Genomic DNA, 243,793 nt, shown 5'->3' with positions numbered 1-243,793 from the left:
GCTAGGAGGATTTGGTCTGTGGAAACAGGGAGGGCCAGCAACCTGTCCCAGCACAAAAGAAAACAGACTCTGAGGTAGATAACTGATCACACACAGTTGACCAGACAAGTACACAGTTTTGGAAGACAACTTAATTTACCATTGCTTTTCAAACGTATGCAATTGTCTTAATAAAAGAGCTTCAATAACAGTGAATTATATTCTATGTACTAAAGTAGAAATAACTGTGTATTTATGAATCAGGAATTTCATAGTTTCAAAATTGGTTTCTCTTTACACTTAACACTTGTAGTGATGATGTAAAGTGTGGCACTGCTTGGATCCAAATCTTCCTTCATGCTTTTTTGTTTGTTGGTGTGTGTCCATACATCAATTAAAATTATAAAACCTAAATGCAAAGGTACAAAAAAGGCACATTCTCCTAACCGCAAACTGGTCCGGCAAAAATAAAGAGCACAGAAGATATGACGCTGAGAGAAGGTGGAGCTACTGGTTACTGGCTCTTCGGTCTTTGGTGAAGTTACCTTTAAAAGTGCCAAGTAATTTTGATTTCTCAAATTTATGTAATAGAGAGAGCTAGTAGCCAATCGTTTTGCTTCTATTCCTACCTCAGCTTATGTTTGAAGATAAAATCCTTACTTTTAGCTTTTGCCATTTAGTTGCAATAGCAACGTTTTTCGGTTTGCCAGATCTCAGGCGTAATTCTCAGTCTAAAGCACTATCATTAGTATAAAGGAAGGACAAAACATTCGGTGACTCCCCGCCCCCACCCCCCCTCCCCACCCCCAACCCCAACGCTACCTACACTAAATCTAGAACATCGAGTTAGTTTTTTTTTTTCCTGAAAAAAGGCAAAAAAGACTTTACATTGCATCATACAGCAGATACCCTAAATCAGTCAAACTATCAGAGGAAACTGTTGGCGAACAGCCTTACAAACAAGTTACCCTATTAAAAGTTCCCCAGTCAGAAAATGTGTTTCACACAAAACATTTTTCCCTTCTTGCATTTCACTACCTTACACATTATGTGAAAAATCATTAAAAACACCTACTACATATTTAAAAAAGCCAAAATTTCAGCAACTTTTATTGACTACCTTTTAAAAGCCCTATGCTGCTGTTTTACAAGGCATAATAGACCAGCTCATTTGGTCAAAGCGTTCTACATCATTAGTTTGAACTAACTTTTACTGAAACAGCTACAGCATCAAAGGAGTTAAGGCAAATTGGAATTCATAGAAAAGGAGAAGACACTTCACACTACGTTGAAAGAAAAACGGAAAAGCTAAGAAGAGAGACGCGGAGGGCAACACTGGATACAGCGACACTCACACTCGCAAGCACGGAACACCATGGGGGATGTCGGACTACTTAAACGTCAGAGCCCACTGCATACAGCTGAAGAAAACGCAAATTAAACACAAAATGGACAAAAACCACAAAAATCCGGTCATGCACTTGGATAAGTCTTCATGGTCTTTGTGCATACCCAGAAAATTGAAGTTTTCTTTTTCTTTTCTTTTTTTCTCTTTTTTCCTTTTTTTTTTTTTTTTTGCATCATAACATTTGATAAAAATCTTTTGTTTTGTTTTTGTTTTTTGTTTTTTTTTTGTTTTTTTTTTTTTACTAAAATAAACCTGTTCAGGGGAACAGCTACTAGATGAATTTAAGGGTTTTATGCACCTTATAGAACTTATAGCAAAAATAGTTTTAGTTGATTTCATTATAAATAACGTTTTCAAGAACCTGTGCAAAACTGTCAATAATTTCCTAAAGCACAATTGATCAGAAAAATCCATGATTGTTCAGCCTTCACACCCTTCTTCATGTAAGAACGCCCTTCTGTACATCTGGAAGAGAAAAATAAAAGATAAATGCTTTTGTACATCTGGTATAAGCTACCATAGAATTCTGTAACCTCCTTCTCGTTTCAGTGGTAAACAGGCTTGAGAAAGGCAAGATGGTGCTGGTCACTGGTGGTAGGCCAACAAATGCTGGGACAGACGGTAGTTTCTATAACCTGACTCCACCTTTCAAACCTGGGGCCTGCAGCATACTTCAGACCAGAGCAACCAGAGCTCTGGACCGAAGGATACGGACATTAAATTCATAGTCAAGATATTGCTCCTCTTGTGATACCAGATGAAGCAAAATCTTTGGCAGTATTTCCTTCAACTCGTGAGCATGAAAGCAATATAAATCTGGATGCATGTATTGCAGGACAAATTTGACACCTGGTGTACTGATTTGTTACAAATTTCTAAGGTGGGAGCGGTACGGATAATGAGAAAGTAACTATACACATTTGACTTCAATATAAGGCACTGTTCTTTTGGGCTAATCTGCAAATCCACAAGATTTTAATATTTCAGTAACACTGGATTCTTTGGCCACATTAAGGCGGTGTGACCAAACCTGAGCTATTCTAAGCACCATTATGATAACAGAATCATAGACTTTCCTTGAACTGAGCCCTATGGTTACAAAGATGTTTCCCTCATACCTCACAGTTACTTATTAGGTTGAAAGGAATATGGTGAATGGTCATTAGACGTCTCGACAGCCACCTGCTGCTGTCCACTCGCTTCCTACAACAAAGCAGGGCAGATAAAACATGAGCAATGACATCCAAACTCTGCTCCTCCCATCTAAGTTTCACATCTGAAAACACAAGTGCTCCCTAAAAGTGATTTTCTTAATATTATGTGGGGTTTTCAAGGTCAATGATTTCCCTGAGGAGTTAAGATGTCTTACAGACCCAAAGAACCTCCCACCCTAACTTTTATGAGTTGTCTCTTCAGGTCAAACTACAATTTATCAAACAAATATCTGATCTCTTGGAGCCAGATGTAACTTGGAATTCAATACATTCAGATTTTAGAATCTGAAAAATGGTAGGCATATGCCCCTTCATCACAGAATATACCCTGTGGGGCCTAGAGCTACAGCTTATCACCAAACACGTAGACAGGTCTACACAGGAAGATATAAACATGCACAGAAAGTGGGCTAAGATTTTGTCTTGTATTAGTTCCCACTGGGTTTTGCCACAGGTCAGGTTTTTGCTAAAACAGTTATAAAGAGAATTTTTATTTTCAGATTTTGCTGTGTGTTTCAGAACTGCAGATAAGGGATTGTGGGTTCTGGTAATGGTGGTTGTCAATAAGTACACAAATATAAATCAATCAGCACAACACAAAACACAACAAGAATGCTCCAAAATAAACCAACCACAGTCCTAGGGCTGTTTCTGCAATTGGAAGCTACGGGATCTGTCTAGTGAGTAGGATTGATTGCGATGATGAATTTCCTTGGAATTTTAAGGGTACTTTGCAGACAAATGCTATGCTTTTTGTCCAATCCTTTTTTAAAAATTGTTTTAATTTGAATTCAATTTAGTTAACATATACTGTACTATTAGGTTTAGGGGTAGAATTTAGTAATTCATCAGTTGCATAGAACACCCTGTGCTCATTATATTGAGTGCCCGCCTTCATGTCCATCACCCAATTATCCTACCCCCCACCCACCTTCCCTCCAACAACCCTCAGTTTGTTTCCCATAGTTAAAAGTCTCTTATGGTTTGTCTGCCTCTCTGTTTTTATCTTATTTTTCCTTCCCTTCCTTTATGTTCATCTGTTTTCTTTCTTAAATTCCACATATGAGTGAAATCATATGATATTTGTCTTTCTCTGCTTTCTGTCCAATCTTAATTCAAGTGTCAGTCTTCTTCCATTAGCTATCCTAGCAGCCTCTATAAAAAAAAAAGGTATGGTTTGGTCCTCATCCCTGTTAACAATTCTGAAACATCAGTATTTTTTCAACTATTTTAATTACAATTAATTTCTTCTTGTAGTTATTATTATTAACATAATCTTTGGTACTAGGATTGCAAACTCCAGCTTTATCTTAATTTGTGTGTAAGCATCCCTTTACAGGAGACAGGATAGATTCTTGAAGGGTGTGAAACATGCTACAAGCTTGGAAAATAGTTCTGGGAGTCTGGAGGGTATGGCCAGGACACCGCTATACTAATCTGTATGCAGAGAATGACATTCCATGGTTGAAAATAACCCGAGCTCTAGATGCCCTCTAAACTCAATTCTTTATGCAAATATTTGACTTCTGATTGGTTTTTCTTTGTGTTCTATCTAATCTACCCACTTCCGAAACTACTCGTTGCCAGAACGGCCATCGCGTGGGTCTGTACCAACCTCAACGGGAACGGCTGTCGTCTGCACGTGTGTGTACTGCGGCAAATAAGCCCCTTGCATAGCTGATGTCGCAGGCATGTACTGAAAAGAAGAACACGGTCAGCATGGGAAATGATAAGCCACGCAAACGTTCTGAGTGCTTGGAGAATTTTGAGATGGGAATGTCAAATTTTTGGAGCTCTCAAAGAAGAAATGTAAACAAGCTACCTCAAAGTTTAATTGTCATGTGGAAAGTGAAGTGACTGTTTCTACTTTTTGAATCTGTCAAACTAAAACTCCCGCCTTTCTTTGGATTTCCCAACAAACACATGCGTGAAGATGATTAAGAGTTCTCATTCTCAATACTCAACATCACTAATGTGCTACTTTAGAAGATCTCATTTCAAAGCACTTCATTATTTTCCAGCAGCCCCCTGAACTAGTATTTAGGATTATTTTCACAGGTGGAGACCTAAGGAGTAAAGGACTTGTTGGATCTTTATCAGGTGACTGCAGAATAGGAAATGAACGCTTGCTTTCCTGATGCGTACGGCTATCCTTTCCCAACGGCAGCAAAGCCTCCTTGCTGATCTCAAGGACCTGCCTGAGCCATCACAAGAAGCTGCTGCCGGGGTTTTGAATATAAGAGAGGAAAACATACTTCCCTTAGTTCTTTTCAGCACAAAGGATACGGTCTGAATTACAAGCCTTCGGCCATCTTACCATCTAAATGTTAACGCTGATATATATCAACGCTGGAAGTTCCTCTGGTGTAGGCTCAACCTCAATTCCCAACCGAGTCTCCTGAACGCTAGAGAAGGAAGTCAATCCTAAGACTGTGAGACAGCGCCCCCACCCAGTTCCGTAAAAGAAGTGAAGTAAGGAAAAATTCCCTGCCTTTACCACCATGTATCACTTTCATCTTTTGCTTCCAGACACCAGGTCTGCAGTGTGAATGAACGGCACTAGTTACTGGGGCTAGATGTGGTTGTGTGGTTGCTAGATTCTGGCAGAGAGATACCCGAAGGACAGACATTTAGTTCATCAGTTAATCCCGTGGAAGGTGATGTGGGGGGTGAGAGGGGCTAGGACATAATCTTTGACATCATGGAGCCTGTAATTGATGGGGGAGACGCAGGCTGCATTAATTCACCCTCCTCTATTTGCTCAGACACAAGGTATTAATTGGCCACCTACTGTTCCGGTGCTGCCTAGTGACAGATGACTCATCTGCTGGGCCAGAGGGCTGATCATAGACGCAGGCTGTAGTGACATGGTGTGCTCCATCGAGGGAGTTAACACGGCCCCCTGGGGAGTTGGGAGACAAGCACAGTGTAAGATAAACTCAAGGAGGGAGTTCAGAGTCTGTCATTCCTTCTGCAAAGGAAAATGCCTTAGTTGAGAAATGTGAAACCAAGATAACCTCCTCTCAAACTTGATTATGGTATCATAAACAATTTCCCAAAAACCTTCTAGATAATGCTTCCTAAAACCTTTTTAAGAGCATTCATTTCAGGGCAATGACTGCATTAAACATCCTGCCTTTCCTTTCACTCACGTGTAAAGCAAGCTAGTCCAGCAGGAGGAGCTGCAGGAGGAAATGCAAACCATTTTCGGCTGGCTGGGGTTACCAAAATGCTTTCTTGATTTTTAAAAAAATAAATGATGGTTGATGTTTTATGCAGCCACAAAACAACAGGCCATATTGAATATTTATAAATACCATGTCTCATTTAAACATGTTCTGTACAGAGAGTCATTTGACTCAAGCTCAGGCTCTTAGGATCAAGATCACATTCTCCATTCAGTTTCTCAGAACCTCCAGGTATCATTTGGTGCCAAGGGAGGGAAGGGGATGCAGATATGATTAATAATCCGACTTCGGATTCTTTGATTTCGTCTGAAAAAACCTCTGGTCCTTAAAAATGAAATTAAATATAATCGAACAAAATGGGGTCGGGGGGAGACAAAAAAACAACAACAAAAAAATCACCCACAACCCAGCCTAGCCTCTCCCTGATACATGGCTGCTACTGGCACCGTCAGGGTACGATCTCCCGGACTCTAGCCTTGGCAAGTCTGCAGAGTCGCAACCAGGGTACATAAACAATTTCATATCCTGGGTTTTTTGCTCTGAACTTAACATTCTGTTATAAATATTTACCTCACTTGGCGCATAGCCATCATTATCATCATTTTTAATGACTGCATAATGGTACATTGACTGTCTCAATCGAAATTTAATTAATTCTACTTCTGGATTTTTGCATTTCCTCTAATTTATCCTATATAATATTCTTATGGATTGTATTATTCCTCTCACTTTTGCAATCACCCCATTACCTGAGAGTGCAATTATTCTGATACATCCTATCAATATTAATGTTACGTTTTTGATATTACTGCAACTGATCTATCTCTTTCACACACTGTCTTATTGCTAATCCGAACACAGCTTAGGTCTGAGACTGGAGCACAGGCACTTTAATTCTGGGGGAAGGCAGTCTAAACTTGGTGGGGAAGGGGACCGAGTCCTCAGCTAGGACCTCCTGCACACGCTACCAGTCTCCTCAAAGATGTGAAACTGGGATATGCACAGGCTTTGTCTCTAGAAGTTGCCAAAAAAGACAGAGATATGTGTCAGAAACTGTTTGTTGTTAATGCAGTTCATAGAAAATTTGTTCCTTTTAAATTTTTAGTGTGCATCATCAGAAAGTGTGTGGTAACATGGAAATGATTCAGAAGCCCAGAATATGCTGAAGGAATTTCCTGCTTCTTTTTTTCATTCATCTGTAGGAGCTACTGTCCAAGACTGTGCGTATAGAGACAGATAATGTGCACGTGTTTACAGAGACACACACATGCGTCATCCAAGAGCTCGTCTCCTGTGTTATCAACTAAATGTGTTTTATCTGCCGCTTCAAAGTCATCTCAGCAACTTCCTGTTCAGAACTTGTCCCTGGAGTAGTTTCAGACATATGGTCTTATACTGCATGGTATCCTCCTTGGAGATGTCCTGAGAGAAACTCCTGTCTCAACTTCAGGCCAACAGTGGTGTGCTTCCCCCCTAAGCAACTGACCTGTTTTTCTCTTAAAAGCACCGGGAACTATTTTGCTTACTAGAATTCCATTTTGCCTTAGTATTATTAGAAAGCTTAGGGCCAAATCTGTGGCCTTCTCATGCCAATCATGTAGGTCATTGTGTTGGGCACTGCTAGCTTTTTCTGTGACTTTGTTCTCCGCCTTTATTTTTTCACCTTTTAAAATGCATACTTTAACAAACTAGATTTTATGTATCTCTGAAAAACACATTAAATACACTAAATATTAATGTGAAGTGTAACTCAATTAAAATATATAATATGTACATGTAAGTACAACAAATGCTCAAGTCACTAAAGAAATCACAGTTACCAAAGAAAGTGTTACTGATTTGGTATTTATAATTTCCACAGAGGTTAAGTAAACTGATAAAAATCTCTAGCTTCCTTTTGAACACTTCATATTTGCATTAAACAGAATACAATTAAAATATGTCAGCTGTTTCATACGAACGGCTGTTAAAAATACAGCAATTTAAAAACTTTAAAACTTCAAAAACTCAATTGAATGGCCTTCTACAAAACCGGTATGAAGAAGAAAATGGCACCCTGCTTCAAATATGAGAAATTTTCAGTTCTTACAACTGCAAATTTGACTTAATGTCAACTACCAATACGTTTTACGACAAGGGTGGGAGGAAGTTTTATAACAAACTTATACATTCTTATATTCCATGCTTAAAATTTCCCAAAGCCTACACCATCTTTGGCAAAAGGTTTTAATCCAGAAAACTGGCTTCCAAATGTATACACAGCTTAGTTGCAAACCACAAAGCCATTAAGTTGAAAAACTTACGGGGTGCTGTAGGATATAGGGTTGAGGTTGCATCCAAGAAGGACTTTGCACCTGGAAAAGGGAGGATTTTGAAAGAAACATTGATTTCCACTGGAACATGCTACCTTTCTCTAGAGCTCTTTTAATCATGTTAAAATCTACAGAAAGAAAATAAGGAAGCAATACTATCAATGATTAAAGAGATTAAGGCGGTTAGAGTTCTTGGCAAGCTGGTCACTCTGAATAAGGATGAAACGATTATTTAAAACCAAGTTCCACTTGCCCATTCAAGAAGTATGTGCTGAGTACCAGGCATCAAAGAGAAAAAGGCAAATAAGACATGGGCCCCACCCTCAAGAAATTTACTAAGAATGGAGATAAACAAGCTAACAACGCAAATAGTGGAGTATGATAATCAAGGTATGAACTAGGCACTTTAGGAATACAGATGAATGAGAATTAATTCCAGCACATCTTATTACAAACTAATCCTTAAAGTATGTGCTTATTTAGAAAGAATAGCAAAATTCAATCCCTCTTTGATACCAGGATATTAGGTTTCAGAAATCTTGTCTGGTGGTCAACAATTTCTAGAGTGTGGAAAATACAAATCTGAAAATCAGATTTAGAAAATGAAAAACTTTCGAAATTAGGTACTGACATGAACAGTCAAAACGGCACCTGCACAGAAGACCCTCCACATCAAGGAGTTAAGACGTGAGAGTCAGGCTCCATGGTGGGAGAGCAAGCCTGTGCAGCCCGCCACTCAAGAGAAAAAGTATCAGTCCATTTCTTGATGCCCAGAGCTCTCCCAAGACTACATAATTTTTAAAAAATTGGAATCCGTCTCTAACTCTTTAACCACAAAACCCTCCTGGAGCTTATCCCCTATGGTTAACTTCAGAGGTTCTATAGAAAGGATATGGGGGAAAGTCATGGGGGAAGAATGTATTGTGATTTACCTTGATAGCAGAGCCCCGATACTTGTTTTCTCTGGTTTCCTTTGCCACCTAAGGCAGACCAAAGTTAAGTGCTTCTGCCTTGTTAACATTTCAGTTATCTGGACTGCAGCCTTTCCCCGTTGGGGCACTGGTGGTTTCTCGCAGATGCCAATTTCTCAGATCCCATTGTATAAGCATATGGTGCTTTAGTGGAGAAAGGCCCACTCCAACGCGAGTGCAAGGCCTTCACTGAATAAATCATAGGGAGGAGAGCAGCTCCCTGGAGACCCCAACTGGGGCCAGATGCTCTCATTTTGTATGCTTTTCAGCGGTCTTAATAATCTAATAGCTTATAGCATTTTGGGGTTAGGGAGCTAGAACACCTAATCCAATTTTCTTTCTTATGCAGCAAATCAGCTGCTCTCAATTTCTATTCCTCAATTTTCCCTAAGTGTAAAATGGGAATAATAATCTCTGTTCTTTGAGTTCTTTACCACTGGTTCTCTACCCAACTTTGGGTCATGGATCCCTTTGAAAACCTGATGAAAGAAATAGAATTTACTGCCAGCCCCCTGTCCCCGCCGCAACAGCTAACTGCATATACATGAGTCACATTTTGCAAACGATGTAAGAGAATCTCAGACTATTTCAAGCTCATCTGCTGACCCTGCTGTGGCCCTGGACTTAGGGGGTTAAGAACCTCAGTCACGGCAAGGGTCGGGCAAATGGAATGAAATTCCACATGGATCTTATCAGGGACACACAGAATGCCAGGAGAAGAAATGAGGACTTTGAAATGAAATGTTGTTCCCAGTTAGGTGTATCAACTCTACTATGAATACTGGCCTCCGAATTTTTCTTATGCTATGAAATAATTCTATGGCCCAAATGCTCACTGACAGTAAAGAGGGGAAACAGAGGTGGTGGGGAGAGGCACTGACAGCTCTAAGAGCCACAGCGGCACACATCTGAATTAGTCTGCACAACTGTCCGCCTGAGAATAAGCTTACTACATGTCCCTCTTTCCAGTGATCTACATAAATGGCAGAGGTTTCCAAGGTCAGAGAGTTAAACAAGACTACCTTTCCCTGGGGAATTGTTAGTTAGGGAAAGTGCACCAGCACAGAGCTCATGGAGTCTTATATAGTCAGGGAAGACGGAGAAATTTTAAGTCCAAAACAATGAGAGAGGCATTAAATGAGTGAATACTGTGGCCGGCTGACTGAAGCGCCAGCCCAAGTAACACTTAGTAAAGCCCAGAGAGACAGAAGAAAAGACAATGAGGGACAACTCAGGGAGAGACAGAGAAAAGACCCAAAAAGCAAGGGAGCTGGGAAGGCTCCTGTACAGCTTCAGTTTTCGCGCATTTAACCACGAAGCTACGTTATGACTTTGTATTCGAAGCTACTTTTAAGTTTTTGGACAGAACCACCTCCATGGTATTGCTTGTGTTGACCAATTCCTCATTTTAAAAAGGATAATGAGTATCCTCTCACCAGCCTGCTAGTCCTGCATAGATACTGATGATGACCACGATCACAGCTAACATTTACTGACCGCTACTGATAAGCCGGGGGCTGTGCTGAGCTCTTTACAAAAACAGTCTCAGTTAGTTTTTATAACAAGCCTTTGAGAAAGATACTATTATTATCCCCATTTTAAAGATGAGGAAACTGAGGCTTACAGAAGTCACATAACACAGTTATTAGATATTGTAGTCCCCTAACCCCAGAAATCAGGGCTACAACATCTAATTCAAATGTTTTAAAAACAAGAATACACAAGAGTTTATTTTCGTCACTCAGGATCTCAACAGTCAACCAAAGAGAACTCTATTCCCACATGTCTGTGATTGAACTCTGTTGTCATGCTTCTGTGTGGGCCGAGGCAGCAGCCCTGTTAGAGGCACTCAGACACAGGAGAGATGCGTCTGCGCATACACTGCACACCACTGTGTTTGTTGTATGTGCACAAATTGTACACCACTGGGTTCGTGGAGAATAGGAGCTAAATCTATAGTAAAACCAAATCCATCTTATAACAAGGTGCTTAAGGAGATCTTGGTTCTAAGTTGGAAATTTATTTGAACATAAAAAGCCTCCTCAAAATAACTTGTTTAAACAGGGAGTTACACACCCTCCCCACTTTTTGCCTCAAATCTCACTGCATTGCTCATTTAATGTTACCTGAGAGAGACATGTCTTTATTTATTAGCATCTTCACTTGCTCTTTTCTTAGTTCCTGCTGATGAATAAACGATGGCAACAGTGCACACTCTTCTGTATTTTACCTAACGTCACTTCTTTTTAAGTTTCAGCTTCTGGGACATGTGATGTCCAATAGCAGAGCCCGCTGTGGAGGAAGCATTTTGGGTTCACCCCAGTTCTAGAATGCTATGACTTCAAGGACTGACAACCAATAACCATTTTCCCTTGTTCTATATTGTCCTATATATAAAAGCAAGTCACTCTGTCGAATAAAAAGCGGCTTCTTCTAAAGTAAGCATCGAAGCTGCATAACATTTGACTTAGGTTTCCTTATAAATGTTCAAGATGTTGAGACACATAAAAATGCAGCGGCGATTCACAGCCGACAAGTTGTCATACTCTTGAATCCTAAAGGTACAAACCTGGTAGGCAGATACAGGAGATGCAATATAGGGTGTAAGAGAAGTTTGAGTGATCATTCGGTTTGTAGCAATACTGTATGGTGAAGGATAAAATCTAGAACAAACACAAAAGCCTTTATTAAGTCATCCTTTAAAAAGAATAATTCCCGGGACAAATGTCTGATATTTTCCACCTTCACGTTTTCCCTCAAGCCACCATGCATTTATCTTAATGACATACCCGTTCTGTATAGCAGCTGTGGTTGGGTCATAAGTAAGTGTCATTCCAGCCTATGGGAAAGCAAAAGAAACAGAATCACTTACCCACAAGGGCACGGTTTAAAAATTCCATTTCTTAGAGTCATGGCAACACAAAATAGAGATAGTTTAGTAGCATTGGATGAACTCTGACGTTTCCTTTAGACAAACATACCCTCAATATAAGAATTAAGCTCTTTGCGCTGATCCATTCGGTAGTCATTAGCTGTGTGCAGCTATTTAAAGGAAAAATGGAGTCCCCCCAGCTCACTGGCTATATCCCAAGTGGTCAAAGATCCACATGTGGCTTGTGGTTACCACCGGACAGTGCAGACCCTAGAACATTTCCACTGGATGGCACTTCCCTAGACATTCTTGAACCAGTAAGAATTTTACTTTAAAAAAATTCATTGAAAATAAATACAGAGAAATGGCCATCCAATATTTTTAAGCGATTGATTTTTTTTTTAAGAACCTTATTCAAAAGAATTAGACAAAAAAACTCAACAGCAAATATGTTATCTGTTTTAATAACATTTTAGGATAACTTCCAAGTAATTATAAATGAAACCTTTAAGAAACCATGACATTAGGAACATACAAAACAGTTGTGCGTTGCTTATAGCAATTCAAAACGCTCTTTCACTTTACATGCCGCTAACTGGTAAACCTCGCTCTACCCACCACCTATCTGTCCATCTGGAAGGTCATCCCTCTCTTAGCACCGTATCTGTTGGGAAGAGTTTTAAAGTGACAATATCTGGACTCTAAAGTCCTATTTCAGAAGTCTGGCAGCCAGTATGCGGCCGGGGTAACTATTCACATAGGCTTTCATCATCATACACCCGCACTGAAGTCTCAAGAGGGGACTTACAAGTCTCACCTCTCCTTCTCGATGCCACGGTCTTCCATTAGGGATGTATTTGTTTGGGTTCTGCCTCTTCTTCTGTCCTCCGTCCGCAAACTTACACAATAAAGGTTCTGTAGGCGCTGAATAAATGGGGACAAATAATAAAAAACCAGAATTACGTGTGTATGTAGGACAAAATGTAATGGACTCTTTTTCAACAGGAGCAGTGTCCATGCTATAAGGGAATGGATAGAACACGTCAAAGCAAAAGCTTTCTCTTTCTTATCTACTGTTTTTTCTAAAGTTTTTTCTTTCTTATCTACTGGTGAGGAAGACAGTACAGAAAATATATGAGTTACTATTTTCAAACAGGAGTGTAATGAACACATCTGAAGAGCTATTCGGAGGAATCAAAAGAAACCCTGGATCCATTTCTGTACTTCCTTTAAAAAAAAAAAAGATTTTATTTATTTATGTATTTGAGAGAGCGTGCATGAGTATGAGCAGCGGGGTGAGGCAGAGGAGGAAGCAGACTTCCTGCTGAACAGGCAACTCGAGCCCCGGACCCTGGGGTCACAACTCCAGAGGGAGGCAGACACCCAACCAACTGAACCACCCAGACCCTCGCCTTTGTACTTCTTTATGTGCAGACACACTTGTTTTCAGTTTTGCTGATTCATCTCCAAATGTAAATAAGATTTTGTTACCCTTCCCTCCTCCAACTTTAAAATGCTCCCTTAGTGTCCCATCATCATTCTTCAAAGAGGTCTTCACTTACCCCAGGAGAAAACAATTTTCCCTTTACATTGCTTACACCATATTTCAAAAAAATTTTTAAAATTTTTATTTGTATTTTTATTCATAGCCATGAGAACAACTTGGCAGTCTGGTGATTTGTTTGGTGTCGGTCTCCCCTCTGGTGTGTAAGCTCCATGGGGGCAGTGACATTTGCTTCACCTGTCACTTGTGTCCCCAGTGCATGTTGTAGGTGCTTGTTGATCTAGGCTGAATGAATGAATGAATACCAATAGGTCTCATTTCCTTATCTGTGGGGTACAGCCTTGAAGACAGCTGTTGTAAGAAAGGCAAAACACCTGCCCGCGCTATTTAAAGTTTTTTTCTGTGCCTTTAATCATTCCTCTTGGGGCTGCTTTACTATATATTCACGTTATAAAATGCTCTGAAGAACAGCTCAAGAAAGTCACACGGAAAAGCAAAAGATGCAGAGACTCTCACATACGGATACACACTCATTAGTTAAGAAGAAAAAAAGGTGGGGAGGGGGAGGGGTGATGGTATGGTAGTTCACCCCGGACTTTTCATTTTCCTTGCTTTTCCATAATGGAAAGAGCAGTATATTCCTGAAGGGGGTGCATATTTCTGTAGGTTTCCAGTTAATGTAATAAAGGCAATCACACCTTCCTGTCTGGTTCTCACATTCTGTCCTTTGTCTTCTGTTGGAACTGTGATTACTACTTTCAAGCTCTGTTTCAAAGTTAAATAACCAGGAAGAGAAAAATATTACTTGTGGAAAATTTACTCCTTTCTCCTTTGCCTCTTATTATCCTAATTCATCTCTTATTTTATATCACTGTTACCCACCCACTAATGACAGGGTGGAAGCAATAGTGCCTCTCAACACTTCTCTGCCAAAAAACAAAACACAACAAAAAACCCAACTGTAATTCCTTCTCAGCGAGCCGTCTAGGCTGTTGCTTGGCATGCCTTCCTCCTCTCCCTGGTGTGAACCAGGCCAGAGGGACGGGCTGGAATGTGAGCTCACTTCCGAAAGGCAGCTGTACTACTGGAACCAGGAGGTGAGAGTGCACATGTCAGGTGTCTGGTGAGAATACCAGGGAGCCTTGGCCCCTACCTCTGTTTACCTTCTGACTCCCACCACCCCCAGCCCTTCCTGAACAGGGAACTTCCATTTAAGGCAAATGGGTGCGAAGGAAGATACACAGGGGCCGAGTCCTAGCCTGAAGATGAATTACTCTGTCTTTTCAGAGTAATTCAGAGTAATACCTTTTTCCGAGTAAAAAGGTACCAACTTTTGGAAATACCTGCATCCACCAACAATGTCCAAGGTAAAGGAAGTGGATGCAATGAAGCAAAAGGGCTTTCTCATCAGTGAATGATGCTTTTAATTTTACGACGGGGCCATCTGGGAACAGGTGGAAATGAGGGCCAGGAGAACACAGCTTTCAGGTAGAAGGGAGGGATAATGGGCAAACCCGCCTGAGCGTTAGGACCGTTCTTCTGCCAGACTTGAGGATGTCCCACCTTGATATCTAAGGACAAACAGAGAACTCAGAGAAGCCAAGAGCTCACTCTTTACGGATCTATAGGTGCTTATGGTATTGAATATTTTCTCCAGTGACACGTTTTATAATGTTTAGCCCCCACAATCTTGGAGGGCAAGAGAATATAGTAAATTCTGCAGTGTTAGCATTTCATGGGACTTCACTTTGAGGAGACAGCTTTATCTAGAGGCATTGTGAAGACCCACTCGTTGACGGAAATTAAACATTTTTCAGAGTCTCCTTGACAAGTGAGTAATGCAAATGCAAACACTTTCCTCCCTTAGCATCATTTCTTCCAGAGAAAGAAGGCAACTAGGTTGGACAAATTCTGTGAGTTCACTACAGGCTGCTGAAGCGCCACATTCGCTCAAAGGCCACGTGTCCCCATCTGTGGTAAGGAGCTGCCACATTATCATTTTTCTAGACCATGCTCTGTCCAAAAAAAAAAAAAAGCCATCTTATGAAATCATAAAGCCTGCTAAAAACATGCAATGATGAGGTAAACAGTGAGGAGGCAAATCAAGTGAGCGATGACACGTTTGCAGACACATCACTCAAATGAAACAAATGGAGCAGGATGTAGGTGAATCAATCAAAAACGAATTATATTTACTACATGATTTTGTGCTAACGTTAAGATAGTTTCCTCCCTCTAAGAGCAAAAAGGTACTGACTTAAAACAGTAGGATATTGCAGGTATCCTGTATCTTAGGGAAGCAAGTTTCTCTTTTTAAAGAATTACTGCCAGGGGCACCTGGGTGATGCAGTAGGTTGGGTGTCTGACTCTTGGTTTCAGCTCAGGTCATCATCTCAGAGTCATAGGGTCGAGCTTCACATCAGGGTCCATGCTCAGCAGGGAGTCTGCTTGTGATTTTCTCTCCCTCTCCCTCTGCCCCTCCCACTGGTACATTTTTCTCTTTCTAAAAGAAATCTCAAAAAATAAAAAAAAAAAAGGATTATAACCAATTGAAATGAGAGTTTTTTTTTTTAAAGATTTTGTTTTATTTATTTGTCAGAGAGAGAGAGAGAGACAGAGTGTGTGCAAAAGCAGAGGGAGAGCAGCAGGCAGAGGGAGAAGCAGGCTCCCTGCTGAGAAAGGAGCCCAACACAGACTCGATCCCAGGACTCTGGGATCATGACCTGAGCCAAGGCAGACACTTACCTGACTGAGCCACCCAGGTGTCCTGGAATGAGAGATTTTTTACATAGTTGTTGGCTCCTTGTTTTAGGAAAGTGGGAGTGCCCCAGTATTCCATGTGAGGCAAAATAAAATTCAAATAGCTTCTTCCCTCTGTTAAAATTCTCTTTGGTCTACTTAGCAGCTGAAACTTTTATTGAGTGCCTACTATGTGCAAGGTATAGTGTTAAGAACTAGGGTTATAGTTGCAGATAAAATATGGTCTTAGTTCATAGGAGCTTTTGCAATCTAATGAGAAGGAGAGTGTACAAAATCTTACGAAACCACATTTAGCCATTTATAGGATAGAGCACTGTTTTGAGACATGCCTGTTGTGAATAAAAATGCCTCCCAGAACCAAAATACTTTTGATACTGAGACAGCTGTGTTTCTTTTACAGTTTACCTGGTACTTCATGTACCTGAATGGCATTATGAGAAACATTTATCCTTGTAAATTCTTGATATCTGATTTACTACACGAATTGTACCACCATGTGCTCTGGGAAACAACTATGTCAAGATTTCTTTAAGATACTTATATTACCATTAAGCTGAGCAAGGGTTAGAGGATTTCAGTTAGATTTCTGAACTGAAGGGCGCCTAGGTGGCTCAGTCAGTTAAGCATCTGCCTTCAGCTTAGGCTGTGGTCCCAGGGTGCTTGGATCAAGCCCCATGTTGGGCTCCCTGCTTGGCGGAGACCAGATCTGTGTCATGGCTCACCTATTTTTAAGTATGTGGGAGACAGTTAGAAAATAAGAGTTGCTTATTTGATTAGCGTATTCTGTGGCTTACTTCAAAGCAGACCAAAAGTCTTTAGAGTTTATGTTTTGAAGCCTACCACACAGGTCCCAGGTTTTAGACGGAGATGCATGGGATGCCGTTTTGTTCTACACATCAGATCCTTTAGGTGGCCTCCTTGGCTGTTCTTTTTAGAAGGAACATACCAAGAAGAAAAGGACGTGAAGAAAAGGAAGCACTGCGAATATCAGTAATGACTATGATCAGTAGGTAAATCTGGCCATATTAACTTCAAAAAATTAACATACAATAGTCAACCCTTATCTTTCATATGGTCAATTTTCTGGATTAGCAATTCTTCACCTTATTGTGCAAAACAGTAATTGCTAAGAGTCCTAACAAATGATCTGTGCCTCAAGATATATTCCTGGATTAAAGGGATACAAAAATTTTATCAAACTACTCATAATCAATTGATTTTGTCAAATACGCAGAGTATTCACAGTTGAAATCCCCCTTAATTAATCACCATCTTTTGGGCTTGTAAAGTGTAGGCCTTGAACGTCTTGCGAAATCTTTCAGGTCAAATTCTCTTCTTTATTACCCAAGACAGAAAAGTTCCCTTCTCGTTCATCAGAACCAACAGGAACGTGTAATTCTGAAAGTGTAAGTGCTTTGTATAACCTTCAGCAGACAGAGCCACAAATGCAAACGCTGATCTGGTATTTGTTGGCACCTCTTAAGAGCCAACTAAAGTGATGGCATTGTAGGATTCTCCAACATGCCCTCAATAGGGCTTCATGAGGGGGGTGATCTTTTACCAATGCCTGACTTTGTGGCCCTAACAATCCCTTGTAAGGGACTGTGAGCTTATATGGGTGATGCCCATGCTGAGTCACTTCACATCTCTGCCATCAAGTTGGCTTCTCATCTTCTGAAGCTCGAACTCTGTAATTATTTAGGCTCAAATGTCTTCCCTTGATACCCACACTAGAACTTCTAGCCTGCTTTGACTACCCACCGTAGCTCGTATATGCCCTTGTGGAAGCCTTCCTCTCCATCTAATCAAACGGCTCAGAGGACTACAGTTCTCTGTAGCTTGTAACCAAGTGGACCTTCTCTTTCCTGTATTCTAACAGCTGGAGAAATTGCTACTTCCAAACTCCCATTTTTCTAGTTAAGCAGTATTTATCCTAATCAACATTCTGTAAAATGTGAACTGCCCTCGATAGAAGCTTTCCCATCAGTTGTGGAAAACCAGCCACTCAGCAACTGTAATTAGCTTTCTTTCTGATAATGCTGCCTACTTTCAAAATTCCTCAACTAACAACATGCAAGGGACTATATGGGGCTCTTTAAAAATTTTGATGTAGGGATCCAATACATTCTATCCGTTTTTTGCGTGCACGACATCACTTCCTTTTTAGCCTCCTTTGTTTTTAACCCAATCCTGCACCAGCGAGAGCTACAGCTTCTCTCCACGGATGCCTGTGCCCTCCTCCTTCCTCTCCTGATCCTTACAGAGCGGTTCCATCTCCCGCTCAGCTTTACCTGCCAGTAAAGTAATGATTTAACAACAGTAAAATCAGGTTAAATAAAAAACAAAAATACAATCCTTCCCCTTCACTCCAACTTAAATATTTTAATGTTCTCTATTTACTGCTTTTCTCAGTCTTTTTCATATTTGCAACAATAGGTCTTCTTCTCCCACAGTTTACATTGTGGACTTTCCCTAGCTGGTTACAGAATCTTTTTTTTTTTTTTTAAGTGGTTACATAAGGTTCTGTTTGAAATGGGATTATGGATAGTTTCTTTGTTATTATAACTAACGCTGTATGAACATCTGCGTGTATATCTTATTTATCTCTTTAATCCCAGTGCCAACTGCTAAATTGGTGGTCAGACTGTATGGTAATTAGAACACTGGCTCTGGACTAGTCTCCCTGGTTTAAAATTTGGCTTTGCCCTTTATTACTTCATGACTCCAGGCAAATTATTCAATGTCTGAGGTTTCATATCTGTGGGATGGGGATAGTAATTGTACTTATTTCAGAGGTTGTTACAATTAACATATAAAGTATTTAGAACAGCCGAATGCACATCAACTGTTGCTACTATACTATGACAGCAGAAAAAACCTCAAATTTTTGATTTATGGTTCTTCCTCTTGTCTTTGAATTATTAAGATAAATTCTTGGGAGAGGGACCTCTGGTTTATAAGAGTTATAAACATTTTTAGAGCCTGGCCTGTTTTTCATGGAATTTGATTTTGTGAGATTTTAACAAGCTGGCTAGGGTTGCCGCCTTGGCTTCACACACAATGAAGAAATGTTCAAGTTGTAGTTAAGATGAAGTTACTGGCAAACGCCTTTGAGAAAACTGTTTCATAGTACACTTACATCTCCCACCCAAGGTCCTCAGGCTTTCATAAAATTTTACTCTGCTCGTTATTGTTCCTCCCTGGCAGAACCCGATAGTGAAAAGGTGTCAAACCGATCTGAGGAACCTGCCTGCAGGCTGGGTGTGATGGGCGGGGACGAGAACTGCCCCAAGGCGGCCCCAGCACAGGGCTGACCGGGCACTCCAAGCGTCTGAGGCTGAAATGCTGGCACATTTCCAGTTGTGATTCCCTTGTGACTTTTTAAAAAGTAGACTTACCCTCCTTGGTAGATAATGAGTTTGCATTTGAGATCTACAGGACAGCCCTCCCCCACTGGCCACACGTGAGCGCTCGAGCGTTTTCCACAGCAGCCATTGCTCCTAGGAGTGCAGCCCCTGGAGTGTCGGTCTCAACACGATGCACGTTTAGACTCTGCTGCATGTACACAATGGGTAAGGGAGACAGGACCACATCGCAGTCCCAAAGGTGTGATCACATCGTCCTGAAGGTACCAGGAGCATCACGCATGTCTTCAAGTGTTTGTTTTATCCTAGAGCTGCCAAATTTTTTTTTTTTTAAACAGAGGAACCGTGCTTTAAGAGAAATGTTCAAGGAACAACATGGCCAATAAACACCCTTGAAAGATTTCCAGTCTTTTTGCTAGAGTCAATTTTTCCTCTAAACATGACCTTTTCTGCTTCCTGGCTTTCGACAATGCCCTAATAATATCACCTATGGACAGAGAGTTAGAAAACGGGGGCAAGAGTAGTTTTCAAGCCTTGCTGGGCATATATCCAGTCTGCAAAGTCCGAGTAACACAGAAAACAGATGTCAAACAAGCGGAGGTCTTTGGCCAGAGCTGGCTAGCAGTTACGCACTTCACTGGCGGTCCTCCACGACAGACAAAGCTTTGGGCTCTGGCAGAATGGTACCAGTGCAATACTGAGAATCTAATGACTCACAGGTCGCTGATGAGACACATTTTCTTTTAAAAATTGTCTGCCCTTAGCACAGAGGAACTTATTCAGACTCCAAGAATGTCATGGAGAGGAACAGAAAGATGGATAATCCCACTTCCTCCTGTAACACTGAACACACATGCGGACTTTGTCTACGTGTATGTGTGCGTGCATGCACATGCGTGTGTCCACCCATGCCTGTCTCCCGCATAGGCAAAAACAGCAGGCACAGGGCAAGCAGCTCTAGGACAGTTCCAGCTAACATGCCAATGTGATTATTAACTAATCTTCTCAAAGATCGTATTCTCTTTCAGGCAGGTACAGGAAGAGTCATTTTTTTAGAAGAAACCCTGAATCATGACCATGAGTGACAGTGTTTTTGCTTTGGGCATGTCTCCTAATTTGGATATCTGTTCTAACGAACTATAACTTCCCATCCCTTGTTACTATCATTCACTGTGTGGAAAACCACCACTCTACTATTTCTCCATAACAGAATTTCTATTAAGCAAATATTAAGTTATTTTAAACCTCTATGGAATTCACCTAGATTGTCTTACAGAGTAGTCACTGGTTCTTTTACCCTGACTGGGGACCTTCCAAGCAAATCTGATTTACTGCAAACCAGATGGCACTCAAAACCAAGACAAAAGGGGCGCCTGGGTGGCTCAGTTGTTAAGTGTCTGCCTTCAGCTCAGGTCATGATCCTGAGGTCCTGGGATCAAGCCCCACATTGGGCTCTGTGCTCAGGAAGAAGCCTGCTTCTACCTCTCCCACTCTCCCTGCTTGTGTTCCCTCTCTCGCTATCTCTCTCTCTCTCTCTGTCAAGTAAATAAATAAAATCTTAAAAAAAAAAAAAAAAGCAAGAAAAAGAACCAGACAAATCCAAATAAAGGACAATGCATCTACATTTTCAGGGAAAAAAATGAGAGATTCTATGGGAAAAGATACAAGGAATGGCCTCATGGGTAGTTTTTTTCCCAACACAATCCATTATGTATATTTAAGGAAGATCCTGCTAGAAGAACAGCCTCTTCGAAGACATGGTTAACATCAGGCACAAAAGCACAAGATTTTTAAAAAGCAATTTCAGAAAAGAGATTGCATGAGAAACTGATGTGGATTTTCAGAGAGCTTTTACAAGCACCTATGACATTATGTACTGGGCCCCAGGACAGGGTGGGGTGTGTTTGGCAGCGGGGGAAACCCAGCCGCTCCGCTCTGGAATGAAAAGAGCATGTTGGCAAGAGGGTGGGTGGCCCACGAGATGTGACACCTCCTGCTCAGCCACTGAGAGGCTTTCTTAAGATTATTCCAGTGAAGATGAGTTCAGGGTTCAGTTTGTTCAATTTCATAAAGTATCTTTTTGGGGAGTTGTTTCTAATGTGGGTTTCTCTTCTGTTCTCGGCTTCAATGTCACAGGCAAATTGCCAGTCCTGCCAGAATCTGAGCACTCTGACGGAAACCATCCTGGATGATTCTGCTTAGGCCAGCCACACAGCGCGCCTCGTTGACAAGACCATCCTCTGACTGCATTTATGAGATGTTATGTCTGCTTGGAAATGAACCTACCTTATTTAAAGTGGAGGTTCATTCAATTGACCCTGGCCTGACAGTACTTTTTTCATCTGGTTCTACTGAAAATACTATATACATTCCATGAAGAAACCTATGATGTGGAGTCACCAGTCAGGTAATTGGAGAGCACGGCATCTCATCAGCAGGCTGGTTAAAGAAAATTCTCCTATTAGGTGTACACAAAAAGGAGGGGGGGATATCCAGAGAAGCTGAAGACCATTTCAAATTCTGTTGCGGTTCCCAAATCCGCTTGGGACTTATTCTGGGGAAAAGTTGGTTTCCCTGCAACAGTGTGCTTCCAAGGCCTGCATTATACATTTCAAACCCCGGCCGAAAGGCGGTTCAAACTTGCTTATATGCAAGGAAGTATCCAGAAAAACCCTCAAAAGAGCCATGATTATTGTGACGAGCCTCCATGAAAAATGCTCTTGGAAACTACTTGGTAACCTCTGTTGTTCTAGGGCGAAGCACGAGCTTTCTGTGCCTAGCACAAAATTAAAAATCAAACAGTCTCCGCTGCCAAAAGAACTTGCAGTCTAGCTGGGAACTAAGACTAATACACAGACAAAATCATGAAACATTAGAAAATGGCATAAAATTAAGTTCTGCTTCAGAACAAAGAGAATGGCCTGACTGCACACCCCTAAGCAGAGATTCTCTTGAGGCAGAAGGACTCTGTTTCTTACAGCTGTCACTTGGCACAACTTGGGAAAAACTGTTCTCTACTAGTTGCAAAAGTACAGAGAATCCTACAATCCTTTACGTGGGGTTTGGAAATCAACGTCTTCTTTCCCTTGAATAGGTATGACCAATAGTCTTTAAACCTACTTCAAAGCAAATAGTTATATGAATCAACCACGAAGCCCTTTGGAGAAAAAAGGAAACTGTTCGACTCCATCTGTGACACCCTGAGATCTACTTCATTCAGGAAACGGGCAGATCTTATCGCGTCTCAGACTGATACAACATCAAAACGACTGCGTGCGGGGGATGTTTCTCCTCCTCGAACTTTCCCTGCTGTCCACAAAAATGAGCTGAGAAAACCAAGCGGTCACTGGTGGTAGCCGCGCAGCCCTTCTGAGGGACTAACACCACGGGGTCCCGACACGGATGACATGGGGAAGTGAGGAGGACACCAGGAGTCAGCTGTGCACACGTGTTAACCGCAGAAGGCCCCACAGTGTCGGTCTGACAGAAAGCTCCCTCGTAGTAAATTTCTCTCTTGTCTTTACTTGGTTGGAGGGTAAAGACATCGCTATTTTCCTTCAACTCAAGTGCTGTTGACAGGAAAACAAAACCAACTTAAAAAACAACAAGGAAGCTCTTGCACAAGGTTGGTTTCCATGGAATGGTGCACTTCCCAGTCTTGGATGGGAGGATCCAGACTCGCGCCTGCAGGCGGTTCAAGGTCACACGTAGCCCTGCAAATCGTGCGTGGGCTTAGCAGTCCGAGATGAAGCATGGGCTGTGGAGTTGGATATACTTACAAACGGGTTCTTCTATGCCATGAGACTAAACTGGGTACAGAGAATTACAGTAAATCTCTGATCATAACCCCCAGCCATCCAGTGAAGGATGAAACCCTGGAACTACAGCAGAACAAACACCGAACACCAGTCACCCACGCGCAGCCTGGCACATGGGGGAAAACGGAAACGTCTTCTGGACTGTGGTCAGCCACTAGCCTGCTAGCGCGTGAACACGTAGTACTGTCTGGGGGAATAGTGGAGGGAAGTTTATACAAAACCCACAAACGTTTATCATTGCTTAGTACAGCTGATGTACTGCACTAGGATGAAAAAAGCAAGATGGGAAACAATTTCTGTCTTCAAGGAGCTCCCAGTTGAGTTAAGCAACCCATGTGGCCATGTTCGGTGCTGGGATACAGGTGCTGTGCGCACAGACCGACTGGGCCAGGGGAGGCTCTGGTGGGGGAGGCAAGCCTGGAACCCAGTCTTGGAGGGTGAGGACTAGAGAGCTGGGTTAAAGGGAACTGAAGGGCACTAAGCTGGAAACCAAAGGAGAGAAATCAGAGAGGAACGGAGCAGCACGGTGTGCTTGGAATATATTCGTAGTTTGGTCCTAGGGGAGGACACACCGTGGGGCAGAGAACAGAGGGAGAGACAGGACTGAAGAAGCAGGCAAGAGCCCTTTCACCTCTGGCCTTCAATATCATTTCCAGGAGCCTGGGCTTTTTCCTTTATGAGAGCAGGGGGACTTGGAGCAGGAAAGTGACACAGAGATCTACATTTCATCAAACTCTCTGGCCACAGTCAGGGCAAGTATCTGGAGAGGAAAGGCTAGTGATCAGGCAGGCAATTATGAGCCGGCCGTAACGGCCTCAGGGAGAGATCTGGGGCTAAGCTAGGCTGTGGTAGGAGGAATGGTGGGGAGACGCGTTGGTCTACAAATTATCAAGAGGAAAAAAGGTAAGGACTTGCATGATGGAGGGAGGGAGGGGAAGAGGGAGCCCAGGGTGATCTGCCCTGCGTTTCCAATTTGAGTGCTTGGTTGGGTACTGGTCCCACTAACTGAGAAAAGGACAACTGGAAGAGGAGCAGGATCCGATGGGGGAGGAGGGGGTGCTAGTTTTGCTTTGGAGATGATGGATGTATGGTGACTGAGACCAGGCAGCCTGATGCTCAGGGCAAAGCCAGGTTGGGAGACGAGTGTCTCTGAGTTGTATGAAGGTACATACTACTGGAAACCTTGAGAATATACATCTATACTAGAATTGTGAGCCAGAAGTGGGATTCAGGGAAACAGCAACAATTAAGGAGTAGAAAGAAGAAACAAGCCCATAGAAGAGAAGAAATTAACGCAGGATGGGAAGAAAACAGGGGACGCAGAGGTCAAAGGAGGACATGTTTCAGAGATGGGTAAGGGACCAGCAGTATCTAGTACACCAGACAGACAGTTTCTGAAAGAGAGGGAAGTCTCCAAATTGGGATAACCAGGAGGTAAGTGTTAGTTGAATTGTGTCCCCACTACCCCCACCCCTCCCCAGAACAGCTGAGGTCCTAACCCTCAGTAACTCATAATGACAGAAGAGGACCTTATTTACAAACAGGGTCTTTAAAGTTAAAAAGAGGTCATTAGTGTGGGCTCCGATCAAATGACAGGTGTCCTTGTAAGAAAAGGGAAAGATGGACATGGAGACAGACATGTGCAGAGGGAAGATGGTGTGAAGAAACACAGGGAGAAGATGCTCATCTACAAGCCAAGGACGGAGGGAGGCCGGGAACAGTCTCCCTCCATCCCTGCCAACACCATAATCTTGGACTTCGAGTGTCCAGAACTGAGACAACAGTATTTCCATGGTCTAAGCCCCCCAGTTTGATACTTTGTCACAACAGCTCAGCAGACTAATACAGTTTACCATGTGAGACACAAGAAGGAGAAGTCACGCAGGGGAGGGTGAGGTGTGAACGGAAGACAGAAATGGGGACAACGCTTTTAAAAGGGTTACGTGAGAAGGGGCTAGAGAGGAACACAGGGTTTTAGTTTTAGTTTCAAGATACAGAGACCTGAATGATCTCAAACACAAATGGATAGATTTTTCTAGTAAATTATCTGAAATTTAAAATGTGCTGGCATAAAGTAGTTCATAGTTCTATTCACTGTGTTCTGTGACTTAAAAAAAATGTCTATTGTAGTCACAGTCACAATTTTTGTTCCTAGTATTGTTGTTTATTTGTGCATTTTCTTGCATTTCTCTACCAATTAGTCATGCCAGAAATCTGTTGTTGTTGAAAATAAAGGTTTTCAGCTTTGTTGGGGGAAAAAAAAAAATAAAAGCAAAAGACATCTGAAATCGCAGGAGAGGGAGGGGATACCTGGCAGAGCAAGGTCCTGAGGGTATGTGATCAAGACCACAGCTTGGGATCCCTTGTCCTTGAGACTTTAGGGAAGGAGGGCTACAAGAATGGGGTTGGGTTGGTCTCTCTCTTTGTTGGGAGTAAACAGGAAATTGATGGTGTTTCCATCTGGTGATCTCAATTTTATTCATCAAGTGAGAAGTGAAGTCATTTGCTTAGAGTTGAGAGGGGGTTAAGGGTAAACTGAGCAGGCTGGGAGGGGAGACTGCAGCCGGGGAAGGATGAGAAAGCTGACTGAGGACCAGTGATGTTGAGGGTCTGGTCAAGCTGGAAACATTTACAGCCTGGATTTAACAGGAGCTGAGAAGGTGCCTGCTGTAGAATTAATCCAGGCTTAGCATTCTGTGAGGCAGGTGTGACCAAGGGTTGGGGTATAAGACAGTGAGGATACTGCTAAAATGGAGACCAGATTTGGTGGGGACAGAAAGTAAAGAAGTACCTACCCCCTTTGAATTTCGGATCAGGTTTAGTGGGAGCCAGTGTGATCTGGGAATGAAAAGCTCCTGAGGTGTGGTGTTCTTGGGCATGACAACACAAGGCCGGGCCATGGGAGGAAGTGGTTACCATGGGGTGGACAGAAAGGCCGCAGGGACTGAGGTTCAGGTTCTGTAAGGGGTGCAGGGTAACACATGCTGAGATCTTCCACAAGAAAGGCAGGAGCTAGGGGGCGCCTGGGTGGCTCAGTGGGTTAGGGCCTCTGCTTTCGGCTCGGGTCATGGTCTCAGGGTCTTGGGATAGAGGCCCGCATCGGGTGCTCTGATCAGCAGGGAGCCTGCTTCCTCCTCTCTCTCTGCCTGCCTCTCTGCCTACTTCTAATCTCTGTCTATCAAATAAATAAATAAAGTCTTAAAAAAAAAGAAAGAAAGAAAGAAAGGAGCTGGGGTGGAGAGGAGCATGGCCCTCAAGAAACAAGACTGCACACCAGATTTACTGAGGCTGGTGAGTGGTGGGAGAAGCAGGTCTGGGGATGGGCCCCTGTATCAGAGAAGGAAGGGCTTCTGAGTTCCTGAGAGGACACACCCTCCCTCCCACTGGCATGGCTCCCATTCATATTTAAACACTCGATGTCTGGGAGAAGTGCATCTTCAAGTCTTATTTGTAGAACCAAAGAAATAAATTTTAAGAGCTAGATGAGGGGTTTTTGGCTCTTGATACATCAGAAGTGCTAAAATTATACATATATTACATAAAAGATTACTGGTAAAATTTTAGACAGACAACATACCAGAAACTCCAGGTGGTGTCTTTATGAACTTTCCATTAAAATGACCAATAACGGCTTCACACTTCTCTGTTGATTCCATCCTATTCATCCATCAAAATAAAACACATATTTAGAGATCTCTTAATTTCAGATTTTGTTTTGTGCATGTGAATACATTCTTATACGCTACAGGAGAAAAATGAAACCTAGCAAAAATGTGAATCAGAAAAAGTGGGCTTATCCTATCTTTTCTGTTTTATGTGTACTTCTATAATGAAATGAAAACTGATATCCACAGAGTACCTTCTGAATCATAAAAGAAATAAATTATATCCAGAGTGTTTAATATCAAGCATATCAAATGTGTAACTTTTTTCTCCTTGTTGGAGAACTGGCGATCCATACATGATAGCTCTGCTGGTCGTGATACAGAATTGAAACAGAACTGCCAGTTCAAAATACAAGTGGATTTACTGCTGCCAGAATATTTTGAAGATGGCCTTTCCTTTCACACATTCACAAAAGGACAGACTCAGAAGTCCTGGTAAGAACGAATGAGAATCTCAGGATACTCCTTATACGGTTTTTACATTAGCTCTAGGTATAAAATTGAATTAGTGACGTTGGCTATGTACTCTCTTTGTCTTCTTGGCTTCAGAGGAGTAATTAAAGGATTGAGCCTAACTTTACAATTTATTCTACACCTGCAGGTGGCTAAAAACCCTTGAGAAACATTTCAAGGGAATTACATTATTTCGACTTGTTTTTTTTTTTTTTTTTAATGGAAGAAACACTGAATAATCTATTCAAAATGCACCTCACTCCTGGACGACCCGGAGAGTTACATCTTGGTTTTAATGGGTAGTAATAGTTTTAAAAAGCAACAGAATTTAATTGGGTTCCATCTTTGAATACAAAAGGAAACTACTTGATCTGCTTCAGAACACCCACAGAGGCGATGATTTTTAGCGGGTGCTGAGCTTTCATTGTTTCCCTGGATCCTTTTAAACAATTAAGTGTACACTGGAAATGCAAGTTTTGGTGACTTTCCACCTGTAGAAATTTTAGTTTTATCTTAAAATTATCTGGGCTAAAAAGAAAGAGCGATCAACTAAAAGCCAGAAGAACCCAAGTACTAGACTTTGCTCATTACTTGGCAGTCTGGTGACAACGGAAACATCTCTTCTTTGACTTGACTTTCTTATGCGTAAAATAGTGAACAAAGCTGCCTTTGTTGATTTCCCAGGTCCCTGGGAGATGTGATTGTCATCATATCAGATGTTGTATATAAAAGTAAAATACCAGCAATTTTTCTTCCAAAATCAAAGTCAACATATAGACATTATCTGTTCCTGCACAGCCGAACAGGTCCCTGAATAATGGAAAGTCAGTTTTTATATATGGGCTTATAGATTAGAACTATGTCAAAACTCAAAGCACTTCGTGTTTGAGATTTTTCTTTCAGAAGCAAAATTAACCATTATATTGAAGTATCCTTTCCAGAGAAGAAGGGATAAAATTAAATTGGAAGAAGTGAGGACACTCTAGATAGACGGGTCACATTTTGCTCCTTAACAAAGAAAAAAAAATCTGAAGCAAATTATAAAATGTTACAACTGGTGTAGCAATTGGTGGTTAGAGAGGTGTCCTATCATTGTCTTACTTTCTGAATGATTGATATAATCTAACTCATTGACTTTATTTATGATGAATCAAATTTCCATCAAATGAGAAAAGCCATACTGATTTATTTTTGAAATTCAGGAGCCTGTGATGGTTATTTTTAAGAAGTTATAGGCATCCTGATTTAATTCATCAAAACATTAAGGACACATATTTTCAAAACTATTACTCGTGTGATATTTCCTTGCCCTGAGTCACCAAATATTTAGTGTATTCAGGTTCAAGAAGCCTAATGAACGTCCGAAAGATCTGGAAAAAAAAATACAAACCAATATTTACACATTTAAATTCATAGTGCAACTGGTTCCCATAACCCTGGCTTAAATTCTCTCTTCTTGCTCAACTTTAATTTTGCAGGAAACTTGGCCAAGCTCTCGTCATTGCCATAGTAAAGCTAAAGCAGCGTGCTTACCTAGCAAAGCCAACACCTCGACTTGTGCCACTGGAATCCCGTAGTATCCTTGTAGAAATCACTTGTCCAAATGGTTTGAGCATATTTTCAAGTTCTTGCTCATCCATGGACAGTGGCAGATTAGAAATATATAGGTTAGTAGGATCTTGTTCCTGTTGCTAAAACAGAACAGAGAATTAGCCATTAATTTCCAACTAAGTTGAAATACGGATGTTAACACACCTACTTTGAGCCACTCTCTTGGCTCAAGTCCCTTTAGAGTGCTACCTAGAGCAAGTATGGGAGCTACAGAACACCCAAGTCACCTTGCACACTTGAAAACAGTGTCCGAAGCTTGGGCAATCTGTGCAGGTCGGGCATGATTCTGCCAAGCCCTTCTCAGCCGATTTGGAAGTGTCACTGCTGGCCCGTGCCGGGGAGCTGGAGAGAGTGCCCTCATGGAGCCACACTCTCAGCTGTTTGCAGCGCTCCCAAAATAACCAAGCTCTCCTCTGCAACTATTTTTAGGAGTCCATTTCAGGCACACGATTGCACAGAAGGCTATTACTGTCAATAGTTCAATCCAGAGAGACACAACAGATTCTGGAACAAGTCATCTCAAGTCCGGCGGGGCTCTGTCCCAGTTCCCCTCTGCTCCACGGCAGGTCCTTACTACTCACTTCAAAGCTCTGATCACCCATGCGGAGAGGAGAGCCCCGAAATGAACAAAAACAAGGGAACTCAAAGCCATATAAAATGATAAACTCCAGGCAGAGCAAACTTTAGAATCAGCAGAAGGGTGAACTCAGGAGTAGGTGGGGGAGGGTAGTACATCTTTGCTACTCAAAGAATGATCCAGGGCCAGCAGTGCCAGACCAACAGACCCAGTCAGAAGCTGCATTTTAATCAGATTTCCAGGTAAGTCATATGCATATAAAAGTTCCAGAAGCAATAATTAATTAGATCACTCCCCAGTCACCTTTCCTTTGGTGAGACAAAATCAGCTGAAACCAAAGATATGCAACTGAATTCTCTGAGAACCAGTAACTGCTATGCACATTTACTGAGAGTACAGTGTTAAAGCATCAGAGAAAAAGCTTATATGACAACTGGAATATTTTCTGACCAAGTCAAAATTCACTTCTGCAATTGTGAAGATTAGAATAGTCTTAAATCAGGCTTTCCTTTGATCTTATTAACCAACTATACCTTTACATATTGAGCTATGCAGGCTTATGATTTTTCTTTAATAAGCACTATTAGTAAAGTCATTAACTGAGGTTTCAGCATTAGGCAATAGAACAGCACACTCATTATATTTTAGATTTTCAAAATGCACAGTACTTTAAAAATATATGAGAGGCATATGCGTATTTGAATTGTACAAAGTCTCTACTTTCAAATTTATCCTGTTGTTAATTAAACCTGAAATGAAATCTGTCCTTTTATATAATCTGCAAGTAAAAGTGCATATTGACCTTTCATACTATACTTACCTGGTAAGATTTAAAATAACAGCCTGGTATCCTAGGAAATGACAAATGCCTTGGTATTTCCAAGCATTTGAGATATCAAACCCAGAGAAACTATGGGCAAAAAGTACTGTCCCTCTGACCTCCCGCTTCTGACTTCTGACAGAGGGCGGCAGCACATCACCAGGCCAGTCCCAAAGGGGTGCAGCAGAGGCTCCAGGCCCAGGTGTCTTGGGATGTGGCAGGGGAGGGGGGGACCCAAGAAAAGAATTTTTCAAATGTTCAATAGTAAGCCGAATACTTAACTTCATTAACCCTTCACAGACTAAACAAAACGGTAACTATCTTCGCTTTTAGCTGAAATGAGATCCGTTCAATGTGGAACAGCTGATTACCTTATGCTGAACAAAACCTATCTTTATACCTTTAATGTATAAAAATTGGAAACTGATTTAATAAATGCAAAACACTAACAGATAGCATGTTTGAAAATATAAAGAAAAGCAAAACGGTCTGAGGTATTAAAGTTCTCAAGTGCTTCTGAGGTAGGGTGAGAGGTAAAATCTCTCCTTATCTCCATTTCACTCACTACCTCTACCAAATCAGCCTGATTAATGGCACAGCTCCTTGATTAGTCATCTCATGTCAGCTCCCAAGTCCCCAGAGATTTCCTATGGTACAGAAGACTCTATTTGTTCCTGTGGAAGTCTGGTCCTTGACTGGCCAGTACACACGGAGTCCTTTCCCTCTGAGGGTAGGTGTGGAGGAGCCCTGAAGCCTCATACAGTCAAATGAGATTTACAGGGCGTCTCAAACATCACAGACTCACATGAAATCACCCTGACTCTAGTCCGTCCTGCAGCTGCTTAGTTAAGTAGGGGAGATAGAAACACATGCAGTAAGTGCTTAGGACAGAGGAGGGTACAAGTCACAATGGGAGGAGAGATGGGGGAGCTTGTCTTGGGAAGGGCAGGGAAGAGTTTTCAGAGGGCACGGCATGGAGTTCAGACTTCAGAAACAAACAGAAGTCATGAGGCTGAAACCAGATTGTGAAAGGGTATCTAAGGAGTTGGATTCTATTTTGTCAGTCCCTGCTGCTAAACTTTTCCACTGAAGCCTTGCTAACAGCAAGTAGGCCCATGAATACTGAGGAGTTGGCAGGCAAAGGCCAAAGTAGCTTTACAGAGTGCAGTTTTTTTTAGAAGCCTTGTGCTTTATCTTTAAAAAAAAAAAAAAATCATGTAAATTTTGCAATCTACTCCCTATTTAGGTTTGTTTTAATATGGAAACGACGTTTCTGACCACAGACTTCCAAGTAATACTGATAACTCGAGGGAGAGAAGCCAGGCATATCCTGTGATTTCATGTACTCTGGTGGGTGAGGGCGAGCAGGAGGAAGAACTGTTGTCCACCGATTGTAGTTAGAAAGCCACAGCCTGGCGAACGAGGGGGGCTTTCAGAGGCATGGAAGCAAGGAAATGATACCATCAAGCCTATCTTAGGAGAAAAATCTCTGAATCATGCTTAGTCAGATTCAGAATAAAGCTGGGAACCCCCTAATTAAAAAGTGTTAAAACCCTCCTTGGACAAAGATACGGCATAAAAAATGTCACGGAAGAAACATATACCATAAATATTGTGGGGTTTTCTTTTTAAGTTACAACTATAACCATTAAATGACTAATATTCAAGAACGTTCAGAGGGAATTTGTCATATGTGAAGTATTTTTACAAGGGTTAACGATGTAGGTACAAACTACTTTCTAAATCTGTGTTTTAGTTGCTTGTATAATTAAAATATTAATAAAATGTTACATTCTTTAAAGTCCTGATTCAGCTTGAAAGTTTACTGATGAAGAAAAAAACAAGTACTAAAATCAGAATCCAGAAAGAAATTGAGATCTTAACCCATTCTTTGATAGTGAGCCAAAGTGGACTAAACACGAGTAAATATTTCCTGTGACTTTCATGCATTTTTTTTTCAACAACTCCATCAATGAGGGTTTTTCACTTGGAATGACCTTTAAAGTTAATGTTATTTATTCTTCTTATCAAATGGTCAACTTATCCTGCAAACATCAACCACAAAGTTGTAATAATTAAAAAAGAAAAAAAAAAAAAAGAAAGGAGAAGAAACTCCAAGCTGGCAGCACTGGCCACAAAAATATCTCATCCCCAAAGTGTCCGCGTCGTCTAATTGTCATACATTCATAGTGAATGGATTATATAATAGTTGTAGTAAGTGGGGGGTGGTTCTCGAATGAGGGTAATTCAGTTTCTTTAAAATCAGTGACAACCATAACTCTGTTTTATTACACACAATGTTATGTCTCAAAAAACAATTATTCTGTAAATTATGGGTGGCCAAACATAAAATGGGGCCAACAGGCTTCTTTATAACCATCCTTAGGCATGGAAAAGGTTCAATGGCTTCTCTAACAAGTAGAAAACTAGCTCCCACATTGGCCGTGAGAGGGATAAATGGCCACTAACGTTCACTTGAGTAGAAAAGCAGGGCTCAGAGGTCCCGTGTGGTGTAAAGCACTCAGTCATCATCTGAAAGAAATTAACAAAAACCTCCCTGTGCATGTGGAATGGTTCCTAAAATGCAAGAAAGGGACTTGGCAGGAAGACCAGACATCTGTTTTCTCTTGTACTGAATAGGTTCACCACGCAGCCGATAGCTGCTTACAGGCATGTGAATGCAAACGGCCTAAATCGCGGCAGACTCTGTGTGGAAGGGGGATTAAAGTCCTGCTCGTCTGACTGCCTATTTACCGGAAAGAAATGTGCAGGCTTACCACCAGGCAAATAGCATACGACGATCCGCTGACTCCCAGCAGGCCTTAAGAGGCACTGCTGAAAGGCCTATAGAAGTCATTCTATTAACAGGTATTACCAATGTTGATTTGCGTTTTAAGTCCTTTTAGCTTAATATCTGAGTTTTGCTCTTTTTATAGATTCTGAGTCTTCTGTTCTAGAAACAAACACATGTGAAACGAGGCCAAGTTTAACATCAAGAGGCATGGCCTTGAGCCTTTGGGAAAACCTTTTGGTAAGTATCTTCAGGGTACTCTACGGACAGAGCTCAATAAATACAATTTCTAAACATCCCATTCTTAATTCTCAATATCTGCTCAAGCTGGGAAGAAAGTTTTTCTCTCGCTGAGTTGGGCTTCTCTGGTCATTCACAAAATAAAGATTTAGTATCTACCCTATGCCAGGTACCAAGAAAGGTACCGGAAGTGAAAACATAAATAAGAAACAATCGCTGTTGCTGAATGCAAGTGAGAACACTTGCAAATTCTCAGTTCAGTTTTGAGTATCTGTGGATCCTTTTTCAAGCCAGGACAGCCAATGTGTCACACAATATTATATTCTCCTTCACCCAAACCCCAATCCGCCCCCACCACCCTGCTGACTTCCTTAGTAGAATACCCCTTCATTTTTTCCCTAATTCACAAGAAAGCAGGCCTTTAATGTGTGGCAGTGTGAATGTTCAGACCTGTACGCAGTATCCTGGTTAATTCACGAAGCAAAAAAGTGGATAGCAACGGATCCCTTATCACTCAACATGGGGGCCAGACCTGAACTTCTTTTAAAAACTGTCTCCACAGAAAGTGCGGGCCAGGCACTCCTTTATCTGGATAGTATGAGGGGGTTAAGTCAATTCCAGGGCCTCAAATCCACGGTGTTAGGGTATAAAACAACGGACCCTCTAGCACTTAAAATAGCTTTTGTAACTTTAATGATATAATAAAAAAGAAATCACATCCGGGAAACTCAGTTGTTCTACGGCGACCTAAAGAAATTCACCGAGTGCGGGACGTTGGCACACTGCCAGCATCTCTCAACATGGGCACCGCTCCTTCCCTACCAACATGTAGAAAGGGATCGTTCTTCCTAACCAATTTACCGTCCCAAGTCTCCTCAGGAGGTCTCTGCACAGTGCTCGTGATCAGGCCACAGGAAGGAGGCTTTCAGAGCGCACATGTACACGTCGGGGAGGGCCCGAGTCCACCCAGTCCAGCGCTGACCGAATGCCGCATGAAGGGTTCTTCAGAACGGACTACATTTACTAGACTGCGCTGCACATAGAAGATGCCTCGGTAAGTGCTCTCATGACCGCTTTAAGTAAGGCCTCTGCATTTGTAACAGGTTGTTGAACAGCCCTCTTTCTAACCTTGTTTCAGCCAATGCCACAAAACAATGGCTGACACACCCCCATTTCAGAGTGGGAAACGAGACCACCTCAAGAGAGCCGGCTGAGACCTGGTTTGGGATGCTCTGCTGACCACCCACCTCCCGCTGTCTACGAGAGCCTGGAGAGGCTGCAAATGGACATGCATGTGGAGAGGAACGCCGGCATGTTCTGCATCTCTCCCTGTGGGCTTCTTCCCTATCACTGTCAGGCAAGCGAGAGGGGCTTGAACAGACTACTCAGGAGGCTTGTACTGGGTCCCGAGCAGCTGGGTGGGTACAATGGACCGATGTCTGACTTCAGCCTGAGGAGTCTAACAGGGGAAAGGCTGGTTAAGGGGGCCTGTAAGTGTGGCTGGTAAGTACCTACTTCTCCCAGACATTTGCCAAATGTAGATCATAGGTGGGCCATGCAAGGGGGAACTGGCCTGGGCTGTGTTATATCCTTCCAGGGAGGCTGCCTTGAAGGGCAACGAGGTCCCAGCAGAAAGGGCCTGAGGACAGACCCTCAGACTATCAGGAGTGGAGGCATATACTCACTAGTTTCAAGGAACCACAGAAAAAAGATCAATTGGGGGTGGTGGTATAAGAGATCTCTGAAAAGAGGGAGAGCATCATCTCTCTGGCCAGAGAAATCAATATCAGATTATGTCACTCTCAGGTCAACAAACTTTCCCATCCCCACGTACCCTGTTTCCAAGGGGGAGTGTAAGAAATCACAGCTATCCAGCTGACAGAAGAGCAAGAAAAACATAAGTTTGGGAAGTAGGAAAGAAACTAATGAAGCTCCCATCCCCCTACAGGCTCATTATGACTGAGAGCAGACCTGAGCTGGAAGAAAGGGGAAGCTTCAACGTGATACTCAAAACTTTAGCAAAAACACAGGTACCTGGGTGGCTCAGTGAGTTAAGCAGCTGACTCTCGACTGCAGCTCAGGTCATGATCTCCGGGTCCTGGGATCGAGCCCCGCACCGCACCCGGCTTCGCATTCAGCAGGGAGTCTGCTTGAGATTCTCTAACTCCATCTGCGCCCCACCCTAAAGATAAACCTATCAAGCCTGGACATTTAAATTACAGGCATCACACATGTGACATCAGTGATGTGTTCTTAAAAATGAGACATCCAGCATCCAAATGTTAACCCGGATCCTATTCCACCTTATTTCAAATACAAAAACACCGTAATGTATTACACATGAATCACTACCCCCAATTTCCTAAAATGTAATTATATCCTTCTTTTCCTATTTTTCTATAATTTCCTAAAACGTGACTTGTTATACTGGGATCTAAACCTTGAAAACATTGCTTCCTGATCACCAAGTAATCAATACGGTTGCTAGCAGATAACTGCTGTGTAAGCTGTTTTCTTTCAGCACCAGTGACATCCAAGACACATACCTCTTCTGCTGACTCTCAGCAGTTTTCAAAACCTCTCCATGTGCTTCTGACATTTTACAAACTTATTTAGAATGTAACTTGAGATTCCCTATACAACATCTTGTTTAAAATCCTGTATTTAGGTTGGGATGAATACATATAGAAACAGCTAAAAATGTGTTGAAAGATAATTACATTCTGTGAAGTTTGGATATGAAAAATCAAGAAGGATTCTATTGGGGGAAAAAAATTAATCAGAAAGACAGGAAGAGAAGGGACTTTTTAAGATAATGAGAGTGGCCAGAAAAGTCATGGGACCCACCCTGGATTTTATCCATGAGGGGAAGAAGCAGGAACTTCAGAGAATAGAGGAAATGGACAAAGTAGGGGGGAAAATAGGGCTGTTTTCTGATTGTGTCTGGAAAGTCCTGCTTATAAAATGGATGGGGACCCGCTGTTTACAGAGGCAGGTTAAACATGCTGCAAATCATTATGCAACATCAGTACTGCACAGTTACAATTAAATATATTTAAAACTCTCATAATCACGGTCTTCGAACAATGCCACAGGGAATTACTCTATATTATGGACAGATAATCAGAAAATCATGGTGCTTAATATTTACATAGTTTCTATTTGTTTTAACTTCTTACTCTGGAGTTCAAGAAAATCTAAAATATGTCCAACTCAATTCAAAGCTTTAAAAACAGTTAAAATCAAAGACTACTTTTAGAAAGGCGATCCCTTTCACTAATTCCTAAAATCGTTATGTTGATTCTTCGAGTCAAGGTATATATCTCTGGTGTGGTAGCTACACACGCATCCTTCAGCAGACTCAAGGTCTTACCAGGTAGCAGGTAACCTATCTCTTCACCAGAGTCCTTGAACTTCCATAAATTCTCCTTCCTTATGGAAATGCGAATGCTCCTGAGGGAATGATCACATGCTACTATTCAGAAGCAGGAGAAGTAACAAAATTACTTTCCTCTGTGCTTCAAGAAGACAGAGAATATAAAATCATTGATTTTTTGAAAAGAATACACAAAATATCAAACTGCTGAGTTTCAGGCTTAAAAATATTTTCCATAGCAATTCAAGGACCACAAATGGAAAAAAAAATACACAGAATTATATGAGTCTCTTTAGAAGTGCACTATGGGTAGTAGGTGTGACATAACCCAAGTTTACATTTGGGCAGTAAGAAGATAAAGGGCATAAACCCCACTTCAACAACATTCCTCTTCCAGAATCCTAAAAGTTCATGAGAAACAAGCCTTGAAGAAAGCCATTATAGAACTACTAAAGGGTAGATTCATATCCCATAATAACCAATGTCTAAACATGTCTGACTTCCTGTGCAGATTCGAAATGGCATCTGTAGCTTCCTCTGCCCTAAACTACGACTGAGGATGTGGAGGCCAGGACAAGCGTCCAGAAGCACATAAGGTTAGCGGGGACGCAGGGAGAATGCCAATATGGGCGGGCGGAGAGCTGTGCCAGGCTTCAGGACCAAAGCTAGGGCCCAGAGAAGTAGGTGACTACTGGATCTCGACTCACCTTTGCCATTTGAGCTTGAACCCCACTAGCCTTCAGGGCAGACACAGCTTTCTGGGCTGCTGCAGGACTGTCAAAGTCGACAAAACCATAACCTGAAATGTAAAACATACTTGTTTATTAAGCCATTATTTTGTGACAATGAAAAGAGCAAAAGGAGGACTCTGGTTCCCAATGTGGGGGCATCAGAAACGGAACCCCTGACGTCCTGACCCGCCACTGGCATTACCAGCTGCCATGCCGTCTCCTTCGCAGGCTGTCTGTCCCTGGCTCTCCTGAGCTAGGCAGATTTCCTTCTGAGTCAAAAACCAACCAACCAAAAAACCCCCTAAAAAACCCCAGTTTTCCCCTTTCTTCAGGTGTCCTGCTTACTGAAGAAAATGACATCTAAGTTAACCAACGAAAGTTAAAAAAAAAAAAAATCAACTTCAGAGAAATAGCATTTTTATGGAACTTAACAAGTAACAGAAAAAAAAATTATGTTTATCCCACAGACTAAATTTATTTTTCAAAGAAGTATAACCATGAAATGCCCCAAACATAAAATAATTGAAAGTTTAGTATGTGATTAAAAATGATTACTTATTTACTTAAAATATACCTCATGATCCCCCTTCATATAGAGAAAGGAGTAAAAATGCCTCCAGATAGCCAAAAAAGCTGTTTCAGCAGTTCATGCCCTAAGGGCTAAAACCAAAACATAATACAAACAAACAAATAACCTTCTAAAAGAGGCTCTGGTTCAAAGCTTATTTATTCATAGCTTTATAAACATTTTTAACAAGCTGGTCAGGTAATCCCCAGCCACACTAAGTCAAAAGCAGGGGTAATGGGTGTCAGGGTAAGGGCAGGGCAGCTACAAAATGAGCATATGGATGGTACCTAGCAGCAAAAACTAGTAACGAGCAATGAACGAGGAAAACTATAAATGAAGAGGACTTAAGCAGTCTAAAAGCAACAGCCCCATGAATTTTATACAATCCAGTGAGCCACTGGTCATTTTTTGCTGTGATCACTCTTAAGTTATTGAGAAAAGGTTAAATCATACTTAACACACTGTTTAAAAGATAGGGTAGGAGGCAAAAATGCTGACAGAGATATAATTGGAACACAAGCCTGTTACTATGAAATAAACTTTAAATGAGTAAGAATACTTTAAAAACAAAAGCACTGTTTGGAGGCTGCAGGGAAGGGCCAGTCCTAGCACTGATTTCTTGACAGGGTAAAATGGAGTATCTTCCACGGAAAAGTACTAGTGTCCATTCAACCGGACACACATACCTATCAACAAGGCCAAACACAGAGCTTGGCAAGGGTTCAAAGGTCGGTTGGCAATCTTAGTACCAAAAGTTACTGTCTGGTAACTAAACCAGTTGTAATGAAACAGAGTAAAGCATCCATTATCGAAATAGAGGTTTCAGCAGAGACGCGTTAAAGCTGAAGTAAGCAGCAGCTCCCTTCTATTACTTGGAATTGGATGGAAATAAAGCCTGACTTGATTTTGACAGTAGAGAAACAGCCAGGTTGGAAAGAAAAAGAAGAGCTGGCTCAGGTAAAAACAGAGAACAGTGCTCAACGGCCACATCAGCAATTAGAGTCAACGCAGTTAGAGCGTTTTTAGAAACCCATCAGTTAATGCTAATCCGCAGTCCTCTGTGGGGACACACACACACTCTGTCGCCCTCGCACCTACTTCATCACCCACGTACAACTTGAGCAGGCCGTAAACGAAGAGCCAGCTTCAAAGAAATGATGTCACTCCCGCGGATGGATATTTGAGTGTGATTACCCGCCCCCCCCAAACACAATGTTCCTGTTGTCAGTAAATCACAAGAAACAGAAGATCTCAACTCTGATGTAACTGGGGTTGAGCTTATTATCAGTCAAGTAGTATTCGTATATTTTACCTGTTATTTTATTAGGAAAAATCTATAATGGTTGCATTTTAGTTGTTTATATTCTTTTCTGGCCTTCTCTAAGCACATAAATACTTCAGTAAATATTTTCAATAAATATCTTTGCTGTAAACAAATCTAACAGGTAGGCATGCAACCGTGTGCTCTTTCATTTTGTCTACTGCATTACTTTCAAGTAAATACAAGAGTGTATCAACTTGAGTTATAGGTTCCGTGGGTTTCATTGCATAAATGGGTATAAAGATATTTCTAAAGGTGGGATTTGCTAAATAACACAGCAGCCTCTCACTAGAACCCTAGAAGGACTCTCCTTGGGTCTCAGGACCAGGAATAGTTATGGTACTCCTGCTTCTTGAATTTTCCTCCACATTATAGTCACTAAGCCACGGAAATAGATATGTTTTTTTATTTTTGTTTTGGCTATTAGCAAATTCAGGCCATTTCTGTAGTAAGCTGAGAATTCCTGCTCTTACCCCTATCTTCCCATTAGTCAGATTTATCCCCACCCATTTTTAACGTGTGTGTGTGTGTGTGGCATTTGCCTACATGGGTTCTAGTTTTGTATGTAACTCTGTAAGCATTAATAAATTATTCAATCAGTGTCACAACTGATACTCTGTAAACTTTTTTTGGCTTGGAACTGCCATCTATACTGGTGTTGGAAAGTGTTTAAATACCTTCAGTTGGGTAAAACCTGACAAAAACTGAAATGCAGAAGAGCAACTGACTCAAAAATTTTCAAATTTAATAGCTAAGGTACATGTTATTCAGAGCAATGTTTCCTTCAGTGTAATTTTCTTTCTTGGATAGAGACTCCGAAATATGTTTTGAGACAAAAAAAAAATGTTCTGTGACCTCTAAGGTCTCTAACTTTAGGTATAAAATTCTTTGATATGGTCAACCTCAAAAAATTAGTATATAACATGTGAATTTTCTATTTATGTGAATACTCTGTAATCCCTTATGCATTATCTATATTTATACATCTATTCATCCATTCACTTATCTGCCTTCTCATGTTATCAATGGCTACCATGCTGTCTTTTTTATGAGGTATCCTGTTATTTCTTCTCAGTTGTCCTAAAATAACTTTTTTTTCCAGGATCTCTCTCATTCTGCTTCTAGGATTTTATAAACCCATTTTGCTCCCTTGGTCCCCTCACTCACTGACCCACCCACCACATGTGCCGACATGTCTATAAGAGCCCTAAAAGGTTCCTACCATTGCCCTCACGGAAGGCACTATCTCCTGAGGCTCACTTTCAGAGAAGGTCTCCAGGAGACGTGCTGTTTGGACAATCAGTTCTGAATTATTCCTTCCCTTATTTTAAAAGCCCCACAAATCTCTCCACTTATCTTGGAATATTTTCCAACCGGGAAGGCTTTGTATCGTAAAATGTCCGATTTCACATGAGTATATTTTACTTACACCTTTTCTATACTGTGTTGAGCATTTTATGGAATTTTGGTTTCTAAGGAACAAGCTCTCATTGGAGAAAAGTGTACTACAGGTAGGCGTGTTCAGTGCAGGGGAGAGGGAAGAATTCAGCTGGGGAGTCCTCTGAGTCCTCTCCCTCACTTAACTGGGCAGCTGTGCTAATTTTTAACACACTGATCTGCCATTTAAGATTCTTCTCTGCTGGGGGCGGGGTGGGAGGAAAGGTAGGGTCAAGCCATAAAACCATTTGTCTTCTGTGATTTTCTCTCTCAGTTTGAAACAAATGTTTGAGATCAGCTTCCTGTTTTATGCCTGCAAAAGTCCACTTTTCTTTATAAAACTGAAAGTTTTTTTTCCCCTGTGTCCGTTTTCTCAAATCGTTTACAAATACGTGAAATAACACGAACCTTGGCAACTAAATATAAACATTTCAGTCTACAATTTGACTCTCTAGTTTAATTCATTTAAAATATTTATTGAGTACCTCTCTACATAAAGCACTGCTTTATTCACTGTCCCTAGGCAAAACTGTCTTCATGTGCCATGTGGCTTAAACAGGGGCTTAGATAATGGCCACAAAAGCTCCTTTAAATGCAGGAACTTTGAAGAAGACACAAATACAATGAACCACTTCAAGTCTAGATTAAAGGAAATGGCTGGCTTCGATGGTGAGGCTTCCCATACGGTTCATTTCCATTCTATGACTTTCGCAGACAGTGCTAAGCCAAAGCTATCGCCACTCCTTAAAAAAACTGGGGTCTAATTAATGAGGAGATTTGCCTTCTCTGCCTATTCCTGTCAACCTTATTTCAATTCATGGGGTCAGTGGTCGGACTCAAAGTCAGCTGACTCTATTCTTCCCCTTTCCTCGAAATCACATGCCCATTGTTAAGATGCTGGATCATTAAAAGTCAGAACCGCCGGGCATCAGCGCTGCCTACTGTAGACGCCGCCTCCACTTCCAGCTCACGGAGCTGGATGAGCTCATCCTAATTACATGGAAAACTGAAGGTCAGTGCATCAAATTAGTGCAGCAGCATATTTCAAAGGGGCGTATGACCTCCCCTCCCTATTACAATTTGGTCAGTGAAAATGGTTCTCTCCTCCCCACTGCCAATATTGTCAACAGGCATTCAGCACAGAACAATTGGGAGTATTGAAACATGTAATTAAGTACTGCTTAAAACTACTCTATTCTAATTAATAGAGCCAATTTGCACAATATGTAATCTTTTCAGTTCTTTAGTACAGTCCAATGGTCTTCAGTAAGCAGCTCTAATCTCCTCAGGCTCAGGAAAGAAAAGCTATTTTCTAACTCTACTTCCCTTTTAAAGTAGGGGCTAAATGCCAACCAGTATCCTGCCTGTTAGCTCCACCGGAGTCAGATCTGTGACTCTGGCAAAGTGCTAGCTGCTGTAGGGTTTCCAGCCAAACCTCCGCCAGGGACAAATGTAAAGGAATATGTTGACACCGTGCAAGACCGGAACTGGGGGACACAGAAGACTCGGTTTTTAATAAAATGGAGGTAGTAGTTTTGAAACCAAAGATCAGTTTCCTAGAGCTAGGATGTAGTAAATTATCATCCAAGGGAATATACCTTTGCACTTGTTTGTTGTTTTATCCAAAATTGCCTTCGTGGAGACTATCTTCCCATATCTGAAAGATAAAAAGAAAAAAAAAAAAAAAGAACAGGAGAAGTTAAAATCAAGGAACCCTTAGGAATGGCAAAGTCCAGAGAGCACGCATACTTTTCAAGCACCTGCAAAATTCAAAGGACAAAATGCCCTATACTTAGGGGACAGACAATGAGAATTTTAAACTCAAAACCAAACTAAAAGAAGGGACTGGCTAGGCCTCCTATTTGAATCCTCAGATTACGGTCTGATGTTGACCTTTGAGGAATCAGGGACTTACCTCACACCCTTTGGATCAAAAAAAGAAATATGGGGAGGGGGGCAGGGAGGGAATGAACTCCATAAGAAGTTACTTCTAGCAACACTACGTGAATATAAAGCCGAAGGCAAGGCTGTAAAATTAACCTAACACTTTGATAACTATTAATGTTTATATAAATCTATAAAGATATATAACTAATATATTATTAACACCTCTTTCAACTCAGCAATAATAGCTCCACATATCTATGTGAAATGATAGGAACAATCAAGAATATAAAACCATGAACCAGGGATTAAGTATTAATTCAATGAGGGTCTGTATAAATGTGATGGAATTCCTTAAGGTACAACAGATGTTGGGGGAAGAAGGAAAAATTCCAGAATATTAACCTCTTAATGGTCCGCTGTTGAAGATGAAGTAGAAGTGTAGCTTAATAAGTCCATGTCCCAACCCGAACCCTTTGAGTGGCCACACCACAAGGTAAAGCACAGCCATCTGTGCTCGTCTTCAAAAAGCTAAGGAAAAACCTTTGAAAATTAATTCTTAAAAATTGTGGGGACTTTGATGGGGCACCTGGGTGGCTCAGTGGGTTGAAGCCTCTGCCTTCAGCTCAGGTCATGATCCCAGGGTCCTGGGATCGAGCCCCGCATCCGGCTCTCTGCTCAGCCGGAAGCCTGCTTCCTCCTCTCTCTCTGCCTGCTTGTGATCTCTGTCTGTCAAATAAATAAATAAAATCTTAAAAAAAAAAAATTGTGGGGACTTTGAGAAATGCATGTAACTCACATCACGGATCTGTGACCTGTACCCTCATTTATACATGTTTAATTTTACTTTCCTGTGTATTACTTTTAAAATTTCATATTTTCTCTAATAGTACTTTCTCATGATTGACCCCAAGGTCTAAAAAGTCTTGAAAGCTTAGGAAATGAAGCATCTGTGTAGCACTTTAAAGCATTTCTGAATACTGTAGGTTTCTGGTTTATGCATTGAACAAGCTGAAATATATTTATCTAGAAGAAACAAATGGCTTGAACCACCTCTTTTTCCCGGTTCATTTTCACTCTGTGTAATCACATAATCAAATGATTACTAACCAGGCATGAAAGTAAAGATAATTTAAGGTTCAAATGACAATTACATCCAAGAGGCATAATATCGCACAAACACCTTCAATTCCCTGTAGAGATTCTGAGTATTTACAACATTAACACAGGTCACCATGCTTAGCAAAAAAGAGTACTAATTTTTGAAAAATCTGAAAACCAGAGAAAATAAGTGATTTAAAAACCACCTTTTCAGCAACCATTTCTCTATAGGTTACTTTCATGCTGGATTATTTATCAGCACGCTCCTTTGCAAAAGTTTTGGTTGGAAATGCTTTTAGACTGCATTCGAGTCTCAAACCTCTCCAACAGTATGGAAGAGAGTTAGTATGACTCCAGTTCAGGATAAGGGGATTGAGAGTCACAGAGATTAAGAGACTCTGCTTGAGGTCACAGAGTTCAGAGTCTTTTGTAAACCAAAAAGAAGAAAGGAAATTTAGGGAAGGTCAGGGGCTGGCCTTCTACCCTTCTGGTACTGCTCACCCCACTAACGACGGGAGAGAAAGGGAAATGTGGGAGGTAGGAAAAGAGAAAAGTCTCCTGGGAGCACTGGCACTCAGTCCATGCCAGTTTTTCTGGGTTTCTGTTCTCTTTGATCTCTCTGCTGCTGTGACATTACTCCTCACTGCCACATCTAAGTACCCCACTCCTCCTCTGCTCTGAACTTGCTCCCCAGATCTCATCCTACCTTTCTGGGTGCTCCTTCCAGGCTTCTTCGCCCATTCGGCCTCCTAGTCTCCCTCCTTAGCCGAGTACTCTCATCTCAACCCTTCCTTTTCCTAGGAAATCCATCCAATGCTATGGTGTTATTTAGAGCATGTTCTCTGACCGGTGCTTGTTTCTCCTTCCTGAGTTGGGTTTTGTTTTTTTTTAAGAGGTTATTTATTTATATGAGAGAGAGAGAGAGAGAGAGAGAGAGAGAGCAAGTGTGTGCTAAGTGACTTGGTGGGGGGGGGAGGGAGAGGCAGACTCCCTGCTGAGTGGGAAGCCCAACTTGGGGCTCAATCCCAGGACCGTAGGATCATGACCTGAGGGAAAGGTAGCTGCTTAACCAACTGAGCCACCAGGTGCCCCCTGAGTTGATTTTTTGTTATTCCCCCAATGTTAGTTTTTTGTCTCTCTTTCAACTCAAATATCTTTTATGTTAAGATACTTTAATATCTCATTCAATGTCACCTCATGCCCACTATTTTCTAAATCCCATCCTTAAAGAGCCCAAACCCATCTTCTCTTTTTTCATTCAGTAGCAGTGTCCCACTCTGATCTCCCACCAGGCTCGAGGTCCTCAAGACACCACGGACTCAGCCATCCTGAGTCCAGGCAGACAGGAACGTTTCTGAGTTGTCTCTGACACGTTTCTAATATTCACCCTTCCCCTTCACTACCTCTGGACCCAAGCAAAAAATACACAATACTTCTAGCCCTGCTTTCAGCTTCTGGTGCTTCCAACCTTGTCTGCTGCTTTAATTTACTTTAAACATTACTTTAAACATGTCTCTCTCATCCCATCATTATCCCATTCTAGCCCTGTTTGAACTTGAAGAACCTGTTCAAACATTATCTCTTCCATGAAACCATCCCTAATCTCCTCATCCAAATCCATTGTGATTTTATAAGAAACCAAAAAAGGGATTACATTTACTCAGTTCCTACTTATGTTCTAGGCGCTGTGCCAGGGGCTTTGTATGCATGATCTTATTTAATTAACTTTGCAACATTCTTATGAGGTAGGTGCTATTATTCCCATTTTTACAAACAGGAAAGTAAAAACTCATATAGATTTTAAGCCAAAATCTCTCCTAAAACCCCAAAGCTTAAACAAATTTTGTTTAAATTCTCACTGCAATTTATTCATGAAATAATTCCGAGAAACAATGTTTCTTTTATACACTGAAGGTATGAAAGTGAAGGAAATCAACTGGGAGACCTCTTCTTATCAAGGTATGGGAGATTTACTTTTCAAGCCAAAGTAAAGCTTTTGTTTGTGTTAAACATAAGAAATAAACATGTGGTTTATGGTTGAAAGAGGGATTCGGGGAGGTGTGTGGGAGAAGAGATTTCTGAAATTTATTCAGTTTTACTTTCTACTGCGGTTTTCACCATGATTTGTGGGTTAAGCCCAAAAGACCATGAATTCTCAGAAAGGTACTGTCTCCGGAGCTATTCCATAGTGGCCTCCTTGTAACTCCCTACATAGAGTTACCTGAGGGGTACAGAAGGGTTTACCTCTGGTGAGTTATCTTCTTTCTTGGGCTGTCCACTCAGCGACACCTCCCGTGGCACCAGAGTTATCTTATTCAAATAACTGAACTGGAAGATGCCCCACGTTCAGTCGCTCAGGCCCTGGCTCTGGTAGCTTCTCCATGATGATGCGGTCACTGTATGTGGGACTGGAGGGCAGAACAAGTAGTTCTGATCACGGGAGACAGGATCTAGAACACAGGCCTGGGCCGTCTATCAAATGGCACCTCAAGGAACAGAAAAAGGCACAGCGGGGTTCAGAGCACACACCCTTTCCCGCTTACTAGTTATCTCTGCGGTGAGATTTAATGATGTGGGGCAAGGTGTGTGAGGGTGGGGGTTAAAGATGGTTTCCATTTAGTCTGATTCTATTGTTGATCATCCGTGCCTACGAGAGTAACAGACAGCTGAGTAAAACGTCATAAATCAACCAGATATTCACTGGCCCTCGGTTTAATTTGTTTTAAAAAATCATTAAGTAACAGAGACAGGTTTGGAAGAAAAAGGCCTCTTGACTGACAGGACTCACACTCTGACAACACCAGAGAGGAGAGCAAAGCCGTAGAATTTTAAAGGAAAAAAATGTGACTAGGAAGATTCTGAGGGTTTTCCCTATCTTCAAAGTAATGAGGCTCAGACTGTAGCCCTGGCTACCAGAAAATAATATTCTTTGCTAAAAGCAGATAATCCACTCCAGAGGAAGCAAAAGGATAAAGAGTAATTAAGAGATGTGACTACAGAATCATTAGAATTTCAAAGGGAGCAGATAACAAGTCAAGTCTCATATTTAAACCTATTGCCCCAAGTGAACCTGGCTGATAAAAACTTCTGCTTAGAATCTACCAGAATTTCTTCTGTTTTTATCACAGCTTGTCATTTCTGCCCCATTTCCATTGAGATTTCTTTCATCAGCTGAACTATAAAGTCAAAGTAAATTTTAGTCTGTCCTAAGTAAAACTTAATTTTCTTCTCCGGTCCCTTCACGTAGTCCCTCCTAAACTCTATCTTTTTATTAATTTACCTTAATTACAAAAGAAATGCACCCTTGTAATTGGAAGACACAGAAAAGTAAGTTGAGATATTTTAAACAAGATTTTTATTTATTTATTTAAGAGTGAATGAGAGAGAAAAAGAGAGAGAATGAGTAGGTAGGGGCAGAGGGAGAGAGAGAAGCAGGCTCCCCACTGCTCCCCAGGACCCTGGGATCATGACCTGAGCTGAAGGCAGATGCTTAACCAATGAGCCACCCAGGCGCCCCAAACAAAGTTGAAATATTGAAATCACCACAAGTCCCGGATAGGAATGTTAAGACACAGTGGTGTCAATCCTTAGACTTTGTCCAGTGGGCATGTACACAAGGAACACACATGTGTACAACCTATGTATGTGTACACACACACACACACACACACACTCCTGTACTAGGGAACTGGCAGCTTTGGAAGACTCCCAGTTCCACGCCCAGGCTCTGGAAAGTGAAGTCCAATCCACCCACCACCAACAGATGGCGACAATGGTTGCTAAGATATTTTAACATTGGTCATTCCAGTTGTAAATTCATTTAAGGCACCATGGGGTAATTTGCAGTGTCGGTGTTAGTTTTGAAAGGTTTTATGAACATCATTAAACCTGAAAAAGCAAGGAGAGTGTAGAAAACAAAAATAAGAAAAAGTATATACTTATAACGTAAACAACAAAAAAAGAGATTTTCTGTTTGACGAAGGGCGGGATACTGCTTATGCCTAGAGGATGACTGGTTTTGTTTGTTTTAATAGCTGAGCTGCCTGTGAAGGACAACTAGGGACTCAGGCATCCTTTCAGAGTCTGTGCCTGTGCAGAGGACAGTCATCAGCAAGAAAGAGGGACAGGGAACTGAAATGACTTCTGAGTACCTATCAGTTCAGCATCAATACGGGACAATGTGACCTAGAGAGTTAATGCAGGAGAATAATAAAAGGAATAACTTACATCTCTACGGCTTTCACTTTATGCCTGGCACAATTTTCAGTGATTTAAGTCAATTATTTTAATCCCAACCACCTTTGCAGTAGGTAACGTATTATTCCCACTTTGTAGATGTGAAACCAGGGAGCGCAGCCTGGGCCCTAGTCAAGTTGCACAGACAGTAAGTGGCAAAGATGGGAGGCAGGAATTTTGATCTGGACGCCACGCTGACAGCTGCAGAGACTGGTCCCCAACCACAGGCTGTTCCATAGGTTCAAAGCAATTCCTATCTTGACTCTGCACAGGTTCAAATGAGTGAGGGGATGAGGGCAGACTCAAACCGCAAAGGCTTCCAGGACTGACGCTGAGAACATTCTGAAGGGAGTTTCCCGGACTTCCTGGGTAGAGACAACATGGGTCTATTTGGAATAAAGTGCCCAACAGAGCATGTATATTAGTGGGGAGGAGGTACAACCCTCTCTAAAGCTTAAAAGGATCTACTGGGTGGGAACGGATTTGAGGATGATAAGCCAAAACTCCTCTTGTTATTTTGGATTTGGTGGGGGAAAAGAAAAAAAAAAAAAAAAAAAAAGACACACACAAACACACCCACACAGAGAGGATACTGTGTATGTCGTTTTCCCCCTAGCTCTTTTTGCTGTTTTATCTTTTCAGTGGCCTCCCAGGAAATGAGGATTTCCTAAAATTTGCTTTAGCTCTCCCAACAATGGGCTGAATAGGGGAAGGAAAAGAAAGTATTAAATTACACCCATTTTGCTAATAGAGAAGTTTGTCGGAGAATACAGTAAAAAAGTAGGAGTTGCCTGTCCACGTTATTGTGTACCCTCACTACCTTGAGTAATTCACTGGGCTGGTTTTCTTTATTTACTTGGTACAGAAAGTGGTCAGCATTTGAAGATGAGATACGAGACACGGGACACTTTAAAATGAGGCAATCAATACCAAACACAATTTTTAAGACTTTGCCTGGTTAGTACTGAAGATTTTAAATGTTACCATAAGACTCTTCTAAGATATACAAATATTAAAGGTATAGAAAGTCACTCCACTTTTCCATACAGCTGTTTCGGCTTAACATTCGTGAGCAGTCTGTCCCTCCCAACTGCGTGGTAGAGCAAGGGGTGCCCTTGGGAGTACAGTGATTCCTGGTACAGGCGACACAACAGAAAGCTACATCGAATGCAGCTGAAATTGGAGCCAGGCTTTGAAGGTTAAATGCTTGGCAGGAAAAGCTGCTAGAGCCCTAAAGGTCAGGAACAAACCTGGTGCTGAAGGTGAATGGAGCCCAGGAAAGACAAAGACCGTCGAGAAAGAGGTCAGACCAAGAAATCAACCCACAAATATTGACAGCATGTCTCTGGCATGCCCTTCACCAGACAGGGCCTACAAAAAATACACATGATGTCATTCTTGTTATCAAACGCTGGAGGGGGGAGATAATCTTTGAAGGGATGTAAGGAATTTTTAATATTAAAAAATAAGAATGCTGACGAATACGGATTTCTCTGACGAACGCTAAATGAAGGAGGCATAAACACAGGAGGAAGGCCAAGTCCACCAGGAAAGACTCTGGGGAAAGCAGAAATTCAGGTGGGCTACGGAGGACAACAAACAGAGGAACCCATCTAATGAGCAATCCATGTTGGGGGAGTAAAGGAAGCAAAGTTTGAAAAGGTCTGATAGGGCCTTGAGTTCCAGGAAAAGGAGTCAAGGAACAAAATGTGGCTGGAAGTTTTGTAACAGCTAGTGATAGGATGAAAGCAAGACTTTAGTAAGATTAATGAAAATCTTATGGCTAGGATTAGCAGAGCGAGAGGTGCCACATTTTATTTTACTAAATTTATTTATTTTGCTCCTGGTACTCAAGCAGTAACTGTCAAGTTCAAGAAATTACAACAGACGGATGAGGACAGGTAGGAGGTGACTAGAAAGGTTCTAAGGGACAGAAAGGTTTGAAGACAGAGGATGTCTCTGAATCAGCCTTAAATGCTTAACCTGACATCTGAGAAAGAGAGTCCATGGTGTCCAGGCTATGGAAAGCCAGTGGCTTACGTATGTCTGTGAGTGCACAGAAGCTGGAGAAAAGGAACCACCGCAGCTCCCTTTCCCACACGGTCCTGGAAGGCACGAGGAGTTTCAGCCCCAGTCCTAGAGCCTGAGGATGAGAAATGATTTAGCAGAAGCTCAGAACATCCTCAAGGAGTCTATCCCTCCACTGGACTGGTTCTTCCACAGCACCTGAGCTGCTGGACAATCAATTAGAGAAGCTTTGGGACCAAGTATCACATTCTTCAAGAGACAAGAAATGCATCTACATTATCTGAATTTTAAGATAAACGCGCCCCTTCAGACTACAAATAACAGTGGTAATTCCCACCCAGATTTCAAGATTTTTATCCTCTTCTGACTAAATTTAGAGCCATGCCTGCTCATCTGCCTTTTCAACATTCCTGGGCGGCTTAACTAATCTATTATAACTGCTACAAAAGTAACAACTGATGCTATTTATTGCATATATGGCTTGAACTAAATAATTCATAGAGAATGAACATTAAAACTACCTCATTAGAAATGGCTAAAATACTTTTTTGCCATATTTGATGAAAACATTATACCTCTCTTTTAAATAAAAAGCACACTATAAAGCATCTGATTTATTACACAGATTTGCTATTACAGTCGAGTATCAAATCTATTACGATCTGCAATCAAGCTAAAGTAGCTTTACACTATTTTATGGTCTTTTAAGAGCACACAGCACACAAAGAGTCACTTACATTATTGTATGACAATATTTTTGCCACAAGTCACGGTACCACAGCACTTAGGGATGCAGTCACAGGTGGCCAGGCCCCAGTGAGTGCTCCCAAGTACTAATACGTCAGAGGAAAATAATACTCGCTGAAAAGGGAACCCAGAATTTTGCAAGTAAAATGTAGATTATCTATCATAAAAAAGAATCCTTCAAAGTCTCGAGCCCTGATTAATGTCTAACTTTTAAAACAAAGGCACCTTGGATTACAGAAAGTGGTCTTTATTTCTGAATTGAATTTATGAACTGACAAGGAGAGAACATTTTAAAAATTTTCTTCCTCTCCCACCCAAACCTGCAATATATTTGCTTTGCTTTGACAACTCACCTTCATGTCTACATTGAGCTTCACTTTACTGTATCACAAGGAAGACAATGTTATAGTAGAAAGAACCCAGAGTGGCAGCCAGCAAGGCCTATGCTCAAGCGCTTCTTTGGCCAATGACCACCTCTGCGATCCCGGTATAGTTGTCTGGCCTCAGTATTCCCACTCACACAGTGTCATGGTAACAACCTAAGCTCATAGGACCACTGGTAAGGGGCTGGCACAGTGTTCAACACATGACAGCTACTAAAAAATTAATACCTGTCGTCCTTTCTCTCCCAACCCCCTCCAAATAATGGCACTTCTAATTCTTACCATTTGAAGGCACTAAACTAGACTGCCTTCTTACTTTAACTTCGACATGGTCCTAAGGTTGCAAAGGATTGAGAAAATGTAGACCTACCATTTTTATGGTTACTGTTCAGCATAGTTATTGGCATAATGTAACTACTCGATATATACTGGCTGAATAAATGAAATATAAACATGTAACAAGAATTTTTTTTGCCTTAAAGTGTTTGGTGTGGGAAATGGAGGGAGGTTGGCAGGAGTGGGGAAAAGGGAAATACTACATTTTGCCTTGGAAATGAACATGGCCTTACAGTTTATCCCAATTTAGCTTATAAAAACACCAAGGAGGGAACCGAGGCAATTTAACAGTTTAACATGAAAGTAAAAATTAGTACCAGAAAGAAAACTATAAAATGTTAGGGGGGAGACCCAAAAAGCTAATAGAGTTTTTGTTCCTAGACTGTTTTTTATGTATCTTTAAATTTGCTGGTTTAAAAAAAAAACAAAAAAACCCCACCAAAAAACTAGAAATCTTTTAGAGACACACACAATGTACCAAAGAACTATGTCAGAGTCTATAGAAACTGAGTTGCATTAAACTCCAACATTGCAAACCATTAATGACTGCTTCATTCAAAACAAGAACAGCGTGACAGAGAGTAAAAGTAAACATGCTCTCTGAAGCAAAACAGAGTTATCTGAAACTATTAAAACAGAGTGTGCAAATTACCTAGAAATTTCTTTTGATTCTGACACAAGCAAAAAAAGGCCAGAGTCAAACTGGATACTTCCTAGAATGAACACTAATGTTGGCTTTGATCCAAAACACAGCACCAGTGTATTGATTTCCAAATGCAGTCAGTCCCTCCTTTTCTAAAGTAATAAATCCTGACTGCCCCATGACCTTGAAAAGCCAGTCTGAAGAACAGACTGAAAAGGAAAATGATATCTCTTTTACTCATTTTAGCTCTAAGAAATCTGGGGGTACAATATAAGTGCATCACTAATTAAAAACAAAACAAAACAAAACAAAACACTTGGACCATATAAGCAAGAGAATGTTAACATAGCCTGCCAGCCCAGCCCATGCTTCTAAACTTAGATATTTCATTCAAGGGTCACTTGTGACCATGGTCACGGCTCTGAGTGGAGCTGATGGAAAGGCACAATGGTTTCTCCTATACTGGACTGTAGATGAAGATAAGCAATCATTCTAGAGACAGACTAGTATGGCACTGAAAGTTTGTAATCTTAAAATTTAAGAAAATCAGAGAGGAATCCTCTGTCTGTGAAAGAATGGGACTAAAGAGAACGTTGGTATCAGTTTCACAAAATTGCCAAATCCCAAATGAAGGTAATATACCTCACTCTCAAGACTGCTGGAATTCATGCATTTTCCAGAAGACATTCTTTTTCATTCTCCTTTCCAAATAAGGGGGCTGTGAATGAAGATGGGGACTGTCTACACGACTTAGTAAGAATTTTCCAGTCTTGGTTGCTTTGAGAAATCTTGCACAATAGGAGAGGTGCTAATGGAAAGGGAAAATATTATTCAGATTCTCTAAAAGAACAAAAAACCAGACTCAAAAAATGTAGGCTACTGCTGATCTGAAGCAAAATTCCAGAGTGGATTAGTAAACAGAAGGTTAGAGAGACTTGTGAAAAGAACAAGTACCAGAGTAAAGTCCTTCAGAGCAAGTCATGCACATTCAAGCTTTGCTCTTTCTCTTTTGCGGGGGTGAGGGTGGAGGGGTGGTACTAGGAAGACAGGGCTACTTGGGAATGCTACAAAGTATATTTTGATTTGAGCTAAATAAAAACCATTATTTGCTCGTGGACTGGATGAGGACATCTGGGAAGAGAAATTCCGTTGGGATGCATGGGTAACTGGTTAAACACGTGTCTGAGCTGACGTCTGTTGGTCAGCACTCACAGCATGGAGGGAAGACTCTAGAGTTGTGCCACAAAGCCCTGTTCTTGGCAGCCCTTTTTCAGCACTTAAATAATTGCATAAATCACACATATTACACATATGCATGTTCCAAAGCTGGAGAGCGGGGGTGGGGGTGGTGGATGCAAGATGTCAAAATTAGTACTATGAAACTATTTCAATAGTCTAGAATGAATTCTTGACCAAAGCCAACACTATAATATATAACAGGGAAAAATAAGGCATATATAAATTCGGGAGGGGGGATCAACTATAAATTTAGGTAAAGCTTCAGCTTTTTCACATGAAAATACGTGGGTTTAGGAACACATTCAAGCTCTTGGAATAAAACAGACCTAGGTTGTACTAAGAAAAATAAATGATCTGATCCTAGTAAGAATTATGCTTTGGGGCCTCTTTGGTTACCATTCCTCAATACCCACCATTCTGGGTTGAATGGTGTCCCCCAGAAGATGTCAAAGTCCTAAGCTCCAGTATCGGTGAATGTGATCTTACTTGGAAATAGGGTCTTTGCGGATATAATTAAGTCAAGAGGAGGTCATTATTAGGGCAGGCCCCATCCAATGTGACAGGTGTGTTTATAAGAGGGAAATCTGGATAGAGACACAAAGGATGCTGTATGATGACCTGAGGGACAAAGCTACAAGCCAGGAACACTAAGGACTGGTGGCAAACTACCAGAAGCTAGGAAGAGGCAAGGAGGGGCTCCCCCCTACAGGTATCAGAGGGAGCATGGCTCTGCTGACACCTTAATTTTGGACTTTTAGCCTCTAAAACTAGCTACCCAGGGTGGGGGTGGGGGTACCTGGGTGGCTCAGTCAGTTGAGCATCTCAGTTTCGTCCCAGGTCATTATCTCAGGGGTGGGGCACTGAGTCCCGCACTCGGGCTGCCTCTCCCTCTTGCTCTGCCCCTCCTCTTGCGCCTGGGCTCCTGCTCTCTCTCAAATAAAAAAATCTTTAAAAAAGGGAGAGAGAGAGAAAGAGAGAAGCTGCCACTGTGTGAGGTCTTTGTAACAACAGCCCAAGCCAACTCCTACAACTCCAGGTTGCCTAACCCTATACAAGTCCCTGTGCCCGCCCTGCTCCATTGTAAGTTCTTGACCTTTCCTAACCTTTGCTTGGGAAGTTCAGTGTCATTCTGCAAGAAACACCCCCCCTCCCCTCCCTGCCGCCGACCCCCAGCTGAGTGCTGCATCTGTGCTATGTGGACTCCCGGTGGCCAGGAGGATGCTGTGGCATCGCCTGCACTGCTGCGTCCCTGTCCAATGCGCACCTCTGCACGGCTTTCCTTTGCCCATCAGGCTCCAGGACTGTTCACAGTTCAAATTCAGAAGAAAGCAATAGAGGAATAAATAAATGAGTAACAGTGGCCTGATTTCGTTGAGTGCTTTCTCCACTGACCGTACCTGTTTGAAACATCTCCTCTGAGCACTTCCAGAAGACAGTGAGAACGCTGCAGACAACCATCCAGAAATCACACACCCCCCACCCCTGCCCGGGGGCAGGAAGAGCAGAGGGCCTTACAGAGGGCCTTACAGATGCTTACCTGGAAAAGAAAGCTATACATAAACACCTGCAGTGTTTAAGCAGAGCTAGGGGACAGCCTGGCTTAGGGATGTTGTCACAAGAAGGATTTCACAAAGATGGACCTAGGAGGATGTGATCACCGGCAGGAAACATAAAAGTAAGTGCCACTGAGTTTTTGCACAAGTTTAATTTATTCTAAGATTATGGACTTGTCACATTTTTAGTTTTAAAATGGCCTTTCCTTTTATGAAATAGCAGTGAAAGCGGTGGTTGTTTCAATTCGTGTCCTTTTTGAAAAAAATACAATCTTAACTCTATACTGGATCTCTAACCCCAATGATTTTTGTTTACTGTACTGGTTCTTAAAACCCCAAAATCTGGAGAACCACTAAAACACGGCAGGTTGGTGAATGGGAGGTTAGCATCCCTGCTTTGAAAAGGGGACCAGTCTGGATAATTAAGAACATTAATGTCGATAAGGGGAGCCTGGGTGGCTCTGTCATGGGTGCCTCTGTCGTTAAGCGTCTGCCTTCAGCTCAGGTCATGATTCTGGAATCTTGGGATCAAGCCCCTCCCCCCACTGTGTGGGGCTCCCTGCTCAGCTGGGAGCCTGCTTCTCCCTCTGCTCCACCCCCCTGGTCTAATTAACCATGCCCCCAATAAAATATACCTGAGGAAAAAAATGAGACAATAGGGAGAAAGGCTGTAGTTAGCTTCCCTCCCTCCAGTTTTCTCCAGGAAAGTGGGTGCCATTACCAGCAGTGATGCCTCTTGAATTATCCTGCTGAATCAGCAGAGCACAGCCCTCAGCTCCCCAGACTTCCTGACTTCCTGCTCAGGGCTTACTTAACCCTGAATGCTTAAACTTAGTCAAGGTAAAACAGGTCCTAAATGTAAACATTGTATTTCATACTTTATCTTTAGAAAGGCCCTGTAGACTCTACCAAGGAAAGGATCCTCAAAAGACAGCCCAGATCCTAGTGATACTAGAAAATCACTGAAGATAGGATGTCCAAGGAAGTAACCACAGTCTCACTACAACACAGTTTTATATATCTAAACACATACATATGTACACACACACACACACACACAGTTCTTTTCAGCTGACTGTAAAGTTCATTCTTCCCAGACGCCATCCCAGACACTAGTGGGTGGAGATGGGGGTGGGGAAGGATTGGTGAGCTTTCTTTGAGCTTGAGTTGAAAGTAAAAAGTAGGGATATGACATGATTACCTCTCCTGTGCTTATTTGAAAAATACATATTATATATAATCTATATGATCCTAATAATATTAATTCCCACTCTCATGTAAGGTGATAACTGTCCCCTTAACACCCAGGCCAGCACCAGGCACACTAACTGCTCCATGCCTCTGACTGTTACCACTACAAACATCCTAACTCCTGAAGAAATCAGGGAATTGGCTTGAAGCTGAAGCTCACTTCCTAGACCTGACTCCAAGCCCTTCCCAACTGTGCACTTCATTTTCAGAAGCAACGAGACAGGAATGAAGGGCAAGCGTAATAGGGGATGTGTGGTGGGAAGGAAATAAGTGCTCCTTGGTCTAGTAAATGAAAAATTACATTTTTCTTCTAGCAGCTAGGCGTATAACACAAGAGATACCCAATTACAGAACAATTAGAGAAAAGCTGCAATGGAAATTCAGAAGATAGTAACAAACCAGGATCTTTTAAAACGAACAAATACTTCGGGACATGTGAAACCATGCAACTCTTAGGCATGAACCTGGAATGGCGAACCTTCAAGAAAAGAGACGTAGACAGCATTCGTTTTCAACAGGTGAAAACGTGAATGATACAGCACGTACTCCAGCACCAGGTGTAATGAGATGCCCACATCTGTCAATTCATTCTGGCCATGATGAGAATTCTGAGCATTCAGTTCTAGAAATATGTTCCTCCTCTTCAATGAGAACTACTTCTTTCAATCACTACTCATAGAGTATTTATCTATAGTACCTGAAGATTTCCATTTCTCTGACATCGTATTACCTAGGAAGATTCCGCAGAAAAGGAGAATAAGACGTGGCAAGGCCCTTTAGACCCTCGACAAATTATTCTTGAGTAAACAAATGAGCTAATAAATTGGGAATCTGTAGGTCTAGCTAGTGTATGATGAACAAGTGGGCAGTTAAGAACTAAGAGAGAAGCAGGAACAGGAGTTTGATTTCTATGATAAACTTTGCAAAGAACTGCTACATTTGATATGCTATAAAGGCTTTCACACGCATGTCTTATCCAAGCCTCATGACAAACTGGCAAAGGAGATCGGTCCCGTCCTACAGAGGAAGGGCATAAAGACTGGGGAGGAAAGGTGGTCATCTTTCCACCGCACTGCAGCAGAAACTCGAAAAGAGGTCAGGTGATTTGGTAGGTTCTCAGCAAAAGAATGAGTGAATCAGGTTCTTCCTGAAGCTCACTGAATAGCCACTTCCAGTGACAATGTGCTTTACGGCAACTGTTTGCTAAAGGGGAAGAGATTGTCACTACAGCCAAGATTGGACCTGTGCCAGGAAGAGCGTGTTGGGCCAAGGAGAAAACGCAACACAACCCTCTTCTTTAGGAAAATGAAACCAAAACATTCAAAGCCAAGAGTCCATCTCTTTAAAAGTCACCATTTTAGGCTAAATTTAAAGCACAAGTTTTAAGTTTCTAAAAGTAGAGACTAGAGACAACTTGGGGAAAACAAAAAAAGCTCTCATGTACACTTAAGACTTTATCCTGAAATGGGGGAACAAAGGCAAAAAAAGGCCTAAGCCCTTCAGCGAATCACATAACAAAAAAGCAAAATGATGAGAATTAAAATCTATCCTAACCCACCATGCAGAAGACAGAAAGAGAAAGATGTTTAGGACTTAAGAGTATGTTTTACAGGTATGTGTGTATTCTTAGCAAAGAGAACAAAACAGTTTCTGGAGAAATGGCATCTGACCTATCCATCACCTGAAAAGTGAATGAAAGAATGCAGAGGACATTATTTTGGGGGGAAATGTTTTTTAAACTATCTTTTCTTATTAAATGATCAAACCAATCAATATGTGAAAACTTGCAAAGGCATAAGGATTTGCAGTACCATCAAGCTCTGTTCAGAATATGGAGAAGCAGGGAGAATGTTGGTGGCACTAATGCCTAGAAGCATCCAGTCCCTCACTGGTTGTCTCTTACTGTTACGACTGTGGAGCAAACCTGAGACGTGACAATTTCAGGACAGCAACCTCCTCCGGAACGGGTAAAACTGATGTGTGTGAGAAATGTTAACGACAACAGGGACCACCAATGTCTTGATATAAACCAGTTCCTACTCTTACTCAACAAAAGAAGGAAAGCGAGTGGGTGTTCAGTGTTTCATGTGTTCTCCTCCGCTGCAGAGGGCACGGAAGGGATTTTCATCAACCGTTGGCTAATTGGACTTGCAATCCTGATGTAACTGCATCCCGTGTAGTCATGCCAATTAAAAACTTCCCACTCGAGAAGGACTCTTCTCCCCAGGATCTTCATTATGTACTTCTAACCTACATGCAATGTTAACTGTATCTTGGCTTCTCTTCTTTCCTAGGGCACATGTATGGATTGGTTCCCATAAGACTCATCCCGTAGGTATTCTACGCATTCTAAATTAGTTATTTCTTAGGGTCTTTGTTGCTGGCAAAGAGGACCAGACATTCATTAAAAATATAATTTGGAATGGTCACTGAGTCTGATGTACTTCTGCACAGACGACCAATTAATTCCAACCTCTATCCCAAGTGGGTTTAGATAAGCTGTCCATCACCCTTCCCTCTTAGTTTACACTGAGCAGCTCGGGTCAGAGTTTAAAATGTTGTTGTTTTCCCTTTTCTGATAGAGAGAACACACGCCCTCTATCAAACCGGCGAGATGATGACAACAACAAAGTGAAAGATTCCCAGATTGCAGAGAAAATGGCAAAAGAGGTGCATGCCTCCTAGGAAGAGCAAACCAACCCTACTCAGAGGCAACCAGTAATTTGGAGCAAAAGTTTAAAACCACGCCTCCTAAGATTAACATTGTGCATGAGGAGTCTGTGATGAAGATGATATAGCAGTTTTGTAAACAGTCCAAATATTAAGCAAACTGCAGAACAGCCATAGGATCGATAGCCACTGATCATATAACCAATGACACTGGATAACCTTGTTAGAGTGGGGAGAAAGCCCAAGCCCCAGCAAAACGGGAACTAGACACTATATTTTGTGCAGTACAGACGATAAAGGAATCACATACACATCTCCCTCCCTCGTTTTTTCTTGTAATAGCTAAACTGGCTCTGTCCCATAGGGACAGAATTCAAACCACGAATGTGACCCACACATGTAATTTCAAATTTTGTAGTAACCCCATTAAAAAGTAAAGAGAAACATGAAAATAATATTAATATTTCATTTAACCTAACATTTCCAAATATGATTTCAACATGTAGTCTATACTAAAAACCAGAAGGAGATACCCGACCCATTTTTCCTCCATCCGAAATCCAGGGTGTGTGTCACACCTCCAGCCCATCTCAGAGCAGTCCAGCCACACGGCAAGCACTCGACAGCAGCGTGTGGCTGATGGCTATCCCGCTGCCTGCACAGCTCAGGATGTTTATGGGTTGTTGCCTCTTCTGCAGTTCAGCATTTCCCCTGCCATGGGAAATAACAGCCTGACACCGTTTAGATCGTGGCTACAGCTGCTGGCAGCTACTACTTTAGGTTGCTTATTGTAGTTGCTTAGAGTAGGCACAAATTAGGGCAATAATCCCATTTTTGCACTTTGAAGTGATTTTTCTAGTCTTGGCTGTAAGGACGATACTAATCATTTACTTTTTGGCGCTAATCTTTGAGAATGTCTGAACAAGGCATACTTGAAAAGTCCTGACAGAATTTTTCTTTTAACTTATTTTGAAGGCGCCTGAGTGGTTCAGATGATTAAGACTCTGCCTTCGGCTCAAGTTATGATCCCAGGGTTCCTGGACTGAGCCCCCCAGGCTCTCTGCTCATCGAGGAATCTTCTCCCTCTCCCTCTGCCCCTCCCTCCCCTGGCTCATTCTCTGTCATATAAATAAATAAAATCTTAAAAAAAAAATTTTTTTTAAAATAACTTATTTGGCAAGAGCTTATGGTTACTCTCACAGTATAAATTATGTCTTGTGGCACATAATGGCAGAACATTCTATAATTCTTCCCCATCTCTTGGGGAAGAGATGTCATCATCCCCAACTCTTGGGGCTTTGGATGAGCTTTAATCATATACTTTAAATGGAATGAATAACACATATGAAACAGGACTGCAGGTCAGAACGATACATTTGTTTGAGGAGCCTCATTTTAAAAAATTGGGGGGAGGGCAACCACAGGTTTAATCACTGTTTAAAAACGAGGAACTGACTCAATCAGAAACCAGCTGGCCCTGCAGATCTGAAACCTGTACTTGTCTCAGGTGTCCTATTTTAACTCTATGCTACCACGTGATGTTCGAGGAATAACCAGGGCAGGTAGAGTCTCTAAAGCACCTTCCTTGCAAATCATACCAAAAAAAAAAAAAAAAAAAAAAGAAAGAAAGAAAAGAAAAGTATCCTCTCTTGGAGGAGTAAATCCATCAGGACAGGACCTGGTGCACTGAGTGTAAGGCACAACTCAGCCCCACACACCCCCGGCCAGGCATTTCTTGCATAGGTAACGATTTTCCCAGTTGTACACGAGGTCCTGAGAACCACATCCCAGCTGGCATACCACAGCAGACACAGGTAGCAAGCTCTGGAGAGAGCAATGAACTCAACATGTAGCTTACAGATTTCCTCCAGGCACATCAAAACCAAGAACGCCGTCCTTATTACATACTGCAAAATGGTGGTAACCCCTCCTTAAATACAGGTGAGGCAGAAGATGCATAGAGATCCAGATTTTTCAGGAAGGAAAATTGCTGCTAAACATATATGCCAGAAATTAAAGTTTCCGAAGCCAAGGGAGTTCTTCGTATGGATAACTACACAATGAACTTCATAAAAATGTTTTCCATAAATCTTTATAAGGTACATAACAGATGTTCTGAAACAGTCCATCTAATGCTGTAACTGGGAAAACTGAAGCTTGTTGGTCACACACTTTTCCAGTCTTCCTTTGCTATAATAATTTGTAACAGAATACAGAACATTTAATTTTACCTATGTGCTAGGAAAAAAATGTTACTGTACACTCTATAGTCTATCTAAATAGGGTTTAAATGAAAATGTGCTGTAACTACAAGCCAAACTTGTCTCCCAACCAGACCCATCAGTCCACCTACACTGGAAAAGTAGGCATCACATCTTGCTGTCTGTCTGCCTACTGACTGATCTTTTCCCCCTCGTATGTACTGTGATCTTTTTAAAGACAGAAACCGGGCCTTATTCATTCCTGTGTCTACCACAGTGCCTGTCACATAACAGGTGCTCAATAAATGGTGGCTGAATTAATGTGAAAAACATTAAGCTGTGAAAAGGTAAGGTAGTGGCCATAGGGCATAGGGCAACAGGATGAGCACAGAGAACTAGCCAGTAAGCGCACTCAACAGTGAGAAAGAGAGCAGGTCGGGGAAGGAAAGAAAGAAGCCTACTTGTTCCCCCTCCTATCCGCAGGTGGAGGAACTTCACACAATGTCACGCACTCAATCCCCCCAGTTTACGGCAGAGACCACTGAGGCCAGAAAGGAAAAGCAATCTGCCCAGAATCAGCCACTGATTACACACAGAGCCAGGGCTGAACTAGGCCTATTGTGCCAAATCGTATCCCTTTCCCCCGTGCCCTCAGCTCCAGGGGAGGAGCTGGGAAAGAAAAAGCCAAGGCGCCAGCCGAACAGACTCTGGAGAAAAATTCCATGCTGCATGATCCAAGTAGCTATCTTTCTCCTCTTTCCTCTTCTTCTCACACATCTCATTCTGTTCTACTAAATCAAGTTTATTTTCATTATGAATAACATTACAATCTGAGCATAAATTCTCAGTTAATGATCAAGTTACTCTAATAATATTCAACATAAAATTCCAGGAAAACAAATTACTTAGAGCCTTTATTTTATTTTTTTTAAAAATGATTTTATTTATTCGACAGAGAGAGAGAGCACACACAGAGAGGGAGAGGCAGAGGGGGAGGAGGAAGCAGGTTTCCTGCTGAGCAAGGAGCCTGACGCCGGGCTCTCTATCCCAGGACCTTGAGATCATGACCTGAGCTGAGGCAGACCCTTAACCAACTGAGCCACCCAGGCATCATTACTCTGAGCCTTTAAAGTTCACGGTAACAATGGTTTTGTTCCCTGTTATTTTTCTTGTTTCTGATGTAGCTGAAAACAAACAGATGTCAAAGCTATGTTGATGCTCTAAAATCATTTGTGATGATTGAAAAGTTCTGGGAATAGCATTCAAAAATTAATTTTTCCCACAGGGCTGGGAACTGAAACACAAGGATGTATTTATTATACACTGTAGACTGTCCTAAAATAAGATTCTCAGCAAACTGTCCAAAATAGTAAAATGACTATAGGTATATGAAATAGCCTATGTCATTACAGTAAACTCTAATAAGGTATAATTAGTAAAAGACTAGTTCTTAGTTTATGGGTTTTATCTTATTACACGGAAATATATTTTAAAGGTTTTATCCTCGATTTGGTGCTGTTTGGACCATGATTAGTGCTCAAGTGTTCACAATATTCAGAATGCTCTATAACTCCGTGTCCCTGCCCTTCAGAAGCCTATACTGCTTAGGCTCCCGTGACTCAAACCATATTCCTCTGTGCCCCCACCCCCCCTTACCCACATAAATTTGGTGTTCTGTTGTACAGACCTTAATGAATCAGTTTAGGTCAACTAAATATACACATTTTAAATATTAATCAGTAAACTGTGGAGAGAGGTTCTTTGGCAATGAGATTACTTTGGATTCTTGGGTTCTTCAAACTTGTGTATATATGTTTTTCATTTTTTACAAACATATTATTTTTGAGAGAATATTAAAACATGTCATTTTTACCTTTGCTATAATTTATTAATAGACCAACATTAAAGAATATAAGCCAAAATATTAAAATAGTCATGAGACAACTGGTTAGAAACATCTTTAATTGTGCTGGACCCTACTGATGAAGTTAAAAAGGGACATCTTTGGTGTCATGTCCCTATGGTGAATGTGAGACTCTGGAACATACTGGAAGCAAGAATTTCTAAAAACATACTTGCAAGAAGATGGACACTGGCTTCTGGGTCCCCAAGGAGTAATCTAGTAATAGAAGAAACACACCAGCTGACCTTGGGGCACTTCGGGGACAAGGAAGAAAGAAAGGTAATCTCAAAGGAAACAATGAGAAAATACAGGGGTCTGGAGACTGTGAAGAACCAACAACTCTTGGAAAAGATGTAAAGCAGGTACAAATTCAACAATGAAGAAATGTAGATAACCAGAATTTTTTGACACACAAGTTACAGAAGATGGTGAAACTAGTCACCACCATCTAGGGAAAAAACAAAAACAAAAACACAACAAACTTTAAAGTCAGTGCAACAGAAATCACTAGTATGTTTCTATCCCTTGATGAACCGGTAAAACTTCCAATTTAATCTTTTAGAAAACTGGGATACTCATATCAGTGGATACATAGGATACTTAGATCTTTTTTTAAAAAATCACTATGTTAAAACCACACGTACGTCTTGGAGGAGGGATCAATACCCTGAGGCTGACTTAAACACCCAACTATTATAGAGTGTGAAATCCCAAATCATGACCCTTAATCGAACTGACTGAGAACATAAGAACATTTTCACAGCCACTCTCATTTTTCCTATTATTTCTTCCTGTTTGTGAAATGTTCATTTTTGAAGATTATAACTTTGGCAGATGCTCTTATAAAGTAAGAAAAATTTTCTTAGAGTTAAAAAGAACATGTATTTGAGTGAGTAGACAACCAAAAATTTTTAACAAAATTGGGATCATGTTGAACACATTATTAAATCTTAATATAGAGACATTTTTGCATATCATTAAGCATTTTTCAAAAACAAGATCTGTAATGATAATAACATGTTTTCATGGACACACTATGAATTCATTATTTCTGAACTTTTAGTTTGTTTCCAGTTTTTTGATATTATTAATAGCACTGTGATAAACATCTTTTTTACTGATTTCTTCAGCCCCATGATTACTGCCCTCTTTCCAGCACGGAGCCCTGAGAATAGCTCTCTGACAAGGAAGCTCAGAATCTGGTACCACCGTCAAGAACAGAACATCTCCCTTCTGACACCTACAGAGTGACAGGGAAATCCCACATTCACCATGAGGTGGGGAGGGTTAAGAGTCTAGAAAGAAATCAGAATTGAAAAAAACAAACCACAAGTCAACTTACACTGCCACAAAAAGAGACACAGTAATTAGATAACACCTGAGAACACTCTCCCTGGTCTTGGGGATACCGACCAATGGCTATCCCTAAATGAAGAGGGGATAGGACAACTGAACTAGAGCACCACCTGTTTTAAAATGGATCAGCAGAGTGCATTAAATTGTTCAAATAATTTTATCTCACACCTCAATTTCCCTTCCATTCCAAAACTCACAATAAATATTTGAGTGGATAAATGAATGTGAGCAAGACCTAAAGTTTAAATTTTACCTCAAATATAGTTTTATCTTTTCAAACATTTACAACTAAATTAAAATACTTAATGTGGTCCCCTCATAATACTGAGAAAACTCAATAAAAAACTATTCTCTAAGAAAAAAGTTTACTAAAGCTGGTAGGAACTTTCTTCAACCATTTGTTCTACCTAGCAATGATACAGAAGTTTCATTTCACAGTCTTGTGTTTCATCTGAAAACCTGGTAAAATTACCTGTGAAATCAAGTAATAGCAACATGTTGTTCAAAGGGCTAATTAAGATGCCCTGAGTTCTGGGCAGCTATGTTATTGCTGTCATTTACAGAAATTTGTCTAAAGTATCTAACCCCTCTCTCCTTGAAGACGACGACTTCTATTCAAGTTTGCATTGGTTTTCTTTGGGAGGCAAAATCGTCTTCTGAGAGTGGTTGAAATGTATGAACTTCCAGTTTTAAGATAAATAAGTCCCGGGGGTATAATGTACAGTGGGGTGATTCTCATTAATAACATTGTATTGTATATTTGGAAGTTGCTAAGAAAGTAGATCTTAAAAATTCCCATCACAAGGGGAAAAATGAACTATGTGTGGTGATAGAGGTTCACTAGACTGATTGCAATCAGTGTGTGTGACTGTGATGTGACCATTCCCCCATATATACACATATATCAAATCAATATGTTGTACACCTGAAACTAACAATTATCTCTCAATTAAAAAAAATCATCTGAGGGACACCTGGGTGGCTCAGTTGGTTAAGCGGCTGCCTTTGGCTCAGGTCATGATCCCAGCGTCCTGGGATCGAGTCCCACATCGGGCTCCTTGCTCGGCAGGGAGCCTGCTTCTCCCTCTGCCTCTGCCTACCACTCTGTCTGCCTGTGCTCGCTCTCTTCCCTCTCTCTCTCAAATAAATACATTAAAAAAAAAAATCATCTGAGAGGTATGTTCCTAGATATGTTTCAACATCTGAATAGACTTTGCTAGTGTCCCTTACTGCTACTAAAAGATGCAAAACGTGTAAGTACGATGCGAAATGTGTAAATGCAAAGTAAGAAAACCCAACCAGGGATTATTTTTAAAGCCATCAAACTCATTTCTTAATGGTGCCGGCTGCCTATTTATTTAAATGTCCACACAGTAGTAAAGTCTCCCCTTAAGACTGTTAAGTCAGCATTACATGAGGAATAGAGCATATATCTGCGGGGGGGGGGGGTCAGACCCTCCTTGCACCCTGCAGCCTCCACATCATTTGTTGGTATCAGAGACCTAAAGAGGCATTTATCAAGTCAGCAGTAAAGAAAGAATTTTTTTTTTCTTTAGGAAAAATTTTACATTGTCATCACCCCACTACAAGACCAACTAGGGCTCTTTAAGTGATTTATGAAAAAAGTGATAATGTCCTAAGAACTGGAAAAAGGAACCTAAAAAGCCATCAAGGCATGAAACACATGTCATAGAAACTTACTGATGAAACCAAATTATGGTCATGACTTTGTCATTACAGCCCAGATCAGGAAGAGGGCTACTGCCTGGGTTAAAAATGCTCACTTCAGTCAAATGCTATATCCAAGGAAGGACTGGAATTCCCCTTTCTGTGCAAGCCAGGCAAGATGTACCCTGATTTCCAATGAATACTTTTTTTTTTTTTTAAGATTTTATGTATTCATTTGAGAGACACAGAGAGAGAGTATGTGTACATGAGTAGGGGGAGGGGCAGAGGGAGAAGGAGAAGCCATGAACAGGGAGCCCAGCGATGCTGGACTGGATCCCAGGACCTCGGGATCATGACCTGAGTCAAACACAGACGCTTAACTGACTGAGCCACCCAGGACATCCCTGCAGTGACCATTCCTAAAGTAAAATCAAAAGTGTCCATTACTCGTATCTTCAAAAATGGCTGTTTAGCATTTCAGAAATTCTCCTTGAATGTCACAAAATTAAGAAAAACAAAACATAAAATCCACAGGAAAACAACAAACCAACATTAGTTGGCAGTGTAACATCAGCCACATTTTGTCGTCGCGCTGTAGCTGAATCATAGCAGGGTCTGTCTGAAGCTGTATGCGGAACTGGAATGAGTTCTGTGGGGCCTCCTGTCTCATTATTAAACCTATCAGATTACTGGTTCTAATTAAGGGCTGTGTTACTGGCTATCACACAGTGATATTAATGTGTATTATTACCATTTATAGCAAATTGTGACCTCTGCTATGAGTCACCTGCAGTAAAATTTAATAATCAACCAGAGAAAACTGGTGGATGATAAAAGACGGGCTCCTGGGAAGCATCTGTGATGGTAAAATACGATCTTATAGGTTTTGCTTTGACATTAGGAGAATAATGATAACTCACCTCCTTTCTGGAAACTAAAAATAATGCATCCTAAAGATGAGACCACAGCATAGCTATTCTAATTTTCCTGTGTGTTATTAATTCAACAAATTCTTTAGATAGTATCTTTTCAAAGTTCAAGAACACAAGAAAGTGGATTTACTGACTGAAATTAGACTGATGTTAAAAACAATACCGTAGAACCTGCCAGTGTATGTTTTATTTCATATCCTATCTTTTGTTGGTCAAATGCTCTGAACAACTTGGAATTAAGAAGTTACCAGTTTGAATGGACATTTTCTTCTTTTTTTAACTTGTTACATTTTTAAAAAGTCAATATGAAATCAGTAAAACTGACCTATTTCTGTTATTTTTAATAGCTAATTACTCATGTGGTCCTCACAACAGCTAGTAAAGTAGGTAAAATAGGTAACCGGTAAGCAGTGATACCCAGTGGGCCAACAGGTATTATTAAAAAGGCAACAGTTCCTCCTCTATGAATTTTAAACTATGATCACTTACCTTTCTGAAATACTTTCAAAGTCCTACTCAGAGACAGAACATGGACAAATACAGTTTTCTACTCCTTTCCACATCTATGAGGTTTTGCCTGCCTTAATGAACGTTTTATTTTTAAAAGATTTTATATATTTTGAGAGAGAGGGAGTGCAGAGTACATACATGTGAGCCAGGGGAGGGGCAAAGGGAGAGGAAGAGGGAGAGAAGCAGACTCCCCCCTGAGCAGAGAGCCTAGTGTGGGGCTCTCAGGACCATGAGATCATGACCTGAGCCGGAATCAGAGGCCAGATGCTTAAAGGAATAAGCCACCCAGGTGCCCTTTGATGAGCATTTTAATTCGGGACTCTAACAATATACGGAAACACCAATGTGTTCTATGAAAATGCAAGTATATGCTACTCAAAACGAAGAGATTAGAATTTAATTTTCAAGAGGCATGGGCACGGGGATGGCAAACAACTTCACAACAATGACATCTCGGTTACCTACTGAGTACTTATTACATGCTAGCACTCAGGCTAGATGCCAGACTAGAAAGGAAAGAAAGGAAAACCCAGGGTGTAATACAGATAGGTGTCAGGTACAGTGGGCTCCAAGCGTGTCCACTTGTTCTACTTACCATCATCTTAGTGATACCAGTTAGCACAGTGCCTGACCCATAGTAGATGTTCAAATAAAAGTTTATTAAACTGAGTCTAGTATACAATGGCTCCCCAGACTGAACTGGTGAAGCACCATTAATCCTTAACTTAAAATACGATGACAAGAGTCATATGAATAGAAGCCTCCTTCTGTGGGTGCCCCTGGGTTAGGTGGTTTATACGACAACTAGGCTATGTCTCTCTCTCTCTCCTAAAAGTAACACTGGGATTTTTGCATTCTACCCCTATATTACAAAAAAGGAGACTAAGTTTCAGGCAAATTTGTCCAAGATTACACAATAATTTTAGTAGAATACCATAGAAAGTAGAGCCCTTTCTCTTCCCATTAAAAAACCCACAATGCTAAGGTGAGTAACCTGTAGGGCATTCAGATTCTACTGACTAGCAGACAAAAACATCAGACAGCAAGCTCCTCAGGACAGAACTGTACCAGACACTGTCACACCAGAAATAATCTGTTTATAAAGAGCACCTGAAAATATGGGAGAGGGAAGAAAGAATGAGTTTATTATCATTTTCAAGCAGGAAGAAGCAGCCTTATGGAGACACCAACAGTAAGGGGGTATGGGGAAGTTCTCAATGGAGACCTGAGACAGCTCGCTCCTGAGATAGCCTACAGCACAGGTTAGAAAGCCACAGTCCAGGGCGCCTGGGTGGCTCAGTTGGTTGGGCAACTGCCTTTGGTTCAGGTCATGATCCTGGAGTCCTGGGATCGAGTCCCACATCGAGCTCTCTGCTTGCCAGTGAGTCTGTTTCTCCCACTGACCTCTCTCCTCTCATACTCTCTCTCTCTCTCTCTCAAATAAATAAATAAAATATTAAAAAAAAAAAAGAAAGCCACAGTCCATACAACATAATTTCCATATTAACAATGAAGAAAATGAAACAAATATTTACTGCATTCCTGGCGTGGGCTTGTAACCAACCTTTGTTTGTAACTGGTAGGTCCAGGGCCTGAGATCAGGTCTTCTGTTTCTAAAATGTTACACATTTCTAAACTCCAAATCATATGTTTTTTCTCTTACTTATTTTTTGAGAAGACAGACCAGGTAAACTGCATTCCTTTATATCCCACCACAAAACGAGGGAAATGCCCAGTGGGTGGGCAGAATGGGAATAAATCAGGTGGCCAGTGTTTGTTCGACTGGTTAGAGTCTGTTTCAATTCTTAAATAATTGTTAAATATAAATCAATCAATTATGGCTGTCAGTCTAGAAGGGGATGCTGAGTGGTAGGAATTCTCTTCCCTCATGATGCCGTGGGTGAAAGTTTCAGAAGGGTGGACGTCACTTTAGCATTCATTCCAGGCTAGGGCACACATGGTGTCATAATTAGTACCCTACGCAGATAGTGACTGTTCAGAGTGAAGGTCTGTAGTATTAACTTCACCCTGGATTTCCCAGAACCTAGCATAGTAAGCACTCTCAATACATATTTGCTGAATTACTTGAGAAACACATTTTCTCCCAATCTGGGGAGCCTTCTCTAGTCTCCAGGGTCTTAACACCTCCCATGCCTGCCCATTTAAAAACAACAGCAACAACAGGGGGCGCCTGGGTGGCTCAGTGGGTTAAGCCGCTGCCTTCGGCTCAGATCATGATCCCAGAGTCCTGGGATAGAGCCCCGCATTGGGCTCTCTGCTCAGTGGGGAGCCTGCTTCCCCCTCTCTCTCTGCCTGCCTCTCTGCCTACTTGTGATCTCTCCCTCTGTCAAATAAATAAATAAAATCTTGACAAAAAAGAAAAACAACAACAACATTTAGTTAGAGCTTCAGCTCCTTGTCCTCTTTTGGTACAGGTCTTTACAATTCTTATCAGAGAGGGGCTACAACATTATTCACCATCAGAATGTACTTTGTAATTGAGATATGCCAGCCCAGATGTGAATAAAAATAGTTAAATAACATTTTCAAATGAAATTTTAAATAAACACTTTAAATAAAATTTAAATGAAAATATTTAACTGCTGATACGACACAGTCACCAACCAATCAAAACGTGTAGCAGCCAGGGGACCTTCCCAGTGCTGAATGTGGCACTGAGCCAATCTCCTTCCTTCGGACTAGTAACCCACTTTCCTGTTTTCCTAAATGGAGATTCTGTGCAGCAAAATTATATGAAATATGAATCATCATATCCTTAAAACACAGAAAAGTCACGGAAAATATCCAAATCTCCTTTGTATCTATTTCTAAATCTTGAGCTTGAGCTGAGTTACCATGTCATAAACAGACTTAAGCTTCCATTCTCTATCCTGGACTCTTAACTAAAGACATATAAACCAACAAAGAAATGGGGTTTGAGTGAGACAGCCAGCAAGCCAGAGATGTTACACATTAACTCTCTCAAAAAGTAAGGCTCCAACTGAGCCTTTCATTTGTTTTAAGCCATTCTTAAAAGCTAAGACTTCAAAGGCAATACAATGCAATGGAAGAACCAAAAACAGAGCCTACTGGTCTCCGGTCCAATAACAAAAGCCTCTGAACACTGCAGAACTCTGAACATTTCTTAAAGCTTCCAAAATAACACCATAGAGAACTTTTATTTTTCATTTGGGGTCCTTAATCTATTTAAACTACATGTAATTATTATGCAAACATTCCTTTTTAGAAAAACAGCTAACTTTGCAAAGGAATGGCTTCAAAAGAAAACTCAATGTTTGCTTTTCCAGAAGTACTATGAAAAGAGATCCTTTCTTATTACCAGTGGAAAAAAAGTGCAAAACCATTGTCAAAGAATGAGTCTTTGTACTTTAACTTAAATCATGTAAGAAATGATTATCAGGGAAAGAATGAATGACTTTTAGCTAAAAGCATAAATCACCATTAGTATTAACGCAGAGGTAGAACCATGGATGTCTTTTCCTAAGTAAGGGCCAGCAAATGCTTAAAAGACTAAGCAATATTCTAGCCTCTGTAGCTATAATAATTCAAATGGTTTCGTTTCAATAAAAAAAAAAAAACCCAGCATATTGCTCACAAGACATTTCAAACCATATAACCACGAAAGTGAACACAACCCTACAAAAACACAACATTCTTGAACAATTTTTCATGTAATGGTTCTAACAATATGCTGTGCTTGCTGAAACATCATTTTTTACCTTATTTTTAATACCACTGATAGTAACCCAGTAATATCCAGTGACACAGAGGACAGTCACAAGAATGGATTTCACTGATTATAAGAAACCAAGTAGGACTGGAGTACTTGACAATTATTTGATGTGGAATGGTGGTGAACACAAGGCAGGAGGGAGGCTAACGAGTTTCCTCACTGGAGGTCATCAAGTATGGATATAAACAACCAAATCTGAATACGATGGCTGAAACCAACTCAAAGGTCTGCCTGGCCACCACTTTCAACCTGGAATGTGCAATTTTTGAGAGTTACAGTTTTACCGATCTCTAACACCATGTAAGATTATCACAGGAATCACAACATTTCTCAACTGAGGAACTTTGCTGCATTTCATGGGTAATATCTCCAATCTAGCCTAGCAGCAAACCAAGAGAGGCTCTGATAGCCGTGATTTTCTATTTGAATAGACTGTTTATACTTACAAAGTGCTTTCCCATGATCTCAGTCTTAATTTAGTGTTCATGCTTGAGAAAGGAGGCTAAAATAAAGGGTAACAAATTAGACATTGTCCATTGCACGGCAAATGGTCAGGGGCAATATTTCTGAACTTTGATCACCCTAGAATAGAACAATGGCCTGCACGGTCATTATCTCGAATTTTTTTACCTGAAGCAAGTTTTTCTCATTGTGATCCAATTAAAGAATGCTAACTACTGCCCTTCAAACACAACGTGAAAGGAAATTATTAAATAAATCCACCCAAAAAGAACATTTATTTATATATATAATAATAAATATATAATATATATTAATATATATTTATATATAAATATATTATATATAATATATATAATATAATAATAAATATAATAATATATAAATATTAAATATAAATTAAATATTAAATATATAAATATTATTATATATTTATTTAAGTGGGGGGGAGTGTATGCATCTGACACTCCAAATGGTCCCTACAGACATTCTGTAAGGTAACTCATTCAAAATATCCTCTTTACCAGAGGAATGAAAAGATTATCTAGTTGATGTTTTTTTTCATTATTTTACTTATAAAAGTAAATACAACATTATCCATCTACTTATGCATTCAAACACACAAGCTGTGTGCATGTATGTGTACGTACATATGTTTGTATATCTGTGCATGTATGGACAACCTGTCCTGCTGTAGAAAGGACGTAACGTGGGTCATAAAAAGACATAACCTATTGGATAAAATAAAGGTAAAAATCAATGGCAAGGAAGACAAGACAAAGGGAAAGTGAGGCAGGAAGGAAATGGCTTATTGACAAAGGTCAATTGTTTCAAGTGCCCCACTTGTCATCAGTGGCTGAGCCCGAAGAGCCTCTCTAATGACTGTCACCAGGGCTGATCAAACACAGCGAATGACCTGGAGATCAAGCACCTGATTGGCAAGAAATCCAACGTAAGCAGTAAGCAGCTCTTCAGCTTGAGCATGGTTCGATGATAATCGGCCCTGATGACGACTCTGAAACGCAAGTGTTAAGTGTAACCTGAATCATGACAGAAAAATGTATTTCCTTGCATCCTATTTTTTGAAAATTGACAATTCATATAAAACATATAATGTAAAACTCCACACGTCAGAAAATCTGATAAATTAACCTATTTCTTGACTAAACGGAAGACAGCCCAGTTACTGATTACTTGAGAGATACAAATCCCTGGCTTTTTAATGCATTTTTATGCAGAGATATTAAGTATCAAAAAACACGGAACAAGCAAAGTTCTAGGTCCCCAATAAGACAAAAAGGAACCCTATAATTCTCCCTCTTTTACACCACAGGGCTGAAAGGAACGCGCCAAGGGTTTTAAATAGCCTTCATTTCACATGCCAACTCTAACGGTTATGTTGTGTAGGGAAGGATTCTGAAGCCTAGCCAGGCCTAGCAGGAATGAATGTTCTCATCAATTTATTAGCAATTCTGACAGGAAAGAGGAAATGAGGCAGTTCGTTGCCACTTACTTGTTTGTTCCTTATCTCAGTTCAATTTGCTGATGTTACCAATGACGACCTAGAGGCTTACAGTGGTTGGTGATTTATTTACCATTTCTTTTTAGATTTATTAATTTGTAGCCTGCCTTATTACAAAAACTATCTGGTATGTTACAGAAATACACATAATAAGATAATAATAAATAGATAAGAAAAACAGGGTAAGAGAAAAAAATACATATCCTGGGGGAAAACAAACTTTGTCCCTGTGGCAAATTCTAAAACCTTCATTTTCACTACGGGCTTTTCTGGCGCGGAGTAATCCACTTTCACTGACGGATTAGCTGCTCATGTCAGTAAGTGTTTGTGCACATGTGCGTGTTGTGTGTGACATATGCGCCTCAGAAACAGGTCCCAGGTTTGGCTATCAAGAAAAGAACGCTTCTCCAGTTAGAGAATTGCACTCATATTCTGGCCTTTGTGCCACATAAAGAAGCATTTATTCATACATTTATGGATATTTGCTTACAATAAATAAGCAAAAATAAGCAAATCACACAGTATGTTAGAGGGCAGTATTATGACAAATAACACAAGGGAAAAAAGGGGATTGAAATTAACAATGTCAAGGTCAAGTGGCCATAGATTACAGTTTTTAAAAAGGTAGCTAAGGTCGGCTCGCTGAGTAGGTGACATGTGAACAAACTCTTGAAAGGGGAGGGAGGGAGGCAGGAGGACTGGGGAGGAGCAAAGCAGGGAGGGGAGGAAAAAGTGACACAGAGCTGGAAGGCACAGCAGGCCTGGCGGGCTGGAGAAATCCTCAGGAGTCCTCCACGGCGGGAGTGAAGAAGTAGAGAGTGAGGGGAGACAAGGTCAGAAAAATACGGGGGAGCAGCAGCAGATGATATAGGATTTTGCAGCCATCCCCAAACTTGTGAATGACATGCAAACTAAAACTGTTTGGGGTCAATGAGCTAGGGCACATGAGTTTACCTGTCTTTGGAGACAGGGCCTACCTGTACATTTTGTGCAGATGAAGGCAGCATCACGGTACACAGATGTTAGGCACACGCCCAAAGATGTTTATCTTTATGGCTCATATTGGCCCACAACATGAAAGGACAGGCTCAGATTGTGACACATCCTGGCAACTGTGTCCGTGGGACAGCAACACTCCTAAGATCTTGCTGTTGGGGAGGTTTAGAAGTTAACAGCGATATGAGGGGAGAATGAGGGTTGCCTAATTTGCTGCCATCTGAGATCATTTATAAAGTGTCACCTCCTCGTTTCTCTTCAATGTGGTATTAAAATTCTTCCTCCTGGACATTTGTGTGAGCATTGGACACGCTGGAGGGGACGCTGCTCTACAGTGTAACTGTCTGCACAAGCTCAGGAAAGGCTGCTACTGTGAGGACAGACAGCCAAATGGAAAGGAAAGCAGAGGGCAGTAGGAGAGGAAACGCACAGAAACTCTACTATGGTGACCTACTTCCAGAAGAAGAATGTTCCTTCAAGCTCAAATCTGGAAACTTATCAGTCACTCATAGTAGATAGAGAATAAAACAGATGCATAGCCCACAGGAGGTTTAGAAGTTAGAACCAAATATTTTAAATTGTGATTTATAAAGCCACCAAAAAGCAAATGAAATAAACTCCTACAGCTAAAACACATATCCAGGCAACTTACTGAACGTTTTCAGTCTTCAAACATTAAAAAGAGGGACAATGAATTCAAGGCAATTGATTCAAGTCAATTCCAAGTGAGAATGAGTATCAGGAAAGCACATTAAAAAAATAAACAACTTCCTTTTACAAAAGACGTCAATCAAGCTAAGAGTTGCTGGAAATCATGATTTTGTCTATTTGCTGATTTTTCTTGTTCAACGACAGTCGAGGAACAGTTGTGCATTCACTTGTGTCTTTATAGGGGCATGAAGAGAAGGGAGCAGATTTTCCTTTACAATGGAAATGCCATTAGATATTTTAAAATACCAGCAACCTCCAGCAGGAGGTTTGACAAGAAGGATTGCCTTACAAACTGACAAAAGTGGACCAAGCAACGTTCCACCTGCTGTGATTTTAAAAGGGGTAGTCGAAGACAGAGCATGGGAAGCATTTATTTCTGCCTCTTTCCAAAAAAGTTTGAGACTGCTAGCAAAAAATATACGCCAACACCCCAAGACAGAAATGGATATGGAGAGTTCAAGGTGAAGGGAAAAATAAACCCAGGAGTAGAGCGTTATAAAGAAGGCGAATTAGAAAGGGAGCTCCTGTCAACTGCCAACAGGGGATGCAAATTTGGCTCACAACTTCCTAGTCCTCAAAATTAAGAAGGAAATTATGAAACTGAATGTTCAGTAGAACAAAAGCAAGCCCAGAGCTTAGGGGAAGTTCATCTGTCCCAGCTCGAAGGCCAGAAGAAACTTCCTCCTGGGGGGGGGGGGGGTCTCCCTAAGAGCCACCCCCAAGGTACAATATGTCAGATGACCACCTGGGGCCCGAGATTCCCCGGTGATGGGGGGGGGGTTGGGGTGGGGAATTCCACAAGAGCAAACAGCTATGTGGTTCCTGTACTCTGTTCCTTGAGAACTGTGCTGCATCCAGGGATAAAATCCACACTCCCCAGGACAGCAGTTATCAAGTTAGGTTCTTGAAGAGATGCCTTAGGAGTTCCACCATTTTCTGTTTGAATTTTATTTCTTAGTCTTGAAATAAAATACCAACAGGAAATGCAAGCAAACCTTCGGCACAACATTAACACAATGACAAACCTTCCCATTAAGTCACTTCAAATGCCGACGCCGGGCAAATGTGTCCTCTGCCATCTCTCTGTGTACATTTCAACTTCTTAAAAATGAGTCACTGATTAGGAAAGTTAGAACTCTGCATCGGCATTTTGGAGATTCAAGTTTGCGCATGCCCATTCCTATAAACCATACAAACGACCTACACACGCATCACGCTCAAACAAATGACAGGAGCAGGTACAACGAGTTGGCGTCCTCCCTCAACCACGATCTTACGGCCGGTTGGTACGACAATAAGCTGCCTACCATGTTGACTCATGATAGCATGACTTCATGAAGACTGGTAGTGACTGGAAGGGTTAGGTGCTCCTGGTCGGACTTCAGTATCTATCATGAGGCATTCGAACAGCTGCATTAATTGGGATCCAACGTCAAAACAAAACATTCCTGGTTCTCCCTAGCTTCTGGATCTGATTACTTCAGGAAGGTACGGAGAGAGATCAGGCCCTGAGCTGAAACCAAGAGCCAGCAGCTTAACAGAATGCACCACGCAGATGATGTCTCCCTGGTTAGTTTTAAAATGTTCTTTGTATTTATAAAATACATACTAAAAAAACCCCAAAAAACAAAAAAACCCATTCATTCGAAACATTTTTACTGTTAAAGAGTCCGTTAACGATTTCATTTTGCTAAGGGCTTTCCTATTAAAACAGTGTCTACACTGCCCTGCTGGGGTAGCTCTATCATGGATGTGGGGATATGGACCCAGCAACCGCTGGAGAATGGAGGGGTTGGGGGAGGTTCTCATTCCAACACTGAGCAGCCTCACCACGGGTGGACATACGAATCTAATCTAATACTCATCTCATCAAATATAAACATTCCCCTTTTCTGTGTTGCCATGACAAGGCTGGGAAGCTCGGTAATGAAAAAAAGAACTACAAATCCTTCAGGCCAATTTTCAGAAAACCTAATTTCTTCCAACAGCTTTTGACCAGAGGTGGCAGTGGAGAGGTTAAAGTTACGTTCTTTGGCAGGAAACTGAAGTACAGATATTTCCTACTCCTGAGTAAGGAAGGGCAGAGTTTATGATTACTGTGAAAAGAGGTAAATCAGGGTGGGGTGGGGGGGTGTGTTGCCAGAGACAATGGGATTTATTCCTAGGACTGCCACCTCCTAATTTTGACTCAAAGAAAGTCATTTAATCCTCCCTGAGCCTTCTCTGAGTTTTATCAATTTTAATATGAAGGGACTGAATCAGAACCTCTTAACTGGGGACGGAACACCAAAAACTTCTGGGAGGCTTATACAATGCATAATGGTAGCAGTAACATTAATACATACCAGGAAGTGTGGCGAGCACTCCACACCTATTAGTCCTTTAGTCCCCCCACAAGAACCTTGTCTTGTAGGTACTCTTAGTACCTTGATTCTACAGGTGAGGAAGCTACAGCACAGAGAGGTTGAGAAATTTGCCTCAGGAAGTGGCAGAGCCAGATGAAGGGCTCCAGGGACTGTGCTCGTTAGTACAACTCTAGGTTAACACCGCCACTCTCTTTAGCTAGCTCTCCGCATCTTCTGACTCAGAAACTGAAGGGCCCAGACAGCCATGCAATTTTTAATTCTGGTGAGTACTCCTCGTGAACAGCCATTTGACTAGAAGAGATGTAAAATTCTGTGATTCAGACTGGAGAGGGGAAAAAAATGCAATAAACTTTTTAATTAAATAAATGCTCAAATTCTTTTGTCTCAAAAATCTGAGTCAAAATGAAATGGCTTTTTATCAGCTAATTGCATGGTATCAAACAAAAAAAGATAATGAATAAAGGGGTAGTAGGAAAAATTGAAGAAATGAAATGTTATCTAGCCAGCTAAGTAAAACGACTACACGGGGCCATTTAAGTAGATTAAGTACTGGAGCAAAAGCTATGCCTATAAAGGGGCAATAACAATAATATTTTCATAATTCATGGCTTAGATTTAAGGGTGACAATGCAACATTTCGGAAAAAACCTGGAAAGGATCTGTGCTCCTGTCCAAACGGGCTGGCAGCCTAATTTGTTTCTAGGATCACAAAATGACTGCGTCTTTGTTTCATCGTTAAAGAAACAGGCCTGATGCTATCAGAAACTGGCCTTTGCAAAGCTGAAACTCTCAAACTATGCCTGTAAACATGGATATTCAAAAAAAGGCTGGTTTTTCATAAAGGTTCCCTCCTGACATTTGACACTTAACAGAGGCAGGAGGCAGGAAAAAGCCATGGGACTAAGAGAAAAATAAAGAAGACAAGTGACCCTGGCCCCATAGACAATGTAGACAAGCTTAAACCTGCGACAGCCAAGTCAGCAAGGGCACGGCCAGAAGAAAGAGCCCATGTCCCCGGGTAAAGCCATGAACTTGGTCAGGTTTGTTTGTATTATGAGTGTACTTCCTTGCTAATTCTAGATCCCCATTTAGGGAAACTCATCCTCTTCTCCTCCCACTCCATCCCACATTTCTGTTACAAAATCTCTTCTCAAAAGTCTCCCAATATGAAACCACATGATCCTATCAAGGGAGCTGCAAAGCACTTTATCAAACAAAAAGCAACCTTTAAAAAGTCTTAAGCCCCAAATACTGAACTATAAAACTCTAAGAAGATAATTACATGTTGAAGGAATATATAGATATTACGGTTGGCCATGAGGACTGTATTGACTGCAAGTTTCTAATATACACGATTCCACTGGTGAATAAACATGGGTAATCACTAGTCTCTCTCCTACACTGAAGATTCCCTAGTCTGGAACTGATGCACTATTTCCATTTAATAAGCACACCAATTCATAAAGCAAATAGGTACTCAATTTGTAAAGTTTCCTGAGTGGATGAGAATTTCCAGGCAAGAAGAAAAATAAGCCCTTCCTCCTGATCCCCTTCATCCATAATGGTATCAAACTCCTCGTTTCCTAGACTCAAAATCTTACACTCATCTTTGAATCATCTTCGTCCTTGGACCCACTCCCTTTTTCCCATTCCATCAAGGGCAAACCCTGAGGCAGTAAGCATCATCTGCTGTCCTACTCCCAGTGTAGTACAAGCCTTCCTCTGGCATTAAAATCCCTCATGGTATGGTCTTAGTGAAAATGGCAGGCGGCCAGGCTAGTCCTGGCTTTACATGGGAGCTGGAGCTACTCATCCCACTCTGAAGACCTAGTCAAAGGCCAAGCTTTTCCTGATGTCCCCCAATCACATGCAATTACCCCTCATTTTGTAACTTCTGTAGCATCTTCTGCACTCTGCTATGACCCATCACATTCTGGCCTATGTGATATGTGACGTTTATTTTCTATGTAAGACAAGAACCTCCTTGGGGGGCCAGAAATGTGTCTGGGGCAACATCTAGCCAAATCAAAGTCAGGGTACTTAATAAAGAATGGAATTTCCCCACTCACTTCTGTTCAATTTCTCCTCAAAAGGGGCTTGGCCTTATTTATGCTAATAGCAAACTATAATGCTCTCTTGAGTCCATTATTTTCTAAAGCAGTGCTGTCTGATTTTGTCAGACAGTGATCCCTGCAAGAACGTTTCTTTCCGTAGAGGCACTAACCCCAGGCACCAAGCAGATGCCACATTAGGTCCCCTCCGTGTGCTGTGTGATCTTGGGGAGCTGCACATGCTTCAGCTAACCAGGAGTTGAGTTTTGTAGAGCCAGCTACATGGAAACAGATCACTTGGTTAGATGTCGAGAGAAACGAGTTCCTCCTCTATCCTCCTGCCTTTACTTTGAAATTTGATCCTATTGGCTATTTAAGTGCACTTAAGGAAAGCTGATTTTTCTAACAAAATCTTACCGTGACTATCACACCTGTGTGTCTCTTCTAGGGTTCTGGAGAAATGAGTCTTCTTGTATCTTGTGGTCAACAGAGGAGCATGGATGCTGGCAAGGGGAGGATGGAGGTGATGGGCTGGCATTTGGGGTGTACTTAGAAGGGAGAACACACAGGGGTTCAGGGGATGGTCTCTGGAGTCGGACCGTCCGAGTACAAGTCCCAGTTCCACCATTATCAGCTGTATTTTCCTGAGTCATCAGAGAAAGAACCCTCTTCTCCACTTCATCTTTAAAACAAGGATAATACCATGGCTCAGAAAGTTGTTCTTGGAATTAAATAATAAAACTACTTGACAGAGCTATTGGCACATAGCATGTGACAAAGATTAACTGCTGGCATTACACGGGTGTTTACACACTATACAGGTTTTTTCTCTCACGTGCATTCATTTTGAAATGAAGATGAGGAAATGTGAAGAAAGAGACTACAAATTTCTAAGGTACGTGATCACCCAATAAAGAAATTCTAAGTCTAACCAAGCACAAAGGCCAAATCAAGATTTTAAGGGCTTTTATTTCCGATGACACTATCTTCACTTTCATATAATGGTTAAATAGCCCCAGCCTATTGCTACAGAAACCTAAGTTTCCTATTAAGGAAAATGTAATGAACATAAAGTAAATTCCAACTGCTCACAGAGAGAAAGAATGGTTGCTCTTTTAAAAATTCTTGTGGGGGGACACCTGGGTGGCTCAGTTGGTTAAGCAGCTGCCTTCGGCTCAGGCCATGATCCCAGCGTCCTGGGATCGAGTCCCACATTGGGATCCTTGCTCGGCAGGGAGCCTGCTTCTCCCTCTGCCTCTGTCTGCCAGTGCTCACTCTCTCTCTCTCTCTCTCTCTCTCTGACAAATAAATAAATAAAATCTTAAAAAAAAAAAAAGAAGCATTTCTTAAAAAAAAAAAAAAAATTCTTGTGGGTATGGCCATTACCTTCAGTGCTGGCTTCCAATGAGATCCAGCTAAGGCTAGTGTGAACACTGGTGTGCCAAAAGCTTGTGCGGTATTTGGGCGAGACAGGGGAGAATGGCTCTAATCACATGCAAGAATAACAAAAAAGGAATCCTAAAGAAAAATGCCAACTGACAATAAGGAGGATGGGTTAAATCTCTAAATATGCATGCTTACCAGCCAATTTTACACTGAGGATAAATCAGACAACAGACATCATTGAAATTTTCTGCCAAAATATCAAATATCGGCAATAATTAATATCTGCAGTTTCATGTCCTTATAACAAAGGCACTGGAAATCACTTAACTATAATTAGTTGTTTTTTTTTTTAAAGAATTTATTTGTTTATTTGACAGAGAGAGATCACAAGTAGGCAGAGAGGCAGGCAGAGAGAGAGAGGAGGAAGCAGGCTCCCCGCCGAGCAGAGAGCCCCATGCGGAACTCGATCCCAGGACCCTGAGATCATGACCTGAGCCGAAGGCAGCGGCTTAACCCACTGAGCCACCCAGGCGCCCTATAATTAGTTTTAATTTGGCTGCAGCATATATTTGACTCGTGGAGGGATTAGGCAGAGGGAAGTGAGTCATGTAGCCCATCACCCACAGTCCGTATTTCAAGAAGGTTTTTGTTCTAATTGTATAGCAGTAACTCTCAAGGAGGGATTAAGTATTGTGTTAATTTTTGAAAACTATCCACCACTTAATAAAAACCAACTGGTAGTTCAGATGATCAAAGTGAAGGAAGAGCTGAGAGAGGTCTAAGAAAGAGATGGTTCTCTACTGGAAAGGAGGTATTTGTGTGGATTTTTTTTTTTTTAAATGCTAAAATTATTTTTGTGAAATTCTGGGATTTCCAAAGTCTTTAGACTGTATCTTGGTATGTCAAAGATCTACCACACAGGCCAGAATTCTTTCTTACCATGAATGGACATTAAACAACATGAACAAGAAAATGGTTCTTTATGGCACAGTCAAGAGATGAATGAGTAAGAAAAAGATGAAGTTAAATATACTGTTGGTCTTAAAATCACAAATCTGTTTTGACTTGTTTTCAGAAAAAAATCACAAATATGAATTCTGGCTTAGTCTCCAATACATCATGTTTTGCTCTTTGAGGATAGAAGCTTACTGGAATGTTGTCCATTAAGAGAGACTTAATTACAATTAGTAATACAATATTTGTACTCAGTAGATTGGGCTGCCTTTTTAAACGAACGAGACAAAGTCTGAAAACTTCACATCTTAGACCACACTTTTCACCAAAATGCCCAAGTTCCTTTGCCTAAACCTTCAATAAGTTATTTATTACATGGCATCCTACTCCACTAGCAATAATAGGGAAAAAACCAAGTCCCAGAAACTATTCGTATTAGTATTTTAAGAATCTTCTAGATCAAGAAAGAACTCTTGAGAGGCTAAAAATTAGCTGCTTTACAAAACAAAAACATTTAAAACTTTATTAAAAGAAATCCTGTTATTCATAAGATAAATAAAATCTGTACATGGGCAAGAAGCTATAGAATAGTAATAAAAACAAAAGTGGCATGCATTTTCCATGATTAACTCTACAAAACTCATTATAACTCAATTTCACTTTTTGGGAAGATCTTTTAAGTATATCATTCGATAAAGAAAAGTACCTTTTTTTAAGGGACACACTTAATGAGAGAACAACTATCTTTTTGCACTCTGTGTTTCTGTCGACTTAACTTTCTCTTTCCCTGACTTTCAAAGGAATCTAAGACATGAAAATTTGCCAGATACAGTTTTCAGTAGACTTATAAAATACAATTTTTAAAAAACCTAAAAATTCAGATGGGTTTGGAATACAACAGAGCTCAACATGTCCACAGCTCAATTATCTGAGATAGTCAATGCCAAAGAAAAAAATGGTCTGTTGGTCTTTCATTATTTGGTGTGTGTGAGTAAAATAAAACACAATCAACCACCAACACCATCAGAAAGACACGACTACAACTTGCTTGGAAAACAACACTTGAAGAGTGAATTATAACTTAAGGAGAGATCACTTCCTTGTATCAGCTTCTAATTTAACCCTACATCAAGAGCATCAGGTCGGTAAGACTCATACTCCTGACTTTGGAATGATGCCTCATGCAGGCAATAAAACCTTTGGTTTGTGTCTTTCATGTCTGTATAGCTATCTGAATACACGGTATAGAATCCATGGAGAAAGAGAGACACAGAGAGAGAAAGAGAGAGAGAGAGAGTGAGTGTTTGTGTGTGTTTCTTTTCTTAAAAAATGCAGTATCTCAGGGTATGTTCAGACTTCTGGGACTGAGTCATCTGGAAATACCTGAATGACCTTGGATCACCTAGCTCTACAATTTCTCTTCAATATGGAAGTGAGAACCAGTTCTCTCTTGGGTGGAATGATTTTTCTTCACCACAGGATCATTGTTTTGAACTTTTATCCTTCTCACGTTATGTAATTTCCATAAATTGCAGAAGATTTCCTATTTACCTGGGATTTCAGGATATTGGATCGAGCAGGCTCACTGTTACTTTCAGAGTAAACACTGAAGGTAATCTCATAATTGGGTAAATGTTTTTAATATTCATCTTACTAGAACCTTTCATCTTGCTGAAAGTAGTCTAATCATTTTGGATTACAGGGATGATCATTTTATTTCATTTGTAGAGGAAAAACAACTTTTAAGATTTTATTTTTTTATATTATTATTATTTATTTGAGAGAGAAGATATGAGAGCACAAGAGAGGGGAGGGTCAGAGTAGAAGCAGACTCCCCACTGAGTGGGGAGCCTGATACAGGACTCGATCCTGGGACTCCCGGATCATGACCTGAGCGCCAAAGGGAATTACTTAATCAACTGATCAACCCTGGCACCTGAGGAAAAACAACTTTTGGCAAATAGATTTCTAAAAGAAATTTTGGAGTTACAGAGAGATAAATAAAGATATATAGAGAAAGAATGTAATCATTTCAAATTGTCCATTTTCCTGATAGTTGCCCTAATTTCTTTTCCTGTGCTTTCTCTCTCAGTTAATGCAACTCAAGTTTTCCCTTTATTTAGAGCTAAAACCTTACAGTCATTTTTAATCATGCTGAAGTCCCAATGTTCCTATCTCCAAGACACCCTCGTGCAGGCCCAGCACCTTCTCCTCTTCCTACTACCTATCACTGTCCTGGCTCAGGGCTCCATCTCCTCTCACCTATGAGAGTCTCCTCCAACCCAACCTTCCTACTTTGGGTAGAATTATCATTCTGAGAGAGGAAGAAAAATAAACAAACAAACATTGGATTATGCTTCTCTTCCACTATAAGTGCTAACTCCTCTGCAACTGAAGAAAAAACTCCAAACATTTCAGCTTATTATGCAAGGTGTTAATGCTATGCCCCCAACCTCTACCTTCAGCCCCATTTTCCCCCATAACCACATTCTTCACTCTGGTCACTAGAAGCCTTACTAACTAATAATTGCTGAACAACAGCTATCCACCAAGAATTGTTTGGTGCGCTTTCTTAAACAGCTAAGCGCTGTCCCACCACGTGGGCACTTTCTGAGGCCTGGAGGACACTATTATTTTCACCCTGCGAGAAATCATCCCTACCCTTCAAAGAGATGCCCTCTTCTACTGAGAGCGACCCCAGTGCCTTGGCGTCAAGGTTAACAAAGTCTTCCTCTGACTTCTCACAGAACACTGCACCGATTAAAACATTTACTTTATTCTGTCTTCATTAGGGTTGGTTGTTTAAGTCTACCTCTGCTGACCATATTGTTTTTCTGTGTTGCCTTTTTTAAAGAGTTGTATTATATTCAAAAGAACAAGGCAGACTTGCAGAAAACAGAAAACAAAGGACAGGAAATGAAATGTATTGGGTATTACAACCAGGGAAATGAATGACATTCAAAAAACATTTCCTTTTAATTAGTAACAGGCTATAATACTATAAGCTAGATTTAATTTCACATTTATACTGCATCATGTTTTATTGCACTTTGAAATGAATTAGGATATCTATTGAATGAAAGAACAAAAAATGGTTGACCAAGATTGGTTTGGGAATGAGAGAAAGGATACAGAAGGTAAGAGGAGCAGAAACACCTTCTTTTGTTTTAATATCAATAGACTCTCTCTGCTTCAAAATAAGTTGTTGATACACTGAGTCATCTAGACTTTTCCGTGAGATTTCAATACCATAGTAACCTCTAAGCTACTTCGCCACAGCCAACAGAGACACATATCTGCTCCTACTGCAAACCAGGAAAAATGATGAACCTCAACCTTACATACAAATATTGCTTTTAAATCTTCAGAAAGGATAATTTGGACACAATGGAAAATTTACATGCTATAGTCATTATTATGACAAAAAAAATATATCATGAAGCTGAAACCAGTCTTTTCCAGGTGCAAGAAAAAGCCTCAAGAAGACGGTGGACAGTTACGCAGCTATGTTATCATAACCCACTTCCCTGGTTTTCCCAGCTTTCAGAATCAGAATCTGGTCCCCCCCTTCCCATAGTTTTAAATGTAGGATTACATATAATTTAAGTTTACTGTAGTAGTTAGGGTTTTGAGAAGCAAAGACACGGGCACAAAGGAGACTAATATCTGTTCAGTGACGACTGTGTTCTAGGCAGCAGACCAGCTCCACTCCTCAAATAACTTGATTTAATCCTAATCACAACTTCATGATTTAAACCTTATTTGACCCATTTTATAGGCTCCTGAGAATTAGGAGGCAAGGAGCCTTACCTACCACTGTGGTTGGTAAGTCTAGGGTACCAAACATTTACCATGCTGACCACCGTGATCTCATAAAGTAGGTAAGAAATCTATGAAAACGAAACATGGGGGCGCCTGGCTGGCTCAGTCGGTAAAGCATGGGACTCTGGATCTCAGAGTCATGAGTTTGAGTCCCACATTGGCTGCAGAGTTTACTTAAAGAAAGAGCTTTAAAACAAAAAAGATGATGCACTGCCAGCATTATATGCCATCACAGACACACGGCGGGACAGTGGAACAAGCACCTGGAGAGCAGAACTGTATGAAAATAAGATGCTGACAGTGAGGTGGTGACACAGAAAAGGAAACTAGGAGAATTTAGTGTGGTCCAAGCACGGAGGAGGCAGGATGAGTTTGGCCTTGGCAATGGCCTTGAAGAATCGAGAGAGGGAAATGGGGAGGCGCCTAGATGAGGCAGCAGCGGGAGCAAATCGTTCTCACTTGTCACAATGTGGGGAGGAACGGAGAAAACATTCAATTCTTCTGGCAGTGAGAAGGAAGAAGAAAGGCCACAGAATCTGCAGGACTTGGGGACTAAGAGGGTGACAGGAAATACTCAACCACGGCTCCAAAGCTTCAAGGTGAGGTGAGAGTTAAATTTAGAAACACCATCGTTTGGAGAGGAAGGTGGCAGTGTTGAATTTGAGGTGATAAAAGGAGACTGGGAAATGTGTAGAAAATGGGGGACAGGAGAGAAGAGTCTTTACAGGAAAATGAGGCTATAGAAGAAGGAGCCCAGAACTGGAATCCAAAGAGCAGAGTTGAGGAGAATGGGTAAGAGTAGGAAAGAGCCAGAGAAAAGACTGCTGTATGTCCCACTTCCGCATAACACATCAGAAACATTATCATCAACATAAAGGATCAAATAAGGTAAGATAGATGGAAGATGCCAGCGCAGTTTCAGGTGAGATCTTGAAGGCAAAATGCCAAGGGTTAAGGTGGCAAAGAAAGTGGAAACACAAGAGCCCTCGGCTCATCTGTCCAGCAAATTCACCTGAGAAGTTTGAAAGAGAAATAAAATGGTACCAAAGTCAAGCAAAGTCATCTGTTTGGCTGGATATTAGAGAAGGGAGAGAATTCAGACTGTCTGAGGTCCTGGGGTAACAGATTAATCCTTCCAGTTACCCAGATCATTCCATTCCCTAAACTTACTGGTAACTGTGCTGATGGACTTTCTGAGCAGGAAACTCTTCGGAAACAGAAGCCAAGTTGCAGCAGCCTCCAACAGTCATGAGGCTCCAACCTCATTTCCTACACATACCCACCACAGTTTAGAAGTTTCCCAGAGCTGGTCCGCTTCTCTCATTAAATCCGCCTAGAGAATGCATCTACTTTCAACCCCTATCAGCTTACCACTGCGGCCACTATCCCATCTCCACCTGGTTCTTGACCAGCCTAGCCTTCCTGGGTAGCCAGGAACGCAACTGGTCCCTCCAGCCGGAGCCTTGTCCTGTGACCTGTGATCTGTACTTCCAGGGTCAGGAGTCTCTATCTGACGTGGGGTGAGGATGCTTTCTCACTCACTACCATTTCTTCTAACACAGCATGTGAATATTCAGCTCCAAACATAGCTTTTTAAAAATATTTTCTGCTTTCCTCTCCAGTTTTCACAACCCTTTTATCATTCTTGCCTTAGACTCATGCACTGTTTGTATGGAATTAGGTCACTACTACAAACATTCTTAGGAATCTTTTCCCATCTTTCTTTTGGACAAGGCTCTGAAATAACCAAGACCCCCCGGGGGGGGGGGACGACCCAAGTTATCTGTTTCCATTGTTGCTTCTCCTGCCATTCATCCCACTGGGTCGATTTGAAATTACAGTGCTAAATTTGTAATTTGAAAACATTTTTTTTCTTTTTTAGATTTCTGAATTTACACCTATCTTTTCTGAGAAGTTTTGATACCGACTTTTCTAAAAAATCTCTAATTATGTCCACTGGGTTTTTTCGGCTGTAGGATGAGTCACTTTTCCCATAGGATGAGTCACGTACATATCACCAACTAGTAGTCTTTATTGGAAACAATTAAGCCCAGAACAGGAATGCCCTTTTTTCTCTCCCTCTCTCTATATTCTAAGACACAAAATTCCAGCAAGTCAAAACTGGTACTTATTAGAGACTCTGTGGTAAATGGAATGAAGCTTGCAACAGATATGGCTGTGGTCCCCCCTCTACATAACGCAGATCAGGAACACCACCTTCGGAATTGAGTATCAAACCTGGGGTTTTGCCGATACTAGGAAAGTGATGGTGCCAAACGTTTATCGCTGCTATTGATAACAGCAAACAGACTGAAACATATTAAGATAATCCACATACATTCAAGAGACCGAGAACCAAAAAAGGGTAACTTTTCTAGGAAGAGTGATAAAATGCTCTTCAACTTCCTTTGGAATATGATTTCACTCAATAATAAAAATTATCGGTTTCACTTTTCAAGTACACATTTACTATACCTGGAACATGGCATTACTCTATTATTTTATGGTTACTGAACTCTCTTCTTCTTGATGTTAAAACTCACCTTACACGCTTCAAAACCAACTGAGGAACTCTTTGTTTTTAGAAATCCTCTCTCCTTTCTCTTATACCTCAAGAACTTGAGGGTTAGCTTCACTCTTTTGTGTCCTACAGTTTTATTTTTAGCTCCTTAGACTTTATGGCGCTCTATCTACCTGTAATTATGCTGCAAAGGCATAAAAAGACACCAGTCAAGACCAGCAGCAGACAAGATAGCAGAAGGCCTATTTGTGGTCTTGAACAGCTGCAAGAGGGCAGGGCACGGCTGGCCCAGTTCCCTCTGCCTCTGGCCATGCATGACAAACCCCGAGGGCTAGACTTGCTTTCAGCCGTAGCCCCTAGCACCCGACTGCCTGATGGCAAAGGGCTTTGGTCAAAGTCTGAGAAGGCTGGGGCACCTGGGTGGCTCAGTGGGTTAAAGCCTCTGCCTTCGGCTCAGGTCATGATCCCAGAGTCCTGGGATCGAGCCCCGCATCGGGCTCTCTGCTCAGTGGGGAGCCTGCTTCCTCCTCTCTCTCTGCGTGCTTCTCTGCCTACTTGTGATCTCCGTCTGTCAGATAAATAAAAAAAATAAATCTTAAAAAAAAAAAAGGTCTGAGAAGGCTGATCAAAAGGGGAACCCAGGAAAGGCACAGGGAGAGTGCTAAGAGCCGAAGCCTTAGGAGAACTCTCCGGACCCTAAAGAACACCACCCACCACCCCACACTTCCCTCTACAAACAAAACAAAGGAAAACCACCGCCACCTCCTTATGGAAGGCCAGATGTTCCTTTTAGTTCCAATTTGGAAATACTGCCCAAGTTCTCAAACATTCTTTTTCCTAAAATATAAGTAACGAATCTGTATTTTTATCCAGGACAACAGAAAGGAAATGCCATTCATCAGATGTTGACAAACAGGAATATTTTTCAAAGACTAGGAAACATTCTTGAGTGGACATCTTCTTCCACGGTTATGTAAAACTCTTTTTTTTTTTTTTGTAGGGGCCATTACTGTCTTTGGATGCATAAAAGCTGTTGTTAGATGTGGAGGCCTTTAGGGCTCAGAGTGATTAATCTTTACACAATGGTCCCTGCCGTGTACAGTTAGTGCTTCTGGCGCCTTGATTTACATTAGTGCTTTCTTACTTGGTGAGTTAACATCATTTGCCAAGTAACATATTTATATCCTGTTCTTCAACAACATTAGCATATAATGCATATTTACTTTGGAACCTTACGCACACGCACACACTTCTTCACAAGACTCAGAGAGGGTGGCGGTGAGAAAAGAAAGAGGAATTTTGGAAATTAGAATTCCCCAACAGAGGGGGTTAACAAACCAGACCACAAAGCTGTAGGCGCTAGTGAAGACATAATACTACTTCCCGGCTAACATTAAGAGGCTTACACACATCTGAGATACAGTCAGATGGTAACTACCTTTCAGACAAATGGTAACAGCCAAAGTTTCTCTTATTATGGGACAGACTGGCCCCCAGAGGCACTACTGCAGAAAAAAAAATGAGCAGTCCTAAAAAGGATCCAGCCGTAAGTTCTGCAAAAATTCTCGTTTTACCTCTTCTACGCCAATACAGTCAAATTTGGCCAAGAAGATGTTCCCATATTTATTTTGTCATACAAGCATTCTGTTGATGCTAATTGCTGGGTCCGAGGACTGAAAACGTGGAACCGTCATCCTCATTCTGTCGGCAATCAGAGTTCACACTTGCACTAACTGCCTGTTGTACAGCAACTGATATCCCTTTAGACTACGATAAAGGATAAAAGAACTATCTGTTGGCTGAAAACAACCAAGGAGAATAGCTACTTACGGCTGACACAGCTTCACCAGGTCCTGGTCTGTGGTGTTGGGAGGCAGCCCCCGGATATAGAGGTTCGTTTTGCTCAGCTGGTCCCATCCTGAGTTGCTACTGCTGCTGCTGTTGTTATTACTGCTGGTGGTGCTGGGGCTGGGAGGGGCCATGGGGTGGGCTGGGACCAGAGACTGCTGAGAGACAAAGACGGGGAGCATTAGAACACCAGCTACAAGAAGCGTGGCGCCATTCACAGGCCGTATGACCTCCACCACAGAACAGAAACACAGATCCCCCTCAGCGACTTTCATATACACATTTTCATTTACACCTTAAAGGGCGCCTGGGTGGCTCAGTCGGTTGAGCGACTTTCTTCAGCTCATGATCCCAGACTCCCCGGATGGAGCCCCACATTGGGCTCCCTGCTCAGCGGGAAGCCTGCTTCCCCCTCTCCCACTCGACCTGCTTGTATTCCCTCTCTCACTGTCACTTTCTCTGTCAAATAAATAAATAAAATCTTAAAAAAAAAAAAAAAATCCTTGCTCATTCTATAGAAAAAGCCCTCTCCTTCAACATGCAATTAATAATGGGATTTTATTCAGTAAAGTATTCTCTCCGTGCAACCTTAAATTGGGCTAATTTATGTAAGATTAACGTATTCACACCTTTTAAGGAACACATCTACTGAGACTCAAAATTAACTTGCATGAAGTTAGGTGATAATATCATTTTACGCTACAGTCATTTAGAAATCACTAGACTTTTGAAAAGGTTTTCAAATTCTGAATAACATTTGATTGAAAGTTGCTGATAATTTTATTGAGACTCTTGGGGAAGGAAAGAAGATTATTCTTCGAGTGTAACAAAGTTTGAGTTCCATCACAATGCTCAAATAAGGCAGACTTCACCTCATTCTAAGTCTGGCCCATGGCTCCATTGAGACATCTGGATAAGATTCACAGGCATGCTGCCTTTTGCACTGGCCAACCTTGTGAAATTTAACCCCTGTGAGAACGGTGTGGGAGTTGGAAAGCTTCCCGGGCCTTGCAGCAAGGAACGTAACTTTTCTAAAGCTTGAACCTAGGGCTCCGTGTGGTTTTACCGTCGGCAGCCACCTAGGAAGAATGTCTGAAACTGTACTCACACCAGATAATTCCCTGTTAACCGATTGAAAGAAACCACAGTCCTGTGCCCTTCGCCACACACATGACTTTTGAGGAAGTTAAATGGTTCGGTCTGAGATGGAAGTGAGCACACCCTGAACTGCTCTCAAAGCAAATACTCAGCAGTTTCATACCGGGACAGAAATCTTTTTCACCTCGCGTCTAAATAATAAATATACTAACCCAAGGACTTCACTTACATTAAGTAACAGTTTGAAAATATGAGAGTATAAAATTCGTCCCTTAACATTAAAAACTTTTTTTGCAAGCCTACCAGCTTGATTTTAACAACCACAAACAAAACTCTTAGACACATTTAAGGCACAGTTCAATTCCACTTTGGAAAGTTCAAAAAGCAGAAGACCCCTTACAATAAATGTAACCCTGCCTACCTTGCCATCAAGCTCAGCTACTCACTGTGCAGACCTGACTCTGTGCCCAGAGACCTGACTCTGCCACGACCATCCCAACTCCACAGGATCCCCCACTACACTGGGATCCTCACTAATCTACACACGTAACCATTACTTCTTTTCTGTACTATGTACTTTTTATTTAATGTAGCACTGTTCACAGGCCATATGATCTCTACCACAGAATAGAAATACAGATCCTCTGAAGGGCCCAGTGTGCGGCTTGAACTCATAACCCCGAGATCAAGACCTGAGCTGAGACCCAAGAGCAGAACACTCAACCGACTGAGCCACAGAGGCGCCCCTACTACGTATTTTTTTCTTCTCACCGCCCACGGTCCTTGCTAAGCTTACTGAGTCCAAACATCACTTTATCTCAAGTGATTCTCTCTTAGAAGGAGAGTAGCAAGAAGGGTTAACAATAATCAATGTATAAATGAAGACTGAACTTGAACTGGGAATAACCGTATTGCATAATCCAAGAAAAAACTTAGCCGAGATCATATCCTATCAAATCTATTTGAGTTATGCCCTTAATAAGCTGTTGAACTCATATCCTTTGGTCTCATCACCAGTTTTTCTCTAGGGGATAAAGACTCTGCTTTCTAAAAGTAAAAGGAAGAGTAAGCATTGTTCCTTCCTCCGCCACAGGTAGCCCCTCAGATCCCCCAGCCATACCACACAAAGGCGGGTGTTCCTTCTCCAGAATCACTCCACACCAACTGTGCTAGCTGCTCCTTGCAATTAAGCCAGGCATCCCATTTGTCACTTCAGCTTAGAACAGAGGTGCTGGAAAGTAACACACACATCTGCCCCCCCATCCCAAGCCTTTGATTTACACAAAGAACTTACATCTAGGCAAGGCTGAATTTTTTCTTAAATAAATCTTTGATTAATGTCGGAGAACCTGTCTTTGCTACAAACCACAGCTCCTCAAAGTAGGACCCCATGTGTTCAGTGCAGCTGTTGGGGGATGGAACAGGGTCACCTCCAGGGATAAGCCCTGGAGAAGCCTGAAAGAAGCCGGGAACCCGCTCCATCCCCTCCTCTAAGTAGCATTAGACCAACAAAATGAAGCAAACGAACCATCAGATGGTTTAAAGACTGCATTCCAAGTTTGCACAGCTCTCTAACCTCTTCTCTGGGGTAGAAAGTGGATGCCAGGTGTGGACTTGCACGATTAAAAGAAACATTTGGGGGTATGATTTATTGAGAGATTATTTGGACATGAAAGGAGTAGGTTTTTATTTATGTATTTATTTTTGGCAAAAGCAGAACCATGATTTACATCTCAGAATTTACATAGCTGATTTAATATATCTTTGACAGGCCTCTATATTTATTACAGTAATATTTTCTCACTCTGGGAAGTAGGTGTGGGGCATATACAGCCTGTCCCTGCTTCCCCTCTATTCTGCCCTTTGGTGGAAAAAAGTCTCCCAACTGTTCTAATCCCAGGTGGGAAAAGGAGTGGGGGGGGCGCTGAATGTGCCCTGAGGAGGAAGACTGGCCTCTGTTGAATTCTATATAGAATAAGTTCAAATGAAAATGTTATCCAAGCATCAACTATTTCTCAGAACTAGCTAAAGACAGCTTATTCTAGGTTGCCTATTTTCTGCTGTAGAAAATTTTAGATCAAAGACTAGGTTTGTAAAACTCATTGAAATAAACAATTTAATTCCTAATAAAGGAATGGACACATGTTTAAAGAAGAAAATTCAAACATAATTAAGCTGTTTATTTCTACATGTTCAGAGTGGATGAATAATAATCACAATGATTTGAGTATTATTACTGCCATATACTCCATGTTTACTATATGCCACCGGGCTAAGTGTGTTAGGTGCGTTATCCTTCCCAATCCAATGAGGTAGATAGATCACTGTTTTCCCATTCTGCAGAGGAAGAAACTGAATCTCGACAGAGGCTCAGTACTATGCCACGGCCCCACATTCAAGAGGACAGAGCTGGAATCGAACCCAGGTCTGTTGGACACCAAAGCCAGAGCCCTCAGACAGTACTCTACATCGTACGCCTGAACTGTCCATGTCCTAAATGTGTTATTTGTATTATTTCATTTAGCTGTGCTCATCCTTCCCACAATCTCAATATTAAATTCAATTTCTCTGAAATGGGACACTTAATACCACTGGTGACACTCTCTTTCTCTCTCTCTCTCTCCATATATATATATATATTTTTTTTTTTTAGAATGACAAAGGTGTCCTTAAGTTAATTTAAAGAGCACACAGTCAGCTTGTGTGTGTGTGTGTGTTTAACAAAGTCAGCTTTTAAAAGGTTAGTTTTTAAATTCTACCTTATATTTTTACTAAAAAAAGAATTTTGAGGCAAAAAAATTTTGAAAGCAACAGCACATTACAGCTGAACACCAGAGTCAGCATTTTAAACTTTTTTTTTTTAAGATTCTATTTATTTATTTGACAGACAGAGATCACAAGCAGGCAGAGAAGAGGAAGCAGGCTCCCTGCTGAGCAGAGAGCCTGATGCGGGGCTGGATCCCAGGACCCTGAGACCATGACCTGAGCCAAAGGCAGAGGCTTTAACCCACTGAGCCATCCAGGTGCTGCAGAGTCGGTCAGCATTTACAGCTAGATTTAACCAGTGAAGACTTAAACTCTTACTCCCAGATTAAAATACAACTGAAATGTAAACACTGACAAGACTTTAACTCCAACTTCCCAGCACAGACCAATTCAAAACAGTAACACTTTGTAGCTATGTACTCAAGAGCACAAAGGGTAAACTTTAAAAAATTAAAAAAATAAAAATAAATAAAATCTTACCAGCAGAAAATATTTCACCAAACTCCATTTTCATCACTGGTTGTCTTTTTATATCTCCCCTCTCAAAACCCCTAAAGCTTCCCTGGAGTTTGAAAAGGACCCCTATCCTCTTTCCCATCCCTTGTCCCCTTGGATGAAGTACGTAGCTCATTTACACCAATTCAACCTAATTAAGGACCTTGGTGGCCGCCTGACCCCAAGTGAGTGCTGACCCATCCCACAAGAGCCTAACAGTCCACCTCAGCCTTGTCTGGCCTAATTTCACCACTTCAGACTAGGTAAGCAAGCTACCCATCAAGCTCTCTATTCAAGGGCAGGGCAAACAAGCTAATTGTTTTCACAATAACAGTACCTGGGCTTAATTTGCACAAAAGTGATAGAAACTGATAGAAAAACAAGGCTGGTGGCGAATGAATGGAATGGCGGTACTTGCAGACCAGACCCTCTCTGCACCCCCTGCAGAAGTGGGTGTGGGCACCAGCAGGAAGTGTGCTTGTCAGCAATCAGGGAGAACTTCCTGTGTGGACAGCCCGGAGGCCTCCATCCCGCCAGGAAGGCCCACTGGCCTCCTACACTCAGACAGGATGATCAACAACAGGCACACAGCAACTACACATGCAGCAGACCTATTCCCCTCTCCATCACGTCACCCCCACTCCGACACCACACTAAGTAGACTCTTGTATATAAATACAAGTCTAAAGGTTGCTCACAAAAAGGGCAAAACTAAGCACTGGTGAACTAAAATATATTAGTAATCATGCATTGTTGTAGATTTCTTTTCAGCAAAGACAAAGAATAAAAATGAAATCTGATGTTATAAATTCTATGGTCTCATTTCCTCCCTCCTACTAATAGGCTACAAGAACTGGGCTCCAACCAGTCTTAGAGCTACAGCTCTCCTCCTTTCCCCCTTAGTCACCAACGTCCCTGGGGACTCCAAAACATTTTGAAGGGAAACCTAGAATCTGCCTTTTAATCACTCTCAAGTCTTCTTTAAGGCTATCAACCTTACAGTTTAAGAAGGTTATGATCCAAAATCCATAATCTCCATCTCCATCTTGCCCCATAGCAGGCTTGTGCATGCACGCACGTACACACGTACACACACACACACACACACACACACAGCCACTATACCACCCCTGCCCCAAACAACAGAGAGGTTTAACACGTCAACTATTTCCTTAATCCAGAAGCAAAATAACCACTCTATTTGCTCAGAAGTTATGGAACATTGTCATCTTTCACCAGGAAATAGTACATTATCAAACCAACATGAACTGAGTTCTGCGTAAAGATACTACATACCACACTTATTCCACACACTGGTTCCTCTCCATAAAGCTTTCAAGATGTAAAAGGAATTTAACAATTTAAGGGAATTATCGAACGGAGAGGGGGAGCATCCACATCGGCTAGTTTCACCACAGTTAGGATATTTTCTTTGTTTTCTTTTCGACATCTGAGTGGCTCAAAGAGGGTCAGGAACAGCAGCTATGAAAGATAAAAGTTCCTGGCACAGGGAACTGGGAAAGTACGCACAGCTGAGAAGTGGGAGGTGAATTAGTGAGCGATGAGAAACTGGCCAGGAAGCAGATGCTCTTCCCGGTGGGCCAGGATGGGAGAGATCACATATATTAATGAAGAACAACAGTGTCCCTTCACACATGCAGACTCTTGCTTATCCATCATGTGGGAGAGAGGCCCAGAGGGCAAATATCAATCGGTCCCATTGGATGCTAGGATATCAGAGCTTAAAATCACAGGGCTCATTAGTTTATGAAACCGGTTTTCATAGAGCCACTATCCCTTCTTTGAAAATAAGACGATGGAACTGAGCAACAGATTATTCAATATTTTTTCTTGGGTTATGTTTATCAAAGGAGAGGGCCATGTTGTTATGTTAGCTATTCAAATAAAACTTAAGAATAAAAATTTCCAATATACCTCACAATTAGGATTCTTCAAGATACTTATCATGCTGATCCTTGCATGTAAAGCTATATTCTCTACATAGAAACCTCTTTACCTAAGTCCATGAATAAAACATCATTTTCTTGGGCATCAGATAAAAGAAATTTAAAACTCACATTGAATAAGATAAATATCTGTTGTATACAACATGACTGAATGAATGGATAGAGACCATGTTGCAGAAATGAAAATAAACAACAAGGAAAAGTCCTTAGAAATGAAAACAGCTTAGGAAACCTTTTTGGGGTGGACGGAGTGGTTGCAGGTGTTGAAAATCCACAGTAGAAAACATACCTTAGACACGGTATGTGATTTCTGAGGTCAAATTCTCTTTCAAGGCCCTATAAAAGAATTAGATGCCTTGTCATCCAAATATCTTTTAAAGATCTGGTTTGTGCTCCAGCATGGAAATCAGCTCCACTGTTTGGTTCTCTCCAGAGTTTCTGCCAAGAATCCCACAGATGCCCCAAGTTGCCTGCTGAGAACTCTGGGTCAAGGCACACACCAGAGTTCTTGGGCTATTTGTTCCTTCTAGTGCTTGTAACAGTATTTATGAAGGGGGAGAAAGGTGAAAACCAACAGGAAAACCCAATAAATACAGTCAACTCCTCTTTGACAAGGGAACAAAAGCAATATAATGGGGCAAGGCCAGTCTCTTCAATAAACGGTGCTGGAACAACTGGACATCGGCTTGTAAAAACGTGAATCTAGACATAGACCTTATACCCTCTCCCAAAACTAATTCAAAGAGAATCATAGACCTAACTTTAAAATGCACACCTGTAAAACTCCTACAAAATTAACACAGGAGAAAACTCAGATGACCTCAAGTACAGTGATTACTTTCCAGGTACAACACCGAAGACCTACTCTGTAAGTCACTGCTAGGGTAGACTTTATTAAAATCAAAAACTTCTGTGCTGCAGAAGAAAAATCCAAGAAAATGAGAAGACAAGCCACAGAATGGGAGAAAATGTTTGCAAAAGACAGATCTGATAAAGGACCGTTATCCAAAATATACAAAGAACTCTTAAAATTCAACAATAAGAAAACAACCCAATTTAAAAATGGGCTGAAAACCTTAACAGAAACCTTACCAAGGAAATGGGAAATAAGCATATGAAAAGATGCTCCACATCATAGGTCAACAGGGAACTGCAAATTAAAACACTATAAAGATATGACCGTACACCTATTAGGATGGCAAAAATCTGGAACACTTGATAGCAAATGCTGGAAAGCATGTGGAGCAACAGGAATCCTCGCACACTGCTGGCAGGAATGCAAAATGGTAGAGCCACTTTGGAGACAGACTGGCAGTTTCTTACAAGACAGAACATACTCTCATTATACCATCTAGCAATTGTGCTCTTTGCTATTTACCTAAAGGAGCTGAAAACTTAGGCCCACACAAAAACCTGTACCAGACAAATACAGCAGCCTTATTCATAACTGTCAAAACTTAGAAGCAACAAAGATGCCTTTGAAAGGATCAATAACCTATGATACATTCAGGCAATGGAATATCATTCAGTGCTAGAGAGACGTGAGTTACCAATCCATGAAAGACATGGAGGAACCTTAAATGCATATTACTAAGTGAAAGAAGCCAATCTGAAAGGCTGCATGTTATGTGGTTCCCACTTACATGAGATTCTGGAAAAGGCAAAACTATGGAGACAGTAAAAAGACCAGTGGTTGGTTGCCAGGGTCTAGGGGGAGGAAGAAGGGATAAACAGGCAGAGGTGATTTTTTGGTTAATGAAACGATGCTACATGTTACTGTAATAGTGGATACATATCATTATATACTTGCCTAGACGCAGAGTACGTACAACACCAAGAATGAACCGTAAGGTAAACTTCGAACACTCCGCGTAATTTTGATGTGTCTATGTACAATCAGCCTTGGAGTGGGGGGGATGTGTCGTTCTGGTGCATGATGCTGATAAGAGGAGAGGCTGGACATGTGGGGGTGCGGGGCAGGCGGTATGTGGGAAAGCTATGTACCTCCCTCTCAATTTCATTGTAAACCTAAAACTGCTCTAAAAATAGTCTTTAAAAAAATGACATGAAGAGGGGCGCCTGGGTGGCTCAGTCAGTTAAGAGTCTGCCTTGGCTCCGGCCATGATCCTGGGGTCCTGGGATGGAGCTCTCCATGGGGCTCCCTGCTCAGTGGGGAGTCTCCTCTCTCTCCCTCTGCTTGTGCTCTCTCTCCCTCTCTCTCAAATAAATAAATAAAATCTTTAAAAAAAGGGAGAGAAGAAAATGACATAAAGACAGACTGGAGACATTAGCTATAATTTATTCACTGAAAACTGTAGGGCCAAGAAAGTAAGGAAGGAGCTTAAGGAAATGGGCTCAAAACTTTCTTACACCAGAAAGTACATTCCTTAGGAAGGGAAAACATTATTTTTGATAATACATATTTTTTAATTTTATTATTGAAGTATAGTTGACATACAACGTTATATTAGTTTCCGATACACAACACAGTGATTTGACAATTCTACACACTAGGCAATGCTCACCAAGACAAGTGGAGTTATTACGGTATTATTGGCTATATTCCCTATGCCGTATTTGTCATCACCATGATTTATTTATTTTATTTTGGAAAGTCTGTACTTCTTAAATCCCTGTCACCTATTTCACACATCCCCCACCTGCCTCTGTTCTGACAACTACCATTTTGTTCTCTGTATTTATGAGCCTCCTTCTTTCTGTTTTTTTGTCTGTCTGCTCATTTGTTTTGTTTTTTAGATTCCACATATAAGTGAAATCATATGGTGTTTGTCTCTCTGTCTGACTTATTTCACTTAGCATAATACCCTCTAAGTCCATCGATACTGTCACAAATGCCAAAATTTTGTTCTCTTTTATGGCTGACTAATATTCCATTGTGTGTGGGTATCACATCTTCTTCCATTCATTTATTGATGGACACTTAGGTCACTACCATATCTTGGCTACTGTAAAAATTGCAACAATAAATACAGACACGCATCTATCTTGTCAAATTAGCGGTTTTGTTTTCTTCAGGTAAATATCCAGAAGTAAAATTACTGGATCCTATGGTAGTTCTATTTTTAGTATTTTGAGAAGCCTCCATACCGTTGTCCCCAGTGGCTGTAGCAAGTTATATCCCCACCAACAGTGCACTAGGGTTCCCTTTTTTCCACATCCTCACCAACACTTGTTGTTTCTTATCTTTTTGATACTAGTCATTCTCACTGATGCAAGGTGCTGTCTCGTGGTTTTGAATGGTATTGTTCTGATGACTGGTGATATTGAGCATCTTTTTGTGTGTCAAGGAAGGAAATGCCTCTTACAGTGACCTCCAGGCCTTATATCCTGCATCACATATAATGGTGTGGTATGGCACAATTTCTTTTTTTTTTTTTTAAGAATTTATTTATTTGACAGAGAAAGATCACAAGTAGGCAGAGAGAGAGGGGGAAGCAGGGTCCCTGCTGAGCAGAGAACCCGATGCGGGGCTTGATCCCAGGACCCTGAGATCATGACCTGAGCCAAAGGCAGAGGCTTTCCAAAGGCAGAGGCTTAACCCACTGAGCCACCCAGGCGCCCCGGTATGGCACAATTTCTAAAAAAAGGAAGAGTTCAAAAAAGGGAAGATCACGGATGAAAGGGCCTTGGACAGAAAGGATGAGGTAGGCTCACAGAGGGGTATATATGGCTGAGTGAACTGAATACTGATGGTGAGTCCGTAAGCGTTAGATAAGTGGCAGTCTTGAAAGTGGTGGGTATGTGGGGAGAGGGGACAAGAGCCAACAAGGACACACACAGGAAGAATCATTGCTCATGAAAGTCAGTGGAAAGACCAATCGCCTTCACTTAGGACAAGCTGATGTTCGAGGAAGGGAAGGGATGGGAGGACGGGACTAGAAAGGTAGGAGGAAAACCTAGATATCAAGGGAGAATATGGATATGACGGCACAGATTATTATACAGAGGTCTCCCTGGTAGAAAATAAAATTTAAAGATGGTGAATGATAGAGGATAATCTGTGGGGAAGTAAAATGAGGGAAATTCTTCCCTCTCTTCTCTATAAAAAGGTATACAGAAAAGAAAATTTAGGGGATGGAGTAATCTGAGTATCTGGATGCAAATCCTGCCTTGGCCAGTATCTGGAACATCATCGGCAGGCAGCTCAGTTCCTCATCTGGGAAACAAGCAGGTCGGACTACATGATTTCTCCGTTCCCTTCCAGCCTTCAAATTCTAAGGCCGGAGCATGTTTCTCCAGGTAAGATGTATCAAAACAGAACCCAGCCAGGCCCTCGGGTCCTCTTACCTGCCTGCCAAATAGCCAGGGAAATGGAGCAGGAGGCTAAATGGGGAGCCCCAAGAAAGAAACTCACACTTTGCATTGTGCAGCCGGAAGACGCGGTCATCACACTGCTGTCGCGTTTCCCTACCCCACGGAGGCCACGCACAGACTCCCTATTTAGTCACAGATGATTATGAGAAAGTATTAGAAATATATAAGCTATACTAATATTACAACTGAAGCTCAAAGGAACAAATTGTTTGAATCACATAGTATTCAGAGTTCCCCAAACCAGGATGTTCTTAAGGTAAAAATACTATAGCTGAAATCGCTCGCATAACAGATCTGCCAAGACTTCATGCTGGTTAACAGTCCAGCATCTTTGTGTTTCAACATGTGATCTGAACAAAAAGTTGCATTTCACATTCTGTCTAATCTCTTATATAGAAAAGGACCAGGTAATAGCTTCCAAGATCATCTTAAAAGAAAATTCAGAATAAGCAAATTACACCCCAAACCACCAGCGACCAAAACCTGGTAAACATAAAATCCTCCCTAGCTTCAGGTGTGACATTAATTACTCTTCTGGATCCTGAGCGCAGATGGGCGGAGTGTGTTTTTTTCCTCCTCCCGAGCCCCCAGTGAGGCATTTTCAGAGCTACACCAGTTTTCTTCCTTACCACAGAGCCTTGTGAAAGACACCAGAACAAACTCTTCTTTTCCTTTTTACTCAAAATAACTTGAAAGAGGAAAACTTCCTGAGGGAAGTGTGGCATTGCCTTTATCGTGACAGTTCAGCACACCTCGGCAATGTTCTGATTTCCTGCCTCACCCCGATGCACTTAGGATGCCAGCGCTGACAACTTCCTTCCAGCTGTTTTTAAAAGTCTATGTACAGTACAATTTGTATTTCTTGTAAGTAAAGAATTACTGCTGAGATTGCAAAGTCCTCAGGGTGGAAATTACCTATTTTAAAATATTTTTTCTGCACATTAAACGATACATATTGAAAGTACTGTCAAGTGGCTAACTAAACGTTAAACGGAGAAAAATTATACGAGTCAGCTTACCCCAAAACCCCAAATGAATTTATTCACTTTTTTTTCTTTTAAAGATGTAAAGGGCCATGTGAATGAGCCTGCAGTATCATGGGTTTCATAAACTAACCCCTAGAGGAAAAAAAAGCATTATCTGTACTTTCAGGAAACTAAATAAGTACTTAAAATCTCCCCATAAGAATTTTAAAAATGAAATCTTATCTAACACTGTTGTGATCTGTACACAGCCAAAGTAAAACATCATCACAGGAAAATTTCCTGAATTAATACAACTCAAAAAAATTAATGAATATATTCATTTCTTTCTCATGAAAAAATCCAGTTTGCACCTGATATATGGCAGAGAATTAGTATAGAACAGCTCTTTATTATGTTTCTCTGTGTATCTCTATGTAAATGTGTGTGTGTGTGTGTGTGTGTGTGTCTCTCTCACACACACACACACCACACACACACTCAATGTGTGGGGGTAAAAAGAAGGGAGGAGATGATTGTCTCTAAGATACATTGTCTCACTCTGTCTGAGCTACACTGTCTCTGATAGAAAGCACAGTGGCTTTTTAAATTTCTTTTTCCCTGAAATCCACCTCAAAAATTAAGTTTTTCCCTCAGCTCAAAACCCTGTATACACTTGCAGGCAAAACTATATAAAACTGAAACAAAAGTTTTGTGAAACAGTTATTTTCTTTAACTATATTCAATGGACCATAATATTATCTTTCCTCCTCTATTTCCCTAAAGAAAAAAAAAAAAAAAGAAATGCTGGTAATGACCTATTAAACTGATTTGAGAGACCCCACTAATATTGCCACTTGCAGGTTAAAAACCAAAGATCTGCTGCATTTCTCAAACCCTGATGTACTGCACATGAACCACTACTCAGTCATTTTGGGTGGGGCCAGGACTATGCATTTCTACCAGCTTCTGGGTGACGCCCATGCATTAGGGCAGGACTCAAGGCAGTGTTCTTGGTGTGTGAGGATGAATTTCAGAAAGGCTCCCTTCAAGCTCTAAGAAGGAAAAAGCTGCAACTATTCAGAAAATGAGATAAAGACCTTTGTTCACCTGATTTTCAATCCAGTATCTGCTCAGAATCACAAAATGTTAGCAATGAGAGAAGACATGAGAGATAATGCAATCTAATAATTCTCAACTGGCGGTATAACAGAATCTTGAGAGATGGGTGTGGCGGGGTGATAGGGGGAGGTTGTAGTATTTTAATTTTTATCAAAGGGAGCTTGGCTTTAATGATACTGAGAAACAATGACCTAATCTAACCCCTCAACCCAGAGAAGTCAAAAAGTATATCCAAGGTCATACAGCTAATGCAAGGCAGAACTAGGTCTCCATTCCCACCACTGCTGTCAAAAGGCAGCAGCCCTTGTTTGCTATAAGGATTGTAGCAAATGTGATGGTACATGCCCAGTTTTCTTAATATTAAAAAGGAAAACTGATAGGCTAGTTCTGTTAAGGCATCCACAGAAAAACTATATATTTTGTAAAGCCTCTCCTATACCTCATATTTCATCTACTGTCAACTTCTAGATGACTTACTTGGATGTCTATGTCTGTGCTAGACATTAGTTTCTTACTTAAAAAAAAAAAAAAAACTCACACCATCCATACCATCTATTAAATTTGTAATTCAAAACTCCTAACAATTGTTCAGAATGGCACCATTTCTATCTCTGTATATATTAAAAATTTGTGAATAGCATGCACAATCATTATCTGCACCATCTCCAAGAAGATACAAAAATCAAACAGATTAATTACAGCAGTTCGCTGCCCTTCTGTCAGAAGAAGCATATTCAGGGTCAACTGGCAATTTAACAGGCTGAGATTACAAACCTTTGAAGAATCACCAGAACTGTCCACCCACTGTTTGATTTCCCTACATATTGTCACAAATTCATACACTTAAATGAGTAACTTCAACCTCTCAATTTTCGTACCAAGAAAAAAGAGATGTGTACAACTTCTCCTTTTGGATGGTCCAGCATTGGCTTTTATCCCAAAGCTTCACAATGATTATGCTCATATTAATTCTCTAAATGAGCTGATTTTCCTCCAAAAGTCCAAAAATGTATGTCAACCTTTCTCCCCATAGCTCACCAGTATACTCTGGAAAACTTACTCTCTTGATCTGACTAAACGCTTCCGCATTTTTGCAGATACAAGCTTTCTGACATGTCGGATCTCTCCTCATCGATGTTGCCTATTTGGACGGAATGTCTCTGGTACTAAATAGCTTGAGACTTGCCCTTCTTATACGGAGCCAGCCTGTGCACTACTGTCTAGTCATTTCAGGAGAGATGCTATCAACCTTGGAGCATGAGGATGCCTTCGAATCTAACCAGCTCAGACGCTGGCAAGGTTCATCCCTCTCTTGGTCTTTCTTCGACACATGAACTGAAGCAGGACTACATCCTGCGGGAAGCAGAAGCTGGGAAACGGTTTCAGTATTTACGTAAACCAGATGCAATTTTTTTTTCTTTTAGGCTTAAAATTATTTCACAATACTCTTTGCTTAGAGTGAGGAGTTGTTGCTCAAGAAGAAAAAGAATGAAGCTATTCACCTTCCCGAAAACTTTATTTTCTGCTGCTAAAGTTAATCACAATGCATCAGCGGCATCACCTTTACCGAAATGAGCTAAAGGTACACATTGCTAGTGATTAAAACTTCAGAGGGAGTTTCCTCTCCTAGGAACGTGGGGCAATAAAATTCTGGCGCTCTAGGATGGAGGACCAGAACCTCCGTGTGTGTGGGGTCAGATACGAGGCCCCCACGCCCCACAGCAGCATGACACCTGGGGACTACACGGGCGTTGTACAATCCCTCTCTCCTCTCATTATGTTTAGTTTCATTATAACAGCGAGTGAAATATCCTTTACCTTTGTTGCACATAATCAAACCTTCGATCTTTCACTGTCAATCACAATCCCAGATTAACCTAATTTATTAGTGACAAGTATCCAAACTGGGTTTCATAAACCTCTGCCCTTCTAAATAAATGCACAAAACAAGAACAAAACACCATCCATTCCCACAGACCACAAAGAAACATTTATGAAGAAAATCGTGTCTACGTGGAAACTGGCTTAAGAGACTCTACACACAATGACCAGTGACAGACCAGCTCCCCCCGCCCCCAGCACCCCACCTAATCCAAAGCAGCCAGTGAGCATTTCCAGCACAGGAAAGGGAAAAACATGGCCGGAGCCCAAACACTGCTGTGGCCCCCTGCCCAGACGGAGCAGATAGGAACAAAGATCCAGGTGTGGCCTGCATCTGTGCCAGGTCTCTGAAGTTAGTGAACACAAAGCAGTGGAATCAAAACTGCAGAGCACTCCTACCTTATCAAATCGTTCTGCCAAAAAAAAAAAAAAAAAGCAAAGGGAAACACAACTTTTAAAATTTCTGTTTCTCGATACAGACAACATCACAGATCCTAAAATTCGAGTTCTCTGGATCTTTTTATTTATTTTTTTACATTTTGGACTAGATTTAGACGAGAGTACTCAAAACAGTACTCTCTGCCCAATTTAAAAATCAGGCTGTAGAGGGGCACCTGGGTGGCTCAGTCAGTTAAGCATCTACCTTTGGCTCCAGTCATGATCTCAGAGTCTTGGGATTGAGCCCGCACTGGGTTCCCTGCTCAGCGGGGAGTCTGCTTCTCCCTCTGCCTACGTGTCCCCACCTCCCCCTGCTTGTGTACGTGCTTGCTCCCTCTCACTCACTCAAATAAATAAAATCTTAAAAAAAAAAAAAAATTAGAGTACAGAGCACAAGAATGAACTAAGAACAGTGGATTTTATTTTAAAGATCTGCATCAGGCACTATGACTTTTTTTTTTTGGTAAAGATTTTATTTATTTATTTGATAGGCAGAGATCACAAGTAGTCAGAGAGGCAGGCAGAGAGCAAGGAGGAAGCAGGCTCCCTGCCGAGCAGAGAGCCCAATGCGGGGCTCGATCCCAGGACCCTGGGATCATGACCTGAGCCAAAGGCAGAGGCTTTAACCCACTGAGCCACCCAGGCGTCCCAGGCACTATGACTTCTCACATGGAAAAAAAAGTTAGGAATAAAGAGGTAAGCTGCCTCTTCTATACCATGGCCAGGAAGCGGAAGCAGCAGGTCCACACCACACGGCACAGGACAGCAGCAGCTAACTTCGTGCTCCTCCCGGCAACCGGGATTTCAGTTGCTCCCAGTTACACAAGATCTGTTCAAAGTAAAATGTCACCCTACTTTTAGAAGAACTTCCATCACCAAGCAAACTGAGAAGATATAATCTAAAGGACAGTTTAGGGGCGCCTGGGTGGCTCAGTGGTTTAAAGCCTCTGCCTTCGGCTCAGGTCATGATCCCAGAGTCCTGGGATCGAGCCCCGCATCGGGCTCTCTGCTCAGCGGGGAGCCTGCTTCCCTTCCTCTCTCTGCCTGCCTCTCTGTCTACTTGTGATCTCTGTCTGTCAAATAAATAAATAAAATCTTAAAAAAAGAAAGGACAGTTTAATCCTGCCTGGGTATCTTTTTTAAAAGGCAATATGTAAGATGTAAATATTGGGGTCAGAATTTGTCCACAAAATCTTGACAGTAAGCTCACTCTGCTGTCCCGGGAAATACATGTGGGAACTCTGCCTCATCTCCATTCTCCCTTACTGCAAAATCCAATTTTTTTTTCAAGATTTTACTTATTTATTTGACAGAGAGAGAGGAAATACAAGTAGGGGTAGCTGCAGAGGGAGAGGGTGAAGCTGGCTCCCTACTGAGCAGAGAGCCCGACGTGGGGCTCGATCCCAGGACCCTGGGATCATGACCTGAGCTGAAGGCAGATGCTTAATGACTGAGCCACCCAGGCATCCCTGCAAAATCCAATTCTTACCCTGCAATCTTAGTGGATGTACAAATCCTTGCCAGCAGTTCTCTTTCCAGAAATAAATAAAAAGCCAAGACCAATGTTCTCCCCTTAACTGAAAGGGGTAGGTTTAAAACATTTGTTTAACTCATTTTCGTTGGAGCTATAATATTTTATCTTTTGCCTACTCTCAAGTAATCTAGGTAGTCTTTAAACCTAGCTAGTTGAGCAAAAACCAAAGGGGAAGGGAAAAACATTTTAAGCCAAGACTACTTACTGAAAAAAAAATTTCTTCTCCCTAGAGAACTCAATGTTATTCATAGTACTAATCATGAATGTTGTTGAGCATTTACAAGGTTTCTAGTACCAAGCTAAGTGCTTTGTATGTATTCTTTCATTTTACCAAAACAGGGGAGGTATGATTATCACCGTTATATAGTTAAGAAAACAGAAGATAAACGATTTTCCCAAAGTTACTAAGGAGGTAGCAGTCTGGTAGAGAAATGAGATCTGACAAGCTGTTTAGGAGCTAAGCAGAAGAGAAAGTGTAGAGAGTAAAGGAGGGGAGATATGCTGGTAAATTTCTCCATTTCAGCCACCTTGTTGACACACAATTGCTCTAATTAAGCTTTTTAGTCATGGTTACTGCCCTGGTTACTAAAAATCTCCCTGAAACCCATGAATAAAACAAAACCAAAGTTTGGCTCAAGAAACTGGTTACCAAACAGTGAAACTCAGTGACATGTTACTTCCTTACTCCCAAACCAACGGTACAACATTACGGTGAAGGAATATTAGTGCGGACACTGAAGCAACTTGCCTTCCTTCGGATCTTCTCAACAGATGATATGTCATCTCAACAGAAGTTTAACGCTTTCTAATATGGTATTTCTACATGTGAACTAAAGAACAAGTCCCCCCACTAAAAAAGGACATATGACCCCATCCTGTCTGATAATCCCATTCTGCGCCTGGACCCAGAGCTCTGTGTGTTTGGCAAGGAAATACAGACTGGCGTTAGGACAGAAAGCATGTCGCGGTTGCAGTGATTAAAATATCTTCTGTTGAACAGCTCTGTGGTACCAGGAGGGAAGAGAAGTCAGCAAGAGTTAGATGGTGGAGGAACCTAAGTATCTCAGAAAGGAGTTTGACAATCTACCGAGAAATACATCAATCATATCATTTTCTTAGCTGAACCAGCTCTCCTTCCCCTGGAAATCCGTTCTATTTCCTCTCTAGAGGAGAGCATGTCTGGAACAATGTCCCAACTCTACGACAGGTGGACTTTAAAAATTCCTAGTTTAGACTTCAAAACACCAGGGACACTAGACAAATTATGATTGATAGTGAGAATTATAATTCATGGAAAAATATGAGTCCTAATAATCTTAATCTTATTGCCTCTGGATACATGAGATGGGGGGGAATCTGTCTTTTCAAAACAGATTAATCAGAATTACTCTAAACCTTCAAGAAGACGTAATCACTTTGGGATTCTACTGCCTTTGGTAATGGCCACATCTGGTCAGGCAGTTGTTACTCATTCTTGCCAGGATTCGCTTTATTAGACACTCAATTGAAAAATGACACCTTCACTCCACTCCTTTTAATTGATTTTTAACCTTAGAGAAGTTTAAGAGTGAGAGTTATTTAGGAGACTAACTTCTTAATGGAGTCATCTGAGTGGGGTGATAAAATTCTTTCGGCTGAATGACACCCCTCCCCCCACCCCAGTAGGACTTGGGGGGGGAAAGGGGGAGAGAGAGAGAGAGAAAAGCTACTCCTTGAGATGCACTTCGCCTCTCTAGAAAGTTAATTCAGTTTAAGTATAGCCAGGCTAATATGATTTAATGTAATTCGTTTCTGTCAGGAATTTAAAACTCACAGTTTGTATAGTAACTACAACATTAGGTATGTGCATTAAGCTCTTCAAAAGTTAAAGATAAAATATAAATGGAGAGAAAATGAAAATGGTTGCACTCGTTTCCGAGGGCTGGTGTGGCTTACAATAGCAGACATTTATTCTCTGGCAGTTCAGGGAGCCAGGAGTCTGCAAATCAAGGTGTCAATTCTCCCTCTGAGAGCTCTGGGGAGAACCCTTCTTTGCCTTCTCTGGCTTCCGGCAACTCCCTGTGTTCTTTGCTTCTTGGTGGCATAATCCCAAACTCTGCCTCGACTTCCCCTGGCCATTTCTTTCGTGTCTCTCTGTGTCCGATCCTCTTTTTATAAGATCACAAGTCACTGGATTTAGGGCCCACCTTAAATCCACCTCAATTTCATATCAAGATCCTTAACAAATGACATTGCTAAGATCTTATTTCCAAAAGAATTCACATTCTCAAGTTCTTGTTGATAGGAATTTTGGGGAGACACTATTCAATCTACTACAGCAGCTTTCTCTAAAGGTCCATTTTGACTCTCTCAACCTTACTTTTCAAAACCTGAGGTATGCGAATCAAAACATGTATGGAGTGGGGTGCCTGCCTGGCTCAGTTGGCAGAGCATGCAACTCTTTGATCTCAGGGTCATGAGTTCAAGCCTCATGTTGGGTATAGAATAGAGATTACCTAAATAAATAAAACTTACAAGAAGAGTATAGAGAATTACTTTACATAAGCACCCATTTAAGTTATTTAACCAATGAATTCTTTAACCATAATTAGGTTCAGTGTCATCTTGTCCATCCTCATATCCAAAGTAAGATACTTCTCTATGGCACAGAATTTGGGGATGAAGGTGGGGGGTCACTACAGACCAGCAGGTGCCCTAGCGGGACATTTCTCGTTGCTACCACATGCAAGTCTTGTCTCCTCCTCTTTTATTCAAATCTAAATCTTTAATGATAACTGTTACCCCTCCAGTGGCATTCCTTTAAGGCTCCAAGTCAAATGACACTAACCAACAACTTCTTTAGCCAAGACAACTTCTAAGGAGGCAGTACAGCAATTAGGGTCGAAAGGATGGCTTCTGAAATCAGACCACTGCCATTCGCACACTGTGACTTTGGGCAAATTATTTCACATCCCCATGTTTCGTCTCTTCCTCTCATAAGTGAGGATGATACTATCTATCTAGCTCGCAGGATGGTTGTGAAGATTGCACAAGCTCATCACATTAAAACGCCCAGCCTGTAAGAAGTGTTCAGTAACTGTCGGCTGCACTTGACTTCATCTTTCTCAATGTCCGCCTCTAAACTTGGCATCCAGATGGCCCTGAGGGCTCTCTGCCCAGTGCAAGCACCACCAGTCCAAATCTTAAAACTGACTTCTACGTACTTTCTCAATCTTCTCCTATTACTCTGAGGCTCTTTTTTATAGCCACAATAAGGGGAAAAAATGGAGAAAATGGAAAACAAACAAAAATGATGCTGTGGGTTCAAAGTAGAAGTTGCTGCATAAGGCAGGTAAAATGGGGGTGGGGAGATACAGGGGTGAGGGGGGAATTCCCAGAAAAGTCTTCCTGGAAAAGCTGGCCTGATCAAACCTGATCAGTCCTGGACTTTTTCACTTGTGTTAGTTTTATCACTTGAAATTCTAACTAGAGATGCTTTTTGGTTAGGGCCTCTCTTTGAAATCCTAAAACTTCCAAGCTATGATATGGGGAAATAGTCATCATGTAAGACAGTTGAGGAAATCATCAGGAAAAGATTTCAAAGATTGGACCTAGATCCCACCAGAGGGGCCTCACTTTTGTTACTCTCAGTCTTCAGAGAGAGAAGAGGAAGAGTGCAAAAGGCCATCCAATTTACATTTTTCATTATGATTATCAGAAGTGAGAAAGCGATTTTTTTTCCTTCTACCTAAGGTACCGTGTGACAACCCTCTGTTCACAGGAGACTCAGAGCTGGAGCTGCTACTACCAGTTCCGAAATTCCGTTAGAAGACAGTGGGGGCGACTTCGGCTAGTTAAGTGTCTGCCTTCAGCTCAGGTCATGATCCTGGTGTCCTGGGATCAGTCCTGCATTGCGCTCAGCGAGGAGTCTGCTTCTCCTCTGCCCCTCCCCCTGCTTGTGTGCTCTCTCTTTAAAAAAAAAAAAAAAAAAAGAGGGAAAGAAAGACTTGGCCTTGAGGCTAATGTGGGGTTCTAACTACTATTATAATAACATTTCAGCAGGAAAACCTGAGTGTACACTACCAAAAGCAATGTTGCTGGCGGGGGGAGGGCGAAGTGTCCGGATTCTAAAAAACTCAGTGTAGAGTTGCACCTTAGTATTAGAATTTTAATGTCTATGCAGTAGGATGATCTCGTTTCTTTCTTGAAATTCTGCAATTTTATTTATGTAGGTTAAACTTTGTGAATGGTCTAAGCAGCTAACTCAGTTTATTGGCTAATACTCATTTATGGTCAAACCAACCAGAGGCCTTTTTGCACACTTAGTTATACCTCCATTTCCCTCCGTATTTTTCACCCAACTGCAAGACTTTGATCACTTAGTCCTATCAACCCTCCTTTTGTTAGCTTGGGCCCGTTTTCCAGTGTGCTGGTATCTCTGGGCTAACTGTTCCTCAACACAGATCATAAGCCCTCTGAGCTGGACGTCCTCTGAAGAATGGAGAAGCATGTTTCCCACATGGGGTACAAGTAGCTGTTTTCAACAAATATTATTACAGGGAATTCACGGGCTTATCAAATCCAGAGACTGCCTTCATCTCCTGATCTTCCTGGTGGCTCTCCCCTTCTAGCTACTCAATAAACCTCTATACGGTGGCCCGTACAGAAGTTCCAATTTTCACGATCCTGACACTCGCTACAGTAGTGGGGCTTGGGAGGTGTTGAGGGTGGAGAAAAAGCCGAGGCGAGTGACACTGCATCACAACAACCGTCCTTTTTTACCAGACTGTCTCTTTCTGTATTCTTCCCTCAGGAGGGATGAGTAAGAATTGAGTAAACCTCACATTTTAGCAAGAGCTTTTCATCAGTAAATGCTATTTCCTAAAATGAACAGTAACTGGTAAGTTCTGTGGCCTGTGGCTAAGTAAGTACAAGGAGCAGGGTGCCACTATCTGATGAGGGAGTCCTTCATCTGCCTCTGTACATCCGTCCGGCTGTGGTGGGGGACGGCGAGGAGGGGGCTGTCTCTGCAGTGATGTCGAGCCCTGGACCTTTCCTGTCTCTGCTGTGAATGGCAGTCTTGCCCACTCTGGAGATACAGCAGAGAGGGTGAGGGAAAGGGTCAATGAAAGACAGAAAATGGAAACAGACTCTCATCACTCACTGTATTTTGGGCTCTGAGATATCTGAAATCTCTCCTCCCTGCCATGTCCTCCCCCAAAACAAGATAACATAGAGCCAGTCAAGGATCTACTCCCCCCAAACCCCCAATACACATACATACCACAGGGAGTTACTTTAAAAAAAAAAAAAAATCCATGGCAAAAACTTTACAGGAACAAAAGAAAAAGCTTTTCTGTATCCTGGATTTCAAAGATTTTTATCTGGTCTTTAAGATTTATGGCTGGCCCTGGAAACTCAAGTTGGCTCAGCACAGTAACAGACGCCTCCGAAACCATTTCCAGTTTCTTACAGAAATCCAGAATGGTTCAAATGCATCAGCCCAGCTAGTCCAGTACTCTGGCCAACCAAGTTTCCAAGGGACACGCATGGTTAGCTTTTCTGACGTCAGTCTTAAGAGACAGATCCCAGTTTTTCTTTGGACCCAATTTTGACTTGGTTACTCATAAATTTGTCATTCTCTACTTGGCACCCATTTGCATTTCCTGCCTGCATCATCCCTGGACTTAAAAGATCACTGCTCTGTAAGACAGCTCATTCTTCATCACTGAAAGATTAAAAAAAAAATCTGAGGAATATTTCACCCAGTGATCCTCAGACTTCAGGGAGCTTCTAAACCACCTGGAGACCTTAAAATGACCCCACAGTACTGGAGTACGCCTGAGGCAGTAGGACCCCAAAATTTACATTTTCAATGAGCACCCCAGGAGTTTCTGATGCAGGTAGCCCTAGAACCTCTGAAAAGGGCAGAACCAAGGCAGTATGTCTTTGAAATTCAGAGTCCTGGTGTTCTTCCTACTCAGGAAAGTCTACTCTATGGTCTCTGGAGGTGACCTGAACCTTCAGGGCACGGGGGCTCCCCTACTGTCTTCTGCGCCAGCACCCTGGCTCTGCAACTCTGCCACTCCCAGAGCACCCACCATCTTGTCCCTTGCACATCCAAATGACACTTCATCCCTTCCCTTGCCAACAGGAAACGACATCTCTTCCTTCTCAAACTGCACACCCTCTGGCCACACCCTTCAGATCCTCTTTTGCATCAGCTGATCTGAGCAATTTCCGGTTCCTTGATCTGACAGTTCTTACCAACCCTCCCTCAGAAAGCAGAGGGTTTCCTGGTTCCTCACTAATCGAGAGTTCTGTGTTCAGCTCTGGGTTAACAACTCCACATACCTCATTGGGTACAAACAAACACAAATCCTCTCCCTTGATGCCTCCCCCGAGGAGGCCCTCCACAGTGCCACCCCCACACAACACGCCAAGACCTTCCTATTTGGTCCTGAAGTCAACGCCCCACGTGTTCATTTGACAGACTATCTCAATCCTTACTTCTAGTGTTTGTGACTATTTGTGGCAAAAATAAAAACAAAACAAAACAAAACAAAAAACACTTCAGAAAGCGGCTGTTTTTGTAAACTCAACAACCTCATTTTGGGCAGAAAGGTATAATCCCTGCCACACAGCACGGCAGTCACTGATAAACTCTTGCTGAAATAATGACTAATAAGTGCACTCGACTTCACACACTGGATGTGTTTCTGAAAAATCCTGCATGAGCCATCCCATCCTTTAAATGCAGCAAGGAAACAGGATTTTTAAAGAAAACTTGAGAATAAAACCAGCAAATATTGTGCCCCAAACATATGTGTAAAACACTATGCTACATAAATCAAATGCCAGAAAGAAATGCAGGTTCCAGTGCTCAAAAATATGACACAATCTAGTTGGTAACGAGAAACATGCCCAAACAAAAGAACAACTCATCAATTAAGCAAAATTCATATACAGTGAGGAATTCTTTGTAAAGAGAAATAGCTAATTTATTGCTTTTTTTTAAAAAGTGCTGCCAACCAAGATGTGTCCTAAGTCTCAAAGAGAAGAGAAGAGTGGGGGGTTGGGGGGGGTGAGTGGAAGAGAGAAGGTTGAGAATAAAAGAAATGAGGTATCTCTAATGCAAGAGATGAACATCTTTGAAATTTTGTGTAAGACTCCAGGTTTTAATACCACTTCCTATTCCTACAGAACGACAGCTCTGTAACAGCTTTCAAAACAACACTTCAAATGCCCAGAACCTCGCTGTTATGGAGGACTTACCTAATAACTACAGAAACTCACTCCTATTCCAAGTCCCCAGAGGTAACCTGATGCCTTTATGGGTAATGGGGCAGCTCATCCTCTCCTCCATAGAAAGGGCATTATTGCTTCTCCACTCCACCTACACACAAACCCCAAGTGAGATGTGGTTGATGGAAAACTGTCATATTACAATTCTCTTTTAGTGTAAAAGCAAGAACTGAAAAAAGGGAGCATAGTGATCATCTTCCTGGATGAGGCAGACCTCAAATTTCAATTTAAAGAACAGAGGAATGTGAACTTGAAGACGAGAGAATAGAATTTTGTGGCCATTTGTGACAGCTTAACAAAGCTTGGAGGAGAGGAAGGAAAAACGGACTTCAAGAAGCAAGGAAGTAACCTCTGGCTAGAATGATAGGTATGGACTGGGGCAAACCCGAGCAGAGGAAGACGCAGTCAGTTAGTCAAGCTCCTTGAGGCCTATGGTTGGTAATGGACACTTCCAGAACCATTTTACAAGGTTAAGCTATTTCTGTAAAGAAGTATCTTTTATCCTGTAGGTTAAACACAACACTGCCACAAAACATAACATTTCCTTATATGTTGTGCACAACAGGGCTACCAGTATAATACTTCTGTTCAAAGGTAATGTGATCATGGGTGAGTCACGAAGCATTCTGGCTTTATTCTAGGCCAACCATGGCACCCAGTTGAGGAGTTATGACTAAGATGAATGAATGTCTGATACCGAGTTGTGTGTGTTTTTGTTTGTTTGTTTGTTTGTTTTAAAGATTTTATTTATCTATTTGCCAGTGAGAGAGAGAGAGAGCACAAGCAGGGGGAGCAGCAGGCAGAGGGAGAGGGTGAAGCAGGCTCTCTGTTGAGCAGGGAACCGGATGTGGGACTCAATCCCAGGACCCTGGGATCATGATCTGAGCTGAAGGCAGACACTTGACAACTGAGCCACCCAGGTACCCCATGAAACCAGGTTGATACATGTTGAATTGTGTCTACCCAAAAAGATACACTGGAGTCCTAATCCATAGTACCTTAGAATGTGTCCTTATTTGGAGATAGGGTCCTTACAGAGAAAATCAAGTTAGGATGAGATTATTAAGGGGGGCCCTAATCCAATGTGACTAGAGTCCTTAAAAAAGGGAAAATCTGGGCATAGAAACAGACACATACATAGGAGACTGTCATGTAAATATTGGGGTTAGGAGAGATCTGGGAGAGATCCAGAGGGAGCCTGGATCTGCCAACACCTTGGTCTTGCACTTCTCTTCCAGACCTGTGAGAAATAACGTTCTGTTGTTTAAGAACTCAGTTTATGACATTTTGTTACAGCAGCTCTAGCAAACTCATTACAAGGTACATCAGTAGTTTGCTTGGACCAGGACGGTCTGATAATAACCAGTAAAATGCAAATAAAGCCAAAAAATATTTTTAAAGAAAAAAATTAACATTTTACTACCAGGATGCTATTTCTGTTTTACCATAGCTCTCTGTCTCACCACTTCAGAAGTATGGCCAAGCCTTAGGAATTCGAAATACAAAAAATGGCTAAGGTAGTGTTGATCACATAGATACATGAAGGATGCCTCCCCATATAGAACCAAATAAAATACCTAGTCAAGACTGAGCCTTTCATCCAAAACCTTTGGGTCAAGGCAATGAATTAGACCTCCACTCACTTGGTTTTATTCTGTGTCTAACCTGTTTTGAGGGTGCCAATGCTAACAATTATCATCATCATCTGGTTTGAGTTTCATTTTCTTGCAATTCCTTTTGTGCACCTTTTGATAAAAGAGCCAATGAAGGGGGAGCCTGGGTGGTTCAGTTGATTAGGCAACTGGGATCATGACCCCAGGGTCCTGGGATCGAGCCCCATATCGGGCTCCCTGCTCAGTGGGGAGCCTCCTTCTCCCTCTGCCTCTGATGTTCTGTCTGCTTGTGTTCTCTCGCTCTCTCTGTCAAGTGAATGGATAAAATTAAAAAAAAAAAAAAAAAAAAAAAGCCAATGAAGGATTCTACAGATCAGAGGTCTGCAACTACTATCCACAGGCCAAATCCCGTCTGCCACTTGCTTTAGTAAATAAAGTTTACTGGAACACGGCCATGACCATTTGTTTGTGCATTATCTCTGGCTGTTTCTGAGCTACAGGAGCAGTGCTGAGTAACTCTGAGAGAGACCTTATGGACTGCAAAGACTAAAATATTTACAATCTGGCTGGTCACAGAAAAAAACATCTGCCAAGCCCAGCTATCGACAGTATATGCAATGCAGGAGCAATTCCTCTGTAAACATGGATTGATTACCTTGATGGTCAACAACCCCAACTCCACAAGAACAATTTTCCAACTCCATTTCACACATTCAACTAGAGAACAATGAAAAAAAGAGCCTCTGAGGAGCTGAAATAGCATCTTTTTTGCTTGAATTTCTCTTAATGCTCTCCAGTTTTCCACATCCCTTTTGAAGAACTAAAACCAAATCCGGCAATGAACTGATGCCAAGAAAGTGGACAACATACTTCCTTTTCTTCTACTCTGCTTTAGGACCCTAGTAAGCAGCTCAATATGGCCCGTTAACGCACAGAGTAACTCTAAGGTGACAACAAACATCATGGCAAAACTGATCGGCCAACTGAGAATCTCATTTCTATCCTGGACTCAAATCAAATGCACCTGGAAATGAAAGAGTCTAAATCCAGGTCAGCTGGAGCATGACGGCTGTAGGTTAGACAGGTTCTTCCTATGAATTTTTTAAATATCCGCCCTTCTTGATAGCGTTAATTTCTACTTATATGGTTATTTATATACCTGCTCTATAGCCCCTGTTAAGACTGCACAGTTGAGAATAGGATCGTCAATTTGTCCTTTTCAGGGCCTGACATAGTGGCTGGGCCAGAATGGCTCTAAAACATTTAATGAATGACTAATGATCCAAGCCGGATTTGTTCGATAAGGTCCAAATGGCACCATCAGGATATATGGATTCTGGCCCTGGTGTTGTTACAAATAAGCTGTGTGATATTGAAACATCCTGATTTCTAAAATAAGGACTTGGAAAAGCTGATCTCTTAAGATGCTTTCGGCACTAAGAGTCTCTGCTTCTTCTGTGATACACATGACATACTAGACATCAAGTCACACCACTTCATCTAAAACCCTAGAATCACAACGCTGGGTGAATTTAGGGTTAAGTCTCCTGTTGCAGACACCGGAAAGAATCAGTGAGGGTCTCTGACAGACACCGACCTATTTTTCTTTAGGCAACCAAGAACCTTAAAATACATAAAAAGAGATGCCCCATGTGAACTCCTGTGCCTGAAATATCTTAATTATAAAAAGCAGCAATAAACTGGTCATTCAACTTTTTCAAGAACACAGAGCAGCAAGTGCTAGTGGGGCCTTGAGTAGAGCTGGGTTGTGAAGCCTTCACTGTGGTTTCTTCTGTATGGGAACTTAACCTAGAAACCACAGAGCAAATTTTGCATGCTGTAATAAGTCAGGCAGGAAGGGGCAAAAAAATATGTAAATTTGTCTACCCACAGCCAATTATACCAAAAAAAAGGACAAGACAAATTTAGAGGGCAAAAGAGGGCATTAATAATTAGAATATGTGGGTTTTCTAGATCACTGATATCTTAAACTAGGTTGATTCCCAAGTCAGTAATCATGACTTCATAAATGCTTTAAGAAGCAATAAAATAGGTGGAAAAATTAACCTTAAGAGAGAAGAAATTAAAAACAAAAGAGATGATAGTTGGCAGATACCCGTTTTTGTCTGAAAATAACATGCAACATATCATCCCCAAGAGCCTACTTATTCAGAAAATGATTTAAAACAAAAACAAAAACAAACACACAAAAAACCCTCATCTGAAAACACCAATACAAGAATGTGCCATACTTGGAAAAGCCAAGACTTTCAAGGGGGGGTGATGGAGAGTCCGAAGATGGAGGCTCTTCAAGCTCTAAGACTTTGGACAAATAACTCAGCATCTCTGGATTTTCATTTCCTTGTGGGAGGGTCAAAGAGGTTGTACTAGATAATGTCTAAGATTCTTCCCAACTCCAAATGCAAAAGGCTCTTTAAATAAGTGTCTCTCAAACATCCCCACAGAATGCAGATGGTACATATTATAGGACTAAGTAGTTCTATGATCAAAATAATCCTCGGAAACAATGAAATGCACAAAGTTGGACAAATGTCTTCACTGCAGGATTCTCAGACTTTTTCATGCTAATTCATACTGTTACTCTCCAAGGCAATACTACATAGTATGTAGTGTTCCCCAAGTTTCTTTGAACACCAAATATTTTCATTCCTGGAACACTTTCAACACTTAATAGGACCTTAGTATCTCAGCGTACACAATTTGGGAAAAGCAGCTTTAAACAATAAACTTCATGAATTTAAAATCAGATGCTGAAAGCAGCAAAATGATCACATAATAGTTGAGAGCATCCATTTCAGAAACTGTAATAACATCTCTGTAGTGTTGACATGTCACAAAGCACTTTATCTTATGTTAACTCATTGACCCTTCACTCTAGAAGCCAGGGACGGAAATAAGCATCATTTCCATTTTACCAATGAGAATGGAGTTTCACTTCTAGATCTTTCTCATCATGAACTGTTTTCTGCTAATGAACAGAATGGCCAATCCTCCACCACTATCATCATTTCAGGCTTTGCCTGAGCCATCCTCTAAGGTCCTCTTGTGCAAATGGACTTAGAGGACACTCCAAGAAGGAGGGAGGCAGACAGAGCCCCTGTGCCAAGTACTGTGTCAAGTGCTGTCACATGTGTGACTTCACCTGATCATCTCAGTAACATGATGTAATTATTATATCTAGTTTTGCCATTGAGGAAATTAAGACCAAGAGTGTTTATGAAATGCATTCACTGGGGTGCCTGGGTGGCTCAGTCGGTTAAGCGTCTGCCTTCGGCTCAGGTCATAATCTCAGGGTCCTAGGATTGAGCCCCACATCAGGCTCCCTGCTCAGCAGAGAGCCTGTTTCTCCCTCTCCCTCTGTCTGCCTCTCTGCCTACTTGTGTTCTATCTGTCTGTCAAATAAATCAATAAAATCTTGGGGGAGAAAGAAAAAGAAATGCATTCATTATTACTGTGAACTAAGAAGTGAGGAAGTTGGGATCCATACCCACGTACATCTTTTTTTTTCTGTAAAAGCAACATATGAGCTCCTTCCTGCTGGGGGAGTGGAGAGAGAAGCCCCGGAAGCTGGGTAAAAACCCCTGCTCTATATCATTCTCTCTGGGATTTGGGCTGAACAACTTATACCATCCAGATCTGTGAAAGACGGATAAGAGGAAATACCTCACAGAGGTGTTGCAGAAGAATGACAATGAAATGTAAAAGGACCCAGCCGTATGCCCAGGGCATACAGAGTGCTCAGCAAACCGCACAAGGTTAGACCCTTCCCTTCAGAAAGAGTGAGAAGTAATTAGAAGAGAGAGTTCAGATGCTAAGGTACTAAATAGAACAAAAGGCAGAGAGAGACAAATAGATATCTCTGAAACAGTGTGTAAAGGCTTCTGGAGGAGGGGTCTTACCAAAGTGGTGATGGTGAGGGAGAGAGCTCTGATAAAGCCAGAAATCCATCCCATATTCTGCTCTGAGGTGGAGGAAGAAACTGGGGACTAGTACTTCCTAAAGAGGAGAAGAAAAGGAAGGAAGGAAGGCAGGCAGGAGTGACAGATTTGGGATCCACACAAACTGGCACCTTTTTTTTCTTTAAAGGCAACTTAAGATGTTTTGAAGTAGCTTGACAGTGTATTTTAAAACTTAAGTTGGGCTTGTGGTTCAGTTAAAAAAATTAGTGTTTTATTTTGGTTTGTGGTTCATGGTCCATTGAAGTCTGTTTGAAATATGATTTGATTTACACAAATATTGTAATAGTAGAGACAGGGAGGTATAAATTCTACGAGAGTCACATCTTCGTATGAGTGTAAGCACCTGAGCATTTACTCCAGACATACACGCACGGTCTGAGTTCTCCCAGCAGCCGCACAAGGTAACATCCCAGAAATACTCTACCTTCAAGATCCTGAACCCAGAATCTCCTCTCACATTTCTCCTTCCCTCACTCCCAGAAATTTCTCTTTATCACAACCTGCATGCCCCTCCGCGTTCTTACAGTTCATTATCTCTCTTTATTTCAGGGGGCTCCTTAAATCGTCATAACAAGGCTCTCAATTTTTACACCTATTCGCCTTAGCAATGCCAAACCCTCTTTGCCCCGATTCTCTCCATCCATTTATTGCTGGGAAAGGGTCAAAATATCCTGCCAGTTGAGACCACTGAACTCCCGGGGGCCCTCACCATAGCTCAGTCATCTTTTTACTCATCTCAATTTGAATATTCACCAAATTCCCAAAAGCAATTATCCCTATCTTTTGTCAAGTTCTTTAAGCCTAGAATTACACTCCCCCCACCCCCCCCAAAAAAACCCTTTTTTTTCTTTTCCAGTCTTAACAGATGACGAACCCTCTTTTTTTTTTTTTTTTAAGATTTTTTTAAAAATTTTATTTATTTGACAGAGAGAGGTGGATCACAAGTAGGCAGAGAGGCAGGCAGAGAGAGGGCGGAAGCAGGCTCCCCGCCGAGCAGACAGCCTGATGCGGGGGCTCAATCCCAGGACCCTGAGATCATAACCTAAGACGAAGGCAGAAGCTTTTACCCACTGAGCCACCAAAGTGCCAACCCTCTTACTGAAATGGAAGTTTTTAAAAGACTGGGTGTCACTGCTCAACTAACCTCCTCCTTCCAGTATCACTGCCGGAAACTCACTCAGATCCCCTTCCTTTAAGACTAACCGGGCCTCAAACTTTCTTAAAGACCTAGTTCCGACTATTCTTTTCTATTACCTTCCTCTACACCCTCCCCATCCACAGTCAGCTACTAAGATAATTTTGCCTCAAGGCTGTCTGAAGAGACTCTTTCCTCTGGATACCTAATTTCTCTAAAGACACACCCTCCTCACTCATTCACTCCTTAAACCCTCTGGAATGTGCTTTCTACATCCCTCATCCCCACCTGCCCTTCCTGGCCCCACCACACACAGACTACTCTATTGAAACTTCCGTTTCAAAGGCTTTCAAAGACCTCCCAATGGATATTTCCAATAGCCTTTTACTCAGCCTTTGTCTTCCCTGATCTCCAGGAAACATGGAACAGAGCTGACCATCATTTCTTGAAGCTTTGTTCTTCTCGGGCTTCTGTGACACTGGGTTCCCCCAACATTTTGCCATTTCTTTCCCCTTCCCTTTACCAAAAGCTCATCTTCCTCCTTCCCACTACAGAATCTGTTTCCCTAGGTCTGTCTAGCCTCTTCTGGGCACGTTCTCTTCCTGGAGTGCTTCTACCTACTCCCAGTGCGCCACCTCTTAAGTTTCAGGATACTCCCTGAGCTTGGGGCCTGCAGCTCCAGCTCTGCCTGGGAAGGGTAGTGATGTGCGACTCATGGAGCCAAATTAAAGCGGCCAAACCAAGCTCACTGCCTTTCCTCAGAAATGTTCAGGGTGGTGCGATGAATACTCTAAACTCTTAAGCCCCTTATCTACCCATCTTCCATACTCCTGTGGACGTGGGAGATCTTTTAACAAAAGGGATGCACTTGCTACACTACAGGTGTACAGATACATGTACTATCCAGAAAAAGATGTGCTGTATAAGTGCTCCACTCCAAAGAATGTGGGAATCCAGTCCAAACGTAAAATCCAGGCACCCATATGACACAGCCTCTATGCTGACTTCAGTGCAATCCCAGGGGAGCAGTTAAAAAAAAAAATGTTAATAACAATCTCCTGGATGCAAAATGAGTTCTTATAGTGGTTCATACTGTGGGTGCTCCTAGCCCCTTAGGCTGGACAATTCTCCCTTAATGAGACTAAATTGCACATGGAAGGGCCTTTTGCATCCCTGGTGTCTGAACATTGAGTATCAGGAGAATTTAGCACTTTCCATGCCCTGATTTAACACATTTTAAAAAAGTAGGAAATCCCTGTATCAGAATGAATGGGTTCTTTCTTACGTGAGCCCAGAACAAGCAAGGCTGTGCTAACTTTTCATTTTCCTAATCATCTAAAACTAGAAACCTAGGACCCTCTTTCACTAAGCACCCTCCACATCCAGTCACCAGCCAAATCTTGTCAATTCTTTGTGTATAATCTTAAATCTGTCTCATCCAATACTTCCATATTACCACTATTTTTTTTCATAGCTTTATTTCAACTGGGCACTACCTTCTAAACTCAGGCTCTCTCATCCAGCCATTCTAGCAAGCAAGCTATAACCTATACCCCCCTCCCCACCTTCCAAACTCTACACTGCAGTCTGGCTAACTTGAATTACTCACTCTTCACCTAATATATTAAGCCCATGCTTTCTATCTTCAAATCTTTGCTGTCCCGTCCCCTTTGCCTGAAATGTCACTTTCCATGATGTAACCAACAATCTCATCCCTTGAGTTAGAAATTTGACATCATCTTTAAGTTCTCTGTTTCCTTGCACATTTGGTTATAAACTATTTTGGAGGACACAGATCCCTTTGGCACACTGATGAAAGGTAGGAACCTCTCCTCAGGAAAGAGCTAATACGTGCAACATTTTATACACAATTTTAGGGGCTTAACATATTCAAATATCTATAAAATTTGATCGTCCCTCTTTTCCACAATTTAACTGCCTTCTTCTGGGTCCTATCTCACAGGTGTTTTAACAGCTAGCTAACTGATTTCCCTGCTCAGCCTCTCCTCTGAGGAGCAACAGTATATCCCCTGAATGCCATCAGCTGACTTCCTACAGAAGGATGGCTGTCCCCAAAATGACTTAATTTATGTTACACACTCATTATTGCTTAACTCAGTGTTTTGGAGTCAAACTTTCAGTCAAACCAAAAAAAATACCCTTTCCCTTGAAATTGGTCTGATGCATTTGACCTATAAAACTGAGAATAGAGAGAGAGAAAGTAAAGGCAAAGTCATTTCTAGAATCCTTCATGAGGTAGGACTGGTTTGATCATAAATGGTCTTCCAAAAGAGCCATTTTTAGGCAGTTCCCTGAGGGGGGAGAGAGATCTTGTCTCAGGAACAGGGATGAAAGGAAATTCTGGGCGATGGGAATGACACGAAGAAAAAAATGCGATGTAATAACCTGAGATCATACAAAACATGAAGGTCCGTATTTGCACCCAACCTACACACACAGCACCAAAACAATGAGACTTCAACAGATTCAGTAAAGTGATGCATCAGCTAACACAGTAAAAACCCAACAAGGCAACACAGCTTTCCTTTCTCTCTCTCCCTCAGCCTCCACCTCTTCCTTCCTCCCTCAGGCTCTCTCCTCCTCTCACTGCGAAGCCTTGCAGCCTCCACCATACACATCTAAAACTCCCCTGATGTACTGAAAATCCCCCTGGGTTACACAGCAACAACAGCCTGTGAGGTGCTGACATTATCTGTACGGCGTCTCTCTTACAGAAACCTCATGTTCCAGGATAAATTAAAGATGCCTGTAAAGAAGCCACCACCTCCCACACCGCTGCCCTTTCAGAAAGCAGCACTAAGCAGGAAGTATGGGATGAAGCAAGTCAGGAGTATTCGTAACAAAACGAATCCAAAGGATTCTGACACAAGGAGCACGACAGGGTCGGCTCTTCACACTCAATGTGGAAATGAAATGCAGGGGACCTTATCTGTCCACAAAACAGCTGTATTTAAGTGCAGCTGGAAGTCAAATGGAAACAGAGACAACAGTGGTCAATTCCTCAGTATTTAGGATAGTCACTTCCTGAAAAGTAATCTAGAATATGAAATTTCATATCTGTAACTCCATTTCCCCCCTACTGACTCATGCAGATTAACCAGTGTCCCCCAAAATGTCTTAAAAACAGTTTTAAAACATCAAAATATAGAAGGCCTGTTTGGTCTGTATAAAATAGGAAAGTAATAAGTTCATAAACATAAAAACTATCCATCAGTAAATAGGTGACTTCCAAAAAGATGGTATTAAGAGTTTGCAGTAAAAAAAAGAATGGAAATTCATAAAGAATAGGAAAGGACATCTCAAAGCTCAGGCACAAAACCAAGGACTGCCTAAGTGCTACTGGCTGAAATTCTTAATGACGTGAATATCTTGGATGTAACAATTTGTAGACATTAAAATAATACGATTTTCTAAATTTTTTTCTTCACTTTTTTTCTCGACAACCAAAGAACTATATATTTATTGTGGGAATCAAGAAACACTGGAAGGTCGAAAAAATGTAAACAATCCCTAAAAATAAGTCACTCGTGATCCTACCTACCGACAGAGGAAAATATTTGTTAATATTTTGGCAATTTTCCTCCAGTCTTTTTTAATGTACTTTTGAGACTGTAGTGTATGCACGATTAACAAATACGAATATCTCTCTCTCTGTCAAATAAATAAATAAAATCTTTAAAAAATATATGAATATAATCTTCCCTAGCTTACACTTTATTGTTTGAAATTCCATATGTTTAAATAAGCAAAGTGGAACCAAAATACAACTCTATTTATTAGGGAAGCTCACACCAGGTTTTGTTGTCACTGCTGCCACTCGCTACGTGCTAAATAAGAATAGCCATATTGACTCATTTCTTGAACACAGAACTTAGTTTGTCCCATTTAATTTTTTCACCTGTCTTTATTCCAGAAAAAGCTTGCTTCCTTTCCTCACGGCCTGTCTATCCTATTTTAAAATTTACTAAGCTTTTAGAATGTGTTAAGCAAAGCATTCTCTACAGATGAGATTAAAAACAAACACCCACCAAACACCTACAGATGTTCAAGGACAAAAAAAAAATGTTTATTTTTTTCTGAGTAATGCAAAGACGGCATCTGTGAAAACCAAATACACAAACAAGACAAAGGAAAGAACTCAGGAAATCATCATGCATATACTAATAATCGTATCTGTTTTCAAGAAAATTAAAAGGTAAAAATTCTCACTGATAAGAGTCACCAGTGCCCTTTTTCTTCGTTCTCCAATCATATCTTTGCATAAAGCAGAGCGGATTGAGAGGCTTTCTGTCCTCAAAGAGAAAGAAAGCACTCTCCGCTAATAAGAGCATGACATGGGAATACTTGTTTTAAAAATACGGTGGAGTGAAAAAAAAAATACGGTGGAGTGCACTTTTCTACTTTGTGGATCTTTCTTTCTCTCTCTCCTTCCAACGGTGGAAGAGTCTCATCTTCAAGCTCCAGGTCCTTACCCATCTGGAGGCTGCCCCCCACTTTCTAAACATAGTCCATTCTTAGAGGCTGTGTCAAGGTCTCCCAGGATCACACAGAGCCTCCCAGGACCACCCGCCGTTGCTTGCTCCATGGGGACATAAACAATAACAGCACCTCAGAAGGACTGAGGGCAACAACCCTGCGGAATGGGCACTACCATCCTTCCTTAATGGACAGGGAGGCTTAGTGAAAAGCATGCAAGTGGCAGAGCCAGAACTTAAGCTAGTGTCTTTCAATTAGGTTGAAGGACCGGTAAAGAAGGTACAGTGTGAAATCTGCATCATCATCAGGGTTCAAAGTATACGTTAAGAGGCAAAATGTTTGTGGAAAAAGAAGGAGAAATATGGTTTATAATTATGATTTTTTTATAACTAGTTTTAAAAAGTGAACTGGGAGGCGCCTGGGTGGCTCAGTGGGTTAAAGCCTCTGCCTTCGGCTCAGGTCATGATCCCAGGGTCCTGGGATCGAGCCCCGCATCAGGCTCTCTGCTCAGCGGGGAGCCTGCTTCCTCCTCTCTCTCTCTCTCTCTCTGCCTGCCTCTCTGCTACTTGTGATCTCTGTCTGTCAAACAAATAAATAAATAAAAATTTAAAAAAAAAAAATGAACTGGGTTCCTGGGAGATGGGCTTGCTGGACTGAGCGAATAAAAACACACAGTACCATGCAATACTCGGGACACACGGATGTAAGAAATTATTCACTGGAATAATTGGAAATTATTGGAAATTCAAATCGAACTTGGCATCCTGGATGTTACCCGACAACCCCAGAGTAAAGACCTTTATGAAACAAACAAACAAACAAAAACACTAATAAATTACAGAGCTACACTTCTCAAAGCTGAAATCTGCGACGCTCTGTGCGCCACATGTCTTTGGGAGGCCAAGGAAAGGGAAGTGTAGTCGGTCTCCAGCTGTTCTTAGCTGGGCTTCCTTCTCTTTTTCCTGGTAGCAGACCCAGCCCTTGATGCCAGAGACCTAGCTTTCGCCAACTAGGCCATTTAATAAATTCATGGCCTCACAATTCCTGACCCCCTCTCCTTTGTATGAATGTTGTGAAGATTAAACATAATTGAGGTTGAAAGAGAATATCATCCATAGATCTTCAAATACTTATTTTTGGTGGAGTGCTTTGGAAATATATTATCAGAAACCTGGGCAAGACATTACCCGCCCCCACCCTCACACACACACACCCCCACGCCCTACCACGAAGAACGGGCTTGAAAAGTATTGCCAATATGTGGTGAGCCCAGCTGACATCAGTCCCTAAATGGAAGAAAGAACAAAAACAAGAAATATGTTCAAAATCTGAAGTGAACTACAGAAAATGTAGTGAACCGCCAAAAGGGGTACCCAGCAGAGAAAGGGGGTAATCACAGATGGAGAAGTCTATACTTTTCAAATCGCTATTGATAGATATTGAAAGCACAGCTCCTTGATTCATAAACACTAATGAATCACCAACACGCTGAGATAGCCTAACGTAAAAAAAAGGGAAGACCTTCCTTGTGCATTCTGATTTAGTTTTCTGCTACCTTCCCCTCAACTGCAGTCTCTGTGGCTTGAGCATGTTTACCTTCTTCCCAAACGTTTACCTTACCTTCTTGTCAAAACGACAAACTGGGAGCAACTCAGACAGTGTTCATTTAAATATTTCTATGTACAACTTTAATCCTCAAACTTAACAAAACCCCAATCTACCACACATCGATGGCTGTGAGCAGAAAGTGCTTGAAGAGGATTAATCAACAGCTTTGTATGTCATCCTGCAACAAGGCCAAACACTGAATCACTGCTGGATTCTTCACGTGCAGCTACACCCAGTTAATCTTGAAGAAAGCAGCAAACTATGTAAATCTACTTAAACTGGGGAGGATAAGTACTTCACTCCTCAAAAGTTAGCAACATTTAACAAGTATGGCTATTAGCTGGCCCTGTCATTTGTAAAGAGAGAGAAAGATACATACATACACACTCACACACACACACACACACGAAAATTCTTGCACCCACTCCTCTACCTCAAAGGCCCCATGGCAAACCAGGACGGCACACAGCAAGAAAGGAATTGCTACATCCCACAATTTGTAAAAACTAATTTCTATGACATAACTGAGTCAACTACTCCCAGAAAGCCGTTCTAAAACTGATGTCAGAAAATGTGGAGAAGTGGCTTATAAAAGAAGTCAAAGCAAAATGGAAATATGTTTTCTGTATTTAAAGCCTTTAACATAAAGCTATTTTTTTTTCTTTTGAAACACAGTAAAGTATGTTCCTAACTACAGAAGTCCTGATAAGTGGCTTTTGTTTAGGTTGTGGGGCATTTTCTTTTTTTTTTTTTTTTAAGATTTTTTTTTTTTAAATTTATTTGACAGAGAAAGATCACAAGTAGGCAGAGAGGCAGGCAGAGAGGCAGGCAGAGAGGCAGGCAGAGAGGCAGGCAGAGAGAGAGGAGGAAGCAGGCTCCCCGCTGAGCAGAGAGCCCGATGTGGGGCTCGATCCCAGGACCCTGAGATCATGACCCGAGCCGAAGGCAGAGGCTTTAACCCACTGAGCCACCCAGGCGCCCCCGCGGGGCATTTTCCTACAAGCAGACTGGATATGCTTAAGGAGTATCATGTGTCTGAAGGGCTCAGTCAACAATCCTAGGATGTATACACACTTTTCTACCAAGGCTTGAACAAGCCATCTTTGTCTAGATACTGCCTACTGGGTTATTAGTTCACTCACAAGTGTCTCACTTTGACCTGAGCCAAGCAGGTGTATTTCTAATGTGCTCAGAGGCCTGTGATGCAGGAAAATCCTGTTTATCCGAGATGATGCCAGAGATCAGTGCTCTTTGATGCCCTCCATATGCTACACGGGGCAGGAGGGGGACAAGCACCACCTATCTCTGCTTGAACTGAAACTAGCTGACTCCAATACATGTCAAATATAAAGTTTTTAAAAAAGAAGTTCTACAGTCATTCACTGAAGCAATATTTGGGCTTTCAAACAAGTATCACAAACCCATCATCCATATCATCCATTTAGTTTATCCTTCACTTTCAACCTCATAACCTCCACCCTCCCCCTCAAAAAAAAAAAGATAGGAGGAATCCCTAAACTGGACTTTTGAGATGATAAAGGCAATGGGCAGTGATGCGGACGAGCTCTGTACGAGTTTCTATTGAGATGTGCACGTAAGCAGGCAATTGCAATGTGATGGTTTTAAGAGCCTGACTGCCAGGGTCCAAATCCTGGCTCTGCACTTTGGGTTGTACAGACTGGACAGTTACTTAATCTATGCCTCAGTTTCCTCCGCTGTAAAGCAGATAGTCCTGTTTCATAGGACTGTCAAGATGACCAAAATTAGTTATTCCACCTAAAGCACTTAGAACATCAACCAGCAGGCAGCAAGGTGCTCAGTGATGGTAGGCTACTGCTAACACACACATATAAAAAAACAAAAAACAAAAAACAAAAAACAAAAAACTATCATTTCCCCATCTTTTTCCAAAGGCGATTTTTAGGTATTCCTCACATTCCATTTTTTCCTCAGGCAAATTATCTGAAATCAGCTCCAAAGAGCTGCTTATATATTTGCAGATTAAAATCAAACCACATTGTAAACCTAAAATTCACCTATTCTTTCATCAAAATGAACAATACAAACTGAAAGGTGTAAGCTTAACATCACAAAATCTTATAAAAAGCATTAATGAGACTTCCCGTTTAGACTAAGCCAGGATGAGATCACAAAGTCACTCATGGTAACCAGGTCCCCACGCTGGAAGTGTGCTTTCCCAGTGAATGGCTAAATACTAACAAAAGAAGCCTTTGACTCAAATACCACTGGTACCCGGGGTCTTGTGTCTGTATAATGCCTACACATTCATTTCTTTCTTTGCCTATAGAAAAAAGAAAGTCTGTTTGTTTTTCTGATTCAGTCAGCCCTTTTAGTCTCTGAATCTAAGGAGAGCCCAGTGAAAAGAAGAGCATCTTATCAGCGTGCTCCAGACCAGCAGGCTGTCCCCCTCTACACACAAAACCTCCAGCCCCTCACAGCAAAAGGGCCTCGCCCTCAGAGCCTTTTCCCCATTTCAGAGCTAACACCCCGCCGGGTTTTGACAACAAATAAACGAATACACAAGGCCTTTAACATAATTAGCCATCTTTTCAGGTACAGAGAGGTGGGTGGAGGAGGAGGGTTCAGGAGAAGAATATTTATTGAAAACTGGCCTCACTGATGAAGTTGATGAAAGTGTGCTGGGTCCCAGCGCTTTATTTTAAATGAGGCCACATGAAGTGAGTTTAGAGATGCCTGGTTTTCAATCTAGACAATTTTAGCATATACTTCAGACAAGTCAGAAATGCAGATTTTTTCTTCATGGAAAAAAAAAAAAGCTCTTTTTATGCCAGGTAAAAGTTACATTGACTTGGACAGCAAAGGCACACAGACCAGGGTGTTTACTGCTTTTCGAGGGAAAGCTAACAAGTAAAAGAACCAAAGACCAGAAAACAATACTTTTTGACACCGTCACTGTTAGACCAAATTAGCCCTACTCTCAGATAAACGCATGCTAAGACAGAACCCCCACCAAATGACTTTGAGAACAAAAAGGACTACCTATGATCAATAATCCTATGAATGTCTTTAGGAAAGCCACCAGGCATCCCTGTCATCTGTCATGATCTTAACAGAGCTATGGTCTGCATGGAAGGATGGAGTTCGCTCGTATCATCATTGGGATAATAACTTAATTGATTTGTCTCCGTGGCTAAGGATGTAGACAAGAGATTTATTATGGAAGAAAAATATCTGCAATTGTGTTTTTGTTTTCTCAACAAGCATCTTGCCGCTGACCTCTAAATCAGTTTAACCTTTTCTAAACAGACCTGCACATTTTTTACATAATTTAAAGCTAGGTTTTGTTATTGCTGCTGCTGAAAGGCTCTGTGAGATTTATCACAACATGGCTTCAGTAACCTTCTTTTAAAAACAAAGATGAAAAACAAAACAAAAGGCCGAAACTATAAGCTCCCAGCTCCACTCCTTTTCCCGGCAGGGGATTTCGATCTAACCACTAAAGTGCCTTTGGAGTTCAATCTGTTAAAAAATGTATGAAACGGTATTAAAATAGGAAAAGGCATGTGTATGACTCAGGCTTATCCAAGTATCTCTGCAACTAGGGTGTCACAGGATTTCCCTGTGCTTCTGAAAACTGAAAACCCTGAGAAAGTGACAGAAGTTCCTGTTTCGTCTCTCTTTTTTAAATATATATATATATATATATGGGGGGGGCGCGCGAACAGACACAGACACACACAGAAACACACACATAAATTGGTCTTCCGGGTTTGCTATGAATCAGGCAGGTTCTTTCAGGTTCTGAGTGAAGATTGTTGCAAACCGATGTTACGACGTATTATCGTACTCTCTACACACAAAGGTTTCGGTGGGGGGGGGAGAAAAAAAAACAAACTTGTTGCAGAGCTGGGAGAAGCCCCTGGCCCCGCGCGCTGCGCTCTCGCCGCCTCTCCGCCCCTTCCCCTTCCTCCACGTCCCACCCGGCGCGGCCGGCGGAGACGAGGGCATCTCCCCTGCTAAGGTCACCGGCCCGAGCCGTCCCCGCGGGCCGCCTCCTTCGGAAACAAGGTCACCGCCCAGTCCGGTCCCTCCGAGGAGGAGAGTGGTGCCCGGCCGAGCGCTGGCGCCCTTTGTAAAGCTGGGCGGCCGGCCTCGGCGCGGCATCCCGGCCGCCGCCTCACCTGCTTGCGATAGGGCGTCCTGCAGTTGCTGCTGCCCCCGGGGTTGCCGCTGCTGCTGGGGAAGATCATCGCGGCGGGCGCGGGCGGCGGGCGCGGGCGCAGGGCAGCCTCGCCGCGAGGGGGAGGGCGCAGGAGGGGCCGGCCCGGGCCGCGGCGCTCTGGGAACTCCCTCTCGCCGCGAGGCGGCGGCCGGCGGGGGCTGCAGCTCGGGGCTGACTTCTCCTCCGCCCTCGACCTCCGGACTCGCCTAAAAGTGCGGCGCGACGGCGGCGGCGGCGGCGGCGGCGGGGGGCGAGACTCGGGCAGCTCGGGCGGCCGCCGCCCTGCGTGCCATGGACGAGAGTTCGCGCGCGGAGCTGGCGGCGCCGCGGACTCTCCCGGCGGCAGCGGAGGAGCAGCGCCGCCGCGTCCCCACCTACCGCGGCCTCAACCACCGCCCCGAGAGCGCGCCGGCCGGGGGCGGGGAGGCGGCCGCGCACCGCCTCGCGCCGCACCCAGGCCCACCCGCGCCTCCCCGCCCGCCCTCTGGGCGTCGCGCCCGCAGCCCCGCCAGCCGATCGGCCCCCGCTCGCTCCCTCCCGGGCTTGGGGCCGGAGCCGGGGCCGCGCCGCCGGGGTAGCCGCCGACGCCCCCGCTCCGTGCAATGGTTGGGTCTGACTCCCCGCGTGCCGCACATTCCTTGGAGTAGCCACCCCCCTCCTCTTTTCTTTTTTCCACCTCGGCTCTTTGCCTAAGCACCAGCGGGAGCTTTGCACCCCTGCTCAAAGCCCCCTTTAAGGGTATGGCTTCGGGGAGCACCCAGACACCTGGGTAGCAACTGAACCAGTCCCGGGTCTTCTCTCTTTTCTTTCATCCTGGCTAACTACCCACCACCCCCGCCCCCAGTCTCCCCCAAAACGTGCCAGCAACCACTCCTACTTCAACCAACAAACCAGCCTTCCGTCAAACCTCTGCAACTCGGCGTTCCCCCAAATCACAACGCTAAAATTCTAGCATTGGAAAACAGGTGTACACTACCCACCCTGTCACCGCAAGTACGGACGGTAAAGTTCTGTACTTCACTCCCATGCCAGAGTTTACCAGTTTACCTTCAAATTAACAATATCAAATAGCGAAAATCACTTACGGCCATTGGGTTGGTAAGCCTTCCTTTAAACTGAATCCTGCTATACGTTAAATTACAGATGCCACCGAATGTGTTCTATTGAAGGGGCACAGAAACTGCAAAAAGGAGACAGAGGGAGGAGGTTGTTTCCTTTGTTTCCCAGTTGAAATTATCCAAGGCGGTTCAAGATGCCCCCTTTCTTGATCACTTTCAAGTTGCGTGTATGAAGCCTCGAACGTGTGCACTGCGGAAGGCCTATACAGCAAGTCCTACAGGCAGACCCCGCAGGGTCTGGTAGGCTTGCCATCTTTGACGTTGGCCTGTTCAGCTGTATTACAGGGTAGTATCACAGCGGTATTACAAAGTTCTTCCCCTGGCCTCTGGCCTCTAACTCCTTAGAAAGAGCCATCTGCCATGATAATGAAAAAATCCTAATTCCTCTAAGAAGTGAAGGCACTTAACTTCTGGCTGCCATAAGGAAAACAAAAAGTGTCCCCTAGAGTCTTTTAGTGACACTGTGGCTATTTGATCTCAGGGTTCTGAGTTTGAGCCCCATGTTGGATGTAGAGATTACAAAACAAATAAACAAATAAACTCTAAAAAAAAAAAAAAAAAAGTGTGGCTATTCAAAGGTTTTTCCAGCAGCAAGGAACTGAAACATCTTAGATAACCTGCTGGTGACTTAGCTACAATATTCCACCTCCATATTCTATTCCAAGATGCACCTAACATTCTCCAGCAAAAATGATGAGAACTAGCAAGTCTCGCCTAATTAAAAACAACTCTAAACACAAAACACGCATATGTGTAATTCCTAATTCTTTCCATTAAAAATAAAAAGCAGCAACAAAGGAAATTATTCTAGGCACAGCACTAGGTACACCATGGACAAATAAAAACTTGCTAGATAAAATTCACAGAAACATATCTGTCCTTTAAAGTGATTTAAATAAACACAGCACAACTAACATTCAGTTGCATGTTAATATTATATATATGCCAGAACTATTTCCTATAACTCCATGGGTTTATGATTGTTTCAGCTGCTGCTTTGTTGCCTCGCATCACTAAGATGCTTTACTGCAAGTTATCAACCACAGGTATAAATCATAAAGTGTTAGGTAGAACTGTTCAAGTTATAGGTACCTTTTCCTGAGAACTTAATGCCCAGGACCCCTGAAGTTCAGACCTATCATCTATGGGAAAAAATTCCACATACAACCTCAGTTGTCGTGATTGGTCTCTTAGGAAACCACAATCTAAACCACAAAGAACAGCATAGATTAATTTTTCTATGGCTCTGCTCTAAGTTCACAATACTTTTGATGTTGTGCTATTCTAGAATGCTAAGATGTGATCTGATATCCTGCAACAGTTTTATAAGGATAAGGCAAAATTTCAAGTAATAACAAAATCTAAATTAGAATACTAAAATATACTAACAATACTTTATATAAAGTATACTAAGAATACATTAGTATTCTTATTAAATGTAAATAATATTTAAGACTCTTTTGAAAAATAAAAGATATCAAAATACCAAAAAAAAATATATATATATATAGTGTCCTATAAAGATGAATGACAATCAAGAAAAGAACACAAGGCATATATTTTTAAGAACAATGTCTACCAGCCGGGGTCCAAAAGTTCCAGATTTAGGTAGGTGCTATACTCTTAACCAAGTAAAGCATTATAAAGAAAAGAGAAGACAGCCTCAAAGACTATAAAATGTAATGAAATCACTAAAGCCCAAATGATTCCAACCTAAGAGAAATAACAGAAATATGAAATCATGTGTGTATATATAATCCATTATAGGTAGTCACAAGCGCTTAGTTGTAAATGATTACAGGGATAGATCTTAGTGAGATTCATCTGGGAAAGTTTATTAACCTTTGAAACAAATACGTTTTAAGACACACAAAGCAAGGAAACATTCCAGAGAAACTGCAAGTTATCATGGGAAGAATAAGGGCTTTGGAATCTGTCCTGTAAATGCTTCTTCTCCTGAAAGGGAAACTGAGACTTAGCCGTCCAGGCAGACCTACAACACCCTCCACCCCCAGCTCAGCTGGTGGGTAAAGTTGTGGGAGTCTGACCCAAGAGCAGCCAATCCAGAAACAGGCCAGTGACCTGTGACATGGATCGGATAGAAAAAATGAACAGAGCCAATCAGATTCTCGCCCTTGGGAATCTGATTCAGAAAACTCCAAGAGCTGAACTAGTTAGGAAAGGGGCAGAAACTGCAACAGTGCCAGGGGGTAGAGCTGAGGCCACGAAAAGCCAAAACCATATGCAAGCCAAGGTTATGAAGAAGCAGAAACTATGAGTAAACAGGAAGCTGCCTGGCAGCAAGCAGAGAGTAAAGCAGATGCCAGGAGCGGGTGAGCACTTGGCCGTGAGACGATGAAGGGAGCAGCCGTCCCCAGAGCTGCTTTGGCTTCCAACAGCCCCTCAATGTGTATACTTAACCTCACACCCCCCTTCTTCAGATGGCGTAAGTGAATCTGGATTTCACAATCCAAGGAACAAAATTTAAATAGCCGAATAGATCTGGCTCCACATTTCAGCTTCTCACTTACTAGGCACATGGCTTGGGGCAAGTGAGTTAACCTCTCCCAGTCCTAGACCCCTCACAGATTGTCTTCAGTATACATACGGTATAACAACAAAAGCGCCAAACTCAATAAATGGCAGCTGTTATTACTGTTTTTCCAGGTTTTATAGTGGCGGTTTGTAGATTTAAGTGGGTGTACCGTATACATAACTGATACCTAGGACGTCTGGCTGACCATCAAAGAGCGGGAGCAAGGGTATAGATGGAATTGACAAGTGAAAGGGGCTTAGGGGCTTTCTGAGTCTGTGTACACCACAGACTTAACTTCCAGAGGTTAAAAAAAAAAAAAAAAAAGAAAGTGTGGCAAAGGTCTGTTTCAATAGCTTAGGTGCCTTGGAGTTCTTCTCCTGCATTTGTTTTTGTCCCATTTCCTTTAAGGAAGTTATGTGTCGGACCGGGACCATTTCGGTAAGAATGGGAAGACCGTGGGCAGCATGAGAGATCACACTCTGTAAGGCAGGAGTCTGTGAAGGAGGCTAATAAGGACTGAGCCAGTGGGTACAGGCAGAAGCCTGCGATCTCAGTAGAGAAGAGGAGACCCCTGACTCCAAGCATTTGTAGACCTGGAATTTGAGCACTTGAACTTAGGAGACACTTGTCCCAAGAAACAATCTGAAAATGTGACTTTCATTTATAAATCATTGACAACAATCCTGTGAAGTGGGAAGGGAGAAAAGGCTCCATTTACAGAGGACAGGGAAGAAAGCAGGACTGACGGACCTACCCATCGCTACTAAGTAGCAAGCAAGCGTTAACACTGAGACCCAGCTCGGGTTAAAAGACTTCATCCTGGGGCGCCTGGGTGGCTCAGTGGGTTAAAGCCTCTGCCTTTGGCTCAGGTCATGATCCCAGGGTCCTGGGATCGAGCCCCTCATCGGGCTCTCTGCTCAGCAGGGAGCCTGCTTCCTCCTCTCTCTCTGCCTGCCTCTCTGCCTACTTGTGATCTCTGTCTGTCAAATAAATAAATAAAATCTTTAAAAAAAAAAAAAAAGAGACTTCATCCTGTGCTCCTTTAACTCTATAATGCTGTCTCCCCACAAAGCCTTATAAATAATGCTTCAGTTCCTAAGTGAGTACTGTAACCCCTACAGCACTCGAGTTACTATATGGTAATAACGCAAGGCATTAAGTGGTAAGTCCCAGCCAAGTGGTCTGGACAAGTACGCGCTATGGGAGTCTGCCAGAGAGAAAGATAATATGGGATATATGACATGGGTGTGCGAAGCTCTGACGAACACATGTTTTGTTTGAGAGACATTTAGAAAGAAGCATTATGCAGATGACCAGAAAGACAGACTTTAAGATAGAGGGCTTGGATCAGACAGCCAGTGGATTTGGGGTAATAGCTGCTGAAATCATGGCTAATCGATGAACTCCCAGAAGGGAAGAGATGACAAAAAGTCAACAGGCTAGGAAACCCCCTCATTCCAACACACACATTACTGAGCCCTGCCGAAGAGAGGAGCCTTTGAATGAAATTACTACAAAGAAAGTACAGTGAGGAAGCTCAGCTTTGAAAGAAGAAAAAAAAATGGGGGCAAAGAAGATGTCCAAGGAGGTAAGAATAGAACAATTCTATCAACAAAAGAACAAATCTATAGCAGGTTTCTAGCCCTCTATCACTGCTAAAGCATTTCAGGTGCCTTATTTTATTTGGATCACATTAAAAACAGAAAGGGCTTGAGGAAAAACTCATCCAACAGTATTTCAAATTATAATCTTTAATGAATAAAATATAATCACATGGTATTGGTTAGTATAAGCAGTTCACACTAAAAAATTATTTACATTTGAGAGTCTCTATGTTTAAAAGCTCACGAAGCCTCCAGCTCCCAACAAAAGAGAGAGAGGGGAAAAAAAAGGAAAGAAAAAATATGAGGTCAGCAGATTCTTTAAATTTCTATTCTTTCCTGGTACAAAATAGAGTTGATAAAGTACCCAATTTCAAAAGTAGCAGCAATATTTTCTATTATTTACTATTTTGCTTTTTAAAAAATCTACGATCCTTATTCCAGACTTAAAGTCTCCCTAGGTACACATAAAATCATATGATAGAAAAATGAAACCACTATAATAAAACTATAGCTCTATAGCTAAAATCCTAGAATGCATACACAACATATACATACCCCTATTCTGTAGAGTCTGACCACAAGCAATAACCCAATGATTCTTAAATCTATTCTGGGGAACTAAACCCAATAGGCTTTGCCCTACTACTGCTTCTCTGCATGGACTAATAAATAATAGCTGTAATTTATTGAGTAACTACTATACTCCAGGCACTATCTCAGCATGTCCCCTGCCCTGCCTCCCTCTCTCTTTTGCACACATACATGCACAAGGAAAGAACACTTATCCCACTTTACTGAAAATAAAACTGAAGTACTGAAGCTTGGAGGCTTAAGGAACTTTCCCAAGGCCATAGGTCTAATACATGATGAAATAGGGAGTTTGAATTCAGGTCTCTCTGACTCCAAAGTCCCCTGCCTTCAATAACACTAAAAATGGTTATTGCAACTCTTAGCTAAGGGTCAAGTCCAAACCCCATAGGGGGAAACTTAAGAAGCCAAGACTAAGCATGTGTCTTCCCCAGTTACCATCTATGTGACCTCAGACCTCCTCACTTAAAAAAAGATACAGGGGGTGCTCTTTCTCTGTCTCAAATGAATGAATAAAGAAAATCTTTAAAAAAAAAAAAAGGATACAGACAATGTTGAATTTTCATTCAGTTGAATATGAAGGCAAGCTTTTCAAAATTAGAACATACAGTTAATAGTACAGATATATATTCTCACCTAACCTAGTTCCTAAATCTCTTTTAACTGATGGTTACTAAGATATAACTCTTTTCTTGAGCCAGTTTCATTTTCTGGGCTAGTTGTAGTATGGAGTTGGGAGAGATGCAGAAAGAACTACCTTCTAGAAGCTGGGATGATGATGACGTGGAAGGTACTTCCAGAAACATGCACTGGAACTGAAAACATATTTTCCCTTGAAAGTAGTAGGAGACCATATTAGTGATCAGTTTCATTGTGGGATTTATAGATGCTTATAAGTCAACTAAGATCCTAATCATTGTTTAGGACACTTCTCTCTATGGCAAAACATCCTCCAAATCTGAAGCAAATCACTTACACTAAAAAACATTTACACTAAAAAACTAAAAAACTTTTAGTATAAAAAAAACACTAAAATAATCTGTTCATAAATTAGTTATCACCCTGCTCTTATAGAATGGCTAATAAGGGGTGCCTGGGTGGATCAGTCAGTTTAAGCATCTGCCTTCGGCTCAGGTCATGAACCAAGGGTCCTGGGATGGAGCCCCACATTGGGCTCCCTGCACCGTAGGGAGCCTGCTTCTCCCTCTCCCTCTGCCTACCACTCCCCCTGCTTGTGTGCGCTTGCTCTCTCTCTCTTTCTGTCAAATAAATAAATAAAATCTTAAGTAAAAAAAAAAAGAATAGTTAATAAAATTCAAAGCTTTCTCATATTTCTGGAACCATGGCTCTCTGTAAGTTAAATTTCTTTTCCAAAGTTTTTCTATAAAAATAGCTATATGGTGGGGCACCTGGGTGGCTAAGTCAGTTAAGCGGCTGTCTTTGACTCAGATCATGATCCCAGGGTCCTGGAATCGAGGCCTGCATCAGGCTCCCTGCTCGGTGGAGAGCCTGCTTCCCCCTCTCCCTCTGCCTGACGCTCTGCCTACTCGTGCTCTCTATTGCTGTCAAATAAATAAATAAATGAAATATTTTAAAAATAATAGCTAAATAGGTTCTTATTCTTATTAAAAAAATCTGGGACAGGGTAAGGCTATATGAATTAACAATTCAAGATTTTTGTCTTTATTTTATACCACATTGAATTTACATCAAATTCTCTAACAAAATAAAAGAGTGTAAATTATTTAGAAAACCAGGACAGAGAGCTCCAGTTTTCATTTATTGTGGATTACGGTTTTCCTAAATTACCTGGATGGATGCCTCAATCCTCTATCTTCTTTAACTGTGGAGATCTATTTTTGGAGCTGTTATTCTCCATTCCTATAGCAAGCCTATAAGAAAACAAGTGCTTATTTTCAGAATACTTTGAGATAATTCAATGAACTGTCCATGAATTAGAGTCAACTGTACAAATTATGGAAGATACGAGATGATCTTTGAAATTACAGGTTCCCTAAAAGATGGAAGTAATTATCCACTGTGTGAGAGCACGGAGAAGGGCTAAGGTGAGCAAGTGAGGGGCTGCCGTGCCGTGGAAAGAGCCATCACATCTGTCTCTTTCACCTGGGAAGAGACAGAAAGGACTCAGGGAATCAACAGAATTTGTAGAAAACTAGAGACCCTCCTTCCCTCCCCTCAAAATCTTGAAATCATGAAAAACAAAACTAGAACCTGGAATGACCGTCTCCTTCTCATGAGTAAAAATCAGCTGCTGAATGACAACTTCGAAGAGTACACAGTAAACAGCTGTCCACGGGACACAAAAAAACCCCTCCTATAAGCTCACACTGACAAAAGGTTATTCTAAGACTCTCCTAAATGTCTGGGGGACATAACCAATGTTTACTCAAAACCTAGGATCCATAGCACAAATGAGGTTTTAAAAGCATTTAAAACCACAAGAGAAAAAAAACCCAATGAAACCATTTCCTTTCTCTTCCGTTGCTACGATTACCATTAAACGATGTCTGTTTCACCTGAACAGGAGGGTGACAGGACAGTTAATGATGTCCTTTAAGAAAATAGAAATGCTGAGAAGGTTTTCATTCTCCACTGAATTATAAATGTAAAGGTTCAAACAAGAGAATAAAGTATTAGGAACAAATTTCTATTCAGCTGAGTATGTACAATGGCAAATTTTCCAACATCAGAATATTTAGTTTAAAATTCTGGAATGGGCTAAATTACAGAGCTTATTATAAAAATTCCCCACCCAACATGTCCTTAAGAATGACTAGTTCTGGGTTATCTAATACACTTAACTCATGGGGCAAACATGACAAACCTGTCGCAAATTGATACTCCCCAAGTGAAGACAAGGCGAATGAGGAAATTCTGGTGTTGTCAGGACAATATGACTGATCATGACATCAGCAATTCCTAATTCCAAACTATAAAGAACACTCCCAGAATGCTGACAACATATTAAATAGATCCTCCCAGAACCACCCTCCTTTCAGCTTCCTACCTAATACTTGATCTAATAGCAAATATGATAATGTTTCAACTAAAGGATTATGAAGTGTTAAAATCCTGTTAAATTCTTATGATACATAACTGTGTTAAAGTCTCAGGGAAGGAGGCAGGGCCACTTTTTTTTTGAACAGGTAAGACAGCCTCGGGTAGGTTAAACAACAAGCCCAAGGTCATGAAGCCGGGAAATAGAGAATCTCAGGGTTGGAAAGGATTATTAAGGGTCAGGCCCTGTGTCTGGCATATAATAATCATTCACTAAGTATTGCAATAATGGAAGGACTGCTACTGTCTCTCTTCGGACACCCTGACCAAAAATAAGTGCATTCTATCTATCCATATTTAGCCATATCTATTACAAATTTCTCAGTTAAATGGTCTCCAACTCTAACCCTATGTATCACAGTCCTACCCCAGAACTAGTCTATGTCTTCTACAGATTGTATAGTGTTTTTTTCTTGATAATTCCACACTTCCTTACTCATAAAAGTGAGGGAAGAATCCTCTTATTCTGAGCCTTAACAATCTTATAAGATTACTTTAAAAGTCTGTAAATCTCTGATGAGTTTCTTAATCCACTGTCCTGTGTAGAATAGGTTTTGTTAGAGTCATGAATGGATGAGGCAAGCCAGCCTTCTTATACACACACACACACAAACACACACACACACACGAGTCGCTGAAATGAGGATTTTCACGCATTTTTCAAAACCGTGATCATCTGAAGTTAGAAAGGGAGTGATCAAATCTTAAAGAATAAGCTTTATAGAATATAGTAAACATGATGAGTTTTCATCTTAATTTTTAGATCATGTGGGATCCCTTATAAGAGGGGGTGTAAGAAACGACTCATTCTGCATTTGCATGTGTCTTATTAAGGAAATAGGAGTCCGCAACCAAATGGTTTCTATTGACCTAAAGTATTACTGTCAGAATAAATCTTCTTGCTTTACTTTTTGGGGAAAAGAGAAATATTCTACTCCTCTCTCTTGAGATCAGCATCCTATAAATATTTGGATATAAACAGTGTATCATGAATCTAAGACGTCACTAATTAGAAGATGTGTGACAACTCCTGACACATTCCCATTTGAAAAAAATGGACAACAGTAATTATCAGACATCATAAATTAGAAGATGGATGCTGATTTCAGAGATGCTGAAATGTGAAAAAAGTGAGTCTTGGACTCTGTCTACATGGCATACAGGTGCATGAGCACCATGAATACAAAGGCACACACATTTCTCTTCATTCATAGCCTAGGCTGAAGACATATATTTTTTCAAACACTCATTTTCAACCTTCCTAAGAACTAGGAGCTACTAAGAGGTTACAAGTAAACGACTCACAGACTGAATTTTTCCAAGGAGATCTGACCGTGTGTCTTACGACTAGTGGGGAGCAGTCTCTACAAGTCCGAATGAGAAACTTTACCCTCATCTAACAAAGGCATCCATCCTAAAGGAACAAGCTGAACTGTCTACTTCCCTCCTCAGCCATCTCCCCACAATCATATCAAATTATACCCACAGTGTTTTATCCAGTGCAGTTATGTATTAAAAAAGCATAAAGGGAGATGAACCTAAATCTGTAGATACTGATCAGACTTCTCCATTCTGCACTTCATGCTATTAGTGCTTTAAAGTTGTCAGTTGCAAAGAGAACCTGAGAACATTCATCCTGTACTGCTACTTCTTTAGCAGGTTTTAGTCACACGGATGCCTGCACACAGACGTGCACACACATTCCAAAGATTGGGTGTCAGTGCCATTTTGGTGCTCGGCATCAATTCAAACCTATGAGGCTCTCAAACAGATTTCCATCTTTTTGCAGGAACTGGAATGCCAGCTCACAGTCTTCCTCTGGCTTCAGATTGGAAAAGCAATTTTCCATAAATCAGAGAAATCAGACATTAAAAAAAATACATTTAAAATGTTATCATAATCCTTAAAATTGATACAAAATTACAAAGTGAATCAAAAACAATAACTTAGCAGATAAGATGACCCCCATTATTGAAAAGAAGCGTAAATGGTTTACTTGGAGCAAGGACTATCAGTAGATGCTACTATCAGATATTTCATATTGGTTCAGTAAGTGACCAGCTCCTTGTATTTCCTCCTTCTCCTTTATACAGCTTTCCTTTTAGTCATTTCCCTGTTGGTGTGAAGATAAAGCCAATAAGAAAAACCGGAGCAAAATGGTCAATCCATTAACTGATGATAGGCTGAACTAACCTATAGTCTGGACCAACCGAAAGTCTCCATAAACTTGGAGATTATCTATAAACTTCATTTATCTGTAATGTTTCCCTTGTAAGAAGAGAAAACTCTAATTGGTTTCATAATGAAAATTACCTTATAGGAATTATTAACACATCAAACTGCTTAATAGATCCCAAGCACCTAACTCAGAGCCTGGAACGTATCAGGCATTCAAATATCGCCTCAATGAATGTGTGAATGAACGAATGAATGAACGATGTCTTCAAAATGCAGGCGAGTCCCACTTGAACAGATACTACTATTCCAACAAAGTCAAACAAGCTTATAATTTTGAGTCATGTTAACTCAGAGACAAATTATAAATTCCAATTTATTAGCCAGAAGTCTTCAGTATTTGAAAATATCATTCCAGGATTTGTAATTCATGATCTCTCGAGTGATTTGAAAACATATCCTATTTTAGGGGCTCTTTTAAGGAGTCTTGGAATTAGCTCAAGCTATTTACCATGAACATCATTAAGTATATCAGGCTACAAAATACTGCAAATCACTGTCAAAACTGTTTTTCCCATTTCTGTATCTCTCTGCCCCCTTTATTTAAAAAAATTATAATTTAAGTTTTTGATGATTAACAAATTTTTTTAAAAGTATGTGTACAAGCTCTTGAAATGGAAAATCATGTAGTTTGTTTCATTCTGTCACACAGTATTTTTAAAAGTTCTATCTGTAAATAAGAATGAACAAATTGTTGATAATTGCTGAAGCTCATCTTTCTGTTTTAATGTATGTTTGAAAATTCGTAGAATCAAAGCACTTTTAGATAATACCAGCGTATTAAAAGGCTTGTAGGTTAATTTGCAGAGAGTCCAGAAACCAAGGCGAATGGATTCTTGGTGCTCCGACACCTAGAAAGGACTACATAGCTGGTTATAAGTTTTCTTTTAATAACTACTTTATCTGCCCATTTTACCCTTTCCTCTATGAATCTTTCATTAAACACACACACACACACACACACACACACACACACACACACACAAAACCAAACATTTAAAAAGTTGAGCTACAAGATGGCAGTCTAGATAGTAAAAAGGTAATGTGATTCTGTTAGAAAATGCCACAAATCCAAGTGATTAAACAGGATTCAGCCAGTTTCTACCTCTGACCGTGAAAACACATGATTTCTAAATCAGTATTTCTTTGGTCCTCACTGACTCTCTCCTTTGTCCGTATCTATTATCTAATAGTTTCCTCAAACTAGAAAGGCTAGAGTATTCTCTGTTTCTCCCTCTGACAGGTCCTTATTAATTCCAAATTTCTATGTACGCTGCTTCCAAAAATTTTATGACCTCTTTGGTCCTATCATTCTACTTCCTAAAATCTCCACATCAAACATGAATCTGTGCACATGACTTGTACAGCATTCCACTTCCATCCCTTCCCCCCCTTCACCTCTCTTCCAATGACTGCTTGTGTTTTGGCTGCTCATGAACTCACCCTGTTCTGGCTCTGCGTTTTGCCAGGAAACAGCCTGTTTTTCCATCAGCCAAACCACATTCATCCCTCCCTGTTTGCTCTGTTGAAATCACAGCTTATGGGCCACCCCCTCTGAGTTTTTCCCGCTCATCTATTTTCCAAGAGCTCGCACTATATTTTCTAAGGACTGTATTAATGCCTAAATTAGGTCAACTTAGTCTCTTTACATCATAAACTCCTCTGCTGATGAAACTATGGCCAAGGTTTGCCAAGTACTCTCCACTACTTACTACACTGAAAGTCCTGGGAGAGCTCGCCAAGTCCTTATGGACCTGGCTTCTCCGTAAGGTGGTGGTTCTCAACCTCTTTGTAGGTCCAGCACACCTGAAGAATGCTATATACTCCCATCAGTCACCGTGTCTTACTCTGCACCATTCAGAGTCAGAGATGATGAGGACACACACACCCATCCTTATCTGAACAGTGTTGTTATAAAGAACGAAACAGAGAGTGGTTAAAAGAACCCAGAAAAGATTAGCATTGAACTTCAGCACTCCTGTCCTCACGTGTGCACATTCTCTCTCTTCCTCTTCCCTCCCATCCTTCTTCTCTGCCTGTCTGTCTCCCCTAGCTTTGTCTCTCTCCCTTCCTCCCTCCCTACATACATATATATGCAATGTGTAATAGATAGAATACGTAGCTATCGATATGATAGATACATCTATAACCTATTATACATATATCAAGCTCTGCTATAAAAAAGAGAAAGAAGCCTTGCTGTAAGTATATGAAAATTGGGGCATCTTGACCTAAAATGATTTAGGAATGATTGTTTTCTCAAATGAGCATATATTTATTAAAACCCAAAATGTATTTTAGAATGATTAAAGCAGCTGAGGACTTTCCCCTGATGACACAACTCCCCCTTGAAACTCCAGTGACTGATTCTTCTGTCTTCCCCACACCAACAGGCATCTGCCCCTTCCTTGTTCTTCAGTGCAAAACAGCACAGCCCTGGAAACGCACTCCATCTCCGTCTATCACCTATAAACCACCATTTCCATTGAAAGCCCATGCCTGTCCACCATATGGAGTCGTGCGCAGGCACGGGCTTTCAACAGAAATTGTGTGTTCAAAAGATAATTCTACCACTTGCTAGTTAGCTTAGCAATCTTCACCTAAATCTATTTAACTGTAAAAAGGGAAAAGAGACAATATTTCCTTTACAGTTTCAGGGAGAAGCAGATTAGACACATCAGTTGGTTAAATGATAGAGATTACTTATCATTTACTTACCTTCAGATAATCTAGCACATAGCCAAGAGCTTTTCCTAGTTGATATCATGTCATCTAAAACCCCAACCTTGCAGATCCTTGAACTCCATTGCAACAAAACTTGCCTATTCACCTGACTTCAAGGACTAACATCACTGCATGACATCAAGTTCTGAATTTACCATTCTTCCATCTAGTCTGCACTCTTAGTAAAAAATAATACTATTATATAACTTTTTTTTGAGTGTGTAACGTGCCAGACATTGTTGTAAGTATTTTGTAGGTGTTATTTCATTACTCTTCATACCACCATTCTTCTTCCCATCCCAGATGTAGAAATGTAAGCTTCCTCTTTATTGTCTTTGGGCTCCCATTCCTCTATTATGTCACTGCTGTCACCAACAGCAGCCCCTTCCCTTTTTAAGCTCTTATTCCTTCTCTCCTTCATTGCCAGAGTTCTCGGAAGACGTTCATCAGTGGATGTTTGCTCGTCTTTGCTTCCCGTTCTAGGCACAGACTACTGTCTGTGCTGTACTGTATGGCGGCTTGTGCTCTTACCACGCATGCACAAGCACCTCTTCATCCCCTCATCCAACACAATTGAGTTCTGTCACTCCTCTTCGTGGAATTCCAAGATGCCTACTCTTTTGGTCATCTTCTTTTGCCCTCTTTCTTCCCCGTTCTAGATTTTTTTCCATATTGGAATTCACCTGCAACTAGCACTCCACATCTAGAGATCCAAGCTCAGCTTTTCTGGAGAGGTTCAGACCCCTTTGGGGCTGTATTTCCCCTGGTCAGCATTCACCGCTGGCCTCTGCTGTTGCCATTGAAATCAATATGCTCCCTACCATGGCCACTCGTATTGTACTTTGGTTCTATCTGTGTGTTCCACGGAAATGGAAGCTTGTCAAGAGCTAGGGGTCTATCTTAACGCCTTGCATACAGTTGCAACTCTAGAAATGAGTTATTTTAAATGTACTGACTTATGAATCCAAGAAAAAAGTACCGTTTTCTTAAAATTAAAGAGAATATTTTCCTCATACTCATGTTGCCCTTCTGTGTTCTGTGTTGTTTTTGTTCTATTTTCACACAGAAAATCTTCAGAATCTGAGAAGCACTCTTTCCCTAATGAGGGAAAATACTCTCCAATGCGTTTGAGAATGCTGATCACCTACAAAGTGCGGTGGGAATGGAAGCCCCATTAACTGGCAACTTTGGATATTCATGCTCTTGGAGGGATAGCTGAGCGACTGAATTTTAAAATGCTTTTCAGAGTCCTGAACCCAATTTTTAGTTGAAAACTTTTAAATGAAAAGAAAAATTACACATTTGGGTCTAATTATATCTACCATCTACTTACCAACTATTATACAAATGCAGAAACTAGCAGAGATTTTATTGCACAGAACAAGCTTCAGAACCTTTCTTTCGTAGTTAAAAAGAAAAAAAGCAGCAAAGGAGTGAAGAATTGAGAACTCCTGGGTGTTTACCATTATACCCTAAACAACCAAAAGCTGAAAGATGAGCAGCTATGGGAAGGCATGGGAGTTTTTAAACAGTCATAAAAGGGATGGTTGTGTTAGGCCAACCAGGAATGGAGAAGCTGTTCACAGACAAATAATTAAGATTAAGATCTGAAGCCCCCAATTACCTCCATTCCTAACAGTATGGATGTACAGCTGCCTAAATGCAGCAGCACAAAGTGGGAGAATTTAAAGTATCCTTTAATGTGAGAGTCGGGACTCTCAAGTTCGAGCATATACCATTCTTTGGTGCCTCTGTAAACAAATGATTTTTTACTATTATTACAGTGAATTCTTTTTAGGCTAAAGGTCTCTTAAAATTTTCAGAATACCTTTTCTCTCCCAGCTGCCTTTTAGTTATTTTGTATAATATTAGCTCCTTTAAAGTTTGATAAGAACAGAACTTGCTCTTTGAATCCCTTAACGATGTTCTTCATCCGTTCGTTCAACGGGGATTTACAGGGAGCCTACTGGAGTCACATTGCTGGGTGCTGGGCCTCACTAGGGAGGCCACGGAGGAGCCGGGGGCCGTGACTAAGCTGAAGTTGGCAGGATGCAGAAACAATGAGACAGAGGAATCATCACGTGTAATACTGACTCACAGGGCAGGGGTTTTCAACAACACTGAGACTCACAGGAGTGGGGGAATGAGATGCTGGTGAGAAGCAAAGCAGCCAGACGCAGACCCAGCTAAACAAAGAGCAAATGGGTGACAGAAAGGGGGGAATTTCAAGAGGAAAAATTCAAACCTCCTGTTCCTGAATTTGTGCCTCGGACTGAGAGCAGCCATCCAGTTGGTCTCTATGAGGCCACCACCACTACGCTTCATGCCCATCCTAATGGCCTGGGAAGGCAGCTTTCCTGGGTTCCCTTGAGGTCTGGTCTCACAGCTGAGATTCTGATGCTCTTATACATTCTCCGAACCATCACACCCTTATTCCTTAACAAACAGTAGTGGGTCTCTATTACTTGCAATCAAAAGCATCTTACTGAACAAATGCAAACATAGTTGTAGAAGAAATTGCTTCTTGGAAGTTAGCTCTTAGCATTATCAAGTTATTTCAAGAGGGAAATAATATGATATCAGGCAGTACCACCTGCTTATTAAGATAAATTACTAAATTATTTCCATTTTCTTTCAAATCATTTATTATTAACAAAATTGCCCCCACTTTACCTATATGATCAGCAAGTACTGCGTTCATCTTTCTTATCATTCCAGTTAAAGGGGTGCCTAGTGTCCAAAAAACAAACAAAACAACACAAGCTTCTCATATGTAATCTGAGCCATTCTCAAACTCTGTAAAAGGTGTGACAAGATCCAGCCTCCCCTCCCTGACTCCCTTCAAAACTCACATGCAAATCAGACTGTCCTTCAACAAACTTAAACATTATATATTTCAATGTCTCTAAAATAAACTAAACACTTGATGCATAAGAAATCATGTTATTTGCTATAAATTCTTCTCAAAAGTATATATATGATGTACTGTTTAAGTAAGTCTAAGAGATTCTAGTTCGGTTTTATGTGTATGCGTTTTAAATCAAAGGAGGCATCTTTTTGCTATTAGAAGCCAACAGAGTTTTGATAAGATGGTCTTTAGGGTTGTGTTATATTTTGGGAATGAGCACTTCCTTTCCAGATTTGAGCTCCACCTCATTCCCTGGTGACTTCTAAACAACCTAGGGGTCACAGTGGCCTCTCTTTAATTAGTATCTCACTAGAGGGAGGGGAACATGTCCAGAGGAAAAGAATGCACGAAAACATTATAAACAAAAGTCTTCAAGGCAACTCAGTGATTTCGTCAAGGAATGAAGAAAGCCTAGTTCCTTCTTTGTTACCAAAGTAAAGCGTGAAAGGGTGTTGATTTCTACAAACTGAGGAGGCTGGAATTTTTATGTATGTTTGTTAATCCTAGCTTAATGTGTTAGACTTTATCTCTATTTCAATTTGATGGCCTTGGTTGAAATCTATACATTCACTGATTGGACAGCAAAAGAGTGACCTGTAATATAAACAACGGATTGGAGTAAAAACTTTTCCATCCAAAGCATGCTTCTATTAGGGTTTAGCAATATCCAAGTTACAAGTTACAAATGTCATACAACATTTTCTTTTTTAAAAATAAAGAAGTATTACAAATAATAAAAAAAAGAACATTATTTAAGAGACTAAAAGTCAGTAATATCCACCCAAAAGACAATTTTAAATAGATATCAAATAGCTAAAGCTGTACCTCTCACATTGGTCTGTAATCAGCCAATCTTATAAGCCAAGAACAAAGATTCTATTTAAATTAGGCTCCATGAAACAAATGAATGAATGAATGAATGAATGGAATGGAATAAAAAATAAATTTTGCCTGAAACTCAATTAAACAGTTTAAAAATTCTGAAAAGCCTATATGTATGTATATATGAATACGTATATATTTTCAGATCTTTATCAGTCTATATGAGTGTGTTTAGACAGATAGAGATTCCACGTAAATACCATTCTACAAGGGAATTATATTTTCAAAATACCAAAGGTAAAAATTTTTTTTTAAAGATTTTATTTATTTGGGGTACCTGGGTGGCTCAGTGGGTTGGAGCCTCTGCCTTCGGCTCAGGTCATGATCCCAGGGTCCTGGGATCGAGCCCCACATCGGGCTCTCTGCTCAGCAGGGAGCCTGCTTCCCCCTCTCTCTCTCTTTGCCTGCCTCTCTGCCTACTTGTGATCTCTCTCAAATAAATAATAAATAAAATCTTAAAAAAAAAAAAGATTTTATTTATTTGACACAGAGAGATCACAAGGAGGCAGGGAGGCAGGCATAGAGAAAGGGGGAAGCAGGCTCCCTGCTGAGCAGGGAGCCTGATGCAGGGCTTGATCCCAGGACCCTGAGATCATGACCTGAGCCAAAGACAGAGGCTCAACCCACTGAGCCACCCAGGTGCCCCCAAAGGGTAAAATTTTTGAAAATTATCATGGTTATATATATGAATAGGCAATGCTTCCAGATTATTAAATTTTCAGTTAAAAACACTGACCCTGATTAATGGTTTCTATGGGGTACCGTTTACAAGAAATCCCCTTAGCAGGGTGCCCGTGTCCAGTTTCATAATCACATAGTACACTCACCCTACAGGATTATGTTCCAGGCAAGTTCGCATGTTAAGTTGAATTTCATTCTCTTCAGGAAGTGACTTTTACTCAAGATTGAATACAGCTGTTAGCACAGACCACTGTTCCAAAAACATTTCTATGAGAACTGGGAGAAAACACCATTTTAAGAATTGCAAATTCACTTTCATTATTCCAAATCTGTGCAACTAAATGGGAGGGGAGTCTTTGGTCTCTGTTAGTTAAATCAGGTTTTCATAAATATTCAAAAGAAAACCTGCAGGGTGGTTGGAAGATGGCTAGAGTACTTTCCATATACTTTATAGCCTGTATGTTTTAATAACCAGACGACCAGTGTGTTTACAACAAATCTAGTGCTTCATTTTTTTGTTTCAAAAATCAATGCTATCCCGGGCACTGAATTTTTTCTTAAGTTTCGCTCTCTAATACAACTTGGTTTTCTCTCTTTATATTCACAGAAGTGAAGCCTGGCAAATAACGTGGGGCCTCAACAGAGGAAACGCTGCCAGCTAAAAACACCGGATGTAATCGAGACCACAAGAGACACATACTGGGTTATAAATGTCGAACTAAAAAGAGGTATTGGAAAGAAACAAAGTCTAACTTTTCATTGGATAGTTTAATTGTTTTTTTAAATCTTACTAGTTCACAGTTTACTCCCAAACTAAACAAAATCTCTGGGAATTATTATGATAATCTTGGGTTCCACCTTTTGGAGTTTTAAAAGGGAGTAAAAAAATCTGTGGATTTTTTTTTTTTTTTTTTAGATTTTATCTTTAAGTAATCTCTACACCCAATGTGGGGCTCAAACCCACAACCCCGCGATCTACCGACCGAACCAGGCAGGCACCCCCAAGTCTCTGGATTCTTACCTACCACTCTCCTATCTTTTGGGGAAGACAAGAGGGATGAGAGTCTCTGCCTGCCAGGCAGGACAGTGCAGGGCAAGTAACTTGGATCAGCCTCAGCAAACAGTTGAGAAAACAGCATTTTCTAAGAATGTCTTTGCTGACGACATTACAGAAAAGTCCTTTTCAGATGAAATTGGAATGAGTCTGCCTGTAAACGGACAGATAACAGAGTAAGTTAATGAGTATTATTAACTCTCTTTGATGGTGGGTGGGGATAGGAAAACTTCATGTACAAAGTCCACAGTAGCTATTTTTCTATTCCCACCCTTTGACGTGCTTCCTTTTTGTAGAGTGATGGTGATAACTACGATGAATATTGTTTCCCAACCGGCTCTGAAAATCTACATGTAAACTTTTTCAAAGAGAAAAACATACAGTTTGGGCACCCCTATTTTTTTTTTTTTAATTTGGCTATTAGTGCTTTCTAAGCTTCACATTTCAATAATTCTCTACTGTTCTCTTTCTAAAGATTTTTGCAATAAGTACATGTATCTGTTTAAGAAATATTTTTCAGGGGCGCCTGGGTGGCTCAGTGGGTTAAAGCCTCTGCCTTCGGCTCAGGTCATGATCCAAGGGTCCTGGGATCGAGCCCCGCATCGGGCTCTCTGCTTAGCGGGGAGCCTGCTTCCTCCTCTCTGCTTGCCTCTCTGCCTACTTGTGATCTCTGTCAAAAAAAAAAAAAAAAAATTGTAAAAAAAATAAGTAAATAAAAAATATTTTTCAGACAAAAATTAAAACCTCAATTTATTTTTTAATCATGGATCAGGTTAGTTTAGTTGTCAAAATATAATAATTTTTACTTAAGACTTTGATTGATGAGAATAGTTAACAGTTTTTACAACTTTAAAAGTTAAAAGGAAGTCTCCTTTCAATTTTTTTCATAAAATATGATTAAAGTTTCTTAGGAAAGTGAACATTTCTCATCAGGGATGAAGGAATCCTATTATAACTCACTCAGGAGAAAGCACACCTCTCAGTAAGAACCAGTCATTTCTGAAACTGTGTTCCGTTATATAGGTCAGCCATCTTAACTATTTCAAGCAAGCGCTTTGGGGAAAAAAAAAAAAAAAAGGAAAGAAAGAAAAAAAAAGAAATCTTTTGCCACTAGAGGGAGTTCAAAATTCCCTTTGCATCAATAAACATCTAGAGCGAATTTAACTTCTGAAACAATAAAAAGTATGACTGTAGTACATTTCTTTTCTACTAAACAATAAGACTAAATCAGGAATTCGGGTTTTTAGGAAATATATTTTCCCCTTCAACTAGAATGACTACCATGGATATAGTGGAGAAGAACTATGCACAGCACATTTATATTAAAAACAACTTTGAAACGTTCTTCTCCAGAAGTAGTATAGGTCAAGAGTTGCATTCTGACTGCTTATTCACTGAATATGGAATCTTTTAATCTATGAAGCTTTCGTCAAGAATGACTATGACGAATGTTCCAAAGATGGCTGCCACAATCCCTCTGTTCTGCATATGCTTTCCCAATCTGAATTTGCCCTCCTCCGTCAAGACTGGAGCCCATTTTTAATCCCCGTGAATGTGGGATGGTCCTGTGACCAAGCCGGAAGAACTCAAAAGTATTGCTGAATGCCTGGCAGGTGTAGGCCTTAAGAGGTTTTGAGCCAACCGCCATGTAAAGAAGTCTGGGCTGGTCTGCCATCCAGGCAGTGAGCTTCCATGGAAAGAGAGGCCCTGCAGAAAGAGAAGCCAGAGAGAGGAGAATGGAGGCACTCCAGTTAAGAGCCAGACAACTGTAGTATATAGGACTGGGGCCATCTTGGACATTCCATCTGCAGCCAGGCTCTCAAGAACATGCAGCTGCCGGAGTGGCCCAAAGCAATATGGAGCAGAAGAGGCACCCAGCTGATCCCAGCTGACCCAGGGAATTATGTAAAATAATTAATCATCATTTTAAATTTGAGATGGTTTGCTTCTCGGTAACAGGAATGAAACAGTAACACAAATGAATCTATTTGTATAGTGCTCTATTGTTTTGTGGGGTATTTTTAAGATTTTATATATTTATTTGAGAGAGAGAAAGCACGAGCGAGAGAGCACAAACAGGGAGAGCAGCAGAGGGAGACAGAGAAGCAGACTCCCCACTGAGCCTGACCCAGGGCTCAGTCCCAGGTCCCTGAGATCATGACCTGAGCTGAAGGCAGACACTTAACTGACTGAGCCACTCGGGCCCTCTGGTCCTCTATAGTTTTTAAAAGCCCTTTCAAATCCATGGTCTTCTATGAGCCCTACTAGGGCCCCGATTTCCCAGTAGGAGACTGGGTCAGAAATTAAATACTGTGTCCAAGAGCTGAGAGTGCTTGAAGGCAAATGTAGTTTACATTTTTAAAAGAATGATGTTTTCCTGAACTCACTGTGTGTCAATTATACTTCAATAAAATTAAAAAAATTTTTGAACTAAATTAAATATGAGAAGCCGTGAGGCACGCCCAAGTGAAGGAGAAAGTGAAAAGATCTTTCTCATAAGAAAATACCACATGTCTAGTTTTCTGTTTTATATCTAGGACAATGATAATCGAACAATCAAGCACTGCCTTAAAACTATTCTTTCCGGCACTTCTTTTTAGTAAGAACTGACTATCCTAAACAATGTATGTAGTTCTACTAGTCCTAAAGATTCAAAACAGAAATAACCTTTCTGGACCAGTGTCACTTCATTCATACTTCTTCTTTGGTTCCATGTTTAAGAAATGTTAATCATTTAAAAGCGCTATGCACAAAGCACTGACATCTCCAAGCAGTATTTATTACACATTGGATTTTTAAATTTGAAAAGACCCTTTAAGAATTCTTGTCTTCCTTGTTCTCATTGCATTTACAAATTTGACAGCTCTCTTCTCTGCTTGAGTTCCAGTTCAACAAAATAATCACTGGACACCAAACCCAGGTCCTTCGCATTTTGGTCCCCCCACCCCTTCCTTTCCCTCCTCCAGACTTACCAGGAAGACTGCTTATATGATTGATAAGGTCACACAGCTCCAGCAAGAGAAAAATGCTGGAATTTGCCCTTTGATGGCTAAGTGTTGGGGGGAGAGGGCCTTGTGTGGCAAGGGGAAGGAATGGTTTTGGAATTCAAGAAAGGCCAAGTTCATCTAGGCAAAAATCCAAGAATAAACCGATGATTGCTAGAAATCAGGTTTGTTTTTTATCCCCCCCAGAATAAACTTGAGTGTCCCATATCTAAGACAGAATAAAATTCAAATTTTGAAAGCCTTGGATCCACACTGGTAGTCCTCCAACCTACTAGTCAGTTTCATTTCCAAAGAGGCATCTCATTCATCTTCCCATAAAGAGGTCCCAAGTACCTATATAAGTCACGCCCCTTTGTCTTTTTCTCCAACAGTCAGTGCAAAGGCAAACAGAGAGTGTAACATTCTGTAACAATGTAAATTACAGAAGCTGGAAGCTGGATGTTGTTGGGATTTAACTGAATAAATGTGGATTAAGCATCTTCTACTTTATACCTTTTCAGTGGCAATTTCTTGGTCTTACACTAAAGAATCAAATCCTTCACACAGTCCCCAAATCCCTGTGGGATCTGATGCCTATCTACTCTTCCAGCACCATCTCATATCATTCTCTCCCTCACCCACTTAGCTCCAGGCACTCTGGTCTTTCAGCTCTTCGTAACTGTAAGCCAATCTACCCAGCGACACACTTCACACATGCTGTTCCCTCTCCTACTGATCCCTCACATCTCAGTTTACAACCACTCCCACTGGAAAATCTTTCCCCTTACACCCCAGAAGAGGATAGGCCCTCCTGCTACATAATCTGACACAGAGCACAGTGTGCATCTCCTTTCAAGTTGCAATTTAAATTCTTTTTTTTTTTTAAAGGCTCACCTCTGAGCAGAGAGTCCAATGCGGGGTTCGATCCCAGGACCCTGAGATCATGACCTGAGCCAAGGCAGAGGCTTTAACCCACTGAGCCACCCAGGTGCCCTGTAATTTAAATTCTTTTTTTTTTTTTAAAGATTTTATTTATTTAACAAATAGAGATCACAAGCAGGCAGAGAGGAGAAAGCAGGCTCTCCGCGGAGCAGAGAGCCTGACGTGAGGCCCGATCCCAGGACCCTGGGATCATGACCTGAGCCGAAGGCAGAGTCTTTAACCCACTGAGCCACCCAGGTGCCCCCTGTAATTTAAATTCTTATTTAATATCCATCCTCTGATGAACACTGCTTGAGAGGAGTCATATCTGTTTTCTTCATTGCTCTTTTCACCAGTGTCATGTACAAATGCAGAGGAGGTATGCAATCCTATTTATTAAATATGAATCTATTATATTTAAGGAACTAAAAAAATACATGTCTACATATGAACTCATATGTTATATGATTATATCACAGGTGTTTCTAAAGGTACAAAGAAGAACCTGACGGTTTCCAGAAGACAGAGACATGCACCAATGGCCAAGTACCAAAGAAGAGCCTGATCAGTGATATAATAGGGATCTAAAGGAAAGACAGCGGGAGGACAGGGGAAACAGAAGTTGACTTCCAATGGTGACAACGGAAAGCTGTGGCAAAGGTTTGGAAAGGACCTATGAGAATGGTAAGATTGGCACACATTTTTCTGGCCCACTAGAAACAGTAAAATTCACAAGCCTGTATCCTCTTTACAAACACTTTTCTGTTCTTCACTTTTCCTTACCACCTGGTATATCAAATGCCTTCTAAACTCCAGGAAACAAATAAAATGGTGGTTTCATAGAACACTGCCATGATTAACTCGAAGAAATGTCACCTTAATGGTATGCTATCAGACCTATGTGTAGAGACTGATTTAACCCCTGGCAACAATGACGCTGGGGCATCTGTGGAGGAATTCAGGTTAGGATCTGCAAACCAGTCCTGACCAAGAAAAGCCCTTAGCTAAATCCGGATATCGGGGAGGTAAAGTGTTCCATGTGTGGAGACAGCAGGTAGCCTATGGCAGTGTGTCAAAGAAAGAGGCAGAGCTCTGAGAGAAGTTAGGCCCGCCTGCAACACTGCAGAAAAATCTTTGTGACTCCTTGATGCGTCATTACAGTTATTGGGAAACACTGATGACTGGCACTGCATTTAATGGTTTGGAATTCTGGACAGATATGCTAAGCAGCCTGCCCAACTCCCTAGAAAAAAGAAGATTTCAACCCGGGACATCACCCTCATTGCTCAACCCTCAAGCAATTCACATCATGTAGGAAATCTAATGAGGGAAGCTATGAGCTATTCTTCCTTTCTGAGATTCGAGGCTCTTGGCTAACTGGTTGGATCTCCTGGGTGAGTACCTATTCTCACTGGTTTTGATTTAAGAAGAAAACAAACAAACAAACAAACAACAAAAGGGAAACATGCTTTAAACAACTCTGTTCATGGAATTCAAGTTCTCAGCAGCAAAACTTCATTTTTAGTTTTACAACTAAAATTTGGTCCAAGTAACAAATATTAAGTGATAGTGAGGCATAATCCGTTTCCTGGTTTTACATAAATTATGTCAATGTTACATAAAAAGCAGGCTTCCAGTATGGAAGACCTGTTTGGCAAACCAGACTACTTCACAAATTTTTCTGGTTCTGAATCTGAAGAAATGTGGCTTGGCTTTGAAGACTGTTCTTTTTTACACCACATCTCTGCAGTGCTATCTTAAAGCCTTTTTAGCAACTATTCATCATAACTGAATTTTAATTCCCAGTGTATTTCAATATCAATCTCTCAACATGAAGCACTATAATTTAAAAGCAGTTTGGAATATCCAGGAGCATGCCTGTGCAACTGAACTGTGTTTGTTCTACACAGAATTGTGTAATCCTCATTTAATTTGTGTTAGGTGATAAGGACTCAGCTCCTAATCATTTTAATCTCTCATTTTTTATGACCCCTCTGTTTAAGTCAATATTTTAACTGGCATATACCAAGATCCGAACGTACCTTGGGTCAGAAATTTTGTTTAAACGGAGAAAAGGGCACGTACTACTTCGAATGTCTTAGATAGGAGCAGAGTGACCCAATTTCCACCTAGTAAAGGAGTTTGCAAGGAAAGTGAAACTTTTAGAAGTAATGAAACAATATTCAATAAGAAAAATGCTGTCACTAGCTCATGAGAAGTGTTTGGCTAAAACATGATTCTAGTTCACTTAAAAACCATATATAGCCACCTTTACAACTACTGCTTCAGGCAATAGATATAAATTAAGTTCAAAGGTGCTTCAAAAACCTTACTCTAGTCAATCATCTAGTCCATCCAGTTATCAATCATTTCATCAACACTACTGAAAACCAGACATATTGGACATGAGTTTGATCTCTTTTTCCCCACTGCTTACCCAAAACAAACAAATGTGAAAGGGCCTTTGAAGGAGATACTAGGAGAAAAAACCAGCAACATATGAGTTAGACAAATCTCAAATAGTGTTATCCATTAGAATTTTCCATGATAAAAACATTCTACCTGTTCACTGCCCAATATGGTGGCCACCAGCCACGTGTGGCTGGTTAGCACTTGGGATACGGCTACAGTGAACTGAGAAACTGAATTTTGTATTTTAATTAAATTTAAAATATTACACATAGCTAGGGGTGTCCATATTAGACAGCACAGGCTATAATTTACTAAATCCCTGAAAAATGAAGAAGCAAACTCATCAGATAAATGTGGCAATTACTTATGGCCAGCAGGAGTCTAGAATTATTTTTATCTGATGATTAACTGATGCCCTCTCAAAATCTTTATTAATTCAGTCATGAAAAGGATCTTTGACCACAAGTAAGTAAAAGTATTGTCAAGGAAGGCCAGAAATGATAGAATCAGGGCAGAAAGGACAAGTTCAATCCCGAGTCCTGTGGTTACTGAGCTGCCATGTCACCCAGCTTTTCCAGGGAATTAGGTATTTAAAGGGGTCTGGTATTTTGGCGAGGGCAGTTCAGCCTGACCGAAACTTTCGACATAACCAGCAGAACCAAACAGAACTGGAAACAAAAATTCTTACTAATTCTTTCTGGAAATGATTAGGGTTATTTTAAATTATCCCTATGCCTTAACTAGATATGGTACTAGAAATATTCTAAGGAGACATGAGACCCTTGGGGGGAATACATATATATATATATATATATATATTATATATATATATATATATGAGTTCTTCCTCACTTTTTTTGGAATCTCAACTCTACTTTTATTTTCATATCTTATATACAGCCCTGAAATGCTTTCATCCATCTAAATTTCACAAACATTCTCTGAGGTAGGCAGGCGGAGTACACAGTATTCTCAAAACAGCCATCACCAATTGCTGCCCATCCTGAAGTCAACTGCCACTCCACCCATCAAGTGGTAGAATCTATCTCGCTTCATCTTGAATCTGGGCTGGCATGCAACTTGCTTTGACCAATAAAATATGGTGTAATTGATGCTATACCTGGCAGCTTCCATTTTTCCTCTTGGAAGCCAGCCACCATTAAGAAGTCCAACTACTGGGGCGCCTGGGTGATTCAGTTGGTTAAGAGTCCGACTCTTGATTTCAGCTCAGGTCATGATCTCAGGATCGTGAGATTCAGCCCTGTGTTGGGCTCTGTAGAGCATGGAGTCTGCTTAAGATTCTCTCTCCCTCTCCCTCTGCCCCATGCTGTGCACACGCATGTGCTCTCCCTCTAAAAAGAAAAAAAATTTTAAGTCCGACTATCTTGAGATTACTGTCCTATGAGAAAATGCCAAGCTACCAAGATGGAGAGAGAAAGGATAAGTGCAAAGCAAGAGACACTAGTTATTCCAAGTGAAACGTCCACAACTTTCCAGCTCATGCAAGCCACCAGCTGAATGCCACTGAGTGAGTGAACCCAGCTGAATATGGCCCAGTGCCCAACTCTAGGTGATGACATGTAGAACAGCCAACCCTGAGCCTGTCCAAATTCCTGTGCTGCAGAATCACGAGAAAGAATAAATTCTTGTTTGAAGCTCTAAAGTTTTGGGTTGATTTGTTATCTACTCCATACTTGAGTACCAAACTTGTACTTCTACTTTTAATTCCAAATAAAAGAAATAACTTTGAAATTGTCCTTGTCTGCCTTCACCCGTGCTTCAGTATGGCTTACCTATGAGGGTGTTACTGCCGCCACTAAGTAAAAAGAAAGTAAAATTAAAAAGGAGCCAAAAGAGTAATAATGGGTTGTTAGACAACTGTAGCATACATGTTTACACTGTTAGGAAAGAAAGTATTTAGCAAAGGATTCCTCAGCTAGGACCTTTAAACTGAAATGTGAAGGGTGAAGAACCAAAAAAGCCAGATTAACTGAAATCAAGCAGCCAGGCTGTCTGTCTCTGGAGTACATCCTAGAATCTCACCCCTGCCCCCACCCTATTTCTTGTCTTTTCATTTTTACCATGAATATTTAATTCAATGATGGGATTGGAACTTTTAAATCATTAAAAGATGTAAGTAGATAAGTGCTAAGTTTGCACATTAATCTTGTTTGCCTGTTGGACGAGGAGACTACGTTTCCCTACAATGAAATGGTGCTGGGAAAAAAATTTTTTTTTAAGATTTTATTTATTTATTTGACAGACAGAGATCACAAGTAGGCAGAGAGGCAGGCAGAGAGAAAGGAGGAAGCAGGCTCCCTGTTGAGCAGAGAGTCCAATGCGGGACTTGATCCCAGGACCCTGGGATCATGACCTGAGTCGAAAGCAGAGGCTTTAACCCACTGAGCCACCCAGGTTCCCGGAAAATATTTTTAATAGACAAAATAAGTATGGATGGTATGAAAAAAAAAATAGCTGGAGAAGTCTAAAATGCTAAAAGGAATACTCGCCAAGGTAAAACCTAATTGAGAGTCCCCAGTTCACTTAGACTGAACCCTGAAAGGATGTTAAAGGGGGAAAGCTTGCACAAAAATAGAATAATAAATTGGCAACTACTATCCTGAAGGCCATCATCCCAGATTTTTAGGATTATTCTTTACAACAATGATTTAACTTCACCACAGCCACCTCCTTAGTTTTTTGTCTAAGTTTGTGGATCCCACCTAAGCTCTTCTAAAGGCATTCTGGGAAGGCAGCTGTAGACCAATCTCATGTCTCTTGCAGTCTCTCCAAGTTTAGGACAATTAGCAAGAATGGTATGTAATCCATAATAAAGTGATATATAATCCATAAAGCAAAGTCTACCTAATGCCTCCCTCAATTTGAAAAATTGCCAGTTCTGTCAGAAAATGCCAACACTCCAATCCAGTATTCACTGCACAGAATCTTTATCTTTCCATCAGTATGTGCCACAGTAACAGATGTTGAAATATGACAATTTTGTGGCTGACAAATGAATCTTGCAATGTCTATAACCATATGAACAAAGGCATCCCATGAACATGATGCTTCCTCTGGGTCAAACTCCCAAGGGTTTTGTGGACAGGGTCTCACGACATTTTTGCATCTTATGATATATAACATAGGAAATATTCAAATTGTGAGGGCTACAGGTACAAAGAAGCAGTCCATATCATACGCAATACACACTGCTGTCATTCAGGGGAAAAACGAGAGGCACTGATTATTAATGGATGCAAGTGATACTTCATGGTTTTTCTAAAACCCAGTTCCAAACCAAAACCAAGTTCCAAACCAAGCCCTATTAGATACTTCCCCATTTAAGGGATCAAGGACATACAAGTAAATTTCTCTGACAGAGTTTTCAAGAGCCTGCCTGACTCCAAAAATTCAGGGGAATCACCCTATTCATACCACTTTCCCTGCTGTGATTGGCTGAGATTTTTGACAGAACCTGGATAAGAAGTAAGAAATGCCTTAGGGTCCTGCTGTTCCTACCACTGCAGGAAGGGAATAAGCTACTTTGATGTTGATGCCCTCTCTGACTTCCTATCAAGTCCTTTTGCTTCTCAGCAGCACTGAAAGCATTCAGAAGTCAAGATACATTGAGATCATTATAAGGAACTCCGTAGGGGAATTGAGTTGTATAAAGTCCGTTGTTTATGCAGATGAAAGGCAATCTTTGGAGGGTCAATGCTTTCTGGTAACTGGGAACATAAAGGAATTCTCCTTCTCCATCAGGAAGGCTGATCACATGGATCCAGCCTCATGTCTGGGGCAGAACCCAACATCTCTGACCTTAAGAAACTGAGTCCAAAGTATAATTCTGATACCAAAAACCAATCCAGCATCCCTGACTTCTGGATGCTTCTACCTCAGCTCCACCTTCAACATATACTGACTAATTGGTCTTTCGGTAAATCAACTCTCAAGCCAAGGAACACCAGAGGTATCTTCAGACGGATCTCCATACACCACATGCTACCCTGGGTGAAGCATGAGAGTCGCCATCTTTACTGCTAGCAAAGCCCACTCCTGCTCCCCACCATCCCCCACCAAAATCTGTTTGCTCTAAAATAGCTTATTCAGTGATGTCCCTAGATCTGCTAGTATAACAGCAGTACTTTCCATTTGCATTTCCTTAGTAGGTTGTTGGCTCCAGGTCCTCCTCTCTAAGATTCTTCTGAAGGGTTCTCATAGCGTAGACATACATATGCACATTGGAGGCAGCCAATTTCTTCTTTTTCCAAGAAATCGCATATAAAACAATTTCTCACATTCTCTAGGCTCCCATCTTGGATTATTCATCAGTCTGCAATCATTTTGGTAGAAGGAGACAGATTCTTCTTATTTTTTTAATTGAGATATAATTAACATAGAATAAAATACACAGATCTTAAATGTTTAGTCCATGAATACTGACAGTTGCATGCAGTTGTGTATCCACCACTCAAAAAAAGACAGAGATCATTTCTGTCCCTAAGAGAGTTACATCATGCCCCTTTCCTGTCAATCTCCCTCTCCAACCACTATGTGACATCACCATATTGTTTAGAATGTATTTGGAATTCATGAAAAATGAAATAATAGAATAAGGCCCCCCCTTTTCTTTGCAACAGTCTTCTTTCACTCAGCATATATCTGAGATTCATCGATGTTACTTGAATTAGTAGTTTATACTTTTTTACTGCTGAGTGTTACTCCATTATAAAGAAATTTGCTTATTCATTCTTCTGTTAATGGACATTTGGATTATTTCCAATTTGGGGCTTTATGAATAAGACTGCTATAGACATTTTTATGCAAGCCTTTTTGTGGGCCTATATTTTTATTCCTCATCTGAAGAGTCAAACTGCTGGGTCATATGGTAGATATATGTTTATCTTTACAAGAAATTGTGGAACAGTTCTCCAATGTGATTAGACCATTTTATACTCCCAGCAATGACTGAGAATTCCAGGTGCTCCACATCCTGCCCAATATTCAGAGTTGGCAGTCTTTTTTATTTTAGCTATTCTAGGGGATGTGAAATGACATCTCATTGTGCTATAATTCGCATTTTCCAGACGTCCAATGATGTTCAGCACCTTTTATGAGCTTAATGGTCATTCACAGGTCTTCTTTTGTGCAGTATCTGCTCAAGTCTTTAGTTGGGTCGTCTTTTTCTTGTACATTTGTAATTCTTAAGTATTCTGGATTCAAGTCCTTAGTCATGTGAATATGTGCTGTGAATACTGTCCCAGTTGGTAGCTGTCCATTCACTTTCTTAAAGATAGATATTTGGGTGTTCAATAAAGATGATATCCAATATAATAATTTTTTTAGTTTATGATTTGTCTTATTGTGTGGTGTCCAAGAAATCTTTGCCTGCTATGATTACAAAGACAACCTCTTTTGTCTTCTTGAAGACTTATGGTTCTGAGTCTATAACTTGGGTCTATGATTCCATTAAAACCAATTTTTAATTTTTTTTTAATTTTTAAAAAAGATTTTATTTATTTATTTAGCAAGCGAGCAAGCAGGGGAAAGGAAGAAGAGAGGGAAAGAGAGAATCTCAAGCAGACTCCACACGGAGTATGGAGCCTGACACGGGGCTCAATTTTACAACCATGACCTGAGCCAAAATCAAAAGTCAGACACTAAACCGAATGAGTCACCCAAGCGTCCCGAAAGCAATTTTTTAGTATGGAGATAGGTGTCGATGTTCATTTTCTTTCCAGAATGAAAATATTATACTATTATGTATATATGTATGTAAGTATGCATGTATATATTTATTTGCTTACATTATTCAATACTATTTCTCAATAAATAGTTGTATCCTAGTACATTTAAATATAATTTATGTACATTTTAGTTTACATGCAAGTTGTGTATGCCCATATCATGCTGATTTTATTTTCTATTGCATTCAATATTCTAGTAGAACTGGCTATCCCAACACTATAAGTATTACAGGAATAAATCACTTAAATTGTACATCCCACAGCAGTTAGACACTGCACTATATAAATATTTCATTTTGTTTTTTTTTTTTTTAACAGAAGTTCAGATATAAAGACTCTTAGGTTTCTAATTTTAGTGAAAGTCTTATAATCCCACTCAGAGGTACAACTATTTAAAATTAAATGTTTATAAGTATAAGATACCCACGATTTGTCATGTACTTAAAATGGGATAGGGAAGTAAGCAACGGGCCCAGCTCCTACAGCATGAATTCAGATGGCAGGAAAAAACTGTTGGCTATGAAGAGGGCTAAGAGAATTCACGAGCATTTTCTAGCTTGCTTTCCTTTCTTCTTCCTGCCCTTACCCCACCCTTTTTAACCCTGTCTGCCAAAGAGAAACAACCTTGATTGATGTTTATAGAAAGTTCAGCTCCTCCTTTAGACTTAGAAAGAGCCACAAAGGAATGGAGACCATTGGATAGTATGTGCTACAAATCTTGAAAAAATAATTATTTGAGAATCTGTTAAAGTGTACTTTCTCCACCTTTTAAATTCAATTCAAATTCTAGTCGGTGTTCAGTTTAACATAGGAGATAGAATATTGGCTAATGAGTTGGGCAACTGTACCTTATCTGCAGAGCTACTGGTATGTTGTCCATTGTTTTCTACTTAACTTTCCAAGACACTAACTAAATAAGGATATCTTTGACCCCAAACTCCCTATAAGTAGAACTGAAAGACTACTGAGTTTCTAAAATGGACGAAGTACCTTGATTTCCACAGCAATAAGTTATACAACAGTGTGTTTTATTTTTAATTGTACAAGAAGGAAAGTGTGTGGGGGTGTGTGTGCGCGTGCATGTGCACATGTGTCAGGGCTAAGTAAAATAATGGGACATGTAGAGAATTCCTTTTTCTGTTGTTAGAAAAGTTACTGCCCTTGCTTTTTGGTAGAATGCACACAATATCATCCTGAAAACTTTAAGTAATAAACAGTAAAAGGTCCTAAGTCTTTTGGGAGAGCAGACATTCTGTAATGCTGGACAGAATGGGGAGGAGTAGGGAAGCCAGATCAACACTGATGGGAAAAACTTCATTATAAGAACTTAGTAAGTAAAAAACATTCTATTCTCCTATATTCAAGCATCTCTCAAGATTCAGGGGGAATATTTTAAAGGCATGTTGTGTATTCTCAATGCCAGTAATCACTGATATCCATAAAGATGAAGTACGTGAGTATCACATACATAAAGTCACAAAACTCTTAGCTAAAGGTACAAACATCTAATCCAATATTCAGTAATAGCTAACATTTATTGAACACTTACTAGATGCCATACACTAAGTTCTTTGCATGTCTTAACTCATTTATTCAACATGCTCAAGCCATGAAATAATCACTATCTTCATTCCAATTTTATGCAAAACCAAGAAACAGAGAGGCTAAGTAACTTTCCCCAGGTCACATTCAAACTCAAGCAGTCTGACTCCAGAACCCACACATATGTGCTGTGGACTGTATTGTATCTCCCCAAAATGCATTATGTTGAGGTCCCAATTTCCAAGGGAACCACATTTGGAGACAGAGCTTTTGGGAGGAAATTAAAGTTAAATGAGGTTATAGGGTGGGATCCTAATGCAGTCGGGCTGGTACATTTTCTCTAAGCATGTGCACCAAGGAGAGACCATGTGAGCAGTCATCTGCGAGCCAGGAAAAAAGCTCTCTTTAGAACCTGACCATGCTGGCACACTGACCTCATACTAACAGCCTCCAAAAACTGTGAGAAAATAAATTTTTCGGTTTTTAAGCCACCCCGTTTATGGTATTTTGTTATGGCAACCTGGGCAGACTAAGAGACTATGGAAATTGCTCTCCCCAGACACTTCCAAATAAGGAGAGAATCAAAGAGAACAAAAGATCTAATTTTTGCTTCACCTATAATTTCTTTGCATACTAGTAAACTTGCCCCTCTTTCCTAGGGTACTAAAAGCATCTAAGAACCTGAAATCTTATTGGATTTTATCACTATAAATATTCATAGATTTTTAAATTATATGCATCAATACACGCAGGTTAGGACATGCTTACTGTATTGATCTTTGTAAAAGAAACATAAAAGCTTCTGATCAATATAAATGTAAAAGTTTTTGGTCAGATTTTTAGCATAACTAGATTTTCAGGCTATGACTCTGGGAATAAAATGGAATAAGAATGAAGACCTTAAACGGCTGCTGTTATAGTGCTCCTGATTTATTAAAAATAATCACAGAGCACTACTGGTAATGCTAAATCTCCAGCATTCCAATCCAGTGCAAGGAATTATCAGTGTCTAAAAGGTCTTTGTCAACTTGAACATCTATAAACATTTAAGTGGTATTGAGCAGATTCCATAATCTGATCTGCTTTTAACGGTGACAATCAATGCAATTATTAAGAACCTATTTAAATAATTCATGTTGTAAGAGAAAGCCTTCAGAGCAGCCATAATGTGTTTGCATCTTAATGGTATTTTAAATAAAGTTGTTTCTTGCTATATTGCACATTGGTAAGCAAGACCAATCAATCCCCATCCATCAGTTTGGAGGCAGCGATGAGAGAAATTCTGATGGCTTAGAGAACAGTTGGCTGTCTGGTGTTGATAAATAAGGGAGTCAAGAGAAAGTTCCTTCCCCCAGTATCCCAGAGGAAGATAGTATCTGCCTTTTCATTCACCCTACCACCTTCTTGTTGGAGTTTGACACTCTGCTGGAGATACCATTCAGGAATATCATTGCAAGGTCATTTAGCCATTAACCAGACTAAATGAGTATTCATCAGCCCCAGCAAAAAGTATGCAGGAAGTGCCAAATGGTTAGCTCTGGGTAAAGACATTTTTGTGCATGAACAATTTTCTCTCCATAAGTTTTTTAACCTTATACGCTTCCTTGACTTTGAAATTAGGATGAATGTACGTGAAGTTAGCCTTCATAAAAGTTTAAATTTCAGATAACTATCAAAGAATATGAGACTATTTTTAGCAAAAACAACAAAAGTTTTCTAATCCTAGCCTCATCCAATACCTGCACGACTTCCATCACAGTATCTCCAAGTTGTGGTGCCAGTCTATTTCAACGTTTCTTGTCCTTAAAATTCATCTTCATCTTCTCTAGGACTGAACAACTGCTATTCAGGCAATTATGACAGAAAGTTCTTCGTTACACTGAACCCAAATCTGTCTCCCTACCCTTCTACCTACTGTTTAACTCGCCCTTTGGGACCATTCAGTCAAGTATATTCTTCTTCCACCTGCTATCCACACTTGAAGATAATGACTATAAGTCTTTTCAAGTTCCCTCTTCTTCAAGTGGAACATTCCCAACTCCTTCACTTTTCTCATGTTCCATCAGTGTCCATGTCCATGTTAGCACAATGGAGGGTTCTATGATCACAAACTTTTGAAGACCATGTATGTGGGAAACCCCACTAAAAGCACGGCCATTACTAAAAATTACCTCAATTATGAGGAATTGTTTCTAGTATTAAACCATTTGCCAAATCTGGGTTAGCTCCTATTCTTTACTGTTTGAACATTACCCATTACACACTCTATCCTTTACACGGCTTTCCTCTCACATCTAGGTGGTTTTCCCTTAGCTTGGCCCACAAAGCTTTCCGTGATCTGCCCTCGACTTTACTCTCCAGTCCTATCACTTTATTACTGCCCTCCACTCCCACTAAACCTGGCCACACCAAACTTCTACTGTTTCCTGAAAGGGGCAGGCTTTCTCCCTCCCCTATGTTGTTAGTCACCTGGACCAGTCTTCCTCCCCCTTCCTCACATAACTAATGCTTACTAGAGGCAGATACCCTTAGAGTGGACAGAGAGTACATTAATCAGTACAATTAACTGCTATTAAAAAAATAGGCTCAAATCTAAGGACTTAACATAATAAAAGTTTATTTCTCATTTATTTTATAATTCAATATTGTTTGGAGGGTCACTGTTTATAGGTGGGTGAGTGAACTGCACACAATCTTTCAGGAAGCCAGGCTGCTCCTTCCATCTGATAATGCTGCCATCTTCTATATCTGGCCTCCAAGTCCTCTTAGAAAGGGAAGAAAGAGAGCGAAGGATTTTATGTCCAGTCCAAAATGTGGCGCGCATCACTTCTGCCCACATTCCACTCACCACAGCCCAGTCAAAGGGCTCCACCTGAACTGCAAAGAAGCTGGGAAACGCAGCTGCCTGAGGAAACTAGAAAAGGGCTGCTAAATACACAGCCCTGTCTCTGGATGATTCTACTACATTGTTCATGAAAGTCTCTGGTTACTGTTCTAATTGCACTTACTGCTCTGGCTGGGGAAATTATATACATTGATTTGATTTTTTTCCCCCAACTGAACTGTGAACTTCTTGAAGACATCTACATTGATGGGCTTTCACCTTTATACTGTTAGAATGTGGCAAAGGACATCTCTGCCACAAATGGCAGCTTATACTTATGAGTGAATGGATTAATGAAGGAGTCTTGCCCCCCCTTTCTAATATTCCTAACTAACTTGCTGAAATTCTGAAGACCTAAAAATCAAGGCAGACCGGAACATGGCTTCTCTGAGCACTGGGGTTCAAGAGAGGCTACAGTGGCTCTTGTAGTAGATTGGTTGATGCCCTTAATGACCACGGAGAAGATTAAGTCATCTCCTTTTCCCCTAGACTATGGGCTCTCCAAAAGCCCAGGATAGGTCTTACTCGTCTACAAATTCTTGGCACTCTGTACTCTTAGGAAGTGTTCACTGAATGAATGCAAAATATTGTAATAAATAGGGGTAAATCAGATCATAGGCTCTACTAACTTTAATTTCATGCCAAAGGTAACAAAATTACCAGGACCAGCCATGAAATGATAAAAGAGTTAGTTTTACTATGGCTTGCAACAATTGTCTTTATATCCTTTTATAATACTGTCTATTCTCATATTCTTTTTATAATACCAGCTCGAATATATTTTAAGGCTAAGAAATTTTTGAAAAAGTTGTATTAATTTTTAAGTAAAGTGAAATGGTGAAAATCACTTAACCTCTTGAACCTAACAACCCTGACCCCCAGAGGCTTTGTAAGAGTGGTGGTTTCTTCTGCAGATGTATAAAGAACGCCTTCTTCCTTTGGATTTATTCATTACAAATTGAGATATCATCATTAGGAAACTGCAAAAGCAGGAAAGGCTGTCTTCCTTTTCCAGTCTATAAATAAACAGGAAGACAAAGATAAAGACTGAAGCAGCTCCCAAGCCAGGATTTTGAAACTCATGCTGACCTGCCTTAACTGTCTTACTTACCATGACCAGTTTTCAAGGGAAAAACAAAAGCAAAAACAATCAGAAAACAATTAATATCTAAACTAGGAAGAAAATTCACAGCATGTTTCTTTTCTTGACATGTCATATTAACTTTAAAGTAATAGTGAGGATCCTTAAATGTATTCATTTATGTCAAAATTAATTTAAGTGCTTGCTCTCTGGATGTTGGTTGTTGTGCTCAAGATACCTGAGATTAATCTGCTGAAATGAGCATTCACCTTCCAGTGCCTTCGTAGCTCTTATCTCTCAATAAATAAATAAGCAACAGGTCCAAAACTAATCTAAAATATACACAGTAGTCCCCCTTTACCCACAGGGAATGTGTTCCAAGACCCCCAGTGGAAGCCTGAAACTCCAGACAGTACCAGACCAAATATTATGTTTTTTCATATACACCTGTGAAAAAGTTTAACTTATAAATCAGACACAGTAAGAGATAAACAATAACTAATCATAAAATAGATCAATTATAATATACTATAATAAAAGTTATGTGAATATAGTCTCTCTCTCTCAAGATATCTTATTGCACTGTACTCACCTTTCTTGTGATAATGTGAGATGATAAGATGCCTATGTGATAAGAAGTGCAGTGAGTGTCATAGGCATTGTGACACAGTGTTTGGCTACTAATGACCTTCTGAAATGCTACCAATGACCTTCTGACAATATGTCAGGGGGAGGATCATCAGCTTCCAGAGCATGGTGGATCATGGGTAACTGTCAGTGCAGAAAGTGAAACTGTAGATAAAGGGGGGACTCCCGTATTTATTTTAAAATGTACAATGCAACCCATTTAAACTAAAATGTAAAAATTAAGAATTTATTTTTGTGTGCTAAAGAAATCCATTTATTGGTAATTTTCAAATCTACTTAAATCCGATCCATTAGACAAAATATGAAAATCAAACTTTTAATGCAGCATTACTTTGAAAAATCATCTATGATCTCTCATTTTTTTCTTTCAACTTATAAAGCCTTAAAAGTTCAATGAAAATCAGATGGATAAAACCCAAATAAAAGCAAACTTGAACCCTTAAAATAAGCTGCTCAGAGAATTTGAACATTAACCTTGGCAGGCCTGGAGTCCCTGCTGTCTAGACTTGCGTGAGGATATGACTACTTCGAGGCCTGGAAAATCAAATCAATTACAAAATGGCACCATAGAATACAGGGAACTGAAAGGAGACGGAAAAGAAGATACACAGTTTGATCTAGAGGCATTTAAGCCCCAGAAAATCCCAAAGCCCTCATTACCTCAAGGCCCCAGGGCTATCACGGAGCTCAGCCAACAAGCATCCTCTTCCAAGGTGGGTGTTTTTACCAGGTTGGTGCATTACAGGCTTAGACTAATCTTATCCCAAGAGCAGCAGTCTTCAGTGTCAATCGGTTGGCTAACTGAACACCCTACTGTGTGCCGTGGGAGCACAAAGCTAACCACTGGAGGGTATGGCCAGGAACAGACAGACCTAGAACATGTCCTCACGGGGCTTGCAGTAACTGGGAAAAGCCACCTTTAGCAAATTAATTCTAGTGCAATATACTTCTTCCCGGAGAATTTAGGGGCTATGAGAACACATTACAGGGGTTCCTAAATAGATCAGGGATATGAGCTATTAGAAAAGGCTTCCCTGACGGTATCATAAGCAGTGATATTTATACCTGCTGACGTCACTTAATGTTGCAGTGTCTTAGAATCTTCATCTATGGAATGAGATCATCATGGGGCGCCTGGGTGACTCAGTCAGAGAGCATCTGACTCTTGATTTCGGCTCAGGTCATGATCTCAGCGTTGTGGGATTGAGCCCTGTATTGGGCTCTATGCTCAGTGTGGAGTCTGCTTGAGATTCTCTGTCTCTTGCTCTCTTCCCCTCCCCTTGCTTGTGCTCGTGCTCTCAAAATAAAAAAATAAAATCTTAAAAAAAAAAAAATGAGATCCCATACCTGCCTTACAGAAATCTCATAAGGATTAAACTAGATAAGAATGGAAGCACTAATCACAGTGACTAGCATCTGGCAAGTGATCAACATATGTTTCTGCAATTATTGTTATTATTATGATGCTGATTATTATTACTACTATTTGCCTGGAGGAGTAAAAATAGCCAGGTAAAAGGAGGAGAGGAAGAACAGCAAGAGGAACTACTCCAGACAGAAGAAAAAATAAAAGCAAAAGCCCTGAGACCAAGAAGGTTGTGGCCTCTCTAGATGGATAAAATTAGGACCTGCAAACAAACAAAGAGATCTCTAGAAAGGAAGATCCTTCTCGATCTTTTCCCAAAGCTCCCCCCTCGCCTTGACCATCTGAAGAGACCTTCCCTTGACTCTGCCTTCCCTTCCAGTATCATACTGCAATCTTCATTTTCCTGTTTATAATTTGCTGCATTTAAAAAATTCTATTAAGCACATATTACTGTCATAATTTTTTTTAAAAAAGAAAGATTTTTAAAAGAGATCCCATCATTCCTTCTCTTCCCATAACAACCTAACTTCTGCAAAGTTGGGCTATTATTCCGTGCCTTCTTCTGTCCCAGTCTGTTGGCAACTCATTGCCACCACTCCGTTGAACTATCTTGGTAAGGTCTTTAGATGGAAATCCACCATTATGTCTCTAAAACACAGATCTCCTCTCTCAATCACGTGCTTAAAATATTTCATGGCCTCTGTGGCCTACAAAATAGCATCCAAACCTGTTAGCAAAATCACCTAAATGATCTAGAACCCAAGTCCAATCTGTCCTTCCAGTATCATTTCCTGCCCTTGGGTACTATCCTCAGGCTGCCTTCCAAAGAGTTAAATGTTCATCTCTCTGCTTATGAGTTCCATTAAGGGAGAAGCTGCATCTAATGTACCTTCATGTGTACAACCACCCAGCTCATAACTCAGTATCATTGCTACTCGAACTAAAATAATATTATAATGTTTTTTATTGAGGAAATCAGATGAGATTGGAATATTTACAGCAACCTAGAGAGAGAAAAGAAACAGACACGTGCAAACCATCTCAATTACGTATCCTTCTCTTGCAATCTTATGAGTATTCACCAATTTGGCACAGTTATTGAGTGCTTGGTATTTGCCAGGCACTGTGCCCGACACTATGTATAGTTGTGACCAAGTCAGAATCCTTGTCTTCATGGGGCTCACTATCTTATTTGTGAGATGGATCCTAAAGAAACACACAAATAAATATACAGTTACAGCCTGCGGTAAACGTCATATGGTTAAAGAACAAGAGACCGTGAAAAACAGCAACTTTGAGGCTCCCAATTCAATCAGGGGAAGAGGAAAGCCCTTTCAGAACGTAGCTGTGACAATGACCTAGAGGCTGAGGAGGAATTAACCATGTAAAGAATGGGGAGAAAAAGCATTCTGAAAGAGGGGAAATGTCCCGGCAGGTCCTGAGGCGCGGTGGACATGGAGCATGAGGAAGTGAAGGATGGCCAGTGTGCTGGGAAGCTGGTAGAAGTGCAATGGGCCGGTTCCTCGAAAGCATCTGGTTCTTCTTCTTCTTTTTTTTTTTTTTTTTAAGATTTTATTTATATATTTGACACAGAGAGAGAGAGGGAGAGAACAAGCACAAGTGGGGGGGAGGGGGTGGAAGGCAGGGGAAAAGCAGGCCCCCTGCTGAGCAAGGAGCCTGATGTGGGGACTGATCCCAGCACCCTGGAATCAGGACCTGAGCCGAAGGCAGCAGCTTAACGACTGAGCCACCCAGGTGCCCCAGGCATCCTGGTTCTATGAAAGAGATTGCACTTTTTCTCAGGGTACCCATAAGCCACTGAAGATTTCAGGCAGTGTTGTCTGTTTGGGGGTGGGGATGACAACGGGATCAGATTTACATTTTTTAAAATATCACTCTGAAGTGAGGAATTAAAATTACTTTTAAGAAGAATTACTAGTGAGATGGAAAAGTTCTCCGTTTATTTGATTTTTCAGTACATTTAGGATAATCATTATTTGAATATCCATCAGTCAAATATTATATTCATCAGTCAAATATTTGTCTCTGATCATTCTCAAAAGTTAAACCTGACCCACCCCTGTAGCTCTGGTTTCTCTGAATAGGACAGTGTACAAAGTTACAGTACAGATAGATCTTGGCTCCTAGAATGCCACATGGTACGTGCCAACAAATATTTAATCAGAGCTATCGTTCCAAAGTGTGTAAATTCTCTTGTCAAGATAAAGACTAGTATCTGACGTTGATTGAAACTCAAATTTTTCATTTTAACTTCAGTGGAAGCCTTGGCCTGCTCTACCTGAGCTGACACTTTATGAACGGCATATAAGAAACAGCGAAAGCTGTTTTTTTGGTTGCGCAGAAATGGCACAATCCTTCCCTCCGTTGAAAACAGATTCACTTCTGTTACAATTATGTCACGAAAAGGAGTTGAAGCCCAGTTCTCATTGTAAGAATGTTTTCGTGACAATTTGTTAAATCAAAAGAAATACTACAAGCAAGAGGGAGAGGAAAGGAGAAGAGGAATGTGGTTGCAGATTGAATAAAGACTAACAGGAACATACTTCAGCATATGGACTGTGGCTGGCAAGCAGCAGTGACGCATGGGCACTACTTAGAGCTTGGGAAGGAAAACTGTGAACACACATGGTGAGGACATATCCAACACCCAGCCAAGAAAGAAGAGAAAGAGAGCACACACGATGGAATATAAACTCCTTTCCCAAGCTTTTAATGTGCAGCAATTTCTCCAATATAAAAACAATGTTTGGAAACTGAATGAAAGACGAGGACATCTAGACCAAACAAAGGAGTCCAGGACAAGGACCTCCAGGTGATATAAAAGGACTGGAATTTAATGGTTTCAGAAAAATCATCTGGAAAAGGTAAAATCGTAGTTGTAACATCCATAGTACGAACAGACCTGTAATGAAAGATAACCTTTGTGGCAGGTACTGTTAGGTACTGTGCTAAGACTTTCCAGGGATTATTCCAAACCTCTTACTTTCTTTCCATTGGAAAGATGAGGAAACTTGCTAACTGCACTATCTAGACGCCAAGAGTCAGCTCCCTCTGACTGGGGCTTTTGCAAATGAGTTTCCCTTTAAGTTCTGTTATTGTTTTTAATCTAGATAACTGAGGCTTAAATAAAAATAAAATACAGATTCCTGGGTGCCTGGGTGGCTCAGTCATTACACACCTGCCTTGGGCTCATGTCATGATCCCAGGGTCCTGGGATCAAGCCCCGCATTGGGCTCCTTGCTCAGCAGGAAGCCTGCTTCTCCCTCTCTCGCTCTCCCTACTTGCGTTCCCTCTCTCACTGTGTCTGTCTCTGTAAAATAAATAAATGAAATCTTAAAAAAAAAATAAAAAACAATACAGATTTCTACCTTAAGTCTTTTCATGACAAGCTTTCTAAGTCATATTTTAGATTTTCCTGCTTTCTTAAGCACAATATCCTGAACGTAAGTTATCCTAATGATTCACAATATGCTGAGCATAACTTTAACATTAGCTATCATGTTTTGCCTATTACTAATAATAACCCCAAGAGATACTAATATATGTGGGACTATTTGTTCCTCCACCAAATGGGAACCAAAGCCCTTTAAGTTTTTCCTGTTCTTCGTCTTCGGATGGTCCAGTCTATCCCCGCACTGCCAGGTCACCATCCCTACTCACCCGCTGCGGTCGGACCCGGAGCTCTAGCAGTCATCTACCTGCGCACCCCTTCCCCCCAACTCGGCTGCTTCTTGCTTCTCCGACCTCCTCTTGCAGCATCCGCTGTCTTCTGAATTCCAACCCAGTCCATTCGACACACTTTCCTAAAGTCTACTTTGCCCTGTATTTGTTCTCTGTGGGCCATTTCATCGACAGGAATAGTAGAGCCGCTGTGCCAAACCCAGAAAATACTCATTTCCTTCCCAGCAAACCTCAGCTAGGCAGTTAGAACAGACTCTGTGTAGCTTAACAGAGGCTGAGAAGACTAATGATCCTGTGCATTAGTAGTAAGGTCCTCACTCTCCAGAGAGGTAAACTGAGGCTATAAGAGGTAGAGCATCTCCATTAGGCTTTCCCACCTAATAAGCAGCAGAGCTTGCATTTGACCACGGTCCGAGTCCTAAGCTTTGCTGCCACAGCCGAGGTGGAAGAAAAAACCAGCACAATTTCTTGTAGTACTAACAGCTTCAAAACACAGCCGCAATGTGCTTTATGTCTTTAAAGTAAGTAAGGTAAGTATTGAAATATCACAAACCCACCCTGAAATTGGAAAACAGGATTCAAAGCACAGACCAGAGATTTGCTAAAGAGGCAACATACAACATTTGAGTTGTGCGTGAATCAGCGCCGGCCTGACTGTCACACTTTTCACGGACCGTGTGACTTCCTCAGTGATTTCCTGGCTCTGCTGGGTGCAGCCCTCCACTTTGGAGGCAGATGATTGCATAAGAGTACAACAATTACACAAAGATACAAAGATATATCGAGTACATATGTTCAATATCTTTTAGAGTAAAAATATCGCTGGCATCAATTTTTACGTATCATCATACTCGAGCTTTACTGAACAACTTATTCAGAAGCCCGTTTACCTCTCCTTGTACACCTAATTCTATTACAGCCTGGTTGTCCAAATTCATTTATTTATTTAACCGATATCTGTTAAGTAGATACTCCACTACAGATACTCTGTGCCGCGTATTACGTGAGACAGCAGACAGATGGTAACTCTTCTTATGGTGTGTAACCCTGGATATTTACTCAGGTACAGTGATTATAACTGGATTAACATGCGCCTTCATTTATTCTCAGTAATCCTTGAAATTGTCAATATTTAAAAACCGAATCAAGAAACTTGCTACAGAAGTTGTTTCGTACATGAAATTACATTTTAACAAGTTTTCTCCCCAGTTTACTAATATTTAAAAAGTTACTGAAGTCTTTACCCTAAGAAAGTGCTTAGACCTGTTGTTAGCACTATGGGTTATGCCTTGGGGTTCTGGGTCTCAGAAGGAAATCTCCAGGGAAACCTTTCAACACGAAGGCCAATAATATATACCATGCACACACGAGTGTGGAGAATGGCTTCTTGGATGGGGCAGGTCCCTATGTTTCACTATGTTCACTTCATTCACTATGTTCGCTTCATTCTCTTTATTTTCTGCTTTGACTCTTAAACCGCAAATCAGAGCACCCTGGCAAAAACTGCATCAGCATAAATAACTCCTTAGAAATTCAGGCAGCACCTTCTCGGCTCTGCTGGAGACAAGACCTAATGTCCACCGTGTGGTCTAACTGTCCTGGTGACGCAACGACATTTGGAAATCGTCCGGTCTTCACCTGGTCTGCATTTTTGTTCCGCATAACCCTACAGACAGTCTATCTCTGCCATTTTAGATCATTTTCATTCATGTGGATTTGAGAGCTTTCTTGGTCTCTTTTCTAACACTGGCATATTTATTTCTATTTCCTGTAAGTATCCACCCATTTCTAGGGCAACTAAGTTGCCACCACCGTTCCAGAAAAACCGTAGTAGGCTTCCGAAGCACACGCCATTTAGATTCATCTTAGAAAAACAAACAGGACACCACAACAGAGTGCCGCCATTCTTCCTGCCTACAAGATTTACATTTAAAATGCTTTTACTTGATCCTCCTTGATCTTTTTAATAGCACAAATGCTTAAAAGATTAAATGCATTTGGGGGAGACTTTAAATCCATAATTCTTAATGGCATATTTCAAAAAACTGAAAATGATACATATGCTTAGCTTTAAAATTTTCTACAGAAATACAAGCCAACAGAAACATTACATTTCTGCCCTGTTTTAAAAAGTTTTCCTCTTTCTTCCACTCGTTAATCATTATTAACTGTTGACCAAATCGTATATTATCTTCCCTTATACAGTTAATCTTATTGCCTCAGGCGATCAGTGAGCATTTTACGACTGAAGTTCTCAGTAAATAATTTATTCCACTTTCCCATTACTTGAAAAGTAAAGTTGCAGAACTGTCCCTGACACTAATCGTTGAAGCGCAGCACCTGACAGAACCGGACAGATGAGATAAGGGTTAATGCACTTATCTTCTTTCTAGAAGATCAGTTTGTCAATATTGATTGAACCCAATGTGCACAAAAGTATATATTAGGAGAGAGGAACTTCATCTAAACACTATTTTATTTCAAGTTTAAGCTAACTGAGATGTGGGAGAATTTATGGCTTTTCCTACACCAGCATCATTAATTGGGAAGAATCCTTAATTACAGTCTAACGCATAATTAAACCCATTAACCTTGTAGATAAGTTAAAACAAGAAGGCTCACAGAAAGTAGAGACTCCCCGAAACAGGAGATGACCCCACCCCGCCCCCAACTGTTCCATCTTATCGGAAGCAAGGCAATCGAGGTGAATGTCCTGATTCTGGTCATAAATTTTGAGATGCATCTGCTTTCTGTGGGTTAATAGGAAGTTGAGGGCTTTAATGACTCTGAAAGGTACCCAGCAAGAGGAGCGGAAGGGAAAGGAGGTGGCGGCCACTTCTGGGCACCTTCGTCACTCAGCATGTCACCACGGGGTAAGGGGGTCAACAACCTGGGGCCCCACAAACCACAACTTGCTGATTCGAACACTGCAGTTCAGAGAGACAGAGTGTCGATTAAGATTACGTACAATTAACTGCTGGGGTCTGGCCACAGGTCAGACAGCCCGAAGCTCTCAGGAGAAGAAAGTTCCAGAAGCTGCTGCTGCAACAGTACTCATTCTCTTTTCAACCAGAGACAACCCATTACTTTTTTTTTTTTTTAATTTTTCTCTTTGGTTGTTTTGCCAAAATCCTGGTATGGACTCAGTTTATTCTAATTTCACTAACATATCAACCACACAGAGTAGACACGTGAGGTAGGGAGGAAGGAGGTGCGTCTTCTCTGGTCCCTAAGTTCCCTGAGAAATGACCTTGCCCCAACCTTCTGGTGACCTTGTTGGCGCCCTTCTGAAGACATACAGCACCCTCTTGTCTCTGTTCTTCATCCAGTCTACTACAGTAAGAGCTAAATGCACAACGAAGCTTAATGTTATCCTCTTAGAAACTGAACAAAAACAGGGACAGTGCTCTGATGAAAGCAAGAAAATGGTAGCATGACAAACATCACAGGTAGGCAGGGGGCCACGGCTGTGTCTGGAGTTCTAGAACTTCATTCAAACCAGTTCAAGCAAGTGGAGGGGTGGAGTGTGACTTCCGACCCCTTCCCTTTTGCCTTTTTAAAGTCAGCACAGAAGTCAGTCACTGAAGGGCAGGAGAGCCCTGGTGGCTGGTCTGGCTCTCTGAGAGCTCCGAGCTGTGGTGAGCCCACAGGGCTACCAGGACTGAGGAAGACACTCTCCTCCCTAGCGCACACCCACCGCTGTCACTCACTGCCTTCCTCCTGAGTTATAACCTCCCTTTTCACTGCTCTAGGTACTCCATTAGGCCCACACGAGTATTTGCCTATAGTAAAGGACTCCAATTCTTCACAAATACAAATTTCCAGTAGAATGGAATAGAAAGGGGGGGGGGTGTCCAGAGAAAGGAGAGAGTGTTTAATTTCCCATGGACCTGCTACTTCTTTTTTTCTTTTTTTAAAGATTGCATTTATTTATTTGACAGAGAGATAGAGAGAGCTTAAGTAGGCAGAACGGCAGGCAGAGGGAGAGGGAGAAGCAGGCTCTCCACTGAGCAGGAGCCCGATGTACGGCTCGAACCCAGGATCCTGGGATCATGACCAAGCCAAAGGCAGCCGCTTAACCGACTGAGCCATCCAGGCACCCCAACCTGCTGCTTCTTTTAGGCATTAGCCATGTGGCCTTCTATTTATCTAAAACAACTCCTCGGGCTAATAGGCAGCTGAATGGCATCACCGTTGTCACCGTCTTGATTTATAATTTCTTCCAATATTCAGTTTTCTATGACAATGGAAGGCAAGGAGGAGAGCCAATGACCCAGAACAACAGATAACAGAAGGTATTATTATATTTTAGCTATTGTTGCTTTATATGCTCTGCCTCCACTGATTTCCTTCCCAAACTCTCTTCTGCTTAGCCGCAGGGGCCCCAAACTTGAACAGGCACCAAGCATCTGAGAGAGGGTATTCAAGTGGCCTGAATGCATATTGTGTGTTGAAGAAAACCAATCTGTTTTGTGCCATTTATCACAGATAACTGGCAAGTGGACACTTAAGAGTTTGTGCTTAGTATTTACTGAGTTCACAAATGTGCTAAGTACTATACTGAAATGACAAAGACATGATGATCCTTGCCCTTTGCTCCCATATATGCCTTTCGCCCCAGGGGGTTTCAGGGTAGGTTTCCCTGAGGAAACCTTCTTTGATCCTATAAGATCCTATAATTTACGTATCACACTGGTCAGATTAGCGCAGGAAAGGGACGGCTGACTGCAAAGGCAGTGAGGAGACCCAGGAGGAACTTGACAACCACATGATATCTTCAAGTCTAGTACTGAGTAGAGAGAAATGATACTCTCAACAATAAAAGCCTCTGGCAAGAAGAATGGAGAATTTAAACAAAAGGTAAAGAGCATCACATTAGCCATGGTCATCTGCTCGATTTAGATAGACATTTCAGTTGAAGAATGAGTATCTGAGAAGAATGGAAGAGATGTGGGGCTAAAAAGGGAGTCTAACACTTGCTATTTATACGTGAAAGGAAAAGCACGTCAAGGAAATGGGCTTTTCCTGCAGACCTGAGAGGAAAACAGAGCCCACTGTCAGAAGAGAGAGAGGAAACAACAACAACAAGATAAAGATAACGTAAAAGTGGTCATAATGCTTTTTTTTCCCCTTCTGACAAAACTAGGGTTTCATTTCTGCTAATAGTAACTTCCACATAAAAGAGGGATCTTTTCTTAAAAAAGAGAAGTTCATGAAGATGTTCAGAGTGGTCAGGATGGTCAATCCAATGACTGTGAAAGCCACTTAAGCTATTTGATCCAGAACCTTTCATTAGCTATCTTTCACTTCCTAATAGGCCTCTCAAACGGCATCAGTTGAGGCTGCTACGAGACTGGGTCTTGCCAGCGGGGAATGTTCAGCCACCACCCTTTCCGTACGAGATGCGCTGTGGTGTAGTCCAAAGCAACCCGGATGGAGGGCAACAAAAGGGCTTTTAACCTAATATCTTCTAGTTCATTCCATGACTTCATTCACAAGTGTTTTGTGTAATATGTTGTCTTCCTATTTCCTCTATGGTTATGAAAAAGAATGTGAATTTTGTGAAATTAAATAGCAATTAACCCATCCACTATAAACTTAAAAAAAAAAAAGACTATAAACTTAAAAACAAAACAAAACACAAAACCACTTTACTTGACTAGATACAAAATCCTCTTTGAAAGAATATGGAGGAGAGGTCCTTTCCTGCATACTGTTGGAAGGATAAAGACAGCCCTCTCAGAGAGCGCACAACACACCAAGACTCTCCACTTTACTTCCAGAATCATCCCCAGAGAAGCTTCCGTACATGCGTACAAAGAGATCCAGATAGGGATATTCAAGGACACGTTCCCGTAACAATGAAAAAATGTGCGACAATTCAATTATGCATCAAAAATTGAATAGATCATGGCATAAAACAGAAAACTACTAAGGAATGAAACAGATAAACTAGACATACAATATGTAAACAACATGGACATTCCTCAAAAACGTTAAGTCTGCATGGACCAAACTTCAGAATGATACTCTATCATAGAGTATGATATCCTAAATGTAAAGTTAAAAACACAAAATAGGGGTGCATGGGTGGCTCAGTGGGTTGGGCCTCTGCCTTTGGCTCAGGTCATGGTCTGAGGGTCCTGGGATCGAGCCCTGCATCAGGCTCTCTGCTCGGCAGGGAGCCTGCTTCCCCCCTCTCTCTGCCTGCCTCTCTACCTACTTGTGATCTCTCTCTCTTGTCAAATAAATAAATAAAATCTTTAAAACACACACACACAAAAAATCCACTACTGTACGTTATTAATACACATAAATGTAGGAAAACTATGAGGACATGAACAGTAGTCTCAAAATTCACAATGACAGGCACCTGTGAGGAAGTTGGGAAGTCAATATTTTATGTCTTTTATTTAAAAAGAAGAAAGGAAGTAAAGCATATGTGGCAAACATTAATGGCTATTAATACTTTCAGGTAGATATATGGGTTCTTACGTTATTTCCCTGCAGCTCTCTGGATGTTACATTGATTTTTTAAAATAGTTTACCTTTGCATACCATTTATTTAAAAGTCATACATTTTCTTAAATTCATTCAACTGCCAATCTACTCAACAAATATTTGTTGAACGTGTCATTAACCCTGGGATATGAAGAACAGATCCTTGCCCTTGTAAGGCCCAGATGAGTGGACTAATTCCTATTTAGGAATCTTGTCACGTTCTGCAACGTAGTTTTCTGTATACAGTAAGGAAGGATTTCCATTAGGTTCAAAATTGCCCAAGAGTAACTGCAGAGTGCTTATTTACAGGATGGCGTATTACTACAGTTCCAAAAATATAACTGTCAATATTTGCCTTTAACCATCTTCTTGCCAAGTTTTTGAAAGGGCATTAAAGCAACTGAGTTGTGAAGAAGTTCCAAAGTGAGTTAGTATCAATCAGACTATTATAAAGACAAAAAGTCAAATAAGGTAATCTCTCTTTGAAAGTTTTCCAAAAGACAGATTAATTAGCTAACCTGTCATTGCTAATGACAACAGTAGGTGACAGAGTGAAACTTGAATTTGGTGTAGACACAACACCACCATAGCACTCCCAACGTCTCATGGCTCTACGCTATAGAAATCCAAGACTAGAAGTATTTTCTATTTTCTTTTTCTCTAAGGTAGCTGTATATAGTTTCTGCACAACAAATATACATTGCCACCTGTCTTGAAAAAAAATCAGGCCTCAATATTGTTGGCTAACTTCCAACGTTACTGCAAGTGACAGACTCAATCCTACATTTTTCATTCAACTTTTTTATTTGATAAAGACAAGAAAGGCACCACTCTCAGTCATCACCTGTCAGCCCCCAGGCCTGCAGTCAGGCTACCCTGGCTACTATTTACCTTCAAAGAGAGGCCAGGTTTAAGGGTGTGAAAAAGTCAGACACTAACCAGATCACAGCCGTATCAGGAAGAAGGAATCCCGATGTGGAATCATTAAAACAGGCTTGGCTCAGAAACCAAGAGTGAGGACTGTGGGACAGAATTCTCTCCTCTCTCTAATGCCCTCTCCTGAGAGTACTTAATAATCATCAAAGTTCATGGTACAGCCTGTAAGATTAGGAGGCTGGTTCAGACTACCCAAGCTTGTACAGCGTTGGTGGTACAGTGGTGAGCATAGCTGCCTTCCAGATTACCCAAGCTTATTATGGCTAGGTCTGACCAACCAGTAGAGACCAAGAGGCCAGTAAATAAATTAGGCTTAGTAGGGCTACAGATATGTGTACAACCCCCCCACACACACACTTACATTTCTGAGTTTCAATCTGTATCTAGTAATTATGAATGTTACCTACCTTCCATAAAGCCTCTCTCTCTGGGTTCTAACACTGTTCAGTAAAGCTTTTTTTAGCTTAACATGTATTCATGTATTATTATCATATGGTATATATACACTCAAAGTGTCTTCTTATAATTTTATTGCAATTATTCCCATCCCAAGTGGTTTAGATGTCTGTCAATCATACCTATAAAAGCAAAAGTTTCTAAAATTGTTTTCTTTTAGGACATTAAAGGTATTCAATAAATTATATCCTAAGTTCTAGGGATTCTCAGAATATAGCTAAATGTAAATAAAAAATAGTGTTTGCTTTCAACAGATGCTTTACCAAATCCTAAAGAGGGAGAAGCTCAAAAGTAGTCCTCCGTGTAAAAATGAGACACCAAAGCGGATACCAGGCTCATTTTAAGATTTTTATGTTTCAAAATTGGATCAGCAAGGCCTCAGCTTTTGTTTTTAACTCAGGTAGAAGTACGCATTTCTCAAATGTTAACACAGTAACCCAAACCAATAAGTACACACACACACCCCCCTCAAATGAAAGACCAAATTTCACTTGACTATACCTATGATGGAGTCAGAGGCAGCATCTGCTTTAGCTCAAATCTGTATGTGTGTTCAATCTTTACTGCAGATAAGTCACCTAAGAGAAGCTAAAACAAACAAACAAAACCTCAGTGAAGCTCAGACCTCAGACGGAGCACTGAGATCGAATGAAATGGTCTGACTTCTTGCAGTCTGACACCGATTTCTTTTGTTTGTTGTTGTTCTTTTAAAGTTTTTATTTATTTATTTGACAGACAGAGATCACAAGTAGGCAAAGAGGCAGGCAGAGAGGGAGAGGGGGAAGCAGGCTCCCCGCCGAGCAGAGAGCCCGATGCGGGGCTCGATCCCAGGACCCTGGGATCATGACCTGAGCTGAAGGTAGAGGCTTAACCCATGGAGCCACCCAGGCGCCTCACTGACACAGGTTTCAAAGACTGGTTCAACTCCTTACCTGTTTTATGGCCTAGGGCAGGTCCTTGGCCTCCACGAACCTCAGTCCCCGCTTACATAAAATAGGATAATAGTAATTATCTGGCACAGGTCGTCGTGAGGATTATATAAAATAATTTCATAAAGCACCTGACAGTAGCAGGCAATAAATAAATGTTAATTCTCTTCCTCCTGTCTCTTTTCCCAAAGAAAAAGAGAATCACCTGGGGACAGATGCATTAAGAGAATGTTGGCAACACTCATGAAGGAGAGAAATAAATAGTCTGTTAACAAGCGGAGACTGTGATTCAGGAGGGCATTCTAGGATGCCCACATGAGAACAAAGAAACAGGCGAGGACTAATTGCTATGAGAAATGCGGAGGGATGCAGCTGACCAGCAAGTTCGTAAAGCAGAAGTGTGGCCGTTAAGGAAAAGACGGGGTATTCAGTGAGAACTAATGAAAAGAATCGGGACTTGTGACGAAATGTGTCACAATTCCAGCGAAACTTAGGCAGAGCGAAGAACCATGAAGTAACTGTCGTGGGCCCTTGTTTCCTCAACCCCAAACAGGCTTAGCAGAATGAACACTGCTAAGACATCAGCTGTCATCCAGATTGGCTCACACCTTCAGACCCACAAGGGCATCATAACCATCTTCTATACAAAATAAGGGTTCTGGCCCCATGGGCAGCCCAATCCGTAGCACCACAGTGTGGGCTTTCAAATGCCACAGTCAGCCGGATAACTGCATCCTCGGAGTACTATCTTTCATTACATCTAAGATGCCATCAACAATAGAAGACGATATTATGTTATGCACCACTTAGAAATCAGAGATGCTCCAAAATAAGGAATCAGATAGAAGAGCACCATGGACAACCGGGACACCAGAAGGTCACATTCTCTGGGGAAAGGCAAACAAGAAACCAGCCTAGCAGGCTGAAAGAGTCAGCAAGGAGACGTGCACCTCTGCAGCTCGTGACTGGGTGGAGGAAACTGGGTGATGAGGAAACAAATCTCTGCCGAAAGTCTGAACTATCGGCTGGTACTGCACCCAAACAACCAGTGTGGCACAAGGACACCTCCAGCAGACAATATAAACTCAAGGGCTTTCAGACTGAGAGTGTCCCCAGGTGGCTAACACAAGTAAACACAAACCCAGAAATCCCCTCCGGAAGAAGTGGACTTGAATCCAGGCTGACAAGCCCTCAAACATGCCATCAACTATACAACGCACTCTGATTTCAGTGAAGGAGGCAAGTACTGGGTGGGTGGGGAGAGAAATGTGTGCGTCTGGAATTTTTAAAATGCAGTATAGCTATTTTCCTAAAAAGAGTAAGATGATGTTATACGTGGTTCTGGGTCACTCAAGTATTTATTAGTATATATCCACTATATGCATAACAGAGATTTCAAAGCAATTGAAGGCATGACCCTTGCTCACAAGCAGCTTGTTTCTATCTGACTTACTTTTGGATTATTACGTTTATAGTGTGGTCACAAAATGGTTAGAGGGGTAAATGCACACACCCCTCATCTTGGGTCTGCTTTTTTATGGTCGAGCATTGGAAAGGTGTCTGTACGAAATCAGTTCTAATGGAAGTAAACTTATTTTCATTCCTCCAAGTTCAGCAAAATTCGATAAACAGCAAAGTACTTTATGATTACTTTGGTTAGCCTTTGCTCAAAATAACAGTATTATGCCCAGCATGTGGGATATGCAATTTTGATCATTTGGTTAAAATCTGCAGCATAAGTAAATATGATTAACTTCTATATTGGGCAGAAAAGTTTGAAGGAACTTCATCCTTATGGTTTTTTTTTTTTTTTAAGATTTCATTTATTTATTTCACAGAAAGAGAGGAAGAAAGAAATAGCGAGAGAGAAAGAGCACAAGCAGAGGGAGCAGAAGGCAGAGAGAGAAACAGGCTCCCTACAAGGCAGGGAGCCTGAAGATGCAGGACTCGATCCCAGGACCATGACCTGAACCGAAGGCAGAGGCTTAACTGAGTCACCCACGTGCTCTAAGGCATTTTTTTTTTTAACTATAATATTAGAAATCACTAGAGCAACTTTTTTTTTTATATTTTATTTATTTATTTGACAGAGTTCACAAGTAGTCAGAGAGGCAGGCAGAGAGAGAGAGGGGGAAGCAGGCTCCCCGCCAAGCAGAGAGCCCGATGTGGGGCTCGATCCCAGGACCCTGAGATCATGACCTGAGCTGAAGGCAGAGGCTTAACCCACTGAGCCACCCAGGTGCCCTAGAGCAACTTTTTTTCATTAATCAGCTTTGAAAGGGGACATCTAATTTCCTGGGCAAGAGAGATCCGAACTCTTGCTCAGGGCTAGCTTAGTAACAACTCACTGAAAACCTGTTAGCATTAGTTGCACCTTACCCATGACAGAGTCAGTATTTACTAGTGCTGGGATTATTACAGGTACATATGCCAAAACCCAGCCCCAAGGGACCCTTGCACAAAAAGTCTCTTGTTACCTGATGCTACTTCTTGGGAAATGGTCTGTTGTCACCGCCTGAAGGAATACAGGTTTCTCCTCCAAAGACAGTCGCTTGGTTTCCTGCCTTGGTACTTCTCTTACAATGCCCTCAATCCCCACTCTGAGTCCTCAGCACTGCATGTTCAGGAAATCATTTAAAACGGACAAAATGAGGGTGCCTGGGTGGCTCAGTGGGTTAAGCCGCTGCCTTCGGCTCAGGTCATGGTCTCAGGGTCCTGGGATCGAGTCCCACATCGGGCTTTCTGCTCAGCAGGGAGCCTGCTTCCCTCTCTCTCTCTCTCTGCCTGCCTCTCTGCCTACCTGTGATCTCTGTCAGATAAATAAATAAAATCTTAAAAAAAAAAAAGAAAAAAAAAAGGACAAAATGCTTGACTTGGTAACCGCTCACAAGCGAACATGAAGACTGTCAGAGAATAAGCTATAAACAAATTACACACATTCCAAATACAGATTCTCCCCTTGCACCTGGACTAGCTCACACTGGATCATTCTTTCATGGCTCTTCTCCAAGTGTACCCCACTCTCAACCTTAGCTGGAACAGAGACCTCTGTCTGCCTCGTAGGACATGAAGGACCCAAAAGTTCTTGCCTGGGCCTGGTCCTCATCCCCTGGGTCCTTGCTGCCCCACAGCCCCACAGCCCCGATTCCCAAGTCTCCTTAGACTCTGCCCATACAGGTGACATGGCCCCTGATGGAAACTCAGGGCTGCAGGGTTTTGAAGGCTTCATGCGTTTTCTACACTTGTCATTCTGCTAGGGGGTTCTAGTTTCTTCACAGCTGGACAACCCTCTGCCAGAATCACTACCTTGAAGTTTCTAGTTGCCCACCTTGATACCTCCCACCCACGCAGGAGACCAATTTTCTTCAGGGAGTCAGTAATCTCAGCATTTAAATCCTGACCTGTGTTCTCTCTGGTCTTACTGGTATCCCTATAACTCTCTCTCAAGCCAGACTTATGCAAACAACTTGAAAATGGTTCTGGGGAAGCACTTAGAAAATTCTCACAAGACAACAACATATATAATTATAGGAGATAGACATTCTGGAATGTAACTCCATAAGTGAGTAAAAAAAAGAGATTTCAAAAAATAAAGTTAAGGAAACGAAAAGGGGGCCTCATAGTGAATACATAAAACAATGAAAAGCAGGGAGGAGGTGGGGTTATAAATTTCTGAAAGGAGGAATGAAAAAAAGTATTTTTTTAAAAAGATTTTATTTGTTTGAGAGAAACAGAGAAAGACAGCGTGCCCGAACAGAAGCAGGGGGAGAGGAAGAAGCAGACTCCCCACTGAACAGGGAGCCCAATGCGGGGCTCGATCCTAGGACCCAGGGATCATAACCTGAGCCAAAATCAGATGTTTAACCGACTGAGCCACCCAGGTGCTCCAAGAAGATCCCTAGGAAAGAGGCTCGACCAGCACTGGCAACACCTGAAGCCTAATGCAGAGAACTATCATTTTCACTGATTGTGGGACTCTTGAACCATGATGGTAAAACTGCGCAGATATATTTTTAAATCCATGAGGTTGTTGGGCAGCTCTAGATGGAAAAGAAAAACAAATCCAAGCTGGTGTTCTGCTTGGAATAGCTTCACAACCCACTCCCCAAATATTATTCTGTACACCCTATTTATTTTTACTCTCTAGCATATGTTAATTACATTATAGTTTTTTTTTCAATTGTCAATATAAAACAGTGTCATTATTCATTTCCTACAGTGCCCTGTACACAGGTATTTTCTTGATTATATGAAAAGGGACAATATTTATAGATTAAATTTGCTCTATTTATCAACCACATTAATACGTTGTTCTCTTCCCTTTTTTATTGTTTAACATAACATAAATTCATACCTAACTACTATATGTTATATTTTAACAGTAGTGATTTGCGTGTGTGTGTGTGTGTGTGTGTGTGTGTATACATACACTTCTTGGAACAGTGCCTGGCACACAGCAAATATTCAATAAATGTTAGCTGTAATCATTATTATTATTTTTGTTATTATTGTTAAAAACAATTTACCTTACTATAATGAATTCTAATTGTATCATAGCTTATACCTGCCAGGAAATTCCTACACTTTGCAGAATGGATTTACACAGTACTCGAGTTTACAAAGTGGATTTCAAATTCAAATAATTAACAGAAAAATGTAGAATCACTTTGACTAGATATATTTTGTACACATTGCAGACATATTTGATTTTATATTTAAATAATTTTGTGATCAGTAGTGAAAAGAGTTGTTCAACTGTAATTTTCTTTGAAGAATATAGACGGTACCTCAGTCAGGGGTTTTCAAGAAATCTTTGACAAGATTCCCAGAGAATCAACTTTAAAATACTTACAAACTTTATTATGCTTAGAGTTACCCTCACCTTCAACCCATTCTTCATACATCTGCTAAATTAATCTCCCTAAAATGCTGTCATTCTTCAGCTTAAAAATGTTAATGGCTCCCATTGCCCAAAGGATAAGAGTAAGAACTTTTCACTTGCCACGTCTTCCTACATGGTTTGCCAGACTGAATGCACACTGCTCCTCCCGTCCCCTCAAACATAACAAGGCTTTTCTGCCACCAGCAACACTCGTCCTGATCATTATTTCTTTCAAGGCTGAGCACAAATGTTTCCCCTTCCACAGAACCTTTTTGATCTCCCCTAGAGAGAAGTGAGCTCTGTTTCTCCAGTTTTCCACAGACCATTCTCCTCAAACCATCCAGGGCCCTCATCTTGGGTTGTTAAGGGCCATTAATTAGGTAGTACTTCCTCTAGTTATGCTGTACTCTCTCCAAGATGGGGGGTATGTCCAACCTTTGAATCCTCCATATGTCTAGTTAAGAATATGTGTGCAGGGATGCCTGGGGGGCTCAATCAGTGAAGCATCTGCCTCTGGCTCTTGTCATGATCTCGGGGGCCTGGGATCGAGTCCGCATCAGGATCCCTACTCAATGGAGAGCCTGCTTCTCCCTCTGCCTGTTACTTCCCCCACTTGTGTCCCACCTTCTCTGACGAATAAATAAATAAAATTAAAAAAAAAAAGAATACATGTGCAAAGGGCATTATTATGGAAGGATATGTAACAAGAACCCAACATAAAAATCATGACCTAAGTCCCTTAAGTTCCTTGAAGTTACTGGGAGTTCTAAGAATGATCTCTGTTGGACTATTGTCTAGTTTAACTTAACATTTTTATATAGCATTTAAAAGAAGCAGTATACATTGAAACACCCACATCTACATACAACTCTCTTTCATCACACTGACATACTGAGCTAATGAGGATGAGCTGTGGGAAAATGGGTCCAAGAGGTAACAGATGATCCTCAATACCTGTAAGAATGAGACTAAAGTAAAGCAGACATCCCACTAAACTATGAATTACAACTGAAACAAAGTTTGGAAGCCATTTTGGACCACCTGAAAAGTAGCTGCCCAACATGAACCATAACCCAAAAGAGCAATTAACATTGGGCATGGAGAATTATTTGTTGGAAATAAAATAAAAAACCCAATGTTAGTATGTACAAAACTCAAGTGCATCTTGGATACTACAGGAAATTATAATTATTGCCCTTCCAACAAAATGAAAAACAACTAAAATGATTAGAAGAATAGAGATATTTCCATGCAAGTATAATTTTAAAATTAGGACTCTTCAGTCTGGAAAAATATAAATTTAAAGGAGATATTTTTAAAGTTTATAAAATCATAACCAAACTTCTTCCTCAAGTCATGGAAAATCAGGAGTGGAGAAAACTTTTGAAATGTTATTTTCTTGGTGAAAAAAAAATGCCAATAGTACTTCACAAATGTGTGTGGATCACATTGCTTTCGGTGTCCCAAACACATAAACAGGTCCAAGAATGGTCTAGCCACACTCACAAATGATAGATCCTTTGGCTATTTAAGGGATATTTGGAGCATTTGGTTGACCTCGTCCAACTGTCAACTAATGCTCCCCAAAGTTCCTCCCTTATTGCCAAAAGTAGGTCAAAATCGTGTTTGGAAAATCCTTGGTCTAACTCAATATAACCTTTCATATATTCTACTTGTAAATGGAAGCTCACCAAGTGTTTTGAGAGTTCGGTAGGATCTATACTACAAGAGAAAGTAAAGGACTATAAAGAAAGTTGTCTGTATTGAGGGCTCCAAACTCAGTTTAGCTTTAGGCCAGGAGTAAGATGAGACAACCACTTAATTTTTTATTGAAAAATCATACTTTAGATAACCTTTTAATTTTTTGAGGTGCTCTAACTCAGTCATTCAAATACCATGATCCAAACCTTTCATAGATCAGGTTGACAGTCTTTTTCTGAAAAACACCTTTGGCCTTATAACAGGCCAAGTTTCTGTCAAGCAGTTCAAACTCTATAGAAATGTGCTTGACAGATTCTCAAATTTTAGATAAGAGACTTGAAAGAGGAAGAAAACACAGTTGGAACCACGGGCCTGAACTGAATTCAAACCTTCCTCTCAGTGTGGAGTTATGTGATCTTGCTATGCTTTATTTTCATGTTGCTGTAAACTAATTTTCATGATTATAAAAGCCAAACATCCCTGGGAAACTGACAGGAAAGAAATATTACAGAGAAAACCCAGTATGTGTATCAAATATACGTAGTTATATTACTAAAGCACAGAACTATAAATCAATCTCTTAAATATTTTCCCTTTCAAAAAAAAAAAAAAATCACTCCGGTTACGTATCCTTGCCTCTTGTTGCCATCAATACTGAAGAATCAACCTTTCAGGTACTGGGTATAACTATTAGATTAGCCTAATCGAACTTTTATAAACAAGATGTGGATTTAACAGCTAGTCTGTGTTTGGTTTCATTTTAATCTATGATATTCTGTTACCTCTTTGCATTTGCTATTTTAGTCAATGCCTGAAAGAGGGAACAAGGAAGTATATTTTGTATTGATTTCTCGTGTAAAGTTATTTTCAAACAAATAAAATTCACTCTGTAATAAATTTAAACACCATCTCCCTTTATATATAAGCTTACATTAAAGTCCAAAGAGCTAAATGCTTACACTCAGTCACAAACAAAATAAAAGTATTAAATTCTTTGACAGTCAAAGAAATAATTCTCATTCAGTGATCCCTTTATTATTGCTATATTTAGTTTCCATTGGGGTTTGTGTGAATCAAATCAAATCAAATCCCACATGCACTTAGACAGAATAACAAATGAATGTTCTCCATTCCTGTTTAGGTTAAGAGTCCCAAGAATGACTATCATGTGAGTATAATGGCCATCTTTTAGCAGTACTGACATAAAAGGGCTGTTCAACTGTGTTGTTTAATTGTATATATTCCAATGCTAGGCAACACTCCAAACCTTATTGTAAACATATTTAAGGCCTGTAAGTTCAGGAAAATAATGGAGAGTTCAGGCTTTCTACAGTTACCTCCAAGTGACAGTTGACTTCTCCTTAGGATTTTATATATTGTTTACCATGATTAGTGTACATTGCTCTGTCACATAAAACAAGCTGACATTTGGAAACTCAGACTCATGCTATGCTCTAAGGGTGTCATTTTTTTCTCCACGAACACTGCCTTGGTACTGTGTTTTGTTTCTTGTAATCTATTACAAACTGATGTACAGTTATGTTAAGGTTACTAATACAACAGAATATCATAGAAATATATAATCAGTAGCTATATTGAGCAGGTATTAAGTATCCTGGTTATTATGTTACAGCAACAGAGAAATTTTAATTTGATGGAAATTATACTTTAAAAGTATTTCTAGGCAAAAATTCATGTTTTTGTATACTCTTGCAGGAGTCACTAGTTTCTAGTCACTAGTCCGGTGATTAAGGAGGAAAAAAAGGCAGAGAACCATAGGATAAAAGGTAGTACATTCCTACCCTTTCGTTTTATAAGAATGAGGCTCATTTACTGTTCAAAGGACATTGTTTATACATTCCAGACTTCCATCTTATAATTGCTCCAGGATTTGTAAAAAGGAAATCTCAGCAGGGCAGCAAAATTTATTCAAAGCAATAGCTGCACATAATTGGTATAAAATACCAGAACAGTCTGCTCTGAAAACTCTTTTCTCAGCAACACAGATTTCCACTCCCTCAACTCTCTTTCTATATTCAAATAAAGTTTGCCTTCTCTCCCACTGCTTGAACCTTTCCTTCCCCTACCCGGCTAACACATTTTTTAAAGAGGTCCTATGGAGAATTTTCAACACAAATTACATGGGAAATTTTGACGCCCATTTAGTTTTATTAGTGTTTACCTGGTTACCATGGCAACAGGTAAGAAGGATGAACTCTGCTGTGGAAGGAAAGTTGGTTTTACCTTTTCACAGAACGTTGTTAGGCATGTGTTTTGCCACACACAAAAATGAGTAAAAATTTCATTGTTGTCTTAGTGTCCTCTCAAGAAATCAATGAAATGAACAAAAGAAAGGATGCGAACTTAAGAAATAAAGGAAGGAGAGTCACAAAATGTGACAGACCCCATACATTACAATCACAAATCTTTTGCTAGCACACTGTGTCATTGTTCCAGAATGTTAGTTGGGCTTCTGACGAAATTCCTTCAGAAGTGATATGGAAAGAAGCAAAATAACTGCTTCTTCTTATTTAAAGTGCCATTTTCATTTTAAAAGTTATTTCAACAAGTTCTTTTTGCGTGTTAACAAACAAGCTTACAAGAGCTTTGCTAATTTAATACCACTCTAAAAATGCCATTAGATAGGATTTTAGACATTTCTTTACAGACATGAAGGAGGATTTGTGGATGATTTTCTCATTGTTCTTTTTGGAAAAGAAACAAATCTCCATGAAACTGGAAACATCACCTCCCAATATTAAGGATTAAAAAATGTCCTTGAGTGGCGATGGTTGCACAACAAGGTAAATGTACTTAATACCACAGAACCGTACACTGAAAAACAGTTAAAACAGGAAATGCTATGTTATGTGTATGTTACCACAGTAAACAAAACAAAAACATTCTTGAGCCGTTTTCAAAATCTGTCGTATTGAATTTAGAACCTGTTCCTGATAAAAGGCACAGTCTCACATACAATCCTTATGTCCTATTTAAGATGGGTCAAATGAAGTATAATGTGGAAAACGGTAGGCAAAAGGTAGACTTGAGTAGTATGAGAAATAATAAGAAAACAAATACCCGTGAACTTAATGCCCTGAGAAGCATTTTCAGCTGTATTACAGGTAATATATTACACTATGATGTGCTAATCTGCTTTTCCTTATGAAATAATTATGGCTTTAAGTGAGACTTTTTTTTTTTTTTTCAGATAAACCTTCAAGGGAACTCTCAGATCAAATTGAGGCATTTTATTATAAAGCTGAATAAACACACACATACACACACACAAACATACACATATATAATACATACACACATACACACATCCTATGATCTCAATAAAATACACACAAAAAAATGAATGAAGAACAGTCATATGTTCTTCCGGCTGTGTACATATTAATTTTCTATCTTTACTCTTTGAATATCTTCTTTGTAACCAATTCCCTTTGCATGGAAGCAACTAGTGTGGTGATTAAGGATCAAATATCCAGAATAACTACATCATGGAAATAAATGTATTATTTTTTTAGTTGAAGTAGACAGGTTAATGATAAGAAACCTGGACACAGTGGTCATTTCAAAATAGAACTCAGTCTAAATAAATATAACCTACATTTGTAAAGCATATAGTATGTAACAGGAAGGGTTCTTGTATTTTTTGTTTTGTTTTTACTATCTAAGGCCTTAGGACCTGCTCTACGTTAGTTGATTTCAATTTCTTTCCTTTACATTCTGGTGACCAGTATTTATAAGGTTCCTATATATGGAGGACAGTAATCTGAAAATCTGAAAAAGCTATACCCAACTTCTAATTTCAAAATGGATTTCATTCAAGAATTAAATTGGGTCCTGCATATCTACTTAACAATCCATTATAGTTACAGTATCCAATATGAGAGCCACTAGCCACATGTAGCTAAAAATGTTAAATTCAGTTCCTCTGATGTAGTAGCCCAATTTCAAATGCCTAGTAGCCCCCATGGGCCAGTGGCCACTGTATCACAGCATAGATACTGAACATTTCTACCATCTCTGGAAGTTGTACGGGACAGGGATGCCCCTTCAGGATTGCTCTAGAAAGCAAGCTTCCCAAATTTACTTGAAAGGAGGTAAATTATATATTATATATGTCACTTATAATGACACTTCAAACTATTTAATATCAACAGTTGTTTTACTGCTTTCAGCATCGGTCTGTTATGTAAAGCAAGGTACAACTGCATTAGCAGCTAGTTTCATAGAAAGCTATCCACTGTTGATAGCAGCAGGCCTGGCAAAATGCTTTCCACATAGTAGGCACTCCACTAAGTAATCCTTATCTTATTCGAGTAATAATACAGATTTTTAAGAAGGCAAGAAGTAGCACTGTTAATTAAAAGAAACAAAACTGGGGCGCCTGGGTGGCTCAGTCGGTTAAGCAAGGTCCTGATAAGCTTAGGTCCTGATCTCAAGGTCGTGAGACCAAGCGCTTAGGGCTCCACGTTCAGCGGGGAGTCTGCTTAAGAGATTCCCTACCCCACTCAACACACACCCACTCTCTCTAAAAATAAACAAATAAGTCTTAAAAAAAGGAAAAGAAAAGAAACAAAACCATCCATCAAGAAAAGTAGTAAGCAGCCATTCATCTATCCAACAAATAGTTAAGGAACCCCAAACCTCCCTCTGTCTTTCTGCACTCTTCTACACCCTGGGAGGCTGACCTATAATGACCTATGCATTGAAGAAATGCTCCTTCCTCCAAGTTCCAAAAGAAGGCACAGTCAGGAGATCCCTCTGTGGGAAGAGAGTGAGGGATATCTGCCTAACATGGATTGGCCTTTGTCCTTGGCTGAAGGTCACTGCTCCTCTCTGGCAGTCCTCTTCGCAGGGCCACCCTTCTAAGTTCCAATAATGGCTCCCAATCTAGCCCCTCCAACCCTGCTTAGCAAAGGTAGGTGCCCATCTTTTGCTGGCCTCAGAATATCTCATTATCCCTTTCTGGTTTCCCTAATTTCTGCCAACACATTTGTAAATACTCTAGTTTATTAAATATCCTTTAAATTCCAAATTTAAGTATATGTTAAGTACAAACAGTATATTTCTGGCCAGAACCTTGATAAATATAATCATACATACTTCCACACAGTTCTAGGCCCTTAGAGATCTCCAACAAATCCTAAGAAAATATATTTCTTAGAAATGTAACACTTATAAAAAATTTAAATGCTTTTCAATAATAAAGCCCCAACCATATGTTACTTAAGAAATTACACTGATCAAGTAGAGACTGTATTTTAACGGGCCTCCCATTTTTGTACACATGATATTCACTATATTTAACTTAAGGCAGTCATTGAATATTTTGTTCTCTACTTCATTAAGTGCTTATGTGACAATGACAGACTAGCTTGATAGTAGGGATGGGGGTCTAGGCATGAACAAGGAATTCAACAGTAAAGCTAGAGATTGAGAAAATTATTTAGGTAATTTAGACTAACAGCCCATTTTTAGCCTAATCATGTGTGTATTTTAAGCAGAAGCATTTCATCCCTAAAGAATTCTGCCTGTTGTTCATATTTCTCTTTATCACGTTAGTAAACAAAAGATATGGACTCCATTTAATCAACATCTATTAAGTACCTACCATACGCAAAGCATTTAGTAGGCAAAAAAAGGAACAAGATGTATTTCTTGTCTTAGAATCTTACACTCTTAAAAAGGAGACCACAGCTATATAAATTACTGTTAACAAAGTGTTATTTTAAACTATTACTATATAGAGAGAGTAATAGTAATATATAAATAGTAATATATATAAAACACTTATATATATATATAATTTTATGCCATACTTTTTCTTTCCTGATATCTTCTGACTTTTTCAATCTTTTCTTGAACATGTAAACTATATTATAATGTAAATTTATTATACAGTATAGTCTAAATGAAATTCCACTTGATAGGAGGTAAAATATAACAAGAAAAGGAAAAATCGAGTTAGTAAACTTTCACGTCTCATTTTCAACATCCTAAAAATGGGATTTTATAAACTGTCTATGAGTGAATACAATAAGACTGAGTACATAACCAATAGAGAATTTGATATGTCTGCCTCAATTTGCCTGTATATTCTTAACAATGTGAGTAAAAAAATTGCTCGAAAGCTTCCTCATATATTGAGGAAGTTAGATGAAAGCTACTCAAACCAGAAACTTTTAGTCTAGGAAGTAAACTTGGACCAGACGGGAAACTCCCTGTATACTGAGAGATAATAATTACTCAGATGCTTATTGGAACCCTAAATTTCTCCTTGGACTTTATGCCATGATCATCGAACATGTATGTTTTAACTTAAGCAGATAATGCACAGGACTTCTAAAGGGTCAGGCATGACCATCCATCTTCCATAGCTGAATACTAAGTAAGTAAATACAGGCTACTTCTGCATTTAGGTAGAGATTCAGAGCAATTCATGCACAAACATGTAACAGTAAAATGTGCTGGATCCACATGTTTTAAAAAGATGATCTGCGGGATCCTCCTGAGAGAACTTTTAAGCTCAAGCAGTCAATTAATTGCTCGGTAAAAAACAAACAAAAACAAAACACCTGAAACATCTAAAAAGGCATGTCTCTCCCCAACCTTTAAACATAGCACCCTGGAAACCTCCCTGTGACACGCATCAATGACCAATGGTCCCCAAACAACTCCATCTTCTTACAGATAATACAGAGGCCCTAACAGTATTTTCCATCGCTCACAGCCCTTTCTGCAATTTCCCTTTGTGCAACCCGTGCCTTTCAGAGTTTACAGTTATGGTTAACACTTCCAGGAAGAAGAACAAAAAAGGCTTGAACCAATCAGTACAGAGGATTCTTGAGACAGTGAGGAAAAAACAAAAGTAGCCACGGTTGTACTTTGCTTCTTCTCAACCACACATTCCCAAGAATGCTGGGTGTAAGTCAAATATAACAAAACATCCTCATCCTCTCCAAATGACTGAAATTATTTCACAAACTATTTTTCTTAATATCTAGTTAATCTTTAATAGGCCACGGTTCCTGACGGCTTTAACTTTAAATTATACTTTCCATCAAAGATGTAATGATCTACAATAACCTTTGAAATATGTAAATGAACTAAGGATACATTTTTACCAGCAAATCTTTTAGTAAAGTGTGGAAAAATCACTCTCTCTTATTTGTTTAATATATCCTAATTTCTCCTGTATTTGATTTCCCTAATGGATGGCATAAAGCCAGGCATGATATTTTCAGCTAGTGTACTTACTTAATGAGTATAAGATAAAACAGCATGAGGGAAAAGCTATGTCCAAGTGGTATAATGGGCTTGTTGATGCCGCCTACCGTGCATTTTGTTTTTCCAAGGTTCCCCTCATAATTGACTAAAACAGAGTTCCTGAAGCCTGATCGTATGATGAGTGCTGAAGTCCTCCAACTATGTTCAAATATCTCATGAAAAAACAAGAGATGCTAGAGACTAGTGTGGTGTGCTTGGCATTAGGAAGAAGGTGGTTCCCATCAGAGTGGTTGGCGTCAACAAATAAAGGAGGTGTTTAATCAGAATCACTCCGGGTTTTTTCCTGTGGTGACCAAACACATTACAGCAGGATGGGAAAAGGTTAGGAAGAGTGAAGTAGTTTGGACTCTATCCTGCTCGTGTGGGAAAGCTCCAGGCGCGTCGCAAAAGTGAGAGGGTTTTGGCTCCAGACCCAGGGCTGCAAAAACAAAGACCCTGAGGAATGTGGTAAAGGAGGAATCCAAAAGCAGAACAAGGTCATGAACGGGCCAAAAGCCGTAGAGGATGAGCAGAGTGGGCTATGGGCTTCCCAGTTCAACCTGCAAGGTTAGAAGCAAGAGAACAAAGCAGATTCCGCTCTGGAGACTGGCGAACCAGGAGAAGCAACCAGGCCAGTAGAAGGGAAGTGCAGAAATCTCCCTGGCCCTGTCTGTGGGGGTGACCTCAGACACAGCAATCACTACTGTCTTCTGATCAGATACCGGCTGGTGATACAGCCCATTCACACCCCTACACCTCTGTGATAATCCTGGAACGACTGCCAGAACTGTGTGTGGCCCCTCTTCTCTTCCTTGTCTCCAGGCCACTGCACTGACCAGTCATGTGAGATCAGGCCTGGGCCCCCGCCCCACCCCCCACCACCACTGTGTCCCTCAGAGCCAGCCCAGCTCCTGTCTCTCCACTTTGGGTAGCTTTCCTCACCAGCACAATGAGGGGCTTCAACCCGATTATCTTAAAACTTCCTCCCAGGTCTAACATTCTCTGATTCCTGGATGTTACCAATTCCCAGAACCATAAAATTTAGAGATGAAAAGAACTTCGGAAGTTGTCTATTCTACCTCCTGAGCTAACCTAGCCAGAGCTCAGAAGCTCTGAAAGTTGTCTGCAGTTGTTTCTGGCTGGCCGGATACAGCAATAATCAGAGCTTAAACACCTTAACTATAAAGCATGAAAAAAATAGGTGTAAGATCTTTTAAACATCTAAGAAAAAGTTTGAAGGAGCCAACGCCCGTGGAGCGGCTTGTTCTATTGCTTGGAAGGTCATACCAAGCAGCACTTCCCAATCTCTGTTTGCACAACCTTCAGACCATCGTGAAAAATCACAAGAGTGTCAGAAAATTCTCCAAACAAAACTAATTTTCAATTTCTCATTAGGCTTCTACATTTCTAGGCCAGGATGGGATGACACGTCAAATAAAGTCTCAGAAAGGAGAATAAAAGTATTAAGGGGAAATACAGTGATACTTTGAAATGCATTCAAGAAAAATCAAAAAGAATGTCATCTGTTCTTTAACAGTGTGGTTTAGTTAGTCAGCTGCTTTTCAAAACTACTTTTGTTCTCTGATAATAAATATTCTGTCTCCCTCTTCAAAAACACTATTTTCTTAACAGGGTCTATGCCAACTATCATACTACAGAGCTTGCAGAAATCACTGGTTGTATTTAAGAAACAAGCATTTAAAACAGTAACATTTTCCATTGTGTCTTATTATTAATTACTTGAAAGTCCTAAGTTTGCGAAACAAAACAAAATGAAACAAATAAAATAAAAGTCATAAGTTCATCAAAAAATAAGGAGAGCTATATTTACAGTTTGGAAGACATCAAATTCTCCCAAAATTAACATATAGATTACATTAAGCCCATTCCAATAAAAATCCTGTTATTTCTTTTTCATGGAAATTGACAAGCTGATTCTCAAATTTATTAAGACCTAGAATAGTTAAGACCACTTTGAAGAACAGACACCTAACATACTGCAATAGTAATTATGACCCTATAGTACTGACACATGATCCACGTAGAATCACACAGAAAGTCTGGAAAAAGAAACATGTAAATGTGGTCACTTGAGTTAAAATAAAGGCCACACTGAAATCCAAAGGGGAAAATGAAAATGTCTTCTTAATAAATGGTGCTGGATCAACTAGCTTACTAGATATTCATGGCAGAAACAGACTAAAAATGAACTTGAAAATGTCTTCTTAATAAATGGTGCTGGATCAACTAGATTACTAGATATTCATGGGGGAAACGGACTAAAAATGGACTTGAAACCCTGTCCACACCAAACACAAAAAGACCGATGTAAGGCTACTGGTTACTGTTGGGGAGTACAAACTGGGACGGTACATGAGGGTGCTTTCCCAGTGCTGGAATGTTACACAGAGACCTGGGGGGCCATCCCATGAGTGCATTAATCTCTGTATTTAAAATCTGAGTCCTATATGCATGTTCTACCTCAATAAAAATTTAAATAAATACACTAGTAAAAGAAATTATCCCATTGTGCTCCATGATGGCCCAAATCATGTCTTATTTACATGTTTGCACCTTCCAGGGCACCCTCCACAAGGCCTGCTCAGTGTTTGTTGGATTTAATTAAATTTGCCAGGTAGCTCCAACTCTGTAATCTTAAAGAGATGATTTTGCTACAATATGTCTGAGTTGTGATAGCAGAACTATAGCTGTGTGCTTTCCGCAGGGCAGACTCCTTTTAAATTCCCAATGTATTCATATTTAAAATATCTGGCTCCCTCCCCCTCCCCTAAAGAGGGAGATAGGAACATTTGCATATTGAAAATCAGCCCCATTTTCAGGGTTTAACAAGATTCAAATCAAAAAGGCAAAGGAAGAAAAACAAAGAAAGGTGCTGCCATGTGGCACCCTAGCAAGCAGATGTTCATTCGGGCCCAGACACACAGATTACTATCACAATGTACTTATCTGAACATGCTATCGTCAGACCACACAGCCAAATCAAATTTTGAAGGCTCAAAGGATGTGCACTGGGAGAACATCCTGTACTCTGCAACATGAACTTGAATTCTGTGACAGAGACAGAAGGGTACAGAAGAACACTGCAGATCACCCACTGTCATTTTAAATCCTATTTATACAGTAAGAGAGAATCTGTTCTTTAAGAAAGCAATCAAAATCAACATATAAGATTTCTGCTATTAAAATGAAAACCTGAGGAACGATGACCAAAAAAGAAACATACCCCCCCCAACCCGTCTCCAGCAAATTAGATAACACACAATACTCTTGTGATTATTTTTAGATAAAGAACCATTTCGTGAAATAGTCATGAAACAGAAGAGGCTAGTTATATGTGATTTTAAATATTAGTTTGGGTGAAGAAAAATGTAAACAGCTTACCATTTCACTACATCATATTTAAATCCTAATCTCTTTAGGAGTACGCATTTGTCATGAAAATACTTTCTATTATGCTAATTATGTTCTCTTTTGTTCAAAGTATTACATCATGTCTGCACTTCTCTAACTACATTTATACCTTGCCAAATAAAATTTTATTTTAAATTTTCGTATAAAATTGGATGAGGATTCAGAAAGAAAATCTGATTCAAAGAGGCAATTGTAGTTAGCAAATTCTTAATTATAATCTATAGCATTAAGAGGTAGTAAAGTTTTGTTTTGTTTTTAGTCAAATTAAGTCAGACACACTTGGTCCCTGATTTGGGCTGACTGCAGGGGGAATAGCTTGTAGGCGACAGTCACCCCGGCAGATGGACCACTAGCACAGCACACACACCTGTAGATGGTCAGCAGTCAGTCCAGAGCGACATGGCTCTTGCGGTGCAGGAAGAAAAATCGGGGGCAGGAGTGGGGGGGGGGGAGGGAAAAGGAGAAGAGAGTGGGAACACACTCCGAGGTTGCCCAAATCCATGCACTTTATCCTCACCCATTTCCATTTTGCACACCCTTGGGTCTTGTCTAGCTCTTCACTCAAGAGTCAAGCCACAATCCAGAAACAAAATACAGGGAGGGGTCCATGGTCTGCCTCCTTCTCTTAAGCACCGACTGATTCTGTTTTGACTTCCTCTCAGGGTAGAATTCTTAACATCTTAACATGTGCTCCACAGGCTGCCCTGGTAAAAGTTTGAGGTGAAGGGGAATGTGCCGCCATCAGATTCCTAAAGTCTGGAGTTCCCCTATGAGTTATGAGCCACTGTTGGACCAGGACTAGATGAAAATAAGAGAAGCGCTGGAACTGGACAGTTTGTTCTCTGTAGTTCTGTTTCATTGTTATTTCCAGCCTTAGAAGCTATTTGCTTGATTTGATGTTCAACGAGAGCAAGGAAAGCTGGGAGACTCTAATAACCGAGCCAGTGGTGAGCAAGGGATGAAAAGCACTACTAGAAAGCTTTGGACAGCATTTTTTAAAGTGAAATTATTGGCTGGGGCTGAGGGGCCATTACAGGAAAACAAATGAGCAGAAAGCTAGTCTCCTAGGGAGTGAGGAATGAGGAGGGCTCCCAGGGCCTCACTGTAGGGGGCAGATCCAGAGTCCACCCCTCACAGGACATCACCAGCCACACCTCCCAACTCTTCTGGAAACCCAGGCCCCAGTCCTAGAAGCTTATAGAGCCCTACTGAAGGACTGCCTCTCAGGTGAGTTAGGAAAACCTACCCATTTCCCTGAAGGGGGCAAAGATGGGCTCCTGGAACCTGGAATTCCAACTCTGATACTCACGCTCTCCCCTCACCCAAACATTGCCCAGCACAGTGCTCTGTGCTATGATGTGATTAGCATGGAACAACTATCTATGAATTCTAAAATGGGCTACTTTTACAGGCTCTTAAAGTTTGGCTGGGAACCCTATCATTAAGAGTAACAATTTATGGGGGCGCCTGGGTGGCTCAGTCGTTAAAGCCTCTGCCTTCCGCTCAGGTCAGGGTCCCAGGGTCCTGGGATCCAGCCCAGCATCAGGCTGCCTGCTCAGCAGGGAGCCTGCTTCTCCCTCCCCCCTCCCCCTGCTTGTGTTCCCTCTCAAGGTCTCTCTCTGTCAAATAAATAAGTAAATAAATAAAAATCTTTAAGAATAACAATTTATGTATGAAATATATTAGATGAGTTTCAAGTTCTAGAAAACTGATGAGTGAACTTTTGAGAACAAACTTGAAAACAATTCACTTGTAAGTTAAGTTATTCCCAACCACTGAACAAATCACATAGACCTCTAGAAAAATATCATCTGCCAGCTATAAATTTTTGCTATAGAATATTTTCTGGTAGGGGCGCCTGGGTGGCTCAGTGGGTTAAAGCCTCTGCCTTCGGCTCCGGTCATGATCCCAGGGTCCTGGGATAGAGCCCCACATGGGGCTCCCTGCTCAGTGGGGAGCTTGCTTCTCCCTCTCCCTGCCGCTCTGCCTACTTGTGCTCCCTCTCTATCTCTTTTCAAATAAATGAATAAAATCTTTAAAGAAAAAAAAAAAGAAAATTTTCTGGTAGACACTCTTTTAGGGTTGTTTAAATGAAAGTGTGCAAATAATCAGGTGGAATGAAACCTAAAAAGAGGCTGAGATTAGGAACTTTTTTTTTCTTAAGGCTTCCATCTTTAAAACCATGAAATTCATCAAAGTTGCACTTTGTAGGAGGCAAAGAAGGTTTTGGGAACAAATCAGTTAGTGACCTGAAAATAAAAACGAGCATTTTTTTTTTTAAACTAATGTCTATATTGGTCAAAAGCACGTTTAGTGACAAATCTAAAAGCTAGTGAGAAGACAAAGGTAAAGTTAATGATATCACAAATTTCTAATATAATTTACTTTTGCCTACAACCAAATATTTTATCTGACTCTTTATTTTATAAGCTGTTATTGTTGGGGCACCTGGGTAGCTCAGTTGGTTAAGTGACTGACTCTTGATTTCAGCTCAAGATCCTGAGATCAAGCCCCACATCAGGATCGCTCAGCCAGGAGTAGGCTTCTCTTCCTCTCCCTTTGCCACTCCCCACCCTCCAGCATGGGCATGTGCGAATGCTGGCTCTCCTGTGTTCTCTGTCTTGCTCTCTTAAATAAATAAACATATCTTAAAAGAAAAAAAAAAGTATAAGCTGCTATTGTTACTCTATAGGCAGGGAAGGGCTGAGAAGTTCTGCAGTACAAATACACTACCAATTGCAACTCTCAAAATCACTGTGTTTTAAAAGTGTTAAATAGGGGAAATAGTAGAGTATTATTTGAGGAACTCAAGTATAATCAAAATGCAAGTTTAAAATCCGAAATCCATTTTTGGAAACTTTTATCTCCCCCACCCACAAAGAAACTTAAGAGCAGTATTTCATGACGTATCCATCCAATTCTGCCCATTTTAATTAGTAAATTTTTCAACTGATTAAAAAAAAACAAAAGCAAAACTAGTTATCATCTAAAATGGGGCCACACACTTGCAGAGCTGGGAAAATAATGCAGTTTTCCTACAAGATCAGTAAAAATTACTTGTGATATCTATGAAATGATTGAGTTTTGTTGCACAAAACCTTTCCTTGAAATCACTCCTCATCTGGGATGAAGCCCGGGTGCACCTGCTGTTCAATGGGCAGCCAAAAGGGTGGGTTCCCTGTCCCCCCATGAGGCAAACAGAGGACAATGTGATTCTTGAAGGACTCCGTTTCATTTGCAGAGACGAAGAAAGCTTTTTTTCTGAAATAGAACTAGAGAATGACCAAATAAAAAGAATAAATAGTTATATCTATGAAAGATGATGAATAATAAAAAATCTGCTATCATCTGAAGAAATTACAGGTCGCACTGGACGCATGATCAACATGTAGATGGCAAGCACATGATGATGTAATTAGCAGCATAACAAAACTGTAGACGTCTTCTCCCGTTGCCCTGAGCAAGCCTAATAAATTAGGAGAAATAAACATCATTTCAAATGGTTTAAAACAGTAAGAGTAACAATTCTGTATAACCATTATGTCATCATTTAAGCATTATATTCTCAGCCTGTCACAACCTGAATAGGTTGGCTTAGTAGCACATTTTTAAGCATAAAACTTGAAAAATAATAATGTAAAACAAGGTAATTGAATATGAAACTCTGACGTGAAGGAATTAAGGTTAAGTACCAAAACAAAAAAAGTGTTATTCTGTAAAAGTCTAAGTACTCATAAGAGGATTAAAAGAGGCAAAAAATACAAAACAATGCTGATTATAAATTCAAGAAAATTTCACTAATTAATCTAAAGCCCCAATTTCTTTCTAAAATTCCCAGGTTTATTGTGGCCTTTATTTGCCCTTTACTTTTTCTCACAAAACACATGGCAGAGCCGATTTTCATGATTTCTTTGTCACTCAGACCCTTGGTATGCTATCTTCCTGGGCGTATGATTTTGTAAATATTTTTCTTCACTTATGTCTTGTATTGTGTCTGTTTTGTCCTTCCTGGTAGCTGGTGAGATGCTGGAGAGCAAGGACCAGATACACACTCCCTAACCTTTTCCAATTTCAAGTGCAAAGAACGGTGCTCTGGGATCACTCAGGAAATACAACCAATTGGTTAGTATTTCAGTCCTTCCTGAACTTTCATGAACCTCAGCAATTTTTCAACAAGCTTAAAACTTAACCTAATTCTAGAATACAGAATACAGATGTTACAGCCAACGTTGGAAATAATCCACCAGACATCGTGTTTACAGTACCAGAGTTAAAAACAAGTTAACTGTTCATGTTAGCATCTGATCTCACTTTAAGGATTTTTAGGTTTTCATATTTGTCATCTAGAAAACTGTTCTCCATCCTCTAAAATGACAAATGCATCCATTTAAGAATTAGCTAAAAGCAATGTATGGAGAAGGACAGTGTTCAGTTCTGCGTGTTTTCTTTCCCAGGAGGTCTAGGTGTTGATTTTTTCCTCTCCCCTTTTTGTCTCTCTCTCTTTCACCATCTTTGACACACTTCTTTCCCAGTGCTATTTGAAAAATTAAAATATTCATATAATTAAGTTAAGGGTACAAAAATACATTAAGAGAAAGTAAGGAATTCAGCTAAGGGAGATAAATATTCAGTTTATTTTCGGCCTAGCCATCACCATCCCTTTTACATTTTCCCTTCATATTAAGAAATGTTTAGGGGCGCCTGGGTAGCTCAGTCGGTTAAGCCCCTGACTTTTGGTTTCAGCTCAGGTCACGATCTCAGGATCCTCGGATCGAGCCCCACATCAGGCTCCAGACTCCAGCTCTGCACTCTGCACTCAGCAGGGAGTCTCCTTCTCTGACTCTCCCTCACCCTCTGCCTGCCCCCCACCCCCGCTCGTGTGCTCGTTCCTGTGCTCTCTCTCTCTCTCAAATAAATATTTTTTTTAAAAAAGAAAGAAATGTTTAGTTTCTATTACCAAATTTGTTTGTGTGTGCTCAAATTTGCATGTATGTTTCACACACCTGATTCTAAGGAGACCTTTTGCTGTGTATCATCATCTGGCCAAGCTCCCACTGTTAAAAGTCGGTAGCAGGACAGTTTCCATCAGGTCTTACTATTTATCTCTTAAAATAACAGAACAGAGAAACCACAACATTTAAAATAATTCTACATAAAATCTCCAAGTCCAATGTTCAATTTTGAATATATGGTTTGATTTTACACCAAATATATGGCACTGCATTTAAATCACTCACGTAACATTACTACATTTTCTTGACTAAAGCTATGGTACATTGAATACAGTACTTCCACTTAAGAGCAACTTGATATGGTTCTGCTTATTCCTCTAATGCCAACAAATGTCATCTTTAGGGTTATGCAACAGCCAGTAATGGAGAGATAACTAATTTTGAACACCTCAGTGCTAGTTTAATTTTTTTTTAAGATTTTATGTATTTATTTGACAGAGACACAGCGAGAGAGGGAACACAAGCAGGGGGAGTGGGAGAAACGGGCTTTCCACTGAGCAGGGAGCCCGAGGGCTCGATCCCAGACCCCAGGATCAGGACCTGAGCCAAAGGCAGATGTTCAACCGACTGAGCCACACAGGTGCCCCTCAGTGCTAGTTTATATTTTAGTTGTTATCCATCAAATGAATAAATATTTTCATCGAAATACACTTTTTTTAAAAAGCCATTTTCTTGAAAACTGAGCAGGAAAAAGTTTGAATTGTGTTGGTGGGGGCCACTGACAGGAAGCAAGGACCAGGCTGAGTCACCGGTTCATCACATGTAACGGTTCCCCCCTCAGTGTAATACTATGAGATTTTTTTTCTGGCACCATATGCTTTAATGAAGAGTATACAAAAATGTACTTTTTGTAAATTAAGCACTGACGTATTAATATGTGATTCCTCTTAGGGATCTTGTTCAATTCATAAAACAGCTTGAAGTTGTCACAATAGGGGCAAAATAAATCAAAACACAAATCAAATTACAGTAAGATTTCCATAGAAAATTAAACTGGATCATTACATTTATCAATTTTGGTCTACAATTTTTCCCCTGGTCTAAAAAGATTTTACATGTATTTATTCTGAATAATAGTAGTCACTAACAAGCATTTATTTAGCACCTACTGTTCTGTGGATCAGATAAGAAACCAGGGAAGTGTTGATATCCCTTGCAGAGAGATACACAGTGGGATAGGAGACCATGCTTGGGGAGAATAAATGTTAGTGAACTGAGCATCCAATAAAAAACAAACTAGACAAAAAATTCCTCATCCTCAAAAAGAATGAACAATATTTAAGTGTCCATATGATTTTACTAAGCACCTATTCTTACATTCTATATGTCCCTCAGGTGATTTTTATTGGTTAAATAGACATGGGGAAAATATTTTGTTTTCTGAAAACCCTCTTTTTAATAAAAAGAAAAGGAAGAAAGACCACTTTGTCTTTAACTAGGACCCATAACTTAAAATTTCAGTACTCATTAAATAAGCTGGGGTAATTTTAAAGTTCCAATAAACCATTAAGCAAAATACAAAGTCTGAGCAATATATCAGTAAAGTTTATTTTTTTTCTTGAAACTGTATTACATGGAAATTGCCTATATTTGAACTTAAATTTAAAACCAAGATTGCCCACCACATAGGTATATCTAGTTATACTAATACTAAATGGTTGAAAATTCCCCTACTTCTCTTCACTTATCTTTTCCTACTTCTTTCTAGTAGCTCAAGATTTAGCTTCCAACATATAAAAATATAATAGATGCTATGGGAAATCCAAAAGAAAGAGCTATTTGAAGGGAAGAATGCTACAATATTGCATTAAAATGCATCTTCATTTTAACCATCCAATGACCTTGAGTCTTCCAATACCACTTCTAGATAGCCACACTAATCCACTCACTGAAGGAACTAAGGTGTATTCAAGGTGTAAAATATTGCATGGCTGTTTTGATACATTTAAGCAAACTTTATTCACTGTGTAAATGTGGTCACTCTACCCTAAGTCTTAAAGTCATGTCTCTATAACCCAACCACCTTAATATACTCAGTAGCTCTATGTACCAAATCATAACCCCTAATTCCTACAGAAACTGATGGACACAATATTCCTATGGTCACTAAAGTACAAGTTAAGGAATTCCACAAAATGGAACACAAAATTCAATTCAGAAAAACTACTTTGTTCTAGTAGCCTTCATCAATACAATCCCAAATTATACCACTCATTATTTTTCACATTTTGAAACTTAGGTTCAAATTCGTTCTTTAGTATACACTTATACAAAAACAGCTTTAAAAGAAACTTTTGTTTTAGAACATTTCATAAATACTACTTATGCATAAAAATTTTTACAGCAAGCTTTGAATATGGTATACTTTATAGAAATATCTTTTGATAACTACAAAGAAAGATCACAAATGTGTCAAATTGCATCAGTTAGTACAAAATATTAGCTAAACACTTAAAGAACATTTTGTACTTCCTTTCTTCAAAAGAAATAGAATAAGTATTTCAATTCCCATCTGTATTTGCATATATGCATTGGCAGTAATGTATGTTGTAGTATCTTTGAAATAAACAGACCATGAGGGGTGCCGTTATACTAAGTGAAACTGATACAGCCAATGTTTGAAAATATGCACACATAGCTCTTTAGGTTAAAATACGTTAAATTATCAGATTTTTTTTTTCTGTGTCGCTGAAAAGTGGATACCAAATTTAATTTTTCATAATATAGCATAGGTCATTTATAATCAGAAAACCCTTTAGAATACTATGTGCTTATATTTACGAAGCTACATCAAACCCCCTCTTAGAATGAACGTGTCAGGTGATAAAGGGAGCCTGCTGTGATAAGACCACCCTGACAGAGGAACACAAAAACACCCAACAAGCATGTAAAATCGGGTTACTTGCAGTCTGTGTCACTCTACACTAAGATACTATGACAATTTCACAATCTCCTTTACCTCCCCTCATGTCCTGCCCTTCCACAGCATCCTCAGATTTACTTTATGTTTAACACAGCTGTACTATTTTTCTAATGCTTTTCTCTTTCTGTCGAAGTACAAAACATACTGATACAGTCACACACTGTACCGGGACTCCATAGATTTTTGTTGTTGTTGTTAATAAGTGTAGAAGCAACTAACATGTTTTTAATGGGGGAAAAGTACTAAATAAAATGTCCAAAACAGACTCCGATTGGATGATTAATTCAAGAAGAATTACTTGACAGAAGTTAGTTTTGTAAACTATGGTAGCAAAACTCATTTCAAGTGCCATTTTAATTGGTATGTACTCCTTCTGATGAAAAGAAATCCAATCCAGGCATTCTTTCTTGATTCAAAACCATCATATCCATCTCTCGATTACAGGTTTCAGTCAGGTATCACTTTATAAACAATGACACCATTCCTCAGTTTTTGATATAGCTTCCAAACAGAAGTTTCAAAACAACTCTGACTAGCAAACACATCACTGTACTTTAAACAGACTGATGTTTTCTATCCCATGTATCAGGAAGGTTAAAAGACACAGCACGGAGGCAAGGATCATCACCGTAGACACCAGTTTCTAAGTGAGACCATTAACTCTTGAGGTAGATTAGGCAACACTTGTTTCTAAAAACTAACTACAAATCAAACGAATTCTCTCTTTTTCAAAAAATGACTCACACTACCCTGTTAGCAACAAATATGTCAGGGAGATAAAACAAAGCTAGGTGTTTCAAACTCTGCTTACCTAAAATCTGCATCTAGTCACTTTACATTTTAGGAGATGCCCCTTTCTGAGATAATGAAGATTCTTTGCAATAGGGAATTTAGGTTTAATTGTCGAACCTGAATACCATGTTATATAGGTCAAGTCAGTGTGTGTGTCTTTCTCCTGAAACAAAGAGATTCAAGAGTAATAGGATTTCAGATTTCATAGTAGAAACAGCAAGATATGTTTTGAGAATGTCATTTACTGTAACACAAATCAATATTAAATGCTTTATGCAGGAAGCACACTTTCAGAAAATGGGCCCTAAAGCTTTCTGGGCTCCGACCCTAATTACTGGAGCAGGCTCTCGCCGTTTGTCTCTCTCTTCAATTATTTACAGGGCAAAAAGAGCCAAATGGCATTGCATTAGCTATATTAAATGCCATGTACTTGGTTTCTAACTTACTAATGGTACATAAAAATTACTAAGGTGAATGTGCCTATAGAAACATGGCCCTTTTTCTTCTTCACCTGAGTGTACGTATTTATTATTCATACAGTTAAGTGTCGAATAGGCTGTCCTTTAGGCACCCAATGCTGCATAATTTAAACAAGTGCATTAAATATATATGATATCTAAAAGGTAATGCATTGATTATACCTCAAAATTTCTTTGAACAACATGTATTTACAATGTAGCTCACAAAAAAATGAGCACCTACCTTGGGTCCCTGAAAACAGTATGTGGGGACCACACAGAAGTGAATACTGGGTATCCTCACTTCTACCATCGTGCTGCTTTCTGGCCACCCAAAGTAAGAAGAGAACTGGGGAGAGTGAAAAGGAGGCCCTTGATTGCTAGAAAATTTCTGGTCTGGGTGCTGACAAGTGTTCTTTTTTACGTGAGCAAATACAGAGCTATGCTGTAAGTACATCACACGGACCACACACACTGTAAGAAAGGAAAGCTTATCAAGATTGAATCAGAGATCCTTTGCACCAGGCCAGCAATGTCCTCTGCCAGCAAGGAGGACATGATGACAGCCTACCAAAGAAAAGTTCAGGCGCTGCATCCGTACTTGATTCTTTTGTGATCTAGAAGGGCACCCAGAGTAGAGATAGAAGACGCTAATCACTGAAGAAAGCTGGTACATCCAACTCCAACCCTCCCAGATTATGAACGAAGCTTCCAAAGCAGTGAGACCCTCAGTCTTCATGGGCCCAATACATTTTATATACATATACATAAACACATATGTGTGTGTGTGTGTGTTTAATGCATTCGGAATGCCTCAGATCTTTCTGTGAAAATAAGGTAGGCCCACTAACAAGGTACCCAGGGTCCCTAGAAAGTCAGTTGCAGTTTGTAAGGCTACATGTCACCGGCTGTGTTACCTAAGAGTATGCCAAGGCCACTTTTGAGAAGCACCACTGGAAATGGATATGTGGTCAAAATATAGGGTAGTATTCTTCTAAAGTCACTTCTTTCTCTGCACTGAAATCTGCTCATTGTCCCTCCTTTGCAAAAGCTACCGGGAAGATTAAAAAGGACATCAATGAAGGGTGAGTGAACTTTGGCCACTTTTCCACCCAAAACACCGGCGTAAAAGTAGAAATCAGTAACCAGGTGAAGTGCCACACCGCACAAAGATCAAGGCGACGGGCGGGCGCGCAAGGCCGGAGGCGGGGAAGAAAATGTTCCGTCCTCCCCCCCCCCGCCCCCCGTCCAACGCCCCACGCCCCAGTCATCGCGCGCGCGGGAGGTAGAGGGGCGTCCCTGGGGGGCGGGAGGCCGCGCACCACTCCAAGGGAAGGCAAGAGTTAGGGCTCGCGGGGCGAGGCCCAGGAGAAGCGGTCGAAAAGCCGCACCGCCCGCGGGTCCTGCCGCGGGGCCCCAAGCGTCCGCGGCCGAACCGCCAACGCTCGGCAAGGGGCGCCGCTCGGCCCCGCGACCCTCCCCGCCTCCCCGGCCAGGAAGGGGCCGGCGGCTCTTTCCTGTCTAGTCTCTCCCCCCCACGGCTTTCTGTAACCCGATCCCCGCACTCCGCTCCCCGGGCAGCCGCCGCCCCGCGCGCCGCCCCGCGCCACCCAGGCCAGCGCTATAGTTAGCAACCCTCCATCAACTCCGCCGGGGGTGGCGGGGGCTCGCCGCGCGCGCCCCTGCCCGGGCCAGACCCGCGCACGCCCCCGGAGCCCCCCGCCCCCCGACTCCCCTTTACCTTCGCTTGAAGATACTGGGGGTAGTAGTAGGTGGCGTACTGAGGGTACATCTGCTGTTTCCACACTTTGCCCATGAAGCTGGAAGGGAGCCTGCCGTGAGCCTGCCGTGCAGGGTCGCGGGCACTTTGGGGTTTCCAAGTCTCGATCTCTCCTGCCTCTCCCTTTCCGGCGGCGGCGGCGGCGGCGGCTGCCGCTGCTCCACCTCCCAGCCCGGACCAGACGTCGTCGTCGTCCTCCTCCTCCTCTTTCTTCTCCTCCTCCTCCCAGGCAGAGAGAAAGACACTGCAGAGCGCAGAGGGCACCCCGGACAGGGCGCTCCCAAGGAGTTGCCTCCCGGAGCCTGACTGCTGCGAGGCTGCCAAGGGCTGGCGCCCGGACCGCGCTCCGCTCCGGCGAGCAGGCAGAGCGGGGCTCGGAGGTGATCAGTGCAAGTGGAAAGTGCTGCGGCGGCGGCGGCGGCGGCTACGCTCGGTGCCAGGCGGCATCTGGGGTGGGTGCGCCCGATTGGGAGAGGGGAGAGGGGCTGGCGCGCCGCGGCGGTGGGGGGAAGGGCGCGCGGGGCGGGGCTTGGGCGCCGCGGAGCCCGGGACCCGCTGGAGGTGAGGGCTGAGTTTTAACCACTCCTCACCTCCAGGGCTCGCGGTTGGACGGGCGGAAACCCTGGGAGCCCGGATCGCTTTGTGTCGGGGGTGGGGGTTGGGGGGGTGGGGGTGACTTGGGGGACCTAGCTTAAGAACTGCAAAGCGGACGGACACCTCGTTGTCTTTCCTGAGTTTTTTTTTTCTTCGTAAGGGGGAGGGGAAGTAAGGGGAAAGTGGAGGAAATCTGATCAATTTCTCACTTCCCCCGCGCAATGATTTTTTTTTTTTTTAAAACAAGAGATCGAAAATGATTTAGTGCCCAACCACAAAGCTGGAGTCGGGACACTTGGGTTCTGTTCCCCCTCACCCCCAGGCCACAACACTAATTTTCTAGGTGACCTTGGGAGGTTAGTGTCCTTCGGTTTGGGTTTCCCAGTTGTGAGAGGTGAAATCTTGCCCCCTGCGCAAGGGGAGGCAAGCTCTCTGAAATATACACACACACACACACACACACACACACACACACACTCTCACGCCTCACAACAAACAGACGGATCCTTCTAAGGGGAGATGTCGCAAAGAGGCAGAATGTTATTATTAGAGGACACAATATAGACATCAGCTTTTCCCTGCCTCTTTCTAATGCTGCCAGACAGTCTGTCAACTCCCACTCAGGAGCAAGGAAACTCCCTGAGTTTAGAATATTTTAAGGCCATTTTGAAAGTCGGGCTGGCATATTGTTGCAGTGTGCTTCAGTGACATATAAAATCAATCTCTCTTTCTGCCTCTCTCCATTTCCTAATTGTCACAGTTCTAGACAGCCCCAGACAGCCGTGGTCCAGTTCACTACGTAACTGGATATAATTTAATGGACTTAATTGGTCCCTGAAGCTGCCTGTAGAAGACTTTTATATTCTAGCTCCAAAAGAGTACCAAAATGTACAACAGAATAAGTAAGAAATCACCTCCAAATTGGAGTTCTTGCACATCTAATAAAATGTAATAAAAAATTTACTTGTTATTAAATAGACCTTGATTACTTTGTTTTGTCATTTTGGTTTTCAAAGAGTCTATTTTCCTAAGAGCACAAAAGGTGAATCAGACTGAAATCAAATGCCTGATTTTGTTAAACAGTTATATCTTTATACGGTTCCATTTCAAATTCAAAGCAGGTTAATAAGATACTTTAAGACAAAGAAATAGTGATGTGAGACTCATAATCTTATATGATTTAGACAAATTTTAAGGTTATACATTTTAACAAAACAAAATAAATAAGTTCATATGAGAACATTCTGGATATGCCTGGAGACAAATCATGTTCCCTTAAAAAAAAATTAACAGTTAGCCTATGTAAAATCCTATACAGAAACTCGTATTTACTGAGCTTCTGCTATATGATGGGCATTGCTGAGGTTGATGTAAATCTGAAGGTCAGCATGCTTCACTGTCTAGTGAGGGGAGTTTTAAAGTTCCTTACATTGTTTCAAAGTAGGACCCTTTCATGTTTTTTGAGCAGAGAACTGACATGAACTAACTTGTGTTTTAGGAACCTGTGTTTGAAAGGCTTGAGGTGATAAGGGAAATTACCAAACTTAGACTGCTCTACTTTTTTCTGGATGATGAAAATCCAGCCTGTGTTAAAGAGCCCAGAAGCACACACACAATTATGTAGACACTTGATTTATGACTGAATTGGTATTGCAGAGGAGTGGAGAAAGAATGAAGTTTTCCATAAATGATTCTCGGTCATTTGGCTATCGATATGGAAAAAATGAAATTAGAACCCTGCCTCACAAAAGGGAAACAAAAAAGTTCAAGTGAATTAAAGACCTAAATTAGAAAACAAAATGATAAAGCTGTTAGAAGATAATGTGTGGGGGGTAGGGGGGCACCTGAGTGGCTCAGTGGGTTAAGCCTCTGCCTTCAGCTCAGGTCATGATCTCAGGGTCCTGGGCTAGAGCCCTGAGCCCCACATCGGGGCTCTCTGCTCAGTGGGGGGAGCCTGCCTCCCTCTCCCCCTCTACCTGCCTCTCTGCTTACTTGAGATCTCTCTCTCTGTCAAATAAATAAATAAATAAATAATCTTAAAAAAAAAAAAAAGAAGAAGAAGATAACGTAGGGAAATATCTTTATACCTTGAGGTAGAGAGAAATTCCTTTAATAAGGTGACCGAGAGTGCAAGATTGATCAATTTGACTATATGAAAAATGAGAACACTCGTTCATCAAAGGATTCTATTAGGTGAAAGAGCAAGCCACAAAATAGTTATGTCTAATCCATAAAACTATAAAAAGTTAATATACAGAATATACAAAGTACTCCTTGGAGTCAATAAGAAAAAGAGAAACAGCTTTTCAGAACATGAGAAAAAGACCAATGCATGTTTCACAGAGGAGGACGCTCAAATGTTCCTATAACTTGTGAAAAGATGTCCATCCTTACTAATAACAAAGAAATGCAGGTTAAAATAATAATAAAACACCAATTCACACTTACCAGATTGATAAAAAATAAGACCGAAAATATTAAGAGTTAGGTGAAGATGTGGAAGAGGGGAAAATCTTGAAAACTGCTTTCCAAAGAAAGCGTGAATTGGTACCACCACCGCTTTAGAAAACAGTTTGGCATTGCCCAACATCATTTGCATGTATACTATGACACAGTAATTCTACATGTAGGTACATACCTCAAAGAAAGTATTTATAAATGCACCAAGAGAAATATACTGAAATGTTCACAACATACTAAAAATTAAAATGTCTATCAACCGTTGAATGGATAAAGAGGTTATGGTACATGCACACAATGGAACACTTTGCAGCAGTGAAAATGAATAAACTATAATTAAAAGCATCAACACATATCTTTGAAAAATTGATGTTGAAGCAAGTCAACATAAAGCATCATTCCATTTGTATCAAGTTCTGAAACAGGAAAAAAACAAAATAGTATATTGTGCAAGAATGGTGCATGAATAGTAAACAAAAGTTATATAAAGAAAAATAAGTAGATATCAGAACATTCAGAATGGTGGGTATTTCTGAGGGAGAAGGGTGAGATATTCAGGGAGGGTCCAAAGGGGACTAATAGAGATGGTAATATTTCATGTTTTGCACTGGGTGGTGGATACATAGAGATATATTTCAATGCTCTTCTTTAAATGCTTCATAGACTTTTTTGTACATTTGTCATATTTTATACTAAAACATTTCAAAAACAAAACTCAACTTCTAATTTTAATCCCGATTATTTTCAAACAAATACAAAAGCAGAGAGAACAATGAACCAGCTTCAACACTTACCAACTTTTGTCAATCTTGTTACACCCACTCACCCGCACACACCAACACCCACACAAACATGCTTTCATTTTTCTGTAGTATTTTAAAGCAAATCCCAAACATCATGTCACTTCATCTGCAGCTATTTTAATACCTACTTCAAACAAACAAGAACCTTTTTTAACACAATATCATGATCACATCTAATGAAATTCATAATAATTTATTAAGACCAACTCATCTGTTCTTGTTCATTTTTCCCTGGTTATCTAAAAATCACTTTTGTAGTTCATTTAAATCAGATTGAAACAATGTTCACATCTTAAATTTGGTTGACGTATCACATAAGCCTCTTTTAATATATAGAAGTTTGCTCCCACTCACTTTTTAATTTGATATTTATTTGTTAAAGAAATCAGGGTGTTTGTTTTATAAAATGTCCCACATGGCTGATTTCAACCTCCTGATGTCACTTAAAGTGATATTTAGTTCTAGAGGTTTCATTACATTTAGGTTCACTTCTTTTTTTTTTTTTTGGCAAGGAATGCTTCCTAGATGGTACTGAACAGGCACAGGTGATGGGATGTGCATCATATCACATCAGGAGACACATCATGACTGATTGTCTCATTTTTAGTAAAAAATTGATAGATTGATCAGAAGTTCTGGTATTATCTGGCTAATTATCCACTAAAAAGTTCCATGGTTTTAATAGTCATTCATGAGTGCTACCTCAACCCATTATTTCATTTGGTGTGACAAAATTACGGTTTTAAAATTTTATCATTTCTTCTGCACTTATTAGTTGGAAATTGTCTATGGAGAAAAATTTTCTTCAAATTCTTTGGTTAACTTGAAATACAATTAGCACAGGGAAAGCAGGATAAATTTCTCCCTATTCACTAATTTTCAGAATAATGAGCTGATGCCATAGGACATTCCAAAGCTAACCAGTTTTAAATAATATTCTGAACTTACAGGTTTTTATATATTTTGTTTCAAACCATGACAGTCCTTATTTGGTGCTCAAATTGTCCCATCTTTGGCCAATAGGAGACTCTTAGACTTGGCTCCTATGTCCATCCTAGTCTGATGGATTTTTTGCTTTCTAGTTTAATAAAATTGTCCCAGGTTTTTGTAGAGTTCATGCCCAAACCTGGATCAGCTATTTCTCTAACAAACTCAATTGGCTTGCTCTTAAAAAAAATTTTTTTTAATAATAGCAAATTCTTTGAAATGTGTTCTTCATACTTAGCATGCTTGAGAGAAGGAGGTCATGAAAGATTCTTAATGAACTTTGTGCCAAGATGACCCCTAGGAGAGCATGAACCACTAAGTGATGTTCCCCCAAGAGAAGCTGTAATTTACATCTTTGCCCACATTGAAGAAGCATCCTCTTCAAGCAGGACACACACAGACACCATTGGGGAGGCAGTTGACTTGGTGTTTGCCATCATGGAGCTTACCATCTAGAGAGAGAGGCAGAAATAAAACAACAGTAAATTGTGGTAAACTCTATAAAGAAAGCGACAGTATAATGGGAGGAGACCAACTTTGTGAGAGTCAGGTTAGAAGTTTTAAGTAGAGTTATCAGGGAAACCTCTTTGAGGTGACAGACTGGAAGAGAATGGTCAGCTGTTAGAAGCTTGTGTGAGGGAAAGATGGAGAGCTGTGTCCATGCAGAAGCAGCAACAAGTTAAAGACTTTGAAGCACAAATTTTGCCATCTGAGATCTCCAATCTGGTTTCACTTAAAACCAAAGGTAAACTTTTTTTTTTTGAACTATAGGTAATCAGAAGTGGACCAAACAAATTAACATTGATTAATGCCTTTGTTCTAATGCCATCTGCCAAAGAGTATTGAAATAATTGAAGGATTAGTTTAGATATTTTGCTGCAAAACCCCCTGTACTAGAACATTGGTGAATTGGAAATGGAATTTAGATTTATTAGAAAGACTGCACACAGAACGTGGAGAATTACTGGTTACGGGTACTCTTGCTTCCACTCTAGGTAACTAGTTGATGTCTGTAATACATTTACCAAACACTTAAAATAGAAAGGCCAAGTTTTGCAAGATGAAAGTGTGACTGACATAAATGTTAGAAGTCTCAGAGGCTTAAACAAATAAGAATGTAGATAAAAGGGAACCAGTGGTTTTACTCCACAATAAAGTTTTGTCATGAACAGGAGACTGTTTTACAGTCTTCAAGAAGGTTTTGTATTAATCTTCTAGCTTGATATTTCTTAGATATTTATCTGTAGCCCCTATTTCGTAGACCCCTGCCTTAAGAAATGAAAATTGTATTATCATTATAAGTGGAATATTCTTTAAAAATGTTTTTTCATCAAAATAAAACACAAATTTTAAAATTCTCAGAATGTCTCCCCTATCTCTCACCAGAGTTTGGGAAGCACTGTTTAGTTCATGCTTTTTAATCATAGCTCACAACTCCCTTCTTGACCAGATTCTTCCCATTTTTCCAGATACATCCTCTTCCTCTATTACCTCTTGGCTTGTGGATTTTCCTCCCTTCCACGCCTGTTCCATAACAGGGTTCCATAAGTTTCGTAAAGGGACTTCCATTGCAGAGAATATTTATTACCATAGATGATGACGGACTACTAAGTCCTAAATTTAGCAAGTAATGCATGGAGTTGGGTGCTGCTATCTAACAATGTGGTGGAACTAAGGACTCAGTTTACTATCAAGGACATACATTCCCCCCAAACAACTCTGTTTGGCAAGAGTGGTCCATAAAGAAGATTTACTTGATCATTTTAACTGACCTACCCAGATGATCATCTCCATCAAGGGACAAATGAAATAACTTAGTAACTAATTAATTCATCCAGTGAGCATACAGTAAGCACCATCGGTATGCAAGACACTATTTGTTGATGGGCTCTAAAGGCAAATAAAGATATGGACCTGCCCTCAAGGAACCATGGTTCTATTATATGCAGTCATTAGTTCATCTTAGGAATCTGTAAACAGGTGGCTGATAGGTATTATTATAACCTTTGATGACATCAAAATCCCAAATAATTTAAAATTTTTAGGAGTCAAGGGAGTAAGCCAGTGGAATAGGAAGAAAACATTTCTCTCACTTTATGGTCTGATTTCTTTTCTATAAGCCAGCAGTCCTCAAGCCACCTTTTGTTCAAAATTTGGATTTTGTGGAGGTCACCATTTCCTAGAGATAGATTTAAAATGTTGTGCCCTTGCTTTCCAGGTTTTTAAAATGCTTTTGATAAAAATCATTTAAAGACATGACTTTTTAAAAAAATGTTTTAGTAGGACTAACAAAATCATGTTATTAAACATGTGTCTACTGAGGGTTATTTCTTTCAACTGTAATTTCACATTTTAAAATAGCCTGCCCCATGCAGCAATATGTTTAGGTACCTGTGTGAGGTAGGCTGTGATTTTGTGACTTCATAGAAGAGGTCAAGAAAAGGTGCTTGTGCTCCCAATATTTTAAGGCTCTTTTAATGAGGATGTTTCCAGCGTGCTCTGCAATAACAGAACTTCTACAAAAATTCTCCAAAGAGGGGCGCCTGAGTGGCTCAGTCAGTTAAGTGTCTGCCTTTCAGTTCAGGTCATGATCTCAGCCTCCTGGGACCAAACCCCACATTGGGCTCCCTGCTCAGTGGGGAGCCTGCTTCTCCCTCTGCCTGTGGCTCCCCCTGCTTGTGCTCTCTCTCTCCCTGATCGATCAATCAGTCAATCAATCTAGAAAGAAAGATTCCAAAGAGAGAGAGAGGGGGGAATTTTTGCCTTTCCCCATTTCTTTCTTTAAAAAAAAACAAAAAATTTAACCCCCCACCCAGATTAAAGGCAACTATTTAGTTATTTCCATTCTCAGATGTTAGAGATTTTTTTTAAGTATTTAAAAATGGGATAGAACAAAGAATGTCTTAAAAGCTGAGATTTAATCAACAGGCACGCAGACATGATATTTGTACATATGTAGATGTGTACACACACACAAACATACTCTTCAATGCAGTTCTGAAATGAAAAGCTATAACGTGCTCCAAGATCACATAGAAATATTGAATAAAAATAAAAACCCAAGACTAGGAATTCTGTCAGTTTTTATCTTGTAGGGTATGGGTTCTCTGGCATGTAGATTATTAGCCAAGTCAAGGTAGAAGGCATTGGTGATTCTCTTCACCTGATGCTGCTATGGAATTAGAGAGCTAGGGAAGAAGGAAAGAACACATAAAGGAAACATCAACTTCAGCTTCCTTAATGCTTGTACATTGCCCAGATTTAAAATTATAGTTGAATTCTCAACAACACTTTGTTTTTGTTCCCAGGATTTCCTGGAGTCTTACCTGGACTTTATCACCACCATTTGCCATCATCATTATCTTGAAATAATTTTAACATCGTCATTACTTTTTAGTTTGTGAACCCTCTCACATGAGTTACCTCCTTTGATCTTCCCTGAAATCCTTCCAGGTAGATATTTTTACTAAGGGCACAGACTCTCGAGCCAGACTGCCTAGGTTTAAAGCTGGCTCTTCCACTCCCCAGCTGGGAAAGGGTAAAATGAGGTTGTGGAGAGATTAAATGAATTCATATACAAATGACGCTTAGAATAGTGCCTGGTGCAGTTTAAACACTATGAAAATATTAATTATTATTAGTAATTTTATGTATGGAAAAAGACCAAAACTCAGAGATATTCAATGATTGACCTCACTAATGTAGTTCTCTATGGTAAGTTAAAAATCCAGGGCAAAACCCCAGGACTTATCATACTGAAGGTCCTATGGCTTCATATTGTTCAGTACTACCGTCCCACTTAGATTGAATTTCCTTTCAGATGTCTTTCCTCTTTCTCTTCTTTCTCCCTTTCATCACTTCTTTTCCCTCATCGTTTTCTCCCTCTTACTCCCGTCCTTTCTCTCCTCTCCCTTTTCCTTCTCCAAGCCTGCCATCACCCTCACCACCTTCACCACCTCTTCTACCATTCTTGCCCCCAACATCACCACCAGAAACATGAGCATGATGAGCTAAGTTGCTGCAAATTTGAAAGAAACTTATGTTGATAAATTTCTTTTCAGTGGGTTGATGAAGAAGGAAGAAGGATGGAAAGAAAGAAGGTAGGGCCGATGAAAGAAAGGAAAGATGATTTATGTATTATAGCCTGAAGGGGAACATTCTAGCAGACAACCATACTAGAAGGTATATTTAACTTGCAGTTACGATCTCTACTTATTCATAAAAAAACAATGCCTGAGATTAAAGGTGTACTTGAAAAGATTAATAGCAACTTAGACACTGCAGGAGAAAAGATTAGTGAGCTTGAACAGATAGCAGTAAAAACTGTCTGAAACAAAACCAATTCAGACTGTTAAACCATGTTAATACTATGAATATAAATTGATAATTTATGTAAAAATATGGAAATGCTTGTGTAAAATTTACAATAGTATGTGAGCTAGGATGTTGTGAGAGTGGGTAATTTTTGTTGCTGTTGTTGCTGTAATTTTCAATATTTATTCATTCTATTGTTTAGCACAGGTATATGGGGTGGGCTGACACTGTTAACCAACAGGGCACTAAGGACAAATTAAATATCCTTCCTGTCCTTGCGCGGTTCTCAGTCTAGTAGAGAAATCAGACATGTGAATGCATGATCGCTATAGAATATGGTGAGCCGGATAAGCAGGAGGCACTTTATTTGGACTGAAGTAGTCCAACGAAGCCTGCCTAAGAAAAGACATTTTTAGCTATAGTTTATGGGCGGAGAAAATGAATTTACTGAGTAAATAGACAGACAACTAGAATGGAGTCAAGTAGAGGAGAACTGGAGAATTCCAGGCATAAGATCAGCCTGTGCAAAAGAGTACGTGCATAGTTATTGAACTACAGATCTTTGATTACGACTTACAATGGCAAGTACGTGCAGAGGTAAGTAGGGATTGAGGCAGGAAAGTCTTCAACGGGGTCCAGGTCATGACAATCTTATTAGAATAGTATTGTGCAATAAGTGAGATTTTTCTCCAAAGGCAGAAATGAAGAGTTTTGTAAATCACTTGAGCTTTATTCTGTATGCACAAGGGAGTTGTTAAGGGGTTTTATAAAATATGAATTGTAATCTGAGTTCCAAGGTCAGATTTATGATTAGAAAGATTACATTGCTATCGCTGTGGTAGATATATTCAGTGTTGATGAGCGAGACGAGAATCAGAAATGTCAGCTATTCCAGGGAAGGAATAGACGAGGGCTGGACTAAGCCAGGACATATGAGAGCAGTGGGAGCATTTCATTCTGGATACAGACAATAACGGGGTGCATTATCTGTGGAGAATTTCAAAGCAATAAGAAAGCTAACTAAAGTCAGTATGTTTTATATTCTCACTATGCACCCTTTTATCACTAAACAACGTTAGTGGTAAAACACTCCTCCCAGAAAAAATCATTTGTTGGTCTAAGTTCCAAATAACCATGGTTTCTGTTGAGCTTTAATAATTGTATTAGTTATTTATTGCTGTGCAACAAATTAGTGCAAAATTTGCAACTTAAATAATAAACATTCATTACCTCACATGGTTTTTGGGGGGTGGGGAACTTGGGAGTGGCTTCGCTGGTTGATTCTGGCTCAGGGTCTCTCATAAGACTTAGCTATCAAGTGAAACTGTAGTCACCTAAAGGTTTGACTGGGGCTGGAGGATCCACTTCTAATCTCACTCGTGTGGCTATTGGCTGCATCCTCAGTTTCTTTCCATGTGAGCCTCTCTCTAGGAGAGGAAGAGAGAGAAAGAGAATGCCTGAGTCAGAGACAACCAAGACAGAAGCTACAGTGTCTTTCATAACTTAATCTCAGAAGTGACATACTATCAATCCTGCCATATTTTAGTAGTTACAGTGTGGCAAGGGACTGACTAGAAAAGAATGTGAGTACCAAGAATGGAGATTGTTGGAGGCCATCTTGGAGGGTAACTACCTCATACCACATACATTATATATCATGGTGTTTATTGAAAATTTAAATGAGCACATTCTTATTACTTACTGTTTTACTTTCTATACTTGCTTATATTATAAAGACTGTAAGCTACATGAAGTCAGAAAATTGCCCAATAAGCAATCACTCCTACTCTCCATTCTCTTCCCAACCTCTGGCAACTAGCAATCTGCTTTCTCTTTCTGTGGATTTGCCACTTCTGTACATTTCATATAAATGGAATCATACAACATGTGGCCTTTTTTTGGTTTGGCTTCCTTCACTAAGTATGTTTTTGAACACACTGTAGAATGCATGTATCAGTACTTCATTCTTTTTCATGGCCCAGTAATATTCCATTGCATATTTATACCACAGTTTGTTTATCCATTCATCTGTTGATGGATACTTGGGTTGTTTCTGTCTTTTGGCTATCTTGAATAGTGCTATTATAAATATTTGTATAAAAGTATTTGTTGGGAGAGATGCCAGTGAATATGTGAGTGAATGCGTTTGGCAAGTACTTATATCCATGGATATGAAGTTAAGAGGAGAGGCCCGAGACCAGCACTCTATATGTTAGTTGTCAAAACCAAGGGAGAGGATGAGATCACCTGAGGAGTACATGTATAGCAAAGAGGGCAACAGACTGAAAGTAGGAGACAAGTCAAAATGTTAACGGCATATAAGACTTGGCTAAGCCCTCTAGACATGGTCTGACAGCTGGTCTCATAAGCATCAAACTAGTTCACATTAGGCAGAGCTTCTTATCTGTCACTGACCTGTGACTTTGGAGGGTCACATAACTTCCTTCAATAGCCTACTCAAGGATTTAGCCATTTTTATTATCAAGAAATCACTTCCTTCTAGGTGTTTAAATTCCAATTTTTGACAATAAGAAATCATATCCTGCCCAGTGGAAGATGGATAATGTTTAGCTGGTGCTCTGTGATAACTCAGGCATCTTTTCTATTGACTAATAATCTTGGGCCTTTCATCTTCTTTTTAAGTATTTTCTGATATTTAGATGTATTTTCTAGATCTCCCATAATTTACTACATCATGATTCAATTGGGTGGTCTAATAAAGCAGTGTCTCATGCTTAATAAAGTATGCGCTCTACCAAGATCTTACAGTCCACCCTTCTTTTAAGATAGTATCGTGTTCTATTATTATAAAAAGGAACAAGACAAATCCACTATTGATTTATCAGTATCTTTAACATGTGTTCCACTGTAATCTTGAGCCCATTTATTGATGTTTATGTCTAGATAATAAATTCTCTTATTACATTAGTAGAGAATATTTTAATTTCAGGGCATGGGTTAATGTTGCCAATTTTTCTAGAAAAATTCTTTGTTTACACATATCTCTTATTTATAAAGAACACTTTCAATTTTCTTCTTGTGTATTTTTAAGTGTTAATAATCTTGTCATATTTGACATCATGCCAGAATTGAGAATTTTCCCAATTCCATTTTATCATTAGTAAGGAATATTGAACAACATTAGGGGCCTAAAATTCACCCCAGTGTGGTAGTTTTCAGATTGACACTAACTTGTTCACCTACACTTTGAGGGGACATTGCTTTCCATCAAACCATGCCTCTAGAATTGCATGAACCCTCATGTGGCAACCTCCCCACTCGAGTTGGTATTGGAACATAAGCAAGGCTGTAAATCTGTCTGGTGGACTAAATTCCAGCTCACATGAAACCCAGTCATTTCCATTTCCTTTATGTGCATTGCAGAAGGCAGTGATTGTAAGCTGTGCGATCTTTGTCAGGACTTTCTGGGTTTGGTACATATTGTGACTGACAGAGCCGCGATAATGAAATGCGAGTGATCCTGCCCTGTCAAGATGCTTTAGATGGATTTCCTTGTCTTCGGGAGATGTCTGGCCCGTGAGGGAGGAGGAAATCTAATCTAACAGTCAGAAGACTAGTACCTGCTCCCTGATGTCTAGAAGGAAGTTAGATTCCTGGATAATGCGATTCTAGGGCCTCGTGTTTACTGCTGTGGAACCATCAGGCTATTCCAACTCTTTGAAAGATGGGTCTCTTATGTGCTCAAAGGGTGGAGCTAACACTCCTTTCTCAGCACTGTGCAGGGAGACTAGATTGCCTAGTGGGTAATTAGTGTTGCTGGGACGTGGGCAAAGTATAGTTGGGTCAGAGCACTCCTTCCCCACTGGGATCCAGCCTGCTAGACATCCGCTTTCTAGTTGGCTTGCTAGAGGTCCTGCTTACATTTGATTTCCATGAATCTTGTACATTTGAAAGTTCTTGCATAATGCCACTTACTAAATGTTATCTCACCTAATCTTCTCAATCACCCTGCTTTGTAGGTTACTATCTTTTGGTGAGAATGAGAAGGCTGTGTGAGGTTACATCTTGCCCAAGGCTTCAGAGAGACAGAATCAGGATTTGAACTGAGTTCTTACTCAGTGAAGTATGCCTCATTATTTCACTTCAAGCAAAGAGCCAACAGAAAACATGAATGGTTCAGTTAATTAAATTTAAATTGATTTTGAAATCGGTAGGCACATTTATGTAAATTTTCTGTACTCTTATCTTATAAAAGCTGCTTCTGATCTTCATTCTGATATAATTAAGATTTTTATGTTTTGGTAACCAGCAAGTGCACAATTTCAAATTCTACCTTTCTCATGTAATATTTCATTTTTACTTTCCTATGTTGTCTATTTTTTATAGCTTTAATTTTAATAGCTATAGAACAGTACGGTCAATAAACAGTCATTTAAACAATTCTTAATGTAGTGGTGAAAATTAAGATAATGCTCTACAAGTACATCTCACTTTAGGAAAACCAGAATTGTGGACAAACAAAAAAAGCAAAACCAAGGGTGAATATTTTCTTAATGAGAGGATTCAATATAGAATTCCTTTAAATAGTACACTTCCCAGAATTCCTAGGGGATTCAGTTTCTTAAAATTAAGAGTCACACACTTCTGTGAAGGTCTGCCTAAGGCTGGCTAATTTCAGGGATCCTTTCTAGCACCACCATGTCTAATACATTGATTGGGTAAGAGGAGGTTGCCCATATATCCTAGGAGTTTTTCAGTTACAGGAATGAAGGATATGTTTACTTCTCAGGACCTCGTTGTTCAATATAAACTCAGAAGAGTTTTTCACTCATCTACTCTTACCGGACCAAGTCTAAGCATTTCTAGAATCGTAGAGTCCCCAGGATGTCAGGGACAGTGTGCGGTCATCTATTCTAGTCCATCCTTCTGCCTCCAGTTGGACCACACCCAACTTGCCCAGACGGATGAGACTCTGTCCTATTTTTAACAAGACCAGGGACTGGGAGCGTTCCTCATTTCTTCAATAACTTCATTTCAAATCCTATCAGATCCCGAGTTTAATTTTCATACATTTAGCAGAGAGCCGCCATGTATTTCTTACAACTTTAGATTTAATACGAAACATTTTTCATGAATTTAAAATTAAGGAAGTAATAAAAATGGACCAAATAGAAAACAAAATGTATTTTAGGTTGTTGGTGACTTTAGATATACTAGTAGAATGTCACATAAGGTGATAACATTAGGATATGTAATAACAAATATTATTTCCTAAAAATCCTAAATTTTACTCAGTAAGAATAAATACATATCTTAAATACCTTAAGACATTTTAAAAAAATATTTTATTTATTTACTTAAGAGAGAGACAGTCAGAGAGAGTATGAGCAAGGAGAAGGTCAGAGAGAGAAGCAGACTCCCCGTAGAGCTGGGAGCCCGATGTGGGACTCGATCCCGGGACTCCAGGATCATGACCTGAGCAGAAGGCAGTTGCTTAACCGACTGAGCCACCCAGGCGCCCCTCTTAAGACATTTGATTGCGAATATATGATCTTTATTTTAAGATTTTATCTATTTATTTGACCAAGAGAGAAATTGAGTGAGCATAAGCGGGGTGGGGGGGGCAGGCAAAGGGAGAGGGAGAATCAGGTTCCTTGCTCTCCCAGGATCCTGGGATCATGACCAGAGTAGAAGGCAGATGCCCAGCCAACTGAGCCACCCAGGCACCCCTATACAATCACATTTAAAAGAGAAGATAATGATACACCTTTCACTCATCCTTCAAAAAAGATTTAATTCTTGCTTAGTAAGATTAGATTATATTTGAAAGGGATTATATATGAGAGAGGTTATATTTTAGATACATAATAATGAAATCCACTCTACCTCCTTTCACTCACAAAATACGGCTTTATTTTTGTTCAATGGGTTAGATTGCTTTGGGGGGAAAAAAGTCTCTATTTACCATTCTGCTGGTGTTTTGCTAATTGCCTCCCATCAGCTTTTATTTAGTTCTTTTAAAGATTGGGAAACTGGAAATTTTGAGGAGACTTAAAAGGACAAAGCTGAATCAAGAACAGAAATGACTACTTTAAGTTATAGCAGACCGACCTCTCTGCTTTTATGTTTTCCCCCTAGCTCAAGGGGCTTCTTGTTTGGTGGTCCGTGGTGTTGCATGGACATCCTTCGGAGGTAAAGGACAAGCTTTCCTAAAGCATCATGCATTACTGCTGTGGTCTTGGCTAGTTTATTTAATGAGTGTATTCTTTACAAGTAGATCAATCATTTCCCTCTGATACTTATATTCTGACAGGCCTTGTTTCCTCACTTTCTTCTGAGAAGATTTCTATATTGAAGAGTGTAAACAATAGCGCCTACTTCTCTCCCTGCTCCAGTGTCCTTTCTGTCTTTTTGGCTCTGAGGCTGATATGCAGCCACAAGTGCTAGATAAGAAATCTCTATCAGATTCAGCCGTTCTGCACATGATTAATTTGGTTATGGGCAAAACAGATAGGTTTTCAAGGTTGCTGTGGCAGTCACTGTATTAAGCTCCTCTTCCCTCTGAATCATCTCAGTTTGTGCAGTGAAAGAGACTCATGTCTTAGTTGAAACAATTGTTTTCTTCCATTCGCGCTACAGGATCTCCTGGTCTTTCTAGGCTCCTCCCTTCCTACCTATGAAAATGGTTAACATCACTTTGACAGGTTGTCTTGATCTTCCTCCATGAATTACAAAATCCCCATGACAGAGGCATGTTTTTGTTTTTCATATTATGACTAATTTTGAGACAAGTTACATTAGTAAAAAGGAGAAAAGGAAGACTACAGTCTGAATTGGAGTACGAAAGAAAACAGAAACAAAGCAGAGAACAAGGTATCTCATTGAAGCTCCAGTGAAAATTTACAAACTCAAGTGCAATGAAATTTTGTATTTGACTACTGTTCACTAGATGCATGTTCAACCAATATTACCGAGTGATTAATAGGTCTGCAGACTCAGAAAGTGTAGCCATAGATTATATCAAACTACGGTGTAGTCTCTTTACGTCTGCAGATGGCATGGTAGGTGGGAGTTAGAAGGTAAACTTAGATTTGAAGTTTTGCTTTCTCACTTAATTGCTGTTTGACCCTGGGCAAGTTACTTGACCTCTGAGTACCTCTGTTTCCTCGTTATAAAATGGAGAAGGTAATAACTGTTCTTAATCCTAAATTATTGTGACTTAAATTTATTGTGAGTAAGTACATGTTTATTCATAGTATATGAACATTATGAATTACACGTATTCTGTTATTCCATATGTAAGTATCATGGAGAATTGTACCTGATAAATAATAAGCACTATATATGGTAGCTATTGTGCTAATTTTAAAATCTAAGATCTCACTGCTGAGGTTATTATACTGATCTTGGACATTAGTAAAAATTGTAGCATTTGCAAATGATTGCCAAGAGAACAGGAATTCCTTTGTAGAAATCCCAGACAACACAGGAACTTCATCCAAACATGAGTAAAAGAATTTACTCTTTACTGAACAAATCTTACATGACAGTTGTTAACTGTCATGAAAAGTCACAGAGGCAACCATGACTTCCTTGAGACATCCAGAACTGGAGTGAGCTGATCCAGGCAACAGAAGTCAGGATGGGGCCACCCTGGTGGCTCAGTGTGTTAAGCATCTGACTCTTGATTTCAGCTCAGATCTTGATCACTGGGTGGTGAGTTCAAACCCCACAGTGGGCTCCACACTGGACGTGGAGACTACTTAAAAACAAAACAAAACACAAAACAAACAAAAACCCAACAGCAGCCAGAAGTCAGGATGGTTGGGGATCCATGTTCCCAAACTTCCTTTAGCTTAAGGGGACCTGCCAACTGCCTTAGTTTCATAGTTGTCAGCCTCTCTACTTATTCCATGGTCCTTTCTCCAAGTTTCATCTGTGTCCTCCACGTTTGGGTAACCAGTTGACAAGTTTCAAACTTCTTCAGACGGCACGGAACAGTCGATAAAAATCACTAGACTGTTTGTAAATTCTCCGTATTCTTCACATGATATGTAAGAATTGCTTAATTAAAAAAAAACCCTACAAGCAGATTAGAATGCTTTTTGTTTCTAGTATTCATTGATTCAATAGATGAATATGTATTGAACATTAGTTTGTATTAAGCTCTTGACATAGAAGGATAAATAAACCATGGTCCTCGTCCATACTGGTTTTATTTTCTGGGAGTTTAGTGTTGATCTCTCAGAAGGTTGATCCTCAGTATTATTTAGTCTACTCACTAAAATTTATTGGTAATTTTACAATCAATGCTTGTGGTGCTTTGGGGGTCATTTGTGGACATGCGCCAAGAGGCCAAAAGTTCGAGCCCCCATCACGTGCACTTCTACTGGAGGCAGAATAAGGCAGTGCTCTGCCTTCTTGTTTTGGCTCTCATACGGTAAACAGTGTCCTTTTTGTAGTTTATTTGTTGCCACATTTTCTGCATTTTTAGGCTTTTTGTTGGTGATTTTGCTGTTTAAAATGTCTCTAGGTGTAGCATTGAAATGCCGTTTAGTGTTCCTAAGCACAAAACTGTATTGTGCCTTCACGGAGAAAACACATGCATTAGATAAGCTTTGTTTGGGCATGAGTTGCAGAGCTGCTGGCTGTGAGCTCAGTGTTAATGAATTAACAGTATTGTATGTCCAGAAGAAGGAAGAGGGAATTCACCAATCAGACTGCTCCAGAAAGGGCTACCTTACCACCCACAGTGCATGACAAAGCTATGAAAAAGTTGAAAAAGTGGCTGAATTGGTGGGTTCATGAGATGATGAATGGTTGTGAAATTGAAAACCAAAGAAATGTATAGTCACATTACTCAGAGTCAGGAAAGTGTTAAAGCCCTCTTGACTACTGTTTTATTATGAAGAAACACTGCATATAATTATTTGTGAGAAATATATCTTAAACATGTTGCTTTTAAACATAAACATGCAAAAAACAAGATTATGTATTGATCTTATTGTGACCAGAAGCTTACAGGAACCTAACCTTGGATTTCCCCTAGAAGCGATGGCTCAGTATTTGGCAATTCAGTGTTTCTGGTGACTTTATAGAATCTACCTCCTGCGGATAATAAGAACAAGCCATATATTCTCTGATACTCCACAGCAGTGGTTCTCAACATCCAGATTTTGCACCCCATGGGACATTTAATAATGTGTGGAGGCATTTTGATGGGTGGAGGATGGGAGTTGGGGGGAGGTGTTATTGGCATCTGGTGGATAAAGGCCAGGGATGTTGTTAAACCTCCTAAATGCATAGAATAACCCCTCACAGTGAAGAATTACCTCATTTAAAAAGTCAACAGTGCCAAGGCTGAGAAACCATCCTCTGTGCTAAGGGTCAGCAAACTTTTTCTATAAGGACAAAATAGTTCATATTTTCTCCTTTGTGGGCCTTGTGGTCTCCACCCCAACTACTCAACTCTGCCATTGTGACATGAAAGCAGCCACTGACAATATTCCAGCTGACTATGGATACAGCTGTTTTCCAATAAACTTTATTTATAGAATCAGTCAGCAGGCTGGATTTGGACCTGGGCTGTAGTTTGTAGATCCCTCCACAGCAGGAATTTTCAATCTTGGATGCTCATTAGAAGAACCCAGAAGCTCCTAAACGGTGGTATTGCCTGGACTTCCCTCCCCCAAATTCTGATTTGATTGGTCTGGAGGGGACCCCAGTGTTGGTATTGTTTAAAAGCTCCCCAGGGAGTAGAATGTACAGCCAATGTGGAGAGCCACAGCTCTGAAATATTTGCTGTTTGTGTATTTAAAAGTGGCCCAAGCACAGTAGACCCTTATCAGTGATCAGCAGACCCTTCTTTTGCGATCTGGCTTTTATCCCAGGCACTCTCTTTCAACTCCCCAAATTAATGGCCTTTGATCAGTACTCATTCCTCTGAACCTTTGAGGTTCAGATTTAGAAACATTCCATGTTTTCAGGTACCTTGAAACTCCTCACTCTCCTGCATCTCCTCCTGCGCTTCTAACTACTCTTTTGCTTCTTCTTCAGCCTTTCACACCTTAAACATAGGTGCTCCCCAAAGAGCTGTTCTAGGGTTCTTTGCTCATTAATTTTCTCAGCACTGTGTCATGGCTTTATCGCTCGATAAACAACATTCACACAACTCTCTGTTGGCCTGGTGTCTCCCACAGGGGTTGTTTTTTAGTAGGGCCACCTGGTGACTCTATTCTTGGTTTGATCACAGTTTTGGAAATAGATATGAAAATTCTTATTCATAAAACTAAGTTACAGTCTCTTCTTCCAGATATCAACTCCCACTGCTCAGGATGTTTCATAGAACATTTTAAACACTAGAATCCCTTCTGTGGAACTAGCTTACAGGAGAAACAACCCCACAATAAGGTCATTCGGGGACTTTGTCATGTGTCTTATGTATCTAGACCTCCTTCATGCTGAATAGAAAGTTACCAGCATATACAAATTGAAATACTATTGAATAAGGGTAAGTACCAATAACACAGAGGACATTGGGAGATGGAGAGAAGTGAGTTGGGGGAAATTGGAGGAGGAGACGACCCTTGAGGGACTGTGGACTCTGAGAAACAAATTGAGGGTTTTGGAGGGGGAGGGGAGTGGGAGGTTGGGTGAGCCTGGTGGTGGGTATTATGGAGGGCATGTATTGCATGGAGCACTGGGTGTGGTACATAAACAATGAATTTTGGAACACTGAAAAGAAATAAAATAAAATAAAATGAAAAAAAAGATTTTGTTAAAAAAAAAAAAGGATAAGTACCAATGTTGCATATATGTTACCAAAACACCCCTAGAGTTCAGAGTTATAATAATAAGGTCTGAACTCTTTGTCAGATATACCTAGAAGATCTTGGCAGAAGACATGTGGCACACACAAAATGTGTAATTAGCAAGAGTTTTAAGAGGGTCTGTTTACAAAGATACGGGCAGGTGTATTGGTTTCCTAGGGCTGCCATAACAAATTTCTAAAAACCTGGTTGCTTAAAGCAAAAGGAGTTTATTCTTTCACCATTTTGGAAGGCAGACGTCCAAAATCAAGGTGTTAGCAGGGCTGCACTCCCTCTGGAGGCTCCAGAAGAGAATCTCTCTGTACCTCTTTCAGCTTCTGGTAGCTGTTGGCACTCCTTGGCTTCCTTGACTTGTGTCCACATCACTCCAATCCCTGCCTTCCTTTATAGCACCTCCTCCTCTTCTTTGCTTCACATTGCCTTCTCTTCTCTCTCTGTCTTCCCTTTCTTTTATAAGAAGACTTGTCATTGGATTTAGAACCACCCAAATAGTCCAGGATTATCTCCTCATCTCAAGAGCCTCAGCTTAATTACATCTGCAAAGATCATTTTTCCAAATAAAAGATTAAGATGTGGTCATATCTTTTTGGCTGCCACCATTCAACCTCTTACAGCAGGGTTCGGAGAAACCAACAAGGGACAGTGAAACCCTATAGGATTGGTCTTTATGAAGGCTGCAGGAGAAAAGGGAGGAAGAACTCAATGAAGTCCAGAGCCAGTAGCTGTAACTGTAGGGTGAGAAGAGAGCACCTGACAGCTATGTGGCTTTTGAAAGAGAATTTTACTTAATGTGTGGACTGACATAAAAAAGGCCGGGAGAAGAAATACTTTATTCTCTTCCTGTCCTTCTGTTGGTGCCTCTCATTGGCAAAACCACAATGGATGTCAGAGAAAAAGATGCCCAAATGCAGTCCCTAAAAAAAGAAGACTGGAGAGGTGCCTGGGTGGCTCAGTTGATTGGGCATCTGCCTTTGGCTCAGGTCATGATCCCAGGGTCCTGGGATTGAGCCCTGCATGGGGCCCCCTGCTCAGTGGGGAGTCTGCTTCTCCCTCTGGCCTTCATCCCCTTGTGCATGCCCTTTCTCTCTGAAAAATAAATAAATAAATAAAACCTTCCAAAAAAAAAAAAAAAAAGGGTAGAGAGTGAACCTGGAGGGGCAAACAGAAAACATCTGGACATTACCACTCCCAAGAGGGAGCAGAAAAATTCTCAAGTTAGACGTTCAGATAAAGGTATTTTTCACAAGTGCAGCAGTACATTTAACTTTTTCTATATGTAAAAAACAAATGAGAGTGTATTTCACTTTTTTTCCCCTGTAATTTCAGATCATCACACTGGTACTGGGAAATATTAATTACCTTTGTGTTTTGGGAAAAGAACTATAAACAGAGTACAAACCACCACAGTCCTTTCCATATATAGAAATAATCCCATTATTACAAGCATCAACATCATTATTGTAATTTTGCTCCCCTTACTTATGTTCCTTTTCTTTTCTGACAAAGAATTTAGATGGCTCATGAAGAAGAGATATATTGTAAAGATGATGAAATTGAAATACAAAATTCAAGATAATAGAAAGGAAGAGAAGGCAAATATGTCAATCTTAAGGGCTAATAGGGGTGCTGTGATTGAGAATTCCATTTGGCCCTGCCTTTCTGACAGCAAGCATTATAATAACACAGCTATGCCCACCTCCCACTCTAGCAGAGTTTTGCTTACTTAGTCATGAGACATTCTGCAACACATGATTCTGCAAAAGCTGTCTCCTTCTCCTGTTCCTGTGATAGTCACTTTCTAGATAATTTGTACAACTAATCATTTATTGTGGAAATAAAAATCTGAGAGATGAGAAAAAGACTATAGAAGAATACAGAGAGAAAGAAAGAAAAAAAGGAAGGAAGAAAGAAAGAAAGAAGAGGAGAAGAAGGCACATAGTTAAGGGCAATGTAGCTTTCCTAATTACTAATTACTTTCAAACTTTCCTCCCCTTGCTTTTATATTTTTTATTTGTTTTTTTGAGGTATAATTCAAACTGTATTTTAAAGTTTTATCATTTTATTTTTACTTATTTTATTATATTTTTACTATAATATATTAATATATTTTATTATAACATATGTATTATGAATACACCAGCTTTATATGAATTGTTGATGACTTTTGATAAATGTTAACAGCTGTGAAATAACCACCACAATCACAATATAGAACATTTTCCTCACCACCCAGGATTCCCTCATACCCTTTTACACTCAGTCCTCTCCTTCATTGCTGGCCTCCAGCAGCGGCTGACCTTCCTCTTATCAATATAATCGTGGCTTTGCTAGAATTTTCTAGAATCTCACAGATAGAGTATTTTCTGCCTGGCTTCTTTCACCTAGCAGAATGTGTTCCAGATTCATCCATGTTGTTGCAGGTATCATAGCTCATCCCTGTTTATATTGAGTAGTTATCCATTTTGTAAATACACCACAATTTATTTATCTGTTTACCAACTGAAAGGAGTCTGAATTGTTTTCAGCTTTGAGCAATTATGAATACAATTGTCATGTGATTAGAATACAAGTCTCAGTGTGAACATATGTCTTCATTTTCCTTCGGTAAATACCTCGCAATGGGATTGGTGGGTTATACGGTAGATACACATTTAACTTCGTAGGAAACCGCCAAACCATTTTAAAAAAGTACCACTTCAGCTTCCTACCAGCCATGTATACTATTATTTCACATCTTTGTGAACACTTAGTATTGTCAGTTGTCTCAATTTTGGCTGTTCAAGTGTGCGTAGGTGGTATCTTTTTAATTTGCTGTTTCCTGATGATTAATAATGTTAAATATCTTTTTGTTATTCATTTAGCACTCTTTGGTGAAGTGTCTGTTTAAATCTTGTGCTCATTAAAATTCTTTTTTGTATCACTGAGTCCTAAGAGGTTCTTTTTGTTTTAAAATAAGGTCTGCTCTGATTTAGACAAACCCTTTGGTGTGTTTTGTAATTTTTTTTTTCTCAGCTATGTAAAAGAAATATATTACTTTTACCACAGAGCTGTAGTAAGAATTAAATTAGACTAGATAATAGGCAAAGCTTCTGTTACCTAATAACCGCTTAATAGATGTGTGTTCTCTTCCCATGTCCTTTTCCCTATCAATAGATTCAAATCCTGCAGAAAAGCTGAGAATGAGGCAAACAAGAAAAGTCTTTTGATGAGGGCATCTTGGAAAAAATATCCTTCAGGACACTAGTGGGGTCATAAAGGAAGTTATGCAGGATTAAAGAGTAAGTGGTAAGGATTTAATGAAGGGCTAAGATTATTATTTTATTCTTTTTGAAAATTAGGAGATGGAGGAAGGAGAGAGAAGGCAGTAGCATCAGAGAGAGGCAGGAGAGCACAGTGGTTAAGCACACGAGTCTGCAGCCAGGTTGCTTGGGTTTGAAGTCCAGCTCTGCTGCTTACAAGCTATGTGACCGTGGGCATCTATTTAACCTCTCCGTGGAGGAAGAGTTAAGTGAGGAGGGCAAGTCCTGAGGGCAGTTATGAGGCATGAGCCTGGGAAAAAAAGCTCAGATTTGCATTTACAAAAGGATAAAAGGAGAAAAAGCCACAAGGAATTCTGAGGGACACATCAAGTCCACTGGCCTTTATTTTTTCAGTAAAGTATGATGTTAAGTCATCTTCCCAGAAAAAGGCAAATCAAAGGCACAGTTGGGAATTATGGAAAGTGAAGAAGTTGAGGAAACAGTAGTTGTTGAGATTCAAATAGTGAAATGAAAAAAAAAAAACCAACATTAAAAGATTGCCAAAAATCAAGAAGGATCCAGGTGAACTTGGGAGAACATGTACTAAAAACGGATTTTTAAAGAAAGATTTTCATTTATTTACTTGAGACAGAGAGAGTTTGAGAGAATGAGTGGGAAGAGGGGCAGAGGGAGAACGGGGAGCTGAACAGGGAGCCCGATACGGGACTCAATCCCAGGACCCTGGGTTTATGACGTGAGCTAAAGACAGACACTGACCCGACTGAGCCACCCAGGTGCCTCTAGAAATGGATTTCATCAATAGTTCTCGTGACTGGTCCTAACAATATTTTATCAGTCTGGAAGTAGGAAAGGGAAAACAGAATACAACCTACTGAGAGAAGATAGTGGGTGACAAAACAGCAAATATTTAAAAGCTTCCAGATGAACATGTTGTTGAAATGGCCAAGCATCTTACAGATATATCTACACTATGGAATAGTGTGCCACTAAAGAATAAGGTGTTCCTGAGTGTATTTTATTTCTGTAAGTAGAAAAAAGAAAGGATAATTTTTGAAAGTAGCAAACTTTAAATGGTTTCCCAGATGGAACAGACAGTGTAAGATGGGGGAGAAAACCTGAAAATGTGTTGGCTCACATATTTCAAATTCAATGATAACCAGCATCAGATGGAGTTGAATTGAAGAATGGAAAGATGTCAATGGGGGGATCTTTTGTCACTGGGGATTTTAAAGAGGAGATTTTCATAGTAGAAAACTTTGGAGGTTGAGGGACATGGTCTTATGAGTGTCAGAGCAAGAGTGGGGATGGGAGAAATAGCCAATTCATTGGTTAAGAGACTGCGGGGTCAGTATTCGGAAGGGTAATGCTGCCGGTGTTATAAGAAGGGTGCTCATGCACGCTGAGGAAGACTGAAGTGGGAGGTTGGGGGAACCAGGTGGTGGGTATTGGGGAGGACACGTATTGCATGGAGCACTGGGTGTGGTGCAAAAACGATGAATACTGTTATGCTGAAAAGAAGTTAAAAAAAAAAAAAGAAGTTTCTGGGACATGGGTCACAATAAAATATAAGATTTGGATTACCAAACAAAACAAAACAAAACAAAACAAAAAAAACAAGGAGGAGTGTTTGTGGAGATCAGGAAGTTATTGTAGAGATTTCTCAACTACCTTATTTTGCCCTTCGGTGCTAATAACAGGTGATAGATCTGTGTCCAGCTGAGTGTTTGCTTGCCCTTGCCTTGTCCCCAATATTAAGTGAGTCTCTCTGTTATCTTTTTTTTAAAGATTTTATTAATTTTTTTGATGCACAGAGAGAGAGAGAGAGAGCACAAGTAGGCAGAGCGGCAGGCAGAGGGAGAGGGAAAAGCAGGCTCTCCGCTGAGCAGGGGACTCCACGTGGGATTCGATCCCAGGATCCTGGGATCATAACCGGAGCCGAAGGCAGATGCTTAACTGACTGAGCCACCCAGGCGCCCCTCTCTGTTTTCTTTTATAATTGATGTCATCTCAGTACTCGTAGCACCCCCAAGCCCTGCTCCAGAAAAAGAGAAGTTCTCAAGGCCCAGGTCTCGGCTGCTTCCTCCTCATTCTCAGGGGTAATAAGCCTGCCCAGGATAACTCCAGTGAGCTGCCTTTGCCTGGGACAGAACTGAGGAACTCGAGAGAGTGGAAAACAAAGCACTCTTCCCTTTTGCTTGCTGTGGGGCTAACCTCAAGGGGGCAGAAGTGTGGGAGGGAGAGTTTATCTCTATTTCAGTGCTATTTAAAAAACATACCTTGGCCTTTGACTTATGGTGCTAATTTACATATTTGACATCAACTCTTTGCACTCTGAGAGCCAGAATTCTTACCTACAAGTACACAAGCATGTGGGAGACCATTTAAGGTGAGTCACGGAAGTCTGTACGGGGATCTATCTCTTTCCTCTTCCACTTCCAGAGTGCTGCTGGGTAAAGTTGTATTTGAAGGCGTCCACAGGAAGAGAAACAACCTTTATAAGTCAACTAAAGCGAATGAGGTAAAGCATTTACCGCACTGAAAAAAATTAAATTTGCCAATGCCTACCTAAAAACATTTTAAGGTTTATTTAAACAGGGTCAACTCCTTTGTCTGTGAAATAGGCAAAAGATTGCCATTTAACATCCTTATTCCAAGTCCTTTGCCACACGTGCACAAATACCTGAGGGGTTGAGGAGCTGTATTGATAATTCAAATTTCCAAAAGTGATTCTGACAAAAATGTCTTACTGCTTATGTGGTCCAGACTGACTGTCTCCATTAAATACATTCATTAGGTAATTGCTTAACTTTCCATTTTCCTTTTCTGGTGAAGTCACATATAATATCTCCGAAATGGCTAGAAGGAATCATGGGATTTATGCATATAACTACAGCATTGCTTTTCAAAAAGGACAGAATACATTCAAGAACTATTTATATTCTGGATAAGCCTTGAATTATATATATTACATACGCAGAAAACAATTCATTATGGCATTTTGCACGTTGTGTGGCACACTAAATGACCCTTTGGTACTGATGTCATGCCCATTCATTTGGAAGGAGTTATAGATACCAAGAGGACCAAAAACTAATGCCAAGAATGCATGGAATGGTTTCCATGGAGCATAATGGCACAATTGTCTGATGGAACAAAATTGAAAAGAACTGGAGGACCGGAAAAGGGTGTGGTGTCTGCAAAAATGAAAAACTTTATTCATGGATTCAAATTTATGCTTAAAATGAATTGGATGTGATATATCATTCTCAGTTTTCAGGCAAAAGTTAGAAACTAGTAAAATAGTGATGGAACTTTTAGAGTAATCTGACAAATTCTCCTGGAACTTTCTTTCCTTCCACCTCAAATATATTAATTATGATCAGTTCTATCTTTCTTCCCTAAAGGATGACAGAATAGCCTCCTTTTTATCTTCTAAAACTTTTGAAAACTTTCCTTCTGTATCCTTTTTAGGACCTCATGCACCAATCTTCACATTGCCTTATAAACTTGACATTTCTTTCCATAGAGCTGGAAGGACCTGTTGGTAGAGTCCATTACCAGAAAGAACCCTAACCTGACTTAGAGACAGTTGGGAAAAATTCTTGAACAGGGGATAATCCAAAACATTTCTTTCTTTCTTTCTTTTTTTTCATTAGACTGTTGGTTATATTTTTATTCTGTTCCATAACCATAATTAAACCTTCCTTTGATTTCCTTTAAGAGCACTGACTGTCAATAAACAGCTTTAACATTATCACAAATATGCAAATAGTGGTCACTGAAAAGCTTCTGGATGGTACTATTTCATGATGTTGGTGCCATTCCAAAGATAGTTGCTTGTGTTAAATTCAAATGAAGGTGCTTTTCTTATGTCACGTATTGTTTAAAATTATTCCACAGTTTAGTTTCATAATGTTCAGTTCAAATAGTTTTGTCATGGCGCCTTCACCATTAAATAGTCCCTTTCTTACTGTTACTTGAAATCCATTTCATTCTTCCTTAAGGTTCCTGACTTTCTGTTTTCTTTTTCTTTTTATTTATTTATTTGATGGAGAGAGAGAGCACATGCAGGTAGAGTAGCAGGTAAAGGGAGAGGGAGAAGCAGACTCCCCGCTGAGCAAGAAGCCCAATGTGGGGTTCGATCCCAGGATCCTGGGATCATGACCAGAGCCGAAGGAAGCCACTTAACCCACTGAGCCACCTGGGTGTCCCCAGACTTTCTGTTTTAATTTGATGAATTTCTGTATTTGTTAGCCAATACTTTCATACCTACCCTCATTCCTAACTCTTACCATAGAACTTTTTATTGAGGTCCTTTCATCTTAATAGTATCAAAATTTGGTGTTTGCTTTCTAGACTTGATGTCATACTACAGCTTCCTTTTATTGTACTCTGATTGGTAGTTTATACTATGTTTTTGGATCCTATATACTCCTTTTGATTACTTTGTCCTTTGTTTTGCTGTAGTAGATTTTCAAGTAACTGTCCATGAAAAGCTGAATGAGATGCAAATGTTCTGAGATTTTACCAGTTTGAAAATGTCTTTTATCTGCTCTTACCCCAAGTGAGAGTTTGGCTGAGTATAGAATTCTAGGTTGTAAAAAGCATTCTCTTAGAACTTCTCAATATGATAAAAGGAATTTGTGAAAAACCCAAAACTGACTATCATACTCAATGCTAAAAGACTAAAAGATTTCTCCCTAAGACTGGGAATAAAACAAGGTCTTCTGTTTTCACCACTTCTATTCAACTTTCTACTGGAAATTTTAGCTAGAGCAATTAGACAAGAAGATGAAATAAAAAGCATCCAGATGGCAAAGGAAGAAGTAAAACTATCTGTTCACAGATGACATGATCTTATATATAGAAAATCCCAGAGCACCCTTCAAAACTACTAGTGCTAATAAATGAATTCAACGCAGTTGCAAGATAGAAGATCAACACACAAAATTCAGTTGTCCTTAACATTTAAGTTGGTTAACATTAAGAATCCCTTGATAATGTGGATGGGTTTCATCCAATCAGCTGAATGGTCTTAAGAGCAAAAAAAGAAAATTCTGTCTCAAGACTGCAGTGTCAACTTCTGACTGATTTTACAGCCTGTTGTCCTGCCCTGCAAATTTCATACTTACCACCCTATAATTACATGTGCCAATTTCTTCAAATAAACCCTCTCTCATATAAATGAAAAGAAAAGATTCTCTTAAAAGGTTGAAGACTTCTTCCAATGTCTTCATTTTAGTTGCTGAAGAGAATTCTGATACTAATCTGATAATCATTCTTTTGTAGATGATTCCTTCCTTCCTTCCTTCTTTCCTTCCTTCCTTTCTTCCTTCATTCCTTTCTCCTCCCACCCTCAGCAACAGGAGCCACAATGGTGACACTGAGAATGATCTGACTCATATGCTTCTGCTCTTGAGATAATCTTGAACCCTCTCAAAATAATTTTATTCCTGATGCAGCATTTCAAGTTCAAGAAGTCAGTCATGTAACCATCTTCTGGCTGTGATGGGGATGGGGAGAGGGAATCTGGATCATTTGGCTTCTGAAATATGAAGTATCCATAGAAAAATTAGGCTGATAAGAGAGGTGGATACCAAACAGAGATGACCAATGTCTACTGTACATACTATCTTCAATGACATCTTAAAGTTCAACATACACTATTAAATAAATGCTTATTATAACACATTATGGACTTATGGGGTGGTGGGGCTAAGTGACTTGCTTAATTATGTAATTACTTGCTCATTCGTTTATTGATCTCTCTTGTGTGTCTACAATTAAACAAGAGCCCTTGGTTAAGTTATCCAAGATGTGCTCCTTAGATTTCATTTCTGTCAACACAGGAGTATACTAATGTTCAAGTAAAGCAAATATACACATGGCAAGAAGTTCAGAATTTTATGAATCAGATTCACACCTACATGTGCTCTCATCAGCCGTTTCCAAGAAACAATATTGTCAGAAGTTGCTGATAACCCTCATAAATGAATTTGTTCTCGGTTATCAGGACATGAAGCCCATATTGAAAATCAATGTTAATTCAAGAATTCTCAGCTCAACATGTAGCTTGTTCAGAGCTCTAGGAATTGTGCAGGAAAAGGAAAAAGGAATGATTTGTGATCTGAGGAATATGTTTTGACAGCCCAAACCCAAAACACATTCAAAAATTTTCACAGGGGCTTTAAAGGTGACCTTGGTTAGGAAGGGAAAACAATCTTCATCCGGTGAAGATAGGGTGAGAAACATTGCCTAGAAAGATTAAATTTAATTATACAGATTAAATTTAAAATGAAAACAATTTTTAATTTTACCAGTTGAGTGCTTTGGGATTTTGGAAATATAGTTTGAAATGCTGGCATCTCAGCAATAAGTACTGGAATCTGGAGGCTAGGAATCGGTTGGTGGCACCTGCCAGTCAGCCTTCAACAGCAATGAAAAGATTCACCTATTGTAACAGGGAGCATTGGCTCCCACTGCCTGCAAATGACTCTCCAACAGCCCCCCTGGAAGCTGGTTCTGGAGTTCGTCCACAGGGAATAATTATAAGATTCCTAAACTCCCATGCCACTTTCAGCTGGAAATAAAGGTCATCTCATTTACAGTTCAGCTAGAAATCTCTGTCCTGAGTTAAGTCTGAAGAGACAGGAATAGAGAAGGCTTTGTGCTTCAACTCACAAATGTTTAAAAGGAAACAGTGATAGAAATCATTCTACTTCTTCTTCATTGTTTAATAAATAAATATGGAAATCAAATGCTAGATGTTTAAATGCACAAAAAAATCCTTCAAGTATGTTTAGAGTAGATCACATAGGTTCTGCACTATAAAGTCATAATGAACCGTGATGCTCATGTTTAAACGAAACTTTAAAAAGTCATACTTTCTACTCGTATCTTCATTAGTCTAGTGGTATTATGAGACAAAATGGGACACAATGCTACTGAATTAGAAATTTTAAAAGCCTTGTTTCATTTCAAAATAAAAGATTGTTTGCAACAACATGGACATGGATGGAGCTAGAAAGTATAATGGTAAGTGAAATAAGTCAGTCAGAGAAAAGCAAAGTGACTTTATTCATATGTGAAACTGAAGAAACAAAACAAGCAAAGGAAAAGAGAGAGGGGGAGTGAGGGAGAGAGAGAGAGAGAAGCTAAGAAACACTCTTAACTATAGAGAACAAACTGATGGTTACCAGAGGGGAGGTGGTAGGGGGGGATGGGTGACACAGGTGATGGGGATTAAGGAGGACACTTGTGATGAGCACCAGGTGATGTATGCAATTGGTGAATTACTAATTTGTACACTTTAAACGAATATAGCACTGTTATGTTAGCTATGCTAGAATTAAAATTGAAAAAAAAAAAAGATTACTTTTTTAGTCTTTAAAAAGAAAGTGTTAGATTGAACATAAGAGAGACTGATCTTGGGAGTATTTCTTTCTTTCTTTTTTTTTTTTTTAAAGATTTTATTCATTTGTTTGATAGAGACCATGAGACAGTGAGCACTCAAGCAGGGGGAGAAGGAGGCAAAGGGAGAGGGAGAAGCAGGCTCCCTGATGAGTAAGGAGCCTGATGAGCGACTTGATCCAAGGATCCTGGGATCATGACCTGAGCCGAAGGCAGACGCTTAACTGACTAAGCCAGGCAGGCGTCCTGGGAGTATTACTAATTAAAAAAAAAAAAATCAAAATTCATTCTCTCTCAAAACTAAAGTGAATTTCAAAGATTACTTCTTGTTCAAAGGCCCTTTTACATATTTTGGGCCTATCAGAAATATTTTAAATGATTGTAAATGGATGTCTACTTGTATCACATTGTGTATCACATTGTATGTGTATCACATTGTTCTAAGCCATTAAACTGGAAAACGTAACCCCTGTCCTCACAGGACTCACAATTTAGACAGCACAGACTACAAGACAACCCAACCTCAGCGGTGGAGGACAAAGGGGACCTGGCCAGGAAGATGAGGTCCCGGCCTTACCAACAGTTTATTTGAACTTGTTGAAATTCACTAAATGTTTAGTATTTCGGTTTCTTCCTCCTTCAGGGGTAAGGTTATAATACCTGCCCTCCTTATCTCATGCATTCCTATATGGAGAACACACATACCAGCTCTAAACATTCCTAAAAATTCGAATGCATTCTTGTTATCTATATTAGGCACAAAATGACTGCAAAGAGGTGTCCATTTCCTTTTAAATAGCTCTAAGAAACATCAGTGAAATGTGTACAGTCCTGAAATCTCCTTTCAGCCCCAAATTGCAGAACAGTGTTTTTAGCTACATCTTGGGCTGTGGCTTCAGAGGAAGATGTACATTATACCTCCTCCATTCAGAAGCAAAATGTTGATACTTTGAAGAATTTTACCTTCCAGTCTTATTGAGAAATACCTGACATACACCGCTGTGTAAGTTTAGGATGTACAGCATGATGGTTTGATTTACATTTATTGGGAAATGATGACCACAATAGGTTTGGTTAACATCCATCATCTCATGTAGATACAATAAAAAGAAAAAAAATTCTACTTGTTATGAGAACTCCTAGGGTCTACTCCATTAATAACTGTTCCATGTGTCATACATAATGTTAGCTGTAGTCCTCATGCTGTACATTACATCCCCAGACTTATTTATCTTACAGCTGGAAGTTCGTGCCTCCAATTATCCCTCCCTCCACGACTGGTAACTGCAAATCTGATCTCCTTTTCTATGAGTTTGGTGTGGGTTGTTTTATACTGAAGAACTTTTTTACTGATACTCACAGAAATGTGGGGAGAAGCAAACTATAAGAGGAAGGGGAAGATTATTTAAGTCCTGAAATATGTAAAAAAAAAAATTGGCTTAGGATCTTTTGGGGTAATTGACAAAACACCAGGGATAACCTACTTTATTGAATCTTTAGAATTTAGAGAATAAAAATTTTTAGGGATATTATGATATCTGAATAACATTTAAAATTTGCAGAAGATACTGACTTACAGAGAAGAAAATGTAGACAGTTGAGTTAATATGCTGAAGGAGGAAGATATTTGTTTTAATTCTAGGTTCCTTTATGATAAAATGAAAACTTGAATGCAAAAACTTCATTCCCATAAGAGTTGAGATGTTTTGTGCCATCTCCTCTTATCTTGCTACCCAACTGTTGGTCTCTGAGTTTCTGCTGTCATGATGAACTCTGTCCCCAAGCATATCACATTTGAACATCTCAAGAGAAGATTGGTTGAGTTCTTCAGTCTATTCAGTATTCAGTGCCCCTCTAGGTCTCAAAACAGGTCACTTCTGAGGTCACTGGCCAAACAAGTGCTGTTCCAATTAGTTGTGGATGTGCTTATGGGGTCAAATGATGCCAAACATCCTAAGGATTCCAAACCACAGTTTATGTGGGGAGGGCAGGAAACACTAACTGGGTCTCCTAATTTTCCGCCATCTTGCCCAGTGGGAGATGAAGCATGAGAGACTGGACTCTGAGAAAGAAACTGAGGGTTTTGGAAGGGAGGGGGGTAGAGGGATGGGTGAGCCCACTGGTGGATATTAAGGAGGGCAGGTATTGTATGGAGCACTGGCTGTGGTGCATAAACAATGAATCTTGGAACACTGGAAACAAACAAACACACACTAATTGGGGAGTAGAGAAGTAAAACAGGGAAGGAAAGGCAGCCAATTAAGGGGCATTAGCAGGCACTGTGGGTGACCAGGACTTTAATCCCACAGGGAAATCCAGTTATAAAACACCCCTCCTAGGGCCATCCCAATGAAGTGCGAAGGAGAGGGGTATTTATATACCAACTCCCCTTAGTCAGTGGTTGAGAGCTGCTGGGAGGGAAGTGGAGGGAGGGTGTTCATTCTTCCATACACCAGTGTTCGC

The 243,793-nt window shown here is 40.6% G+C and overlaps 1 protein-coding gene across 7 annotated transcripts; it reads right to left on the bottom strand.

Annotated features, from left to right (window-relative positions):
* Positions 1 to 1,063: 1,063 nt before the first annotated feature.
* Positions 1,064 to 211,259, bottom strand: RBMS1 (RNA binding motif single stranded interacting protein 1). Of its 7 annotated transcripts, none has more exons than XM_080798701.1 (15): positions 210,674 to 211,109; positions 89,995 to 90,170; positions 42,580 to 42,638; positions 37,632 to 37,723; positions 29,043 to 29,200; positions 26,969 to 27,048; positions 12,753 to 12,868; positions 11,862 to 11,911; positions 11,642 to 11,735; positions 9,034 to 9,081; positions 8,093 to 8,143; positions 5,393 to 5,503; positions 4,217 to 4,297; positions 2,506 to 2,590; positions 1,064 to 1,852 (listed from the first exon to the last, which is right to left on the bottom strand). In XM_080798701.1, the coding sequence occupies exons 1-14, from the start codon at positions 210,746 to 210,748 to the stop codon at positions 2,513 to 2,515; spliced, it is 1,269 nt and encodes a 422-aa protein (XP_080654827.1). In that variant the 5' UTR covers positions 210,749 to 211,109; the 3' UTR covers positions 1,064 to 1,852; positions 2,506 to 2,512. The 7 variants fall into 7 exon arrangements, with proteins under 7 accessions (XP_080654827.1, XP_080654828.1, XP_080654829.1 ...); XM_080798702.1 differs by having other exon boundaries at positions 12,762 to 12,868; XM_080798703.1 differs by lacking the exon at positions 210,674 to 211,109 and adding an exon at positions 130,891 to 131,312 and having other exon boundaries at positions 12,762 to 12,868.
* Positions 211,260 to 243,793: the final 32,534 nt, after the last annotated feature.

This window comes from Martes martes, assembly GCF_963455335.1.
Source record: "Martes martes genome assembly, chromosome: 3".
NCBI lineage: Eukaryota > Metazoa > Chordata > Mammalia > Carnivora > Mustelidae > Martes > Martes martes.
This window is presented reverse-complemented; position numbering and strand designations above follow the sequence as displayed.

Coding starts and splice junctions, on each gene's coding strand:
- RBMS1 (XM_080798701.1), bottom strand. CDS start 210,748: ATGGGCAAAGTGTGGAAACAGCAGATGTACCCTCAGTACGCCACCTAC. Junction 37,724..42,579: donor AACAACAAACAAGTGCAAAG/GTATATTCCCTT, acceptor TTTACATTTCAG/GTTATGGTTTTGTCGACTTT. Junction 2,591..4,216: donor CGACAGCCGTTCCCGTTGAG/GTTGGTACAGAC, acceptor GCTTTGTTGTAG/GAAGCGAGTGGACAGCAGCA.